This window comes from Canis aureus, chromosome 30 (genome assembly GCF_053574225.1).
Source record: "Canis aureus isolate CA01 chromosome 30, VMU_Caureus_v.1.0, whole genome shotgun sequence".
NCBI lineage: Eukaryota > Metazoa > Chordata > Mammalia > Carnivora > Canidae > Canis > Canis aureus.
The window spans coordinates 19328112-19616469 of record NC_135640.1 but is presented as its reverse complement, the minus strand read 5'-3'; the positions used below and the strand labels follow the sequence as shown (position 1 = coordinate 19616469).

At 35.1% G+C, this 288358-nt stretch overlaps 2 protein-coding genes, 1 non-coding gene and 1 pseudogene across 6 annotated transcripts in view; 3 read left to right on the top strand and 1 right to left on the bottom strand.

Annotated features, from left to right (window-relative positions):
* Window positions 1–48775: 48775 nt before the first annotated feature.
* LOC144301601 (large ribosomal subunit protein uL30 pseudogene) lies at window positions 48776–49524 on the top strand (annotated as a pseudogene).
* A 100289-nt stretch (window positions 49525–149813) lies between these two features.
* Window positions 149814–267859, top strand: TMPRSS15 (transmembrane serine protease 15). Of its 2 annotated transcripts, XM_077878861.1 has the most exons (26): window positions 149814–149958; window positions 153047–153177; window positions 153448–153515; window positions 160246–160397; window positions 163240–163284; window positions 165184–165219; window positions 171847–171978; window positions 178592–178700; window positions 183135–183241; window positions 189892–190032; window positions 190950–191099; window positions 200637–200742; window positions 201024–201174; window positions 204068–204203; window positions 211811–211900; window positions 213493–213618; window positions 216098–216238; window positions 227139–227249; window positions 228746–228878; window positions 243803–243898; window positions 247769–247818; window positions 247987–248161; window positions 258233–258414; window positions 259679–259774; window positions 263216–263355; window positions 267596–267859. In XM_077878861.1, exons 1-26 carry the CDS (start codon window positions 149814–149816, stop codon window positions 267749–267751), a joined length of 3105 nt encoding a protein of 1034 aa, XP_077734987.1. In that variant the 3' UTR covers window positions 267752–267859. The 2 variants fall into 2 exon arrangements, with proteins under 2 accessions (XP_077734987.1, XP_077734988.1); XM_077878862.1 differs by lacking the exon at window positions 163240–163284.
* Window positions 174146–174254, top strand: LOC144302116 (U6 spliceosomal RNA). Its single transcript, XR_013368993.1, has one exon. It is a non-coding gene; the product is annotated as a U6 spliceosomal RNA (small nuclear RNA).
* Window positions 267860–271154: 3295 nt separating the features above from the next.
* The window catches only part of CHODL (chondrolectin), a 21394-nt gene continuing 4190 nt past the window's right edge, over window positions 271155–288358 (bottom strand). For 2 of the 3 annotated variants that reach the window (XM_077878863.1, XM_077878865.1), the window contains exons 2-6: window positions 280657–280966; window positions 279986–280143; window positions 276574–276660; window positions 274427–274529; window positions 271155–271374 (exon numbers count right to left, since the gene is read on the bottom strand). In XM_077878863.1, the coding sequence (XP_077734989.1) occupies window positions 271290–271374; window positions 274427–274529; window positions 276574–276660; window positions 279986–280143; window positions 280657–280966 (743 nt within the window). In that variant the 3' untranslated portion in view covers window positions 271155–271289. Of the gene's footprint in view, window positions 271375–272674; window positions 272754–274426; window positions 274530–276573; window positions 276661–279985; window positions 280144–280656; window positions 280967–288358 lie in introns of all 3 variants that reach the window. The other variant, XM_077878864.1, reaches the window with a different exon arrangement.

The following is a 288358-nucleotide window of genomic DNA, read 5'->3' as shown; positions in this document are numbered from 1 at the left end:
GGAGATGGTTTTCAGAAAGTGAAAGCATAAATTGACCTGGGGGTTTGGAAAGAACTGGAGTTGTTGCTGACAGCAATGCCTAGGCCAGTGTAGTAACTGGGGATAAACTGTTGTAGATTAAAAATTGAGATCATGGGCAGCCCCGGTGGCTTGGAGGTTTAGCGCTGTCTTCCGCCCGGGTCGTAATCCTGGGGACCCGGGATGAGTCCCATGTCGGGCTCCCTGCATGGAGCCTGCTTCTCCCTCCTCCTGTGTCTCTGCCTCTCTCTCTCTCTACTCTCTCTCTCTCTCTCTGTCTCTCATGAATAAATAAATAAAATCTTAAAAAAAAAAAAAAAGCCATAGGCATGTTTTTGGTGGAGGGAGGGGGATGACTAGGCAGGGGGAAGATAACCACAACAAGGAGGAATATCGGCTTCTGTAGTCAGATGACCTGAATGTCAAAGCAGGAGGAAAGGAGAAAGACCTGGATAAGCAATAAGGAGCAAGAAGAACTTTTTCTTTCTCTTCAAGACTGGTGGTATTAAGAACATAGGAGAAAAACACCACCATCTGAGAGAGCTCGAAGGGAAGTAGTGTTCTCAGCAGAGCCAAGATTCTCTTTTAGCAAAAAGCTAAGTAGATACATAATATAATATGCATGTAATTATCATTTATATTTTTGAAACACTAAGCTTTTGGAATGGTCTCTTCATTTCAGATGGTTTGGGTGAATTTTATAAGACAAAAAAGCCTATTTTTTTAACAAAGTAGATGCCAAGTCTATCAGAACGAAGGAGAAATGTAGGCATTAGTATCTAAACTTATAAAAACATCTTTTTGTAATGATGTGTTTTGACATTTTTGAAAAATAAATTGCTTGTGAGTCATTAATCAACTGTTCTTTTTTAATTAAGGAATCAAAAAAGTAATTGAACAGACAGCAGGAAATAGAAATGAAACCTCACATAGACCCATCCTCAGTCATTTGTGGGTGGTAAGTGTGGGAATAAATTAAAATGTTCATGAAATTGCAGATCTGGATGTGAACTTATGATCATCATGCTTTCATATTAGAGGATTCAAAACTTAATTTAATTGCATATTTTCTTCCTTATGATTTCACCACTGAATAGAGTTCCTGAAAATCCAGAATAATTATTTTTTAGTGGTTTAAATACATACACTAACTTTCCTGAAATAGACATCTCCACAATTTTTGTTATACTGATAAATAGTATTAAATGTGAAAATAATGTATTTACTGAATATCAATGGTTAGTGAAATAGAAGTCTTTATAAATTAATGATAATAGAATTACTTTGGCTATCATATTTATCTAACAAAACTAAAAAATGATAGCTATGTAGCAATACATCTCACAATTAAGTTTAATTCTTAATTTTCCTATATAGATTATTGAAACACACTATTATTTGCTTCTTCTAAACATGATTTTTTAGGTTAAATAAGAAAATTCTACAGGACATTGACACATAACTCTCTTTCCTTTAGACTAAGCACTTAGTGACCCATATAACCATCTCAAAATTTCTTAAACAACTTGCTATAAAAAATAGATAAATAATGGTCTTGTGCATTAGCCTTGCAGAGAGGTTATGCTAGAGATAAACCAAATTAGAATTGGAAAAATACAGAATATAGTAGCTTCTGTAAGATTGTAAATGGAGGGCAATACCTACCTGTCTAGGAAGCTGAACCAATCAATCTGAGAGTCTTTGAAATTATGAATGTTGTTCTCTTCAATGTGAACCAGCACTTTTTTCAGGTTTTAGCACTGACATTTCTGACTCTTATTTAGCTATAATTCTTCCTTTCAGTAATAAATAAACCCATGAATAAAGTGGCTCCCAGCATTCAAATTATTTCAGAGTTACTCAAAGGCATTTGTGTAAGGAAGTCTATACTTTTTTAGATTTTTAATTTTTTTTTCAGAACAATCCAACATGAGATCAATTTAACAATTACACGCTGAGTATCATTTTTGTTCAAGTCACTGGATATAGCAGGATAGCAAAAAGTCTAGGAAAATATATTCCTGGCATAAAGGAACTGAAAATCCCTTTGAGAAGATAGGCAATGTTGGGACACCCGGGTGGCTCAACAGTTGAGTGTCTGCCTTTGGCTCAGGGTGTGATCCCGGGATCCCAAGATCAAGTCCCACATCGGGCTTCCTGCATGGAGTCTGCTTCTCCCTCTGCCTGTGTCTCTGCCTCTCTCTCTGTGTCTCTCATGAATAAATAAATAAAATCTTTTAAAAAAGAGAAGATAGAAAATGCTTGAGTGTGATTTCCCTACTAGAATCCTCACGTTACTTATATGTATATATCTTAATCACCTAGTGCCTTTTACACACGTTTATTATACATGTTTCACTTGTCTCTCATCTTAGAATTTTGAGAGCAGAGACCATTTCTATTTCTTGTTTCTTCAACCACACTTAGAACTTTGCTTTGCATATAAAGCAATGATTATTTGTCTCATCTATATAATTAGATATATGCTTTACTAAATGAATGATAACCCAGTTTGGATTCCCCCAAGGAGCAAATTAAAGATAAAGATAACACACAGAGGATTTATTGGGGAAATTTTAAAAAATAATGCCTATGGAAGAAAAGGGAAGGAAACAGGATTAGGCAAGGAAAGGAGTTTTCAGTGATGTTATCTCAAAGAAATGTTTAGCAGAGATCTACAAGGAACTCTTAAACTCATAGACACTTCAGAGATGTTCACTTTTGGCAAAATGGGGCTCCATCTTCATTTCAACATTTAAATCAATCATGATGCAGGCTGCAGAGCATGGGGTGTGCTCTTGGGTGAGGTTTGGTTCTTTTGAAGAAACCATTCTCAAAGTTTGATATCATTTGAAGGTTGTCTGTAGTGCCAGCTGCTGAAAGAATGTATCTTATTCCTGAGGGGGGCTCTAAGTAGTGCATTATAACACCTAACACAAATGAGTAAAATGTGTCATTAATTCATCATGTCTTTAGCCTGTTAACAGACATAGAAAGTATAGTGAAAAGTCAAAGGAAAGGAAAATAATGTATGGATGGAAGTACTAAGAAAGTCTTCATAATGCCTTTTTTTTTCATTTGAGCTATGTTTGTGATGCTTGGAATGCCTGTTGAATAACAGGCATGAGTACAATTTGTGCCTATCACAAAGAGAATGCTCTGATTAAGTAAATGCATGAACAAGGGCACAAAAGTGGAAATGAACATGAAATCAAGAAGAGAAAATAATTTACGTACGAGGAAATTACGTGTAATTTCCTAGGAGGAAAATTAGGAAATGTAAATAGGGCTTACTTATATCATAGAAGTAACTGATGTTCATGTCTCTATTCATCTCCTTTTCCTTGTTATTTTAATGGAATAGCAGTTTTATTGTGTTTTTTCCTTACAGCATTTTGAAGTCAATAGACCATAAGTGTTAATTACATAAATTCCCTTTAATGAAAATGGCGGTAATCAGAATGAAAAATAATAGAAGGAAGCCAAGAGACCTTGCAGAGTTGAACATACCTTGGTATTTGTATTATACACACAATAAACAAAAGCATATTTAAATAAGGTTTCTAGTCCAGATGCTAGAGAACATTGGTGCCATTAGAATAGTAACATCAGAACCCATGTCCCAAGTCCAATTTCCAGAGGTCACACTTTCACCTGAGGCTGCAACTACTTCCAACTCTAATCAGAGTTCTGCAAGCTGTTGAGTCCACTGGGACCAGAACTGAACCAGGACTTCATTAGTAACACAGTAAGTGCAGGCTGAGCCCAACTCTGCTAAGAGCTTGACCCCTAGAGCTAATCGTTTAAAAAATCACTGAATCTCAACATGCATCCCCTACTTGTTCTGTTGGGTTCCTGTCCACAATTTAAATTTTTCCTCAGTCCTCATTTCCATTCGGAACTTCTTTACCCCTTACAGACTTTCCACAGCTTCCCCATTCCTTAAACCACTACTCTGCATTTTCTGCTATCCATATAACTTGGCAATATCTTCTCAGCTGAAATGCAACCCGAAGTCAATGTCCAAAATAGCTTCTTGGCTAACAGAAACAGGGGAGTGGGGAGATTAAAAGGACCCACCTATCTTTCAGCTGAGGTAACCCCATTCAAGGAGATTCCCCATACTTTTTTGAGGTGGCTTCTTCATTATTTTCCAAATGTACCATTCTTCCTCTACTCTGTGTTTTCCCCTGCCAAAGCTGCTCTTCTCTTCACATGCTGACTTCTCACTCTTTGTGACTGAGTTTTTCATTCCAGTCAAAATTAAACTTTAATGAAACTTTGTTTTGAGAATTTAACCTTCTTAGGGTGTAGTTTCCCTTCTATGCAGTTAAGAACACTAGTCAAAAATTAAATTTTCTCTTTTTTTGAGTTTTTACTTATTGTCGTGAGCTATGAAGAAAAGAAGAAACTTCATATAAACACATTTCTGCAGCAATATCAAAATTAACATCTTGATTCCTTGAGGTTGGTATACACATATGAGAATTTAAAAATTTGTAATTTGTTCTGAACTCGATTCATACTTTATAGCCTGAGCTAGAGAAACTAAGCCATTTGCACACCTTGCCGCAGACTTCTCTGCTAGAGGGAACATGAAGCTTCCATTGCCACAGGCTTCATCATGGAGAAACCCCACAGGACTTGCATCCTACTTAAACTCAAGAACTTTATGATGAATTTGACTTCTATGTTTGTGCCAGGGATCTTCCATGAAAACAACTGAGGGTTTATCACAGTACACCTTGCTAAGGACATTTACAAGTAAAAAGGTGGCTGCAAAGTATAGATTTGAAGGATTCAGTGTGAACAGGTGAATAATTTCTACTGCTCCCATACCCTGGAACACAGTGGCAAAAGGAGAAAAAGATCTCAAAAGAGAATATTAGGAAACTGTTCAGTTAGAAATAGAGCCCTAAATGTCCTTCCAAGATGGAATGAGGTAAAGAGAGCTGCCCTAAGAGCCTGGGATGTGGACTGTTATTCACCAGATGAAGCCTCCTGGCATGACTGCCCTGGTCATATTAGACCTTTGCTCAGCTGAGATAAAGTCTCCAGCATTCTCTTCAGGGTCTAAGCCTCTCACACAAAACCTTCTGATTCTAAGGGACTAAGATGGATAAATACTACCAGCCAGGACCCAGTCTGAAGAATGAGATACATCAGGGTATGTTGGGGGCAGGCAAAAAGATGTGGTAGTCATCCAACAAAGCCTGAAGGTTCCAGTGAGAGCAGTGTCCAAGTCCCTGATGCTCTGAGGATGCCTCAGGTCCTGATGGGTAGAGATTTGTCCTACAAGAGTATGGCTCACTAAATCATCTTCTCCTTAGTTGTTCTCTGTCATCATGATCACTTAAGGAGTAAATCTTGCCACTTGGATAACTATTACTGATTTGACAGCCCTTAAGAAAAGCTTTTAAAGGCCCTTCTCATTTACTCCAGAGCAAGAACCAACAAAGGGTCAAAGAGTAGGACCGAAAAGAACCAGGGTTCTGCCAACTTGCATGTGATGAGCAACCACTCTTGCCTATGTTGGGACCAGCTGCTTCTCTTGCCCCAGGCAGTGCAGGTGGGATTAAAGCCATGCAATATCTCCATTCCCCATGCCAGAGGTCTGGGCAGGCAGAAGAGGGAGTCCAGGGCCTCTGGCCTTGGCTGGACCATTGGTTGAGTTGGATGTGCTTCTTGCTTCCTAAATTGTACCCTGGTCTCCCAAACTAGATGCACTGATAAGCCTTATTGATTTTTCTTTAACAGCACTAGGCCAGTTAAATATTCCTGTTGTTCTTTCATAAATTTGCCTAGGACACGTCTGGAGTCCACAGTTAAATCCTTTATTCATAATCATACTAGTCCCTATAAAGTACAGTCCACAGCCTCATTTCAAACTGCAACCTGAGACTCCTTTTCTGTTTTTGTATTGGTCCAGGCCATTTCTGACATGAGGCAGCACTTTATGGCTTCCCAAATCAAATATTCTGGGTCTGATGCCTAGATGTGTAACTGCCTAGCTTATGAGGCCTTGGTGAATATTTCTAGGCTCTCTATGCTTCTGTTTCATCACCCAGTAAAATGGAGATAATAGGAGGAGCTGCACAATGGGGTGGTTATAAGCATGAAATGAGATTGTAAACAGCAAGTCTTTAGCACAGGACCTAACAAATTCCAAGTGTTCAGGGTATATTGGTTAATATCACTCTCCCTGTTAGAAGATGGTTCAGGAGGGGGTCTTGTCAAGGCCACAACTAAGAGTGACTGCCTATAACAAGGTACATGAGGCCAGGGAATGCTACATAAATTGTGAGCCCTGTGCAAAATGCAAATATGGGACCCTGTATTTGCAAGACATCTGCATAGCAGGTCTGTGAGACAGCAGGGGTGGATGAAATTACAGAAGTGGAAAATAGAGTCTAAGACCAGCTGTATGCTCAGATCTATATCATGGGCTTGACTGCAATAAGTATCCTTATCCTTGGTTTTCCTGTACTACATGCTTTCTTCTTTATACATGCTTCTTTTCCTTCTGTCCATGTTTAAAAGGTTACTAATATGTATATGGATTTAAAAATGTTCATGATACCCTATATTTCTGAAATAAGATAGGATAATAAATGAAATGAAACTTTGGAAAAGGAGAATTACTTACAATTATGATCTATTGAATCATAAATAGGAGGACTAGATATGGATCAAGATAGCAAGAAGTTGGGGCAGCCCGGGTGGCCCAGCGGTTTAGCACCTCCTTTGGCCCAGGGTGTGATCCTGGAGACCCAGGATCAAGTCCCATGTCAGGCTCCCTGCATGGAGGCTTCTTCTGCCTGTGTCTGTGCCTCTCTCTCTTTCTCTCTCTGTGTGTCTCTCATGAATAAATAAATAAAATCTTAAAAAAAAAAAAAAAAAGAAAGATAGGAAGAAGCAAATTTGAAAAAGAAGATACCATGGTTCCATGGTTGAGATGCCTGGGTGGCACAGTTGGTTAAGCTCTTGATTTCAGCTCAGATCATGATTTCAGGGTCAAGAGATCAAGCTCTATGTGGGGCTCCATGCTCAGTACATAGTTCACTTAGGATTCTTTCTTCTTCCCTTCTGTCCCTCCTCCCCATGCTCTTCTCTCTCTCTCAAATAAATAAATCTTTTAAAAAATGTGGGAGGGGGGAGCATGCGGGGCTCAGTCATGATCTCAGGGCCCTAGGATCAAGCCCCACTCTGGGCTCCCTGCTCAGAGGGGAGTCTATTTCTCCTTCTCTATCTGCCCCTCTCCCCCTGCTTATGCATGTTCTCTCTCTCTCTCTCTCTCTCTTTCTCAAGTAAATAGATAAAATCTTTTAAAAAACAAAAGACAGAGAGATACCATGGTCATATGTAAGAACAAGAACTGAGGAGAGCACTGGGTTTTATCTTAGGAGTCATTCATGACTAGGGAAAGCAGCCATAGTGCACCTGTCAGGGGTGGATCACGGCCATGAGGCAGAATGAAGCTATTCTGGGACAAGTTACTTGCAGCAGGTATGCCTTTGTACCCACCACTCTGTGCAACTGAGTTAAAGTTTTCTAAATTTGTCCAGACTAGAAGCATGTTTGATCCTGAGCTGTGGGCAGAGCTGAGCCTGTGGGCAAGGGTCAAACAACAAAAGCAGACATACCAGGAGCTAAAGCCAAAGAATTTCATTTGTAGCCTTGATCTCCCTGGGGAACAATTTTGCTTTCTATCTGTAGCATACTATTACCTTCACTCCTGAGAGCTATCTTAGTACACAATGTAAATTCAACAAATCTATTGAAAATATAACTCAAAGAATTCATCCTCTTGATGTAGAGTTGGCTATGTGACCTCAAAGTCCCATCAATGCCCTCAAAGGGAGCAAATTCCTGGCAAGTAGTCATTTCTAGTTCATTTAAAATGTTCATTTTCCTTATCAAGGTTCTTGTTCTTGTCTCATCATGACTTTAATGACTTGACCTCTTTCATGAATCTGACTCTGATAATCTCTCCATAGAAATATATGATTGTTTTTCTTTCTTCATTAAGCATATGTGTCTATAAATCAGGAGTATATTATTTTAATTGTAGAAAATGTAAATGTATAGTCAACCAAATATATTTCTATACATTAGCAAAATAGTCCAATAGTAAGTTGTATAATGATGGTGTCTTAATTTTTGCTCCCCAAACAGTAGTTCCTAGAACAAGTGATTTTGTGCTGGAGTTTACATGGAAGGCAATCCAGAAACATGGTAGAGAGTAGGAAAGTGGGATGGATAAGGGAGGATAACCAATAAAGGATATATAACCACCATGGGTAACTAGGGTTCAGTGCCTACAAGAACCTGTTGAAAACATCTCAGAACTGTGCCCTTGAGGGATGAGTAAGGAGAGTAGGCAATTTACCAACATTTCTCCTCATTGGTTGATGGTTGCTGCTGCAATTATTAGGCCCTTGGCACTTTGAAACTGCCCTAAAGGCAGGTTGATCTTGCTTTTATAACCAAAGAAAGCCATCAAACAGAGAGATACAGGTGTAACATGTACAAAGCCATTGACATATACAGAGAGACTCGACCAAAGCAGCAGTTATCCTCTAGGGTGGACTAAGGGAAATTGAGTGAAGCACTGAATGCATCATCTACATTTTACGACACCTTGCGATATTTATACTTCGTGACCGACATCATATCCACATGCCCTTCTTTAATTCTTCACTGATTGGTCATAATCCCTAAGAAAATAAAATCTGCCACAGAAGGGTTGGTCAAGCGACAATTTAAACTGATATAGTTAACTTAAGAGCATGATTAATATTCATTGTCTTTTAACTTCTCTTACTCCTTTTGGAGTCCCTTCATATTTTCCCATAACTTCTGTTTGTCTAGATTGCTTGCCTAGTGGGGTGCCATAGATCTTTGGTATACGATTCAATAGGAAGGACTGAGTTGTCGGTTACCATGCCTTTATCAGGTCCTAGTTACTGTAATTTCCTTTTCACTGTTATCCCTGGGCAGGGAGACATTATTAGATACTTGAAATATCTGGTGTTACAGACACTCTTTCGTATCCCCATTATGAAATACCACTGCTAGCTCCCCATAATAATCAACGTCCATAATTGTGGCATAAGAGGGATCCCTGGGTGGCGCAGCGGTTTGGTGCCTGCCTTTGGCCCAGGGCGCGATCCTGGAGACCCGGGATTGAATCCCACGTCAGGCTCCCGGTGCATGGAGCCTGCTTCTCCCTCTGCCTGTGTCTCTGCCTCTCTCTCTCTCTCTCTCTCACTGTGTGCCTATCATAAATTAAAAAAAAATTTAAAAAAAAAAAAAAATTGTGGCATAAGAGTAGCTCTTATCCAAACCCCCTACCCAAAATCCAGTTGATCAATAGGAGAACACTCAACCAGGGAGCAGCCAGGTACCGTTATATGTTAAATGTAAATTTTACAGTCTTTTCTGATAGATGGACTATCTTCTTCCAAAGGCGAAGGTATCAAATCAAAATGTGCTTCCAGTTGTGGAATGGCACACATTACCCAAGTGATTCACTGGGAGTGATGCTGAGATGGACTGTTCCTTCTTCTATTTTTTGGTTCCCAGAAGCTTGTATTTTAGATATTAGAAATATAGAACACGGAACCCTGGGTAGCGCAGCGGTTTAGCGCCTGCCTTTGGCCCGGGGCGCGATCCTGGAGACCCGGGATCGAATCCCACGTCGGGCTCCCGGTGCATGGAGCCTGCTTCTCCCTCTGCCTGTGTCTCTGCCTCTCTCTCTCTCTCTCTCTCTCTCTGTGACTATCATAGATAAATAAAAATTTAAAAAAATTTTTAAAGAAATATAGAACAATATAATGCCTATTGATCTAATGCACATACTGCATTGTGGAGGATGGCACATACACTCCACAATGTCTTCTCCAAGTCCTGCCTGTAAATGGTCATTCCAACTTTCTATTAGTCTGGCAGCTTCTGTGTGATAATGTAGTATTGCCAGTGACCTCTGGTCATGTAGCTTACAGTTGCATCCTTTGCCTTCAAGTGAGTCCCTTAATCTAAGCCTACGTATTAAAGAATCTTGTGTGGGAAAACCAGAAAGTATGTGAGTCTGCAAAATGTGGGCAGAATGTGAGGTTAGGAAAGGCAACATCACCATTATGGATTTAAGGAAGGATGAATTACTATCCCTTTCATGGCAGATCAGATGTGATTATAGTCATCTCTACGTAATATATATCTGTGTTCTCTTTAAGGGATGGTAACAAATTGAAGTATCTGCTAAGCAGTCAGGTGCTTAGTACCAGAAGTAGATAAATTAACCTTAGTAAAAGCCTCCATCCTGCCATCATAACTAACCCATTAATGTCCCATGGTGAAAACACGGATGAGCCATTATGCCTACTTTGTTTTCAGTTTTTCCACCACTAGACATTGACACAAACCACAAGTATCCACACACTTTGTAGCCAATCTCAATGAGCATTTAGATGTCTCTTCTCCAGATCTTCTTCATTCTCCTTGCAGGCACCTAAATTTCCAGCCAAGTATTGACAACTACCCACAAGTCCATGTATATCTTATTCTCATAATAAGGAAACTGGTCAAATCTCTAACTATTTGGAGGATTTCTTCTCACTGCTTATCTCAAAGATAGCCTTAACCAGCAGTAAATTTTCAGCTCACAACTACCCATTGAGATGACTGAACAAATAAATAAGCCCTGAGTTTTTCTTCCTGTAGCAGCTGCACATAGGGAGGCTAAAATAGAAATCATGATATAAGAGATTTAGATGCCACGTGTGTTTGGATAACTTGTTTAGGTGACTTTATTAATGCCTCTGGACCTTCTCAGGCTTGCCTCTTCCCAGAGTCCAGCAGTACGCCAGAAACTACTTTTGAAATGTACAAAATTCCCTGCTGCACAAGTCATGACTTTCCTCAAGAACCGCAGAGCAAACTTTCCTGTTGTGGTTTTCCAGAGATTCCACAAAAGCATTCATAGCTATAGTAAGTACCAGATCATATGGAATGAAAGATAAGGTAATTTTCCTGAATCATCTGGAGTACCCTCTCCTGCTCCCCGCCCCATTTAAAACAGGCATGCTTCCAGGACAATGGATAAATAGGTTGTAGAGATTTTTCAGAAACTTATTCTCAGAACTTACTTTCTAGGAACACTTTCGATACCAGATCTCCTACTATGGTTTCCCCCAAATAGATCCATTGTATGAGTAGAAACTAAGACTTTATGTAGTTTTTATATGCTGTAATATTTCTTCAAATAAGTCTTTCTTACAAACTCTCATCCACCGAAAACATAATACTGGTGAATTAAATGGGGATCTGATGAGGATAAGTGTCTTGCCTCCTTTAAGTCTTTTTTTAAGTCTTTGAGATAGTTTGGGAGGGGATCACAGGAAGTACATCAAAAGAGTGGGGATATTACATAGCCATAGAAGGAAAGGCAGTATATGAAGCATTAATGTTATGGACAAATGGGGCTCAGTCTCAATAAAGACCTTCTGAGAGATTGTGTAGAACACATCTCAGAACTGTCACTCTGAAGGACCAAAAGCTACTGTATAATTCACCAAATCCCCACTTGGAGGCATCAGTTTTTTGGCATTTTCACACTGTCTGGGACACAAGCTGATCATGTTCCTACAACCAGAGAAAGCTCTCAGGTAGAAAGACATTTTCATGAGGTTGTAAGCTGTTAGTATGTATATTAACTGTCCCCAAAACTGAAGGTAACCTCCACTGTGGCCAAGGGAATGAAGGCAGGCATTGGATGCTATAGATTGATAGCTGGAATATTAAGAGTACACTTTGGTGTACATAGCTTATGTTTCTTATTCTGGCAGATTAAGTATTTGATATTATAAATGATGATGACAGAATTTATAATAATATGGTAATAAGTTATATTTAGGAGAATAGTAGACCCAGATAGAACATCCAGTGACCAGAACTCTGTGGATTAAGGGCAGAGAGAAGAAGCACTCAGGAGGGGATGAAGCCATATGAAGATAGAAAGGAGATTTCTGTGGCTCTGTGGTTCATCATTGGTGACCTAGACTTCTCTGTACAAGTTTCCTTTTAAGGCAAGGATTCACATGTTGAAAATTTAATGAAAACCGTTTTTGTTTACTCATTAGTCCATGATTAGGGAGAAATTTTTCTTTAGGATTTGATTCTGGGTCAATGATTTGATGCCAGGAGGTACAACAGTTTTTAATTCATTCCACCTGGCTCTTCATTATCACCCTTCCTTGTCTCACACACTGGCTAAAATCAGTTCCAATTTTTCAATGCAGTGTTCTATGATCACTGAATAATAATTTAATATTTGTAAAAATTTAAAATATTTGAAGTTCTTATGTACATACAGATATGTGTCTGTCTAGAAAGAAAGAGAACATCAGAATTTATCCCTGGGTATTCCATTAGAACCTTACTCTGCAGTGGTAACTACCTGCAATCCCTAATACAATCTGAGACAATGGAAGACTATTTCTCTTTATTAATAAATTGACCAAAATCTCTATTAGATATTGACCCAGCTAAAGAAAATGAAATTCTAATTGTTCAGATTGATTATTTATTAGAAATCCTTAACAAGAAAGAGTAGAATTGGAATTTGTATTTAACATGTAAAAATTAGACTAAGGGATTAAATTTTCATGATTACCACTTTCCATGCTATCCCATTCCACTGATATCTACCATAATCAAGATGATGTTCGCTTCTCCCTCTCTTTCTCTCTCCTTCTCTCTCTCTCTCTCTTTCACTCTCTCTCTCTCTCTCTCCCATATCTCTCCATCTTGCCCTACCTCTTTCTCCCTCTCTCTCCACTTTATCATGTTTACTTGTGTCTTTTACTTTGGACCTATAATTTCCTGGACTCCTTCTGATCCCTAATAACAAAAAGTAGTCCAGCTGAAGCTTATGCTTCCATTATGACAGATTAATATAGAAATAAGAAGAATTTTTTGATATTTTAACTCTCATTTGAGGATGTTTGTAGAATTATAAATATGGCTGTAAGTTTTTTATCATCAGAAATGATTTTAATCATTTTTGCTATTTCTGCTCATGTATTTAGGTGATTTAGTGATATGCAGAGTAAACCTGTCCTAAAATATATGTTTTTCTGAAGCTTTCAAATGTAATTATAAAAAAGTAGTGTAATTGTTTTTTCATCTCTGGTAATTGTGATATGCAGTTGTATTATTGTAATCTTTGTAATTCTAAATACATATTATCTCTTTACCAGGGAATACATTAGTTGTTATTAATCCTTCCACACTAAAATAATAAAATGGGCTTTTGAAATTGGCATCAACACACCAATTAATGAACAACTCAACATTCTAAGAAAGCTATCTTGATTTTTTTTTATTGCCAAGTACAGTTAATTAACTTCTAAACTATATTCTGGGATATAACAGATGATATCTTTTCATGTTTCCTCTTAAATATTCTTAGTGTTTATATGATAAGGAAATTGAAAGAAGCCTTTATTTCCCCCAAGTAATTATTTTCATTAATATTGGAATCATTTTATAATTTTTTTAGTTTATTAACTTTGCTGCATAGTGTTTATGGGACCACCTCTTGCCTTATCCCAAATTTGCTTAGAAAATGTGTAGCATTTATAATACTCTACCCATTCTCAATCTATCAAAATTTTCACATTCCTTTGAGGGCTACTTCATCCAAATGGCAATGACTGAATTATTCATTTCTAATTAGCCAAATAAACTGGGATCTGTGAGATAGAGGAAAAAATAAACATGAAAATTGGAGTCTGACAAAGCTGAGCTGAAATCATAGATCTGCCATTTTTTAATCCTGTCATTGAAGACTTTGATAAAATGAATTAGATAGAGTGACTGAAACTATATTTTCTTTTTAAATAATCATATAGATTCCCTGAACTCATATATAATTTTCTATATCTTTTTTTTTTCATAAAAGATAATAGCCTACTTATTTTTAACATTTTTTTTTTCAAATCTGCAAGATTAGCATCCAGGAATGGAGAGAGAGAATAGATAGAAGGAAGAATTATTAAAGAAAGGAAAAAAGAAGAAATGGAGGATAGAAGGTAGTAAGGAAAAATAAGAAGGAAAAAGGAAGGAGACCACAAGTAGACCATCTATTAAGCTGTTCTCCCTCAGCTCAATCCCCTCCTACCTCTGACCTCTGCTTTGTGATGCTAGGACCATGCGCTGACAAGTCTCACTTCCCTCAAGAGGCTATAATGCTGGGAAACACAAGTTTGGTGGAGGAAGAAGGTCAGGGTTCCTTCTGTTTTGGGACATGTGGCTTTCCTTTCACCTAATGATCCATAGAATTTCACCCTGGCACTGAATCTTCCTGCCAGCAGCCCCACTGCCTGCCTGTAGCAGCAGCTGAATCCAGCTTACGGTTCTTCCAACATTTGCAGAACCCACCACCCCCAGATGTACGTATCATTTTAAATCACATAGCTATTATGTAAAAAATAATATATCTGACAATCACAACAGCTGAATAACTTGCCCAAATCAAATAACTTCTAAGTGGGAAAGCAGATTCCCACTATTAACTTTTTTAAAAATAAAATGTTGATTTTTTCATTCAGTATTAATTCTTATAACTTCTGTGCACATTGTGTTTATTGCTATAATTTCTATGAACACTGTCTTGTAAGCAATGTACACTCAATAAACACTTGTTGATAATAATTATAAAATGAGGGATTATTATTGCTGGGCATTTATTTTTAATGCTTTACATGTACAAATACATTTACTCCTCACAATAATTCCATGAGGTTGTTTTAATGAATCTTGATATATGCCAAATTCTTTAGTTTTCATTTGTATTTATAGTTAATTCTAACACAAGAGAAGATGTTGAAAAAATGGTGATCCAATTGTGTAGCCTATAATGAGAGGGATTCAGATTAGAAAATATGAATATTTCTTAATAATAAAGTAGTAGAAACCTGGTATGTATTAAGGTTAACTGATTATTTTTTAAAGAAAGGATGTGAAGCTATGCTTAGGATATACTTTGAAAGCAGTGGGGTCAAGAAGCCTGAACAATTTTCTGTGATGGCTAATTTTGTGTGTCAACTTGACTAGCTGCAGAGTGCCAGATTAAACATTAATTTTGGGTGTGTCTATACAGGTGTCTCCTGAAAAAGATTAGTAATTGCATTGGTGGACTCAATAAAGTAGTTTGCCCTCCTCAACATAGGTGGGAAAAATCCAAGGTGTTGAGGGACTGAATAGAATAAAAGTCAGAGCAAGCAGGAATGGGCCCCTTTTTTCTTGCTTCACTAATAAGCTGAGATATCTCCTCATCTTCTCTTGTCCTTGACCTGGGATTTATATATCTGCTTCTATGGTTCTCACGCTTTGGACTGAATTATGCCACCACCTTTCTTGAGTCTCCAACTTACAGAGCCCAGATGGTAGGACTTCTCAGCCTCCATCCTTGAGTGACCAATTCCTCATGAAAAGTCAATCAACCTATCTATCTGTTGGTTCTGTTTCTCTGAGAAACCCTGATTAGTATACTTTCTCTATTCATTGTATATCTATTCAATGGTTTCTGCTTTGTGTCAGGCCCTAAATTCAGCCCTATGGATTTATACTGTGGTAAATTTGATCACTGGCCCCAATTCTTCACAGTTCTGTATAGCTTTGCCTTTTTCCATATAATTTCACAATTCCTTTTACAAAAGAATATATTTTCCCTGTCTCTTGACTTTGAACTCTGATTTTGTTTGGCCAGTGGGATATGAGTAGATATGGTACAGCCAAAAGCTTACAGCATTAGGTTTGCTCTCTGTTCACTTATAAGGACCTGCCCAGGAATCACTTTGCTGAGCTTAAACTACATCAGCCAATGGGTAAATGTTTGAGGCTAGCCTAGTTGAGATCAGAAGTATTTTAAAAAAACACTTCTTTATGCCACCAAGATTTTGTAGCTCTTTGTAATATAGCAACAGCTGTCTGATACACATAAATATAATTTGTGGCCTTCAGTGAATAATATTTAATTGGTTATAATTATATAAACACATACAATATTATTTGATTGTGACCCTAAGGCAAATATTTTAAAAGTACTATCAGAGCACAGTGTGAAAAAACAAATATAGATTATCTTTGGCATTGTGATTGTGATTCTGTACTTTGTCATATGTATATATTTATAAATTTAAGAATGAGTATTCTTAACTGTAATTTGGCATTTAGAGTACATATAGTACCTATAGAAAACCAATATGAGAATTTAATGTGGTAAAATAATCACAGAAACTTCTTCAGAGCTTGCTGCTTGCCTACCCAACATCCATCTACATCTCCTTCCCATAAAAAGGCATACCAAATTTATCAAGGAAGCCAAGGTAAAAGATAGTATCACCTAGCCACACTTGCATTTTGGTATGACCATGTACCATAGATTCTGATTAAAACAACATAAGCAGAAGAGCTGTATTCAGCTTAAAAAAAAAAAGAAAAGAAAAGACTCATTAAAGAAAGCCTACTCAAATTGAAAATGTATCCCTTTGGCCATTTTCCCCCTCCCGTTGAATTAAAGTGAGGATCTGATATTCTAGTAGCCATCTTGGAGCATGATTTAATAGATATGGGCACTGATGATGACAAGAGTAAAAAAGTAGAAGTCATGACTGCTTCTAGGAGTGGAAATATCCATAACTTCTACCTCTGGGACTTTTGTTTTACGTGTGTTTCCATCATTCTTATTTTGAGATTTTTAATATTTTCTGAATAGTCATAGTGGCTAGTCCTAAAGCACCATAAAGCAGGTGAGATTTTTCCTGAAAATAAGTGTAAGGATGCAAAATAATGTTTAATTCATTGTTAAAGGCATGCATAAAACTTTTTTTTCCTAGTGTTGGTAGTTGGGATCATGAAATCTTCCAGCCTTCCTATTTGCACTTCTATAGCACTTCTAAATCTCCTAATGATATGCTTCATCTGCATTCTTCTGCTAATACTGTGGGGAAGGATCTGAAATATTCATTCATTCATACAGGGCATATTCATTATTTATAATGTTTCACTATGTCACATACTCCAAATCTATATCCTTTTGGGCAAATTTGAAATGTAAAGTAAAGAATGAATATCAAATACTGGAATTTTTCAAATAATTAACTTGATCAGAAGATCACACCATCTAAAACTTTGACATCTTCAACAAAAACGTTCCATCATTATTACTACAATTCTTTATCTCTTAATAAATACTTTTATTAAAAATGAAAGTAAAATTACTGAACTGATAGATTAATTTTAATAAATGTCAAAATTGAACCAAATCACCAACTCTAAAACTTTTAAAAGAAATCCTATATATTCATGGGAAAATAAAAACAGAAGAAATATTATCCAGATTTGGTTAAATCTTCATCTCTTTTAGAACTGAGTAGGACAATTTCCTTCATTGTCTGGGACTTTACCTGTTTGTCCTATCAACTTTCCTCCTCACCCCTATAACTTCCCTCATTGACTGTGGATATTTGTAGGTCCTACCTATGGAAAAAATCATTTTTGTCACAATTTCCACCTTACTTATTCTTGAGGGCATAAGCATCCCTTGTTCTTCCATTCCATGTGAAAAACTTTTTCTTGTATCTTATAGCTTACTTCCTTTTAAGATAATTTCTGTTGTTTAAGTTTTGACATTTATGTTTATAATCCATTTTAGGTCCTTTTTGTAGGTTTTGTATATCACCCATAGCAATAGGATTAAATTGTTGAAAACCTAACCCAGAATCTCATCCTGCCCATGGATGATTAAAATGCAAATTGAATTTTCAACCCTATAGAGTATCTGCTCTTAAAGGGTAATGCTTGGTAAAGAATGAGATCCTCTAAGTTGGAAAGGGGACTTGTGGCAAGATCCTGATAAAACTAAGGACATCAAGCCTCTACATTCTCTAAATGTTGCCAGTGGAATAGGCCTCCCCACTCTCATTGGAAGCAGCCTCCACACTCCCAGTGAAAGTACCTCTCCATTTTGTCTGATGATATTAACTCTGCATTACCTGAAGAAACTATAATGGCTATCCCTGAGACAGTTCCCATAAAAGACAATGCTGATTCTCCCTAGATCTGGAACAAATTAACAAAAGTCTAACCTGTAACATAGAAGCAGATTTTTGAGCCAGTTTACATGCCCAGGAATCCTTGAGTGAAGAGAAGGCTGGGTCCCTTGAGAAAGGACCCTGGTACACTGCCCAAAACATAGTATTCATTCATCTCTCAAACTTCCCCAAAGGGTCTTCTGATCTTTCACCAGGTAAACTGCACACTGGAGAAAAGGGAATAAGCAGACTTTAGAGGACACTGGTCTGAATTGACACATACCAGAACACCCAAAACATCAGTATAGTTTACTGTGTAACAAAACAGGCTTATAGAGGTCCAATGACCAATGGAGTTTTGACTCAGGTTTGTCCCATAGTGGACCAAGGTGGTCTCCTAACTTATCCTGTGACTGTTTTCCCAGTTCTGAAATGTATAATTAGATTAGGTATACTCAGTGGCTGGTTTTGTTTCCTGAACAAAGGAACTAAGAGCTATTAAGGTAGGAAAGGAAAAGTGGAAGCCACCAGAACTGTGCAGTTAGGAAACTGGTAAACCAAAAGCAATCCTAGAAGGATTATAGAGATAAGTGCCATCACCAAGGACTTGAGGATGCAAGGGTGATGATTTTTATCACAACCTCATTCACTTTGCTTATTTGACCTCAAGATAGGAGGATATTAGAAAATTACAATGGATTGTTGTAAATTTAACAATATATGATCCAATTGCAGCCACTGTATCAGGTATAGTTTCAATGTTTAAGCAGATTAATATATCCCCTGGTTGCTGATATGCAGCTATTGACATGCCAAATGTTTTTTTGTTTTTTTTTTCCCTCCATACTCATCAATAAGAGCCATAATCGCCAGTTTGTTTTTTTAGCTGGAAAGGCCAGTAGTACATCCTCACTGTCCTACCACAAGAGAATGTACATCAATCTTCCAGCTCTAAAAAAAAAAAAAAAAAAATCTTCCAGCTCTATGTCATAACTTAGTTTCCAGGGGCCTTGATCACTTTTCTCTTCCACAAAATATCACACTGGTCCATTACATTGATGACATTATGCTGACTGGACTTTGTGAGCAAAAAGTAGCAAATATTCTGGAATTATTGGCAAAACTTTTGCCACTCAGAGTATGGGAAGAAACATGACAAAAGTTCAGAGGCCTTCCACCCTAGTGAAGTTTCTAGAAATCCAGTGGCATGAGACATGTCAAGATATCCCTCCTAAGGAAAAGATATTGTATCCGGCCCTTCCTATAACCAAAAAAGAGGCACTATATCTAGTGTGCCTCTTTTGATTTTGGAGGCAACATATTCCTCATTTTGGTATATTACTCTGGCTATTTACTGACTCGCAAATTTTGAGTAAGGTTCAAAACAGGAGAAGTTTCTGCAACAGGTCCAGGGTACTGCATAAACTGCTTTAGTACTTGAGCCCAATAGTGCTGAATTCTCTATGGCAGATAAGGATTTTTTTTTTTTTGAGCTTTTGTCAAGTCCCCATATGTGAATCATTACAGCACAAGCCCTTAGAATTTTGGAGCAAAGCTCTGCCATCCTCTGTGGATAGCTACTATGTTTTTGAGAAACAGTTCTTGTCCTGTTACTAAGCATTAGTGGAGACTAATGTAAGATGTATTGACTTTATGTCATAGTACTTAAGTTCTGTCAATTTTACATCAAGTTATGGGATATCAAGAAGAGTAAACATTATTCAAGTACTTTACCACCTCTCCTGGGGAAGGAGTTAGTTCATTTTTGATTGTATACAGGATCTCTGCATGATGTCGGGCAGAATCATGATTTTGTTTTTGTCCTTCTTTGGAGATTAAGTGTGGTTTAAGGAGATGTATATGGGTGCCATATTAGCAAGAGGTACTATGATAGTTAATTTTGAATCAGCTTGACTGGATCATGGGATGCCCAGACATTTAGTCAAACATTATTCTGGGTATGTCTGTGAAGGTATTTTTAGATAAGGTTAACATTTCAATTGGTAGATTGAGGAAAGCAATTACTCTCCTCATGTGAGTGGGCATTATCCAGTCTTATGAAGGCCTGAATAAGACAAAAAGATTTACCCTCCAGAGAAGAATGGATTTTCCTCTTGACTGACTGCCTTCAATCAAAAACTTTTTTTCCTGCCTTTGGACTCAGACTAAAACATTAGCTCTTCCTGGATCTTAAGCTACCAGCCTTTGGGCTAGAAATACACTATTAGCTCTCCTGGGCCTTCAGCTGCTGACTGCAGATCTTGGAATTTGTCAACCTCCATAATCACCTGAACAAATTCCTCATAGTTAATCTCTTCATTATGTCTATATATGTATCTCTATACCTACATCTATATCTACCTCCTATTTGTTTTATCTCTCTGGCAAACCCTAATACAGAGGAAGCTAACAGTTAACATTTTTTCTCAAAATCATTCCAGTTTGTTCATCACGGTGTGTAGACTTTTCTTCACTTTTAGCAAGAACTGCATAAGACATTAAGTCAATCAAGTCCAATGCACTGAGATATTGGTATGGATTCTGTGGTCACCCCCTGTAAGTTAAAGGATTTAACTGAATCATATGAATGTGTCAAAATGCAATATTTTATAGAACTATAGAAGTTTCAGATGTTCTTTGTGAAGAGCCCTAGTTAATTTTGCAAATGCAGTGAACTACTTTCTCTCACTATAAATGTGAATTGTGGCAAATAACTACTAGAATAAGTCCCTCAATCTCTTTGGCCACAGAAATCTTTAAATCTTACAGGGATTGAGTGGAAACTGAGGCCATGCTGAAATCTGTAAGTAGGAATGTGGTGTCAAGGTAGCCTAGTAGTCAGGCTGTCTCAAAGATACCTATTGCTTTGCCACCTGCCACTGCCCTCTGTCCTTTTCTCTGAACAATACACAGTAATACTCAGTCTCTTTATTGTCCTGGTCTATATTTTAAGTAACTCTCAGAAAGAACTCATTTGGTCTTTTGTTAAAGACTAAGTGCTACTGTGATTGGTATTATATAACTACCTATGGGATGGAACATTATCTTTCGTATTGTGAAGCTATGCCATCCTTCACCCTATTAGCTGTTGTAAAAGTCTGATGAAATCCTGAGCTTATTATCACACACAAAAAAAGTCTCTTAGCTTTAAGATTCCTTTCTATACATTTTCTAGGTGATGTATAGGCTTAAATGACTCAATTTCCTATTCATCACATTTTTAAGCACTGAAAATGTAACCCAGTTGGCTGGTGTTGGAAACAAGTGCAAGCAATTTTAAGAGGACATTTTTTTCCCTTTTACATCAAATTATGTGATTATATCAAAGTGCTTTAAAAAGAAAGTAAGGGCTGGAAGTGAAAAGTTGATTAAAAGAAAAGTTTGGGTAGAAAATAAACTCTCAATAAAGTCTCTCTTTTTTAAAAAATGGTTTAAAAATGTTGCCTTCCTGCCTATATTCTTCCATGACCAGTTCTATCCAGAACTTCAAAAAAGTGCAATTTCACATGGATATAACTTTGTAAGAACATGCATATTGTTTGAAACTTTAAGTAAAACTGTTACTAAAAATATGTGTTTTCATTGTATTTCTATAAATTCATTGACCTTTGGGGTGCTATAATAAGCTTTATTTTTATAGGGAATTTTATGATAAACCTGTGACAAAGTGATTTATCATGAATAATTGGCTTTATGTATTCTAGTTGACCAAATATTTTTAATTAGCAATGATAAAACTTGTCAATGACCTTGAAGTGCTATTAGGATATGATAGTATTTATTCTCAACAGATATTCTTCATCCAGTCCTGATATATTTAGAAAGCAGGAATCATGTCATCCTATTTGAGAGACAATTGTAGACATGACACTACATTATGCTGGACTTTCAGAATGGTTATTTGATGGTGGCAATTCAAATTATCATAGCAATGAAATTTATCATACAAAAGTAGTAGGTATTCCAAGAGCAGTTGATAAAGTACTGCCTGTCAGCATTTACTCAAATCATATATTGTTAACTTTATTAATAGAACTTTTAAGTCTTTTCAGTATTGACCTGTGGCAGCAACAATCACTGTTTGTTTTCTGTCTTTTTATTAGAGAGTGTACTCTGCACTCAAACAAATAGTGGTACAAATAGTTGTGGATCAAAATGACTGAAGAGGAATAACCTTGTGTTTTCAATTAGTTTGACCTTTCAAAAATATTTTTAAATACCCTGCTCGTAGAGGATTTGGCCTTTGTCATTATCCAAGGACTTTGTGTTATTTGAAGATTTAGCTCATTAATAAAATTAATGGTATGTTATGCAGTGAGGGAAAATAATAATTTTATGTGGTTTACATTGTGTGGATTAGGGCTAACTGTAAATTCTTTGTATATCACTCGTACACAGATGTTTTATAAAATGAATTGAAACTGCATGCATAATTTCCAGGCAATAAACCTGCACATCTTTGTGGTAAAGCAATATTAATGTATCAATTTCTTATGCCAAGGATAAGGAGCCAAAAATAAATTTTTTAAAAACCAATCATTTCTAGAATGATAATCAATATTTGCCCACATTTACTTAATTGTTATCTAAAACAAGATGAGTTCAAGATCTATTAGTTGTTGAAGCCATTGCATATTGTTTCTCTTTTTTCTTAAGTAGTTAAGCATTCACAAAACATCTATCTGGTTTTCAGAGTAGCCACACACACACACACACACACACACACACACACACACAAGATTTGACTCAGCTGATGACTTTAATCAGTTCTCAAGAGTATATTAGGGGTGATGGAACTCTACTTCTGATCTGCCTCAGACTCCAAGTCTCTTGAAAAGGAATAACACATGCTGTTTTTAATACTTTATGGAGACAAAAAAAAAAAAAGTCAGCATTTAATGAACACATCAACTAAAGATTTTGTTTTTGAATCAAAGAGAAAAACTACACCACTAATGAAAATTACAAAATTGTTGACTGATTTGTTTTTGTTGCAAACAAATTGTAGAGTAACAGAAAGGTTAATATGAAAAAAAGCAGCCTTAAGATGGTGTTTACTCACCATGATATCATAAAATAACAAATGATTATTCTTTGAGAGCAGAAAGCAATCAGTCAGTGGAAAATTATGTGACTGTTGTGAAAGATTCTCAATTGTACTTTTAAGCTTAAGGCCGAAGATAATGAAAATGTTTCCTAGGATTAACAAACCTTGCTAAGGTGAACTTTATGAAGTTGATGGTGGAAGAAAAGCAGATAAATTTTCTCCCCGAAGGCACTCCCTCACTAAAAATAAAAGGTTTTATGAATTTAAAACACTTTGAATGCTATTTACTATTTTTTTCAGTTTTCTATAAAAGAAAAACCATAGGTATAATATACTTGTATATACGTATATAAGTATATATATACAAGTATATATGTCTACACACATTTATATACATACATGTATATATGTACACATATTTGAATCTTTTCCCTAAGTGTGATAGTTTTTCAGATATTATGCCTGAAAATACATCATATATATATGAGTAGAACCAAGAGTTTCTAAATGAACATTCCTAATTCTAATTGTTTCCAATGAGACTTGAGCCGTTTCATATTGAGAAAGGCAATTAGCCTACTACTCAGTACTCTCTATATCTTTTATTATGATCCTGATAGAGCTAATTTAGTGCTGACAGTTCTAAAAGAGTTCCTAGTTTAACTTGTTCTTCAAATCTCCTGATAACTCATTAGTGAGCTTTCTTGATTATCTAGACCCCAAATTGCAGAAAGTATCACTTCCTTCAAGGGAAACCAGTTTTTTGTTTGTTCATTTTATTTTTAATTTAGTTTAGCTTTTGTTTTGTTTTTGTGTAATGATATTTTATATTCCCATGATATTCTATTTTATAGGTTTATTTTAATAGGTTTGTAAATTTAAAAACATAATAGTATCCATCAGAAATAATTTTTAAATTTTCAAAAACTCAACTTTGAAATGATTAGTAGTAATTCAAATAAGTAAACATTCAAGAGTTTCAGATGAGAAGAAAGAAAAATAACATATGGTACATGCAATATCGGCCTAAGAATTGGATATTAAAGTACCATTATTGAAAAATACCAATTTAAGGATTGGAAAGGCACAAATTTTTAACATGGTAAAATGGAGAAAACATAACTACAGATCCAGAGTGAAGAGTAAGAATTTGAATGCCATTAACTTTTATAAGGAGTTCTTTCACTGAATTGTTTAATTTTCTTCAATAAAATGGAGAAAGCCCCATAACTTTATTATGATTCTGTCAGAAAATATTGAATCAACTATAATACCATGACTGATTTCTTGAATGGAAGATTTTAACATAATTTAGACATGGTTACCATAATTCTATATAACTGTCTTGCTTGATTTGAAAAACAAAAAATTGAAATTACTTGGGAGTGTTCATTCAGTATTATTTTGAATAAAGAAAAACATATAAAACAGTCTATTAGAAAGTAATGTCAAAAGTTACTGGGATTTTTACAATTTTTTAAAACAGCTTTTGTTAATAGATTTTGCTCATCTTCCTACATAATACCTCCATCAAGATGTGTTCATCTGTGCTGTTGAAATTCTAACAAAAATTTAAGTACCAGTTTTGGGTGATAATCAGTAATAAACTTTTTATCAAACCAATAGGAACCTGGCATTAAGCAGAAAATAATTAATGGGTTCTATAACTAATTTGTGTGTGGATAATTTGTGTCCCAGGTGTCCATTGGTGGATCATAAATCAAATGTCATACATTATGTGTGATCTAATTTTTTTTTTGAAATGTACTTAGATCCTTTAAATTGGAACCATAACAGATGACAGCAGTGTAAAACATTGAAGAAGGTAAAGAATGGTAAATCACTCTTCTAGGTTGCAATTGAATAAAAATTTTATCATAATAAACACAGTAACATTAATAATAATACTTGTCTTTACATACTCTGAGACTCTAGAGAAATTTGAGTCATTGAGGTAATGTGATAATATCCTCTAGTGATAATCCCTATATTCTGATACATCCACATACTCTTCTCGGGAACAAGGGCACACAGTTCAAAATGACGTTGATTCTAAGGTGCAGGAAACTCTTTTGTGAGTTTGCAGCTAATAGTCTGCTGAACTAACTGCAATTTGAATAAGATTGGTTTAGAGGATGGTCAATTGATTGATATGGAAATCATATTCTGAACTTGTTTTAGAATTTTCTTTAAACAAATACACCATTCAATGGGTTCACAGAACCCATGGTATAATAAAGTAACAGATAAAAACACCAGTGTAGTATGTATGTAAATGAATGCAGTTGTTTTTAATTCTACGTTTTTTTTCTTTTTAAAAAAAGCCACACAGACTGGCATATCTACTGTGAATCAATGAGGCATAACTAAATTTCTGAATTTCTCAGGGAGAGAGATGGTTTGGGTAATGAACTATAAAAGTATATATAATTGAGCTATTGGCAGTATGTAATGTTTTAGCATAATGTAGAAATCTTCATTGTGCTACAGGTAAATGGGAAGATTCTTTTCAATATCTGAGCAGTAAAAATTTGGCTATCCAAATTTGTAGACAATAAAATAGATAGGATTTTTTTAACTTATTTTTCTTTGGTTTTGAGCCAAAATGCCAGAAGATGAAAGAATTTAACAAATAAATGTATTGAAAATAAAAAGAAGAGCAGTGGAGATTATAAATTTGCCAAACCAGCAAAAAATACTGGTAATAGAAGGAAGTCAACAATTAACCAAAAATAGAAAAAGAAAATTGTTGTCCACTTACTTCAGGAAAGTTCAGTTCAGAACATTCTATAAATATATTTGATTGGGGGGGGGGTTGGTGAGGAATGGTTCAGCCAATTGACCTGAGATTTAGGAGCCCTAGAAATGCTTCTAAACAAATTCTAGAAACCCTAATTTTAGATTAAACACTAAAGCAAGGATTAAATACTTCTAATTTACAATGCATAATGTATTTGCTATTGACTTCTATATATATGAAATAGCTTGTTTACATCATTCAAAAGAATATGGTAATCATTTAAACCACATTGTTTGCTAGTAGATTAGTGTGGGCTCCAGTAATGAGAATGTATGTTTGTTAATCAACAGAATTCAATGCAGTGATCACATCTAAAGTAACCAATTCTCTCGGGGCAGGGGGCGGGGGTAGCTAGGTATCTTTATGTGACTTGAAAACATTAGAAAATACATAGAAAATATTTTTCTGCTCTACATCGAAGCATAGGCTCTCCCAGACCTTATCAATCTGTGGGTTTTGATGGGGGCAGCAGCAGGGAAACATGAGTATTATCTAGTTCTATCTGTGGGGCAGATGTATTTTGGTTGAATCAGACACTGCTCCTGATACCATTAGTCCCTTAGTCTCTACAGATCACTACATCAATCTCCTGTCTCCCTCTGAAACAATTTACATGTAAGTGTTCCTGCTTTCCTTTCTGCAGAGTTTATTCTATTAGAACTTCTCCAGTCTATCAGACATATCTGTGAATATCTGAAACTGACTCTAAACAAAGTTCTAATTCCTTCCTATGAGGTTTCTGGACCCCATTTAAATAGGTTATTGACAAAATAAGAGTTTGTGTGATGTCAAACATTCCTTGAAAATTACTGAAGACTATGGCTTCCAGGACACAGAAAATCTTTAAGAAGGTAGAGGACATAGTTTCAGAATAGGTAAGAATCAAACCATTATCTCTGATTCAACCAGAATACTTCTCTATACGTTTTTATTAATTCTTTCAACATTTTTGTAACTTGATAAGTGTGAATCAGGAATATTAATATTAGTCTATTACCAAGCCCTTTTAAATTTCCCTAAATAGATAAAATTATACCTAGAAATACACTTTCTTTCTTGCACTAATTGTAACTTTACCAATTAAAGTCTGGATGGTAATATCTAGATAAAGCATTATTGATAATTTATAATTAGAGAGATGTGAAGCTAGATAAAAATTCTGGAAGGACTTCCAGGGAAGATGGCAGAGGAAGAGCATCCTGGGCTCATCTTACCCCATAGATACAACTAAATAACACCCATGTCAGGGCAAATAAACCAGAAAATGACCTGAAGACTGGCAGAACACAACCTCCACAGCTAAATGTAGAAAAGAAGCCACATCTAAGAGGATAGGAAGGGTGGAGACACAGTTGGGAGCCAAACTGCCCTGCCCTTAAAGAAATAGTACAACAAGCAGACATGTTTGAGATACGGCACAGAAGCAGCAGTTTGAGAAATGCCTAGGATATATGGGAAGGAGATTTGTTTAGTAATCTCAGAGCATGTGCTGGAGGGGCAGGGATCTTTGGGATGCTTCTCCAAGAACAAACAAGCTGGCAGTCACCATTTCCCTCATCTGCTTCCCAGCTTAAACACACAGACACTCGTGGAAACTAGTGCAGCACAACACTCCAGTAGCTTGCTAAAAGTAACCCCCACCCCATATTCTTCCATGAACATGCCCCTGCATCCAAGCCTGGGAAGTTTTCCTAGTGGCTCCAGGTCTCCTTCAACAGCAGATCTTGCTGGCACCACAGGCTGCACAACAATATTCTCCCGCAGTTTTGCTTCTCCAGAAACCCTTGGCTGAAGCCTACCCAAAGCAGTGTCATAAGCCTGGCAGCATGCAAGCAGCCCTGACAGGGACCAGCACTTCCAAAGTGACTCCTGCCCTAGAGAGAGGAGGAGAAAACCACACACACCAGTGTTACTACAACCCCAACAGTGGGCTAAGGGCAGACATCAGGTATGACAATAAGCCCCTTCCACCAATGAAAGCTTCTCAGTGGACAGCACAAGGAGAGCATCCTGAAGTTTGGTGCTATAACATCTCTGGCAAAAGCCTGGTCTGCTTCAACTCAAGGCCAAGGTGGTCCCAGACTGACCCAGTAACAGTACAGGTACCAAACCATTCCCAAAACAGGCACAGAGAGTTATTGCAGATGATTAGACTGAAAAGAAATGTGGCTCAGCAACATATGGGCACTTGCAACACACATAAGAGACACTCCTGAAACACCAGGTTCTGGTGAACAGAGTATATTGCATTATAGGGCACTACAAGACCTCTTCTTCATAAGGCCACTGCATAGCTGACTTCCCTAACACACAGATACATGCATAGAGTTAGAAAAAATCAGGAGACTAAGGAATATGTCTGAAATGAAAGAACAGGACAAAATCACAGCAAGGCACCTAAACAAAATGGAGATAAATAATATGCCTGATCAAGAATTGAAAATAATGGTCCATGAAGATACTCACTGGACTTTAGAAAAGAGTGGAGTACTTCAACAAAACCTTCAATAAAGAGATAAAAAAACAAAACAAAACAAAACAAAACAAAAAAACATAAAATGAGAACAAATCAGAGATAAAGATCTTAATAGCTGAAATTAAAAATGCACTATGGGGAATAAACAGTAGACTAGAGGAAGGAGAAAAATGGATCAATGACCTTCAGGAAAGAGTAATGGAAAGCAATCAAGATGAATAAGAGAGGGGCACTTGGGTGGCTCAGTGGTTGAGCATCTTCAGGTCAGTTCATGATCCTGGGACCCTTCAAGGAGTCTGCCTCTCCCTCTGCCTGTGTCTGTGCATCTCTCTCTCTCTCTCTCTCTCTGTATGTGTCTCTTGAATAAATAAATAAAATCTTAAAAATATATTTTAGGAGAGAGAAAAACAAATAATAAAAAGTGGGAATAGATTAAGAGAACTCAGAGGTGCCATCAAGCATAATAAATTCACATTATAAGGTTCCCACAAGGAAAAGAGAAAGAAAAGGGCAGAAAATTTACTTGAAGAAATAATAGCTGAAAACTTCCCACATCTAAGGAAAGAGTTATCCAGATCCAGGAGGCAAAGAGAGCTTCCAAGAAAATCAGCACAAGGAGTTCCACAAGAAAACACAGAGTAATTAAAATGGCAAAAAGATATGCTAAAGAGAGAACTCCAAAAGCAGCAAAAGAGGGCAGCCCAAGTGGCTCAGCAGTTTAGCGCCACCTTCAGCCCAGGGTGTGATCCTGGAGACCCGGGATCAAGTCCCACATCGGGCTCCCTGCATGGAGCCTGCTTCTCCCTCTGTGTCTCTGCTTCTGTGTGTGTGTGTGTGTGTGTGTGTGTGTGTGTGTGTCTCAAGAATAAATAAATAAAATATATTTTTTTAAAAAAGCAGCAAAAGAAAAGGAAACTCCATAAAGCTATCAGCTGATTTTTCAGCAAAAACTTTGCTGGCCAGAGGGGATAGATGCTATATCCAAAGTGCTAAAAGTTAAAACAAAAAACAAAAAAACCTGCAGGGAAAAACAGTCTGTCCAACAAGGCTGTCATTCAGAATATAAAGAGAAATAAAGTTTCTTACACAAATAAAATTTAAAAGGATGTATCACCACTATTTCAGCCTTATAAGAAATGTTAAAGGAGACTGAGTGGAAAGGAAATACCATAAGCAGGGGTAAGAAAAGTAGGAAGCACAAAAGTAGTAAAATCAAGTATATCTGTAAAAATCACTAAAAATCATTCGAGGGACCCACAAAATAAAAGGATGAAAATATGATACCATATACCTAAAATGTGGTGGGGAAAGGAGCAACAATCAACTTAATATAGACTGCTAGATACATAGGATGTTGTATATAAACCTAATGGCAACCACAATTCTAAAACCAGTAATAGATGTACAAAGAATAAAGAGATAATAATCCAAGTATATCACTAAAGAAAGCCAGCAAACTGTGAGAGAAGGGAGCAAGAGAAGAAAGAAACAAAGAACTACAAAAACAATCATAAAACAAATAACAAAATGGCATAAATACATACTTGTCAATAATTACTTTGAATGTAAATAGACTAAATGCTCCAATCAAAAGACATAGGGTGATGGAGTTTACAAAAAATTAAGACCCATCTATATGCTGCCTATAGGAGATTCATTTCAGACCTAAAGACACATGCATATTGAAAGCAAAGGGATGTACAAACATTTATCATACAAATGGAAGTAAAAACAGAGCTAAAGTAGCAATAATTACATCAGACAAAATATGCTTTAAAACTGTAGCAAGAAAAAAAAAAAAACTGTAGCAAGAGACAAAGAAGTACACTGCATAATCATAAATAGAAAAATCCAATAAGAGGAGAAAACAATTGTGAAGAGTATGCACCTGACATGGGAGCACCCAAATACATAAAACAGTTAATAACAAACATAAAGGAACTAACTGATGGCAATACAATAATGGTAGGGGACTTTAACATTCCATTTACATCAATGGACAGATCATCCAAATAGAAAATCAATAAGGGAACAGTGGCTTTGAATGACACAGTGGACCAGATGAATCTAGTAGATATATTCAGAACATTCCATCCTTAAACAGCAAAATATAGATTCTTAAGTGCATGTGGAACATTCACCAGAAAAGATCACTTATTAGGTCACAAGACAAGTCTCAACAAATTTTAAAAGATTACTCATACCATTATCTTTTCTGACCAAAACACTATGGAACTAGAAGTCAACCACAAGAAAAAAATCTGAAAAGAACACAAATACATGAAGCATAAATAGCATGCTACTAAACAATAATTGAGTCAACCAAGAAGTCAAAGAGAAAAAATATGTGAAGATAAACAAAAATGAAAACACAATGGTCCAAATCTTTGGGATTCAGCAAAAGCTATACTAAGGGGGAAGTTTACAGCCTACCTCAAGAAACAAGAAAAATCTCAAATAAACAACCTAACCTTACACCCAAAGAGGCTACAAATGGAACAAATAAAACCCAAAACAAGCAGAAGGAAGGAAATAGGAAATAAGAAAGATCAGAGCAGAAATAAATGATATAGAAACTTAAAAAAATCAATGAAACCAGGACCTGATTCTGGTTGAAAGATCAACAAAATTGATGAACCTCTAGCCATATTCATCAAGAAAAAAAATAGAGATAAGACTCAGATAAACAAAATCAGAAATGATAAAAAAAAAAAGGCTCTCAACAAAGTAGACATAGAGGAACTATACCTCAGCACAATAACAGCCATATATGACACACTCAAAACTATCGTTATATTCAACTGAGAGTTTTTTCCCTAAGATCAGAAATAAAACAAGAATGTCAATTCTCCTTGTTTTTCTTCAATATAGTACTAGAAGTCCTAGCCACAGCAATCAGATAAGAAAAAGAAATGAAAGGCATCCAAATTAAGAGAGAAGCAAAACTTTCACTATTTGCTGATGACATAGTCCTACATATAGAAAACTTGACAGACTCCACCAAAAACCACTAGAACTGATAATGAATTAAGGAAGATCACAGGATACAAAATTAATATACAGAAATCCATTGTATTTTTATACACTAATCATGAAGCACACAAAGAGAAATTAAGAAAAAAATCCTGGGCAGCCCCGGCGGCCCTGCGGTTTAGCACCGCCTTCAGCCCAAGATGTGAATCTGGAGATCCGAGATTGAGTCCCATGTCAGGATCCCTGCGTGGAACCTGCTTCTCCCTCTGTCTGTGTCTCTGCCTCTCTCTCTCTGTGTCTGTCATGAATAAATAAATAAAATCTTAAAAAAAAGAAAAGAAAAATCCCAGGGTGTCTGGGTGATTAAGTTGATTAAGTGGCCAGCTCTTGATTTCAGCTCGGGTTATGATCCCAGGACCATGAGATTGAGCCCCTTGATTGGCTCTTGGGGTCTGAACTCATTGAGGCAATCATGCTCTCTCTTTCTCTCTCTCTCTCTAAAAAATACTCTTTAAAAAATAAAAAGTAAAAAGAAAAACATTTATAAAAAATAATACAATCCTATTTACAGTTGCAACAAATATAACAAAACACTTAAAAATAAATCTAACCAAGGAGGTGAAACACCTATACTCTGAAATCTATGAAACACTGATGAGAGAAATTAGAGACAAAACAAACAAACAGAAAAACATTTTATGTTCATGGATTAGAGTAACAAATATTGTTAAAATATCTATATTACCCAGAGTAATCTACACATTTCATGCATTCCCTATCAAAATACCAAGAGCACTAAACAAATAGAACTAAACAAACAATCCCAAAACTTGTATGGAACCACAAAAGACCCCCCAAAAACAAAGAAACATTGAAAAAGAACTAGTGGTATCACAATCCTAGATTTCAAGATATTCTACAAAACTATAGTAACCAAAACAGTATAGCACTGGCACGAAAATGGACACACTGATCAATGGCACACAATGGAGAGCTGAGAAATAAACCCACAATAATATGGGCAATTAAACTTTAACAAAGGAAGCAAGAATATGTAATGGGAAAAAGACCATCTCTTCAATAAATGGTGTTAGGAAAACTAGACAACTTCATGCATCAGACTTTAGATCTTACACCATACACAAAAATAAACTCAAAATGAATTAAAAACCTAAATATGAGATCTGAAACCATAAAAATTTTAGAAGAGAAGACAGGCAGTAATTTCTTTCACTTCGACCCCAGCGACATTTTTCTAGAATTGTCTCCTAAGGAAAAAAACAAAAAACAAAAAAAAAAAACAAAAGTAAACTATTAGGATTACACCAAAATAAAAAAACTTCTACACAGCAAAGGAAATAATCAACAAAACTAAAAGACAATCTACTGAATAGGAGAAGATATTTGCAAATGATATATCTGATAAAGGGTCAGTATCCAAAATACATAAAGAATTTGTACAAATCAACACCAAAAAACCCCAAATAATTGAATTTTAAAACGGGCAGAAGTTATGAACAGATACTTCTCCCAAAAAGTCATACAAAAGTCCAAACAACACATGGAAAGATGCTCAACATAATTCACCATCAGGTAACTGTACATCAAAACCATAGCCTGTCAGAATGGCTAAAAAAAAAAAAAAGAAAAAAAAAAAGAAAGAAACAATAAGTGTTGGTGAGGCTGTGGAACAAAAGGAACCCTTGTACCCTTGTACAACATTGGTGTGAATGAAAACTGGTGCAGTAACTGAAGAAAACAGTAAAAACTTACCTCAAAAATTTAAAATTAGAATTACCATATGATCCACTAATTCCACTACTACATGTTTACCCAAAGAATTCGAAAACACTAATTCAAAAAAGATAAGCACCCCTATGTTTATTGCAGCATCATTACAATAGCCAAATTATGGAAGAGCCCAAGTATCCATGGATAGATAAATAGATAAAAAGGATAGGTAGGAAAAAAAATATAGGTAGCTGGGTAAATAGATGATAAATATAAATATAGATAAATGATAGATAGATATATAGATAGATGACAGATGATAGATAGATGATAGATAGATAGATAATAGGTAGGTTTTAATTTACACACACACACTCTCACACATACACACATAATGGAATATTAGTCATAAAAAGAATTAAATCTTCCCATTTGCAACAACATGCATGGAGCTAGAGAGTATAATGTCTAGTGAAATAAGTCAGTCAGAGAAACACAAATGTCATATAATTTCATTCATATTTAAGAATTTAAGAAACAAAACAAATGTTGAATATCCCACCAAAACAAATGTCTCATGAAATAGTATTGACTTTCTCCATCACACATACTGCTTACTAGAATTCAATAAAATTAAGGCGTAGAGTATATATTTGGTTGTTATGAATACATAAGTGATATTTAAAACTGTGTAGAAGAAAATATTGCCTTGTTTGTCATATGACTTTTTATCATCTGATCTCATCTAACTTACTCTTCCAGTCTCATTCCTATCTATGAATGCCAGGAGTTCTCTTTGATTAACAGAATCAAAATTCAATGAAACTTATTTGGTGTAAATACTCCATATGACATATGATTATCTCTTTATCATGAAATGTGTTCCAAAATCCTCTTTTATGGCATTTTATAATACTGTATTATATATTTGTTTACATGTGATTACATCTGCTAGATAGTGAGGTCCCTGAGAACAAGAAACATATATTTTTCACCAGTGTAGTTTCAGAATTTTAGTAAAGCCTGGGACAAAGGCTATAATTAGCTAATGTCTATTGAAGATTTTTTTATCCTTTTTTTGTCTACATCAGTAATTTATGACCAGAGATTTTTTATATGGTGTTAAACAGATTTTGTTCTCCAAACAATTTGCTAGGTATAGAATTATTTAAATGATACTTTTAAGAGAATATGCAAAGAAGGAATGGGAGAGAAAAATCTAAAAATTAAAAAAGTATATATTTCTCCTTTCATACTTCCAATATTTCTTAAAGTAAAAGGCACGTACCTCTGAAATTACTTTCTAAAAGTGTCAAGTGACATGGAATAGAAAATTGTATAATCATTTGGTAACTACTATGGCAAAGTAGACTAATTAAAGGAACAAAATGTTTTAATTATTTATGTGGGATTTTAATGCTCAAAATTACATAAAGTTAAGGCATAAGTAAAGTATAAAAACATTTAATATTATTTTGTGTCAGCAAGTTACTTACTGAATGTTCTACTTTGAAAACTATTTATGCAAAATCCATATTTAACACATTAATGAAATAAAAGATATGGAAGTAGTAATAAAAATCAATAATTATTTATTGTGCTAAGATCAGTGACCAGGAAATAGATAGATATATTAAAGTCTTATCTAATGCTGCACATAATTCCAGTAATTGTTTTGAATATCTAATTTAAAATTGTTAATGGGTGGTATAAATAAAATACATCCTAATCATTATCAATCTAGTACAATATATTATTGTTCTTTCCATTTGTTATTTTTACTTGTTAGAACTGTGTTATTTAGCATTTTACTTAAAGCAGTTTCAAGTTTATAGAGGATTGTACAGAGAATTACATAATGTGCAGGTCTTCTGCTTCAAAAACCACGACTGTTGGTAACTACAAAAGCTAGATAAAAAAAGAAAAAGAAAAACAGATAAATGTTTAAAATCTGGGTGAAACCACTGAAGATACATGGGCTTAACAGAGGAGACACAAGCTCCCAGAAAGAAAAGAATCCCATAGATGTCAGACCCATGTTCTTGGTTCTCCACATGAGGGCATTTTCCAATCCAAAAGCATTAGGTGATAGGATAAGAAGCTGAACAGAAATATTGGAAAACTTATAGTCCTGGACAGATTAAAAACTGCGGCTGAGGATCTTCCAAAGATGAAGGATGCTGACAAGTAACACACGCTTTCAACTATGCATAAACCCTAGGAATAAGTTGAACAGAGTATAGATTAATAAATACAAGAAGCAAAATCCAGATAAATAGCTAGTGATATCATCTCACTCTGACAGACTAAAACATAACATTCTTCATGAAGAAAGATATTATCATACAAGGTATTAAATATATTTATAGTTTTTATGCAAAATATCTCTTATTCAATGAAAAACTAATGGAGTAAACATAAGAATTGTCCAAAAGCAGCAGAAAAAAGGAAACCAGGAATATAAACAGACCTCTATGAGATGCTATACAGAAGGCATTTTTATAGACATTAAAATAACTCTTACATGTATATGCAAGAAAGTAACATAAACGTGAATTTTGACAGAGAAATGGAATCTTTAAAAAATCTTCATTGAAAAGTGAAATAAGTGAATTTTAAAAACTCATGGATGATTTTAAAAGATTTGACAGAGTTTAAAAGATTTGAAAATAGAGGGAATAAAAGCCTTGAGATAAACGATAAAAACAGAGAAAAATAAAGCACATGGATACATGGAAAATAATGAAGCAGTCTATCATACTAGCAATTGCATTCCCAGAAGAGAAGAAAGAGACAGGGTAGAAGTAATGTTGAACAAAGAATGGAAAAAATTTTCTCAGGACTGAAAAAAGGAGTGCCTGGGTGGCTCAGGCAATTGATTAAGCATCTGCCTTCTGCTCAGGTCATGAACTCAGGGTCCTGGGAAGGAGGACCACTTAAGGCTCTCTGCTCCCTTTTTCCCCTCTGCTTCTGTGCCTCTACCCCTCTCTCCACTAATGCTCGCATCCTCTTTATGTCAAATAAATAAAATCTTTAAAAAAATAACTATAAAAAGGTATCTAGCCAAAGTTTAAAGAGCGATTAAGTTACAAAGAAAAAATATGAATAAACCTTCAACTGGGCATAATATATATATTACTGTAAAAATGAAAGATAGTGTAAACCTACTGAAAGCATCCAGAGCAAATATGCATATTACATACAAATTAAAAATGTAAGCTAGAGTCAGATTGACAGGTACATTCTGAGAGACAGAGAGAGAGAGGGGAGGGAGAGACAGAGAAAGAGAAAGAGAGAAAGAGGAAAGAAAGAAAGAAAGAAAGAAAAAAGAAAGAAAGAAAGAAAGAAAGAAGAAAGAAAGAAAGAAAGAAAGAAAGAAAGAAAGAAAGAAAGAAAGAAAGAAAGAAAAAAGAAAGAAAGATAGAAAGAAAGACAGGCAGGGAGGAAGGAACAAATGAAATAACGAACAGGCCCAATAATTTGAAAAATATCTTGAAAGTGCTAAAAGGAAAATAATTGACACCCTGGATTTATACATATTGTAACAATAATTTCAAAATAAAGATCAAATATAGCTACATCTCACAAATGAAAAGAAATAAGTGATCGGCAGCAGGCTGATGCTAAAGGAAATACTAACCTGACTTCTTCAGGCAGTAGGATAGTATCTTGCTGAGAATAGTATGGTTGTCCATGATCACCAAAGGTCTTTGGATGAACACATGAAGAAATAGGGAGCCACATTAGTGATCTGGGGCGTGTGAATTAAAAACACAACTGGACAATCATATACACAAAAGAAGAGATAAAACATTACATATATATATATATATATATATATACACCATATGTATAAATATCTAATATTTTATGTAAGCATAAATAGATGCTTGATAGACGATAGGTTGATAGATGATAGATACATAGATAGATGATGGAGAGATCATAGATGATAGATGATAGGTGATATAGCTATATGGTGTGTTGGCAATAATGTGGAACAAATAACTTTCAAACACTGCTAGAAAATTTGTTGCAAACTATTTTGACAGTATCTAACAAAACTGAACATACTCTAAATCTAAAAATTGTACTCAATACAAATTCTTGCATACAATTACAAAAACATGTGAAATATGTTCAATACACATTATTCATAATGGCCTCAAACTGAAGACAAGCTAAATATTCACCAACAGAGTATCTAGTGATTGCCATGAACCAATTACTGCTTTATGCAAAATATAAGTAAATGACACAAAGAAAATGTAGTATTATACAAACAAGAAATGAATAATATATATTTTTTATTCCATATGTATAAAGTTTAAAAGAAGCAATACTGATCTGTGGTGATAAAATCCAAGAGAGTGGCTAACTTTAGGAGGTAGGGAGAAACTGGTAGTGGGGTTTGGTAGGTTGGTAAGAAATTTTGTGACCTGAATAGAAATTACAAGACTGAGCTCACTTTTTAAAAATCTATCAAGCTAAAACAAAGCATATCAGAGGGTACATGGGTGAAATAGGTGAAGAGGATTAACAGTACACCTATGATGAGCACAAAGTAATGATATATTATAGAATTATTGAATTTCTATATTGTACACCTGAAACTAGTAAAGCACCGCTTGTTAACTCTACTGGAATTAAAATTTAAAACCTAATTTAAAAAATAAAGTAAAAAATAAAACAAAAATTTATCAGGCTGTAGATTTTTTTTTAATTTTTTAGTCTTCTGCATGTATTTTATTCTTTAGTGGAAAGTCTTAATAATACAAGTGTAGTTTTTATAGAAGAAGCTTCTGATCTCCTACTGCCCTAAATATGGGTTGCTTTTAAAATCAAATATATGTCCATTTCTTTCTAACAATATTTTAAGGTATCCTTCATTAGGCAAGTCTTCCAAAAGTAACATAATACTTTGACCTATATGAAGAAGCTAATATTTCTTTTTCCTACTATAAAATTGAGTAGGAATGGGATGCATTTTCTATGATGTTGATTGTCTATCAAGACTAATTGCATATTGTAGAATTTTGGGATAGTTATAAGAATCATGTATTTTTAAATGTATATGTAACCACATACTACTGAAGCTTATTTGACTGAGATCTGAAGAAGCAACCTGAGAAATATTTCATTTCTAAGAAAAAATAAATTCATATTCTTTTTGCTCTGCTTAAGCGGTTAAATGAAATCATAAGGGTAGATTCATCTGAAAATTATAACTCTTTCTTCAGCAAGTAATACAGTTAGAATAAACAAACACAAAGGAGTCAATTCAAAAAAACCAATACAAAAAAAAAAACAATGCAATTACTAATAGGATATCTGTCGTATGCAACAGAACATAATGATGAGCATTCCATGATTGCTATTCTCTAAATAAAAATGCATGTGCACAAATGTGTGTCACATAAGGCAGTGTGAATTACAGGCTGCTATGGAACCCCAAAGACATTGGGAGCACAGGGCATATGATTTCTAGATATAAGATAAAAAGCTTTTCCAGGAGTGTTTACATTTTAGTTGGATTTTAAGAGAATAGATTTTAAGTAGGAGAAATAATAGCACTCACCATATCTTAGAGAAAATAGCTCAACATATTTCTTTAAATAAGCAAAAATAAAAAATGTTCTCAAGTTTGCATTATGATACATGCTTTTTACCATTTAGAAAGGAACTTGCACATTTAAATGTAGCCATTATTTTTATTTATTAAATGCAAATGATTTTAGATGTAAATTATGCATTCACTAAATATTAATCACAAACTTTGATAAAAATCTATGTATTCAGATTCAGAAGTACTCCTTTTTGCTAAAAGTGTTTAATCATTCAATCATAAAACTTAGATTATTTTATAACCAGGTATAATCTGATCAACAATGTACTCTATTGGTTAAGATGATGTTATCTGTTGTAACAAATTAAATATGTATATTGAATATAAATAAATATGTACAAATTATATGTATAAAATAGATATTATATACATAGGCTCAAATATGATAAAACTGTTTGTTATTTCCTCACAATAAGTCAAAAAGCCTAGGTCCTTATTAACTAGTGTGTTTTCTCTAAGATTTTTGTTTGTCTGTTTTGTTTTGTTTGCAGGGGGAAGGGACCTAGGCTGCTTCTGTAGTTTTCTTCAATGTGTGAATGCCAAAATTTCTCCAGTATCATTGATATCAAGGTTAGAAGGAGGGAAAAAAGTCAGAAGATCATGCATAGAAGATTCATGCATGTAAATTCAGTTACATGGCCACATCTCACTGTAAGGATAGCTAGGGAATACAGTATAGCTCTTTGCCCTTTCTAAGGAAAAAAGCAATTTGGTAATTAGTTAGCCAGTTTACATAGTAGTGAATTACATTTATTCATCCTCTTAAGCAAATGCATTGAGTAGCTACAGTTGTCATAAGCATTGGGCTAGGTACATAAATTATGCAAAACAACTATGAACCACAATGCTTGGGATCTAATACCTTATAATCTAATTGAGGAAGAAAATACATAAAAAGTTAGATAAGGCATTATACAACAATAAGTTTTGTTTTATTTTTATTGTTAGAAAGAACAGATCGGTAGGACTCAGGGAAGAGGGGCAGAGGGAGAGAGAATCTTAAGCAGGAGCCACGCCCAGCATGGAGGCCAACATGGGGCTCAATCTCATGACCCTGAAATCATGACCTGAGTTGAAATTAAGATTTGGATGCTTAACCGACTGAGATTTCCAGGCACCCTCATATTTTGTTTTTCAATTAACTGTAATCAGGATTTTACATTTTCAAAGAAAGAAGGCCAATCATTAGAAGTGTTTTATAATCATAAACATGATGTGTCCCAGGATCAATAGGAGCAAACACATTTGAAGAATAGTGATATTTTGCTATAGAAGACTAGTTAGGTGAAGAGATTGATTTTGAATGTCATTTTGAGGTATATAAAATTGGCTCTATAAGCAAGGGAAAACATAAGTATTATTGAGCAGTAAAGTAGTACAAAGAAGAATGCAATTTAGAACATTGAGAAATAAGAAACAGGAAGGTACAGTGATCTGGATGTATCCTCTTCAAATTCATGTGTTGAAAGTCTAATACCCAAGACAATGGCAATAGAAGGTAAGGCTTTGGGAGGTGTTCAGGTCGTGATGTCAGAGCCCTCATAAACGGGATTAGCACCTTGACAAAAATGGCTCCAGAGGGATCCCTTGCTCCTTCCACCATGTAAGGACTCAGTGAGAATTCTGCAGCCAGGAAGAGGGCCACCACCCAACCATGCTGGTAATTTGGTCTCAAACTTCCAGTTTCTAAACCTGTGGGAAATGAAGTTCTTTGGTTTATAAACCACCAAGTTTGTGGCATTTTTTTATAGAAGCCTGAGTGGACTGAGCTAGAACAGTAACCTGATACAAAGACGATAGTGATTTAGAACAAATTGAGAAATAGGAAGGAGAGTGACTTTAATAAAAAAAAGGTAATTACTGCCAGTTGCTGAGATAGTCTGAGGACTTTGCCTTATGGCCATAAAAGAAGTCTAGGTGAAAGGTGATTTGTAAAGGAAAATGTATTTGAAAAGAAAACTAACAATATTTTAAAAACTTAAAAGGAAATATTATTCTATTAATAGGAATATAAGATATATGAATTTTATAATATATATATATACATATATATATACATAATATTTGACATCAGGTATAAAGGAGATCTGTGAGTGCCCTCTTAAGTGCATCATTAGTATTGGCTTGTGTCCAGCTTGAAAAGTACTAGCTGCTTTACAAGGGTAAACAATCACAGAGCTAGGCAAATTAGAAAGTATAAACGATAGGTTAAATATAAGCCAGAAGAATCCACACTGCCTATCAAAACTTCAGTTTGCGTTAGTATAGAGTTCAAAGAGCAATCAAGAGCTTGATTATTTCATTGGATTCAAAACGTAAGGTTCAAAATGGATAAATTATTTGTGCTTTGACATCTTTTATGTTACTCAGAAAAAAAATGATCACTTTTGATGATAAACTAAGGACTTCCTCCATTTATCCTTATAGATATTTAATAGATAGAAAAACTGTGACATATTATCACTCTAGATATCGGGGGGTAAGAAGTGAAAATACAAACAAAGTTTCCCAGTCTATTGATGGAAATTTTTAGTGTGATGATATGATGAATGATGAATACTTTTAGTGTGAGATAAAACAAATTAATAAACAAGAAAATACTATGTAGTGATAAATGCTGTCAGAAAAAAAAAAGATACGGCTCTAGTACAGAAGGATGGTTGGAGGTGGGTGCAACTTAGGTGGTTGGCAAGAAACACCTCTCTGAGGAGGTGGTATTTAAACTAAAATCTGAATGAATAGATAGGACCAGCTTAACAAAGATCTAGAGCAAAATAACAGTAATTAATAATAATAATAAATATTCAAATTATAATGAAGGACAAATAAACATATAAGTAAAAACACAATAAAAGACCCTGTGGCAAAAATGATCAGTTTCCTGGAGGAAAAGAAAGAAGACCAGAAAGACTGGAGCAAAGTAGACCAGAGCATTTGTGCAGAGCCCTGAGGGTTGGGTTTCACTCTGCAGAGATAGAAGCCTTTAAGCAAGAGAATAACTTGATCTGGTTTATATTTTTAAGAGGTCTCTGAAGAAGAATTATAAAGGGACGAGTAAAAGCAAAGGACCCAGATAGATTATTGTAGTCCAAGCAAGAGATTATGAAGATTTATATTAGAATAATAACAAAGAATGTAGACAGTTATAAATTTGTTTTGATATATTGTCAGAGGCAGAATGTGTCATTTGAATTAGGCTAGTTCTGTCTCAGTTTAACCAACACCCAGCAAGTTTCTTTTCTAAAAGAGATCCAGCTTACTCCTTTAGTTATGCAATAACTGACCTACCAACCTGTTCTTTGCATTCAGTCATAATGCATTAATTCTGTAGAATACATTTAAATATTGTTTTTTTCCGAGAAAGACAACTACAACTACCTAATTTTTATATCTTGCTCCATAGATATGTAAATGTAGTTGCCACAAATTAAAATGGTGTAAATATGTAAATATAATTATGGTGATCACTCGAAGGCATCATCTTTACCTATATAAACATTTGATGGCAGCTGAAGAATGGATTAATGCATTCCCCAAACATTTCTTATTGGATTTTTTGATAGCTTATTAAATTAGAAATGATTTAATAGATGCGGTAAACATAAGGAAGTATATACTTGCACTAGTACAGACCTAAGTTCTGATTATCTGTATTACTATTTCCCAGCTAAGCTGTATCACACTCAAGGCACCATCTGCCATCAGAATAACTTGACCCTCAGTCTCTCTTATATATCCAGAGAGAACTTTGGTAGAGGGGATCTCATGGCATTGGCGTGTGACAATCTAAGATGCTTTCTATATATCTTATTTCTTATGTGGTATGACTATGACTATATACTGATAATGCTTCACATGCTTTTTCTCCTAAGACTTCGTATTCCTTCAAGGCATGGTAGGTGCAATGCCTGTGTTGCACCTATCATTCAGAATACAACATCTGCAACTATAGAAACACAGTGATTCTTTCTAACCCTTAGTGTCAAAGTAGGACACAGATTTTGCAGTTAAGCCAGTCAGACTTGGACTGGAAAGAAAGAAAAATGGGAGAATGATACCAATGAAGAATCATGCAGATATGAGGAAGATTGCTTGAAATTTCTCAAAACGCTAATTTGTAAATATTGCAATTCTTGAACATCTTTTGCAGGGTGTCTCACTATACTTCTATAAACATAATTTTAACCTAAGAATATTTTAAATAAATATTTCATCTTGGTTAGTAACTCAAAAAGCCAGGTTATTATATCAATCACATATAATTCTAAATATGAATACACAGTAACTATTATTCTTGACCCTCCTAGAGAAGAACATAAACACTCTTTAAATACTGAATAGAATAAAAATTAAGAAAAACACTCTGTAAAGTGATAGTAGAGGAAATGTCACATGAGAAAGTTCACCAAAAATTTGTTAGGTTATTAAAACTTTGGAAATAGCACAGTCTAAACTCAAAAACTATTTCCCTCCAAGATTTATACACCACCTTTAAGTCTGGAAATAATATTAAATCAGGTTGATCACATCCCATGATATTTCTGGAACCATCCACTACCTTGGAACCAAAATAAAACTTAGGAAAGCAATCAGTAGGTTTGTGCCGCAACAGATATGTGTGAAATATAGATATTCTGCAACCTTAATATCCCTTGTATGAATTTTGCTGATGGAATTTATTGAGTTGAGATTTCAGCATGTTATGTGTTTTCTAACAATGATTATTCTAAATAATTTAACACATGTTAAACAATTTATCAAACCGAGCTCATATTTCTCTATCAATTTCACATTTATAAATGTTTACGTGTATATAGGTACATTTAAAAGGACAGAACATACTTCACTATTGAAATATTATTCAACAGATAAAGCAGTAATTCCCAAGGAAAAAAAAGCCATTATTTGGTTCATATTAACATTAACACGCATTAACATTTCTTTAATAATTTGAGCTCATGATTGACTGTCATGTCAATTTTATACTAGCTGAACTGAACCATTATATGTCCTTTGATGAATGATTGATATTCTAAAATCTTTCAGTCTCATTTTTACACTAAAAATTACTTAAAACTACTACAGAGATCATTTAAATGTTATAAATATCTTTAAAATGATACAGTGTCTGAAACATGGCACATAATATATCTATTATATTCAGTATAAGGTTATGCATTTTTATGATACTCAATTAATTTTAAAATAACTACCATTGTGCACTTAAAAGTAAGTCACACCATAAAGAAACAAAAAGAACAGACCAAATATATCTTTCTTTGAAATATAGAAAAATGTTATATACCATGCTTTTCTTTTAGCCTTATCTTGATTGTACAATTTTGTTATCTAGAAAAGAAAGATGTCTGATAGACAAAAATTTTAATTTTTTAAGATGTTTTTATTTCTGAGTGTCAGATTTACCATTCATGTGAAAGCTTTCTTTTCATATATTTTTGTGCTTTGTAAAATTCCTAACAATGGAATTGACATATTTTGAATCACACACATACACCAAAGAAGATCCAAACAAGAATTATAATATGGCAATAATTTAGGTGTTTAGGAACAAATCATAAGAACATTATTGAAGAATGAAGTTACCCTCTAGTTATAGTAAAAAGCTGCCCAGATGAGTCGTACGGTTATGAGAAAACTTGATGATTTTCCTATGATTAGGGTCTTTTGGTTAGAATAAAAATAGGAATTCATTAATGCTTAAAGCTTTCCAGAGAAATGCTATTGTTAGCAGCATGTACATTCCTGCCAAGATGCCCATGGTGTGAGTCATCTTGTATAATGACTGATATATTACTTTGGCAGTCAGACATCATCCACCCTGAAAGTGGAAGTACTGAAGTCCTTGGCAGTGACAGCTGTGTTTCTGTATAGTATACAGTGAAGTTGAATGGTATGATTCAGACAATGAGAAACAGACCTAATCAATGTTAGGATCCTTTTCTTTATGATATAGGCTTTCAGGTTTTGTAGAATGAGGCTCAACACAAAAATACATTCTTGAAGTATGCATTATCATTCCACTTGTTTAAAAATGGTAGGCAGAAAACTAATTAAATAATGTATTGGTAACAGAAAAGATTTAACCTAATGTGACTAATTGTCCCTTTGTAGAGATGCAAAGCCCTTATAAAACCATTACGTTCTACTTTAAAACTAAAAATGCTGAAGAGGAAAAAATAATAAAAATGAAATAGAAAAGGATAAGTTCAATGTAACTAATATATACTATATAAATCTTTCAAGTTATGTGGGAAATTAACAATAGCCTTTGTGGATGGAGGAGATGATATAGATTTGAAGCTCTTTCAGAGATGGGGTATAACACAAGATTTTTCAATTTTAAGTATCAATTGAAATTATTTTTGTCATTTGTATATATTCATATTTCAAAATCTGAAAAGAGCTTATGAAAACACTGATAACAAAAACTTATAAACTCAAATAATTATTGATTCCAAATAAAATATTGCAAACAATCGAGACAAATATCAGAAAAAGTAAAGTAAGAATATACTAAAAATGTGGGTTTCATCTGAGTCAAAATGGAAAGCTTTTACTAAAAGTTGGCATTTTCCTTCAACACCAATTCCACAACTCAATATTTTTCTTGTGATATGAATTGGCTTTGGCAATAGACCAGCTACACACACACACACACACACACACACACAAAGAAAGCCAGTAAGAAATTTGAGGTTAGCAAGAACACTAGTTTAATATTCACTCTTACAGAATCTGTGTATTTACTTTCTTCATAGAGGTTTTAGAGACATTTTACTGATTTTTTCCTTATAAATAATTATATGAAAGTGAAATTAAATCCCATGATAAGATATATGTAAATGATATAAAGTTTAGAGAATTTAAACAGATGGGTTTGAAATACTCCTTCTACAAAAGTATTCTGATAATTAAATTAAACTGAAAGAAACAGTCATTTAAAGAGAAGAATCCAGATCTTTAAGAGAATGGCTTCAAACTAGAAATCAGCACATTTCATACAGAATGCAATGCATTTGTTGAGTGCCTATGAGTGAACTATTCACTTGTTTTCTTCTTCAATTATGTGCTGTGGAATGGAGTAAACACTTTCTTCCTCCTTTCTTCTCACAATGCTTTATTTAGGGCGGTGATTCTGAAAGCTTCCCCAGCACCAGAATCACCTATTTGGACTTATTAAAAGACTGATTTCTGGCTATCGCACCCAGAGATTCTGAGTCAGTAGGTCTTGGTGGGCTCATCTTTCTAACAAGTTCTCAAATGTCAGTGACGCTCTTGATCCAAGAGCCACCTTTAAGAGCCATCACTCTAAAATAATAATTAACACTCCAGGTAGGATAGAAATTAAAAAAGAAAACAGTTGAGGAGGGGCTATTTCAAAAGAAGAAGAAGAAGAAGAAGAAGAAGAAGAAGAAGAAGAAGAAGAAGAAGAAGAAGAAGGCAACTGGAACAGATCCCAATAGTCATTGGTAGAAGAATGTTGAGCAAAAAAAAAAAAAAAGAAAAAAAAAAGAAAATGCAGTATTGGAATATAATCCAAATCCAAAGTAGAAAATAAATTTTGATGAGTTTATACTAATATGAATGATTGAATAAGTAAATAGGAGAAAATAGGCAAAACTGTGAAGAATTTTTTTTAAGATTTTATTTATTTATTCATGGCAGCAACACAGGCAGAGGGAGAAGTAGGCTCCATGCAGGGAGCCTGATGTGGGACTTGATACCAGGTCTCCAGGATCACACCCTGGACAGAAGGCAGCGCTAAACTGCTGGGCCACCGGGGCTGCCCACCTGTGAAGAATTTTAAATAATGTATGTAGATATTCTCCCATCAAGAAGCTGAAGCATAACTTCCCACCCTCAAGTGTGGGTTGCATGTAGTGACTTCCTTTCAAAGAGTGCAGCATGAATAAGAGGAAAGAGGGGGGAAAAAAAAGAAGGAAAGAGGAATAGTTTTGCAGTGAAGAAACCTGCCAGACACTATCTAGCCAAGCGATCAACATTAACACCATGTCAATATGATGTCATATTGACAGTTTGTATCCTTAATATAATGTGGTGAAAATGACATTTTACTCCTGTGATCTTCCCCCAAAAAAACTCATAACCCCACTCTAATCATGAGGAAGAAAATAAGACAAATGTCAATTGAGGGAGATTCTAAAAATACCTGAATCCTCAAAGCTGTCAAGGTCGAGCTGTCATCCAAAACAAGAAAGCCTAAGAAACTGTCATAACTAAGAACTTAAGGAGAAATGAAGGCTAAATATAAATGTGGTATCTTGAATAAGATTCTAGAGCATAAAAGGGACATTAGGTTAGAACTAAGGAAATCTGAATAAAATATTAATTAATGGCAATGCATCCCTAATGATTAATTATGACAAATGTACCATAGTGATGTTAACATATAAACAATAGGGAAAACTTGATGTGAGATATATGGAATCTATGCTATCTTCACAAATTTTCTCTAAAGCTCAAACTGTTATGATATAAAGTTTGTTACAAAAAGGGGCACCTGGGTTGCTCAGTCAGTTAAGTGCCCAATTCTTGATTTCTTTTCAGGTCATGATCTCAGGGTCATAGGATCAAGCCCCTATGTTAGGCTCCTCGCTGGGTGGGGTTTCTGGCTGGGATTCCCTCTCTCCCTCTCCCTCTGCCCCTCCTTTTTTCTCTCTCTCTCCCTCTCTGTCTCTCTGTCTCTCTCTCTCAAATGAATAAATAAATCTTTTTTTAAAAAAGTTTGTTACGAAAAAAAAAGAGTACTGATGATGAAAATGGTGAAGCAATTGGGAGACTGGGACAGGCTACTATATCATCTTCTATAGACTTTTTGGTTTTCTTTCTCTTAGAGAGTTTCTAACCACAAATGCATGCACACACAGAAAAAGGGAGAGAGGCATAGACTGACAGAGAAAAAGAGATAGAAAAGATTGAGGTGTGTCTCATTGGAATATTTTAGTGAGTTTTTGGCTTTTTTCCAAATTTCTTTTTTTTTAACCTGGAAACTACCCTAATTTTCACTTAGGTATCTATATCTTCTCTACTGAACCCATATATTTTTAATGAACTGATGTCCCCTTGGTTCAAGGAGTGAGGCATGTGGCTGACGCAGTTGAAGTCTGAGTAACTGCCTGAATTTCGTCCTCAGAGCCATAGATGTTGACAAGCAGGAGGATTTAATTCAGCCAATAAGTCTGGTACTAGAATAAGACTAGTACCAGAAGCTTCTGGGGAAGAAAAATCTACTGAATGATACAGTACACAGACATGAGACATGGAACAACTGTTGCAAAATTCCCAGCATAAAGGAGTCTAGCCTTGAGATCAAGCTGATACATTGAAAAAAAGGATGGAGAAAAGGAGAGAGAAGGGGTGAGAGGGAAAGAGAAAAGAAGATAGAGGGGAGAAAAAGAGATAGAGAGAGAGAAAAGAGAATAAATGTAGATCACATAGATCAACTTAACATATGTTAATATATGAAATGTATTTTTTTAAAGATTTTTTTAAGATTTTATTTATTTATTCATAGAGACAAAGAGAGAGAGGCAGAGACACAGGCAGAGGGAGAAGCAGGCATCATACAGAGAGCCTGATGTGGGACTCAATCCAGGGTCTCCAGGATCACACCCCGGGCTGCAGGCAGAGCTAAACCACTGTGCCACCAGGGCTGACCTATGAAATGTATTTTTAAAAAATAAGTTATATACCATTTAACCAATCTAGGTAAAATACACTAAAAATTTCAGCTATTCTAAAATGTGGAAATAAGCTTGTAATGACAGTCTTGTGGCTATTAATAGATTATATTTGCTTGAGGCAAATAAATATGTATTATATTTCATCTTCCTTTTTCTTCCTAATTTTGAGCCACAAAATTTCAAACTTTTGCACTAAACTGTTATCCATTCAAGTCCTACATTATTACCAGAAAATTCAAAATCCTTTTAAATGTTCTGATAGCTCTTTTCCAGCTGGAACCATGGAAGGTGCAGAAGAGAAGAAGGTTCTTGCTGTGCCAGAAACCCTTAAGAAAAAGCAAAGGTATTTCACAGAGTTGAAGATCAAGCGTCTGAGAAAAAAAGTTTGCCCAAAAGATGCTTCGAAAGGCAAGGAGGAAGCTTATTTATGAAAAAGCTAAGCATTACCACAAAGAATACAGGCAGATGTGAAGAACTGACGAGGATGGCGAGAAAAGCTGGCAACTTCTACATGCCTGCAGAACCCAACTTGGCATATGTCATCAGGATCAGAGGTATCAATGATGTGAGCCCAAAGGTTCGAAAGGTGTTACAGTTTCTTCGCCTTCACCAGATCTTTAAAGGCACCTTTGTTAAGCTCAACAAGGCTTCAGTTAACATACTAAGGATTGTGGAACCACATATAGCATGGGGTTACCCAAACCTGAAGTCAATGAATGAACTGATCTACAAGCGTGGTTATGTCAAGATCAACAAGAAGCGAATTGCCCTGACAGATAACACATTGATTGCCCAATCTCTTGGTAAATATGGCATCATTTGCATGGAGAATCTGATTCATGAGGTCTATATCATTGGAAAACATTTCAAAGAAGTGAACAACTTTTTATGGCCCTTCAAATTATCTTCTCCATGTAGCGGAATGAAGAAAAAGACCACTCATTTTGTAGAAGGTGGAGATGCTGGCAACAGGGAAGACCAGATCAATAGGCTTATTAGAAGGATGAACTAAGGTATCTACTATGATTATTTTTGTGTAATAAATGACTACTTTCAAATGGAAAAATAATATTGTGATAATATTCTTTTTCTCCTTTTTTAAAAAAATTTAAATTCTATTAGCCAACATATAGTACATCATTAATTTCAGGTGTAGAGTTCAATAAGTCATCATTTTCATATAACACCCAGTGCTCATCACACCACCTGCCCTCCTTAATGCCCCTCACCCTATAGCCTATCTCTGCATCCCCACCTCCCCTCCAGCAACTCTCAGTTTGTTTACTATAGTTAAGAGTCTCTCATGGTTTTCTCCCTTTCTTATCACTTCCCATTCAGTTTTCCCTCCCTTCCCCTATGATCGTCTGTGCTGTTTCTCATATTCCACATTGGAGTGGAACCATATAATTGTCCTTCTCTGGTTGACTTATTTCACTCAACAAAATACCCTCCAGTTCCATCCACACTGATGTTAAGTATTCATCCTTCCTGGTGGCTGAGTAATATTCCATTGTGTATATATATACATACCACATTTCTTTATCAATTCATCTGTCAGTGGACATCTTGGCTCTTGCCACAGTTTGGCTGTTGTGGACATTGTTGCTATAAACATTGTGGTGAAAGTGCCCCTTCAGATCAATACATTTGTATTTGGGGGTAAATACCTAGTAGTGCCATTGCTGGGTCATTTTTAACTTCTTGAGGAACCTCCACACTGTTTTCCAGAGTGGCTGTACCAGCTTGCATTTCCACCAACAATGTAAGAGGGTTCCCCTTTCTCCACATCCTTGCCAACATTTGTGGCATCCTGTCTTATTTATTTTAGCCATTCTGACTGGTGAGGTGGTATCCCATTGTAGTTTGGATTTGTATTTCCCTGATGCCAAGTGATGTTGAGCATTTTTCCATGTGTCTGTTGGCCATTTGTATGTCTTCTTTGGAGAAATATCTATTCATGTCTTCTGCTCATTTCTTGACTGTATTATTTGGTTTTTGGGTGTTGAGTTTGATACATTCTTTTTTAGATCTTGGATACTAGCCTTGTGATAATATTCTTAAAATTAGTTATATAATTTATAAAATAGCAACCAAACCATTGAAGTAACTTGTAAAGATAGCTAAGCCATATTTAAAAATGGAAGATTGTCCAATTAATATCTAGCCAGAATGGATGGGAAGGCTATTATCAAAAAATGGCAAGGACAACAACATAGCAGATAATTTGGTAGTGTGCCAAAGATAATGTATTGAATATTTTGAATTTTTCTGTTGTGAGAAAACATCCCTTTGACAGCTATCACTAACTGAGGTTGTTTCGAGGAGACTAGTGTAACCCAGGGACCCCTGAGAAAGAGCACTGATGCAAATCAGTCCCTTAAAATGATGGCTTTAATTAAGCTTCAGGTAAAACAGTCCCTCAACTGAACTGCAAGCAGGACTCGGTGAAATCAGAGTAAAAGCTCCTGAAATAAATACTTAAATTCACACAGGATACTGCCAAATATCTTTCTCCAAAAAAAATTTTGGAAATATAAAATGATGACGAGTCTCTTGGATTGATTGAAAATGTATGCTTTGAACACACCTTCACTTGGAGGAAAGAAAGGAAATAGCCACAGAGCTAGATGCACCTCCCTCTCTAGCGTAAGGTTAGGAATTAGGAGAAGTGGCTCTTCTGTCTGATTTCATCAGCCTTGATGCTTTGGGAGGCATATCTGTTACTTTCATCAGGAGAGCTAGGTACAGTTTATCAGTGGCTGGCACAAGATATATGTCATGATTTACAGGGTTCTGATGCTCTGGAGAATTCTTTGTCTCTCTCTGTATTGAGTTCATATTTGGAACTGGAAAGAAGCAAAATGATATAGTCATTCATTTTTCATTTCATTTTCCTACTTCAATTCAGATTGCAGCATCCCAATAAGTAGAGTCTGACAACTCTGACAAGCATTTTGGGCATTTTGTAATGTAGACAAAGGTGCAACATGTCTTTTAGGATAATGATGGCTTTGGGTGTTGCCTTCTTACTTTTATTTTGACCAAGACACTAACAACAGAAGACAACAGCTTAACACATTATCCCACTTTATAGTTTCATAGAGTTAAAAAAATTCATAACAAAACCTTATTTAGTCTTTTATCCATAATGACTTCAATTTTTGCAGCCAAGAATTTAGATACTTCACTTTAATCCTCTCGCCAAAAACATTATGAAAATTAAGTCCTGATCTATTATTTACCATTGACCTTAAAGTCTTAATTATCAAATTATTTAGTGTCATTCCTGAGAATGATGAGGTTTTACCATCCATTTCTCAATTCCCATTACTGTGGTTTTTTTATGAAATAATAATTTAGGCTATTATCTCCTTGATTTGCATGTTCTTTTTACATATATAGATAATATCCTATCTATGTTTGGGATGTTAAAATATATCACTCAGCTATAACAGATAACTGCAAAAGAATGGCCATTGATTCCAATTTAAGCAGTTCTATTTGTCACGGTACTTAGCTTTAGATTCTGCTGGTGTGATATAATCCCTAAATACAGTTTCCTTTAACCAGTTTTTAAATATACCAAATTGTTGGTTAATTTTTGGAAGCCAGAGAATGTGAAAAAGAATGACCAAAACAACTTCTTTAATATTTTCCTAAATCCACAGCCCTCAGTAAATTACAATGGCACCTAGGAGTCTAACTGAAGAGAACCTATTGACTACTGAAGTCTTCAAGCTTTTGTATAGACATTCTAGGCATTGGATGCTCCTTAGTATTCTATTCCTTTATTTTATTGATCTGGTGGCATTTCAGTGAGTGAAGATACTATTTTCACTGATTTTCCATATAATATTAAAAATGTTTTTACAAAGACTACTTTTCTTCCTCTATGACCCTCCCTCCACCATGGTAGATCAACTCCCTCTTAATCCTCACAGATAAAATTCTCCTTAAAATGTATACATGTGAAAAAAAATGTATACATGTGTGTATATGCGTGTGTGTGTGCTTATATACTATTCTCCAGTGATGTGTTTTATTTTGTCTTCAGAGTCATGGCCTAAAGGGACAAGATCCTTGGTCATCTCTGTCTTTTGTTTTTCTTTTCTGAAGAATGAAAGGTCTTTCTTTTGCTGATCACATTATGGCTAAGGTGTAGAGAGGTTGCTTCAAGAAGTGATTAAAATGTGGGCAGTTTGTTGGGCAATTGGGTAGAGGTTGAGAGTCTTCAATCTGTTGAGTGTCCTCAAATTGCTGTACCAAGCATGCGCTTGAATGTTTTAATTTAGATTATGCATCCATTTAAATAGCTTGAAACAACATTCAGATAGCAAAGTGAGTGTTTGAATTTAAAGCTAATAGAGACTTTTTGTTTTTGTTTTTGTTTTCGAGGAAAGGTCTAAAACCTTCCTAGAAGCCACACTTGGCATCTCTACTATTTAGATGGTAAAAAAGTGCAGACTCAGCTGGCAGTGATCATGGTGACCTGTGAGTCCCACTCACTCTCCTTTCATGGACAGGACGTTATCTTTCTGCCCTGGCCTTAAATGGAAAAGCCTGACAGCTTTCTGACCTTGCTTACTCCAGAGACAGCCTGTCTTTGGCGGCTCTGAAAGATACTGCCTTGCCCTAAGCTTCTCTGGTCTTTGTCATATACCATATGACCCATCTTAACATGCGGCAGTTTTACTACTGATTTTCCTCCTTGTGTATTTAGTTCTGCCCCTGTCAGATGTAGATAAAAATTTTTGTATATACTGAACTTACTTAGTAACTAACACTGTGACTAGATTTCAAGTATATAAAAGTGCTTACGAGCTTTAATAAAGAATGCCTCCTTCCATTTTAGGCTTGGCTCTCCCATTCAAGCCTTGCCTCGTGAATACATTGTGAATATATAGCAAACAAATCTGAATTTGCCTTGAAAATAGTATTGAGAAATTCTCCCAAGAAACTGTGTGTGTTTGATGGTCCATGACTGCCCTCCACAGGGTGCAATGCAGAGGGTTTTTTTTATTATTATTATTATTGTTGTCTCTGTTTAATTTTCTTGAGTGTTCTGTCTCGGATCATTTCTGTATTAAAGAAAATTCATAAAGGCTTGAGAAGAAATTAAATTCCTTGATCTAATTTGGTGAAGGTTTAATCATTTAAGTTAAGAAGCAAATGTCAATGCCAGCCTAACCCTCACTCCCACTGTACATCATCCTGCTGCATCCAATTGCTTGATAAGGAGCTTCTGAAAAATGCTATTTTGCTTCTTAAACAACAGGTAATGGATTTTTAATAGTTTTTTTTTTCCAGCTCTTCTTTCTGTAGGAAATTGAGTTAAGAGCACAAATGTTGGCAATTACTCTTGTACTCCATGGCATTTGTTTGGAACTAGTACTTAATAAATCTACTGCAGCATTTACACTTTTCTAGACCATTTATCCCAAGCCCCCTGCTTAGACTCCTCATAAAAGAGAGAGACCTCCCAACTCTTTCAAGAGAACATTGTAGGATAGAATTTAACCAAAAGAGAGCAATCATCCAAATATACACATATTCGCACATTTTGTAAACTAATAATTTGATATGAATGGAAAAAATCATCATACATGTCTGGAATAAATAGAAGGGATAAACGACAACCACACTAGAGGGGAATTTCTTCTTTTGACAAGTCATTATTGCTCTGTCAGTTCCTTAGGGTCAGTCCTGGATTGTGTGAGCTGAGAGAAATGTTAAAGCTGACCAAACAAAAAGGACCTAATGTTTTGATCAAAATGGCTCTCTCAAAATAGCCTCTGAGAATCTGTTGTCATTATAAGAGCAAATGTGGAACAATAACAAACATCTTTCTATAAATGTTTAAGAAAAGGAATTCTTGCTAGCAATACCAGTGTATGTCAATGCCATGTTAAACATTAGACAACCCAGAATAGTGCTACTCTTGCCAGCATCATCCTGGATCTGACCAAGCCTGAATATCAGCCATGCTAAAGATCCTGCAGCCTCTAGGTTGCTGCCTGAGTCCTTGACCAGGACTGCTATCTTCACAAGTAAAGCCACAAATGCCACACAGAGGCCTGGAGTGAGATGAGCAATTTTACCCACTTTGGTAAAATACACACACATACATGCACACACACACACACACACATTTACTTGATATGAAGAATATTTAGTTAGCCATAAATTCAATTGCTTAATTATAGGAAGGACAGGGTTACAGACAAAAATACGGAGGCTAACCAATGAAAAATAAAACAAGCTCTACCACGACCAGTATATCTTTTAGATCACCTTCAGAAAAGGTAACTTAAGAATTATATGCTTTAGTTCATTTCATAATGACTTCCAGAATCAATCTATAAATTAATTTTAAGAAATTTGAGAAGGTTAGTTGTGTCCCATAAGTATCTTTAATAGAAGACAGCACATTCATAAGCGATGGGGGCCCAGGCTTCTGTCTCACAGCTACACCATCTGGAGTACGCAGCTCTCAAGGTTATTGCAGATGGGGAAGAGAAGCATGGAGGATATTGCAATTGCAAGATGATTTTTAAGAGCAAGAACTGGAGTTGGCTTACATCACCTCTCACCTCTACCCACAAACTATTGACTGAAACTCAGCCAGTAGCACCCCATCATGACTGCGGGTGGGGTGAGGGGTAATATGGTAAATGTCTTTCTATGTCCTCGGGACACAGTACGGTGACTGTATAACCTTGTCCCTGTCCCACTTTTCTCTATACGTTAAATACATCAAGGTACATCATTTTCACTTTGGGTTAAATTTCCCAATATTATATAAATCATCATTGTTTTCCTTGGCACACTCATTTCTTTTTAATTTCTCAGTATTTTATAATGCAAGCACTTAAAATTTTTAAATGAGAACCTTTCTTTTGTCATCTTATTCCAAAACCCTTTATCTGATAGACAAATGTTTTCTGAGGTTATTCTGAAAGAAACAAAGCTTTGTGGAAATATATTAAAGTTTAATTTGAGATACTTCGCTTATTTAGGTAGAACAATTAAGAAAAAGCCCTCACTGGGAATTGAATGCACAGACATTTACCCAAATTTTACGATAATGGAATAAAACAAAAGAAGTCCTGGTCAGTTTAATAGAAAAAATCATCACCAGAGAGAATTCTATTGGCTTTGAGCTTCAGACCAAGGCATGTTTATTGCTTGATTAAATATTAATAAGATTAGAGGTCATGCTCTTTGGAAAATCCCATTAGTAACACACAGTGGAGTAAAAAACATTCAACTTCAGCATTATTTGTAATACATTTAGAAGTATATGATTTACAGATAAAAAAATGAAGCCTGAGTTTACTTGTATGCAGAAGCCATAGCCCAGACACTGCCATGATCCAGTAATGTCAGAGTCAAGGGAAGATTTAATATGCAAGAGATTAAAAAAAAAGGGAGAGTTTCCTTCTTCTGACAGTCTAGACAGTGCAAAATCATATTTCAAGCCTAAGTAGATCAAATTGCTGTTAAGTAAGTACATGTGTCTGTATTAACTAATCAACCATTATGATTATATAGACTAATTAGGTAGACTTGAATTGTAGCCTATCATAAACTGGTGATTAAATGGTAAGAAGGAAAATCTGAAGACTTGGCTCTAGTAATAACTCACCATGGGAACACGGATAAATGAGTGATGTTCATGGTACCTCCACGTCTCCAGCATCAGGATAATACCTACTTGGACCTGATAGTTTTAGGACATTTTTAATAATGAATGTCACTCAAAATGAATGAAGTTTCAAGTAGGGAATATGAAAAGAACAATAATAACTTTACAACATAAAGACTGCTTATCTCTGGTGTCTCTGATATTTTCCATAAATACCAAAATGTAAGTTAGCAACACTGAATTATTACTTAAAAACATGGTTAGCAGTTAAGAGCTAAGCTACCCTGCTAGACCAGTTTCTAGCTCAGGATTTATATGGGGGAGACACTGAGAAATTCATTTCAATTGCTATTGTTAAAAAAGCATCTCTAATCTATATGACGTAGGTTCACTGTATTTTTTTTTATTAAATTTTCTACTTGGACAATTGTCCTTTGAACTTTTTGAGGAATTTCTCTTCTGATATTTTAATCCAATTGAATATATTTTCTGATGAGATGGCTAAGATCCAGAATTACAGACTATTAACTCTTTAAACTCATTTTTTGCTCATTATGGTCTCAGGTTAATATATATCCTAAAGATTAAATCACACATAATTTAAAGTCAGACATCTCTTAAAACCTGGTACTTATAATTTTTTTCTTCATGGGTTTAAATAAAAGGCACTGTAGAGATTAACATGTCCTTATTTCGTTTTATTTTAAATCACATGAGTATGAATGAAATTAGGATAATATTGTTACTTGAGAAATAAGATAAAATTCTACTACTGGTGTTCCCACAAATAAGAATCTGGGGATTTAAGTGAACAAAATAAGCCTCCAAATTAAAAGAAGATCTAATTCAATTAAAATTGATATCTCTTTCTAAATTGCATAAGGGAATACTGCATTTCACATAGGAGCATTATATGACACATATATCATACAGGAGAAATTTATTTCAGACCTTTAACATTCTACTTTTCAAAGGGGCCCATGACTCCATTAGGATCTGACGACAGTCCTCGAGACCTCTCACTTCAGTGTATCTATAGCACAGGCATCCACTGTGCAAATTTCTTCACAAACCTGGCATTTATGTGTGAACTATACACATCCTGAACTGATGACAACAGGGTATTTGTTGCACTTGGTTTCCAGGGAAACGACACTTTACAGGATCCCCACTTATCCTGCTCCATGCGAAGCAGCCTTAGGATCGCCTTCAAAGAGCCCTCGTCTCCATCTGTGAGCTGAAGGTAAGGTGCTGTGATGGCAGCTGCTAATGAGCTGACTCGCCTCCATCAGGGAAGGCCTAAATTTATTTCTTCTGTCCCCGTAGGGAACTGTCAACCCGGAATATGAGTGAGAGGAGAAGAAATTATTGCCCCTTCCCAGGAGCATGGCGCTCTCACTAACACACTTGCTAATTTGATAGTTACAATAAAGGACGGATAGTTAAGAGGGAAAAAATCCATGTACATTTGCTAGTACTGCAATGTCAGCTAAGTGTTTCCTTCCTAACTTTTCCAGGAGCAGTTTCTCCCTGCCACGCTCTCTGCATGTGCCTCTGACTCTTCCTTTTGTCAGCTGTGCTTTCTCCTAATTGTAGATTTCACATAGTGTACCCTTTCCAGAGGCCTGGGTTCCCTTGCTCCTAAATCTGTGATTGACAATGAAGAATTTTAACAGAAGCTCCTGGAAACACAACATATGTTTGAGATCAGTGGTTAAAGAAAATTCTTGATATGGTAATACTCATTAATTGGCCATTGCAATGAGAGTATTAATGGCAGGTGTCCTCTGTTCACTGGGGCACCTGCCAGGGCCATTACTTCTAAACAGAGTCACAGTTATGCTAAGAAAGCCTGATTCTGAGGGACAATTAGCTAGATTCTGCTGAGATTGGAGTAAATTGGTGAATGAAAGTATGCCTCAGGTTTTACATTTTGGAGAACTGTTACCTTCCATTTGGAGGTATGCTTGAAAATAAGTAAAGGGCAATAGAATTCTTGCTAACGATACTCTAATAGAGGAAGCTTTGTACAAGAAGGAAGTGATAAAGTCAGGCTGCTGACAAAATTTACAGAAGGTGAAACAGTTGGTATCACTTGAATTGTACCCTCATTTACACTTCTGCTACCATTTACCTAACTGGACTTACTGTCTCTTACAGAACAATACATAATCTAGTTCATGAGGGTTTATGCTATTCAATTAGGAGATGGTGAGATTTAGTTCATATAGGCTTCCAGAAGCAATTCACTTCCTCAGGAAACCCTGAAGGGAGGAAGTAGAGTATATTAATATGGTATGAGATAAGAAAGGATGTGTGGGAGATAATAGGGGTGTTATGTGTGTGTGTGTGAGTGTGTGTGTATGTGTACGCGCACTTAGACACCTGCATACAAAAGTTTCAGGTTCTGAAATCTGTTACAGTAAAATTATAATAAGAAAAGTCTGGGCTGGGGTTTTTTTTTCTAAAATAACTGAGAGTAATCCTTATGACAGCATAGCTAGAGACTGTGGCTGATGGAAATAGAAGCAGACATAGGAATGTATCCGAAGGACTGGTTGAAAGGTGAATGGAATGAGAATCCCTAAAACAATAACAAAAGGGATTTTATGGATGGAAAAGAATAAAAAATCTATCTGTGGGGAGAGAAAAGAAATGTTCCAAAAAGTCCATCTTTACTTTTTTCCCCTTCCAAACTTTATTTTTTCCAAATGCCTGGATAGTACGGAGAGAAGAAATTACAGGTTCTCCTTTAAAAGACAAGTCCAGTGAGGTACCCAGTTGAGAACTTCACAAAGACAAGAATCACTGAAAAAATCTAAAGGGTTTTTTTTTTTTTTATCCATTCTTTGATTTTGTACTTGGCTACATAGTGCTTTTTATTTTCCACTCTTTTTTTGTAAGTTTATTTATTTACTTATTTATTTATATAGTTTCTACAACATGAGGCCTGAACTGATGATTCTAAGATTAAGAGTTGCATGCTCTTCTGAGCCAGCCAGGTGCTATCATTCTTAAATGTTACTGTATTAGATTCGCCTTAGAGATCTAATATATCAAAATATTTTTGGAACTTGATGATGAATCCAAAAATCTAGGTTTCAGAGCACCATTGTCTCCTGACAGAAGCCCAGTCTGCATTAGTTTTGGGCTTTGCCTGTCAACCTGAATTAGAGATCTAAATCAAGCTACAAATATGGCCATTTGTGCAAATATAGCTATTGTACAATATTGTACTATTAAATATTGTTATGTATTCTTCCCATAACATCTGTCGACTTTTCTTTGTGTAATACCCATTCCACCCATTCTTTGTTTATTACCTCCCCACCCTGGCTGGATAAACGAAATGTGTCTTACTCATACTTGCATGCCTGGCAGTATTTAATAGTAACTTATACATTGTTGATCAAAAACTGTATTCATTTAAACATTTAGGGATGCCTGGGTGACTCAGCAGTTGAGCATCTGCCTTTGGCTCAGGTTATGATCCCTGAGTCCTGGGATTGAGTCCCACATCAGGCTCCCTGCAGGGAGCCTGCATCTCCCTCTGCCTATGTCTCTGTGTCTCTCATTATTCATGAGAATAATTTATTTATAAATAAATAAAATATTTTTAAAAAAACATTCAAAAAGTATATGGTGAGCTCCTACTCTGACTTATAAACTATACTATGGGCTTGATATATAATTATGAATACAACACAGAATAAAATCGGAGAGCAGATTTTTCACAGTTTTAGCAAGGTGGCATGAAGTATTATGAAACGTTCAAAAGTTCAATTATACCAACAAGCAGAGAATGTATGTCAAATGTTACACTGAGTTGAAATAATCCTGCTTGCCTACCTCCTCAATTATTTTTAGTCCTAAATTCCCAGAGTAGCAAATGGTGGAATGAGGTCCAAGGAAAATCAGTCTCCTTTCCACCCTATATCAAGCTCTTTATAGATATCTCCTCACCCAAAGAGAAGTTTCCAAAGTAGTCATATTATATGATATATATTAGCATTTGAGAAGACAATCAATGTCCTGTATAATTCTCATTCTGATTCCATTTCATCTTAAATGACCTCTTTCTGTCTTGTAAATGTATAGGATTCCCCAAAGTTTGCACCTTAGGTGGAAATTTTCTAACCTTTCCACCATCATTACAACAAAATCTAAAATGTTTTCATAAGGTACAATCAAATTATTGAGAAAAGATATATGATATGAGCTCTCCTCCCATAAGACCTTGAAGAAGGAAATAATTACAATATATTAATGAAATTATTGAACAAATATTTGTAACACATCTGCCACATATTTGTTACTTATTCTGCCAAATATTGCCAAATGCAATGCAAAAATAAGAACTCCTGCCCTTGGAATCTAAATAAAAAATAAAAGCATATCTATATACTTATTTGTTTCTTTAACAAGCATTTATTGAGTGCCTACTATATGTTAAGCATTAAACTGAGTTCTGCAGAAACAATAATGGATGTTCCTTGTCCTCAGTGATCTCTGACTTTAATGGAAGGAATAGATCCAGAAGTACAATTACAACACCATGTCCCATATAAAGAGGCAGAAATGCATAAGGGGTTTTATAGGTACAGAGAATAAGTATATAGCCTATTTGCAGCACTACGTTAATATGGAAATCTGGAATATCAGGAAAAGTCATCTTGAAGTGACCCTCAACGTGAGTTTCATAAATTAGAATGTTTACTCCTGTTAATAGCTGTTAAAAATACATTCTGTGCAGAGGGTCAATGTGACCAATATCAAAAGGGAAAAAAAAAAAACAACAACTTTAAAATCAGTAAAACCAAATTAGGAACATATGGCAAGAGTTTTAGGAAAACACAATGTTACCTGCACTAGGACAAGAGATAGAGGTGTGGAAAGGAAGGAAGAGATTCAAAATATTTCTAAATGCTTTGGTTAGGGATGGAAATCAGTGAGGAGACGAGTTGAAAGATAATCCCCATGTTTTCAGATTGATTGAGTGAGTGATGATTTCCAAACAGAACTGCCAATCCAATGTGGTGATTGGTTAAAAGTTAGCAGACATTATGATATTCTAAGATCACAGGATGGTTAACAAGACTTGGGACAGATGAACTCCTCAGTAGGTGACCACAAACCCGGAGAAGCCTGCTATCTTCAGATGCATGTTTTATATTTCCATTTCCTGTGAACGGTGTGGCATGGGAAAGGTTTACAAAAAAAGCTTCATGGAGAATTTAGACACAAATAATAAGAACAATTTCCATTGTTCAAATATCATCCCATAATAAATCTCTCAGAAAATGAAACACTGGTAGTCCTTTCCCCATTATTGAATTCATATTGGTAAGATATACATGTGTATAGTGAATACAATTAAGTTTTTTAATTATAATTCTGTCTCAAGAGAATTACACAGCTTTAACTCCTAGAAGAAAGCCATTATAAAGACTCCAACTGGGACCTTAAAAAATATAAACTAGAACTCCAGTGTATCTAGACGGGATAATAGTTAATACATTATAATGAGATCAGGTGATGAGTTTTCTCCCTGATGGTGAAATAGTAGCAAATATACCTTAAATCTTGTGAGCATCCAATGTAAATTGGATGATATAATACATCTATTATAATCTTAAATAAATCCACAACCAAGCTCATTACCTCTGTTATTGTTTCTACCCGTTTAATGCCATCATAATCGCTCCCATCACCCAGGTTTAAAAACCCAGCCACCATCTTTAATAGCTGTTCTGCTAGGACTTGGGGGAAAGTGTTTTTCTGAAGGAGGATGATGTATCAGGATTAGGAAAGACCAAGCAGGGCTCAGAGACGAATATAGGGTACGGGAGTTCGGGCAGGCAGTCTATACACATCAACACATCCTACACCAAGTTGATGGAGGCAATTTAGTACTAAAGGAATCAATATTTGATCAACAACAATTTAGGTACAGGAGGTCAGAGCATGGTAGTCAATCAGCTAGACAGGCAGTTTGGGGATCAAATGTACATAGGTAAGGAGTTCCTAGGAAAGATGCTGGATGAGTGAAAGGCTGAACAGGTACTCAGGAATCAAGAAAATTCAAAGGAAGCAAAGTGCAGAGCAAGGTCACAGGGTCTGCATCCAGATCAGCACAAGGAGAGGAAACGTGACAGGCAGGAAATCTCCCCCAGCAGTTCTTTCCGTCGGAGTGATCAAATGCAACCAGCAGTTTTGTAGCTTTGTTATTCAGGAAATACAGAATATTTCAGACTTTTAATGCTTGACTTTTAAAGATGGAAATGTCTTCTTTAAACTAGAAACTCATAAGGCTAACATGATGAAAACAGGTAGGTTTAGAACATTGGTCAATGTGTTCTGGTACTGAAACTCTTTTCAGGATTACCAGAAGGCTCAGTTTGCTCTCCATTTTGGTCTGATTTCAGTAGGCACCTCAGCAGCACAGTCTTAAACTGTGAGGTAGGTGGTTCCTTCTACCTCTCCCCACCACGGTAGTATAGTGTCATCTCATCTCCCACGACACAAAGATGACTTAAGCAATCCTGGTTTTTATTGTTTGACTTGTCCCATACATAATTTCAAAATAGTTTTGAGATAGGGACACCTGGGTGGCTCAATGGTTGAGCATCTGCCTTCAGCTCAGGGCATGATCCCAGGTCCAAGGATTGAGCCCCGCATGGGGCTCGCCACAGGGAGCCTGCTTCTCCCTCTGCCTATGTCTCTGCCTCTCTCTGTGTGTCTCTCATGAGTAAATAAATAAAATCTTTTAAAAAATAGATTTGGGATAGCTAAGAGTCTCCCCATCCAAACCCCTAATCAAACATCTCTCCTGCAGGTTCCTGAGAATGTGTATAATCACAGCTTTCCAAGATTATTGCTTACCAGACTTTTCTTTCCAACTCCCCTGACACTCTGTCCTTTAATTACGCTCTCTTAATTTTGGATCTTCCTTTTCTCTTCCTTCTCCCTTTTTCCTGTTTGGCTGCAAACATGCAACATTCTTCTCTAAATATTACAACACAATTGTCTCCTAAATAACCTATGTTTCCTAATATCATCATACGATATTGAAAAACAATAGTTAATGGGTTTGATCCTAATTCTCTATTTGATTTCATTTCACTTCCTATGTTCTCAAACTGATGTATTCCAGCTTCTGGTGAAAGCCAACCAGGGAACCGAAGTCCTTTTAACATGTATTGATATCACCATTGAGTGAGGACTAGTGATAACATCTTTAATGGTTTACTTCTTCTTTGTGGTCTGGTTATTCTTTTTTGGTCACAGATGACTGTCATAAAAGACACCCTCCCTGCCCATACCTAAGGCAGGATGGTCTGACTTGTTCCCTTATCTCTGGTTTCCTTACACATCAGTATTTGGGGGAGTTTTGTGAGCCTGATTCCCTGGCCCGCTACCTCTCTCTCCCTACCTAGCCCTGTTTTTCCCTAACTCAAAATGACACTTTCCAGCAGGGCACTGACCTGTTCCCAATCACTTAACTCCATGGTATTCTCCTCATCCCTCTTGATCTATTTTTAGAGTTTTATGCGAGGGAATTCCTCATTCTCTGGCTCTGATAAATCGATTTCTCCTATGCGCATCTAAGATAATAACATTGAATGTTTCAATGATGACTATTATTTCTCTATGAAATGTTGAGTAACACGATTTTAGCCTTTAATCCCCTATTTCCTTTTTTTGTCTCTCCTCAGAAATGTATCTTTTCCTTCTGGTTAAGTTTGCATTTCTAAATGTTAACTATTACATCTCTACTGACAATCTAGATCCTTTCTGGAGCTCTGTCCTGCACCTCTGAAGAGAATCATTTATGTCTAATCAATGAAAGACACTTTCCATATCTAAAGTTGAACAGATTTTTCTCTTTTCTCCTTGGTAAAAATCTACTCCCTTTTCCTTTTGTTTCATGTCCTCTGGGCTTAAATTCTCATGACAGCTTCTCCTCTTCTCTGCTTTCTGAGACCATCACATTTAATCAATCAAAATCCATACTGTTTCCTATTTCCAAATGACTCCTATTTTAGTCCTTTCTTTTCTATATCCATTGCCACTGTCCTAATTAATGCTTATACCATCTAAAGTTTGTTCTATGAAATACATTCTTCAAAGGTCTTCTATCACTAAAGTTTCGTCTCATATGAAATCTATCTTGCAAACAGATTTGTCTTTCTAAATACTGTGTTGATCATGCCACACATCTGACTTAAATACTTTGGATCAAATCGAAGCATCTAAGCCTGGAATTCAAAGGCGCGCACAATATATCCCAATCTATCTTTCTAGAGTCCTCCAATTACTCCTTCTGACCCCTACTCACTAAAACAGACAGATCTTTGTATTAAGTGGCGTCTTTATGTCTAGACCACCCAGATCTCTTGAGTCTTTTCCCAATACTGTAACATCCTCCCCACCTATCTGAATTTTTCTCAGATTTCAAGACCAAGTTCAGATTCCACCCACTCTATAGAATACTTTTGTTTCCTGCAACCCACAGTGATCTTCTAAATTCTGTATATACAGCACTCTGCATATTTTTCACATAAAACATGCTATTCTGACATGTCTATCATATCTTTTCAACTGTGTTTCAATTATCCTACTTCAGAGAATATGTCTTGTATTTCTATATTAGGCATTTGTTTTTTAGTTCATAGTAAGTGCAGCGTTTTTTTTTTTATTTTATCCAAGGTTGTAATACTTATTAATGAAGTGTAATAATTAACTTTCATTTTCTGTCTCTAAAATTTGTATGTTATATATGGGTATATAATTCATTATTTAGTTTTGCATGTTTCTTTCCTTCAATTGTATGGAAAAAAATATTTCTTTATCCTCATTTCTACCCCCAGGTATGTACATACACACATGCATAGTCCCTGCTTAACCCCTCTGTGACTTAAGTAAGCAATGACATTCTCCCCCTAAATGTTTTTCCTTTTAAATTGATGATTGGATTACTGGTCTTTATCTTCTCACTTCGGGATGTAAACATAAATATCCACTGTATAATGAATATATACTGTGTATCTATAAATACAGCATAACACTTCAGAGAAAAACTAGTTTTTGCAGCTAAGTTATTATTGCCATTATCTTACATTATGAGGAGTAGAAATCTTTACAATGAATATGTAACGGGATTTATCTAAGCATGGAGTGTCATAAATATCTTTGTCTTTATGTCTATTTTTTCCCCTAAATATACATCTCAAAGACTAGTAAAATTAGTTTGATGGAAGTGCCAATTTAAGTGCTCATAGTTTTTAAATTGTCTGATAAATAATATTAACTTGTAACAAAACTTTTTTTCTTCTTTTGATGCATTTCATATCACAGTCCAAATTTGCCACTTTGAATTCCCAGGTTTTAAATCTTCAGTATTTATTATAGCTACTAGCTGGTTTGAAATAGAGCAGCAGTGTCCTCTAGTGGTTCCTGTCTTTTCGGAAGCTGCATACACTGATTTCCTTAAATAATTTCAACTACATTTTCAACTAATTTTTTGTTAATGTCTTCCAGTGAAGTTTGTCACAAAATATAATTATACATAACTTTTTCAAGTTGCCTATCCTTCGGAAAATATATCAAAACATACAACAATTAATTTAATTATTTTTCAAGGCTGTCATTGGTTTTAATATAGAAATCCAATGTCTAGAACATTTCTCACAACTTCCTACTCAAACCAGTTTTGTTTTCTTCTCAGATATGATTAGATATTCAAAATAAATATGAACTAAGGCAATTCATTAGTAAAAATATTTTTTCATTTATTTTAAATGTGAAAATTTTTAATATAAAATGACTACGGGGCCCATGAGGTAAAGGACCAACCTAATAGTCCAAATATTTACTTCCCAATACTAAGTTGCCCAAGTACATAAAGTTAATCAAATAATAATTCTCTTCCAAGGGCTTATTATATGCCTAGGAAAATGAGTAGATGTTTATTTATAGTTTACTTCAGTAAAATAAATATTTATCAAATATCAGTTACTGTTGGGCAGTGAAGATATACTAATAAATATGCTACAGTCACAAAAAGCATTTCTCCAGCACTGTTTTTTTTTTTTTTATTTTATTTATTTATTCATGAGACACAGAGAGAGAGAGAGAGAGAGGCAGAGACACAGGCAGAGGGAGAAGCAGGCCCCACGCAGGAAGCCCGACACGGGACTCCATCCCAGGACTCCAAGATCAGGCCCTGGGCCGAAGGCGGCGCTAAACCACTGAACCATTCAGGCTGCCCTCCAGCACTTGTTTTAAAAATAATATCCCATAATAGTTTCATTAGGTTCTTGTATATCAATAATCTTTCCATATCGCAAATAGGACAACCAGAATATAGAAAATTTAAAATGTATTCAAATGCATTTTGAACACCAGAAGTAGAACACTGCTAAGCATTCAGCATTTAAATTTTTACAATACCTGCCAACTTGCATGATGTGTTAAAATACGTAGTGCTTATAAACACATATACACATATACTTCAAACAAAAATGTGAAAATTCCATAAGAAATGAGATTTTTCAAAGCTTCCTGACCATGCCTATAATTTTGAGAACATATTATACAAACTTATGTTGTTTTTATTAACTCCTCAATTACATAAAAAGAGTTGTTAGGAAATATTTTATTATTCTGAACCTATTTCGCTAATGCTTTCAAAGTGCAGAATTGGCTACAAGCAACTTCCGTGAAATAGTTTCCAAGTTTCCATCGTGCTGGGTATCTTCTCACCTCTTTAGGTCCTCTCTCTACCCTTTTCAACCTAGCTCTGTACACTGGAAATTTGACACGTATGTACTACAGAAGTAATCTTTCTTGCCTTTCTGCAGCTTCCAGGAAATGAACAAAGGGAAGGAAAAATTCACTCCCAGCCCTACTTCCTCTGAGGCTCTGATGTATCTCTCTACGTATACTCATAGCTCCTGACAGGTATCCCTCTCCAAACAGCCTTCTCTGTCTCTGGATTCATAAACTGCTTCTTCTTCTCATCTCTTCAGGCCAGCCTTGTCACATGGACTGTTACCAACTGAACTGTGCCCCCCACCCAAATTTATATGTTGAAACTCTAACCCCCAGTATCCCCAAATACAGAGAATGGACTGTACTTGGAGATAGGGCCCCTAAAAAGGTGATTAAATTAAAATGAGGTTGTTCAAGTGGACCCTAGTCTAGTTTGACTGGTGGCCTCATAAAATAAAGAGATTAGAACCGGTAAGAGGGACACCAAGGATGTATCGACACGTAAGAAAGCCCTTGTGAAGACACATGCAGAAAATGGCCATTTACAAGCCAAGGAGAAAGGCCTCAGGAGAAATAAACCCTGGTGGGACTTTGATCTTGGACATCTAGCCTCCAGACTGTGGGAAAATACATTTCTGTTGTTTAAGCCACCCAGTCTATAGTATTTTGTTATGGTAGCCCCAACAAACTCCTACAAGTACTCTCATCAAGCTACAGCCTGTGGCTTACATCTTAATCACAACCTTATAAACAGTCATTTTGCTACATTGTCTTGAACACCCAGTTAGAGTGTGCCATACAGTTTCTGATTCACTCCTCTATGTATTAGCCCTGGGTTGTTTATTTTTACTTTAATTAATGGCAGTGATGGCGTATCAGTTTCCTAGGGCAGATCTGATAACCAGAAATCTGAAATCAAGATGTCACCAGAGCCTTGCTCCCTCTGAAGGCTCTAAGATAGAATCCTCTCCTGCCTCTTCCAACTTCTGCTGGCTCTTGAATTTCCATGGAGTGCATCACCCCAATCTCTGCTCCAATTTCATGACATTCCCTTCTGTCTTCCCTATCCTTTCTCCTAAGCATGCCTGTTACTGGATTGAGGGCCTACCCTAATTTTTCCAGCATATTCCCATATCAAAATCTTCACCTTAACTCCATCTGCAAAGATCTGTTTTCTAAAGAAGTTACATTCACAGGCTCCAGGTAGACATATCTTTTGGAGGAACACTCTCAACTTACTATAGACAGAAGAATAAGTCTCAAAATGAATTTACTATCTTCTTGCCTGATGTCTTCTTTTCAGTATAACATCTCCATTATACAGAAAAGAAATAGAGGGGAAGCCCCAGTCAGCGTTTTAGCGCCACCTTCAGTCCAAGGAGTGATCCTGGAGACTGAGGATCCAGTCCCATGTCAGGCTCCCTGCATGGAGCCTGCTTCTCCCTCTGCCTGTGTCTCTGCCTCTCTCTCTCTCTCTGTGTCTCTCATGAATAAATAAATAAAATCTTTAAAAAAAAAAGGAAAGAAAAGAAATAGAGGAAATAATAAAGGAAAATAATAAAGGACCCCATACAATTAATATGGAAGTAAAGACAAGTACAATGTCCATACATAACTTGCCTTTCTTAACTCAAAATAAAGCACGTGGAACACATAAAAATAGTAACTAAAAGAATTTTAATAAATAAAATATATATTTAGCACATTTTAAAAGTATATAGGAAACTATAGTTATTAAAAGGAGGATCCTGTTGACTCATTCATAAAATATTTTTATACCTTTATGCCCAAGACATTGTTTTATCAAAAAAATTTAAAAAGTAATGATTTTTACGAATTAATATAATGAAACATAAAATAACAAGAATTAAATTCAGAAGTTCATCTAATATAATCATTTATTTTACACATGAGAACTCCAAATTTCTATTCATAAATCTCTTTAATCTAGGCATGGGTTTTCCTACTTAGATTCCACACCACAAATTAACTCTTTCATATCAACTGTGTTACTTTTTTTTTGTCAGTTGGAAAAAAATTGCACACTCATAACCATTCTCCTATAAAAAGGACACTCATAATTATTCTCTTTCTGTAAAAAATAACAATGTCTAAAGGAATAGATATAAACATACGAGCCAAGAGTTGATCTCTTAAAACTGTAGTTGGTCAATTATGGTCAAACAAATATATCCCTCGGTAGTTTTCATGGTATTATTCTTTCAAAAGGAATCATTTCTCCCTAAGGACTTATAGTCTAAAGGGGTCTTATCAGGTTTTTAAATATCATATTGTAAAGACAGATTCTTTTAAAATCTGATCATAGTACTTAATGAACCCATTGTGTACCAATTAGCAGTTCATAAAAATTCTGGTCCTATGATGTCCATGACAGGAAACTAACAACTGTATAGCCTTCATGTTTTATTTTTATTTTCTCTTTCTCTATGTTAATATGCCCAACTTCTTTTCTTTTTTTTCCCATATAGGGTCTAAAGAATACTATTCCCTAACCCCTGAGATGTTTACTTTATGTGACATAGGATTCTTTAACATTTTAATCAGACACAATCTTTTACACTACAATGATTCTAGGAAGACAAGACTTGACAGTATGTGAGGAATATTTAGTATTGCTTCATGACTACCTGACTAGGCATAATTATAAGTCCTGCAAATAAAATCTTCCTTTATCAATCTTAAGACTTCTTTTGAATATAGTAAACTTTGTAGTGATCCTTTCAAAAAGGAATGCCTTTAAGATATTTTTATTTTTATTGTATTTGTATGTGTTCCCTGAACTTTTCTTTCCTCCCCAGGAGAAGGAGATGCCAGCACTAAGCCAGTTTGATGTCTGATGCCTCAAGAAATGACCAGGCAGAAAGAAAAAAGTAAAGAGAAATCAAAGCATTTCCTCTTGGGAAGCAGTTAATATTTGGTTTATATTTGATTCATACACAGATCAGATATTTCTATAGCATTCATATTCATCAAAATGCCTGCTGAATATTGACACAAATATTGAATAGTCCTTGAGTATTTCTGCGGGAGGCTGTAATCCACATCAGGGACTGTGGTGTAGTGATTTTTCTCCCCCCTCCCCTTTTTTTTTTATGTTTAGTGTGACTTGTGGCTCTCCAGGAAGATGCCATATGGTATATGGTGGTGGAGTCACTAAATTTTTTTCCAACTGGACATGCGAGTCAACTTCATGTCCAGTTCTTTATTTATAAAGAAATAGCTCTGCTTAAGTAATTATTACAAAAGATTTGAAATTACAAGGGCCTTTCTATACAACTATCTACATAGGACCAGTGTTAGATGCCATCTTTAGTATCAAAACCAAGACTATATGGACAGCCATGAAAGTCATCAATCATTGAAAAGTCAAGGGTGGGAAAGCCATACATGAAATGGTATGCCTTTCCTTTTTTTATTATTTAGTAAAGTGAACTTTGCAATGACAAGAGCATAGAACATATTTACTTCTGGAGGTATGAAAATATAATGTGCTTAATATCTAAAGATTTCATGTAAAAGCTACATATATCTTGCTTCTCCTCACTATACCATGAAACTAATGCAAATTCCAGGTAAGAAAATTGTAGCTTTAAGTTTTTATAAAACTCAGAGTATAAGCACATTTCACAAAGGTTATGACTATAGGCACATTTGGGTCGGTGACTTCTACATTATTCCACCATGTCCTGCAAAGACTCTAAACTAGTCTCCGATGTTTCCTCCCAATAATGCGGTAGCTACTTCCTCCGTCTTCCAACACTAATCAAAATGAACAATTCCCTCCTTTTTGCTCCTGCTTTCTTTATGTACCAGAAAATAATACACACCTTGAAATAATTTGTTTGTATATCCCTAAGTGTTAATTAAGTGTGTATTCCTACCCTTTAGCGCAGTGCCTAACACACCATAAACACTCAGTAAATTTTACCAAACTGCTGGTGAATCTAACCATGCTGAACCTTATGATTTGTTTTTATCCAAATGCTGCCAGTAAGCAGTTTTTGGACCTTGGGCAAGTAACTCATTCTCTCCACAGTAGCTTTTAATCAGCAAAATTAAATATTTTAATTTAAATAATTCCAAGGTTAGTGGGCCTAAATAAAAAATATAAATGATTAGTCTTACAATTTCAAACTAAATTGAATCTTCATCTTTGGAAAAACTATGGAAGAAAAAAATATACTTTTGTTTTCATAACCTCCTAGAAAATCTATATCCATAACATGGGTGTTTAAAATCAAAGGTGTAGTGATCATTACAGCTAGCAGCTACATATGCACTACTTAGCACCACAATGAAGGCTAATTGGTTTGGGAAAGAAACATTTGATCATAACCGCCAAGTGCACATGATATATAATGATTAGTGAAACAAACCTAGTGCATGCTCTCTTCCCACTGTTCAGTTGTAGTTATTAGTGGCTGCCTACCTCCCCGCCTCCAGCAACATCGACGTCTCTAGAGCTCCCGAGCCCATTTACTTTCCATTCACTGCTTGCCTCACTGCCTGCAGCTGTATTAATACATCCCAGAAGAATTTGTTCCCATCAATTACGGTAGAAGTTGTAGTCACAGTTCTGTGGCACATCAGCACAACTGCAAGCAGGCAAAAATAATACATAAAATAAATAAAATAAAAACAGAGTCAGTTCATGAGTCACTGCAATTAAGATGTGAGGTATGGGAAGAGGAGAAAAATAAAAGGTGCTTCTACATTACCAGATGAATTGTTACCTAATATTTGCTATACAGAATATAACAATGATTTCTGGAATAATAAATGCATTTAAGGCTAAACTTACAGAGCAAGAATGACAGGTGTAAAACACTGGAGAACTTACCTAATTATTCCAAGTCCTTAATTGTGACTCCCCTGAATTTGTCATAGAAGGTTAATTTTCCTCTTAGGAATCTCTTGTTAAATGTTTATTCCTGCTATTAGAAATTATTTTTGAAATAAGAAATGCCATGAGTGAAAAACATTATGGTGTTGCTAAGATTTAAGGAATTGTCCTAAAATAAAAAAACATATACTTTTCTGCATTTTTTATTATAATCACTTATGACTTGTATAGACTCAAAGAATTTTAAAGGCAGAAGAAAACCTGATTATCACACAACTACCTCATTTCATTAATTAATAAAGTGAAATACCCTACCTAGGTACCAAGGGGAAATTAGAGCCAATCATAATACTCTACTGAATACTGTAACCAGATCATCTTCTCTGAATATCCCTGATTTCCTTTACATTGATCTATTCTTTTTTTCTAACTTTAAAGCTTCTAATATTTTATTAACTCTAACTAAGTTTTTATTTTCTCCCTCCCATTATAATGTATCTAGTTAGAGAGCACATTCCTTTGTCTATTTTGTTCATGAATGTATCCAAAACATCTAGTGTGATGTGAACACACAGTAAGGATTGAATAAATATAGATGCTGAATAAATAATGAAGGAATTGATAATTGGTGCAAAAAGTCTGCTAAGGAAGTAGGGAGAGGAAATATGAGAAAATACTCTCAGGAAAGACAATTGTATTGTTAACAATGGAAGAATTAATCTGGCGTGATTTTGGCTACAGATGGGGATCTTCATAGTTTAAAACACACACACACACAAAAAAAAACCTGGTAGTTTTAGTAACCTAATATTATTTGATTCCAAGTGAAGTCATTGGACAAGAATATCAGCTAAGAGAGAGTTAAAACATGATGGAAGATAACCCTTAAAGAGACAGTGAGGAATTAAAACTGCCATTGGGAAAATAGGGAAGAAAATTTGCAGGTTAGCGATACTTTTTAAGAAGCACTGAGGGAATTGGAGACGATAAATGTGGAGGCACCAATTCAAAGTGCTCTTCGGTATTTTTCTATACAAAATCAACCATGCAGGTATAATTGTACAAAAGGTAGACAATCTGTAGAAAAAAAAAAAAAGAACTCAGGGCTCAGAAACTGAGATACATATCTATAAATCATGAAAAAAAGGACATCAGGAGACATGTTCAACCTCTTTTGTGTTTTTTTTTTTCTTTTTGTGAGAATAAGAGTAATGATTTGCAAGCTCTTTACATGTTAGAGCAGTAACTGGAAGTGCATTCAATGGGCAATCCTTATTCTTTAAAATTCGTTTAGGGGTATCCGACTGGCTCAGTCGGTAGAGTATGTGATTCTTTTTTTTTTTTTCAATATAGTTATATACTTTGCTTGCTTAAACTCGAGTTAGTTAGCATATAGTGTAATATTGGTTTCTGGAGTAGAATTTAGTGATTCATCACTTAAATATAACACCCAGTGCTCATCACAACTAGCGCCCTCCTTAATACCCATCACTCATTTAGTCTGTCCTCCCACCCACCTCCCTTTGTTCTCTATAAGAATCTCCTATGGTGTGCCTCCCTTTTTGTTTTTATTTTATTTTATTTTCTCTTCCCTTCCCCCACGTTCATCTGTTTCATTTCTTAAATTCCACATATGAGTGAGGTCATACAATATTTGTCTTTCTCCGACTAACTTATTTTGCTTAGCATAATATCCTCTAGCTCCATCCATGTTGTTGCAAATGGCAAGATTTCATTCTTTTTGATGGCTGAGTAACAGTTCACTGTGTGTGTGTGTGCCATATCTTCTCTATCCATTCATCAGCTGATGGACATTTGAGCTATTCCCATAATTTAGTTATTGTTGATAGTTGATAAACATTGAGGTGCATATGCCCTTTCAAATCAGCATTTTCGTATCCTTTGGATAAATGCATAGTAGTGCAATTGCTGGATTATAAGGTAGTTCTATTTTTAACTTTTCTAGGAAATTCCATACTGTTTTCCAGAGTAGCTGTACCAGTTTACATTCGCACCAACAGTGCAAGAGGGTTCCCCTTTCTCCACATCCTCACCAACATCTGTTGTTTCCTGAGTTGTTAATTTTATAGAGCATGTGACCTTTGATCTCAGGGTGATGAGTTCAAACCCTATGTTGGGAATAGAGCTTACTTTAAAAATAAATAATTAAATAAGATTTGTTTAGATTTGCATTATGGTTATAGATGTATTCAATTTTGGTAAATGCCCCACATGCATTTGAAAACAGTGTGTATTTTGCAATTTTTGAGTATATTGTCTTATATATACCGATTAGGTCAGTTTGATTAATGTTTAATTTTTCTATGTCTACTTACTTTCTGTCTACTTGTCCTGTTATTGAGAAAGATGAGTAAATATCTCCAAATATGATACTGGATTTTTTTATTACTTCTTTTTCATGTCTCAGTTCTTGCTTCATATATTTTGAAGCTATGCTATTAGGTGTTATTGAAATAAGTTGCTAGACTCACGATGGAGCTGTTTCTGCCCAGGGTGCCAAGCCAGCAAAATAAAAGTTATATAATTCTAGTGTTCCTATAAATGCTCCACTTGATCAAAAATGCAGTATATCCAGTCAGCCAATCCCCAAACACTAAGCCAACTCTAGGCACCATACTATTTCCTAATTCCTTCTCACCCCAAACAAGGTTGATTATGTGGCCCCAGCTGATAGATTTTTTATTGTTTCTTCCTTGTTCTTTATTTTTAATCTTATAAAAACTTCCTGCCTTCTGCCCCATTTTGCAGTTGTGTGAATAGAAACTGTCTGCTTCATGAAATGTTAAAGTTTATTTGTATCATCTTAATTGTTTTCTTTAATCATTTTAGGGGGTCAAATGGGTGATGAGTGTTAAGGAGGTCACGTATTGTGATGAGCACTGGGTATTGTATGTAAGTGATGAATCACTAAGTTCTACACCTGAAACTAATATTACACTGTAAGTTAACAAACAGGGATTTAAATAAAAACTTAGAGGGAAAAAGAACTGTATTAAAAAATTGTCTTCTTTAATCATTTTTTTAATAATTTATACAAAATACTGTGGAATTGTCCTTTTCATCATGTGAAATATATTCCCCTTTCCTTGATTTATATATTTTTATCTCTGTCAGAACTTCACCTTGTCATCACTTTTTATTTTTCAGTGAGATATAATTGACATATAACATCCTATTAGTTTCAGCTATACAACATAATGACTCAATACATGTGTATATTGCAAAATGATCACTACAAGAAGTCAAGGTCTGTCACCACACATAGTTACAACTTTTTTCTTATGATGAAAACTTTAAAGATATACTCAATTTCTTCATTTGACAGATAAAGAGGTAATGTTTATAAAAATGTGTTCTTTTTTTAAAATGTGTTCTTTTACTAACTACCTATGTAACTTTGGAGATGATATGTCTTCCCTAAACTTCAGTTCTCTGATTCTTAAAATATTAGTAATACCTTAGAGAATTTCTGTATAGTTGAAGTAGGATAAACCATCTTGGTGCTTTTCCTGTAATAAAATAAGACTTCATTATGTCACCCTGCAGTATTCAATACCACTATTAGTAGTATTTTAAAAACTTTGGTCCAACCCCAGAATTAGATGGCTTCCTTGAGACTTCTGAAAAGTTATGAGACTAGCATGACCTTGAAATCAATATCTGAAAAAGATGTGAAGGGAAAAGAAAACTATAGATTTATCTAAAAAACATTAATCCTAAAAAAATTTATCAAATATAACATAACAGTATGCATAAAAGATGATAGTAAATTATAAAAAAGTATGGTTTGTTCCAGGAATTACAAGGTAAGCTAATATTCAAATCAACAGTATTTATCATATTAACAGAATAACACAGATATTTTAATAGGAGCTAAAAATCATTTAACAAAATTCTGTACCCATTCATGATTAAAAACAAATAAAATTTCTTAGCAAAGTAAGAATAGTATGAAATTTCTTTAACCTGATAATGGTACCTACAAAAGACCTATATTTAACTAATATCACTTGTGATATCAAATATTAAGAGCTTTCCCATTGATATCAAAAATTGAAAAAAAGAGGGGCACCTGGGTGGCACAGTTGGTTGAGCTTCCAATTCTTGGTTTTAGCTCAGGTGGTGATCTCAGATTCATGAAATCAAGTCCTGATCCCTGTGTCAGGCTCAGGCTTTTGTTCAGTGGGGAGTCTGCATGAGATTCTCTTCCTCTCCTTCTCCCATTCTCCCACTTACTCTCTTTCTCTCTCTCTAATAAGTAAATAAATCTTTTTTAAAAAATAAAGAAAAAAATTCACTATCATCCCTTCTATTCTATACTGCAGTGAAATTATTAGCCAGTATAATAAGGAAAGAAAAAAATATATAAGGATTAAAATAAGGAGAATTATGCAACCCTAATAAAAATCTTTTATTTATGAGCAAAATGATAATCTTATTCTAAAATTTATAAATTAATGCAAAGGAATAAACATAGGTAAGACAATATTGAAGAATTTTTTAAATGTAAATTTGCAAATATCTCATAAACCTGTAATCAGTAAGACTGCATGGTGATAACATTAGAAATTACAGTATAAAATAAATAATGGAAACGATATAGAATATAGAAACAGACCAACACATATACAATCACTTTATTTATGTCAAAAGGCCTGTAGTATAGTAGGAATAGGTAATTTGTTTCAATAACTGGTGCTGGGCCAGTTGAAAATCTAAATAGGAAACATGGCTTGATCCATACAACATAGTATATATAAAAATACCGGACAGTTTGCATATCTAAATATATAAAGCATATGAATGAATGAATGAATGAATGAATAAATAAACATCATTTCTCTGAGTGAGAAGGGGATAGTAAAGGTTGGAAGCAGGTTTGTAACCTATTGTCTCCCTTTAGTAGAGACATTTAAGAAAGAAAAAATAGGCTGATCAAATTCCCTGCAATTATACTACAAAACAGGTGTATTGTAAAGGCATTATTTAAACTCTTATGTTAAATCCAAACCAGAACATGTTGGAATGTAAGAGATGAAGGACATTTGGAGATTAGATCTGACAATCTTGGACCTCCCCCAAAGACTTGTCATATCTTTTGCTACTGCCTGCATCCTCTGAAATATTAGTAATTTGGTACTGGGTACACTTTCAAAAATTATAGTGTATCTGATTTGACAATTGATCTTTATCATAGGCAAAGACTTCTTAGTCCACCTGGTAGCAAATCTTTTCTAAGAACAGATAAATGCAGTGTGTAGAGTTACACAATTAATACTACATAGAATGAGAAAGTACAAACTATAACTATATGCAACAGTGTGGATGAGTTTTAAAATAACTTTGAGAAAAAAGAGAAAATGTAAGAGAAGGCAAAAATACTATATATATTATTTTGGCAATCATATAAAGTTCAAAATCAAGGGTTAGTTAATAAAATGAATCTTTGGGGTTAAATGTCAGAATATTCTTTATCCTTGAAGGTCATTTACTAAATGTGCACAGAAGGGGGGCTTCTGGGATGCTGACAACATTTTCTCTGTTGGATTCTGATTACATAAATGTGGCCACCTTGTGAAAATTCATGAACATATTCATGATCATTTATGCATTTTTTGTATGGATTTTTCTAAAAGATTTTTTAAAATCAAGATTTAGAAAACTGAGTTGTCAATGATCACACAATTGCTTTAAGGAAAAAGACTGACATAATAACTGATATAACAACCAGATCTTGTTCTTTTATCTTAATTATGCATACATATATAAATAATCCACATATTAAACAACCATACAAATCTTTAAAGAAAGTTTGTGCTTGCAATTTTCTAATAATTTTGATGGATTTGTCAACAAAAAACAGTGTGCTATGAAAATACAACTAAAGGGAAAAAATTGCATAGAACACCTTTAAAAACTTGCCTTGGGTCTTACAAATATCATGATGTAGCGAATGTTAACACCAAAACTCCAATGTTAGAACCAAAGGGCTGAATCACAAGTAGTTGCTAAACATCAGAGTACAACCTATTTTAGTTGAGAAATAGCCCAAGGTACAGAGAAATGAACTGCTAACTGCTTAGAAAAGTAATAAATAGCAATGACAAATAAAGACTCCCTGTGCTTTTTCCCAACTTTAAAAATCACATTTTTTTCTGAACTCTAGTGTAATTTGATTAAAATTAAAGGATGTAAATATATATATATGTATATGTATATATATGTATATATATACATATATACAGAAAATAATTAATATATACAGAAAAATAATTCTTTCTAAGAATTGCAAATGAAAAGGGCATTTGGGTGGCCCACTTGGTTAATGACTGACTTTTTTATTTAGATTCATTTTTTTTATTTTTTTATTTTTTAACGGTTTTCTTTATTTATCCACGAGAGACACACATAGAGAGAGAGGCAGAGACATAGGCAGAGGGAGCACTCTCCATGCAGGGAGCCTGACGTGGGACTGGATCCCTAGTCTCCAATATCATGGCCTGGGCCAAAGGCGGCGCTAAACTGCTGAGCCACCCTGGCTGCCCAATGACTGACTCTTGATGTCAGCTCAGGTCATGATCTCAGGACTGTGAGATCAACCCCTATATCAACCCCCTCTAGGCTGGGCATGGAGTCTGCTTAAGATTGTCTCTCTCCCTCTCCCTCTCTCCCCATCATCTCCCTGTCCCTCTCTAAAATAAATAAATAAATAAATAAATAAATATTTTTTTTAAAGAATTGAAAAGGAAATTAAATGTTATAAGAAAAGATTAATACATTTAACAGGGAATGTGGAAATCTTAAATAATAATTCTAACGAGGTAAAATAGGAATTTCTCTGATTGAATTATATCTAAATAATATATATGCCAATAGTACTGATCAAAGATGTTTGGAAAGAATAAACTTTGCTATTTTGAGCCCAAGACCTTAGTGATAATCTAAAAGTTGAGGAAAAAAGGCAAAGAGGTTTTAAAAAATCTTATTTGACTGACTTTCAGTACATAAATGGGTATATATTAGTAGATTACAGAACATTAAGATAAAATAAATTAGAAAAGAGAAATATATTTAAGTTGAATTTAAGAAAGGATAATTTCCTAGAAAAATATTGCATCTGAAAATGTCAAACTGGAATAAAGGGGTAAATGTTCATCCTTGAAAGGAAATAAATCAAGCATATAAAATGCCAAAGCAGGTTTCAAAATCTTTGATATTAAATGGGTATGGAAATACTTACTTACTTTATTTATTTATTTAGCATTTGGGCTTCCTGGGCCCAAATAGTGGAGAAATGAAAAATACATTGAGGCACAGAAGATTTAAGCAATCTTCATTCCAGATTTAAAAAATGTTTTCCATTCAGAGTATTTTCCTCAGAATGAATAATGATTTCAAACTTAAGCAACCGTCAACTTCATGTAGATGCAGAAGATGTTATATACAAATCTTGTGGCAAAGAGAAAGGAATCCAAGTATATTCACTAAAAAGGCAGCAAACCATAAAAGAGAGCAAGAAAAGAAAGGATTAGAGAATGAAATCTTGCCATTTGCAAAATATGGATGGAACTAGAGATTATTATGCTAAGCAAAATAAGTCAATCAGGGACAGCCAAGTATCATATGATCTCAGGAAAACTACAAAAACAACCACAAAACAAGAAACAATAAAGGCAATGGGGCACTTGAGTGCCTCATCAGTTAAGCATCTGCCTTCCAATCAGGTCATGATCCCAGGTTCTGGGATTAAGTCCCACATCAGGCTTCTCATTCAGCAGGGAGCCTGCTTCTCCTTGTCCCTCCTCCAATCATAGTCTCTCTCTCTCATTCTCTCAAAAATAAATAAATAAAATCTTTTTTTAAAAAAAGAAGCTTATGGCTCCTTAAAAAAAGGCAATAAATACGTACCTATGAGTAATTACTTTGAATGTAAATGGACTAAATGTTCCAATCAAAAGACAAAGGCTGTCAGAATGGATTAAAAATACAAGACTCATCTATATGCTGCCTATAAGAGAGTAATTTCAGACTCAAAGACACTTGAGGGGATGGTGAAATACATATCATGCAAATGGATCAAAAGAAAGCCAAGGTAACAATACTTATAACAGGAAAAATAGACTTTAAAACAAAGACTGTAAGAAGAGACAAAGAAGGACACTATGAACAACAAAGGGCACAATCCAACAAGAAGATATAACAATTGTAAATATTTATGCACCAATAGAGGAGCAAACAAATACAAAAACAATTAATAACAAACATAAAGAACCTAAACAATAGTAATACAATTATAGTAGGGGACTTTAACACCTCACTAACATCAATGGGCAGATAGTCCAAACAAAAAATCAACAAGAGTGGCTTTTATTGACATACAGGACCAGATGGATCTAACAGATATATTCAGAACATTCCATTCTAAAATAACATAATACACATTTTTTTCAAGTGCGCATGGAACATTCTCCAGGTTAGATCATGTATTAGGCCACAAAACAAATCTCAACAAATTCAGAAGGATTGAAATCGTACATTATCTTTCTGACCACAACACTAAGGAACTAGAAATAAACTATTATAAAAAATCTGAAAGGAACCCAAATACAAGGAAGTTACCTACCAAGCTACTAAACAACAAATTTGTCAACCAAAAAATCAAAGAAGAAATAAAAAAATTACATGAATACAACAGTTCAAAATCTTTGTGATATAGCAAAAGTGGCTCTAGGAGGGAAGTTTATAACAATACAGGCCTAATACAAGAAGCAAGAAAAATCTCAAATAACCTCATAATCTTACACCTCAAAAGATGAGAAAAAGAAGAACAAACAAAATCCAAAATCTGCAGAAGGAAGGAAATAGTAAAGATTAGAGCAGATATAAATGATATAAAAACTAAACAAAACAAAACAAAACAAAACAAAACAATAGAACAGAACAATGAAGCCAGAAGATAGTTCTTTGAAAAGATCAATAAAATTGATAAAATTTTAGCCAGACTCATCGAGAGAGAGAGAGAGAGAAAGAGAGAGAGAAAGAGAGAGAGAGAGAGGACTCAAATAAATAAAGTCACAAATCAAAGAGGAGAAATAACAACTGACATCACAGAAATACAAACAACTGTACGTGAATATTATAAAAAATTATATGCCAACAAATAGGACAACCTAGAAGAAATGGATAAATTCCTAGAAACATATAGCCTACCAAAACTGAAGAAGCAAAAAATAGAAAAGTTGAAAAGACTGATTATCAGTAATGAAATAGAGTAAGTATTTAAAAACCTCCCCAAAAACTGAAGTTCAAGACCAGTTGGCTTCACAAGTGAATTCTACCAACATTTAAAGAAGAGTTAATACCCATTCTTCTCAAACTATTCCCAAAAAAATAGAAAAGGAAAGAAAACTTCCAGATTAAATTTACGAGACCATAATTAGCCTGATATCAAAACCAGATAAAGACATCATGAGAAAAGAGAACAGACCAATATCTCTGATAAACATAGATGCAAAAATCTTCAATAAAATACTAGCAAACTGATTTCAATAATACATTTTTAAAAAATCATTCACCATCATCAAATGGGATTTACTCTTGGGATGCAAGAGTTGTTCAATATTTGCAAAACAATAAAAGTGATACATCACCACAATAACAGAAAGGATAAAAACAATGTGATTATTTCAACAGATAACGTAAATGCATTTGACAAAGTACAGCATCTATTTATGACAAAAACCTTCAACCAAGTTTTTAGAGGGAATAGATCTTAACACAGTAAAGGCTTTCATGAAAAACCCACAGCAAACATCATACTAAATGAGAAAATGAGAGCTTTTCCCCTGAGATCAGAAATAAGACAAAGATGTCAACATTCATCTCTTTTATTCAAATTGTACTAGAAGTCCTAGCCACACCAATTGGACAATAAAAAGAAATAAAAGGAATCCAAATTGTTAAGAAAGAAGTAAGATTTTCACTATTTGCAGATGACATGATACTTTATATAGAAAATCCAAAAGATTCCACACACAAACACAAAAATGTTAGAAATTCAGTTAAGTTGCAGGATACAAAATCAATGTACAGAAATTAGTTGCACTCACTAACAATGAAGTAGAAGAAAGAGAAATTAAGAAAACAATCCCACTTACAGTTGCACCAAAAATAATAAAATACCTAGCAATAAACTTAACCAAAGAGGTGAGAGACCAGTAATATGAAAACTATGATATATTGATGAAAGAAATTAAAGACAACACAAACAAATGGAAAAACGTCCCATGCCCACAGATTGGAAGAATGAATATTGTTAAAATATCTATGCTACCCAAAGCAATCTACAGATTTAATGCATTCTCTATCAAAATACCAACAGCTCTTTTCACAGAACTAGAACAGTCTTAAAATTTGTATAGAACCACAAAAGACCACAACAGCTAAACCATCCTGAAAAAAAAAAGAAAAGAAACATTGACGTATCACAATTCCAGATTTCAAGGTATATTAAAAGCTGTAGTCATCAAACCAGTAGAGTACTGGCACAAAAATAGGCATAAAGATCAATAGAATAAAAGAGAAAACCCAGAAGTCCACAATCATATGGTTAATTAATCTTTCACAAATGAGACAAGAACATGCAATAGGAAAATGACAGTGTCTTCAACAAATGGTGTTGGGAAAACTGAAAAACTACATGCAAGAATGAAACTGGACCACTTCTTACAACATACACAAAAATAAACTTAAAATGGATTAAGGACCTAAATGTGAGACCTGAAACCATAAAAATCCTAGAAAAGAGCCCATGTAGTAATTTCTTTGACTCTGACCATAGCAACATTTTTCTAGATATGTCTCCTGGGGCAAGGAAAACAAAAGCAAAAACAAACTATTGGAACTATATCAAAATAAAAAGCTTCTGGGGCGCCTGGGTGGCTTAGTCAGTTAGATGTACAGCTCCTGTTTTCAGCTCAGGTCATGATCTCATGGGTCATGAAATTGGGCCCCAGTCTGGCTCTGTGCTCAACAAGGAATCTGTTTGGGAATCTCTCTCCCTCTGCCCCTCTCTGAAATAGATAAAATAAGTCTTTAAAAAATACCTTTTTTTAGTGGTGCCTGGGTGGTTGAGTCAGATAAGGTCTGCCTTCTGCTCAGGTCATGGGTCAAGCCTTTCTCACTCCCTTTGCTTATTCTCTCTTTCTCTCTCTCTGTCAAATAAATAAAAATCTTTAAAAAAAACTTTTAATTAAAATCTTCTGCACAGCAAAGGAAACAATGAACAAAACTAAAAGGGAACCTACGGAATGGGAGAAGATATTTGCAAAGACTTCTGATAAAGGGTTAGTATTCAAAATATATAAAGAACTGATAGAAGTCAACATCTGAAAAACAAATAATCCAATTAAAAAGTGGGCTGAAGGCATGAAAGACACTTCTCCAAAGAAGACATACAGATGGCCAATAGACACGTGAAAAGATATTCAAAGTCATTCATCATCAGGGAAATTCAAATCAAAACTACAATGAGGTATCACCTCACATCTGTCAGAATGGCTGAAATCAAAAATACAAGAAACAACAAGTGCTGGTGAGGATGTGAAGAAAAAGGAGCCTTCATGCATTAGTGGGATTGTAAACTTGTGCAGCCACTCTGGAAAACAATATGGTTTCCTCAAAAATTCAAAACAGAACTACCTATGATCTAGTAATTTCACTGATCTGTATTCATCCAAAAAGTACAAAAATACTAATTCAGGGGATCCCTGGGTGGCTCAGTGGTTTAGCGCCTGCCTTTGGCCCAGAGTGTGATCCTGGAGTCCTGGGATCGAGTCCCGCTTCGAATTCCCAGCATGGAGCCTGCTTCTCCCTCTGCCTGTATCTCTGCCTCTCTCTCTCTCTCTCTCTTTCTCTCTATGTCTATCATGAATAAGTAAATAAATAAATAAATAAATAAATAAATAAATAAATAAATAAATCTTTTTTAAAAATACTAATTCAAAAGGACACATGTGCCCTGTAATTATAGAAGCATTATGTACAATTGCCAAATTATGGAAGCAGCCCAAGTGTCCACTGACTGGTGAATGAATAAAGATGTGGTATCCATACACAATAGAGTATCATTCAACTATAGAAAAGAATGAAATCTTGCCCTTTGCAATAACATGGATGGAGCTACAGAGTATAATGTTAAACAAAATAAGTAAGTCACAGAAAGACAAATACCACATGATTTCACTCATATGTGGAATTTAAGAAACAAAACAAATTAGCAAAGGGAAAAAAAGATAGAGAGGACAAACCAAGAAATAGACTCAATTCTAGATAACAAACTGATGATTACCAGAGAGGAGATGGGCAGAGGGTTGGGTGAAGCAGGTAAAGGGAATTAAGAGTACATTTATCATGATGAGCACTGAGAAATATATAGAAATGTTGAATCACTATATTGTATATCTGAAGCTAATGTAACACTGTATGTTAGTTACATTAGAATTAAAATTAAAACTTAAAAGAAAAAGCAAAACAGGGATGCCTAGGTGGCTCAGTGGTTAAGCATCCTAGGATCAAGTCCCACATCAGGCTCCACAGGGGACCCTGCTTCTCCCTCTGCCTATGTCTCTGCTTCTCTCTGTGTCTCTCATGAATAAATAAATAAATCCTTTAAACAAAAGAAAAACAAAAACAAACAATATTTCTCTTAGAAATGAAATTACATTTCTTCTATACACACTCCAAAAGAGATGTTATTCTCAGAAGTGTAAAAATACTGATTCACAAATACACCTTCTGTAGTGTAATTCATATGGATGTCATCAAATCATTGTTCAAATTGGATAGCTATTAGTTAAGCTCAGTTTACTAGTTTTTTATATTATGATTCAAATTCATTAATATAAACAAGAAGTAGAAAGTGAAATAATGTCATTTTAGTTAAAAATAATTGGAATAAATTAGAAGTATAAATATATATAAGATAATTGAAATCATAACTATCATAGATAAAATTATAGCAACATATAATTTCCAAAGCAAACAAAAAATTGTATAAGACAAAAATTATTACTATTGAATTATATCTGAGAATAATGTGTTTAACTTAATTCATTGAACAACTATTTTCTTAGAGGTTGGTTTTGTGTTTTCATTTTCTTTTTTCTCCCCCTACACTTGATTAGATAAATTAAGATTAATTCCTACAGAATCCAAATCTGCCCTGTGGTTACACAGCCTTGAAATAGACCTTTGATTAAATAATGTTTGTATTGTTTTGACTGCCTGTACTTCTACAAAAAATTAAGGAAAAGCTGTTTTAAGTTAAACTAGAAAAGAGTAGAGAAGAATTTAAAGATAGCAAGGGCAGAACTTTACCAGTAGAAGTGTAATGAGGTTGGAAAAATGTTAAGACTTGCTTTTTTTGTTTTACTACAAGATAAAGAATATTTATTTTCTAATCTATCTTCTTTAGTTTCTGCTTTTGACAGATTGATAATTCCTGAACAAAGTTTATCAAGCAACGCCCCCTGCCCCAGACATCAAGCATCTGTCAGCAAAAGAAGATATCAGGGAGCAATATAGATTATTGTACAAATAAAAATTATGTGTAGCATAACCAATCATATATTTATTCTTTGATTTGTTAGAAAAAGAACAAATTGTATGTAATATCTATATAATCTAGTGAATAATAATAATAGAATTGGTTATAGACTTTATACACATTATTTTATCCTCACAGCAATTAATCGATGCCATCAAATCCAGTATTTTGCAAATGAACAATGGGAAGCTCAGAACAATCAAGAAAACAGACTTAAGTCAGCTGACCAATGATCAAATGAAGGAGGACTATTCACAATACTACCTTATAATTAGGGAAACAAAATATCCAAAAAGTTAAATAACTTTCCAAAGATGCCAGTTAGCAAACGATAAAGACAATATTTAGATCCTGGTAATATGACCCCAGAATCCATTCTATCAACATTACTTTGTGCTTCCTCCTATTATAGATCTCTGGTTAGGAGTTTGATTCCAGATCATAATATTCAGAGTTGACTGAGTTCTATCAATGGGACTATTCGTGACTCCTAATGTTAATTAGAACGTTATGTTTCCTTTTGTTTTTGCATTATGTTATCTTCTTGATAAGTGTCTGTCATCAAGAGTAATAACTAGATAGGTAAATTCCACTGACCTTTAGTAATATAACAAGAGCACATGAAAATGAGGCAAGAGTTAATATCCTTTATCTTGCTCACTTGCTTTAAGGTTAACATTAATGAAGCAGAGTCATGAATTTAAATCTCATTTGAGTCACATAAATTTTCTAGACCAGTAAGCTACCAATAGCCCTCTCAGATCCAAGCTAGTCATTTTTCGTGGCAAACAAATACAGCTGGTCACAAAATAAGAATTTACAGACAGACCTGCATCATCACACTGGTAAACCACCTAAAGTCCATCTGTCAATAAGCACTCAGTCATTTCATCTTCACTTATATACTAAACTTAGTTTTAGTAAAATTCAAAATAAGTCAATCAGAGAAGGACAAACATTATATGGTCTCATTCATTTGGGGAATATAAAAAGTAGTAAAGGGAATAAAGGGGAAAGGAGAAAAAATGAGTGGGAAATATCAGAAAGGGAGACAGAACATGAGAGACTCCTAACTCTGGGAAACGAACAAGGGGAGGTAGAAAGGGAGGTGGGTGGGGGGTGGGGGTGACTGGGTGATGGGCACTGAGGGGGGCACTTGATGAGATGAGCACTGGGTGTTATTCTATATGTTGGCAAATTGAACACCAATAAAAAATAAGTTAAAAATTTTTCAAAGGAAAAAAAGTTTTAGTAAAATTCAATCCTAGTTTAAGAATATGCTAGCTATGCCTTCAAATTTTTGTACATGTACAGTTCATATGACATAATCTCACATAACATGGCCTAGTTAGGTTACAGAAAGTCAACTAAAAATCTAGGAACTATATTATATATTACCATCAACCTTACCACCATTCCAAAGGGAATCCCAAGAGACATTCACAGATGAACTGGACTGAGAGATTTCCCAGGATGTGGGAATTTCAGTGCTAAAAACAGCATAGTTCCCCACAGGTTGGGATGGTGGACCATTATATTATAATCAGCCCCTTATCTGCAGTCTTGTTTTCTGGGGTTTCAGTTCTTGTAGTCAACTACCATCAACCATGGTCTGGAAGCAGATGGTCTTCCTTCTGAAATATCATCCGAAGGTCAATAATAGCCTAAGACTACATCATAATGCCTATGTCATTCACCTCATTTCATCTCATCATGTAGGTATTTTATCATCTCCTATTATCATCATAAGAAGAGTGAGTATAGCACAAGAAAACATTTTGAGAGAGAAATAATTTACTATTTCACACTCACATAATTTTTATTACAATATGTTGTTATATAACAAAACAATATGTTGTTAAATTTTCTATTTTATTATTAGTTATTATTGTTAATCTCTTACTCTATCTAACTTATAAATTAAACTATCGGAAGTATGGATGAATAGGAAAAAACATAGTGTATATAGGGTTTAATGCTTATTTAGTATTGATATATAGAAACATTTTACAGAGACAAATCATAGCCTAAGACTGAAGCTGATTATATGTATATATCATATATGATTATATATATGATATATATTTATATGACTATATATGATATATGTGTGTATATATATATACATGCACACATAGAGAGCGAGAGAGAGGTGTAAGAGACATAAGAGACAGACATAAAGAGACATAAAGAGATAGAAATAAATGATATAAATGTAGATATAGACATGTAGGCAAATAGGTGTAGAGATAAAGATAGAGATGCATAGATATCCACACTTTCAAAGAAGAAAGTATTGAAAGGAAAAAATAGTAATTATACAGTGGATAAACCTGACAGAAACTATGTTAACTGAATAATGAAGTTTGGCATCACCAGTGATTTTATGTCAAAATCATATATTCACTCATACTATGTAGTGAGATCACATTTGTGGTATTCTTTCCAAACTTCATAACCTCAGTCTAATCATGAGGACAACATCAGACAAATCCAAATGGGGGATATTCTATACAATCTCTGGCCAATATTCCTCAAATCTGACAAGAAATCAAGGAAAGACTGAGAAATTCTCACAGACCAGAGGAGATTGGAGAGACATAATAGTTGAACACAATGTGGTATCCTAGAGTAGGTTCTGAAAGAGAGAGAAGACATTTGCGGAAAAAGTGATGAGACCCAGGTAAAATCTGGAGTTTATATAAAGTAATGTACCAGTGTTGATTTCTTGTTATGACAAGTGTACCATGGTCATGTAAGATGATAATAATGGAGAATTTTCTGTATTGCATAGTCATTTTTCAGTAAATATAAAACTATTCCAAAATAAAAAGACTATTTTTAAAATAATTGATAGCTTGGGGGACAGAATAGAGAAAGATTAAACTTAATGCAGAGGAAGTATAGCATAACCCAAATGAGAGGGTAGGAGCAGTATGGATGGAAGGATGAAAATAATTGATTTGTAAGTTAAGTACTAAAAATGACATAACACAATGACATTATGCTTTTTTATTTTTAAAATTTTCAAGGGCCTATTAGCTTTTCTAGCTACTGCATCACATGGTTAATATGTATTGAATTTACTCTGAAAAAAATAATTAGGTCTTCTATAATCGTAATTAAGAGATTCCAACATCTTCTACAGATATATTTGTGAATCTAAAAATAGGATTAGATTTTACCCTTATGGATTCCATTCCTCTTGGATGACTTTAGATTTGAATGGCTATATATTTACTTTTGCCACTCAAATCCATTCACTGTTGTCTTGGAAAGAGAAACTCTCCTGAGTTTGGGCAGTGACCACATCTCTCCTATTTCTAAGAATGGGACTGGAGTCCAAATCCATTCCTAAATCTAAGAATGGCCAGGTATCTTAACCTTGAACTATAAGCAGCAAAGTCATTAGCATTGTAAGGGTGAGTAAATCAGAAAGGACAGTGACCTTTCTCCAGATATGCACATGTTTTCAAAGACTTTATTTTTAAGTAATCTCTACATCCAACTGGGGCTCAAAATTACAACCCTCAGATCAAGAGTTACATGCTCCACTGACTGAGGCAGCCAGGTACTCCCAGATATACATGTTAATAAACATAATCCTGGAGCTTCTAGAAGCCAAATACCATGATTAAAATTGGCATGGAAAAGAATAGATAAGAATGCTTCTTGATTACATCCTACATGACCTGCATTACATGAATCATGCTTCTTCCCCTTTTCCACTTAAGCCACTTTAAGACAAGTTTTCATGTTTATTACTTGCAACCAAAAGCCCTAAAGGATAAATGAAATCCATAACAATGGACTCTATTATTTTTATGCACTTTGTATCTATAAATGTGGCCTCTTACGACTTCTAATTATTTATTCAAATGAGGGTAAAGTATAGAACAGACAAGTGTTCAGTGAGAAATCTGAGTTATATGATAAGAAATCTCACTCTAATTCATACCCAGCCTTTGGAAGTGAAACATGATTGGTCTAAGTAAGTGATTCTAAAACTTTAGAGTGCATACAAATTAAGTGAAGAGCTTGTTCATTATCTGCAGGCTCTACTGACCAAGTTTTGAACTAAGCAAGACTGGTTTGGGACCTGAGAATTTGGATTTCTAACAAGTTCCCATAGATGACTCTTTGAGAACAACTAACTGGTCTAAGCATATAACCTTTGATCCTCATTACTCTATGTGACTCAAGTAGTGGCTTTCCAGAAACATTATTTTCACTGTTTTAAGAAAGACATAGGGCAATAGAGCCACCTTTTCCTAGTCTTCTTCTTCCAGAGTTAGACACTGCAATGAGAGAATGTAGCACTTGGAGTTCCCACCCCCATATGAGAATCAAGAAAAAAAGCCAAGAGAACTCAAGGTATTCATTCCAACACTGAGACCAGAACTGACTTCTTCAGAGTCAGCTTATGATTGATAAGCAAATCAATGCTGATATTATCCAACCATTAGTCAGGCACTCTGTTACTTTTAACTAAATGTCCTGCTTGAAATGATTACAAATGGGCTACTGTAACTGCTATGAAAAGCACTCTTCTGGCTGTAAATTATTTTAGTGCAGCAATTTTAGGTCCTGTAAAGCCATATCACAGACTACAGTTTCTTGAACATAATACTTGTTCAATAAATATCTGCTGATTAAATGATAAATAATAGCAGTAGTTTGGATTCAGTATCACATACCTTGGGCTTTTAAGTATTAAAAAGATTTTCATGTAATTTCTCCTATTAACTAAACATACAAATTGAAAAAAGATCATTTTTTTAGAATATATCTCCTTTTCCCTTTTTAAAAATATTTCCCTCCCACAAATATTTAAAATACATTTTTCTACAACATATCTAAAAATAGTTTAATAAGGGGAAAATCTAGGTTTGAAGTTTTAAAATAATGCAAACTAAAAATATGGAGAACATGAATCTTCTCTTGTCAAGGGATATTTATAAATCCCACTTAGAAGGACATCATTTCTCAGGATGTTCCAAGGCCCTAAGTCAGCTATTTAATAGAGAATAATACCAAGAAATATGATTCAGATAAAATAGTTTTATGGCATATAATTTCTTTTTTCATATATAATTTCTTAATGCTGTGTGAATGTTCCTATAACTCAGACTCACACATATTACATCAAACACTTTGGCTTCTGTGGAACATAGTAAAATATAATTCTCATTAATACTTAACTTACCTTATTCTGCATCACCAAGTCTTTGGCATTTAATGTAGCATTTCTACCTTTCTGTCAATAAAATTAAATCTTACATTTAATAGATGTAGATAAGGATCATAATTTTAAATAGGAAAATAAAATCTGTACAAAGTCCAAAAATGATCTTGTAAAACAAAACAAAACAAAACAAAAAGCCAAAAGTTTAAACTACTATAAGCTTTAAGTCAAAATAATTGCTCCCTTGTTTGTAGTATGCGCTTTGTCTCTAAAATTGTAGCACTTGCCAGTGGTAACTGATAAACTTAGCAGTTTTCAGCCTATAACTGTTTAATTTATTATCATTAATTTTTCAAAATAAACAAAAGAAAATATTGTGGAGAGGTTTTTTTGTATTGGAATCCCCTTTATCCCCTTCATTTTGAAATGATTAAGAGGAAAATTATACTTTAAGTGTAAGAAAGTATTGATTCTGACTTCCTGGGTTTAGTTCTCTTTGTTTTACAACACTGAACAGTCCAAAGACAGATTTTTTTTTTTTTAGCTCAATGTTTACCTCAGTTTGGAAATTATTAGCAATAGAAATACTAATTTTGAGTTATCATATATACATGACTCAAAATTTAAAAATCAACTAATCTTTTTATTGGATTATTACAGGAGTACACAATAATTTGCAGCCTCTTTTGGAAAACAAAGCAAAACAATGTATTAGGTTTCAGCTGTCTTACAGCTGATGATGTTACAATTATAAGGGTCACAAGGAGAGGGAATACTTACACGAAGACTCTATTTCCTAGACTAGGTAACTGAGCAGTCTCGTCCTATTCACGTGAAGTAAGTGTCTCTGGAGAGTCTGCTAAATTCATCATGATTCTAGTTCTCTGAGAGTGAGCTCTTGTGCCTATGCCCAGGCTCCACACCCTCTGTTCCCCTACCACAGAAGATTAAAATACATTTGTACGGCTCAAGTAAGATTAGGGTAATCTAACCCTTCTCCCATGAAGTAGAAAATTGGAATGAAGAATCATGGATCCTACGACACAAGAACCCAGTCACATCTTTTGCTGACACTCTGGAGAGTCCTTGAAAACTTGCTTTGGGGGCAGCCTGGGTGGCTCAGCGGTTTAGTGCTGCCTTCAGCCCGGGGCCTGATCCTGGAATCCCAGGACCCAGTCCCATGTCGGGCTCCCTGCATGGAGCCTGCTTCTCCCTCTGCCTGTGTCTCTGCATCTCTTTCTCTCACTGTGTTTCTCATGAATAAATAAATATAATCTTTAAAAAAAAAAAAAAAGAAGAAGAAAAGAAAACTTGTTTTTTGTAGCGCTGGAACTTCTCTCATTTCTGACTTTCCCAGAGTTTGGCTATTTATTTCCAACTTATTCATACAATTCCTTTGAATAATCATGATAACCAGTTCACAAATCATATGTCATATCCATATATAAGCATAGCAAAAATTTTTGTTCTTTCTGTATATCTCTATTTGCCTACCTATCTATCCATGTTTCTCTGCAGATATGTGGATATAGGGATAAATGATAATAGATGATAGATAGATAGATAGATAGATAGATAGATAGATAGATAGATAATTGATAGATAATACCTAAGACATACGGATACATGGATATTTATAATGGTCTCTTTATATATAGATATATATGATATTTTGTTATACATTTCATATTATTCAAAGGGATACAGTAAACCTAAGAACTGCCCCTTTGAAAATAAAAAGTCCCTGACCACACCTGAATAACTTCACATTCACTGGATTAGATTATGACCTTTGCTTAATACAGTCTGTTTAATTCCATTTATATATCTCTTTAGCCTCAATCATGTACCAATGAGACTTTGACCAACATAGCACAAATATTTGATAGCAACCTATAAAATAGTAAAAAAAAAAAAAAAAAAGATGATAAGTTATATCAATAAAATCGACACAATCTATTGAATGGTAGAAAGTATTTCCAAATCACATATTTGATAAGGGGTTAACACTCAAAATATATTAAAAAAGCTCATGCAACTTAATAGCAAAAAACAAACAAAAATAGTCAAACTGAAAAATGGGCAGAGGAACTGAAGAGACATTTTTTTTCCAAAAAAAAAACATATAGATGGCTACAAAAAAGATGCTCTACATCACTCATCATCAGGGAAATGCAAATAAAAGCCACAATAATATATCAGCTCACACTTGTTAGAATGGCTATTATCAAAAAGACAAGAAATAAAGAGAGTTGACAAGGATGTGGAGAAAAGGGAACCCTTGTACACTATTGAAGGGAATGCAGCCATGGAAAACAGTATGGAAGTTACTCAAAAAAAAAAAAAAAAAAAAAAAGAATTACCATACAATCCAGCAATTCCATTTCTGGATATTTATCTGAACAAAACAAAAACACTAACTCAAAAAGATATATGCACCAAATGTTCATTGAAGCCTTATTTACAACTAAATTATGACTACAAGTGTCCACTGATAAATGAATAGGTAAAGAAGATGTGATACTTATTTGCAGTGGAATATTATTCAGCCATAAAAAAACAATAAAATCTTGCCATTTGTGACAACATGGATGAAACTTGAGAGAATTATACTAAATGAAATAAGTTAGGGACAGATAAATACTGTATGATCTCACTTATATGTGGAATCTAAAAACAAACAAACAAACAAACAAAACCAAAACAGAGAACAGATTGATGGTTGCTAGAAGCAGGGAATTGAGGGTAGGAGCCTGGAAAAAATGATAAAGAGAGTCAAAAGGTACAAACTTCCAGTTATAAAATAAACAAGTCATGGGATATAATATACAGAATGGCAACTACAGTTAATAATACTGTATTACATATTTCAAAGTTGCATATTTGAAGAGAGGAATTTTTTAAAGGTTCTCATCACAAGAAAGATATTTTAAGTATGTACAGTAACTGATGTTAGCTAGAATTATTGTAGTGGTAACTTTTCAATGTATACACATATTGAATCATTATGTTATACACCTCAAACTAATATAAGGTTGAATGTCAATTATATCTCAAAAAATAAAAAATTTTAAAAAGTAAAAAAAAGACATTCCTGCTCATTAACAAAAAAATGTATTAACAAAGACAGTGTCATATTTTATTTAAAAATTGCCTTACTGAGTAATAAATTATAATATGAAGGCACTAAGTTGGGAAAGATCAGAAATGGATATTCTTAGGATGTGAATGGGTGGTCTGATCAGTTGTACAATCAATTTTATTTTCTATGTTAGAAAGAGTAGTTGTCATGTCCTGTTCCCTTTAGCCTCTATAAGAATCTTTCCTAGATAAAGATTGATTTATTCAAAATGTTTATGTAAAAACAGATAAGCTGGAGAGGGATTAAAACACATACACACACATACAATCACTTATATGTAATAAACAGAAAGGCAGTGAAAAAAATACAGAACTATTTTAAGAAAAGGCAGAGCTGGGCCTGTTACTTGCTCCTTCATGCAATTGTAAAGTCCTGCTTTCATCTATCTAGCATGCTTTTCCTGATTATATCAACATGACTGACTGGCCATGGTTAAGAATACAGTCTGAAGATTTTATCAATAAATAGGGACAAATTTAAGGGTCATAATCACAAAATGCACATTTTATAAAAGATTTTGACTAACCAAACTGAGCTGAATTTTAAAATAAACCATACTTTTCCCCCCTTCATCAATATTCTCTCTTGTCTTTTATACAGTTAGTTACTTAAAGGCAAAGAGAAACGGGCTTTGATAAATCCACCCCTGCAAAAAGAGCTTCTGATTTTTATGCTGTGCCAGAAACTCAGGTTTAGATAGAAGTGCCTTATTATTATTTTTAACTCATTTATTACCTCTCCCTTGGGATTTCAAAATTGGATTAGGACTACAGCTTGAACAGATTTCCTATCTAACCCTTAAAAGCAGTTGCAATAGAGTATAATTTGAATACAAACAAGACTCATTTCAAAGTACTTAGCACCGTTATCGCGTGCTTTGTAAAGGAATCTTATCAATCTTAAATGCTTTTATTGTACCTTATTGAAATGACTACCTAGAATTTTTCTCACTGCCCCAACCTCACCCGTTCCCATTTATTGATTTTAACATGTATGCAATTTCTTTTTCTTTTCCTGTGGAGTTACTGTACTTGAAATTTTGGGGATGGTTTCTACTGCATCTCTGAGCATATTTTCTCTTCCTAATTCCTACTTACTGTCATGAACTGCTTTATTATTGGTCCCATTTCTCACTTTCTTCGTGCTTGTGCCATTCATTTAGACTCATCCAACACTTTATTTACTGTGGTGCTTTGTGAAATTACTTTGAGCTGTTACTTGAAGTCCTGAAGTTAATGCAAACCTCGCCAATTAAATGATTACTTATGTATCACTCTTTGGCTTTAAATTTTTCCCATTACCCTGTGTTCTACAGTAGAAATTACACTCAATGACTGCATTAGAATTACCACTCAAGGGACATCTGTGGCTCAGTCGGTTAAGCGTCTACCTCTAGCTCAGGTCATGACCCCAGGGTCCTGGGATCCAGCCCTGAGTCAGGCTCCCTGCTCATTGGAGAATCTGCTTCTCCCTCTTCCTCTGACATTCCCCCCATTCATGCTCTCTCTCAAGTAAATAAATCTTTTAAAAAGAAATACTGCTCAAATAATTGACTACCTGAGTCGAGTCCCACATATTAAAGGAAATAAGTTCATCTCTGGAATATTACTCATTTATTTAATTTCAGACAAGTTTCTATTAGGATGTGATATGCAAAATATGACACTCATTATTTCTACATCCAGCCTCTCTTTTCATTGAGAAAAGATATTTTTAACAATATGAAAATAAAATTACAAGTAATCACTCATAACAGGGTGTTACTTGGACAGCTATTGTTTATCAACATTTTGATAATCTAAGTTTTCAATCTTAATTTTGTTATTTCTCTATTGCAAAGCAGCTTTTGACTGAAGCAATTTCATTTTCAAAATAGATGGATTATACTACCTTTTCCTAGAATTCTAATTTTACTTCCCATTTGATTAGTTTGCTTCAGCACCATGATAATAGGACAATGCCCAGATTTCTCTTGCCCTTTCCTCTCACTTCCTCAGGGCAACTGCAGTGAAGGTGCTGACTTGAAGATCCTCCTTATGTTACCAGAGGTACTTAATTTTCCTGCCTGTTCTTTTTCCCATGCGGCCAAATTGGAAACACTTTCTTGGTTGCTGCTGCCCTGCAGAGAGACGGCAAAGATCTGCTGGAGCAGACAGACAACTCGCACTGATATCCTTGGTATATGGACATGCAAACTTTTCACACTCCAAGTGATTTTGCCATCTGGGTAACTAGGTCTGGTTGAAAACATTTCAATAAAGATTACCATTAAGTTTTCAAATGTGCGCATCATTGTAGAACATGTTTAAGACACTATCCCACATGCTTATTCATTGATACATGCTTATTTCTACACTATATGCTTGCTAGCTTGAGCAAACATGACTAGGCCCATAAGAACAATGAAAAGCATCCTATTATGCTGTTATTCCTTCAAAACCTAACTTCTGAGAAAACTGCAGTCACTGCAGGAAATACAGAAACATGTAGCAAATGTACTTTCATTTGGTTGTACAAAGTGTTAAAAAAAACACAACAGCTAAAATAACCAAGAGAGTGATGACTAAGTAGGGGAATAATTTATCTAATTCAATAACAAAACAAATACTATAGGTCTACCTGGGGGACACAGTCCGTTAAGCATCCAGCTCTTGGTTTTGGCTCAGGTCACGATCTTGGGGTCATTAAATTGAGCCCCATGCCGGGCTCCATGCTCACAGTGGAGTCTGCTTTGAATTTACTGTCCTTCGCCCTCTATCCCTCCCCCCACACGCTATCACTCACTCTTTCTCTAAAATTAACAAATAAATATTTTTTAAAAACCCAGATACTGTAGATCGGGGAAAAAAACGTAATTCATAGAAATGAGATTATAAACGCATGAACAAAACATTACATGTTTTTTTGTTATTGTTTTTATTTGTATCAAAACCAGCCTAATTCCCTTTAGGAGGTAACTTATCATCTTGATGCAGTTCTATTGAACTTTAGACTACTGAAACTCAGTGTTTCGGCTCTTGAAGCAAAAAAAAAAAAAATTGAGTTCCATCTCTGCTAGTTACTCTGCAGTTTGTTCCAATGTAGAATATGGTGTTTTGATGCCTTCTTTCATGTATCAATCATCCATGGGTAAAAGAGATTTCAGATATCCTAAAGAAAAAAAAAAATGATGCTACATTTTTAGACCTTGTAACATCTCTACTTCTGGATTTATTTATTTTATTTATTTATTTATTTATTTATTTATTTATTTATTTATTTATTTATGAGAGAGAAAGCAAGAGCATAAGTGAGGTAAGGGGCAGAGGGAGACAGATATGTAGAAGCAGACTCCCCGCTGAGCAGGGAGCCTGACTTGCGACTTGACCCCCGGACCGTGGGATCAGGATTATGACCTGAGCCAAAGGCAGGTGCTTAACTGACTAAACCACTAGGCACTCCCAGACTCATCTTTTTAATATCAAAGATTGACTAGCATTGTATGATGACAGATGCTAGCTACACTCATGATGAGCACAGCATAACATACAAACTTGTTGAATCACTATGTTGTATGCCTGAAACTATCATAACATTGGGCGTCAACTAATTTCCATTAAAAATTAAAATAAATAAAAATAAAGATGTAGAGTATCCTGTGGATACTCGGGACAAAAATATCTGTTAGTAGAAAAGCCTTTTTATATATTTAAGTTTTTGATACTGTATTTTGAGCCACTTTGTTTTGGCTTCTCGCAATGTTGAATGTTCAAGATAAGATTATTTACCCTCTGAATCTTCCATTCTTTCATATTTCCTTTTCTCTCTTCACAACATCAGCATAAAATAAACTTTATTACTATTGATAACTGCATTAAAAAAACACAGTAAAATAAAGAAGCTCTGCAGCTCAAGTGAGATAAGTGTGGGATCTATGAATAAACTGCCACTATTAATTTTCATTATAAACAAATTTGAAATATTGTTATTCTTACATTATTTGTTTTATACACATTGATCACCTTCGAGAGTATCACAGAAGGAATAGGTCAGTTAGATGTAGGTATAGTTTAGGCCTGGGCACACCACAGAGAAATATTGAAATTTGCAGTTCTCAGCCACTTTAAAATTTTTTTTTAATTTTTTTAAATTTTACAAGAACAAGGAAACTCATAAAATAGCATCCTAATTTTTTGCTTTGTATATTGGTATGGAATATATAAGACAAAGTACCAGTATCTGGAATTGTATGTAAGAAAAGAGTAACTAAGGGTGATGTGGAGTCCCCCCAAAAAAGTTGGAGGGAAATGGGAGAAAATGGATATTGCCAGATATGGACACCTTAGTATTACTTTCTTTGAGATGAAACAAAAGATATTTCTCAAGTAATCCCCACTTGATCCAGAAAGTAGAACTATAACCCCAGTAGATGTGTTCACAAGAACATTTACTAAAACACCCAGCTACTCTTTCTTTATTGTAGATCCAAGCAAACAAGAAAGTAAAATATATTTAGGACAATTTGCCAAATTTACTAAGAGCTAACAATGATCCTATTTCTATGTTAGCTTTCATGGTGATTAACAAAATTCAGAATCATTTTACTTATTTTTAATATGGAAAAATAAAATCATGTATAGCTTTAATAAAGATACAGGACTATATTGCATTTGAAGAGTATACAGTGACGAATTCAAGTTACTCTAAAGATTAATAGAAATAAGACTAACTACTTAAAATTTCACTGATACTTGTGTTGTCTTTTCCACAGGATTACAGATAGAATTTATAGGAGACTCTTGAAATTAACTTTGTACCTTAATAACATTAAATCTCCCCCAAAATCTATTATAATACATGGCTCTTATTCAGCATACTTCTTCTTGACTTAAATCAAAGTTTGAACTATTGTAAAAAAAATTATAATGAATTTCTATGGAAAATCCATGTGGAGTTATATAGTGATTTAGTACACAGGCTTTAAAATCTTCACAATTTTTTTAAAAAGACAAATATAAAATTTAGTATTTTTATCTCCCAGAAAGTAGTAAACATTAGTAGTCTGTCCCAATAACTCTTCTTTTATGATAAATATGCTCCCAAGACCAAAAAATTAACAGCTGAATTCCAGAGAAATTCCAGAATTTAAGGTATCAAATTGTACAATTAAATTTAGATAAGAAAGTATAAACCATAACCTTCAAAAATGTGGAGCCTAAATCTAGGCATTCCCACACTCAGGAACAAAGTGACTGCTTTCTTTTACTACAAACATTCGCTTACATTCAAGGGAATTCTTTAATCAGCTATGCTGTCCTCTGCCTCCAAACTGTAGTCAAAAAATAAAGGAAAACTGCTGGAAGTGCAGCTGTAGTTAGGGTTGTGTTCATTAGCCAGGTGGACACAAGAGCCAAGCTTTCAACAGACAGCTGCAATGTCTTTTTCCTCTGGCACTTATGTTAAAGCATGTGATTTCCCACTTTATATACATGCAAATTTTATTAGCACCAGAATGATTTCTCTTTCATTCAGAGGAAGTCATAATTTAAGACCATGCCTGAATACTCAATATTTTGTTTTACTTTTCCAAGCTATTGCCAGAACACATTTATTGAAATCTAACAGGGCACAGCTTGCACTGTAAAAGGTAAAATTACATATAGTACCACCTGGAAGTCTTATAGAGAGTAAATTAAAAGACAAAGAACTAAGTATAACATACAAAGTACAGTTACTGTTACTGAGTGTGGGTAGAGGAAACAACTACCCTCTTTTGAGGCAATCATATATTTTTCAAGCAGTGCCTCATTTCTCAATTTGTAAGTCAAATATAAGACTTATAAATGTATATAATGGAAAAGCTCTTGGAAATGATAAAGTAGATTTTTAAAAAGGCAAAACTCTCCTTGATTACCTTTTTGTTAGAAGGACTAGCTGTTTTTCTGGTTTGCTCTGTTCTGTGTATGCACTAAAAATTAAAGTTTCCAGAGAGGTTCTGGAAGGTTGAGCCCATAAGAGACATTGCAATCAATGAAGGAACAGGAGAAATATCTCCTTCATGAACCAGAAATTACATATCGATTATATATCAATCTGAATTTGCCAGCATGTCCCCATAATGAAAATACAGCAATTGTTTATTTTTTTCCAGCTTTATTGAGGTAAGATTGGCAAATAAAAGTTGCATATATTTAGGTTGTGTAACATGATTGTTTTGTTTTTTCCAAAGTTGTGTAATATGATTTAATACACAGATACTTATAAAATGATTATTACAATCAAATTCATTAACATATTCAGTACTTCACAAAGTTAATTTTTTTTTGTGGTAACAATACTTAAGATCTACCCTCAGCAAATTTCAAGAATACAACACAATATTATTCACTGTCATTGTCATACTATACATTAGACCTCCAGAAATTACTCATCTTATAACTGAAAGTTTGTAGCCTTTGACCAACATCTCTTCATTTCCTCCACCCTCATCTCTTCATTTCCTGCACCTGGCAACCACAATTCTATTTTCTAAAAAAAAAAAAAAATTCTATTTTCCCATTTTGTGAGTTAGATATTTTTACATTCCACATGTGAGATCATATAATAGTTGCCTTTCTGTATTTTTCTTATTTCAGTAATATATGTTCTCCAGTTTTATTTATGCTTTCACAAGTAACAGGATTTCCATCTTTATGGTTGAACAATATTCCAGTGTATGTGCATTTGTATGTGTGTGAATGTGCGTGTGTGTGTGTGTGTCCAAACACACCACAAAATGGTCAACAGGTATTTGAAAAAGTGCTTAACATCACTAATTATTAGGGACATAGAAATCAAAACCACAACAAAATATCACCTTATACCTCCTATGATGGCTAGTACCAGGACGACAAAAGATAACAAGTATTGGTTAGGGTGTGAAGAAAAGAAAATCTTTATATACTGTTAGTGGGAATGTAAGCTGGTACAGCTATTTAATGGGAAACAGTATGGAAGTTCCTTAAAAAATTAAAATAGAATTAAAATTAAAATAATTTAAATCAATTAAAAATAGAACTACTCCAAGGCCCAAAAGTTGCACTTCTGGATATATATCCAAAGGAAATGAATTAGTATGATAAAGAGATATGTGTATACCCATGTTCGTTATAACATTATTTATAATAGTCAAGATATGGGAGCATCCTATGTGTCCTCTGACAAATGAATGGATAACCACGCAATCTCTCCCTCATGATAAAACTGTATTTCTTGGGTCTAAGAATCCAACTGTTTATCCTCCTCTCACATCTCTTCTAGAACATTGCCCAAGTAAAACAGACTTTGTAAAAAACCTGATGTACTAAGTAGCTTGTATTAAAATAATGAAAGATGAACTACTCTATTTGGTATTTGCATCTATATATTGGATTCATGGTTTATTGATAGATTCATGTTTGTCCTCATATTATAGTTTCATGATATAGTTTTTTCATCTGAGATTTTCTCAATGTCCTAAAAACCATGATATTTAGGCAAGTACTTTTTTTTTAATGGAAAACCATTTCTACACATCAACTTTTCTTGCTTTCATTTCTCATTTTTATTTTCTTTGGATCAAGTGCAAAATCTCAATATCTTAGGGTACTTTTTAATACATTATTTTTTCTTAAATTCCTGCTCTTTAATTAATACAAGAGCATATGGTATATTAATATTCTTGATGAGCACATAATTTAGTGAATAAAATAGCAATAATGGTGTGGGTCACAGTGCCCAGATATGTGGTCAAACATTATTTTAAATGCTGTTGGGAGGATGTCTTTGGGTGTGATTGAATTTTAAATCAGTAGACTGTGAGTAAAGCAGATTGCCCTCCATAACATGGGTGTTCCTCATTCAACAGTTGAAGGCCTGAGTAAAATAAAAGTTCTTTCTTGAGCAAGAAAGAATTTTGCAGTGGATAGTCTTCAGACTTGAACTGCAGCTCCACTCTCTCTTGGGTTTCTAGCCCAGTGGATCACCCTGCAGATTTTGAACTGGCCAGTGTCCATAAATGTGTGAACAAATTTTGAAATAAATCTCTTTATACACACACATATGCATCCTATTGGTTCTGTTTTTTCTGGAGAACACTGATTAATACACAGTGTAAATAAATAGTTGACTAATTTAATCAAAATCTTGTAAGTGTTATTATAGAAGCCTATTTAAAGCACGTTGAGTTTACCCCCTAAACAGAATAAAAAAGAAAAATAATATATTCCTCTCATAATAAAGAAAAAAAACAAAATTCAACAATTTATGAACAAAATGTTTAGCTAATTCAATTTGATAAATGATATATATGAAAAACCCACTGTTAATACCATACTTAACAGTAAGTATTGAACTCATTCTTGTCATGATTGGAACAAAGCAAGGATGTCTTCTCTGATGACTTCTTTACAACATTGTATTGGAGGTTTAATCCAATGCAACAAGGCATTAAAAAATATATAGGCCATAAATATCAGAAAGTAGTAAAATAATCTCTATCCCAGACAACATGATTGTCTACATTTAATAAAGGAATCCATCTGGATACTACACTAATAAAATAAAGTTTTTTGGAGTTGCAGAACAACATGTCAAAATATAAAAATCAATAGTATCCCAAATGCTCTCAATAAATTATAGAACTTTTAAGAATCCACATATCAATAGCAGCAAACAAAATTTTTATAAATCAATGTAATTATGCATAAGACCTCTATATTGAAAACTACAGAATATCTCTGAGCTAATTTATGACATCTTAGATAAATGGAGATATATAGTATCTACACAGATTAAAAGAATCGATATTTTTAAGATGCTAATACCCCCATGACTGATATGTTAAAAAAATCCTCATCAAAATTCCAGCATGACTTTTTAATAGAAATTGGCAAGTTTATTGTAAATTTTACATGGAAATTAAAAAGACCAAAAAACTGAAAAAAGAACAATATATTTGTAGTATTTACATCTTTGAAATATTTATTGACTCTAAAGCTGTAGTAATCAGACAAGCTACTGGCTTAAGAATAGATACATAGGTAGCTAAAAACTGATTAAAAAGTCCAGAAATAGATACATACCTATAAAGATGAACTGATTTTTGAAAATGCACCAAACTCATTAGAAGAAAATTCATTTCAACAAATCATACTGGAATAAGTGGATATCTGTATAGAAAAAAAAGTGAATCTGAACTTATACATACTATATCCCTCACACCATAAATCCATAAAGAAAACATAATCAAAAATATATTACAGACCTGTATGGTAAACCATAATGGTACTAAAAACAAAGGAAGATATGAGATGATCCATTATTCAATATCTGGATTAGACAAAGAAATAAGACAAAGATTTAACAATTAAAAAAGAAAATTTGATTTCATAAAATTTTAAATGATACAATCCTTCTAAGATAAGATTGCCACTTCAGAAACTTCACATAATTAAGAGAAATACTGGGGATCCCTGGGAGGCTCAGCGATTTGGAGCCTGCCTTTGGCCCAGGGCGCGATCCTGGAGTCCCGGGATCAAGTCCCAGGTCGGGCTCCGGCATGGAGCCTGCTTCTCCCTCCTCCTGTGTCTTTGCCCACCTCTCTCTCTCTCTCTCTATGTCTAAAATAAATAAATAAATAAATATCTTTTTTTTTAAAAAAAAGAGAAATACTGATCATGGTATTTTTGGCACCTGCATTTGTTCCTCAACTATGAATTTTATCTGGGGGAAAATGTCATGAGTTTGGTAAAACTGAGTTTCTTCTAAAGGTGTTAGAGAAACAACATTCACAACTCACCCTTAACCCCTTGTTTGCCCATGAAATGCACAGCTTTTGAGTAAGACGTCAATTCTGAGTAAGATGCTAGCTGCTACCACATGTCAGAAATTTCTGCATGGAGATATTTTGCCCAGTGACTTTGTAAAAACAGTCCCAACTCCTCTGAGCAATCCTCTGACTTTCATTAAAAGATATCCAGCAACCATTCAACTTAATCCTTTTAAGAACTACTTGGGATTTGCATCTTGAAATTTCAAATTTCTAACACAGTTCTGGCACACTGTGCATTCAGTATCACTAAGTCAAGCAACTAAACCTTCCCACCCTGAACATGGATGCCAAAAGTAGACTTTGTCATTTCTTCCCAGTACCACTCTCTGATTTGCCAGAGAATGCCCACCCAATTTCTTCTTTTTATTTTTCCTCATGCACAAGATTCCAATAGCCATTTCCAAATAGTTTCTGCTTTAGCTAAATGACAAGAGTGGGAAACAGTTCACTGTCAGTTTTCCTTTTGTCATTTTAATAGAACTACCTTAATACAAAGCTATTACAAAATAGGCTTTTCTGATTAATGGACCAAGAAAAGATGTTGCCATACCAACTATACTTGCATTAAACTTCTGGCCTCAGTCACAACAGAGGATCCTCTCCCAGTGTGGATAAAATCCCTCTTAACAAAGGGTATTAAACAATGTAAGGGGATGACAGTCACTTCTCTAGAATCAAGTTGAATAATTTCTGGGCCCCGAAACTAATCTGATTAGTCAAAGTTTATCCAAGTGCTCAGGCCACAAAATGTTAAACAAAAGAACGGGATATATGGCCCTATTCTTTGATAAGAATTCAGTCACCTTTTAGTGGTTTTTACCTACTAGCATTAGAAATTATAATCTGCTCCTAATGATCTATCACTCCCAGAAAAGAAGGCTTAATCTTATTGCTTGTATATAATCAAGATCTTCCCATTAGAACTGAGAGTCTATTTCTTATTAGCCCAACCGTTTTATATTCCCTGCTAAAACTAAGTTTTCTACTTGAGGATTTTACACTCATTTGTGTTATTAATGACTATTATTATAAGATGGTTACTTTCACAAACAACACAATGTTAAACATTGTTTGGCATTGGTAAACCTCCAAGGGCAAGATAATCACAAGGAGGAAGTTAAGCAATCTCCTGTACCAAGCTATACCACCTGGGGTTCTTAATGACAACTACATACCAGCACCCATTCCAAATTAAGTGGAGAAACAAGAAGTTACTTACGTGTCTATGCTTTGGGGCAGAACTTTATTTCTCCCAAGTGACTTGGGGTAAGGGAGAAACATATGTGTCTCCAATAATTCTTTCTAGCCTAATTAAACAGAAAACCCTCAAACATTCTAAGGTTGATGCCAGCTACATCCTCACTTTCTTTCTGTGTGTTCCTATACAAAAAAATTATTATAACAGACCACACAGATTGAGGCACTTGGTAAACACTGAGCTCAGCACGTTACATGTAATTTTCTCAATTTTTTTTTTCAACAAACCTCTGAAATAGTCACTCTCCATTATTTCATAGTGAGGGAACAGAGGCTTGGATGGGTCAAGTACTTTACTGAAGGTCACACAGTAAGAGGCACAGAACAAATTCAAGTAAAAGTCTGATTTCAGAAACCACTTTCTCAACCACAATGCTATGTTGCCTAAGTGTGATAGGCCATAATAGAGAAAATTTAAATTTTGATATTGACTGCCTAATTCAGTCTGCTTATTCATCTTATTATGTGAAATAGTATCTATCTTACGTTAAACAATGCTACTTATCTTTTGAGATAATTACATCTTTTATAAAGAGAAAAAAAATAAATCTCTGGAAAAGTCTCTGCTAATTTTGAAGTGTATATATCAAAGATAATATGTTTATTCCAAGTATAAATTTTGATTACTCTTCTAAGCAGCAGTAGCACTACTTATGTATTAAATTATTCACTTATAATTTAAATTCATGAACAATATTCAGCTATAATTAACATTTATAATCAGCTCTGTAGTAAGAATCTTGCTAAATATTTGCAGTTTCCCCATGCTATCTTTAAATAGATTATGTTAAGTTAGTGGTTTGAGTATCACATGGGAGTTTAGGGAACAAAATAGCCCTCCTCAGCTCCATTACTAACTTCCTCTTAAAACAGGAAGTATTTCAGTTTAAATGTTCTATGCATTGAGAAATGCAACTGGCAAAATAAGTGGACTTTATGTATGCATGTGTATAATTAGAGTGAATTCTAAACATCATTTTAATTGTTAATTTAAGAATCTATTTGACTAATAATTTCCAAGATAAAAATAAATTTACTTAAGTAGTTGTTCAATGAAATTGTGATGTTGAACAATCATTTTATTTTAGGATTTGGAAATAAATACTAGAGTTTTAAGAAAACTCTTGGAGGATAACGTTAATCCCTGAATGCCCTGTAAATATTTTACTGACTCATTAAATTCCCTCCTTGTGGGTTCCTTAAAATTATCTATTAAATAATTCTGTATTATCTGTTCAAAAAGTAATTGCAGTAATTTCATTTCTTTGAAGAAAAATAATTATTTGACTTTTCTAATTAAAGGATTTACTTCCCATGTTAATTATATTCATTCAATTTTACTCAAGAAATTCATTTTACCTTAAATAATTTGCAAAAGGATTGGTTTATTCATTTTAATAATCTGCAACTAGTCAGAACTTAATTCTTCTGAGAAAACCAAATCAAATTTTATCTAGATTGTTATTCAATACTCTGCAAGGAATGGCATTTTACTTTTATTCCTTTTTAGAGGATGTGATTTCATCCTCTTAATTTTTAAAATTAGTAACAATTATTTGTTATCCCTTCTCCTCTAAAATGTTTTATAGAGTTAAATAACTGTACTTCTTTTTTTCCCCCAAACTTACTGATTTTCATTTGATATCTGACATAAAGCCAGAGTCTCTAGCTGAAGAATGTAAGAAAGTCTCTCTCAGAGCACAGGACTAAAGGATGAACAGACATTTCCCTTGCAAAGAGCAAATGTTCAGAAGTGAATTTTTACAATGAATAATTCCAAGGTCTGAGAGCCTAATAGGGATTTAGAAACTGAAATTCTGATATATCTGGCTAGTAGAGGTCATGACTTCACCAGCCCAGTTACTTCCTGACTGGAGATATATTTTCCATGTGACTCCAATATTGAGAAAATATCAAGAACCCATCTAACAATTTCTATGAAAAACTACAATTACATGATCCAACTGACAATAATGAAGCCTTAGCAAAATATTAAAATTAATTTCACATGCTCCCAAGAACAGTTATGTATTTTCACACAAAAGTGGCTTTGGGAGCAAAAGAAACATTTTCTTATAACTCTATTTTATTTGAGGAATTTAATTTACTTGGAATTCTGATGGAAGGAAAGATCCTATCAGCGTACAAAAGTATCACATTAATGGAGAATTTAAAAATGGTGCATTCAACATCTACTCAGTTTTTCTAGAAAAAAAATCTACAGAATGCCTCAATTTCAAATTAGAATTTAGGAGTATCCTCTTTGGAACTTTGTAAAATAAATGGAGCTCTTGGCAAGATGGCGGAGGAGTAGGGTCTCCAAATCACCTGTCTCCACCAAACTACCTAGAAAACCTTCAAATTATCCTGAAAATCTATGAATTCGGCCTGAGATTCAAAGAGAGACCAGCTGGAATGCTACAGTGAGAAGAGTTCGCGCATCTATCAAGGTAGGAAGACGGGGAAAAAGAAATAAAGGAACAAAGGCCTCCAAGGGGGAGGGGCCCCGCGAGGAGCCGGGCTGAGGCCGGGGCGAGTGTCCCCAGGACAGGAGAGCCCCGTCCCGGAGGAGCAGGAGCTGCACCGACCTTCCCGGGGGAAAGGGGCTCGTTGGGAGTTGGAGCAGGTCCCAGGAGGGCGGGGATGCCCTCGGGCTCCCCGGGACAGTAACAGCAACTGCGCGCCCAGGAGAGTGCGCCGAGCTCCCTAAGGGCTGCAGCGCGCACGGCGGGACCCGGCGGGACCCGGAGCAGCTGAAGGGGCTCGGGGGCGGCTCCGCGGAGGGGGCTGCGCGGCCCCGGGAGCAGCTCGGAGGGGCTCGGGCAGAGGAAGAGGCTCCGTGCGGAGGGGGCTGCGCGGTTCCAGGAGCAGCTCGGAGGGGTCGGGCGGCGGCTCCGCGGAGGGGGCTGCGGCCCGGGAGCGCGAATCCACCAGCGCAGGCCCCGGAGCACAGGGCGCCGGGACACAGCCCAGGATCCCGCCTCCCCCGGGACAGGCAGAGGCCGGGAGGGCCCAGGACAGCGAGGACGCTCCTGCCCCGAGCTGAGATCAGCGCCCCGCCCCGGAGCCTCCAGGCCCTGCAGACGGAGTTCCTGCCGGAGCTGAATCCAGGTTTCCAGAGCTGCCCCGCCACTGGGGCTGTTCCTCCTGCGGCCTCACGGGGTAAACAACCCCCACGGAGCCCTGCACCAGGCAGGGGCACAGCAGCTCCCCCAACTGCTAACACCTGAAAATCAGCACAACAGGCCCCTCCCCCAGAACACCAGCTAGACTGACAACTTCCAGGAGAAGCCAAGGGACTTAAAGAACACAGAATCAGAAGATACTCCCCGGTGGTTCTTTTTTTGTTTGTTTGTTTTTGTTTTTGTTTTTGTTTTTGTTTTGTTTTGCTTTTTGATTTGTTTCCTTCCCCCACCCCCTTTTTTCTCCTTTCTTTTTCTTTCTCTTTTTCTTCTTTTTTTTTTTTTCTTTTTCGTTTTTTTTCTTTTTCTTCCCTTTTTTTTTTCTCTTTCTCTTTTCTTTCCTTCTTTCTCTCCTCTCTTTTTCTCTTTTTCCCAATACAACTTGCTTTTGGCCACTCTGCACTGAGCAAAATGACTAGAAGGAAAACCTCACCTCAAAAGAAAGAATCAGAAACAGTCCTCTCTCCCACAGAGTTACAAAATCTGGATTACAATTCAATGTCAGAAAGCCAATTCAGAAGCACTATTATACAGCTACTGGTGGCTCTAGAAAAAAGTATAAAGGACTCAAGAGACTTCATGACTGCAGAATTTAGAGCTAATCAGGCAGAAATTAAAAACCAATTGAATGAGATGCAATCCAAACTAGAAGTCCTAACGACGAGGGTTAACGAGGTGGAAGAACGAGTGAGTGACCTAGAAGACAAGTTGACAGCAAAGAGGGAAACTGAGGAAAAAAGAGACAAACAATTAAAAGACCATGAAGATAGATTAAGGGAAATAAACGACAGCCTGAGGAAGAAAAACCTACGTTTAATTGGGGTTCCCGAGGGCGCCGAAAGGGACAGAGGGCCACAATATGTATTTGAACAAATTCTAGCTGAAAACTTTCCTAATCTGGGAAGGGAAACAGGCATTCAGATCCAGGAAATAGAGAGATCCCCCCCTAAAATCAATAAAAACCGTTCAACACCTCGACATTTAATTGTGAAGCTTGCAAATTCCAAAGATAAGGAGAAGATCCTTAAAGCAGCAAGAGACAAGAAATCCCTGACTTTTATGGGGAGGAGTATTAGGGTAACAGCAGACCTCTCCACAGAGACCTGGCAGGCCAGAAAGGGCTGGCAGGATATATTCAGGGTCCTAAATGAAAAGAACATGCAACCAAGAATACTTTATCCAGCAAGGCTCTCATTCAAAATGGAAGGAGAGATAAAGAGCTTCCAAGACAGGCAGCAACTAAAAGAATATGTGACCTCCAAACCAGCTCTGCAAGAAATTTTAAGGGGGCCTCTTAAAATTCCCCTTTAAGAAGAAGTTCAGTGGAACAGTCCACAAAAACAAAGACTGAATAGATATCATGATGACACTAAACTCATATCTCTCAATAGTAACTCTGAATGTGAACGGGCTTAATGACCCCATCAAAAGGCGCAGGGTTTCAGACTGGATAAAAAAGCAGGACCCATCTATTTGCTGTCTACAAGAGACTCATTTTAGACAGAAGGACACCTACAGCCTGAAAATAAAAGGTTGGAGAACCATTTACCATTCGAATGGTCCTCAAAAGAAAGCAGGGGTAGCCATCCTTATATCAGATAAACTAAAATTTACCCCAAAGACTGTAGTGAGAGATGAAGAGGGACACTATATCATACTTAAAGGATCTATTCAACAAGAGGACTTAACAATCCTCAATATATATGCTCCAAATGTGGGAGCTGCCAAATATATAAATCAATTATTAACCAAAGTGAAGAAATACTTAGATAATAATACACTTATACTTGGTGACTTCAATCTAGCTCTTTCTATACTCGATAGGTCTTCTAAGCAAAACATCTCCAAAGAAACGAGAGCTTTAAATGATACACTGGACCAGATGGATTTCACAGATATCTACAGAACTTTACATCCAAACTCAACTGAATACACATTCTTCTCAAGCGCACATGGAACTTTCTCCAGAATAGACCACATATTGGGTCACAAATCGGGTCTGAACCGATACCAAAAGATTGGGATTGTCCCCTGCATATTCTCGGACCATAATGCCTTGAAATTAGAACTAAATCACAACAAGAAGTTTGGAAGGACCTCAAACACATGGAGGTTAAGGACCATCCTGCTAAAAGATAAAAGGGTCAACCAGGAAATTAAGGAAGAATTAAAAAGATTCATGGAAACTAATGAGAATGAAGATACAACCCTTCAAAATCTTTGGGATGCAGCAAAAGCAGTCCTAAGGGGGAAATACATCGCAATACAAGCATCCATTCAAAAACTGGAAAGAACTCAAATACAAAAGCTAACCTTACACATAAAGGAGCTAGAGAAAAAACAGCAAATAGATCCTACACCCAAGAGAAGAAGGGAGCTAATAAAGATTCGAGCAGAACTCAACGAAATCGAGACCAGAAGAACTGTGGAACAGATCAACAGAACCAGGAGTTGGTTCTTTGAAAGAATTAATAAGATAGATAAACCATTAGCCAGCCTTATTAAAAAGAAGAGAGAGAAGACTCAAATTAATAAAATCATGAATGAGAAAGGAGAGATCACTACCAACACCAAGGAAATACAAACGATTTTAAAAACATATTATGAACAGCTATACGCCAATAAATTAGGCAATCTAGAAGAAATGGACGCATTCCTGGAAAGCCACAAACTACCAAAACTGGAACAGGAAGAAATAGAAAACCTGAACAGGCCAATAACCAGGGAGGAAATTGAAGCAGTCATCAAAAACCTCCCAAGACACAAGAGTCCAGGGCCAGATGGCTTCCCAGGAGAATTTTATCAAACGTTTAAAGAAGAAATCATACCTATTCTCCTAAAGCTGTTTGGAAAGATAGAAAGAGATGGAGTACTTCCAAATTCGTTCTATGAAGCCAGCATCACCTTAATTCCAAAGCCAGACAAAGACCCCGCCAAAAAGGAGAATTACAGACCAATATCCCTGATGAACATGGATGCAAAAATTCTCAACAAGATACTGGCCAATAGGATCCAACAGTACATTAAGAAAATTATTCACCATGACCAAGTAGGATTTATCCCTGGGACACAAGGCTGGTTCAACACCCGTAAAACAATCAATGTGATTCATCATATCAGCAAGAGAAAAACCAAGAACCATATGATCCTCTCATTGGATGCAGAGAAAGCATTTGACAAAATACAGCATCCATTCCTGATCAAAACTCTTCAGAGTGTAGGGATAGAGGGAACATTCCTCGACATCTTAAAAGCCATCTATGAAAAGCCCACAGCAAATATCATTCTCAATGGGGAAGCACTGGGAGCCTTTCCCCTAAGATCAGGAACAAGACAGGGATGTCCACTCTCACCACTGCTATTCAACATAGTACTGGAAGTCCTAGCCTCAGCAATCAGACAACAAAAAGACATTAAAGGCATTCAAATTGGCAAAGAAGAAGTCAAACTCTCCCTCTTCGCCGATGACATGATACTCTACATAGAAAACCCAAAAGTCTCCACCCCAAGATTGCTAGAACTCATACAGCAATTCGGTAGCGTGGCAGGATACAAAATCAATGCCCAGAAGTCAGTGGCATTTCTATACACTAACAATGAGACTGAAGAAAGAGAAATTAAGGAGTCAATCCCATTTACAATTGCACCCAAAAGCATAAGATACCTAGGAATAAACCTCACCAAAGATGTAAAGGATCTATACCCTCAAAACTATAGAACACTTCTGAAAGAAATTGAGGAAGACACAAAGAGATGGAAAAATATTCCATGCTCATGGATTGGCAGAATTAATATTGTGAAAATGTCAATGTTACCCAGGGCAATATACACGTTTAATGCAATCCCTATCAAAATACCATGGACTTTCTTCAGAGAGTTAGAACAAATTATTTTAAGATTTGTGTGGAATCAGAAAAGACCCCGAATAGCCAGGGGAATTTTAAAAAAGAAAACCATATCTGGGGGCATCACAATGCCAGATTTCAGGTTGTACTACAAAGCTGTGGTCATCAAGACAGTGTGGTACTGGCACAAAAACAGACACATAGATCAGTGGAACAGAATAGAGAATCCAGAAGTGGACCCTGAACTTTATGGGCAACTAATATTCGATAAAGGAGGAAAGACTATCCATTGGAAGAAAGACAGTCTCTTCAATAAATGGTGCTGGGAAAATTGGACATCCACATGCAGAAGAATGAAACTAGACCACTCTCTTTCACCATACACAAAGATAAACTCAAAATGGATGAAAGATCTAAATGTGAGACAAGATTCCATCAAAATCCTAGAGAAGAACACAGGCAACACCCTTTTTGAACTCGGCCATAGTAACTTCTTGCAAGATACATCCACGAAGGCAAAAGAAACAAAAGCAAAAATGAACTATTGGGACTTCATCAAGATAAGAAGCTTTTGCACAGCAAAGGATACAGTCAACAAAACTCAAAGACAACCTACAGAATGGGAGAAGATATTTGCAAATGACATATCAGATAAAGGGCTAGTTTCCAAGATCTATAAAGAACTTATTAAACTCAACACCAAAGAAACAAACAATCCAATCATGAAATGGGCAAAAGACATGAACAGAAATCTCACAGAAGAAGACATAGACATGGCCAACATGCACATGAGAAAATGCTCTGCATCACTTGCCATCAGGGAAATACAAATCAAAACCACAATGAGATACCACCTCACACCAGTGAGAATGGGAAAAATTAACAAGGCAGGAAACAACAAATGTTGGAGAGGATGTGGAGAAAAGGGAACCCTCTTACACTGTTGGTGGGAATGTGAACTGGTGCAGCCACTCTGGAAAACTGTGTGGAGGTTCCTCAAACAGTTAAAAATATACCTGCCCTACGACCCAGCAATTGCACTGTTGGGGATTTACCCCAAAGATACAAATGCAATGAAACGCTGGGACACCTGCACCCCGATGTTTCTAGCAGCAATGGCCACGATAGCCAAACTGTGGAAGGAGCCTCGGTGTCCAACGAAAGATGAATGGATAAAGAAGATGTGGTTTATGTATACAATGGAATATTACTCAGCTATTAGAAATGACAAATACCCACCATTTGCTTCAACGTGGATGGAACTGGAGGGTATTATGCTGAGTGAAGTAAGTCAGTCGGAGAAGGACAAACATTATATGTTCTCATTCATTTGGGGAATATAAATAATAGTGAAAGGGAAAATAAGGGAAGGGAGAAGAAATGTGTGGGAAATATCAGAAAGGGAGACAGAACATAAAGACTGCTAACTCTGGGAAACGAACTAGGGGTGGTAGAAGGGGAGGAGGGCGGGGGGTGGGAGTGAATGGGTGACGGGCACTGGGTGTTATTCTGTATGTTAGTAAATTGAACACCAATAAAAAAAAAAAAAAATAAAATAAAAAAAAAAAATAAAAAAAAAAAAATAAATGGAGCTCTTTATAAAATACTGTCTCTTTGTAAGATAAAACACTTTAAATATTCCAATATTGAATTTCCAATACTCCCATCTATACCTTTGATAATTAGGTTTCAGAGAACTAAAGCATGAAAATACTTTTTACTGGCTTATGGCATCAGCTCTGTGTTGAAATTTTCATCAATAAGGTCACCTTCCTTTATATTCCTATTCAATAATGCAGCATTCAAAATCAAAATATTCTATTTAGGGACACCCGGGTGGCTCAGTGGTTGAGCATCTGCCTTCAGCTCAGGGCCTAATCCCAGGATTCCAGAAGAAGTCCCACATCCGGCTCCCTGCATGGAGTCTGCTTCTCTCTCTGCCTATGTCTCTGTCTCTGTCTCTCTCTCTCTGTATCTCATGAATAAATAAATCTTAAAAAAACTAATTAAAAAATATTCTATTTAATCTTAATGTTGCATTGTATGTACTTTGTTCCTTAATGTGTGTGTGTGTGTGTGTGTATGTATGTATAGGTACCTGTGTGTATACTTGGTGTGTGTATACTTGATGTGTATATACTTGGGGTTGTAAGTGGAGAATAACTTAAGTTACTTCTATTATTTTACCTATGTGTGTTAACTTCATGAAAGCATGCCTAAGAAATTGTAGATCCAAAGAATTCTGATACCTGGGGTAAAGCTTAATATGTCACCAACCAGTTCAACTTCTAGATACTTGCAGGTGCCATCACACTAATATTAGCTCACCTACTGATGGTTGACTTCTTTCCAAGAGCTGCAAAGTGGGAGGTAGTCACTTGATCTTACACTGGCTTCCAGAAAATTCAAGGGTAGCTTTTGGTCTCCAAATTATAGCAAATCTTTTTTTAATTGAGCTGCTTCAGGTGGAAGCAAAAAACTCAATGAGAGAAGAAAATCACCACTCGAATGACTGCCTGTGTACACACCATGGGTGTGAATTTTGACATCGAATAGACAGTAATTATTGGCTCTAACATACCTGAGCCAAAACTTATAGCCTGTTATTCTGTTTCCATCTTGAACTGTCATATAAAAACTGAACTGTTTCCACCAGGGAAGTAAAGAAAACAGTGAAAGGAAAGCAAAAATCAATTTAATAACAAGTAAAAAGTGTTAACTGTCTAAAGAAGCACAATATTTCTTCTCTAAATATGCTTTGTAATTGCAGAATATTGTTGAAAGGAAAACAAATCTGGGCCAGGTAAGCACGCAAGACTCTTCTGTAATGCTATCCCAAGTTAGCTTGAAGACCTCAATGCTGCATATCAAGAAGCCAAGATTTAGCCCTCCCACCCCCAAAAGAATGGTGGTTTTCATTTTGGGAAGCTTTACACTTTAAACATGCATACATTTGCAGTTTTGCACAATATCATGACTTGTCATCTTATAAAAGAGATGTGGCAGACAAACTAACCAATTTATGAAAATAAAAATGGACATTTAATCCAGTAGGTTTTCTGTAAACTGCTTGTAGTTAAAATAACTCCCTGACAACTGGTAAACTGATAGTAGTATTTGGCACATTATTTCAGCTTATACTTTTCATGTTCATGATGGACCTTTTGTTAAGAAATGCCTTTTTACTTAGGTCCAAACTCCTTGGAAACTGAAAAACTTTATTATTTATAAAATTCCTAACAAGATCATTATATCCAAAGTGAAAAAGAAGCGTTCAATGTTAAAAAAAAAAAGTAGGTCAATCTTTTGCATAAATTTGATAGAACATTGCATTGTAATGTTGTGACAGTGATTAATCTTGGATTACCTTGAAATGAGCAGGATAAAAATAATCAGCCAATTTGTAGTGAATATCACATGTAACTATAGAATGTATTATCCAGGTTCAAATACTAGAATGTCTCCTTGGCTTTGTTATTGTTTATAGTGTATACATGGACTGAATCTTTATATTCCAGGCTCATATTTACCTCTGCTTCACCTGACAGATGTAATAACCTCCAGTATTTTATTTGAAAAGGCTAGAAAGTATATATACGCATGGCAGTCGAAGCCCAGAGGCTGACAACAGGGCATACCGGGAGAAAACTGACATTTAAGTCTACTGTGGATTTTTTTTCCCCAGCAGAAGGAACATTTAAGTGGGTCATGGCCCAAAGGTATTGAACTTCTTCCCTTGCTGACAGCTATTTACCAGAACACAGTTGAGTAAAGGAAGAAGAGGATTAAGGAGCTCCAATTGATCAGAAAATAGCATTCAAAGTTGAAACCTGTCTCTACTCCCAGGACTCAGCTTTTGAAAATCTTTTAGTGAAACCATTGTCAAGGGATGGCATAATCACAGAATGAAGTAAGAAGATTTAAAATTCTTAAGCAGACAAAAAATGCACTGAGATTCTAAGTTTTAAGGACTCATAAGAAATAGCAATGTGAAACTGAATCACAGGGAATAGTCATTGATCCTTTCAAATTATGATAAAAAGTATCAGAAGAAAACAGATCTTTCCATTGAATTAAATGTGCATTCCACTTAATTTGAAACAATAATTCATACAATCAACAAAAATAGGATGTTAAGATTATTTTTATTAACCTGTGCATTGTATGCAGAAGAATGCAAAGATGTGTATTAAATAAACTACATTCTGTGGCTATTTATTCCTTCAAAGCTTCATTCAATCAATTGCTTCTACAAGTTGAAAATGAAATACATAATGAAATGCAAGTGATAGAAACCTGAAGAGTAAATGTTTTGGGGGGGGGGGGGGAATGGGCTGACTTTTATAAACGATACATTTTTTTCTTGTCTTTTTTTCTTTTTTTTTAAGTAGGCTCCACACCCAGCACGGCACCTGTTGTGGGGCTTGAACCTATGATCCTGAAACCAAGACCTCAGCTGAGATCAAGAGTCAGCCACCTAACTGGACTTAGCCTCCCAGGTACCCCTGTTTTGTCTTTTCTAGTTAAAGGATTATTCTTTCATTTTGTGTTGATTGGATTCATTTTTGAGGGAAAGATTGGTAAGGTTCCTAGATTACCCCACAATGAAGACATTTGCCTTTACAGCCTGTGTGAAATGATCTGAGAGTCACTCACAGACTATACTGAAGAGATGAAAATTTCTCATTGCTAAGATACATTTTTGAAAATTTGGTTTCAATAAACAATTGACAGTGATAAGAACTAGTAGGTATTGTGTGCTAATTATGTGCCAAGAACTCTTCTAAACACTTTCCACAAATTAACTTAATTACAGTCACAAACACCTATAGTGTTGTAGCCTTGGTGAGGATCCTCATTTTCTAGGGGAGGGAACTGAAGTACATAAATGTTCAATAATTTGACCAAAGTCACAGAGTCAGTAAGTGGTAATATCAGAAATTAAACTTAAGACTGTTCATTCTTATTTACACAAGCAAAAAAGAGAATGTTGGTAGAACTTGTAGTGGTCCCAAAGTCAGAAGACATATATGCAAGTAGTGCTGTGATAAGTGGCCCCAACTCTGAGCTCCTTTTCATCTATGAATTGGATTAAAAATCTCCATCTCATGCTATTACTACATGCTTTAAATAAGACTGAACATGTAGAAAGGTTGTTCTTGTGAGCTGTTACATTTTGTGTTTTATATAGAGAGATTCTATGTTTTCTATAAAACAGCATTTTCTAAAGTTCCTAGAATGAGGTCATAGTTCATTTGATAAACATTACTCTCCTCCCTTCCTTTTCCCAAGTGAAGGAACAAAAAGAGCAACAGTCTTCTTGGGGGTGGACCTTAGATCAGAAAAGTTTATACATTTTTATTGTAGTAGAACATCTGTCCCTCATCTACCAACTAGGTTCATTTATCTTATCTATCTAAACAGCATAATTATCAGGTATGTTTTGAGAGCCAGTTTTGTTTCAGAAAAAGAATAAGACATGCTGGAATGTATCCTTTTTTTTTATACTTTTATTTGAATAGAGTTGAAACATATTATATTAGTTTCAGGTATACAACACAGTGATTCAACTTCTCTATACATTATGCTATCCTCACCACAAATATAGCTACCATCCATCACCATACGATACTATAACAATCCCATTGACTAAATTCCCTATGCTGTGCCTTTTATCCCCTTGACTTTTTCATTCCATAACTGGAAGCCTGTATTTCCCACTCCCCTTCACCCATTTTGCCCATCTCCTACCCCCTTGCCTCTGGAACATATCTTAAAATATCACGCAACTTTAAATCATTGATAAAATTTTATTTATGTTAATATGTTAATTTTGGAGGGGCTTACTGAACCTAATAGAAACAGTATAAAATAGCTAATCAAAGCAGTATTTTTGACACATATAAATAAATGTGAAATAAATGCAAATATAATGGGTTCTGGGCTTCTGAATATTTGAATGGGACCACAATATAATATGATATTTAAAATTATAAAAATGTATCATGTAATAGCAATTACCATTATAAGTCATATGCTAATAAGCTTAAGTGTGATCATATTCTATGCTTAGAATTTTGATTTCTTTTCAAAATTCAGCTAAACAAAAGGAAAAACTAAATAACGATTCTTTAAAATGTCACATGTATATTCTTAATGTGTTCCACCATTGCTTCATGTAATCATTAAACAGCCTTATGAGTATGAGCATTATTAATAACTCTACTCTGAAGATATGGAAACAAGGAAGAAAGTTAACTTGCCCAAGTTCCCAGAGCTTGTGTGTATTAAATAACTGGGCTATGCAATAACTAAATCCATTCCAGACCCAGTATTCCTATTGAAATTCCTATAGTAAAGAGTACTGATCTCTAAAATCAATTAGTGTCATAATCCATTTTTTCTGATACATAGGCCAGTATTTTCAAAGTATGCTGAGAGAACCAGATGCCTATGGGCCATGTTAGGACATTGATCAAAAAGCACCATCTTGGATCATCCAGGGCCAACTAAATCAAAATCCCTAGTGATGGATCTGGAAATCCCATTGTTAAAAAAATAATAAAAATAAAACCTAACTTTAACAAAATAACCCAGATGATTCTCAAACACATGAAATTAGAAAAACACCATAAGCTTTTAAAATAGGATTACGTCTGTGTTCTCAGTGCTCTTAACACATATGGTAGGCAAGCTCAGTAAATATGTTACATGAAACCTTATAAAAGAATAAATCCGTGTGTCAACAAACCATTTTTCCATAAATTAGTACTAAATAAATGCAAAAATAGTTTCCATACTAAACACTCTAGGCATATATGTTAAATCAAATCAAGCTTCCTGATTTTTTCCTCTCTAGTTTTGCTTCATCTATTCTACCACTGTGACAATCATCTTTACACAGTTGTAGGATTTATGAAACACAGATGTGAGAGAGTTTGGAATTTTTAAATATGTAGTTAACTACTTTGAAAAACAAAATAAAAATTCCCTGTAGGCCTATATCAAAAACATCACACTTGGTATTTTTAAATTTAAATATAGTGAAAGAAATTGAAATATTCTCTCATTTTTAAAGATAAAAATACTATAATTTTCACTGCCAACTTTCTCAAGCAATTGTATTTCTCATTTTCTTTTTAATTTCACCAAAAATTCCCAAAGTTGCATTTACATATATGACTGAGAATACCAGTCTGGGGTAAATTTAGCATGACCCTGGGTGGCAACTCTAGCCTCTGTAACAAAAGAATTGCTTCCTTTTCTACAACATTAGATATTTATGTCTGTTTTATGTTTGGTTTATTAAGTTGTATTGAAATGATCATTAGAAGACCATATAACTTGGATTATCTGTAACTTCCTCTAAAAGTGATTCTATTAGTTGTATGTTAGACATTGTGTGATGAAGAGACAGGTCTTCCAGTAGGAAATCAAATTTGGAAGGCCAACCATGGACAAGCTGTTTCTATTGACAATAGTTTTGAACATCAAAGATGATTCTGATTGTGTCCAGATAGTATTGGTTAATATGATCTGTGCCCTACCTAGGTAGACCAGAACTTTAAGCTTTCTTTCATTGGACTATAAGCTTGAAATAATTGTCTTACACTGTTCACACTTCTATAACAAACATCATAGTCTGAGTGGCTTATAAACAAAAAAAAATATTTTTCATAAGTCTGGAAGTTGGGAAGCCAAAGACAAGGGACCTGCAGATTCCGTATCTGGTGAGAACTGATTCCTGGTTCACAGATTGCTGTCTTCTTCCTATGTTCTCACACTGCAGAAGGGTGAGGAGGCTCTCTGGGGTTCCTTTCCATTTCATTGGTGAGGGCTTTTACTCTCATGACCTAACCACGTCCCAAAGACCACACCTCCAAACACTACCATATTAGGGAATAGGTTTCAGCATATGAAATTTGGGCGGACACAAACATGCAGTCTGTAATAAGTTATTTAAACCAGAAAATTCTCTTTTGAAGTTATATGTTAATCTGCTATCCTTTAGTGGTTACTAACCGTTATTTAGTGGAATATAGTGTTGAAGGAAGAGCAGATTTGATGATTAAGAATGGCAGGTAACATTAGGGGGAAATTAGCCCAGGGGAAAAGGTGACTCCGGGGACAAGCGTAGAATCTTCCCTCATTTCCAACAGAAGCCTCTGAACTGTATTTGAGAAAGACAGCAGCAGTTGCCTGGTATCCAATCCTGTGTTAATTTTTTCCATCTAGCTCAATTTCTTCTTTTTGTCTGTTCTCTTGTTCTGTTTCCTCATTTCTCATTTTTTCTAAGCTTATTTAATTGGGTTAGCTTGCCAATTTATCTAATTTGAAGATATACACAAACAAAATGTCCATGGATAGCCTTGGGGGATTAGGGAGGGAATCTCCAAGGCCAGCATATTTGAATTTAATTCTTATCAATATACATAAACCCACCTGTTTCTCTAACATGTTCAATATATTTTTTCATATTTCCTTATGGTGACTAACCATCCATTACCTCCAGAATTATTTTTTTCAAGCTAAATAGAATTTATAAATGAGAAACATGCTTAAATATATGCTATATTTCCACTATTTTATTCACACAGAACATTATCTATGGGAACCACAGAATGAAAGAGTCATGATAAACTTTGCAATAGTCTGATTTTAGCCTGGGAGGAATTACTATTGACAACCTGAGTAGAAGAATAAATGGCAATATTTTGAACTCCTGCTCTCAACTAGCTGAATAACTAAGAGAACCTCATAAGCTGTCTCAAACTCACCTTAATAAGAAATATGATTTTCCAGGTAGTGGTGCTTTGGCCTTGAGTGATGGAAGTGGGTTTCCTCTCCCAAAGACACTTAGGGAAGTTGTGTGTCTTTAAAGAAAACCTAGAATTGATTACTTTGAATACTTTATTTAAAAATAGGGATCCCTGGGTGGCGCAGCAGTTTAGTGCCTGCCTTTGGCCCAGGGTGCGATCCTGGAGACCCGGGATCGAATCCCACGTAGGGCTCCTGGTGCATGGAGCCTGCTTCTCCCTCTGCCTGTGTCTCTGCCTCTCTCTCTCTCTCTGTGACTATCATAAATAAATAAAAATAAAAAATATTAAAAATATAAATAACTATTTCATAGCTTAATTCCCATTTGGAGTAAAAATTTGCATGAGTGAATGAAAAATGTATGTAAGAAGAAAAAAGCACAGAAAGCATTTGTTTGATTCACATAAATAGTCATGTGGTGCCAGAATGTTTTATTACTTATGGTAGATAATCTGCTAGCAAATACATCAAGTGCATCCATGCCAAGAGCTAATGAGGAGCAAAGTAGGATAAGTATCATTCTTGGGAAAGAGCCCAACATTTGATGGAAAGAGCAGAGAAGCTGCAAGAATGTGCTTTTTTTAAAAAGAATGAAATTAAAATAATAATATAACTACGAAAGAACAGTTCATTGATACTGAGATTTAACCTGTATCATTACACAGGAATTTTAATAACAGAAAACACAGTTATAGTGAAGTATAGTGAAGTGCAGGAAGAAGAAGATAAAATGAGTAGGAGATTGTAATTAAACTAAGGAAGAATTATGCTTGCCAGAAGAGGGTATTGAATAAAATTAATATGCTCTAAAGTTGGCGATTTTTATAATCCTACTTTTTTGCAAGAATTTCTTGAATGTTCACTTGTTCAAACAATTCATCCTAACTATTGCTTTTGGCAGTTCATTGATCATTTTTGCAAAATTGAAATAATTATCTTTTAAGCAGAAAAAAACTGTATTATCAGCAATCACTATATTGCACTGATTTCCTTTCTAATCAGATCTTTTAAAGAATGTAAGATATTACAATGAATGCCTAACTAACATTCACATGAATAGGTCATGACAAGTAATTTAACAAAGCATTATTTGAAATTTAAAACACACAATCACTCAAAATGCATGAACACTGTCTAATTGTTTAAAAAATTGAGCTGCTTTCAATACCTAATTTCAAACTTAAAAACTTTAAAAAAATCCTATGTCCAGAATTCTGAGATATATATGTATATAATATATATTATCCCAGATATATATAGTACATATATTGTCCCAGATCGATGAAACTGACATGGAAACAGAGGTCCCAGCACTCATAGTCTCAATGCTTTCTCCTTTCAGTTTACATTCATTCTTTGTTTTGAACCATGTGGAAAGATTATCACTGCAGTGTTCTCTAAGTAGAGTTCCATGTAGGTAAAATTTGTCTGTAATTTTTCCCAAGCGCTTTACAGATGAATCCAGTGACCCCCAGCCCTCCTTAACTACAGGACTTGACAACAGTCTTTGCCCCCCCCCTTCATTGCTGTCCCACATGAAAAAATTATATGTTCAGTTAGTATCTGAGACCTTTGCTCTCGGAAATCAAGTGATTTCTACCTTTGGATAAAGCTCTCTGAAGTGGTTTGTTACACTGCTATAGTCTATACTTTAATAAAAGATTTTAAGAAGATATCCAGTCTTTCCTCATGCTATAATTTTCTGCCTCTAAATCTAACTAGTCTGTTCTTGTCCATGCAAAAACTTAGTTTAATATATACCTCTCCTTAACCTGCCTTCCTGTTATTGATTGTTGCTACTTTGCTCATAATGCTTTTATAAGTTCTGGTGTCTAGAAATAACTCCCTTTCTTTCAAAACCCCTTTTCTCTAAGAAAAGATAATAAGTGCAATTTGAATTGGAAAAATGTGGTAGGTGTAAAAATTCTCAGCTATGTACTTTATATTCTGATGACTCTAATACTTAAATGTTTTATATTAAAATTAAAAAAGTCATTCACGGTTTTTATCTGAGATCCTTCCCAAACTTCATTATACATATTGAGTAAAGTCTACTTGAAGGGCAGAATGAAGACCACTGAACAGTAGATTATTTTGGCTTGTTATCATCAACTGAACTTCCCTCGTTGGCTATCACTGGGTACATCTTTTAAACTCTCAGAACTATAGTTTCTCCATCAATAATATGATCAGAGAATTGATTGCTTTCTTTAACATGGAGGTATTAGCAGAATTAATTGAAATTTTTTAATGTAATGAACTATTTAAATGCAAAGCATTATGATAAAAAAAAGGGGGGGGGGCTTGTTGCCATGGGTGAATTTGTAAAAGCAAATGTGGAGATGAATATGTGTAAACCTCCAATGGCCAGCAGTAATTCCTGGGGATCATATAAGAGATTTTATCTGGATTTGGATACAAAGGGAAAATTGACTTTTAGAGCAGATTGTTTTCAAAGTTGTTTAACCGTAAGAAAGAAGATTTATAAGAAAGAATGTAGAGCACAGATTAATTAAAAGATTTCAAAGAAAACTATATGGATTAAGGGGCTTCGTGACTTTAAGAAAGAATGAACGAATGTTCTACAACATTCTGCATTAAAGCATTCTTTTGCGAAGATTATTTGAAGTCCTTAATTAAATCTACTTGAGTGTTCTCTTCCTATCGAAATTTCAACTTTCACTAAATGGTGACTGCAAAAAGGAACAGGTTGATGTGCAACCATGCCTGACACAGAGGTTTTCTGTTTTAGACTTTCTAGGCCAGTGCTCAAAGTGTGCCAATTTTTCATACTACACCATCCAAATTGCCCCCCAAAATAAGTAAATGCATATATGCATGCACAATATTTTGCATATAATCAGTATGATTTGTTGTTAGATATTTGTTGTTTCTTTTTTTTTTAAGATTTTATTTATTTATTCTGCCACAGAGAGAAGCAGAGACATAGGCAGAGGGAGAAGCAAGCTCCCAGTGGGGAGCTTGATGTGGGACTTGATCCCAGAATCCTGGGATCATGACCTGAGCCAAAGGCAGAGGCTCAACCACTGGGCTACCCAGGCACCCTGATTTCTTGTTTCTGTTATTTTGTCTACCATGACTCAGCACCAGGTACAATTTATAGTGTTGACATCCTGGAGACCTGGTATCACGTCCCATGTCCGGCTCCCTGCCTGGAGCCTGCCTCTCCCTCTGCCTGTGTCTCTGCCTCTCTCTCTCTCTCTCTCTTTCATGAATAAATAAATAAAAATCTTTAAAAAAAAGAATTGTAATATTTGGATTTTATCTGAGTAAAATGGAATAAGATTATGGACAGATGTTTTGCAAGTATTCGAAATGAAAGAAAAGTTAACAAAATCTCTGCAAAACTTCAGAACAAATCATAAGGTTTTATGAAAAGTTAACATTAAAAGGGTAAATTTGTACTCTTTCCAAACTGAGGTTTTTCACCAGGTTATTTAAGTTTGACATGTTCAATCTCTTGGCATAATAAGAACTTCATCTTTATAAACAGAAATCTTTGTGTGACTTACTTGATAAAAATGATTAACAGTTTAAAAAAAGTAAAAAATAAATAATTAACAGTCATGAACAATTTGCCCCAACTTTTTTTTCTGAGAGAAAAAAGTTGTGTGATGACTGATGAGTTTTCCATCATAAAAGAGAGTTTGGCAATTTCCCACAACACCTAGGATCTTGTGTCATAACAAAGTACCACAGACTAGGTGACTTAAAACAACAGAAATTTCTTCTCTCCCTGTTGCAGAGGCTAGAAGACCAAAATCACAGTATTAGCCAGGCTGTGTTCTCTCAGAAGGCTCTTGGGAGGGTTCTCCCCACCTCTTCCAGTTTCTGGGAGCCAGAGGTGTGCCCTGACGCATGGCAGCATAACTCCAAGTCTTTTTCTCTGTCTTCATATCACAGTCTCCCTGGGTCTTGGTGTTATCATATGGTCATGTTTCTTATAAGGACTCGTCACATTGCATTAGAAGACCACCCTAATCCAGTATGACCTCATCTTAACTTCACTAATTACATCTATAAGGACCATATTTTCTAAACAAGGTCAAAATCTGAGATTCTAGAATTTAGGATTTCATGTGTTTTGTGGGTGACATGATTCAACCCGTAACACAAAACTAAGCTTATAACATTTTTATGAGGTGACTAATATTAGATACTTAGATCAGAAGATTGCTGAAGGTATAGTGTTTTCAAATAATAAAAGAGTTCAAAAAGATCTCATCCGAGGAGAAAACTCTTAGAATATATCTTAAAGAATAAATAGGAGGGCCTCAGGTAGAAAGAGGAGTAAGGAGGAAATAAGGAAATAACTCTAAGAATATTTTATGCTAAGAAGTAAGGTCACGAAAAAACAAAATGTATTCAGGAAACTGCAGATTATTCTGAATTAAAGTTTTCAGATAAGTGGAAGAAGATAAAGCTTAAAATAAATAATGAAATTCCTTGAATCATATTCCATATTTTTAAATCTATTTTCCTAAAAGTAAAGGAGAGTTATTAACATAGTTTAAATAGTAGAAATGTAGGTTACCTTTGTGTCCAATCTTGTGGAAATGCCAAGGAATGACTGAAATCATATTGATGAAATACTTAGAAAATTTACTCTGAAAGCATTGTAGGCATCCAGTACATATAATTAGTTGTGTAGATAAATTCTATGTTTCTTAAAGAGGAAGAGCTTTTGAAACTACATGGAAAGTGTAGTAAGCAGTATTTTCTATATGTGAGGAATTAATTTTTAAATATAGTTTCAAATTATCCAATTATGGAGTGGGCTATCTCATAAGACAAACACTTAAGTATATTTTGGAAAAATCTCTTATTAAGGAAAAGAAGGGAAGACTTAAACAGTAATTAAAAACAAAATTTGGGATCCCTGGGTGGCGCAGCGGTTTGGCGCCTGCCTTTGGCCCAGGGCGCGATCCTGGAGACCCGGGATCGAGTCCCGCGTCAGGCTCCCGGTGCATGGAGCCTGCTTCTCCCTCTGCCTGTGTCTCTGCCTCTCTCTCACTCTCTCTGTGACTATCATAAATAAATTAAAAAAAAAAAATTAAAAAAAATAAAATAAAAATAAAATAAAAACAAAATTTTAGTTGACTTTCAATGACAGTGGCCTAAGTCAACATGTTTAAATATTCTCCTTGAATACTGTCTTTGAAAAGACAAGGAAATATAAAATAAATAATAAAATAAAATAAAATAAAATAAAATAAATAAAATAAAATAAAAAAAAAACAAAACAGAGGGAAAATTCTGAAAACTTTGCTTGAAAAAGTGTAGGCAAGAGAGAGAACCATAAAAAAAATGTTTACATGATATTGTCAGTATGAGACTATATTGAGGATAGGTCAAACTGACTGGAATTCAGTATGTGCAGAGAAGAAATTTCTCTGGGAAGTCAGTTCACAGGAGCGCTATCATAATCTAAAATATGTCAGGATAAAGCAATAAGATCCTAGTCTAGGCCAGCTCTTAGGGCACTTGCAGCCCCAATGGAGCACAAATTTCCATTCTGTAAACTGGTGCCTCAGAAATACAATTCTTTGTCTCTGTTTACTGGGAGTTCTCAGCAAGAAAGGAAGCCACCTGGACAATTTTCTTGTAAACATGTTAATAATAAAATCAACCAGTGGTCTCGCTACTGCAAAGTCCCATCCTGTGGACTGCTTTTAGATGGATCAATCTGTTGTAGGACTATATGGTAAACAAAACTGGTACCTATGAACATATAAAGCACAGGTGCCTGCAAAATGTTACTAAGCTTATGAGATGTAAGTCCTAACTTAGGAGAATAAAATGGAGCTACTTTGGTGGTCCAGGGCCTCTCCCTGCTTTGCCTGTACAGGCTTCCTTATTAATTGTGTCCTTGAAATTAGGAAACCTTGAAACTAGATAAGATAATTGGTGGGTTAGGGCTGACTTTGACAGTCTGATGATTTATGTTATCTCACCATACACAGAGCAGCACATTGTGACAATTGTGACCATCTTTCATTTGCTATGCATGACATAGGTGGTGAAGATACTGCTCAAGATGGCTCCTAATAAAGACATACCAGTTGGACAAGCCCAAAAATACCCAGGTGTGATCGAACTATCAGAGCAGAGATGAAGGAGGTCTATCCACTTAGAACTGAATCTAAGTCTTTCCCAGTATCTTTCCTCCTACCCTAATTGTGACTACACCCATGATCAAGTAGCATAGAATTACCCAAAAGAAAAAGAGAACTTCCTTTTCTGTTTTATCTAGAACTAACTGTTTTGAACAGACACCCACACTTTCTCTGAAAGAAATTATTTCAATAATCAATATCAGAATAAAAACCTTTCAAACAAATAGAAAATATAATCACTAATAATGGCATATGGTATTCTTCACTAGCATGAATATACATCTAACAAGTGACCTCAATTTCCCTTGTTTCTTTATTCTTTTATTTTATTAAGAACTACAGCTTTTACAAAGGCTGATACTAATGCTGTATGAGGTTGATATGTGCTAAGGCACATCAATCAGTGATACTAAACATAATAGGATGATACATGTGCTGGAAATACACACATACACACAGACATTTTTAATTACTTGGATGCATGCTTTGGTGAACTAAAACCATATCTAAGTCAGTAAGTGGTGTGAGCAAAAAATCTCTTTAAAATTCTTAAAGAATGTGAGAGATCTCAACGTGTTTAATGATTGTAAGGTACACTCAATTTTAGGAACAAAACTAGGGGACATTCTAAGTGTCTTCCAAGTAATCTCAACTTACCAAAACGGGAGTTGAAAACTTGGCTCATCTTAACAGGACCTTAAAAGGAGGATGCCAGTTACTAAAAAGCAAAACAGAAGTTTGTTAGAGCTGAAGAATCAATACAAATTTCCCACAAGTACAAATCTCTTGGATGAGATACAAGAGGGGGTACCTGGGTGACTCAATGTTTGAGCTTCCGCTTTTGGCTCAGGTCCTGACCAGGGGTCCCAAATTGGGCTCCCCACAGGAAGCCTGCTTCTCCCTCTGCCTATGTCTCTGTCTCTCTGTCTCTCATGAATAAATAAAATCTTTAAAAGACAGAGAGAGGTACAAGAGGAAATATTTTAAATAGATTTAAAAAATGAAATGTCCATTCTCCTTGACTAGTGACAGTGATCTTGGATTCATATTGGCAAGACTCACGAGACACAATGTCACCTGGTACCAAGCTGACTGACCTTTAAGAAAGGATACAGGGCAGGCCACACAACGTGTACAGAATGACACGTTTCTAAACCACTTCGCATCTGGGACATGCGTATGCTAATATGAGGAAAGGCTGACCAAGTGGATACCACAGCAGCACAGAGAGACTGCAAGCTCTGAAATCCCTTCATCTTTGTACCTGCCTTAGTTACAGAGCTCCCTTGGGCCTTCTGGTACCATTCTCTATACTGGCTGCATCTTGTCAACTACCAGTTCCTCGTTGCTTATGAATTTCTCAATAGGAATTTTGAGAACACGGTACAGACACTGAAGAGGCTCAGAGTATGTTCTGCAGGTTTTTTCCACAGTTTATTTTGATCCTCTAAATGTTCCTGTTTGGTGTCGCAAGAGACATTTAACCAGACAAAATGTCAGATCAAATGGTAAATCTTTCTTTCCACAGAAATGTTCATTATCATTTTCAGCTGGATTAAATGAAAGAGGAAACTTTGGGACCAATAAAAATTGTCAGATGGATAACATGAGTACCGAATTGGAAAATTCAAAGAGGTTATTGAATCTGAAGAAATATAAATCAAGGACATAGTAGACCAAATAAAGATATTGACAATTCAGAGAAAAATGCTCCTATATATGTGTGTGTGTATATATGTGTGTATGTACATGTATACACTTATATATATACTTACATGTGAATGTTTATTAAATATTAAGTATTGTACATACGATAAAACATTGAAATTTAAGATGCATGAATAATAAACCTAGGAATTTCCCTATATGAAAATTGGGGATTTTAAAAAGAATTACACAGAAGAAAAGGGAATAATTAAATACATAATAGAAGAATATGTTCCTGATTTGAAGAAAGATTTGAGCAACCACATTAGATGAACTTCAGGATAAAATATAAATCTCTAACACATTTCAGTGAAACTTTTTTTTAAGTAAGCTCTGTGACCAGTTTGGGGCTTGAACTCATGACTGAGATCAAGAGCTGCATGCTCTACAAACTGAGCCAGCCAGGCACCCCTTAGGGAAACTTTTTTGAATTTTAAGGACCTGGGAGGAAAGGATGTAACAAAAGAACAATAGTAGAAGCAAATGTGCTGTGAAGTGCTTTTATCTTGAATGTTGCCAAAAATCTGCTCCAATATAAGGCAAAGCTGTTAAATCAAAAGCAGTAGAACCCCGCATCTATGACCGCATCTTTGAAGAAAACAAACCAGTGAGTGAAAATGGCATGATCTCTGGACAGCCTTTGGACAAATGGAGAATTCCTGAGCAGATCTGCTTGGGGTGGTGAACTAGCAATAAATGATTTCAGCTGCAACTAAAGTCCTCTACCAGTTGTAACTGAAACAAACAGCTTTTTGTTCATTTAACATAGGCCAAAAAGAGGGTCTGCCTGCATCAGAACAGCTCCTTAAATAGGTAAGGGTTTTCTTTTCTCATCTTTAGTGTATTGACTTTATTCTCTGAACTATAATATCAAGTGAGGTGGGAAAAATAGAAAAATAACTATGTCATGACTGGCTTAGAGGGTTAGACTAACCATAATTCTTTTCTCTTTTTTTAAGATTTTATTTATTTATTTATTCATGAGAGGCAGAGAGAGAGGCAGAGACACAGGCAGAGGAAGAAGCAGGCTCCCTGCAGGGAGCCCAACAGGACTCCATCCCAGGACCCTGGGATCACAACCTGAGCCAAAGGCAGACCCTCAACCCCTGAGCCACCGAGGCATCCCACTAATCATGATTCTTTGTCAGGGGCTGTGCTGTTTGACACCCTGATCAAAACTGGGGTTCTACTAGCAAAGAAGAAGAGGGACAGAATTTTGGCTATGAAACTATCAGCTGCGGGCAGACACAAGTGAGCAAGCAGAGGGCAGAGTTAAGTCCGTTCTCAGAGGGTCGGCAGCCATGTACAACTTACCTGTTACGTTGATGCTCAGGGCAAGTCACGTCCTCCGTAAGAACCAACTAACCAACCAGCAAAATTACCTTACAGCGAAAGAATCTCCAAAAACATGCTTTATCACACTCTAAAAGGCATTGATCACTCTAAATCACTTATGGTGGAAGGTGGGAATGGGAAGAGGATGATTTCTTTCTTTTCTTTTTTTAAATTTTTTTGTGTCATAACATTCAATCAATTTTTTTTTTTCATTTTAACACCTCTGGTAAAAGAACTCATTATAACATGTGAGTAGGCTAGGAAGGACTGAAATACATTACCACTATGCTATTAATTGGTAATCCATTTGGCAACATATCTTTCTACCTCTTTATCTTTCAAACTGTTATCAATGACAATGTTATGACAGAAATTTTGGGTAAGCCAGAAAATAATATAAGCCGAATTAACAGAACTTAATGATGGAGCAAATGCTATGGCGATGCCCAATTGATCAGAAAGGAGATTTTAATAAAACCAAGAGATAAAAGTTTTCTAATCAGAAAATGGAAGTCTTTGAATTCAACCTCCTGGAGGCTCCTCATGGAGCTTCTCACTCTTGCACATCAGCACATTGGATGTGAGAGCACCACACTGTAGCCAGAGCCTCTTCCTGAGCTTGAATTCGAAATCTGCCACTCACTGGCTCAGCGACAATGGACAAGTTAATTTCTCTATTCCTTGGTATCCTCCTCCATAAAAGAGGGGGAATGACATTCATTCCTACCTCACAGAATACAGATGGAGATTAATTAAGATGATATCCATGAAGTATAACTACTTAATGGTACTTGTCCAATATCTATATGTGAATATATACATGTATGTATATGGAGTTGTGAAATCAGAGTTTCTAAAATAAAAAAAGCAATTGTGTGTTTTTGAGGCAAAGGAAAGGAAAACAAAGATAGGGTTACAGAAAAAGGTATGCAGAATAAAAAAGGTTTCATGCAGATTTTTTAGGAAGGGATAAATATATGAATAAATAGATATTTTGCTAACATTTGTTATAATCATAACATAGAGCCTGTTAAGAGCCAAAAAATAAATTTTAATGTTTCTCTCTCTCTCTTTTCCCACCAAATAATGTATTCTGGTTATGTTTCATTCAGGTTATTAAGGGCTTTTGACACGACGCCTGTTTGAAGCTCAGAGTACTGATGCATCTGAATCATCAAAATTTCCAAGAGAAATGTGTACGAGTATATTTTGAGGACATTTTTAAACATTTTTTTTCTAAATGTGAAATGAGAAAAAACATTTTCCGAGAAGGTGGTCTTATCACATTTGAAACTTTGAAAGCTCCTTATCTGTATATATATCTAATTTTTAAAAATTATTTATATATACAATTAAATAAGTAATTTTAAAGATGAAGCAATAACTTAAGATTCACATATCATGGAAGACAATGATAAAACAAACACAACCAATGAGAAACCAGGGAACTGTTGCATCTTCAGTGTTAGAAATGTTTTAGTTTTGTGAGAGCTTTTTGCTCAATGAAATTTATATAATGGGACTTCTTTTTCTTACTACTCTCTCAAGTCTTTAATTATTTTCTAAGCATATAAGTAATATTGCAATCCATGCAGTCTTTCCTTAAGCACTCAAAGGCAAGACAGCAGATAAGATTTGAAAGCCTACTGCCTATAATTTTAAATTCAGATTTGACTGTGGAGTCCTTCTACCAGGCAGATTTGCTGATTGCCACAAAACGTGATAGTCTATCAGTATGAATGAAAATTTCAGTAAGAATACTTTTCTGCTGGTGTGCAGCTAGTCTACTAGAGTTTCCTTTAAAGGATTTAGTGTTGACATTCCAAAGACATCTTCCTTTAATTTTGGCTGGCTTGTGAACAGATACTATTCTATATTATATCAGTCATCACTGATAGGGATTTCTTTTCCCTTAAAATCTGGCATCTTATTTTTTTCTGTTCTATTAAGGCTCATTTGTATAATGTTTTCATTGTTTTTACTGCTGCATTTAGATCAAGAAAACATAAATGGCATGTAACTTAGTAGTCACTCGTGCTTTGCTTCCTTTGTCTAGCTGTTGGATCAGCTCATAGCCCATAACTGTTCACAAAGCATAATGCACTTGTTTGTATAGTCCTTTTTTCCCTCTCTGCTCCTTTTGTCAGCTCTTTACAAGAATCTGCAGAGCTGGCATTACTTAGCTCTGACTCTGAATTAAACCTATCAGGGATTTGCTTATTTTTTGCTTCTTCTTTTAAGAAAAAAAAAAAAGTGTTTTTTTTTTTATGAATCAAAAGACTAATGAGCCCATCTGTCATATTTTGCAAGAATGCCACAGTGAATCATTTTTTCTGACTTTAACTGGCACTGGGAAATTACTACATGTAAATAGACTCACTGAAATGTCAAAACAAGAGTGCTGCAGAAAGACATTTCTCCACAATGTTTGGCTGGGCTTAGAGTTTATTAGACAATCGGGAGAAGTTTGAGCATCTGAGCTTAAGCAAGATGTTTAGACTTTGAAGGAGGTGAAAAGGAATATGAAATAGCAGGAAAAATAGAATCTTCTCTCAAGTTAGCAGAGGTTATGATGTTTGGAAATTATTGCTGAGACAAATAGGAGCCTGAAGAATAAATGCAGTCCTCAGATAATATTAGAAAGCTATTGATAAAGAAATTTTATTTTATTGTTTGGAGATTTTATTTTTAAGTAACCCCTACACCAAACATGGGGTTTGAACTCAAAACCGGGAGATCAAGAATCACATGCTCTACCTACTGAGCTACCCAGGTGCCCTGGTGAAGAACTTCTAAACTACTTGCTTTCGAGGTAGAAAATATAGTGGTTTTTCATTTGAGAACTTATGAAGGAATTCTCTTTCGTTTAAAATATTTAGGCAAGGGATGCCTGGGTGGCTCAGTGGTTGGGCGCCTGCCTTTGACTCAGGTCGTGTTCCCGGGATCCGGAATCTAGTCCTGCATCAGGCTCCCTCCTTCTCCCTCTGCCTGTGTCTCTGCCTCTCTCTCTGTCTGTGTCACTCATGAATAAATAAATAAATCTTTGAGGAACCTCCACACAGTTTTCCAGAGTGGCTGCACCATTTCACATTCCCACCAACAGTGCAAGAGGATTCCCTTTTCTCTCTTTTTTTTTTTTTTTTTTTTTAATTTATGATAGTCACACAGAAAGAGAGAGAGAGGCAGAGACACAGGCAGAGGGAGAAGCAGGCTCCATGCACCGGGAGCCCGACGTGGGATTCCATCCTGGGTCTCCAGGATTGCGCCCTGGGCCAAAGGCAGGCGCCAAACCGCTGCGCCACCCAGGGATCCCAGGATTCCCTTTTCTCCACATCCTCTCCAACATTTGTGGTTTCCTGTTCCTCAAAGAGTTAAAAATAGACCTGCCCTATGACCCAGCAATTTCACTGCTGGGGATTTACCCCAAAGATACAGATGCAATGAAACACCGGGACACCTGCACCCCGATGTTTCTAGCAGCAATGTCCACAATAGCCAAACTATGGAAGGAGCCTCGGTGTCCATCGAAAGATGAATGGATAAAGAAGATGTGGTTTATGTATACAATGGAATATTCCTCAGCTATTAGAAATGACAAATACCCACCATTTGCTTCAACGTGGATGTAACTGGAGGGTATTATGCTGAGTGAAATAAGTCAATCGGAGAAGGACAAACATTATATGGTCTCATTCATTTGGGGAATATAAATAATAGTGAAAAGGAATATAAGGGAAGGGAGAAGACATGGGTAGGAAATATCAGAAAGGGAGACAGAACATAAAGACTCCTAACTCTGGGAAACAAACTAGGGGTAGTGGAAGGGGAGGAGGGCGGGAGGAGGTGGGGGTGACTGGGTGGCAGGCACTGAGGGGGGCACTTGACGGGATGAGCACTGGGTGTTGTTCTGGATGTTGGCAAATTGAACACCAATAAAAAATAAATTTATTATTAAAAAAATAAAAATAAAAATAATAAATAAATAAATAAATAAATAAATAAATAAATAAATATTGAAAAAAATAATAAGCTAAAATATTTAGGCAAACTATCGATGCCCGGCTGAAAGTATTTCTATTTTAACTAAAGCACACTTGAACCTCTCCTTTTTGTTTTACTCTATGATGATACTTCTATGAATTTTTCAAGAGGGAAGATGATGAAGATGAAAGCGAGGATGATACCAGACATGGCTAAGTGATTATAATGTCCCTGGCATTACACTAAGCACCTTGAGGTATAATCTATCAATATCAAGGAAGACTTTCTCTTATAAAGAATCAGTATGGTTGTTTCATAAAGATATATATCAGTGCGGGTTGCATCGGGGAAGGAGAAGCACTGAGCACTATGGAATAAAGAATGTATTTTAGGGATTAGGCTCCCCATTATGAGAGACCCCATAGAAGGAAAGATCAGAAAGATAACGGTTGGTAAATCAGAAAAAGGTCACTGGCAAGGAGTCATGGACAAGAGCTGCTGAATTCTGTAGAACACTGTCGCCTCTGCATTTGGGACTGGACAGGCTGTCCATCAGCAGGACAGGAACTATTATGAATAAAATCTGAACCTAAAATGAGAGAAATAAAACCAAACAGGAATGAGTGAGGGCAAACCTGAATGCAGGAGGATAAACCGAAACCCCCACCTCTCACTCTCTGCTGTCTCTAAACCCGCGCGCAGCCTTCCCGACCCGACCTGCCGGCGACCTGCGGGGAAGCAGGTGCTCTGGGCGCTGCGGGGAGCCGGGCCCGGTGACAGAGGCCGCGCCTGAGCTCGCTGCCCCGCCGGCAGGTGCGCTAGCGGATCAGCCAATGTGAGAGCCGCAGTGACCCCGGGAGCCCGGGAGCCCGGGCACCAGCCGCCCAGCTTGCTGGCTGCGATTTCACATCTAGCTTCCGGACCTCACAATTGGGCGTGCGTAGGTGGCTCAGTTGGTTAAGCACCCGACTCTTGATTTGGGCTCAGGTCATGATCTCGGGGTCGAGAGATGGAGCTCCACGTGGGGCTCCGTGCTGGGCGTGGAGCCTGCTTAAGATTCTCTCTCTCTCCCTCGCTCCCTCTCCCTCTAGCTTGCCCCCTTTTCTTTCCCCATCTTGCACACACCCAAGCTCTCTCTCAAAAAACAAAAACAAAAAAATCCAAAACAAACAAACAAAACTCACAAATTTTCCTGTGGCCAACCTAGCCAGGAACTATACAGAAAAAGGTATTTGATAAATAAAGTTTAGCTTAACCGACACATACGAAACCATGGAATTTAGGGTTTGGGTCCAGACTACTTAAATCTGTTTCCTGATACTGTTTCCTGACACTGGTGTTTATTAACTCTGAGACCTTAGGCTAATTGCTTAAATGTTCTGTGCCTCAGTTTCCAAATGTCTAAAATGGGAACAATATTAGCACAACCTAGAGGACTGTGTGAAAGTTAAATAACTAAATACATGTAAAGTTCCTAAAATTACATGTAATATAATAAATGACCTCTATATGTAAGTAATTATAAGTTTTACTTCATGTTACCCTATTTTCCAAATAATCTTACAAAGTAATATCTTGGGATCTGCTCCCAAATTACATGCTGCTCCTCTGAGTTGGAGCATACTGCAATTTTTAAAACTCACAAGCATGCATGGTAAAATATCAAGATGCCAAAGGTACCACCTTCCATTTCTCTATTAAGGATAATGCATTGCTTTCAGCCCTCTGCCTCAAGGCAGAAACACCAATAGCCTGAGAAGTCTTTTGCCCAAAGCTCACATTGTAATTTTCAGTGGACATAACTGAAGGGATGTGTCAACAATAATTTTTCTGAGGGCAATGAAGGTTAAACTTAAAGCAGGTGATGAAATCTACTTACATTCTCCATGGGACTTAATCCATTATCTTCCCAGGCAAAATGTTATGTCAGAAAAATCCTAACTCACACCTTAAGCAAAGGAGCAAACCATTCTAAAATTAGATAAAGAAGAAGTGCATTCTATAGACTGGAAGTTCAGTCCCCAAACAAAAGCATGGAAATAGCATATGTTGTCTATTTTTGTTAAATAAAATTGTGTAGTTATCTTATAGAAAACTTACTGACCTCTGGCATGTCTAAATTAAGACATTAAGTATAATTGTATTAGTGAATTCTAAGAAAGAGAAAATTGTTATCTGACCAAGGATAAGAATGTCTGGTATCAGAGAACATCTTTGAGGCTTCCCCTTAATGGTTAGATAATTATTATCCCTATGATATTGCTGAGGAAATAGAAGTTCAGAGAAATAAAATAATAACTATTTACAGTTTTATATTAGTACCAAGAGGCCAAGATTTAAACTAAAGAAATTAAGACTCAAAGCCAATGTTTTCAACCTCTATGCAAATTGTCTTCCTTTTACAATCAGGATGGAACCCTGAAAGCTGTGACCAAGGTCTTGAAACATCAAATTCCATGTTCTTCTATGCAAAGATGAAGTGCCCATTGAAAATGTTTAATATACTGCATGATTTTGTATCATCTGGGTCACCTTAATTCTATATTAGTGCTATTTCCCAAGACTAGTAGTTATTAGTATTAATATTACTATTCATGTCTTTAATACTAGCACTTATTAGTAGGTAGGGTTTCCCCATATTAGTGGTATAGTTTTTAGCCAGGTAGTGGTCTCAAATCAGATATTTAAAATAACAGTTACAAACAAGAATTTCTGAAGTTAGATTTTAGACTTCCGGTGTTTAGAAAAGAACAGCCCTCCATTTGCATTTACATACCTTGAATGTTATGATACCACTCAGGATAGACTATGTTATGCTGTATTAGAGAACGACTCTCAGGTCTCAGCAGCACACAACAAACATCTATTTCTTGCCCATGTTGCATAACCACTGTTGGTCAGCTGTGATTCTGCTTCACCTTATCTTCAATTCTGAAAAAAAGAATTTCTCAGTTTCTTCCCAAACTTACTCTTGGATAATTCTGTGCTTTTATAACTTTAATGTACATATAAGTCACCTGGGTATCTTATTAAGATGAAGATTCTTGGTCAGTAATTCTGGAGTGATTCTGCATTTTTAACAAGCTTCCAGTTGATGTTCAGAGACCAAACTTTGCTGAAAATAGAACCTCTTCAAATTATTTCTAGATACTTCTTGGGGGCAAAGGGAGGAAGCACTGGCATCAGAAAACTCTGTTTATATATTGCTGGGTCTCACTGCAGTGATGTCTCTAATATGACAAGACCCAAAGTAATATCTACATGGTGAAGCCCATTGCTTCCGGGCTTCACCCACTGCCCAAGCCTGGTCATGTTATTTGTACTTAGGAAGTCAGAGACCAAAATCTTATTTCATACAGCAGCAAGATCAAATGTGATGTCATTAAGAATAACAATTATCACTAAATCAAATTGCAAATTGTTTTACATAATAGATAGGTTTTACCATGTGCAAGGTACTGCTAGTGACTAATGTGACCCCCACCAAAACCTATAATTTTTTATTATACTATCTGAATGCTGAAGAACTTTTTTTAACCACATAGAAATAGGAAATTCTATTGAATTTGCATTCTATCCAAACACAGAGTATCTCTCAGCTACCTAAGAAAAAAAAATAATAATAAAGAAAAGAAAGAGATCCTAGTAAAGCTGGATAATGATATTAAGGACTGCATGTTTGTGTCCCTCCCAAATTCACATGTTAAAATCTTAACTCCCATTGTGATAGTACTTGGAGGCAGGGCCTTTGGGAGATGATTAGATCATTGATTAGGTGAAGCCCTCATGAATGGGATTAGTGCTTTCAAAAAAGAGACCACAGAGAGGCTCTTGGGTGGTGCAGTGAGTGAAGCATCTAACTCTTGGTTTCAGCTCAGGTTGCAATCTCAGGGTCATGAGCTCAGGATCATGATCTCAGGGTCATGGGATCGAGCCCTGCAGAACCTGTTTGAGCTTCTTTCACCCTCCCACTCAAGCATGCTCACTCTCTCCCTCTCTCTCTCTAAAATAAATAAATAAATCTTTAAAACAGTAAACAAAGAGACTTCAGAGACCTCTTCATAATCTTCAGCCATGTGAAAAAGATACAATGAGAAAATGTCTGTCTGCAACCTGAGAGCCCTAACCATTACCTTATCATACTGACACCCTGATCTCTAGACTCCAGAATTGTGAGAAATAAATTTATGTTGTTTATAAACCACCTACTCTCTAGTATTCTGTTGTAGTAGCCTGAAATCAGACAAATAATGATTTTAGCAATGCTGTTTGGTATTTTAATCATAGACTCAACAATGTTAAAGCTAGTTCACATTGTCTTGTCCAAACTATTCATTGTATACATGCAGAAGCTAACACTTAAAGAATTCAGTACGTTATTTAAGGTAAAGTTAACAAAAGCAATAGAATTTTGACTTCGGGTGTTTAGAAAAGAACAGCCCTCCATTTGCATTTACATGCCTTCAATGTGACAATATCAGTAAGATAGGCTACATTATGCTGCATTAGAAAATGACTCTCAGGTCTCCCCAGCAGACAACAAACATCTATTTCTTGCACGTGTTGCATACCCACTGTTGGTCAGCTGTGATTCTGTTTAACCTTCTCTTCACCAGGTTGACAGAAAAGTCCTATCTAAAAGATTGCTGTTCCCATTGTAAAGGGAAGAAAAATGAGATCTTTTTAGTCACATTTCATTAACCAAGAAAATCACATAACATATCAGAACATATTTTCCACCTGCAGGGAGATGTACATCAAGGGTCAGGGACAACCTTGATGTTGGTGGAGCAGAGAAAGATACTTTTCTACCAGGATAGTATAAATATTAAATCTAAATGATACAACCTTCTCCAATTGCAAATGGTGGGAACTCTGATGCTTTTGAATAGATCTAGCACTTATGGTATATGCTCAGTAAACAGCCCATATTTAGTCCATCTTCCTTCCCTGGTGGTTCCAGTTGCAACAGTGTCTTCTAGCAGAGATTGGTCAAGGCTATTTTGAATTATTTAAATGAGAATATTCTCTCCTGTAACCTAAGAAAACAGACATAAGTACCAGCTATGTGATTTTATAGTTGGTAGATTATGGAGCAAAATGGTACAAAACTCATGTCAAAAAGATGAATGGGCAGGAGAGTGGATTTGACAGATGATTGGAGAGGTGCCATGTTCCCTGTATCAGAAAGACATGTGTAGGAAGAAGCACAGGATGGTTGACTCAACTTTAAGTTATAGCCCAGGCAGCAGATGGATACAGGTATATAATTTCACTCTCACAAAGATGTGACCACTGTCACCTCTACATATGTGACTATAAAATCATTAGGATTTTATAGCACTGGCTGGAGAATGACATTCTCATTTCAAGTCCCCACAGCTACAGCACATAAAAATGATAAGAGATGCAGAAAAGACCACAGGACACTTTTCAGAGTAAGTTACTTACCTCTCTTATGTATAAACCACAGAAGCACAGGATCCCTTAGATCCTCTATTTTGGATATGGTCTGCCAGCTAGTATCAAGCACAAATTAATGGATGAAATGAAACCATAGAGGAAGGTATGTTTGGGAGAGATGGAAAGACGGTACCATTTCTCTTGTGCTAATACATCATGATCAACAGAATAAATGAATAACACATTTAGTTATCTTCCAGCGCTGAGGAAGGACACTAGGATGCAAAGTGGCTGTTTATGGAAATGACTAGGCAAGCTCAACTTCTCTCAAAAACTCTGCTAAGGACAGATAGATGCCTTAAATTTTTCTTACAAATTCCAAGTGAAATGAATATAGCATTTTTGGCAATTATATCCCAGTTATGTGTGTGTGTGTGTGTGTGTGTGTAAATATGTGTGTATTTGTATTATGAGACTGTGCACCTAATTCTGAATACATGTATGTATGTGTATATGTGTAGGCATGTGTGCATATGTTTCTGTGCATTGCTATACATGTAAGCATGTGTACATGTCTGTCTTTATATGCACATAGGCTGAAGTTCTAACACATAGACCTGCTTATGAAACAGCATTCTCCTAGTTATTTCCCTAATTTGGATCAATTCACATTGAGCAAGATTAGTTCCTGACCATCTATTCGGATCATTTCACTGAAGAGTTCATTTTATTTTCTGGATAAGAAACATCTAAAGGATACAGACGTCTGAAAGGTTTAGGCTCTATTTTTATTGCAGGGTTATTGAGCTTGAATGTAATTGAATTGTGAACATATCAAACCTTGTTCAGCATAGATACTAGTTTATGTAGTAATAATCTTAAAATGTTTTTAAAAAATAGCTTTTTTTATAATCTGCTGTTGAAAGGAAACACATTAGCTACTTTAATTGCATGCTTTAATTGCACACTTAAATTAAATAACTATGTTTGAGGATCTCTCTATAATATCTCTGTTTATTCTTTATCTCCTGAGATATCAGTCTAGCTTTTAGTGAACCTGCTTTTCTTCTCTGAAAGAGCTTTTTTATATAAGAGAGACAATAGCAGGCATATGCAAAATAATAAATGGTGGTTAGGTTTACATGTCCAAATTCCTGAAATGATTTTTTTAGGCTTTTTATGTAAAATTTGGCAGAAATGTTGCAATTGACATGCCTTCTTTTTGATTATAGTTTTCTCTGTATTCACTCTTAAAATTGCTACCTCACACATAAACTAATCTTATAATTAATCAAAATGTAAACTGATATCATTTTACCATTATCTTCATAAACGTTGATTGACAACTTTCTTTCAAATCAACCTGGTATGAGTTGGTTTTGTCTTCAAAGTGAATTTCTTAAAACCTCATTAAAACAACATAATGATTACAGAAAATGTGTTCACAATAGATAAGTACATCTAAGGCATTACCAGGATATGTGTTAGAAGGGGTGAGGTGGGGGATAGTTGAGTATTCCCCAAACTGGCACTTTGAGACCAAAGCAGGTGACTCCATACAGGTTATACAGTTTTATTTAGCTAACTTACTGAGAGGGGGGATCCGGCAGGTGATGATCTGTGTATCTGTCTAGTTATTCTCCACAAAGTCTTGACCTCAGTCTATGGATATTATCAAGCAAAGAGACATGAACAAAGAACACTGTAGTGAGATCAAAGGATTCACAAGTACTTTTCATGCATTTAAGTGACAGCTGACCTTTAATTAGATATTGTGGCACTACCTGTGCATCAATAAGGGGAAAGACTGTGTTATCTCTAACAGATTCATGAAAGGCCAAAGCAAGCCTCCCACAATCCCACCTTGGCAGTCATTTCTAAGGTATGTATATTAATCTCCCATGGGCTCAGAACACATGACCCAAGAGAGGTCATGGAGCCAACATGAATAAAATGGAGAGCCAATGATGCAGTTGGTGTTGTCAGCACTCCCACAATATGAAATGTATATATGCTTGAATGAATAAGCTTATCGTGTTCAATAGCAAGAGATAAGGAAAGTCAAAAGCTCTAGCTATTCTAAAGCCAAAAACAATAGAAAGACATGTTTTCAATATTTTACAATAGGTTACAAATAGTTCGTGACTTTATCAAAGGATTTCACATTTTGGCTAAATATTAGAACTTAGGGAAAAACAATATCATCTCTACTTTGTCAATGATACAGAAAAATCACAGAGAGCCAGTGTCCTTAAGATACTATTGCAAACCAGGGAGATGACACACTGGCCTCTCAAAACAAATGCCTTATATTAATGGTAAATAAACATATTTCCACTGTCTGAAAGTTGTTTAGGATGACTAAATTCTAACCTAGAATACTCTGGAAATTCAAGGTTAAAATAGACGACAAATACTTTATAAGAATTAGGAAAATTTTTAAAGAAACTAAGAAAAAAAACAAATAGACATTATATCCTAACATTCTAATGGCAATCTATTAAGTTCAGAAATAATATATTCCTACACTAGAATACTTATTCTTAGAAAAGAAAAAATCAGTAAATTACTATAATGAAATAATTTCTACTTTCAAATTAATAATTACTTTCTAAAGAAATTATTTCTAATTTTTTTAAGGTGCATCATGAATACTATTGAATTCCTCATCAAAACCCACTGAGTTTACTAAAAGCAAGGTAATGGAGTAATAAGTTGATTAAATAGCACAGATGTTTATTTTCCTCTGACATAATAACCCAGATATCAAGGGTCAGGAACTTGTGGCTTGACTGTGCCATTCATAAGAAAGAGCTTCCAAGACTGCTACTTATTCCCATTTTATAACCTCATGAAGGAAAAGAAAAGTTCAGCAAGACTCTTCAAGGAGAGGATCCAGAAGTTACACATATCACTTGCTCTTATAACCCATTCCCCTGATCTTAATCACATGGCGACAGCTAAGTTGAAAGAAGAGTGAAAACGATGGGCTGTGACTGGTAGCCTAAGATAAAACACAGTGAGTTTCATCACTGAAAGCAGGAAGGGGAGAACAAAAACAGGGAAGGATTGTGTTTATATAAAATTCCTCTTAGTTTTACCAATCTTTCCAAGGATCTAACATAAAAAGTCTAACTTACCATATATTTGTCCTGTTTAATTGTTTTTATCTAACCAACTTCACCAAACTCATGCCTCTGCCACTGACTTCATCATCCTAAACTCATAACTTAACAATAAATCTATACTCGTGGTTACTGTGAGCTGTTTTATTTTTATTTTTTTGCTGTTTTATTTTTAATGTTAATAGTCCTAACTCTTAGCAACAGCATCAAGAAACATTCATCAAACACATAATTGTAGATACAGTGCAAAATTGTAGATACAGTGCTTTAGCAAAAAACTATCCCTATATATACCTGGCCACTTTCATCTAGAAACTGACACTCTCAATAATAAAGGGGAAGCAAATAATAGTTATATAAAGAAGCTATGCATCTATCCCCCAAAGGATTTATTTGGGTGATATCTAAAAAGGCAGAGTCATATAAATGAAATGCAAAATTTTATTTGAGAACTTTGGCCCAGGTCAAGCCAGGAAATTTCCCCTTCCTTAACTTGATGATGTCCTAATTGGGATCTTATCTCTATGTTTTCAGTTAGGAAGGAAAAGAAGATAAGCTTCTGGAACTATTTTAACAACAAGACAGTGAAACTGAGCAAGTTGATGTGGAAAACTTACCCTGTGAAAAAAATACAGCCTGATATAATGCTTCGGTGAGGATAGCAGGGCAATTAGATTAAAAAGCACTGAGAAAATTTGAGGCTGACTCTTTCAATATCAGTGACCTCCAGGCACTAAGATGATTAAAGTTAAAAAGTAACATGGTGAGAAGATTAATCCTGCCTAAGCTACAGATGTGGCTGGCACAACAATATAAAATCATGGGGCTGTGAATTGGTTAGGATTCTGTATATATAGGGGGTTCCTTTGAAAATGACCTAAACTAGCAGCTGATAGGAAAGAACATGCTGATATTTTTTCAAAGCTCCCTACTAACCAACTAAGATGCTATAAAAAGTGTGGTAACCCCCACTAGGAAAAACCAATCTCTCCCAGCCTCGCTCATTTTTCTTTCCTGAAATACAGGTCTATTTTTGAATACTGCCATGAATAGAGTTCTCTCCTTTGGAACAGTTAAGTGCTATGCAGTTCAGCATGTTCTGGTATAATACCTTTTATTCAAAAGTTTCATAATCCACTTTACCGACAAAAGTAGATTAGGGAGATATGCTTGGTGAGCGTGACTTTCATATGACAAGGTAAGAAGCTGCCTGTGGAGCAGGAATGAAGTAGGAAGAGCTAGGAAGCAGAATTTGCATCAGCAAAAGGGAAATAAATATGGTCTTGTGGTCGTCAGGTGAAAGAAGGATGAAAAGAAGCTGCAATGAGAATGGAAGGTCAGTGGGAGAGATGAAGGAAAAGATCTTAGGAAAATGTTTTAAAGGACATTGTCTCACATAGCTGATTTTTAGGTGAATTTCTCTGAAAGAAATCTAGGAAAGAAAGGCTTTTTAATGTGAAGAGACATAAATCATACACTTTGGAAGGGACCATAAAAATCATAAAGTCATGAAATTTTAGAAATGAGAGTGATTTTAGGATCAGTAATTTCATTCTCCAGATGAGAAAATGGAAGCTCAGAAACAGTTTTAGTAAATGCCCACAGTTGCACAAGAAGGACCAATATCTATATGAAAAGGTGGGTCTACTGTCTACATATCTACTGCTTTATCCACAAGGTCACATCACCACCTTTGAATGGCAAACACGTTTTTTTTCCAATTCAAGGAGTGCAATTTTGCAATTGTAAACAGAATATTCCAGTGTATGACTTCTTTAAGAGCTTTCTTTACTCTCAAATTGAAAGTGGTAGGCGACTCCGACTCCTACGTGATACGACTATTAATTGATGCGAGAGATTACTATTAATTAAGCAGATTTATAATCTCCTTATGTTGTTTTCTTGTATCCTTCCATAAAATAGTATTCAACTGAAAATATTGTACATATATATAAACTAAATTATATTGTCTTCTCAGACTCTTCACAGCCATGAAGCTTTGAAATGACATCTGAATTAATGTTTTAGGTATAGTGTTAGCTGAGTTAAAATTGATGTCATCTTTAAGCCAGAAATTACATCGGATTTGTGAAATCATTATGTTGTAAACCTGAAGTTACTATCATATTATGTGTCAACTCTACTTCAACTTTTAAAAATTACATTAGATGGACTTTTGCATCAAGTCCGAATTAAAGCTGAAGCTTAAAATGTTCTTCTCTAGAACCTAATTAAATGAGTTGTAAACTAGTTATGAGCTAGTCAAAAACCAAAGGGGGAAAAAAGCAAAACAAGACAACAAACAAGTTCATAGCATAAACTTTGTCCAAAAACAAGAATATTAAGAGGTTCAACATGGCCCTTTTTTCCTATTGTTCACCTACAAACCCTCTCCTCCCCATCAGTACTGCTGGAAAAAAAAAAAAATCAGAAAGGTTCTATATTGTATTAATACCTTTCAGTTGGTAGAAAAGCAGGTCAAATTGGTGAGTAAACAGCCTTAGAAAAAGGAAGAGAAAATATCTCAGGACCAGCAACTCTTAGTGGCCAGCTACTGGTTAGTGGATCTCAGTGGAGATGAGAGAAAACCATAAGGCTTATAATTTCTCAAAGCTACTCATCTCTTTGCTGGGAATAGTGTGCAGCCCAGAGGCATCCCACACACATTCACACACAGAATAAACTCTTCATGACTACATAGGGACCTTGGTACAGAGTGTTCAACGAAATTTCAGGAAAAGAAACCAACCTCCCTTAATCCCTATTTGCATAATAAAAAGAAAAAGCCTATAGTATGCATTCCTCAAACTGCAGCTCAGGCAAATACAAGGAGAATTCACCCACTCTATGGGAAAATCATGAGAAAGAGTCTAAGCAGAACTTAGATTTCCATTGGGCTAATGGAAGCATGAAGTAGATAAAAGGAAATAACATGGCAGCCATGTAAATATACTTCAGAAAGAAGAAAAGGACAAAGAGAGAGAATAATATGTAAAATATTGCCAAAAAACTGAATCTGGAAGCAAATTCAACAAAAGGGAAGTTTCCTATTCACTGTTTATTGTAGGATGTTAATAAGAAAATGAGGTCAAGACAATAAGAACTCAGTAACAAGATAATAAAACACAGAATTAGATTAAAAGAGAAAGATTATAATTAAGAAAACCAATAGCAATCAGAATCAACAGCATTATACAAATAAACACTAAATTAGCAGCAGCAGAGAACAGAAAACACAAAGTTGAACATGGAATATAAATAAAATGTATAAGGGAGTCATAGATACTGCAACAATTAGGAGAAAGGTATAGGTATAAAGGAATGACAAGAGAATTTAATGCAAAGAAAATTATACTCCAACCCCAATAAGACATCTGGAAAATTAAAGCAAAAAAAAAAATACAAATTTTAGTAAAGGAATGTTAATTTTTCAGTGAAGGGGTAACTAGAAAAAGTATACTACATTTTCACGAAAACTCCATTCAGAATAATCAATGCCAACTTATTCTCTATTGAACGTCAAGTATGAAAAAATAATTCTCTAAGCATTCAGCCAGATATACAACACATCACATACAGAATTAAGATAGGGAGTTAGCTTTAGACATTTCCACAATTATGTTCTGTGTTCAGAAAACAGTATTAGAAAAATATCTTCAGAATTCCAAGACAAAAATAAATGTCATTTGCCCAAGCATATAATCCCTAGGAAAGGATACTTTCTCTTTTATTGTTTTAAAGGTTTTTATTTATTTGTTCATGAGAGACACAGAGAGGCAGAGACATAGGCAGAGGGAAAAGCAGGCTCCACGCAGGGAGCTTGATGCAGACTTGATTCCAGGACTCTGGGATCACAACATGAGTCATAGGCAAATGCTCAACCACTGAGCCACCCAGGCACCCCCTTATTTTCTCTTTCAAGTATAAAGAGGAAGGTCTCTCACATACAAATGAATTCAGAAAATATAGAATCCATCATCCAACCCTTCTAAAAAGAATTTGAAAACAAAAATAAGCAAACAGCTGATTGATGATGTTATACATGTCAGCAAAAGATGAATGTAATCGTTGAGTTTAATACTCAGACCAAAGAATTGCAGAGGAATAATAGCTGCAAGCTTTTGAGGGGAAGATAAGAGGACACCAAGTTTTTATACTGAGACAAATTTTTCTTCAAGTGTCAAAATAGTAGAAAACAATATCCAGTGAGCAAATCTCTGGGATTACAGTACCTGAGGATCCTCATTGAAAAGATATTTAAGGGCAGCCCAGGTGGCTCAGCGGTTTAGCACCACCTTCAGCCCAGGGTATGATCCCAGAGACCCGGGATCGAGTCCCATATTGGGCTCCCGGTGCATGGAGCCTGCTTCTCCCTCTGCCTCTCTCTCTCTCTGTGTCTCTCATGAATAAATCAATAATTTTTTTAAAGAAAAGATATTTAATAATATTTAAAGGCCTATTCCCCCCATCCTTTTTTTTTTTAACCCAAGATGTTTATCAAATAGTCCTCAGACTTTGTACAAAGAAAGATCACTGTTCTCTTGCAAAGCATAAAATATGAAGGGGCTTACCAACTAGATATTAGAATAATATGTTAAAATTATATGGGAAGTCAAAGAAAAGAAATATACCAGTCTTAGAGACAAGCAAATGTGAGTTTCTGAACGCTCTGTCACCTTTGAACCATGAATCACAGGAGTAAGCTAAGTGTTAATTGATTATAACACTGGGCAAACAGGCATATTTTCAGAGGGAAAAATCATCTGTAGAAAATCCAAAAGTATTCTTGCTGAAAATATAGATTTTCTTGCTATATATATATATATATTAGTTTAACCTTATTGAAGAAATCTGTTTGGTAACAACCCAGTCACGGGAAATTTTTTAAAGGTGAAAGCTGCCAGGAGTTTCTCATATTATGCTGAAGAGTGAAATGAATTTTCTATAAATGCTCATGGCCTTAATCTTCAGAGACCCTCCAAATTATTACTGCTCCCTTGGACAGTCAGAGAATAAAATCACATCTTTGTTGGGATGCCTGGATGGCACAGTCAAGCATGAGACTCTTCTCAGGTCGTGATCTCAAGGTCTTGAGATCAAGCACCTGCATGGGGTTCCTTGTTCAGCAGGGAATCCAGCTTGTCCTTCTGTCCATCCCCCTGCTCTTACTCTCTCTCAAATAAATAAATAATTTAAAAAAATGTCAGTGTTGTTTTTGACACAGTTTATCAGTATTCTCCTTCCTGGTTTGTTTTTTAATTCCTCAGCACTCTATCATCAGAAAGACATCTTTCTACATTTTCTTCAAAATTTTTCTATACTTTTTATGTATATTTAATTCACCTGGAATTTATTTTTCTTTATGGCATAAGATAAGGATCTGATTTTATTTATCCAGAGAGGGATAACCAGCCAACACAGCATCACTTATTGGACAGTCATCTTTTCCTCACCTATTATTAGTAACATTATCTTTTTGATCCATGAAGTTTCCATGTGTGAGTCAAGTTGTTTGTGGGCTCTTTATTTGAGTCCACTGAGATTTTTCTACTTCTGGATCCACATCACACACTGTTTATTATCATAACTCTGTAATGAGTTTCATTAGCTGTTGGCTAAATTCCATTTTATTTTAGTTTTTTTTTTTTCTTTTCTTTCTTTCTTTTTTTTTTTTTTTTTTTTTTTTTTGCATTTTAAGACATTGGATTTGCTCTTTTTCACGACTTGTTTGTCTTATTTTAGTCTATCCTTTAGAAATTGTTACCTCTTTTAAAGAAAGTTATTCTCTCATTTATGTGAATATATAAAGTATAATTACTGAAAGAATATAATTTGAGGAGAATGTATAAGATGAATGTTGATTTCATTTCTGAACCTAAGTATATAATTTTTGGTTTTCAATCTTATATTTAATATATTTTTACCCTGTGCTTAGAGCACAGCATGTGAACTCATCATTGTATGCACTTCTCCTTCCCTTATAAGACAAAGTCCAAAGAAATATAACAAAGTTCTACTTGAGTTCTGAAAAGTAATTGCATTTGCATCAGTTGTAATACAGAAAGCAGCAATTTCCCTTCCAACTTCTTGGCTCCCCAGATTCACAACCCCCAGGCTCCAACTTTAGTGAAGGGTCTGGCCTATAACTAGAATCAACTCCTAGAATATAAGTAAAATGAACTTCTTCCAACTCCATCAACAGTATCTCTCACTTCCTGCATATTTTAAAGGGTTTAACAATGTAATTAGTATTAACTCAGTTAAGTAAAAAATGTAAATGTATTCCATGACATGCACTTAGTTATTTATATTATACTTTTTATCAGCAAGGATTTCAGAGTACAAAATTAAATTTCAAGAATAAAGAAGAAGAAAGTGGAAGTAGTTAATGCTTATTGCAGCCAATTATAATATGCCACAATTTCAGTGCATTAGAGCCCTCTGATCTGGGACTTCCTTATCTCTGGCCAGTTTCACTTACCAGAACAAGAGGCAAACAGGTTTACTTCAGAATAGGTTTGGCTTTATTCATTTATTTTTAATTCTAGATTCACTGCTTATTCAAAATACAGAAGTTCCAATAATAAACTGTTCTTTAATGATCAGAAAATAGTCTTGATTTTCTCAAAAAGTACAGGTCTACCTGTTCTGTTCTTACAATTAGCTTGTTTAAAAAGATAAAGTTCAAGACAAGTGAGCAATGTCTTCCCCACCCAGAATACTTCCTTAAAATAGAAATTTTCCCCCTCTCTCAGCAACTACTCTCATTCATTGGTAACCATGATTTAATGAAGATTATAAAATTTGTGATTATTTCAATAGGAAATATGTGAAACATATACATATGATATATATACATATGTAAACACACAGGGAGAGAAAGAGGGATGGAGGGAGGGGAAGAGAGAGAGATATACCTATTAATATAGATGTTGGGCTTAATATATATCTGTACATAAGTTATTTTTAAAATGTCTACACCTACACAGATTAGGAGAATTGCTTTAATAATGACCTGAGTCAGAGGGTAGAAGGTTATCTGTTAGAAACTCTCTATAAATATCAAGCGCATGTGTCTAATGACTAATTTGTTTGCCATGAATTTCACATTTTTCTTAATAGTTCTGGAAATGATAAAGTGTCATTTTTGTTTACCACGTGCATCTAATTTCATTCACCTCAACAAATGGCTTGTTCAGGTGATTAACATTTATAACTCCAGGCATATCTTTACTCATTAATATCTTCTTAAAGATTAACCACCCTTTTTAAGCTACTTAACGTATAGAGATATAATGTTGCTAAAGGGACATACACAACTCATTTACACTGACTGGTAACACTAGGGTAGACTTATGTGGTTGCTTTACATATCCTGGACAACTTGAGAGGTTTGCTCTTCAGTTGGTAGAGGGTTCTACATTCTTTTATAGTTCTTAGATTAGCAGGCTTTCAAAAGCCAATAATGGTGTCAAAAAGAAGTATATCTTCAAGGCACCATTCTCTGAGTACCTATGAAGTTTTGTTCATAGTTCTCTTTGCCTTAATGGTGGTTCTCTGTGCTGGATTATTTGCAGTGTCCTGGCTGGCAATTGAGAGATCAGAAAGAGGTAAGTCCCGTGGCTTTGGCTACTGAAGCATCTCCCAGTTGAATGTGCTCACTCTATTCTCAGTTATCCCACCACTACGTTCTATTTGTTGCTATGCTTTCATGACAAGATATCTATGTTGTGTTCAGATGCTTTCTGCAGTTCACTTCATAGAATATTAGAAAATGAGCTCATAAGTAATTTGGGATTTAAGGCAGATTTCAAGCATGAGACTCAATTTTTAAAATAAAAAAAAAATGTTAAGTTTTTTAGTTTGAACATAAAGTAGATGTCATAGCCCATGGATTCCTTCTGATGTAATTTTTAAAAAGATTTTATTTGTTTATTTATTTATTTATTTAGTTATTTATTTATTTACTTATTTATTTAAGAGAGAGACAGTCTGCATGAGCTGGGGGAGGGGCAGAGGCAAAGGGAGAAGCAGACTCTCTGCCAAGCAGGGAACCACATGTGGGGCTCAATCCCAGGACCCTGGGATCATGACTTAAGCCAAAGGCAGAGGCTTAACTGACTGAGCCACCCAAGCGACCATTCTGATACAATTTAAATTATAAACATATTAAAACATTGTTAACTAGTCAGGTCAATAAATAGGGAAGGTTAAAGGAAATATATTGTTTATTTATAGAGAATAATATTGTCTATATGTCCAACAATTTGAATGGCAACAATTTAAGAGAATTTGGATGTAACTATAGACTTAGAAAGATCTCAAAATGCCTGAATAGCAATTTGTAACAAATAGGGAAATAAGGAAAAATAACAATTATTTAGAGCTAAATTATCTATACTGGTAGCTTTTCAAAGATCTTCAAATGTATTCTTTTGTTACAATGAGTTGTTAGTTGTTATAGTTACCCTCATTTTGTTTATTTATTTTCAAGAGATATTTATTTCAGAGAGAAAGAGATACGGAAAGAGAGCATGAGGAGCAGAAGGAGAGAGAGAGAGGGAAAGAATCTCAGTCAGACTCCATGCTGAACACAGAGCCCAACTAAGAGTTCCACTGGGGGCTCAATCTCACTACCATGAGATCACAACCTGAGAAGAAACCAAAATCTGGCACTTAACTGCTATGCCACCCCTCCACTCCATAGTTACCTTCATTTTACAAGTGAGGAATCAGAGACAAATTTAAGTAACTCGTTTAAATTTATATCAGTACTGTATAGTTTTATAAAATAATTCCAATACAATCCCATTTAAATACTATAGCTGAATACAAGGAATATATTTTTGAGAGCAAGAAGATTTAGGATATTTTATAGAAAAGTTCACTTAGACTATTAGAAAAGTGTCTGTTTTGGTCTTAATTAAATGCTGTAAGTAACTTGAAGAATGAATAATCATTAGAGAGTCCATTGGAATCTTTGATGTTTAAGGAAAAAGGTACAAAAATTACAAAAGCTGTTTTACAAGTAAATAAAAATAAATATTTATAAATGTTAAAATGATTTGATAGTGAACAACTAAATATAAAAGGAGAGTGGAGTTAAAGTTATAATAGAATACCAGAGGACATAAGATATGCTACCTTTCATAGATTGTTTTACTTTTTATTGAAAATCATTTTAGATTTACAAAAGATTGCAAAACTTGTAGAGTTCTTATATAACCTTCACCCAGATTCCCCTAATGTCAGGATCTTTTATATCCATAGTACCATTGGCACAACCAAGAAATTAACATGAGTACAATGTTATTAACTGAACAAGACATTTTGTTCACACATTGTTGGTTTTCCCACTAATGTCCTTTACCTGTTCAGGATCCAAAGCAGATTCCTGCACAGGATTTAGTCATCCTGTTCCCCAGTCTTCTCTAATTCAGAGTTCCTCTGTCTTTCCTTGTTTTCCACAGTTAAATATGTAAATCTAAATGCAGTTTTGAGTATTTAAAAACAAAATGGCATAAATGATAATATATTTCATCAATTATACAATGATAACTGTTTAGATTGAATGCCAGTTTATTGCTTAAAATATTATTTCTAATATTCCTTCAGGACTGGGAAATTTGGTGTCAACATATGACAGAGCCTGGGTTCTACATTGTGTTAACCCTTTGTCCAAATCTGTCACTTAAGAACTTTATCACCTTGGGAAATTTTCATAGTGAATCATAGCCCCAATTTCTCCACCTGGGAAAAGGAGAAATAACATCTTCTCATATCACAATGTGGGAATTATGTATCATCATTAATACATTTGCAATGATTTCATTATTGTGTTTCAGTTGAAGAGTCTCATTTTAAATTTAAATATATATCAAGAAAGATATTCTGATAAAGGGATTATTCAAGACTCGATGACACACATTTTATTACCCATGTTTATATTCAATCTACCTTTTCCCTTAACATTTTTTTGCATTAAGATAATATATTTTCTGCAGCATTCTCAATAACTTCTCCAATAGCAATAGTCACTAACTAATGGCAAAGGTCTTACATATCAACTTTATAATTGTTAGAATAAAAGAAGTAGTTTCAAATCTGTTTCAAAGTAAACACACACTGAAACCTTCACAGCAATCCACATGTAGAAAACCAACAGTGTCCTTGGATGCCAGGTGTTCAAGAAGTATCTGAAACCAACTACAAAACTTTTAAAACTTTTAATGGTCCATTTCTCACCATGATTCCCTGAATCAGTTCTCAAACTGGCAGAAGTCTATCCCTTATCTTCCAACAGGAATCTTAGTTGAAAAAGAAAGAAAGAAAGAGAAAGAAAAAGAAAGAAAGAAAGAAAGAAAGAAAGAAAGAAAGAAAGAAAGAAAGAAAGAAAGAAGAAAAGGAGGAAGGAAGACAAACCACTTGGAAGCTAGGATTGTGGGTTAGATTTCAAAGAAAAGAAAAAGATTGGTAGCATAGAGAGTTTATTTTTAATCTTATAAAATAACCATGTAGCCAAAAAAAAAAAAAAGCACCTAATTATGGAACATGAAATCTGCAAAGAAAAAGCAAGAACTACCACACCAACAACGCACGAAGCAAGAAATTTACTTCTGAGTATCAATCGGAATGTGCATATTCTCTCTTATTCATAAATCATATTTTTCAGTGTCTTATTTCTTATTAATTCATTAGATGCAGTGTTTGGAGAAAGTCACAAAGCCAGAGGGACATTGAAAATAATATCCGGAGCTACATATAATCCTAATTTGCAAGACAAACTCTCAGTGGATTTCAAAATTCTTGCTTTTGACCTTCAGCAAATGGTAGGAGACTGTCTTTTTTCAGCTGATTTAAAATTTCAAAACATATTTCACTAACTATTTGCCAAAAGATACACGGAACCCATTTTCTTACTTTGAGGAAATTAATAAATAAATGTAATACACCCAGAATGCTTAAGTGCATGAGTCCCATCACCACAATGAAGGAAATTGTAATCCAATTCTAAGCAGAACAGAAAGATCAATTTGTTTAAAGTAGTTGAAAGTTTGTCTTAAATATAATATGCTTCTCTAAAACTTTTATTTTTTTAGATAAATGAGATCTTTCAATCAAGTAACCTGAAAAATGAATACAAAAACTCAAGAATTTTACAATTTGAGTGAGTATAGATTAAAAATTTTCTATTGATAAAAAGAATACAGAATCACAAAATAGTGATTTTTTTGGCTAATACTTCCTAATATTTGCTATTATAGTGTCTCATGGTTAGGAGAAAAGGGAACATTTAAAATTTTCCACATTTTCCTGAAGATTTTGTGAGAAAAGTGGCACAGCACAAACTTTCATATTTGTAGCAAATAAAAACTCTGGATAGTTTATCTTATGTTAACATTTTTCTCTCTCCTGGGTAAAAGCTTGCAGAGACACATGGAGGGGCTGAGGCTGAAGGTATACAGATGCCGATAGAGTGTTTTAATTTGCTATGAACATGTGGAAGAAGTCCACTTACTACCTTCCATTTACACTGTCAATCATGGGAGAGAGCATATGTGTATGCTGTTGCAAGACAAGACGACCTAAGGAGAGGAGAAAACGGATGCCATTTCTGATACAAAAAGAAGAATTAATACAGCATAGTAATGATATTTTCTGGCTGTCAGTGAGTGTCCTCCAAGATGTTGAGACATCAGGAGGGTATTGAATGTCAGTCTAAGAGTCCGACATTTAACCTTTTTCAAATAGAAGCCATAAGGGACGTTAGGTCATTGGAGAAAGCATGAGTCCCACTCCACAGAAAGTCTTATCTCCTACCAGATCACAAACAACTGAGTCAGAGAGCCTGGCAACAAACATACTTGGTACCCGGTTTGGACAAGAGTACTGACATTAGTAAAAGTATCCTTAGTTCTTCATGACCAAATAGGGGAAAGAAGGTCAACTCAAAGACTAAGATCATGTTTAGAAAAACAGTGAAAAGGTCAAATGAGGATTATTTCATGAGCAGAAGAAATCTCAAGGTCTTGCCAGTTCTTTTTGTCACAAAACTAATCCTATCAGAGGAAAATAACAAGAAAAAGTTGATAAATCTCTGTCTCTCTCATTCTCCCTTTCTTTCATTCCTTTTTTTCTTCTTTCTCATCTATTTATGTATCTATACTTATCATTCTTCTTTTTTTAAAGATTTTATTTATGTATTCATGAGAGACACACAGAGAGAGGCAGAGACCTAGAGGGAGAAGGAGCTCCCTGCAGGGGAGCCCGATGTGGAACTCAATCCCAAGACCCTGGGATCATGACCTAAGCCGAAGGCAGATGGTCAACCACTGAGCCAGCCAGGCATCCCTATTCTTATCATTCTTTATCTCACTGTATATCCATGACATCTTGGTCCCCCTGGCAGACAGCCCTACAGCCATCTATGTCTTCATTCCTATCTACAGTATAGAAGCTTCTACTCCTGTTTTCAGGACTTATTACCTCTGAAAACTTCTTTTCATTGACTCAATATTAGGACTGGAAGGAGACATATGGAATCTTGGGAAAGGTTTTTATTTGTTATTTGTTTGTTTTGCTTTTTTTTTTTTGTCTTTCTCAAAGGCTATTTTTAAAATACATAATATATAAATATATATATATATATTCAATATTCTGTGAGGATAAAAACTTGCATACAAGTGGTTTTTGTTTTTTTGCCACTTTAAGTGATTTGTCTATTTTGGAGTGTAAGGATCCAATTTTCCCTTTCCAGTTTTGTAGTGGACTGAGTGTAGAGCTCTGCATTAAAGCATTAATTCAGATTTCTCAAACATTTTAGCATTTCTTAAGAAGAGGTGTCCCAGGTACTTGCCTCTCGTTATAGCAGGCTCTACCCAATGAAATCCATACAAAGTACAGAGTATATTGCAGAGTTTACTAGGATAGCTTTGCTAATGGAACTCTTCGTATCCACCTATTTACAACATGCTGGATTACTTTAGATTAGGAAAAAATGCTGGGAAATTGGGAAAAATCTAGATTTTCACTAGATTGGGAAAAATTGCTGAATATAGATTTTTATACACAAGCTTGGTGGATTATCAAAACCCCCGCATTTTCTTTAATATTTAATAAGTACTCTTTTATTTCTCTAGATGGTAAAATCACTATATTGGAAACTGTAAACTATTTGAGCTGAGGAATTCTTTCTTTCTTCTCCTTTATAGCTATCTAGAAGACCAATGGAGTAGCCAAACCCTGATATATATTTTATAATGATTTACAAATAATACATTTATCTCTGTAGAGATACACCCAGTTGTAGCTGAACTACTTTTAAATCAGAAGTGAGTTTTTGAAAGATGCAATGCAAAGAAATTTCATGAAAATGTCTGCAAGATAAATTATAGGTCTTGGCTCTCCAGGAGACTGAGAGGGTTAGGAAAAGAAAATCAGAAGCAGTAAAGAAACCAACAAGCAAACATTTAGGTTTACTTTAAATAATCATTTATAAGATGACACTCAGAATAAAGTGGCAGACTCCTAATTAGCTTTACAAATTATTTTAATTTTAAACTGCAATTGACAAAATCAAGTAACAGAAATAATGGATTCTCAGTAACCACCACACCATCTGTGCAAACTACATCTAAAACTCCTTTAAAATACTATTTTCCTTTTGGTTACTGATCTCAATTCAACTCATGCTACACTCACAAGTACATGTTCAAATTAGAGCAGTCAGAAAACTAAACTGAATCAAGGTATCCTTTCTTCCTTTTAAAAACATTACTTAATACCAACCCCCAGGTTGTGAATTAAATTGTGTGTGTGTGTGTGTGTGTGCATGGCCACTCTGCAAGTTTGCTCTCCTCTGGGAGCACTTTATGTCATTCTGCTTCGTGGAAAGTGCTTTGACTCAGAGAACATTTAGCAGTTAATTCTTTTAAAAAAGTGCTGTTTACCCTTTGTGGCAATATGCAGCTAATTTTGCCCTTTGGGCACAGATGAGTCACAAAGTTAGCAAACGAAAGACTTTTGTTTACTCAGCAACCCTAGAGGTTATCAATACCATTAAGAAAATAAGAGATAAGAAACATTTTGATTTATTGCACACAGGCTCTCTGTACAATGTTAGAATTTATCTGCTTTAAAAAAAAAAGCAAAACAGATATTCCCTGGGAATAAATACTTTGAGATGAAAATAGCCATTATTAGGTGGTTGTTGTTTTCCTAAAGGAAGAATTCTCATTTACCCTAATAAATAAAATCAATCTAACAGCAGTGATCAAGATCAGTATCAAACTAATCAAATAACAGCTTTGGTTTTCTTACTAGGCGAGGCACAAATGTTTTTTTATGGTTCTCCCGATTTCTACATATATATCTCTTAGCTCAACATTTACAGTGAATGAGAAAAGAAATTTTAATAGAACTGTATATGATAAATGTTAACTAACTGGAATTAAAATAAAAGCTTAAAAAACAGTAAGAAGTTATCTGTAAAAATGAATAAACAAAACTGTGTGTATATATATATACACATATAGAATATATTTAGAATATATATATATATATAATATGAAACTCTTGTCCTTCCAAAGTATAAATAATTAAATGTAATGTACAATTTCCAGCTAAGTTGCATCTTTCATATAAAATATTTCACGCCTGAGAATAAACTAATCCAGTTACTTTCAATTCAGTGAAGGAAAATACCAGTCTTGTACTTTCTCTACCAAAAATGCCTTACCTCTTCACTCCTTAAGCCAAATAAATCAAGTGTTCAGTCAAATTAAACATGTGGAAAATGGCATAAAGACCTAACTGAGGGTACCTGGGGGTTTCAATCAGTTAAGCAGCCAACTCTGTATTTCCCCCAGGTCATGAAATCAGGATCTGGGATACAGCCCCTGTAGGACTCCGTGCTCAGCGAGGAATCTGCTTGAGGATTTCTCTCCATCTCCCTCTGCCTCTGCCCCTACCCTTGCTTACACATGTTCTCTCTCTCTCTCTCTCCCAAATAAATAAACCTTAACAAAAAAAAAAGAGAACCAAGATTCAATCAGAATTAAAACTATCTACTGTGCAACCAAGAATAAAGTGAAAATGTAGATATGAAGACAGAGAAATATCTTTAATCCTGTCCTTAATTAATCCTGTGGATTTAACTATTTGGGGGCAAAGGGCAGTTAAGGAGACATAAATAGAAGAGGGAGGAGGAGAAAAAGGAAGGGACAGAGTGAGAGCAAAGTAAGAGAGAGGAAAGAGTATCAGAGAGGAGAAAGAAGGAGGGAGGCAGAAGGAAAGAGAGAGAGAGAGGAAAAGAAAAGAGAAGGTTCTATCTCTCAAAATTATGGAGGGAAAAAATATCTATCCCTTCCACCTCAAAACCCAACTAGCTATTTTCCCTATCTCTTTGGATATAAAAATCTGGTAACAATGCAAGATAAAAACCTGGACCTGCATCTAAGTAAATGTGTTGTGTTCTCTTTCCTCTTAAATAGTTCCCATGGCATTGATAGTGGTGGTGTTGGGGGTATGAGAATGGGAACTATGTAAAAACACAACTGGGAAACAGAGGTCCTGGTTTTCATTCCTGTCTCTGATAGTAGTAAGTGTACAACTCTGGACAAAGTTACCTACATTAGTCTAAGCCCCAATCTCCTTGTTGCTAAAATAACAATGTTAGACAATATCAGGTGCAAAAACACAGTAATCTCTCTTTTCTGGAGCTTCTCTTTAAATAAATATGGAATAAATGCTGTGAGTTCTATGCCACTTAGGATTTTTAAAACTTCAATTAACAGAACACATGACTAAAAGTGCCACAATCAGCAAATGCGTATGATCTGACATCACAAGAAAACTGGAAGTTTCAGCAGAGGTTAATTCAATTGTACAACGACAATGGCATAATCAGGAATTTAGGTGTTTTCCTTCTTTTGCTATCCCATTTTTAGCTTGTCAACCATAGCTCATGATTCCAAGGTGGAAGTAGCAGTTCTGGCAATGATATGTAAATATTGTAATGTTGAACAAAGTAGAATAGTTGCCTACTATGAGCCTTTCTCAGTTAGATATGGACAAATTTTCCAGAAATTTCTCATGGGTGTCCCCTCAGATTCCATTCATCATGGTGCAGTTATATGCCCGTGAATAAAACTGTCGTTGACATAAGGAATGGATGAAGAAAATACCAACTTTCCTGAGAAAATGGAGAGTTATTCTCAAATAAAATTCAGCCAGCATGGAAAAATTAATTAAGGTGAGAGAGTAGATTTAAAAAAAAAAAAAGTGCAACAAAATATATCTTTATCAAAGACAGCAAGTGGTTCCATGCATGGGTAAGTTTAGGGAACCCTGAGCTAAACAGTTACTAAGGAGTCTTCTCATTTACAAGATTTGATTACTATGATTTAAGCAAAGTTAAACGTTCTAGCTTTTGACAATAGTTTATTTAATAGAGATGAAGTGTGAAATTATTATATCACAGTAAGCCAGTTCATTTCAAAAGTGAAAAACCAGCTATACAGAATAACTTCTGCTAAACTTTGAGCCTGAATAGTGGCACAGACATTCAGGAGGACTATCATTCCTCGAGGAGATGTTGATCTACTATAATCTTTATGGAACGTTCTGATCCTATGTATAGGGAAAGAAAATATTTTAAGCTCTACCAAAATCATGGTATGGACAGATAAGTAAAGAATGCTTTTAGAACTGAAGGAATCCTTGAAGAATCTCATTAACTTATAGACACCACAAGGATATGAGTGTAACTACCCACATTTCAGAACCAGCAAACATACAATGTACAATTTGATCCTCCTAGTCTTTGACTTTAGGATCCGAGTACCATCTGAGTACCCCCAGCTTTCTGAGACACACACGATGAAGGTCAGGGCTAGAGTTTGTCTCCCAAGTGGTTTTAACCTAAAAGAATACCATAAACCAAGCAGAGGTGTAGACAGGAGAGCAAAGTCTTTCAAGTATCGCTTTTAGACCAAAAAATTAGTCATTTTTATGTTTCTTTAAACTGTAAACAAATCATCAGTGAAGAAGACTTTTTAACTCTATGTTTCAGAAAAGGGGGCAAATAAACAAGTATATGATTTGGGCCAAATAATTGAATTCTAATGTTATGGTCAGAAATAATGTAGGCAAAATGATCCCACCAACTCTTGACCATGAGAAATCCCAAATATATGTGTCTTCTTTCTATCCCTTGAAATCAGGGCATATTTGATATTTTATATCAAACAGACCTTTATAAATGATACAGAAATCTTCCCTGAAGTCAGTGAAACTCTCTTAGACTTCACCCTAGTAGAGACCATCTGTGTGAAATTACAGATCCACACTTTTCTTTCCTTAAAACAGTAAATTAATAATAAATATCATGATACCATGTAATTGTGTTTAATTTGACACAGGTAACCCTGGGGAATAGCATGGCCTGAGGATTAGGGTGCCAATGCAGAAAACTTAGATTCCAATTATGGATATGTCTGTGTTCTTGGAGAAACATTCAGTCTTTCAAAGATTTTTATTTATTTATTTATTCATGAGAAACACAGAGAAAGAGACAGACATAGGCAGAGGGAGAAGCAGGCTTCCCGGGGGGGGAACCTAATACCAGACTCCATCTCAGGACCCTGGGATCACGACCTGAGCCGAAGGCAATTGCTCAGCCACTGAGCCATCCAGGTATCCCCAACATTTGGTCTTTCAATTCCCTTTGCTTCCATCTATAAAATAAAGATGATATTTGACATAACCTATCAAATTTTAGTACACAGGTGTAATAAGGTGGTAAGTATAGAGAATTTCAAAGACATATTACATGAATTAAGCACAAATCATTTGATAAAGGCTGACTTTTTCTTCTTATATCATCTTTTGCTTTGCAGAAATGGCAGCATTATAGTTATATTTGACCTTTTCTTTGCCCGGTGGGTGTCAGATGAAAATGTAAAAGAAGAACTGATTCAAGGCATCGAAGCAAATAAATCCAGCCAACTGGTCACTTTCCATATTGATTTGAACAGCATTGATATCACAGGTATCTGTGAACATTATTTGATTTCTTTGAATCATTAAACTATGAAATTAAAATTCTAGCTATATACCAGGGAGGCAGTAGGATCATCCTTGACTTTAGGAACATGTCTTATTGCCTGAGGTAGCACATTTACATGAGAAATTCAAAATACAGAGAAACCATATTTGAAGGAAAACATCAGTGAGAAAAAGTTCGTAAAATATCAAAAAGGTTCTGAAAATCCTGGCATACACAAATGTTTATGAGTCTCATCACATTCTTGGCTTTAGTCAAGCTCACCCTGATTTTTCAGAAATAAGTAGCAGTCATTACTTTCTGATAGAGTCATAGACATTATTCAATTACAAAATCAAGTATCAAGCCCACTCTATAGTTAAGAACTTAAAAGAAGGAGGAGGAGGAAATAAAGAGATCAATGAGTTTGATTCATCCCACCTATTTGGTAATAAAAAAAATAAAACCTCATTCTTAAAATAAGTGATTTTAAAATAAGAATAAATCAAAGAGAAAAGAGATAGGGCATCAAAAATAATAGCAAGATAATAAATATCTATCAATGGCTAGGTTATTCTAAATTTTCCATTCTAGTTGTCCTCCATTCAATTCAATTCAACAAACATTTACATTATGTCTTCATTTTGGTTGAAAACAATACTACTGATTGCCAGGTCCATCCAGGTCCATCATTCCTTATCTATAAACCTTAGAGCCAAGTGTGTTTCAGAATCTAAAAACTGTTGGACATTAGAAAGCTAGTCAATATATAAATGCCCACATCAAGTGGAATAAAGGCAAACTTTAATAGACTAACACCAATGTAAGCAGTTTTGCTACAGAATGAGATCAGTCAGTATAGGTTTGTCTCTAAATCAAATGTATAAAAACATGCAGAAGTTTTTTGTTTTGTTTTTTACTTTTACTGAAGTTGCAGACCTGTAGTCGCTTTTCCTTACAGTATTGGTTCATCAAGCACAGTTTTCTTTTCCATTGAGTCTTCTGTTGTATCCTAGGAGAAGGTAAGTAACGCTCTTAAGAGCCTCCTCTACTGATGGCTTTGTTCCCTCTGGCACAGCTGTTGGAGCAGAGACCATTTTAGATCTTTGTCTGATTCAGATGAGCTTAAAAACTACTAGTGTAAGTTAGAACAGGTGCTTTATTTATCGACACATTTAATCCTTACATTAAAGTTACTACTTTGTGTCTTACTACTTTGGGGAGTGTCTTTTACTACTCCCCATTTTACAGATGAGAAGAGCAAAGCACAAATAATTTTGATAAATAGCCTTAAATCACAGTTATTTAGAGTTAGATTGAAGATTCTGACTCAGGTGGTCTGACCCTAATGCTTGTGCTCTTATCTATTATACTAGCCTGTTTACAATGGTTTTATCTTTGAACAGCATTGATTCTTTCTCAATAGTCGTTTTCTTCTAGGAAATTGGTTTCTTACTGTCTTTAGTTGAATATGCATCAGTTTCTGGAGGTTTATTATGGCAAATGAATTAACAGGCAGGCTAAATCTTATTTTCATGACTCCCTACAGTTGGGCTATTTGGGGATGGTTTTAAAAAATATTTATTTATTCAATAAAAGCATGTCCTTGAGTTAACTTAAGATAAATATCATAGATGTGATAAACTATATCACAACATCAACAACTCAAAAATATGCTCTACACCTTGAACTTACATTAATGTACTGAACTATGTTAGGATACATTTATCATGACACCAAGGTTAATTTTAGATATTTAAGTTTAATATTTACTTGTCTCATGTGAATGTTTTAATTTATTACATTTAAAATTGGTTGAAATTTTCATAAATACCTTGGTTTTTATAGAGTTCACAGCTAAATAAAATATAATAAAAAATTAAAATATTAAACTCTTGATGAAAAAATTTTATAAACTTTATTTTGTTACCTTCTTCATCAATAATCTAACATATTTTATTTATGAAGCTGCTATAGATCTTGTAGGAACAAAGCAATGCAGAAAGAAATACTGAAATAAACAACCTAGTTAGAAGAGAATATACCTCTTCACATACTTATCATAAATACAGTTTTAAATAAAAACAAATTGACTAGATGAGGGTTTTTCATAAGGGATGCTTTGGTTTCCTTTATATTTTACATAGTTGTCATATTTTTTTTTATTTTTTTTTTTAATTTATGATAGTCACAGAGAGAGAGAGAGAGAGAGGCGAGCAGAGACACAGGCAGAGGGAGAAGCAGGTTCCATGCACCGGGAGCCCAACGTGGGATTCGATCCCGGGTCTCCAGGATCGCGCCCTGGGCCAAAGGCAGGCGCCAAACCGCTGCGCCACCCAGGGATCCCTAGTTGTCATATTTTTAAAACTATTAAACAATCTAAAGGGTAAAGAAAACAACTGGTTTTTACCTTTATGTGAAAAGCACTTTATATTTAAACAGGACTTGATTCTCAGTAGATATTATTATGTACAAGTTTATTTTAACATCTTCTATATATTTCAGTGCAAAACCATTCATTCTAAGTTTGACAATCTAGTGTGCAATGTTATATTAGTTGTCTTAAATATAAATTATCCCATGTAACTATGATGAATAGATATTTTTCTTAAGTGAGTAAAACAAAGCAAACTTTCTGTACAGGTAAATTTTACAGAGAGAACATAGAGATTCTGGAAATTCATCAAATGTATTGCAATCAAATAATAATAGAAACATCCAACATGAGCTAGGATAAAAATGGGAATTCTAAAAGATCAGATGCCCTTTGAATGATATTCAAACTGCACTCACTGTTTTGTAATATATTTGTGTCATAATCTCAAACTTCAAATCTACTTTATTCCAGCATCTTTGGAGAATTTCTCTACAGTTAGTCCTGCAACGACTTCAGGTCAGTACTTATGGCATTTTCAAAAAGTATAAGTTGGTGATCATCAAACTGCATGACATTAGGGAAAAAGGTTTTTTTTTTTTTCCAAAGCCCTATCTGCGATATTATTCTTCATATTACAATGTAAGAAGTTTACATTTGTTTAAGAATAATTTAATTTAGGGATGCCTGAGTGACTCAGAGGTTGAGCGTCTGCCTTTGGCCCAGGGCGTGATCCTGGAGTCCTGGGATCGAGCTCTACATCAGGCTTCCTGCATGGAGCTTGCTTCTCCCTCTGCCTGTGTCTCTGCCTCTCTCTGTGTGTCTCTCATGAATAAATAAGTAAAATCTTAAAAAAAAAAAAAACAGAACAATTTATAATCTTGTAGATTTTATAGTGCCTCGTTACACATGCCAAGGACATGCATTTCCAATTTAAATTTTCTTTTCATATTTTAAACTCTATATATGTTCACATACATGTATGGTGTGTGTTCACATACATGTATGGTGAGCATGTGTATGTGTGTAAGCGTGAGTATGTATAGCATCCTAAAATGTGGCTCTTATCCTGTAGCCTTGGAGATGAACCCATAACATTTGTAAGATCAATGGGAATAAAGAAAAAAAAGTTTTAAAGATAATCAAATGATGACTTTCAGAACTCATTCTTAAGAAAGAAGAATCCAAAGCTTAATGTTAACTTTGCTCTATTCCTGCATTTCCTTATCCCATCTTTCTAACTACGCTTAGCTATTACTGCTCATAAAATTTAGAATTTCACTTTGTCTCACCAAGATCACATCATTACCAAAAGTTGCTTTGGGAAATTATCAAAAATTCTAAAATTAACCTAACCTATCACAAAATGTAATATTATTATATTGCAGAAAAATAATTTAAATTGAAGTCAGGAACCCTAAACATCAATCCTGACTCTGCCAACTACCAGAAACATGGAGCACATCTCTTTATTCCTTTGAAAATCTTCACATAAATCGCAAATAATATTTTTTTCTGAATATTTCAGTCATGCCAAATTTCAAATTTACGTATAAATTATTTTTAAATTATAAATTCTTATAAAATTATAAAGATAGTACTTTTGGTATTATCTATTATTGTGACCATTTTTATAATATTTGAAAGATCTACATTTTATTAAAATATCTGCCTGGGCCAGGTACTATACTTTACCAGTTGTTGCCCCCATTTAATTCTCAGAATGATCCTGTAGAGTGGTAATATTTTTTTCCACTTAAAAAGAAAAAAATAATAAGCAATGTGCCCAGAGTCACACAGCTATTAAGTGTCAAACTCAAAAATTAAAAGTAATTCCTTTGTATTCCAAAGCCATTATCTAAGCATATCCCAAACTTCTTTTTCAAATAACATCGGGTTAACCTAAAACATTTAAGTTTACAGCCATTAAGAAATTAATGAATCTTCATGTTTAGTAATTGACCATTGAATAACATCATCTTCTTAGAAAGTAAATGACTTAAAATCTAAAAACCTCTGCTCTACAATTCTAAAAATTTAAGAAAACATAAAAGATTTATTCTTAGAGGCAGATACAAATGACATATTCTTAAGTCAATGGATAATCATAATTCACAGGTTAGGGGCTTAGTTACCTGTGTGGCTTAGTCAGTTAAGTGTCTGCCTTTGGCTTAGATCACGATCCTAGGGTCCTGGGATGGACCTTCACATCAGACTTCCTGCTCCGCGGGAATTTGCTTCTACCTCTCCCTCTGTTCCTCCCTTCACTCATGCTCTCTTTCTCTCCCAAATAAGTAAATAAATATTTTTTAAAATAAAAACTCTCAGGTTAAATATTAAGCAGAGAAAATATACAATAAAGTCCTAAGAATCAGTTTAAAAAGGTAATAATTATCTTAATGTCATTTATTTTTACAGAAAAGCTAACAACCAGCACTCCTCTGACAACTCCAGGTCAGTTTTAACAATTTTACTTATACCTTTTCAAAAAGTTTTCACTTATTTTTTATTTTAGGCTCTTGAGAATTCTCTGCTAACACAGCAGTTAATATTGCTCCTATTTTATGGATAAGAAAATTGAAGCATAAAAGTTTGCAGCTTTAGCCTAACATTGCGCCAAAAGTGAGCAATGTATTCAAGGCTAATGCCTGGATTAGCTAACCTCACTCCAGTCCTCTGGCTAGAACCCTGGTTATTATCTGTTGCTAAGAATGCCACCAATAGAATCAAAATGTTTGCCAGAAGAGATGTAGTTTTCATCAGATGTGGGGGTTGGGTTTTTTTCTCTAATTATCCTGTCTGCATACAAGGTAGAAATGCTTGCTTTCTCAATCCAATATGTGCTGCCAAACCAGCACTGAAATAGCCTTGAATTCACTCATTCAACAAGTTTTCATTAAGTGGCTTCTTTGTGCTAACTCCCAGTATGTATCTTTGATGTGCCAGTTTCTCTGGATTCCAGGTAATTGTCTACTGTGCTTTTGTCTATCTGCTTGCCAACTAAATTGCCTTTTCTGGTCCTAACTTAATCTTGATGTTGAATGGCCTGGATGTGTCCTTCATCTCTTCAGAAAAACTCCATAAAGGCAATATTATATAGATCTTCAGGTCCTAAAATAATACTGCCATTTTTATATTATTAGAATCCATATCAAATATTATATACATACAAGGAGAGAACATTTGTAAAACCATAAATGCCCTTTTGAGTAAAACTTAATAATTCTTGAATAAAATAGTTGGCATTATGTTTGAAAAGGAAAGCGATACATAAATCATTCATCAAAATTCTTTATAAATCAATCCAATACACTTCCAAATCTGCAGAGATTGTTTATGGTAGGAAAAGGCTGCCCGGGGTTATGTTTAGGTTTTAACCCATACAGCAATCCAGCATACTAATAAATAAAACTGTTCTTTATCTCACAGTCTCCTCTCCAAGATGGTAAATTATTTACAGCATTTAAAACCACCTTTCAACACACTTTCAAAAAAAAAAAATGCTTCTATAATTGATAATGGCTAATTCCTTCAGTCTAAAAATAAGCTGAAAAAAGTGATTTTAATGTATTTTGAGAAATATCTTTCTAAAGCTTTGAAACTCAGCAACATATATCCAAATTATTGCCTGTTTTCTATTTATCTATTACTTCATTGAGTGATTCATATAAACCACAGGATCTAAGACACTTTCAGTGTATAAAATGTCCTAAGAGAAATACGTGCAATGACTTAGAGGAGGAAAAATCGGTGTCAAAGCAAGAAAGTCTTGGACTTAAAAAGTAAATAGTTCTCTCTTACTTTTCTGAGGACAAACTTGTCAAAAATGTAAGAAGTGACTGAACTTTATTATGCCAGTTTCCTCTGGCCAAAGGAGATGGAGAATGGGTGACAAAGAGTGTGAGAGGGGTACTTTATCCATACTTTGCTCTCATGGGAAGTGAAGCAAAAATCTCCTTTTTTACATGTAAGCTACAAGGATGGGATATGTATACATTTAGCTCTATCTTTTACACTTTAGGTATTTGGTATGTAAATTGAAGACTCAAAACAACATACAAGTCTCTATCATCAAAAAAAGCATAGTCAAATCCATCATTAACTAATTCCACCAATCACTCTATATGTGGTGTTTGGCAAGCTACCCAGTCTTTTTTAACGTTAGATTAAAATACATACCTTAGAGAGTGATCATAAGATTAAAAAATAATACAGAGACCACTGCACCGTCTCAATTTGTGATTGCCACAGAGTTAGACTCCTTCTTTCTTTTCCCTTCTGACTTATACAGGAAAAAAAAGCACAGTTTGGGTGCACGTTTTTTTTTTTAATTTTAGGAATATTTCAAAAATGAAACTAAGGTTAAACAAGACAAGTGTACTTGATGATGTTCACTTAAATCTGATAATCTATTTGACTTAAAAAAAAAACTCCTCCGTTTTTGAAGCTTTCCTTTTATTGGACACTGTATTGAATTACCTTAATCAATCCTCAAAGAATTATAATAAGGAAAGGAAATGGAAAAATCTCATATTTCCTCTTTTATTGGATCCATGAGTCCCCAGTCATCCTTCCCATTTTTCCCCCTCTCCTACAGCAAGATACTATAGATTTATAGAGGGGAACAAGGCAATTAAAACCGCAGTTTCCAAGCAGTAATTTATTATGAATATGCCTTTCAGGGGTGTTAAGTTTATTCTCATCTTTATATGCCTGGAAGACAGAGTTTGAGAAAAATCAACAAATGCATGCATCATATACCTGGCATTAGTACTGTTATAAACTCTGCCAAAGAGAATCTTTGTATGATAGCAGGTACAAAGTCCATGAGGATTATGTTCTATTGTTCAACTGCCTTTGTTGCCAATTACTGTAAAGTTTTATTAACCCATTTGGAATACGAGAGGAGGGAGATGGGGACTTGGGTTGAATTACACTGATTGATTTCTTGGCTGCTACAGAGTGCCAAGAGGGGCTGTTTTGGGCAATTGTTCAAATGCTTGAAGGATTTCTAGAATATAGCTTGTTCTAGTCTTTTGTTGTTTCCTATGTAGGCAATGATTGCAGAAAAACAAAAGTTTCACTATTATGGGCTTTCTCAATTTCAGACAAAATGCAATCTTGCTCCAATACTACTATGTGGAGGGACTTAGGGATTGAAGAAAAGGAATTGGCTGATTTAGTGAAGAACATGAAATTGGGTCAAGAGAAGCCAAGGTGGAATTATGCTCTTCAGTTGAATTGCCCAAGGACTGAAACACAGGGACTTTATTGAACACCAAATGTATTATAATTTTATTTTTCTTTTTCTACATTTGAAAGAACAGCATGTACATTGCTAAACACACTCCTCTAATTTAAAACATCCTTATGCACATGATATCAGAACTGTTTGAGTATCTTTCCACTGTAATTTCATTTGGACTGACCAGACATAGTCTTGCTAAAAAGTTGAAATTAGTTAGATCAAAGTTGATAAGAATTTCTGTAGGGTGATATTTATTTTCCCAATAGAGTGTAGAGAAATAAACTTAGTCGATAAAGGCAGGCATTCATAAATTCAAACTCTACTTTCACTGCTAAGTATGCTATAAGGATGTGGGACTTAATTTGTCTCACAAAGCTTGGTCCACCAAGTATTATTATTTCTGTGTGAATAATAGAAAAAATAAAATGTGAGATTTCCAAAACACGATTTGCAAATTATTATTTGTAAGTAACACTCTTTGTAACTGATTTGGAAGGGGAAAAAATGGATTTCTGTCTTTTTATCCTCTTTGAAGCCTAGCACAGAGCCAGCACTAAGTATGCACCGGAAATTCTTTACCACAAATTCACCAAAAATTGTTGTGACTTTGGATCATTCTGGAGCAATCACATTGAGTTGATGCTGAATCTTTCATGATATAAATATGAATGGATAATTAAAACCTTCTATTTGCAGAATCTCAAATAATAGTAATTTCCTGGTAGGTTTTCACAAAATGCCAAAGAATTAATAACCCAAAGATAAAATACCGTATAGATATAAAAATACATGCACACCCTTTTCCCCTGCTCAAGATAACATTAATTAATATTCAGGCAATTTGTTCAGCTTCTGATAAACAAAACCAATTATTCTGCTCTCTCTGCACATTTCTTTAAATACAATTACTTAACTCTTTTCCTAGAAATTCCCTATTGAGAAGTACAGTACAGTCTTCTAAGAGAAGGAGAAATACCAGAGCAAGAATTAGGGAGTTAAATGGCAAATAGAATAATACACAGTTGAAGAACTCTAATTTTAAGAATGGAAGGTCCTTTTTAAAAATTGGCAGCTGGCTAATTTCTGTAACAGGTAATGTTTCAATGAATGATTTTGTTGGAAATTGTCATCAGATGTTTTTGTATGTAAGGAGATGAAAGGAAGACAGGAGACAAGGTAAAAAGGCAGTCTGATAAAATCTCCAGATGTACTCTCCTAAAGTAACAATTACATTTATATTTTCCATACCGGTTTCAATATGGAGAACTTCTCTTTCTTCATGGACTAAGGTAGCTGAGGAGTGTTTATGAAATAGTCTGAAAGAATAAAGTACAACCCAAACTGTAGTACCTAGTATTTCCAACTTTAAATCAAAATATTACAACTAAAACAAAATAAATAAATAAATAAATAAATAAATAAATAAATAAATAAATCAATCGAAATGCTTCAAGTTAGAGTCATTTTCTAATTCCACTAGGGGTTCCTCTTATACCTACTATCATGATTAATTACCATGAATAAATTCCACTGCCCACTCCAAAAGCATGGGCATCATGAATCCCCCTTTCCATCCTCTTGGTCAGGGGCACATCTAGTCACTAAAATTTATCTATTATATTGGTAAAATATCAATTGAGTCCATGCCCCATCTCCTCTAGCAGTTGAAATTCCAACCCTTATCCACTAGTAAAAACTAGTGAGAGTTCAATCCTTATTCACTTCCAGTTTAATCGTAAAAATAGCTTCTTAGCTTTTCTCCTTATTCTACATGATTCTCCACTTGGTTCCAAAGTTGCCTTCACAAAACATGGGCTGATCATACCACACATATATATAAAAACTTTTAATGCCATTGCCTATAGAAAAAAATATTTCTAACATTTTACAAAAATAAAAAATTCTCCTACACTTGACACCAAACTCACTTCCTGCCATTGCCTTTACAAACATCCTACCATCCAGATAAGTTATACTCATCTGCTTTCTGTATATGAATGTGCTCTTGTCACATCACTATATATGAGTTCCATACATCCCTCTCTCTCTTCCTGGTACATTTCTAAGCATCCTTCAAAATCTAGCTTATAAGAAGATGTTTTCAATTTTTGACTCAAAAGAAAACTAATTGTCCAGTCCTTGGTGTTCTCATAGCACTTTTTTATACTTCTTAAAAAAAAAAAATGGTAATGAACCAGTCTTTCACTAAACTCCAGGCTTCATGAGAATAGAGGTCTTTGTCTTATTCATCCTTTTATCTCCATTCCTTAAAAATGTTTGACACAAATAAATAGATAATAAACAATTGTGGAGTGAATAATCATTAATAAGATCAAAAGATCCCAATTGGTACATTCTTCTAGTGTGGTTTTGAGGTTCAATCTGTAGAGTTCAGTAGGGCAACAGATAGACATGTGAAGCATCATGAAGTGCAGTTCCCATGAGAAGCATTAGGATGGGCAAAATTATACATATTCCTTGCTATATCTCCAAATCATTTAAATGTTGAATATTTAGAATTCTATTAACTGCTGTTAAAACTAGACATAGATTTTGTAGCATAATTTTTTTGTTATTTATTTAGCAAGCATTTATGGAATACTATCAACACTATACCTTCAATGGATTAGAGATTCAATGATTAAGGACTCTGGATAAATATTTCATATATATCAACAGCTGTAATATGCTTTTGGGTCTATTCAGTACCAGTTTTACCACTTTAATTATCTTAAATGGTGTGGCCTGTCCTTTAGAAATGGCTCTGATCTTTATCATGTCCTATTTTAAATATTAGGTGATCTATGATTTTCCCAATGGTTTATATCCATTTTAATTAGAACCAATTATAAAAATCTAACTTAGTTGACTATATGCCCAGAAACCCTGTCCATAGATGCTCCTAATTAGGTATTACCTTAGTAGATTAACTGACACAAGCACTTTTATTTTCCCAATTAATTTCATTGAGCATAAGGAGAAATTTCAGAATCAAATATATTTTTAAGCTCCAGCAGATGGCAGTGCAGTGCAGAATATGCCATTTTTAAAAAACCCACACTTAAATTTTCCAAGTTAATTTCTAGAAGTAAAATGTGTTTCTTGGTGCATCACTGTATGTAGGCACATGGAAGAGAGCAGCAGATGAAGGACAAGACAGGCTAAAAAGAGAAAATTGATCAGATTCTGGTCCAAGTATGGCATAGAAGTCTCCAGGAGAATGTTTGCATCTTTCCCACTAAGAATTTCTGACCCAAGAAGCAAAGAAATACTGAATGGAAATAGCGATTGGGTTTGTCCACTGCTCAATGTAGCCAGGCACTGGAAATTTTAAGTGATTTATTCTACTATAAAATGACTTTTGCTGACAAATTTTGCTCTACAGAAAGCAAACTTTGACTTCAGCCCCCATATTTCCAGTAAGAAGTTTATAAATAAATGAAGTGGTTACTGGATACTGCAGATGATGTGAGAAAGATTCCAATAAATTGCCCCACATAACACATGTAAATAGTCCTACAATGTGTAAACATTAGAAGCCAAATGTCCAAACTGTAGTATTGATTTATCAAGGTTAAAATCAACAAAGTAAACATTCATATTTAACATCTCTGAGCAATATATATCTTCTTTTCAAAATTTGAAATTCTAAACTTTTACAAGTGACTAATTAATTAAATGAAATAAAGTTTTACATTGGAAATTGAAATATACGTTTGTAAGAAAAGACCTAAATGACAATACATCATAAATATCCAAACATTGTACATATGGTTGGAAATTAAATTTACTATGCAAGAAACTTATAAATTCTGTCTTTTATTTTTCTAAAGGAAATGTCTCTATAGAATGTCCGCCTGATTCAAGTCCTTGTGCTGATGCTCTAACGTGTATAGCAATTGATTTATTTTGTGATGGAGAATTAAACTGTCCAGATGGTTCTGATGAAGACAACAACACTTGTGGTATGTAATGCCCCCCACATTTTCTCTCCCCACTGCCTTTCATCCCCTCCCTCACTGTGTATACACACAGACACACACACACACACACACACACACACACACACACCTCAGATACCAGAAACTACTGGAGAATGAGATATCTCAATACTCATGATTATAATGTAATACAGAACCTAAAAATTAATTATATTAATGTTTTCCTGAACTATATTATACAATATTAAGCATTAATTAATTAAGAGGAATTCTATTTGATGGCTATGGAAAGAATGCTGTCTTTAATGTCCATTAAAAGTGAGGTAAGAGAATGTTATTTTTTTCATGCCTTATTAAACTATTCCAAACTATTATGAATTTCAATGCTCTTTCATGTTTCATTATACTATAATATCAATAATATCAATCTCTTTTTGCCATTTCAGTGACCCCTCACTCTGTAATTGCCACTCTTTAATTTTGATTGTTGCATTTATTTGCCTTTTGACATAGAGGCAACAAATAGGCAAAAAGGTATATTTGAGTTGCAGTTCTATGAATAATAGAAACCAGTTATAAATAAAATCTTGTCTTAGGAATAAAATAATCCATTCTTTATTTGTAAATTTTGGCATCTGTTTAAGTGTTAATATTATTATTAATTATTGTTATTATTATTTCACACTTAAGTAGTACTCTAGCCAAACATGACTTTAAGTGATTTAAATATCTTTACTCTTTGACTTACTTTATTTTATAGTTGGGTAACATATATATGAAAGATTATCACATGACTATAAATATAGATTGATAAACAAGGTGAATAACTATTTGAATAACGAACTTATAATTTGTTATTCTTAAAGAATAATTTGTTCTTAAAGAATTAAACATTAAGCATGAGTTAAACAAATTTTTGGCATGGTTTATGATCAATCTTAAAACTGACAGCAGCACAGTCAGTTCCTGAAATGAATAAAGGTTATAGTCACAATTTGCTACACTTTGCTCTTCTATTTTTGCTGCACTTTGTTCTTCTTGCTTGATATTAATTGAAGATGAATGCTCCAATAACAACCACAGCTTAGTAAGTTACCTAACCACTTGGTACTTAAAAAGACAGGCAGTCGGCCTGTTTTCCAGGACCAACTCAAAAAAAGGCAACTTGACTAAAGAGGCTTCTACTAAGTAATCCCAATTCAAATGTTCTTTGATAAAATTCAAACCTTCAAAGTTTAACTAAATACTTTGAAGTGCACTCAGAGCATATTGGAAGAAAGTGCAGGCTACAGAATATTTTTTAATCTATTTTATATAACTAAGTTACTCAAAGAAGAAGAAAGCAACATTCTTTTTAGCTATGGTTTTCAGGCAGTTTCCAAAACCTTTTCAGGGAGAACATGATACAAGTGTGCCATCATGAGGTAATAAGGGTGATGTTGCTTAATATTTCAAGAAGAAAAATGTATGCCAAAGCTAGACACATAGCTTTCAGCCTATATAAAGATTATCGATAAACTTGAAGGGGGAGGAGGGTATGCAAGGTGAATTGAACAATCAGAAAATGTACCATACCTATTATTTGGTCTTTACTGTCATGAAGTTAATAATGTTCATGGTAAAGTCATATCAGTGCATTTCCAAAAATAACCATAGAAGTATCATGTAAATGTAGTAGTTTGTCCTAAAATAAGTCATAAGGCCATGAATTCTTTTTCTGAGTGAGCATGGACTAATGGCATAAGCCTCAGTATTAGAACTGAATTCATTCTTTAAATTTGCTTTAAAGACACAATCAAATTGCATTTTTAGTTTTCAATATCATGGAGTTTTGTGTTAATTGAAACTTAGTCTCAGGGATCCCTAGGTAGCTCAGCGGTTTAGCGCCTACCTTTGGCCCAGGGCGCGATCCTGGGGTCCCCGGGTCGAGTCCCGCATTGGGCTCCCTGCATGGAGCCTACTTCTCTCTCTGCCTCTCTCTCTGTCTCTCTCTTTCTCTTTCTCTCTCTCTCTCTCTCTGTCATGAATAAATAAATACATAAATCTTAAAAAAAAAGAAACTTACTCTCAACTAATCATCCATGTCACGAAATTTCTTGAGTCTCTAGATCCTCATCTTTCATTTTTCTTGGTTCTCTTCATTATTTGTATTTTAAAATTAGCATCGTATTTATCTTTGAAAATAAATTTAGTGCTTGCTTCGGCAGCACATATACTAAAATTGGAACGATACAACGAGAAGATTAGCATGGCCCCTGCGCAAGGATGAAAATAAATTTAAAGCCTTGTGAATAAATGTGGACAACTCCATCAAGTAATCTGTCTTTATCCAGCTAGGATTCAGGCCTATAATTTGTTTTATTCATCATTCACCATTAGTGATGGTGAGCCCAAAAGCCCAGTACACTTCTCTTCGACTTGAATTTGAACTTCTGGTAGCATAATTTCTACATGAAAACTTGTATCCATTAATCTAAATTCACAAAAAAATTAATTTAAAAGTATTTTTTCTATATGAAATTGACCCTTGTGCTCTCTCTCTCTCTCTTTCTTCTCCAGCTGTGAGCTCTAATTCTAGTGTGTTATTAATAGAGTCCCATTAATGTTGACTTCCTCACATAGCTTCCTTTTTTAGCCTTTAGTTATTTAGGTTTTATGCAACTTATAGCTGACGATAGCTGAACGAAGACTTCTTTAAATTGTTTTTCTCTTCTGATTAGAATGGCGTCAGCAGGAAAGTTCACTTTAGCTGACCTATGAGAAGGAAAGATACTGACTCACAGCCTTTAGACCAATGTTCAGACCTATTTGGAAGTTGTCAACTATCTCTTTAGATTGTTTGCATGCCTCTATGTGCACACTAGACCTTGGTGGATGGGCATAGATCATGTTTGTTTTATGTATCCTTGAGAATTTAAGAACCTAAGCAAACACACAACTAATAAATATTCAGCCAGCAGAGGGAGCTCCCAGTAGGTTCTAAGAGCGTCACTTTAAGGAATCCTCTCCCAATACAGGCAACATTTCAGAGAGCTCAGTAAATGCCTGATATTATTTGACAGGCTCATTTATCTCCCATTCAGGATTTTTTCTCATGCTGGACTGTAAAACACTATGTAATCTAAAAAGTTATAATCTTGGACACTCAGTAATCCTACTTATCCATGCCTAGGTTAGGTCTATCTTTCTGAAAGGCTATCCTGCTTCATTGTCTTGTGCAAAATTAGGTTCTCCAAAAACATCCTGATATTAAATGAAAGAATGTATGAGAAAGCCCCTAGAACAAGGGGCTGTATCTTGAAATAATAATTTTGGCATTCTGAGCTATGCTATTGTAAGTAGTTCAATACTATTGTAATTTTATTTTAAATGCCTTCAGGAATATTCTTCTTAAAAATCCTTTTATCCTCACATGCAAGAATTCCCCAATGGCCCTTTAGAGCAAAACTTGACATGCAGATTATTCATTCCCACTAAAACTCAGCAACTCCATAGACAACTGGAAAAATTGATCATACTTTTTAGGATAGGCTAAATACTATGGTAAACAATCTTAGCAATTTAAGACAATAACAATTTACTTATCATGTCATGGTCCAAGGAAGAGGGCAAAGGGCCACACTCTGTGCAGGCATTCAGGATGCCACCTCCTTCACTGTCCCTAGTGCTTTGCATCCTTTGCAACCCACTGACAGACAAGGGAAGAATGTCATAGAAGGTCTTTTTAGAAATCACATCTGGAAATAAACACAGTTACTTCCATAATAGTTTAATGGCCAGGATCAGACACCTGGCCCCATTTATGGAAGTGCAGCCTAGTGATGTGCCCACAAGGGACTGGGAAAACCTACAACAATCCTGCCATCAGGGACATAACTCAAGTTTTTGGAAAACACAGACCTGTTGATACTTCCCCCAAAAGATATAGTGAATGGGTGTGAAGAAGTGAAGAATTACTGAAAGTTATCAGATTTGCAAATTGGCTTTATAAATTCTTAAACCAGTCTTGGTTTGTTCCCTTTAATTCTATTCTTTTAGCTTTCTCCTATTTGTTGTAGAATGCTATCGCAAATGTGATCTATTCTAATTTTAAGAACAACAAAAATGACTGAATTTTTTATAATTTCCTGTTTCTTGGGGCATTGGGTGGCTCAGTCGGTTAAGTGTCTGCCTTTGGCTCAGGTCATGATCTCAGGGTCCTGGGATCCAGCCCTGAGTCAGCTCCCTGCTCAGCAGGGAGTCTGTTTCTCCCTCTCCCTCTATCCCTCCCCATCCCCCTCATCTCAAATAAATGAATAAAATATTTTTTTAATTTCCTGTTTTTTCTTTTATTTACAATTCTATACACACATTCTCCCCTACCCCCTACATGAGCTTTTCATTTCAGAGTGGATGATAACATCACGATATGTCTATATATTGAAGTATCAGGCAGTAGAGCCCTGAATGCTCAGTAGTAAGATGGCCTGGCTCTGAATTGTCACTAAGAAGCTGGAAGAATGTTTGCTAGTTACTTAACCTCTTTGTGCCTCACTTTCCTCACTTATAACTTTATAAGATGGTTGTGGAGATTACACTAATACATCCATAATAACTTCAGAACAGTAGCCTGCACGTAGTGAACATTCTATTAATGCTAGCAGTTATGTTAAAATATAACTGGCAGGATTGATTGGTCCACCTCATTAGATGTAAACTATTTACAAGAGCATGGACTTTCTTGCACTGTCTATAATCTTGAAGTCCATATGTTCTTTCCACAGATTAAAAGATTCCATATATCACCTAAAATATAAACAGACAGTATTTTTACTTTTATAACATTGATTAACGTTATTTCTTTTTACAACTAGAAAATTACTTAATTCTGCATTTAAAAAATCACACATTTTACTACTTATCTTCAAATCATACAATTTCTCCTTAACTGTCCTTGTTTGCTCAAGGAAGTATTATACACAAGGAGATTCAGTTCTCTCAACAAGCCATGATACTTTCCACTTCCTTTCCCAGATCTGTGGTAGATTTTTCAGTGCTTAATCCTTTGGCTTGGATTTTCTTTTCTGTTTTCAGTTTTTGTTGTTATTTATCTGTTGTTTTGTTTTTTGTCTTCTGCTGAGAATCACACTATTCAGTCATAATAAATTCCTAAGTCACTATTTTTAAATAAACTTGAATCTTACAGTTCACAATTTTACAGTCTCACAATCACAAAGTGATTTCTTATGCTTTTTTAAAAATACCAAAAATAGGAAAATGCCAACCAACACCAAAAGAATTTTACAAAGATTTCTATATATTTACTTTTCAACTTTTTCTTTTGTCCACATAAAATAGTTGATGTCATATAATAGCTTGTATTTTATAACTTGACAGAATGTTGTATGATGTTACATGAAATTTTCCATCCATCCATTTAGGATTAGCTTATTCTAGCTCTCAGATTTCAAAAGCAGTAATGTAATGTTAAAAATTTCTTTAATCTCCCTACCCTCAATCAGTACTTCTGGTCTACAAGGAATGAACGACCTACCAAGAGGAAAAGGACACATTCTAGGAGTAGTTATCTTAGAATATGGTGTCAAGAGAATCAAGTAACTAAGTATATAGAAAATCTAAGAAAAATCAAAGATTGTGAAAATAAAGTGGTTTTTTTAACACATAATATACATAGTAACTGTAACGGGGACACAAAAACTAGTGAGGCATGGCTCCAGGTTAATACCCTGTAAGATTTTAAACTATTTGGAAATGATTCAGATATACGTTAAAGACAACTAATAATACATGACATTAAAGAGAAATATATGAAGTAAATATGCTACAAGAATTAAAAGAGGGGATCCCTGAGTGGCGCAGCGGTTTGGCGCCTGCCTTCGGCCCAGGGCTCGATCCTGGAGACCTGGGATCGAATCCCACGTCGGGCTCCCAGTGCATGGAGCCTGCTTCTCCATCTACCTATGTCTCTGCCTCTCTCTCTCACTGTGTGCTTATCATAAATAAATAAAATTAAATTAAAAAAAAAGAATTAAAAGAGCAAACTGAGTAATCAAGAAAAGCAAAAAGACATATTCAGGAATATTAAAAGAAGCTAGCTAATTCCTACAAAAGAAGCAAGAAGCTTAAAAGATGGTGGAATAGTTTGGATGATGGAATTCACTATAGGCCACTGGCACCACACATATCATTTGCCTCGCCATGTTCTGATCATTTTCCGGAGGACATAGCATGTAATGCACATATTTGAAATTCACCTTTACTGTATTTAATAGGGGAAATAAGACAAAAAATAGTAGCCATTTGTCTGAATTGGAAGTTTATAATTCAAATACATTCATTTATTTCCTTAAAAATATGAAAAAAATACTAAGAATGCAGCTTAGGTATGAGTATTAGAAATACAATGTCTTTCTAAAGGAATCTATGAAGGGTTATGTACAGGTATTTGAAAATAAGAGTCGACTTTAAACATGAGAGATGATCTACTCCCATTTGATCATTTCAGTTTTGTACAATGGCCTCATACAGATCCAGTTATGAATGTTCAGTGTTCATTAGCCAATTCAAATCCCATTTCATTTGAGAAAATTTTCTGAGATTGTTTTTTGTCTAACATCAATTCCCATGTTTTTCACAGCCACAGCTTGTGACGGAAAATTTTTGTTGACTGGATCTTCTGGGTCCTTCCAGGCTGCTCATTACCCAAAGCCTTCTAAATCAAGTGTTGTTTGCCAGTGGATTATACGGTAATATATCATCTTCTATTCCCTATTATTAAGTCATAACATCTTTCTCTGATACAGTAACTCCTACCACCTTCAGTAGTCTGTAGTTTAACTATCATTTTCACTGGTTATGAAGCAAAGTCTTCCCAACTGATAACTTGTCCAAGAAGTTTCTCTCTCACTCTTCACCTATAAAAAGGTGTTCTGTCCTATTGATAATACTGTCTAATAAATGGGGCCACCGTTGGGCTCTGCAGCAAATTTTTCCCCCTATGACTGGCACAGATGAAGTGTTGCCAAGGTGAACAGCACATATTTATACCTATCTGTATATTACAAGATATAATATTCCCCATCACTTGCATTCTGGCCACAGGGGAGTTCCTTTCTCATTATGCCAGCATCTGTGTGAAAATCTCCTCTGATGTGATTTGGTCATAGCATATTAAGAGCTGGGGACACCCTCTATACACATTCTTTTTTGCCATATCTTGAATAACACTAAATCAGTTACCATGTATTTGATCTTCAAGCTCTTAATTCAATTCACTAATTCAATCATTGTGATGATCCAAATAATCAAGCTGCTGAAGGTTGATAAATCTTGATGTTTATCTAAAGCCTTTTTCACACAGGAGTAGTACCTGATGTTCCTCCCCCATATTCCAAAGGAAAATTATTGGTACTTAAATAAATAAAAGTAATACTGAAATAAACTCATCACAACTTTTTTTTTTATTTTTTAAGTACAGGACTTGTCATGGTTTCAAATAAGTTAAAAAGGAGTATAAATCTCAAAAAAAGAAAAAAATCATCTTAAGTAACTAATCATTTTCCTCCATAGAACATATAGAATAAATATTCTATGGAATACTCTGTGATAAATGACATTTTAGTTAGTCCATTTCTCTTAACAACTGGATGGGATTATGGTTTTCCAATCCAACCCACTATATGATAGTTTTAATCATTCTGATGATTCACTAGAAAACCAGGGAAATCAAGACAACACCTGATTAAAGAAGGTTATAAGGCAGTGTCAAACAAGTTCTTTCCAACCATATGATAGAAATGGTCCCATAAAGATGCACAGTGTTGTTTATTTGTGGAGACATCTCAGAGATGAGGTGGGATATGAAGGGATTATTGTTCTAAACACATTTACTTGACATTATTCAGGGAAAGAAGAACATCCTGTTCTCTTTAAATAATTTCTATTTTGGCGCTCAACCACATGTAAGTTAAGTTTTCATGCTCTAGACAATATGTTACTTGTGTGCCAAAGACAAGATTTTGTATTAAAAATGGTAGCTCACTTGTCAAGTGAAGAATTCAACGATTTGGAGGTGTATTATTTCCAATATCACATCAAATTTAAAAAGAAGCAGGGCAGCCCCGGTGGCGCAGCGGTTTTGCGCCGCCTGCAGCTGAGGGCGTGATCCTGGAGACTCTGGATCGAGTCCCATGTCAGGCTCTCTGTATGATGCCTGCTTCTCCCTCTGCCTGTGTCTCTGCCAATCTCTCTCTCTGTCTCTATGAATAAGTAAATAAAATCTTTTAAAAAAATTAAAAAGAAGCATTTATAAATGGCTATTCGCATTGTTCATAAGTAAAATGAAAAACAGTCTATTCCTTACTTAAAATGTCAGCTGAAAGCTTTAGAAAAATCTTAAATTACTTCATCTGAAAATGGAAAGAACATGAATTCTAAATTACTTCTTTCAATATTTGGAATTTCATCAATAGCAAATAAAAATAATTTAATTGTTAAATCTACTGCTTAATAAAGCTAGGTCAAATTTATAGAAGAATTTATAAGCAGGACACAACAAACTTTTGCCATAATAGTAGTGTCATTTATGTAATAATCACACTATATTAATTAAATTCACCAGTAATACAGAAATGATTTGTAAAACCAAATAATCCAAATATTACCCTAAACACAGTACTTCAAGATGAAAGTATGATCTAATTAATCATATAAATGACCTAAGTATGTTTTCTTCTTAAAACTGATTACTACAATAGTGATGCATTGTCCTTGATAACTTGTTTCTCCTAATGGTGATCAAAGTAGGGGTAAAGATAATGTTTCCTTCAAGATTTGAAGACTGTTTAAATAGTGGAGAAATGTCTAAAGTGCAATTAAACCATATTTGGGCTAGATAAGCCCATCCTTGGAATTAAAACTACATTTAACAGAGTCTAAAATAGTAAGAATGTAAGCACTGGACACTGTATGAGTTCAAATCTACACTCTATAGATCCAAAATGTGTGTTCTCAGGCAAATAACTAAATCTCTTTGACCCAAAATTTATTCATTCATAGAGTTAAAGATCTCTAAATTCAGAAGCCAAAGTAATTATTAAATGAAGGAGTGAATGTAACGAGCTTAGCCCCATATTAAGATATCAAAAGAGTAGGCTCTAAAGAGATTAGCTATTGATACAAAAATGCAATATGCATAAATTATATTTAGTAAAATATCCATTCCCTTCAAAAAGACATAAGATAACCATGCCTAATATTATAAAACACAGATATTATATTTTTAATTAGTCATATTTATAAATGATGACATTTTATTGCAAGTAAGTTGGCTTTTCTGAATCAGAAGAAATAGAAAACAGTATTCATTAGTTTCTCTCTTCTACATTTGACATTATATTTTTTAAAAAGCAAAAGAATCCTGAAAATTAAAGTTCCTAAGGAGCTTCTCTTGTGTCCTTTGGTTTCGTAGCTTAAAAATATCACATGAAGAATAACTCACTAGATTTCTGCCCAAAGATGCCAATATTTTAGTTAGAAAAAACAGAAATCACCCCTGAAGCCTGCTTCATTTCTTTGTCCTCTGTCTTCTTAAAGCTTTGATGCCAGAGTCCCTAGAGGGTCTCACTAGCAGGTTCACTCGCCCATCCTTGAACTGACCAACAGAGGCAGAATTTGTATAAATGGCTGCCACTATTTGCCCATAGATCACAAGATCTTTTATGTAGAAAATCATCAAAATACACGCACTTATACACACATCAACACACAACAAATGAAAGAATTTAGCAAAGTTACAGAATACAAAATCCATGTAAAAAATCAGTTGTGTTTCCATACAATAACAATGAACAATCCAAAAAAGAAATTAAGGAAAAAATCTCTTCCCATACATACATACACATAACACTCACATAACACAAACACCACATTCACCCTACATATAAACAACACGTATACAATTAATACCACAAAACCACTAGATCCACATCAAACATATACCACACAATTATACCACATGTGCAAAAAAAAAAAATAGGGAGAAATCTTCATAATACTGGTCTTCAATTACTCTAAAAACACAGGCAACTAAAGAAAAATAGACAAGTGGCATTATATCACATTTAAAAACCTTCTATACAACAAAGGAAACAATCAGTAGAGTGAAAAGACAACCTATGAAATGGAAGAAAATATTTGGAAGCCATATATCTGATAAAGGCCTAAATATCCAAAATATGAAAAGAATTCTAAACACTGAATAGCAAAAAACAACCCAATCAAAAAATGAGCAAAAATCTCTAATAGATATTTCTCCAAAGAAGGCATACAAATGATGAGCAGGCATATGAAAAGTTGCTCAGCATCAACAATCATCAAAGATATGCAAATTAAAATCACAATGGCCATTATAAAAAAAAACAGAAAATGATAAATGTGGGTGAGGATGTGGAGAAAATGGTGCCCTGTGCATCGTTGATGGAATGTAAATGATGTGGTCACAATGGAAAACAATATGGAGACTCCTCAAAAAATTTTAAATGGAATTACTGTATAATCCAGCAATCTCATTTCTGGATATTTATCCAAAAGCGTTGAAATCAGAATCTCTAAGAGATATTACACTCTTACAGTCAGTCCCATTGCAGCATTATTCACAATGTCCAAGAGACGCAAACAACCTAAATGTCCACTGACCAATGAATAAGTAAAGAAAATATGGTACATACATATAATGGAAATTATTCAGCCATTAAAGGAAGGAAATCCTGTCATATGCAACAACATGAATGAACTTTGAGGTCATTATGCGTAAGTGAAATAAGCTCTTCACAGAAGGACAAATAGTCCATGATCCCATTTATATGAAGCATCTGAAGTATTTAAACTCATAGAGACAGAAAGTAGAATGGTGGTTTCCAGGGAAAAGGAGAGGATGAAATGGGGATCTATTGTTCAAGGAGAATAGTGTTTCAGTCATGCAAGTTGAAGAAGTTCTAGAGATCTGCTGTACAACATTGTGCTTATAGTTAACAGTTCTGTATCATATACTTAAAAATTAGTTGTCAATCTCATACTCTGTGTCTTTTAATCACAATTGGAAAATACATTCAAATTTTAGAATGCATAGACTTGTAACAACCTGTTAAGAGTATAGTAATCTATTTTTTGCTTTAATTTAGTGTAAATCCAGGACTCTCCATTAAACTGAGCTTCGATTATTTTAATACATTTTATACAGATGTATTAAATATTTATGAAGGTGTGGGTGCAAGCAAGATTTTAAGAGGTAAGTTAAAACAAATATACAATTATCAAAAATGAAAATATGTGGTAAACTCTTTAAAGCAATGTGTGTTCAGTTTGATTTTAAACTATGGACTTGAACTTTAAGTTACTGAAAGGAAAAAGCAAACCTGGTTCTCATTATAAAATTAATAATCTTAGTAATAAATGGTTACAATTTCACATTATCCTCTTCTACTTAGGTTTTTAAAATCATGTGGAGGGCAGCCCGGGTGGCTCAGCAGTTTAGAGCCGCCTTCAGCCCAGGGCGTGATCCTGGAGACCCGGGATCGAGTCCCACGTCGGGCTCCCTGCATGGAGCCTGCTTCTCCCTGTGCCTGTGTCTCTGCCTCTCTCTCTGTGTCTCTCATGAATAAATAATAAAATCTTAAAAATTTTTTTCATTAAATCATGTTGAGTTTTCCAAAGAAATAGAATTATGTCTTGGGTTACCATGCTTTCTTTGTTACTCCCCATTAAGCAAAATTCAGACAAACCCTGAAAACCACTTTTCTTGACTCACAGAATGTCTTCTACTTTCATTTTGCAATCTAATAGTCTCTTGCAGGACTACTCCAAATAAAATGGGTAAAACAATGACTAGCCCAGGATGTAGACTCAGAAAATGGTAGGTGTAGGTGGTATGGCTCTTCTATAACCATTTTGTCATTATGTACGTGGACACTGATGAAAGCTAAGAAGTCAGGGAATGAACTAATACACATGTGCCCACTTCACATTATTTGTCTGGTCTCAAAATCCATGGACCTACCATTCTGATACCCACAAAAGTAGGAGTGGAGTTCCAAGAGGAAATAAAATAAGGATGAAGAAGAGGATATAAAAATGGAGTCCAGGGAATAACTAGTTTTCCTTCCATTTTGGAGAGAGAGTCAAGTGTAGAGCTGACATAAAGTTGCAAGTGACACCTGTTTCTCAAGTTTATGTAATAGCTGCATTCTTTAAAAACTATTTTGGCTCTCAGATTGTGCTCCTGAATAATGAAAAGTGAATCCTATCTAATAAGTGTTTTTCATTAATTAATCAATTTGAGAAATATTTAAGCATAAGATAGGTACTTTGTTTTGAGTAGTATTGTGTAACATTGACTATACTGAGTGTTTTGTGTGGCTATTCTTAGTATTTTCAATAAACCTGCAAAGTAGGCACTACAGGAGAGGAAAATGAGGTCTAAGAGGTTAAATGACCACAAGTCCATGGAGCTAGTTAGTGTTAGACGCAGAAATGAAACTTAAAACTCTCTGACTTCAAATACAATGCAATTACTCAATGTGTTTTAAAAGCTCCAAGTACAAATATAATAGTGAATATACATAAAATAGATGAATTCATAGTAAGTCACATTTGGCTAAACCAAATGAGCCAGCCATTTGATAATCTGCTTATTTCTGTGATTATAAGTCAAGTTCCTTAAAATTGTAATCAATTAAATATTTACATTAATAAACAAATAAGCCAAGTAATATAAATTTCTCCAAGGGCTAATGTGATATTAATAGTAAATTTAAGCATATGCTAATGACTTGCAATATGCAAAATAGTATTCTCAACACTTTAAGTTAACTCAATAAATGCTCCCTCAAACCATATTATGTAGGTGCTATTATAATTTTTCTTCTATAGATGATGAAAACAAAATTCATAGAGGCAAGTTGTCTAAAAGTGACAGATGTAAGTTACCCTCATGTTCCTTTATTCCTCAAATACCATGATTTGCCTAAATGCTATTCTAACTCATTTTCATATGCTTAGATTATCACTAATTCATAAATAAATCTTAGAATCACCAGGCATACTGATGTGAATAATGTACAAATGACTATCATAAAAAATCAATACAGAAATTAAATATCCAAATAGACAAAAATCTATGACAGTGTATTTAAATTATAACAAATAGGTAGTTGTTTAAATTTTAAGGTCTTTTTGAAATATAAATCCATTTTAAAGTTTTTAAAATTAAATATTATAATCATAACTTGAAAATATAGGAGAAATGACATTGGCTATTAAAATTACATTTTAAAATTAAAAATAATACCTTTTTTTAAGAAGGCAACAAATATCTTACCTCCAGCATCTAGCACAGTGCCTGATATATTAAAAACTCAGTATTTGTTGATTTAAATTTAGACTAACAGATTTACATATCACGGTATTATAGCATGTAATACATGAAGATCAATAGCATTGCTCAACTCTAAAGCTATTTTATTTTTATTTTATTTTTTAAAGATTCTATTTTTTTATTTTTTAAGATTTTATTTATTTATTCACGAGACACAGAGAGAGAGAGGCAGAGACACAGGCAGAAGGAGAAGCAGGCTCCATGCAGGGAGCCCGACGTGGGACTTGATCCTGGGTCTCCAGGGTCATACCCTGGGCTGAAGGTGGCGCTAAACAGCTGAGCCACCAGGGCTGCCCTAAAGCTATTTTATTTTGTAATAATGCCAATACTTTAATTCTTGATTCATGGTCCCATCTTTTTCTAAATATTTTAGCAAGCTCCTTTGAGAGATATATAAAATGTTTACTTCTAATAAATTCCAATTCAGAATATATTTCAAATATGGTTGTTATTTTATTACATTGAAAATATATAGATCACTTTAATTAAATTAGGAAAATTAAGATTATCTAGAGAAATTAATAAGAAAATTAAAGTATCCAGCACCATAAAATAATTACATAACTGATTAGAGGTAAGTCAATATAAACAAATTCTAAAGGAATTTTCCATCATTTTTACATATAGGGATGCAAAACTTCTTCAACTGGTAGAAAGTGTCAGAGTAGGATGATCATCACATAAAGAAAAATGATATAGAATGCAAGAGTATCTTCTCCAAATAATTAGTGAATTGAGGTTAATCAGAATAGAATAACAGGAGAATTTGTTCAAAAATATTTATTTAAGTTTCAGTGATGAAGGTATAATATTCAGTTCAGTTGTACTAATCTATCAATATTGGGTCTGGAGGTGGTGGAAAATGTAAGTATGTTCATTTATTTTTTTGTTCAGAAAAATACGTAGACATTTTTAATGCATTCTCAAGGAAAGACAACAAAAATAGCCTGGGTGAGCACCCTGGAACTGATTTTGAATTGTCAATCCCAGAAAATATGTTCCTGAGTATATAGTTGTCATGCCATTCTTTATATCCAGTGCTTAGCTGTCACTCCATTCCCAAAGGACTGCTAACAACATATCCCTAATATGGTAGCCTAACATTTTAAAGGCATGCTTTTAAAACTGAAGCACACAGAAGTGTGTTTAGATATAGCCAAAGATACAGAACACAGTGAATCTTCCTCAGTTGTCAACTTATCCTACAACAAAAGTTATCATATTGTGAATATGGCATTAAATAATAGATGCAACTATTTTTCAAGGTAAAGCATTTTTATAAATCTTGTGCTTTTATTAAAATCCTTTTGCATAACTTAGAAGTATTTATTCACTATGGAAACAAGCATTAGCTTAAGGTATTCACCTTCCTAGAGCCTCTTGAAGATTCTCCAATTATGGTGTTTGGGAAAATTAGGAATTACTTCTTCAGTATTCCCATGGCATTTCTTTCATAAGAATGGGGTAGGGGTTTTTTGTTTGTTTGTTTGTTTGTTTGTTTGTTTTTAAAATAATGCATCAGTCCAAACTTTTCTAATAGGGGAACCTGGCTATTTCTTCTCCATGCCATCAGCACTTAGCACCATACCAAATTCAGTGAGCGCTTAATAAAATGTGTTGAATATATTAGAAATCCTATACAACACACAAAGATAAAACTCTGGTGGCAAAATCCCTACTCTTATAAGTTAGTTAAAATAAATAGTTTTAAGCTAGATCTGTTGAATCATACTCTAAAAAGTCTGTCATTCTTGCCCATTGTCCTTTAAAATGTCCCTGCATTTTAATCATGCTTTCCTCTTTCATAAAACCTATTAACTGGCTTTACGGTTAGAAGACAAATGCTGAATCAATCCACGTTTAAGTGTGACTACTTGGCAAGTTTATGCAAATTAATATCTATAGAAGTGTTGGGTTTTTAATAGTAGACTGGATTTTCTTAAGGAAATATTCTCTAAAAAGTCATTATCTTATCTTTTTTTTTTAAAGATTTTATTTATTTATTCATGATAGTCACACACACACACACAGAGAGAGAGGCAGAGACACAGGCAGAGGGAGAAGCAGGCTCCATGCAGGGAGCCCGACATGGGATTCGATCCTGGGTCTCCAGGATCATGCGCCGGGCCAAAGGCAGGCACTAAACCACTGCGCCACCCAGGGATCCCCATTATCTTATCTATTAAAAAATCACCTTAATTATTAGGTGGTTGTTCTGTTTTTCAACTCAAAACCTGACTCTTTAATGGAGGCTGACTTATTACTGTATTTACTCAGACTGTAATTCATGCATCCAAATATTGACTGAAATTTTCCTATATTCAGACACAGGGACAGAGGCACAGAAAGCATCATATAATCTGTTTTCAGGGCTTACAACCCAGAAGGAGAAATGGAAAAACAATAGCTATATTCACTGAGCATTTACTATGCACCAATCACTGTATCATATTACTTATTTAGTCTTTATTACAAATGTTTATGGGAAATATTATTATATAACAACAGAGGAAACTGAAGAACATAGAAGTTTAGTAACACATGCCAGGATTAAATCTCATGCTGACTCTGGAGTCTCTGTTCTTAATCACTACCCTTTCCTGCCTTCCCAAATGCATTAAGATACATGCCTTCCACAGTTTCTATGGTTCTGGGACACTTTCTAGTCAAGGATTTGTTAAAATCTGATGAAAGCTTTACAAAGTATCTACAGACACAAATATTCTACATTTCCAGAAGTTTATATTTGTCTGTTATGTGTAGCCATGTTAATGGACCTCAGAATAGAAACCTCTGCACCTGTAGACTAGTGCAATAACATTAGACAACATGGGGATCACATTACAACCATCAAGGGTGCCACTGAACCAGTAGCCACATTTAAATCCAACCGGAAACCACTGTCTCAAAAAAATCCATTGCTATAAGAAAGAAAGAAAGAAAGAAAGAAAGAAAGAAAGAAAGAAAGAAAGAAAGAAAGAAGATACATTTTAAAGCAAAGTTTTTAGAATATTCACACCCGTTAAGTGACTAAATACTGATTGACTACCAAGGTTTTCAATATGAGAAGCATAAGGTAGTACGCCGGTGAGAAGAGTCTAAATAACCAATGTGGTTCTTCACAAGAAAATACTGAAAAAACAATACAACAACACAACATTTTTTGGGAAAGAGCAAGATGTGAATCCGCACTTATTCATGTTCTGTTACATTCTATTGAAATTATCATGCATATATGACCTTTTTTTTGCTAATTTCTGTATGATAAGCACAGAATTTTCAATAGTTCATAAAACTATCCTTTTGGGGAATACAATAACAGTGGTGCTTTGTTTTCCACCTGTGAATGTGGTAATTTTCATAACCCGAATATGATACCCAGTTCAGATTGTCAAACTAAAATACTAAATCATTATTTCTTACCTTTTTTTTTTCTTATCATCCCCACTAAGAAAGCTTTTCAGCCCTTTTCTTTCATAATTGCTCTCCTCATAAAATTTTAGGTGACCTGATATCCTGGCCATCTGTTATGTATTGTATATATATCTGGGCTTTATATATTTAAAAATTAAGGTAATTTGGGACACCTGGGTGGCTCAGCGGTTGAGCATCTGCCTTTGGCTCAGGGCATGATCTCGGGTCAGGGGATAAAGTCACACATCGGACTCCCCGTGAGGAGCCTGCTTCTCCTTCTGCCTGTGTCTCTACCACTCTCTCTGTATCTCTCATGAATAATAAAAAATCTTTTAAAAAATTAAGGTAGTTTGGCTCTTAACAACCAATTTTTACCCCCCTTGGAGACAATATCACCCCCCTGAGAATGTATTGCTAAATTATAAATTTTTGTAAAAGCAAATTTCATATAACAATAATTTGTAAATCCTCATAAAAGTACTTCACATGCCAAGCACTATGCTAACCCTAGAGAATCAAAAATCTGGGAAAATACCTCTTATTTGGCTTAGATTCAAGATAGAAAAAAATGATAAAATCATTATAAGATTCTGTAGAAACAGTCTTTCAGTCACCTAGTATTATTTTAAGGTCCTACAGTTATATGGGTAAACAAGCAAAGAAGTATTCTGGTTCCTAGTATTGTGATCAGTTTTAGCCATTATTCATGAGAAATACCAGATAGAGCCAAAATTTTAGTTTTATAACTGCTTAACTTGTGTGTTTCTTACAGGAATTTTCTCAATAAAGGAATACATCTTTTTATAAGTGTATATAGTGTTGTATAGCTCATAATTAAAAATAAAAATAGTTTTTTCAAACTATAAATATGCATAATAATTTGAGGTTTTCTAATGCTTAGAAGAGGCATTTCAAGTAAAAATTAATCATGACTAATGCTTTTATTAATGAGTGGTATAAAATTGATAGATCAACTGATAAAACAAGAAATTAATAATAGGTGGACAGATGGATGGATTAGCTGATAGATGGATAAATGGATAGATATGTACATATGATAGTCATTCTTTTTTTTTTTTTTTTTTTTGTAGCGTCTCTCTGGGAAACCAATCCTGACACAATTAGGATCTTTTCCAACCAAGTTACTGCCACCTTTCTTATAGAATCTGATGAAAATGACTATATTGGATTTAATGCAACATACACTGCATTTAACAGCACAGAGCTTAACAGTAAGTACTGTTTATTCTTTAGCCTTTGAATCTTCAGATGCTTTAATATTGTAATGGAATGTTAAAAGTATCAAAACCTAACATTTTAGAACAAGGTCATAATTTGTTTCATATGCAAGTTCTTTAATGAGTCTCTCATGTATAACTCTCTTTATTTAATAATTGAAAAAATTGGGAAATTAGAAAATAGTTCATGTTCTTCAAAAAAACCCCAACCGATTTGACAAAAATTACAAAGTTTATGCATAAAAGTTATTCTGAGAATATTCCACATCAACTTAATTTTGACCCAAGTATTAAATTTAGTAAAAAGAGGAGAGAAAAATATGAAACGAAGTTTATTTGGGTAAACCAACAGAGGTAAGATGCAATACAATAAGAACAAGGAGCTTGTTTTTGCTAAAGCCCTACTAAGGAATAGGAAGCACGTAGATTTAAGACAGTTGGCAATAAAAAGCTGTTTTCATTGTTTTTTTAACTAAGTGGAATGAAACAAAATTACAATGAATTTTAAAAAAGACTGTGTGCCTGACACTTAATTATAAGTATATAGAGTTGCATAGAGGAAGGAAGGAAAGAATAAAACAAGATGAAATCAGAGAGGGAGACAAGCCATAAGACACTCTTAACCATAGGAAACAAAGTGAAGATTGCTGGAGGAGAGGGAGTGGGAGGGGTGGCATAACTGAATGATGGGCATTAAGGAGGCATGTAATGGAATGATCACTAGTTATTATATAATCACTAAATTCTACCACTGAAACTAATAACACACTATATATTAATTGAATTTAAATAAAATTAAATTAAAAAATAAATGTATAATACTGTATAATACTAGATTTTCAATGCAATTGATTACAATTAGTCACACTATGGACTAAATTTGAAGTGTGTTTTCTTTTTTTAATTCACAGATTATGAGAAAATTAACTGTAGTTTTGAAGACGGCTTTTGTTTCTGGGTCCAGGATCTAAATGATGATAATGAATGGGAAAGAATTCAGGGAAGCACCTTTCCTCCTTTCACTGGACCAAATTTTGACCATACTTTTCACAATGATTCAGGTATAATTCATATATAATTCAAAAATCAAAAAGAAGGTGGTATGTGGTTTCTCTAGTTTAATGTGAACAGTATTATACTCAAGACAGTTTTTTCAAAGTTTCTTTTTAATTTTTTTTTTTTTTTTTATGATAGTCACAGAGAGAGAGAGAGAGAGAGGCAGAGACACAGGCCGAGGGAGAAGCAGGCTCCATGCACCAGGAGCCCGACGTGGGATTCGATCCCGGGTCTCCAGGATCGCGCCCTGGGCCAAAGGCAGGCGCCAAACCGCTGCGCCACCCAGGGATCCCTCAAAGTTTCTTTTTAAAAGAAAAAACAGGGGCTCAGCTGTTTGGTGCCTGCCTTCGGCCCAGGGTGTGATCAGGGAGTCCAGGGATCGAGTCCCACATCAGGCTCCCTGCATGGAGCCTGCTTCCCCTCTGGCTGGCTGGCTGTCTCTCTCTCGCTCGCTCGCTCTGTGTGTCTCTCAGAGTAAATAAATAAAATCTTTAAAAAAGAAAAGAAAAGAAAAAAAATAGGCTAATAAATGCATTTAAATGAAAATGGTAAATAAATAGGCAAGTTAAAGTGAGTAATTAAAAAAAATTTTTTTACCCTATATATTCATGAAACATTGAAAAGTACTGAGTCCATTACAGACAAAAACACTTGGGTTGTTGCCCTAGATCTGCCACTTACTGTTTCCTAATTGGATTGTAGGAGGCGATTAACTTTTCTGAACTTTGGTCTACTTTGCCTTGATTTCATTTTCTGATTATTTATTGCTGTTGTAGAGAAATACAATTGATTTTTGTATATTGGTCTTGTACCCTGCAACTTGTTTATTAACTCTAACAGTTTCTAAAGACTTTCTTAGAATTCCCAATATACAAGATTATGCTACCTTGGAATAAAGATAATAGATTTACTTCTTCTGGGATCCCTGGGTGGCGCAGCGGTTTGGCGCCTGCCTTTGGCCCAGGGCACGATCCTGGAGACCCGGGATCGAATCCCACATCGGGTTCCCAGTGCATGGAGCCTGCTTCTCCCTCTGCCTGTGTCTCTGCGCCTCTCTCTCTCTGTGACTATCATAAATAAATAAAAATTTAAAAAAATAGATTTACTTCTTCTGAGGAGCTATCTTAGTCTGTTTAAGCCTCTATGACAGAAAACCACAGACCGTTTAATTTAAACAATAATTTATTTCTCACAGTTCTCGAGGCTGTGGTCAGGATGCCAGCATGGTCAGGTTCTGGTGAGAGCTCTTTTCCGCCTTCATAGACACCTGCCTTCTCACTGTATCCTCACAGAGAGAGAGAGAGAGAGAGAGTCAAAGAGAGACAGAGAGATAGAGCACTCTTTCCTGTATCTTCTCATAAGGTCCCTAATCCCATCATGAGGGTTTCATGACCTAATTACCTCTCAAAGGCCCTACCTCCAAGCACCACCATATGGGGATTAGACTTTCAACAGATAAATTGTGGAAAGACAGCCATCAGTCCATAGCAAAAGGACTATGGAACAGCTGATTCTAATGCATGGTCATGAGGTTTGTAAATAGCTTTTTTTTTTTAAGATTTATTTTTATTTCTATTTATTCATGAGAGAAACAGAGAGAGAGGCAGAGACATAGACAGAGGGAGAAGCAGGCTCCTCACAGGGAGCCTAATGTGGGACTCGACCCCAGGACTCCGGGATCACAACCTGAGCCAAAGGCGGACACCGAGCCACCCAGGTGCCCCTGTAAATAGCTTTTCATGTGAATATTAGAATTAGCTTTCAGGCAGAAAAATAATATTGGAGACAATAATAGTTGATGAAGAAGAACAGAAGTTCTAGGGACTTATCAGGAGATAAAGAAATCATAGCAGGAAGACCACCTATGAAAACCTTGGAAGCATGTATTTATAATACCAAATTAATCACTGAACAGAGAGTTTACAAATCTAGAAGTAATGTAGATCTTATAAAATAAAGAATATTACAAAAAGGACAGAATAGAAATTTCTACATTTAGATAATTTTCTTGGACAAAAATCCATCCTACAATATAACTTGTCAATAGATTACTGATGAAAATATGGTTCAATTCAAACAACATACATTACAATCTTACTTTAACCAGACATGGCTCTAGGCATTGAGCACACAGATCTCACATCACCGCTTCTGTAAAGTCTATCTAGAACTTCTGAGTTAAAATTTCCCTTTCCATTAAACATTATAAACACCTCTTTTGTTTTTCCTGCCATGTGGTGTTATATTTTCTTACTTATTTGTTTCTTTTCAAAAAAAAAAAGAAACTGCTCTTTTTCATCTTTAAGTTCTTAGCCCATTTTTAGTGCCTGAATCTAATGAACACACAAAATTATGTTTTAATTTATATGAATGAATGTCTACAACTTTGACTCAATAGGTAATTTCTGATTGAGTGAGTTATTGACTGCATGAAGTTGCTTATAACATAAAAATAACCTGAGCAAATGTGCATTGTAATTTATTATCAATGGCCACTTCTATTACAGAGTTTCATTTTTATAACCTGAAAAGTAAATAGCAGATTAAATGTCAATTGTGAATGACATTGCTAGGAGGACATTAAAGAGTTCATTTTTGGGGGGCAAAGATTTATCTGTCTAATCCTGTTCCTTTAGACAACAGCCTCCCTGGAATAACAAAATTTGATTCAGCATACTACTTCAACTTGATCAAAATATTGCTTAATAAAAAGTGATTACTTTTGATCTATTTATAATCTATTTCCTCAGTCATCAGCAGAAGCCCCAGCTGATTAATTCTTCCACTTCTTTATTCAAGAAGTATTTTTGTTTTAAGCCCCAGTCCCTATTTAAGGTACTCAGAATATATCTTTGAACAAAAATAAACCAGATTTCCTGCAATCGTGAAACACATATTTTGGAGTGAAAAAAATTTATAAACTAGAACTAAGCAATATGTATGACAAGTAATTACAACTTGTAGGCATGCTAAATATGAATGAGCGCTCCGAGAAAATACATAGAGCTTGGTAAGGCAGCGGGGAGGGCAAGTGAGCTGAGGTGCTGTTGCAGATTAAAACAGCATGATTAGGTGGGGTCCCATTGAGAAGTGACTTTCAAACCAAAACTTTACAGAAATGAAAGAATAAGCCGTATAGATTATTCTAGATGGAGGGAATGAGCAGAACAAAGGCTTTAAAGGGAGTATGCCTGACTTGTTTGAAGAAAAGCCAGGAGGCCAGCATGGCTGATGTGGACTAAACAGGGCTAGTAGAGGTCAGATAATAATGGGTCTTCTATGGCTTTGGCTTTCTCCTCAATGAAATGAAGAGCTATTGGGTTCTTGAGCATAAAAGTGGTAGGGTTCAAACTGGCTGGTTGAACAGTTTATGGAAAGGCAAGGGCATTGTCAGGAAGACCAGTGGAGAGTTATTACTCTAACCAGAGAGGAGGCCATAGGACTGTTAGATCAGTGGGAACAGATGCAGTGAGAAGAGGTCAGATTCTGGAAATAATCTGAAAGGAAAAGCAACAGGATTCTGCTAAATTAGTTAGCAGTGTGGAGCTATGAACAAAAATGTGTTCTGTGTAGATGGCCAATCCCAATAGACCAAACATGTTTAGTATGAAAATTATGACATCCCTACTACCATACATAGTTAATCCTCTTTGAATTAGTGACTTGCCAGAGTCTGATCCTCTATGGATAACTTTATAATCTGCACAGCTACAGACCAATCCCAATGTGATAATCACCCCAGCCCTCTGAAGAACCCTGGCCTAAAAATGGTCAAATAAATTGACCACTTTTTTGTCTTTATTGTAATAAAAAAAAAAGTCTCTACCACACTTGGACAAGAGTAGTTAGAGCAAAGTACAGAAAGCATTTATATCTATTGACTATGACAGATACCTTTTATGTAGTTGAAGTCTTTGATGTTCAAATGATCATTTTTCTACTTTTATGTCATCATAATAAGAGATAAAATAATTCCACTGATATTTGAAGAATATAAGTACATTACAGGAGGAAAATGGTTTCAGCTTGCCAACAGATTAAATAACTAAAGAAATAAGATGAAAATGACCAAAGTGAAGCAGGTTGAATGTCAGGTGGAGGTTTTAAATAGTTGGGTCGGAAATGGAGTCTCTGGAGAAAGTCCTGTAGCTGGAGTTATTTAAAATGAGACAAGTCAGAGCAGTTCAGAGCCCACCAGAGGCAGTGGTGTAATGAGAACGGATGATAGGATTTAATAGGTTCTCCCCAACTCTCATACCACTGATTTCATAATCTACCAGACATCCCTCCCCACCCCCAGAGGCATTTTTCTTCCAACCTGCTTTTTTATGTGTCAGAACATCCTACCTCTGAAATGGAAGAGAATTAAATCTCTCCTGCTGTTCCTCTTATCCATGCAGGGGATTTTTGTTCTTTGCCTTCACTTTAAATGACAGAAAAGTCTAAATGAAACAGATAAACTTTGAATTAACATTGCTTTAGGGAAGAACATCTAAGCCCCTTAACTTTTTGGCTCCTTCTTTAGAACTCTCTCCTGATAGAGCAATGGCCCCCTAAATCTGTGCACTGTCAATGCTTAGAGTTTCTCTGTACCTCTTAGAAGCAAAGGGACCCAGTAGAGATGGCAGCACTGATACAGGGCAGCATCTTGGGGTGCTCAGAAGTGGCTCATTTGTTCAGAACATTCAGAAAGAATGAGGTCAGTAACATATGAAAACTTCAGAAATAGAGGGGTCACCAAAGGGCTAGACAGCCCAAAGAAAGTGTTTCTTTGTTGGCCTTTCTCAATGAAATCATAATTGTTTCTAATGCCTAGGGGTTAGCATAGTGAAGTAGTAAAGACCATTAAAATTGAGACTGAAGTCAGCTAGGTTTAAATCAGCACTGCCATTTAGGCAAGTGTCCTGTTTTCTCTCTGCCTTAGTTCCCTCATCTGGGAAGTGGGTTGATGATAATCAGGACTTGACCTCAGAGGCATGTTTTGAACATTAATTTGGTTACTGTATAAATAAATAAATAAATAAATAAATAAATAAATAAATAAATAAATAAGAAAATGCCTGGCACATGACACAAGTGCTATATAAATGTTAGGCATTATAACTATGTTCTTTTCATGATGCAAAAGCATTCAACAAACAAAAATTGGCTGTGGTAATGTTTTAGATGGTAGGCTAGGGAGAAAAATAGTTACATTACTACATTTTCAAAAGTATATAGCCCTTTAGATATCTGCATTTCATTTAGCATAGGTACTTTTTTTTCTAAAATAAGTATGATTTTAGTGTTTTCAAAGTAATATTGTCTTTACTTCCTTATCTTTCTTGTGATGTTGAATTTTAGAAAATATTACTTTCTAATGTTGATAGACTTGAATTTGAACTATTCTCTAATCTACAACTTTCAATATTTATCTCCTAGGTTCAGTTAATTTTACATAGGTATTCACTACCCACAAAATGATTTTTTAAAACGATTTTATTTACTTACCCATGAGAGACACAGAGGGAGAGAGGCAGAGACATAGGCAGAAGGAGAAGCAGGCTCCCTGTGAGGAGCCTGATATGGGACTTGATGCCCAGGCCAGGATCACGCCCTGAGCCAAAGGCAGATGTTCAATAGAGGAGTCACCCAGGCATCCCACTCACAAAATATTTTATATCAGTTTGTTTTCATCTTAAGAGGGATCTCCAAGCTTCCACAAAGTTCTGCTGCCTCTCCAGTTGCTGCTATCTCTACATCACATCAGTGCATATCCAACACTTTTTCTTCTTAATTGAAGTGTTAGGTGTGAAAGCATAGGTTTGGTTCATGGAGAAATAAGCAGAAAAAGAGATAGAAAGAAGTTGTAAGAAAAACCTAAGGCTCAAGAAAGGTTCACTGTATGCTTAAATTAACAAAATATATTCAATCCTTTGGGTTTTAGGCTGACTCTGAGGTTCATTCCAATTCTCAAAAACATTTTAAGAAACCTGCACGATTTTATGGGCACCTGAGTGGCTCAGTCAGTTAAGCATCTGCCTTGGGCTCAGGTCATGATCCCAGGGTCCTGGGATGGAGCCCAGAGTCAGGCTCTCTGCTCATCAGAGAGTCTGTTCATCCCTCTGCCCCTCCATACTCATGCTTTCCATCTCTCTCTCTCTAATAAATAAATAAAATCTTAAAAAAAATAAAGAAATTTGTAAGATTTTAAAAGAAATTGTCATTTGACCATAGAAATTCCCATGTGGTTATGAAAAATATCTCTTTAATCATTCCTTTTGTGCATTACTTTAATAAAATTAAATTAAAAAGCCAGTCAAATTGGTAACAGGAATAAAATTAAGCAACATTCAGCTAATCCATATTGAGAATTCAAAACTGAACTAAGTGTTGCTCTTTTCCCAAAGTCTAGCAGTTTTAAGTCACATGTGACCATGAATGTAATACACAATATAGCAGAATAGGTGACATCAGAAAATTCAAAAGGAGTGGTTCCATATAGTTGGGAGCAGCAAGAGGAGCTTTCTAAAGGAGATGGCAGGTTGATTTAATGACCTCAAAAAATTAGTAGGATTTTGACAGGTACAATTGTAAGGAGAAGTAGAGTGACAGAGAGAAAAAAATAAAAAGACTCATAAATTTCCTGGGTGTTGAGCAAATTAAAATAATCGAATATTGTAGAAGTGCTATATGTAAATAGATGAATTATAAGAACTATGGCTAGAAAATGACATTGAAGTCTACATAGTACAGAAGCCTCAAACATCATAGTAAACTTATGTTTGCTTAGTAGGAAAAAAAGAGATGATAAAAGATGTTTAATAAGGGACAAATTAGATTGTGCAGAAAGAGGCATTATTGAGCTAGGATGTAGGAGACGAATTCTCATGGAGAGAGAACTATAATGAGACACACTGGAAAATAGTGTCAATGACAATATGACTTAAATCATAGTCCCAAGTGTTAGGATGTCCCTACTTGTCCACTTGGTAAGATACTTCAATAGAAATATTGTGTGAGGGGATCCCTGGGTGGCGCAGTGGTTTGGCGCCTGCCTTTGGCCCGGGGCGTGATCCTGGGGACCCGGAATCGAATCCCACGTCGGGCTCCCAGCATGGAGCCTGCTTCTCCTTCTGCCTGTGTCTCTGCCTTTCTGTCTCTTTCTGTGTGACTATCATGAATAAATAAATAAAGTCTTTAATAAAAAAAGAAAAAAAAAAGAAATATTGTGTGAACTTCTGGTTTCCATACTCTGAGTGGAATCAACTGGATGTACAACTAAATGAGAGCTTCTGAAATGAATAAGCAGCTGAAATTGTGCCATATTAAATTATTGAGGGCCAAAAGGATGGATAATCTTGAGAAGTCTTAGAAAAGGCAAAATAGTAGTCTTTAAATATTTGTAGAGTTAGCATAAACTTATTTATCCTTAATGTGCCCAGGAGAAAAAATAGAAAAGATAAGCACATAATAACTTTAAAAAAAAAAAGTTTTTAGTTGTGCTGAAATGGAATGGGCTGCCTTGAACACAATGATTCCTGCTATATCTGACAGATATCAGAGGTCAAGTGACCCCCACAGGCAAATGTAAATGAAATTTAAGGACAATCAACATAGACTAAGAAAATTTTTATGCATACAATACTCTATTTTTAAAATACATAATTTTATGAAGAATTTCCTTCATTTTCTAATTTAAGAATTTAACTGATATCCCAGAAATAGTTAATATATTATTTTTAATTTTTATTTTATATTACTTATTATTATGTTATTTTATTTTCTATTCCAAAACATGTAATTCTATGTGATTTAATATATTGAGCTTTTAAAAATTTATTTATGCAAAATTCATAAGGTACTATATCCACATAACTATGTTTTATCTGAACAATGATTCACAGCATCATGATATCTTTATCAGAGTAAAATTCCCACATATATTATTACTTAATGAGTAAACAATAGATTAAAAATATTTCTAATTATAACTAATTGACTATGAACACGGCAAAACATAAAAAGCACAAAAGTTTTTATGTTACATAATTGCTGCTAACTAGAAACATTTCTGAACAGGGTAGCTAGTTCATTATTTATTCATGGTCTTCAGTGGTATTTTAATTATCTCCTCCCCAACTATATTCTAATCAACAAAATTAAGGTCAATTCAAAAGGGATTTAGAATTTGGCATTTAAAGGGTGGATTCTAGATCGTCTTCTCTGTATCTCTGCTACATTTTTTATTAGGTTGAATAATTGAGCACTAACTATAGAGATAAAACAAGAACTCATAAAATGCCACAGAATTATATAAAGTATAAGTAATGTGTTAATATAAAATGTTAAACATGCATTCATTTCCATTTTACATTTTATAATCTCAATCCAGTGAATGTATATTTATTACATTTATTAATGTATTTGACCATGATTTCACCTTGATAAAATATTCATTCTGAGGGGTATTTTTGGCTTCACTAATCTAAATATAAACTGATATATCTATTGGAAGTTTTATTAGTATTTTTCTTCATATCTTATCCTTATTCTACATGTCGTAAATGAATGAATTTCAATTCTATACAGCATTGCCTGTAAAAATTTTTGTTGGAAAACATGAGAGAAGATGTTTGATTTCAAATAAACACTAAATTTCAATATTTCATAAAAAACTACATTTATTAGAAATCAGATTTAGAAATTAGAAATCAGATTTACCCAATATTTCATTTGCTTCATAACATATTTTGTTACATGATTCTGGCTTTCTGTCATAATATATAAGCTGCAAACTAAGAATAAAAAAATTAAATTTCCCTAAGAAAATGTTCAAGATTATCTCACTCTAGCAACTCTTCCCACACTTCAAATAACTCAAATCATTGGTTGGAATAATGAATTCCAGACCAGAAAGCACTTAATGCAGTGGCTTGAGCTATTTTAGAAGGCTTTTATGTAGATTAGCATACTTCCTGCTCTTCTGTGATCTGATTAGTTATCATTCAAAGGAATATGGAAGATAAAACCATCATAAAATCAGGTAACTTCTTATATAGAAAAATGCAGTATAGTCAATGGATTAAAAAACTGATGGTCTTTGAAACTCTTAACATTGCCTTCAAATTTGTGCTTAAATACTTGCATATATCATGACTTACTTCACCAGCATATCTAAATACTCTCATGTACTCATTGTCTCTAAAGAATTTAACTGATTAAAAAAATCTAGTAAATGGGAATTAAAGTGAAATCTGGGTATGATAATATGATAAAATAATCATGAGGACTCATAAAAAGTCAGAGTTTTATATACCCTTAGTGATGTTCCAGTTCAAGGCTCTTGTTTTATAAATTGGGAGGTCCAGATTGAGAGGTGGTTTTCCTGACTAATAATTTATTATGCAGAGACAGCGCCTTCTGGGGTCACATCTACCTTCCTTTCCATTCCTTATATTTTCACCTTAAATTACTCCTTTCTCCTTATAACATGATATATCTCACACAATGAAATTGCTGACAGTTAAGTGAAGTAAAAAAAATTTTTGTTGTTTTTACAGGATTTTACATTTCCACCCCAACTGGACCAGGAGGAAGACGAGAAAGAGTAGGACTCTTAAGTCTCCCTTTAGACCCCACTTTAGAACCAGTCTGCCTCAGTTTCTGGTATGTCATAGACACATGTTAAATACTATCTTATTTAATGAATACCATTCCCTTTCTCACATTGCCATGCTCTGATTTCACTAAGACATCCCAAGTTTTCATGGATTTGCCATTATTTTTCTAATTGATAAAGTAGCAAAATGCTGGGAAACTTTACTAGCAGCTCCCTCACTAAGCAAAAAGGGAATATTTCAGAGAAAGTAAAGGATTTAGAAGAACCCTAAGTTGCATTTATTCTAATACTGTAGAAATCCAATCATTTGTGCTTGTTTCCAAACTAGGTATTATATGTATGGTGAAAATGTCTATAAATTAAGCATTAATATCAGCAGTGACCAACACATGGAGAAGACAGTTTTCCAAAAGGAAGGAAATTATGGAGAAAGTTGGAATTATGGACAAGTAACATTAAATGAAACAGTGGAATTTAAGGTTAGCAAAATACCTTGTGATTCATAACCATGTGCTTGTGTTCTAAAAATGGTGATGCAATTATAGGTTAAGGTAATATGATGACAAAAATATTTTATGGATATAGCCAAGTCATTTTCTCTACTTTCTCAATCTCTTAAAAAAAAAAAACAAAAAAACAAAAAAAAAAACAATCTCTGGGGATCCCTGGGTGGCTCAGCGGTTTAGCGCCTGACTCTGGCCCAGGGCATGATCCTGGAGTCCCGGGATCGAGTCCCACGTCAGACTCCCTCCATGGAGCCTGCTTCTCTCCCTGCCTGTGTCTCTGCCTCTCTCTCTCTCTCTGTGTGTGTCTCTCATGAATAAATAAAGTCTTTAATAAAAAAAAATCTCTGAGTTTGGGGCCCCTGGTGGCTCAGTTAGTTAAGTATCCAACTCTTTGTTTCAGCTCAGGTCATTATCTCAGGGTCATAAGATGAGCTGGCATTGGGCTTCACACTGGGCATGGAGCTTGCTTGAATTTCTCTCCCTCTGTCCCTCCCCATCCCCTACCCCAGTGCATGCATTCATGAGCAATCTCTCTCTCTCTCTCTCTCTCTCTCGCCCTGTCTCTCTCTGAAAAAATAAAAAATCTCTGAGTGCCCTTATTTTCATTTATTCACTAACTTATTTAAAACCACTTAATGAGGAACAATTTACTACATTAAAGTGCTACTTATAATGATCCGTAAATTCCATAGATATTTTGTGGGATATTACAGCTTTCTTCAGCAACTTTCTAGCTCATGCCAACTATCTCTTCCTATGTCCCCTAGCTACCTAGGACCTCCAGTTTTCCACAAATATCACCTAGATCTGCCTTTTACTTTTCTAGGAAATCATCCTTTCCTATTAGAACATCCAGGCCCATCGATATCCATTCACCCTGCCCCACTTTGATTTAATCTATGTATTTCCTTTAGAAACAAATTCCATGAGCTGTATCTTTGGGAAGTCTTTGATCATTTATTTCACATTAAGGTGAATTAATTTTTCAGATAACAGCTTAATGTGTTCTCTTCCTAAGGGTGTTTGCAATTAAAATACAAGATAATACAGGCTAATAGTTTGACCAAATTAACAATGTTTTAATCGGGTCATTTCAGACAAGAGAGTATAACTTTCAGAAGGTGTATATTTGGACAGACATAGTTATTGTGACAGCTTTAGTTTTTCTGTGACTTTGTGGAAGGAGGCAGTAATTAACCACTCTCATTTACATTCCTTCCATCTTCCTTTCCTTCCTTCCCTTTTTCTTCCTTTTCTTTTTTCTCAGTCTATCCTCCCCCCACCCCCACCCCCCAGGAAGTTTTCTTCTCTAACTTCATTCTCTGATAATTCAGGGAAGGATAAAGGAAAATGGAACATCAGAGGAACAAAGAAATGGCAGAGCAGGAAAATAAGTACAGTAGTTCCCCTTGTCATACATCCTAAGACCCCCATTAATACCTTAGATACTATTGAACCCTACATATACTATGGTTTTTTTCTGATACCTACCTACTTATGGTAACGTTTAATTTATTAGTTAGGCTCAGTAGGAGATTAACAATAAGAAAATAGAACAATTACAATAATTACTGTGACAAAAGTTATGTGAATCTGGTCTCTCAAAATATCTTATTGTACTCACCCTTCTTATGATGATGTGGAATGACAAAATGCCTACATGGTAAGATGAAAAGAGGTAAATTATCTAGGCATTGTGACATGGCCTTAGGCTGCTGCTGACCTTCTGGCATACAGAAGGATCATCTGCTTCAAAGTCCAGCTGACCACGAGGACCAGAAAGTGAAACTTCAGATGAGGGGGAACTACTATATTGCAGTGGCCAATATGCCTCAATTCATGGAGCATTTTTTTTTTTTTTAAATAACTGGATCCACTTTCTCAAAGTTAGCTTATCAGGCAGATTGAGAGCATCGAGTTCCACAAATATTTGCACCTTGGCTTTGCCACTTCGTCGTGAAATCTTGTCACTTTAGTCTCTTTGAAATTCAGCTTACCCGTACATGAAAGAGAGAAAATAATCCTTATTTGGAATTGTGTCTAGCATGGAGAAGGTGAAATGAATGAACAGAGTGAATGATGTATGACTGTACAATAGTGTTGAAAAAATTGAATGAGATAATATATACAATGTGCCTCGCATAGTAATTAATATATCGTGGGTATTCTGTTTATGTCTTTCCTACACAAGAGAGGACCCAGGAAAGTTTAGCTAAAGTACCTACTGTCTTTAAAAACCTAGTAAGTTTCATCTGACCACTGAAACTTTCTTCCATGTCTGGGTCTGTGTCATCTGGGCATTACTCACACACAGTATCTCACACCAGCTTCCTGGGTGAACTATGACTAGTACTAGATGGCCCTGAATGATCATATTTACTTCTATCTTCTCTTATCCCTTTCTTTTCTCATTTAAATTATCTAGTTGGTGTGAATTCTCTTTAGGGCTCATATGCTGTAAGAAGGCAGACAGCTACCTGGATTTCTAATATTATTGAAGGGAGGATTCTGTGAGAAGTTTGCTGTCCCCTGCCAGAAAAAGTGGATCCATGACAGAACACAGTAGAGTATGACAAATCATGAGAGACAGAGACACAGGAAACTGTGGCAACATTGGTTGCCACAAGAAAGGAAGGAAGGAAGGACTCAGAAGGAAGACACTGGTGAGAATTTAGATTAGTATGAACACATAAGTAGGGAGAAGGATTATAAAAAGCCTGATCTATCAATATTTCACTATACAGAAACTGGCCCTCTTATATTTGGAGTTGGCAATTCTGATTTTCCAGCAAATATTGAGCCAGAAGAAGAATCAAGTCCCAGAAGATTAGAGTGGAATGACTTCATATCCTTCTCTGAATTGCAGGTTGCTTTTAATGCTTTTAAAAACCAGATCCTGAGTGATATAGCATTGGATGACATTAGCCTAACATATGGAATTTGCAATGTGAGTCTTTATCCAGAACCAACTTTGGTCCCAACTCCTCCACCAGAACTTCCTAGTAAGTAACTATAACATGTATTTAAATCATTAATATTTTCAAGTAGATCTTCCTTTGGCTCTTTAAATTATCTCAGCCTAACATTTTTTCACAAAAAAGGACTCCAAAATATAAGTAAAATGGAAGTTAGCAAAATATTACATGTTATACACACACTTACAAGGAAATCACTCAGTACTTTGTTATGCATCATATTTATAATAATTTTAGTATATTTTTATTTTTAAAATAATGAAGATGCTAACTTCCATTTTGTTTCCATTAGTATACGAATTAATGCTGTATTGGCCATGTAGCATGGCAGATAGTCTTTTAGGAAGGAGCCTTAAGATTCTCATTGTCTTCTTAAAGAAAAATGTTAAGATCTCCAGAGGAGTTTGGTTAAGCTTGAAATCCACCCAGTCTATTTCCAGAATAATTTAATAATAATTATTGGGCTTAGACTTTTTCTATACAGACCAAGACCACACAAAAAGTTTTTATCCTAAAATGGTGCCTTTGTAAGACCCTACAATGTGCTCCCTTCATGGAGCCACTAATGTGTTATAGTTGAGCAGTGACAAGGATTTCCAATGTCCTGTGGAGTCTTTTAACACAGAAGAACAAAACAGAGTCTGTATCCACCTGTGCTCTTAATCCAAATTGGAAACTGACATTTCAGAGGAAAAGGGGGCATTACTACCCATCTTATCCTGTCAAAGGAGACAATAACTTCATATCACTTTCTGACTATGGTATTTGACAGGAAAAAAAAACCCATATAATGATAAATTATATCAAACATGTATTTTTCCTCTACTGGGAGTCTTCACTGCATTATAGTTTTGATATTAAAAAATCCCTTCTATCTTTGGATTATGGCAGTTGGAAACTGATCTAGTTCTACAACTTTGCTTATGTCAGACCTCATGGATGTTTTTGTTCTGCTATGGCTCTGAGCCCACAAACACAGCACTTTTTCCTTTTTTCATTTCCTTCCAAGTGCACTTGAAACTCTTCCCATCACATCAGCAAATCAACTTGGAGAACATATCCAAATTTGACTTTACTTCTAAAACTATATATTTTTCTGCTCTCAATCTTTAAGTCAAAAAAAAAAAAAAAAGAAAGCAGACATTTCAGATGAGAAGTTTTAACAATTGAAAAGGTCTACAGATAAATGACTGGTGTTTGAGAACACATAACAAGTGAATTGTCGTTAAGATGAGGATAGTAATTACATTGCCATACTGGTTCCCTGCCACCATATTGAATGTGCAGTTACATTCTATCAAAAGGCTAGTTTACACTTAACCATCTTTTGCATTAGCATGTTTGGATGCTTGTATGGGCTATACATAAATTCCTCAGTATTCCAAACATTCATTCAACTTTTATAAATAGCTACTATATAATAAGCACTGCATAATAACTATAATATGGCAATACCAATGCATGGAAAAAAATTTAATCCATGTAAATAAATACTTAAGACAATATATAATTTTGTGCCCCTAAAAGTAATAAATGAGAAAGTAAATGATAGACTTTGGAGAAGAAAGTGTGAACTGGAGAAAGCTTTAAAGAAACATTAAAGAGACAGGACACTCATAAAATTTAAACAAAAGCAGAAACGTAGCATGCCTTCTCATATATATTGGTCACAAAATTGTGGCAAGAAGTGAGTTTCATGACACCAAACTCTGAGTGTCATTTACCTTTGCTTCACCAGTGTCTGACTGTTTCCTAACATCACACAAATAGATGATTAATAATATTAGATATGAACTAAATCTTCCTCTCTCTCTCTCTCTCTCTCTCTCTCTCTCATTCTCTCATGTTGGCTACAATTTTCTTTTGGCAACACAAACATTTTTGTCAAACAAAATATTAATACCAGAACTGGAGTGGAACTCAACATCAATGCAATAATTTGGGCCACCTGACAATGTTTAAAAGTAATTGCTTCACTTTATTTTGTATGAATGCCCCATACCTTACCTGTCTATTATACAAAACATTCTCATGCAAAAAAAAATGAACATTCTAATTATTAAAGTCACTACTAGTTTGACAAATAATTCCTATGGATAACAAATATTAGAAACATCTTGCTATTTGACATTTCAGTCATTTAAAATAATTTTCTTAATCCTTTCTGCCAGTGTGTTCCTCTATTTATCAATAGGTGGTCAAGAAGAAATTTTTCTAGTAAAAGGAATAGTTTCATAGGCTTTACTTTTTTTAATAACAATCTCATCATTATCTGAAATAGAAAATATGAGGGCAGCCCAGGTGGCTCAGTGGTTTAGTGCCGCCTTCAGCCCAGGGCGTGATCCTGGAGACCTGGGATCGAGTCCCATGTCAGTCTTCCTGCATAGAGCCTGCTTCTCCCTCTGTCTGTGTCTCTGCCTCTCTCTCTCTCTCTCTTTCTCTCTCTCTGTCTCTCATGAATAAATAAAATAAAATCTTAAAAAAATGTGAGATAACTTCTGTACATAATGTCAAACATACAAATAAAACTTTAATATAATTTCTCATATTAATATTTTAGTCAGAAAAAGAAAAGAATAGCACTTCAATGTCAAGGTAACATGATATTCCTGCATATTTTAACAAGGAAATTATAACGGTAGAATAATCTATCTGATTTTAAAATATAAACTTTAGAATTTGCCCAAAGTATATTTGTTCCAGTTTCCAAATGGTTCACTTCAGGGTAATATTTAGCACAGCATAAAATGTTAATTACCATCAAATGCATTCTGAACAATTTCATTCTAATGCCATTTGCAATTGGTTCAGTGAAATTCTTATGTGAGCAGAGCTTTTCTGGTTCCAGATCACTGATTTGTTTAAGCAGAAATAAAAGGAAACCATGGCTGACTGGCTAATAGCCTTTCTTTGGCTCTTACAGGGCATTTAAACAAGAAAATAATCCCAGATCAGTAGCTGACTAGCAAAATTCCTCCCTTGTTCCTAAGGATCTACATCGTGCCCAGTTTGGGGAAATGTTCAGTTCAGTTTTCATACCTACAGGGATTCTTCATTTTGTGACTTCGATCACCTGTTGCTGAATTAGCTCTACAGTTGTTGCCCTATGACTTCAACATAAATCATTTAAATGTGGAAATTGTATTGTGAACACTTTTCAAAAGCAACCATTCCATTACACAAATATTATGCTAATTTGCAACACAATTTGGGTGATTGATGATAATACACCTACTGAATAGAATAGGTATATACAAAAAGGAATCCACACTACAGGCCCTTAACTTATTTCTGTAGCTGTTAAGACTATTTAAGAGAAAAGATACAAGCTCTAGTTCTGGCTATTCTAATAGTCACTTTTTATTTCTACAATTTTGATATACTTGGCCATTATTTGAGCCATTTTCCATTTCCAAAGACAAAATCAAAGTTAATTTGGCAAGTTTCACAGACAGGACATTCATTTAATTCTTCATATAAAAATGAATTGGCACCTGTCTACTTGTCTTATAATTATATGGGGGCTGTATTCTTGCAGAGCTGCTTGCCCTTCATATCATTAGTGTGACTTAATATTTAATTCTCTAGCAAATTCCATATTAACTGCACTCATTTCCTCCTGTATCAGTGTGTTTTCATCTATTCTGTTTTGTTTTCACCTTTTTATGTTGAAAACTAATAGCCTATTTGTTGGCTAGATTGCTATTCATTACAAATAAAATAGACTATAAGGAATGAAAATTTGAACTTCATTGTCATAAATTTAAGATAAATATTAGTATCATGGCTGGTCACTGGAACCTGTGAATGGAACATAAATTTTGATAAACTGAACACAAAATTTTTATGGGATTTTCCATTTTATACAACTTGAATTTTTAAGATGTTATCTGTAATTGTGTAGGACTTATCTATTACTATGATGATGAAAAATAATCGCTGATTTTAACAACATTCAAGCATCAACGAAAGGCATTATTCCTCAAGGCACACCTATTATTTTACCACAAACATCTTTAATTTGAACCCTCCTACTGTAAGTGGGAGCTGGGCTCTTCTCTTTCTCACTTCACATTGACACATATCTCATGAACGTCAGAGGCTTAAGCATGGATTAAAAATGACATGCCTCAAGAAAAATATCTATCCTTGACAACCACTTGCAAAATACTGCAAGCTATTTACATATTGTATGTAGTGAAAATCCCTGCTGGCATAGTAAGGAATTAATCAGAATACAAATCTTTGAGAGAACAGCTTCAAGAAAAGGAAAAATGAAAAAGTTTCACAGCTGTGAATAAAACTCCCTGTACCAGATAATTTAACTCTCGTTCTCTGGGTGGAGTTTATCTAATGACACAATATGATGTGGTACCCAGAAGTACATTTTCTGAATCTTTGGCCCCTCTAATAAGGAGGCCATCTCCATTATAGCAATACCACCATTAAAATAAATCGTGTCTTCATATTTAAAATGGCTGAAAGTACTTTTCCCAATCCCTTACCATCATTTATATACAGAGAATAACTGAGAAATCTTACCAGGCCAAGGATCAGAGATATCTTACGGGTCAATTATTTGACATGAAACTATATCTGATATTCATTTCAAAACAGTAATTCTTAAATATTTCAGAAGAATGAATTTTCTAATGCTTCTATTTAGTGAAGAAATGCTAAGTGAACTGTCTTGACAGGCTTAACAATTACACTTGACAACATTTATGTACTAGGTGTATATTTATTAAAGTCCTATTATTCATCTACACATAATGTACAGCTGTGTTATGTGAAAATTCAATACATTCTCCAAAATATCAGTGATTTACTCCATTAAGAGAATACAACTTTGAGATCTTCCTATTCTTTGAGGAGAAAATAAGAATGATGGTTTAAAATCAGCAACAACAAAACGAAAACAAATCCACTGGCCACACTGGCTCTGTTTAAACTAGTGAAACAGAAGAACTGGTTTTCCCCAACCTGCAATCTGCAATCTGCAATGCTAGACTTTGCCTTGCAGAGTTTTTATACTACCCCTTCCTCATTAGTTCCACAGAGATTTGAAGGGAACATTTCATGTTACTAAGAATTATTATTTTTATTATTTTTAAAAAATATTTTATTTATTTATTCATGAGAGACACAGAGAGAGAGAGAGAGAGAGAGAGAGAGAGGCAGAGACACAGGCAGAGGGAGAAGCAGGCTCCACGCAGGGAGCCTGATGTGGGACTCCATCCCGGGACTCCAAGATCACGCCCTGGGCCGAAGGCAGTCGCTAAACTGCTGAGCCACCCAGGGATTCCATCACTAAGAATTATTAAAATTAAATGAGTATGTGTAAGTGGAAGTTGAAGGGTTGTAGTATATACTTCTTCAGAAATCTTTGCCAGGCAGTTAGTCACATAATCAAGGAGAGTATTGACCTCAGATATAGGATCATACAATTCCCTGGCCTTTCATTCATTCCTTCAAGTGGAGAACCTGCCCTCTTTCTCCTTATCACTCTTTTTTTGGTTCAAATACCTTCTTTATTTTTTTAAAGATTTTATTTATTTATTCATGAGAGACACAGAGAGAGAGTGAGGCAGAGACATAGGCAGAGGGAGACACAGGGTCCTCCCCAGGAAGCCCAATGTGGGACTCTATCCCCCAATCTGGGATCATGCCCTGGGGCAAAGGCAGAAGTTAAACCGCTGAGCCACTCAGACGTCCCCAAATACCTTCTTTAGCACCCTGTGTACACTAACTCCTTCCTTCTAAATCCATCCATCATTGACCTTACTTGTTAGCACTTCCATCCATGTTCCATTCTGCCCTCCTTCTCTTTGTGTATACAAGCGTATGTCACATACCGTCAAGTGACATTCACTTGCCTATGGCTTAGACCAGACAGTGAAAAGGATGCAGAGTTTAATCAACCTAATAGGAAGACATATTGAGGGGTGAGGGTGAGACAAACTGAATTGAAGTCTTGACTCTGGCCCTCAATGGATGTGTACAGCATCAGCAAGCAACTGAATACTGCCAATATTCATATTGTCCATTTAAAATTGAAATAATGAAGTAATGACCTAGTCCACGTGTATGTATTAAGAATTCATATTGAATATGCCAGGTAATGTGTAGGCACTTTTCATAATTATGTCTGATTTTTATAACAACCCTGAAAATCTCTAATATATATCGTTTTTATGTATGAGAAAACCAATTCTCAAAAAGACAAATAGATAACTCAGAGTGACAATTTTAATCTACCATCTCCAACACATCTTCCTTTTATACACCATTTTCTCTCCCCGCTTGAGCCAAAGTGCATGGAAACAATTTGCAAGTTATAAGGCTTTGCAAGAGGTTTTATTATTCTTGCTAAGTTCATCTGAGTCTGGATCAGCCCGCCCAGGAGACCATGCAAAATAGACCAGATCTACTACCTTCAGAACCGGATAATAAGGCAGCACCACCGTTGGACCACAACCGCCTCTCTCTGTTCAACTAGAGTACATTATGAAACCCAAGTTTAAGATGCTTATTACACAAATTTGGAAGAAGCACATGAATTGAAAAGATATACATAAGTGAGACACAAGACATGTAAAAGAGGAACCAAAAAAAAAGAGTATGACCGAAGGACTGCAGAAGGTGTAAAGACATTTCATTATCTCTCATATAACCTGATTTGTCTTACTGAGAGTAAAGAACTTTGGCATCCTCTGTCTTTAATTAGAAAAAATATATATGAATCTCAGTTTCCTATATTCTTAGAATTAGATTACTTTTATTCTTTTGATTTTAAATGTAACATGTTAATACAAATAAGATAGAATTAGGATCCTTGAAGTAGTTGATGAATCTTTATATTACTTTAGAATTTTCTTCCAACAAGCAGGAAGATAAATATAAAGTAGTTTAAGAATCTCATAAAGTTAATCTGCCAACTTGAACCATCTTAGTTTTAACTGGAGTTTCTGTGCTGTATTTTTTCTAATGAATTTTTTCCCAACCTGACTCCTGGACAATGTCAAGTATCAGACCAGTGTCAGCAATTATTTGGCAAGAGAAGTTTCAGTTTGTCTCCCTTTCTTGAGAGTATACAGGATAGTGAAGCTCTCTCTCTACTGAGGAAAAAGAGACGGGGGTGGGGGGGGAGGTAGAAAAACAAAAAGAAAGAAAACAACAAAAGAAATGATAGAATGAATGATTTACTTGTCTTTCAAATAGGAGAATGTCAAATTTAAGATTTTTTCCATTATTGAAATTCATTATTTTCTATATCAGGAATCAGATACCTTATTTCATAAGGCCTACTTATAAAAGATGCTTAGCAAAATTATTCCTTGTCCAAATAATTTTGGGAAATGCTGCGCACGATTACACCTTCTCAGAGATTCAAAGAACTGAACAATATTTAAGGTTTTGAGAAGTTCTTCTGAAAAAAAAGTGGAGACCTGTTAGCCTGCACTTTTCCCTTACTTAAGTTGCAAGGTTTTCATTTACACAAACTATAAATTTTATGTGCCAAAACCAGTATTCCAAGAAATATAATTGGGAATTTGCTGCATATAATATTATCTCTCTGAAATAAGCATTGTGTTAGTAATGATTTTTCATTGTTTTCCTTTTCTCTTTTTCAGCTGACTGCGGAGGACCTTTTGAACTGTGGGAGCCAAATACAACGTTCACTTCCATGAACTTTCCAAACAGCTACCCTAATCAGGCTTTCTGTGAGTTGTTTTTACCCCCAGGCCATGAAAAACAGATGTATATATCAAGGCTTGATACCCCCTTTGATTCAGCAAATTGGATTATAAATTTGCCAATACCAAGTATACCTACCAGATCTATGAGATGGTATAATGATAACAACAATAACAATAATAATTACTAAACTTACTTAGCATTTATTTCACACTAGGCACTGTGTTAGTGCTTAATATGTTATTTCAGTCAATTGTTGCAATCATTCTTTGAAGAAGGTGCTATTATTTTAATTCTCAAATCTAAAAATTTAATAAAACCAGTAAGTGAAAGTATCTTATTTCAGATACTGCTCTCTTAATCACTCTTCTTGATTATGCATATAATATATGTAACAAATTTACAATTCCATAAAGTCAGTGGAAAGTATAAAAAGTAAAGGGCCAATTGTGACATCCACACCTTTTGTAAATATATATTACTGTCAATAAAGCATGCAGCTAGAGTAATGTAGTTAGATTCTCAGGATAAAAAATCAAATACATGTGCCTGAGTGGCTCAGTCAGTTAAGCATCCAACTCTTGATTTGAGCTCAGGTCATGATGTCAGGATGGTGAGATCAAGCCTGGTGTCAGGCTCTGTGGTCAGTGAAGAGTCTGCTTCAGGATTTTCTCTTATTTTCTCTCTGCTCCTCCCCCCACTTGCACACACTCTCTCTCTAAAAAATAAATCTTTTTAAAAAGATGAAATTATGAAGATTTACTTAAAAATCTTAAGCCTAGAGAGAATATGATAAAACTGCACAGAGCCTATCTCTTGTCAATATTCTAACTGGGGGAACTCATTCAAGCTGCATAGAAATTGTATTAAAGATGCCAATTCCCCAGCACAACCTACAAATATTTCACTTCGGTAGGTCTGGGAAACAGACATGTTTCCTCCCATGGCTGCACCTAACATAGCAACCCCAATCTAAAAGGAGAAATCTACCAGTGAAAGAAATGCCCTAATGACAGTGAAAAATGTGTTGTTAGAAAATGTCAACTTTTCTTCCTTCAAATGACCCAGAGATAAGTAAGTATCACTTTCATAGGAGAATAGAGCCACTATTCCAGGGACTTATCTGATCCAAAAAAATAAACAGCCATGAATCTAATTTGACTTGTATGAGGAACCAGAGATTATCATCTCTACTTCACATTGAAGACATCTTTTAAACATATCATTTGTACAATGTACTGATCTAAAAATTCCAAAAGTCAGTGGAATATTAAAAGAACAATCTATAGAAATTTATTAAATTTATTGATTTATTAAATAAATATTTATTGGGTACTTTATATGTTAGGCACTGAAGTGAGAAAAGAAACAAACATAACAAAGTCTAGATGAAAATGTAGATAAGTTGTCAGGCTTTACAAAATGCCCAAGCTATTGTAACAATAAGGGAAAAGGCAGGATGCCGTGGAGGGGCATGAGGTTCATATGAAAATTCAGAGAAATTTGAAATTCTCAAGAGAGTGAAGCTTTTGAGGGAAATCAAAACAAGTGTGTTATAAACTGTGTTGTCATATATCACTTCTTCGTGTGTGTGTGTGTGTTATGTATTACATTTAAGGTGTTTGGAATTTAAATGCACAAAAGGGAAAGAATATACAACTTCATTTTCAAGAATTTGACTTAGAAAATATTGCGGATGTAGTGGAAGTCAGAGATGGTGGAGAAGATGATTCTTTGCTCTTGGGTAAGTCTGAGATTTAAATATTGTGAAAGTTGTATGGCTCAAGAGATTGGATTGATGGAGAGAGCATTTCCCAATAACTGTAATCACTCTTTTACAACTAGCAAAATGAAATTACAACAGCAGAGTAACATGTCAAATTTTATGTGGAGCTTCCAAAATGAGAGTGTTTGCAATAATAACAGAGTAATATTCTTTTTGAGCATTCTTGGCAAACCAGAATTAATATTTTTGCATTAGCAGTTTCTACCAGCTGTATTAATTCGCTACAGTAAGCATTACTCCTTGGAGACTAAAAGCTAAAAGACATACATTACTCATAATATGCATTATGTGTACATCATATTTCCAAAAACTGCTATTAAATCCAGTTTTGTTTCACTTCAAACTAAAGGAACAAATAGTGTTTTTATGCAAATATTTTTTATGATTTTTATTTGCATTTATTATTACTCTGATTGTGTCTCCAGTACCAGTTGCTTCTATGTAAATATCTGAGAATTATTCAAATATTGATCAAAGTTGATTTTTCCCTATTTTCTACTGACTACTAATTTTTTTAAATAAACATGGGGAAAGTATACTACTCCAGAGAAATTCTTGTATGTACGTCATAAAATACATGGTAACATAATAAAAACCTATCAATCAAATGTCATGGCTAATATCCTTTTTAACTACTACCAATTTTTAAGAAAGCATCTCTTGATAAATAACACATTAAATTATGAAAACACTTATAGGGTCAACTGGAGTGAATGAAACCACACACTTCACAAGTAAAAATGTTTCATAAAACTGTGCTTTGAACTCATTAATCATTTTCCACAAAATCTGGCCAGGTAGCTATGCAATCAGGATGCAATACCATGAACACGGCAACCAATGGAGGAAGACCAGAGGGAACTTTCCATAACAGTACAGGGACAGGGTGGTGGAGAAGGTTTCCAGTGATATTAACCATCACTGTTTACACAGAATTCTTCAGAAAAATCCCACAAAGTTCTAAAGCGCAGACTTCCTAGAAGAGGATTTTGAAAGCCACGCATAGAACACATCAACAATGAAAATCTCAGTGAGGTTGGGAGGGTAATGTTAATAAGAACTGAAGAAATTCAAATATTATATTTGTATACATAGTTATAGACATATTTTGAGCTGTTTTCCCATTTTTAGTTTATATTGTCCTTCTAATGAAAGTTTCAGTGCTCTCTTTATGCTCTTTCTCTCATAAATAAATAAATAAATAAATAAATAAATAAATAAATAAATAATAAAATCTTTTTAGAAAAGAAAATTTCAGGTTCTCATGGTCCAAGAAAAATTTTTTTTCATCATTTCACCTCTTAATATTTACATCAGTCATTAAAAAGTAAATAAAAATTCTGGAGGATCTCAGAATCATAGTTTTCAAAGTTGTAAACAAGAAGTTCTTTTGAAACAGGGGATCCCTGGGTGGCGCAGCGGTTTAGTGCCTGCCTTTGGCCCAGGGTGCAATCCTGGAGACCCGGGATCGAATCCCACATCAGGCTCCCGGTGCATGGAGCCTGCTTCTCCCTCTGCCTGTGTCTCTGTCTCTCTCTCTCTCTCTGTGACTATCATACATAAATAAATAAAAAAAAATTTTAAGAAACAGAATCACTTTCAGGGATTCTAATATATAAAATATCTAATAACATGAGAGATTCCTGGGTAGCTCAGTTAGTTAAATGTCCAACTCTTGATCCGAGCTCAAATCATGATCTCAAGGTTGTGAGATCAAGCCCTGTGTTGGGCTCCATGGAGCCTGCTTTTTTTTTTTTTTTTTTTTTTTTTTTTCCATGGAGCCTGCTTAAGAGTCTCTCCCTCTGTCCCTCCCCCACGCTTCTCTAAAAAATATGTATGTGTATATCTCTAATAATATGAATGTATTTTTTAATTAGCCTAAGACTTTATTGTGTAGTAGAGAATATTTCTTTATTTATGAACCCTCCAAAGCCCAGGACTTCATGAAAAACATTTTGAAAACCACCACTTAGGTTTATATTATCTGTCTCTAATTAATCCAATCCTTCAGCTTAAGCTAATGATTCAACTCACAAAAAATATCAAATAAATTTGGATAAAAATTTTCTAAGGGGAGCTATAATCTCCATTGTTTTATAAAGGTCTTTAAAACCAGGCATGCAATCATTTTCTTTTTCTGGGATAACATGAGCTTTGAACAGTAGTGGTGCTAAGCCAGATAATATTATAAGCAGTATTAAATTATAGAGCCACAGAAATCTCAAGCAATACTGGAAAAGATCAATAGAGAAGTTGGCTTTCTTAGAAGCAGTGTCCAAAATCTAAACAGAAGTACATAATTATTTACGTGTGGTTGCTCCTCGAGCAGCCATGCTGCATGTTGCATACCTCTAAAAGATGGAACTGATAAATGGGTATATTTTCTTCTACATTCAAAGTATCATTTTAATGATTATCTTGTTTTCATTTGGAACAGCTGTCTACACAGGGCCTGGGCCAGTAAAAGACGTGTTCTCAACCACCAATAGAATGACTGTGCTTTTCATCACTGACAGTCAATTGGCAAAAGGGGGATTTAAAGCAAACTTCACTACTGGCTACTACTTGGGGATTCCAGGTATGTGCACTTGGGACTGCATGTTGCGTGTAAACTTTTGGAGCAAAATGACAAAAACATACAGTATTTCAAAGCCTAAATATGACTTCTGTGTTTGCATTTGAATGTATTCATTCTTTCTCATCTTATCAGAGATTTCCTTCTTCCTTTATGTCCACATAACCACTCCCTAAGTCACTTCAAAACAGGAATCCATTTCATTTTCAACAAATTTACTTGCTCTTCTATGGGATGTAAACTCGTGAATTTTGTTCACTTAAGGGGGCATTTTAAATGGTAAAAGTGGGGTACTTGACACTATGAAGGAGGACTATTTGTCGTGTCCCCTTTGCTAAGAGCATTTTCAGAGAGCAGCAGGGAATCAGGCAAGTGAACTCTTTGGATTCCAGCAAGATCCAATTAAAAAATTAACATCATTAACTTCTTAAAGACAACCAGTATAAAGCCCCTGCCATGAAGGATGAAGGAATTTGATGCTAATACTACTGACATGCACAACCTTCTTACCCTATATTTTTTTTTATATCATAACATAATCAGCAGGAAAAAACTAACTTGCCTGCCTGCTCATCATGGATATATCAGTATCTCTATACATGTAGGTGGGGGTGTGATGTAACTCATTGCATTTGACAACCTACAGAGAATTTGTGATCACTTGCTGCTCCTCTTGGACTATGATTTTTCTTATATTTTTGCTCCTCAACTGTGGTTCTCTCCTTGTGCAAATATGTCAGGAAGATGGAATGCATGTCACTTCCTTTATCTATCTTTCTTTTTCATAGGAGATCGTGGTCAGTTTGTCTTCAACTAGAATGTCTAGAAAAGTTGTAGGGTCAAAGCAGGGATCTTCATCTGGCCTGTTATCTAATCTCTGTTCTTTCACTCACAACAAGCCTAGACTTTTGACTCCATCTCTGAAAGTTGTATGCTTTTAGCTTACTGCAAGGCTAATCTGTATCTTGTCTACCCTCTGGACATGAAAATAAGCCACATCAATTATTATCCAACTTACTTAGGTAGGAGTGAGTGGTAGCCCAATCAACTAACCTGCCCTTCCGGATTTCATGATTGGTTTTAGAAACAGCTACTTGTTTATAAGCAACAAGTGACACGTGTCAATCAAAATATTCAATTAATGAAATAAGCAAACAAAACATTAAAAACTATGATAAATATATGGTATAATAAGATAGAAATAAAGACTTCGAGACCTACTGAAAATTAGATTTTACCTTAAAATACAGTCCATAAAAAAGAAGAAAATATAGAAAATGATATGATTTTAAATTATTTTACTTTACAAACTAAAATATTTTAAAATCATATTCATAATTATTTTTCAAAGAAGTAAAAAAGAAAATACAGTGACATGAAAGTAGGAATAGATGTTATATATTTATGCAAGTATATGTTTATATATGTATGTATAATGACTAAATTCCAGTTAACATAGAATGTCATATTAGTTTAAGGTATGTAATTCATTGATTTATCACTTATATATAACACCCAATGCTGATCACAATACCCTCCTTAATTCCCATCACCCATCTAGCCCATCACCCACCCACCTCCCTCCATCACCCCTTAGTTTGTTCTCTATCCTTAAGACTCTCATGTGGTTTGCTTCCCTCTCTCCCTTTTATCCCCCTCCCGTATTCATCTGTTTTGTTTCTTAAATTCCACAGATGAGTGAAATCATATGGTATTTGTCTTTGACCAACTTATCTCACTTAACATAATTATTCTCCAGCTCAATCGACATCATTGCAAATGGCATGATTTCATTTTTTATGGCTGACTAATATTCCATTGTGAGATATATATAGATATATATATCTATATATATCTCACAACATCTTTATCCATTCATCAGTCAATGGACATTTGTGCCTGTTTATAGTTGCATTATCAACAACAGCCAAATTATGGAAAGAGATTACCATTTTGGATCAAGCTACTGGTTCTGTTCCATGATAATTTTGTTGCTACTGATTTTACTATGATAACCATGTTTGCCTGCCAATATTTTTTTCTTTTTTTTTTACTCCCATGCCTGCCAGTATTTTAGTCCAGTTTTTTCTTTGTGGTGTAGCTATTATTTTAATTTTAATTTAATTCAACATTTGATTTAACTCGTTAATCATTTGATTTTCTGAGGATATTTTTATTTTTTTAAAGATTTATTTAATTATTCATGAGAGACACAGAGAGAGAGAGAGAGGCAGAGACATAGGCAGAGGGAGAAGCAGGCTGCTCGCAGGGAGCCAGATGTGGGACTCAATTCCAGGATCACTCCCTGAGCTGAAGGCAGACGTTCAATCGCTGAGCCACCCAGGCATACCATCTGATGATATTTTTAAAAGGTAGATGAGTAACAAACGTAGATGAGAAAAAAATTATGTATAGGATTTAGTTCTTCTAAGATAAAAAAGACTTTGGATGTATATAGTTGATAAAACCTAATTGGTTCTTATTGCTACATAGAAAATGTCACATAGAGAGTAAATGACATAATAAAGAATTTTAGTTAATAGTAGAAAATGCAAAATGGTTTCAGCATTATTTTTTTAACTAAAATTATGACTTCTAGTTTTTTAGGAAAAATTAATATTTAATTTTAGCCTCTAGTATTTTGCTAAACACCTGCCCCCTAAAAATGACATTACAAATCAGTTGCCCTTAAGATATTTGGAAAACCATGGCCCTTTATGAGCAGAGGACTTTCCTGTTGAAACTCTACCACAGCCAAATTATTTTTTCTGATTTGATTAGAGGTCTTTGTTGATGCCATAAACAACAAAGTTTTTTGGTTGATTGAATACCTATTCAAACACTCTGGCACCAAAATATCCACATTTCCACAAAAATTACTGCACAAAAGTATGATCAAGAATGCAAAAACAATAGATAAAGAGATGGAAAAGTGTGCATACAGGAAAAAAATGCCTGCAATGGGCCTGCAGTAAAAAAAAACACCAAGCCACAATTTGAAATTTGAAAATAATAAACATTCCCAAATGAAAAGAACCAGTCAAAACTAACAGTGACAGATATAAAGGGAGAAAATTATGTATTTTGACCAAAAAATCACAGTCTTACTGTTGTCTGTAAAAATTTAATAAGCAGTAATCAGTATTATAAAATTTACTATTTAAACTTTTAAATTTCAAGAGGGATATATTTTGACAAATTCCTAAACAGAATAAATATAATCATTTTTCAAATGTGTTAAAAATCAAATCAGCTTTGGGGTTCCAGGGTGGCTCAGTCAGTTAAGCATCTGACTCTTGATTTCTGACCAGATTTTTTTTTTATTTGAGAGAGAGAGAGAGAGCTCACAAAGGATAGGGAGAGAAAGAAGCAGGCTCCCCACTGAGCAGGGAACCCAGTGTGGGGCTTGATGCAGGGCTCAATCCCAGGACCCTGTGATCATGACCTGAAACAAAGGCAGATGCTTAATGACTGAGATACCCAGGTGCCCCTAACCAGGTCTTGATCTCAGGGTCATGGGATCCAGCCCTGTGTTGGGTACCACGCTCAGCAGAAAGTCTGCTGGAGATTTTCTCTCTCCCTCTCCCCCTGCTCCTCCCTTCTCTCTTTCTCTTTCGATCTCTCTCAAATAAATAAATAAATCTTTAAAAAGTCAAATCAGCTTTACATATTACTCATTTCATGAAGAATACTTAAAGACAGTATAGTGGTATTTTGAAGATTTTTTCGAGAATTGAATGTATGGGCATCAATATCACCTACTTGGCATCTGTCACCTATTATTTGAATGCAAAAAGAATTAATTCTTCAGAGTATCTTAATGTAGTCCAAGAAAATATCTAATAACTACTCTGGGTCTCCCAAATTTTTTCCAAGAATGATGTCATGGAAAGAACTTTTTTTGAATCATTATATTGTATAACTGAAACTGAAACAACAATCTATGTTAACTACAGGAATTAAAATTAAAAACTTAGTTTAAAAATCTGAATTAAGAAGAAAGAGAAGGACTGAATAATTTTTTTCCAAAAACTATATAGAAATGGCCAATAACTACATGAAAAGATGTTCAACATCACCCATCATGGGGGCAATGCAAATCCAAGGCACAATCAGATATCAACTTACACCTGTTAAAATGGTTATTCTTGAAAAGACAAGTAATAAATAACAAGTGTTGATTAGAATGTGGGGTAAAAGGAACCCGTGTAGACTATTTATGAGAATGCAAACTGGTACAGCCACTGTGGAAAACATTATGAAGATTCCACAAAAATTAAAATTAGAACTATTTACATAATCCAGCAATCCCACTTGTGGGTATAAATCCAAAAAAAAACTGAAATCGGAATCTCAAAGAGATATCTGTACTTCTATGTTCATTGCAGTGTATTTACAATAGCCAAGATAAAGAAACAACCTCAGTGTCAATCTACAGATAAATGGATAAAGGTCATGTGGTATATTATATTCAGTGCGATACTATTCATCCATGAGAAAGAAGGAAATCTTGTCATTTGTGACAACATGAATAAAACTTGAGGACATTATGCTAAGTGAAATAAATCAAAGGAAGACAAATACTACATTACATCATGTAGGTGGAATCTAAAAAAGCCAAACTCTTAGAAATGGAAAGAAAACAAACAAATAAATAAGTAAATAAGAAAAAAGTGTATTTTTAAAGAAATGAAGATGAATTATAAAACCAATTGAACTAATGAGATAAAAACTTAACTCTAACCAATAGAGAAATGGATTTTTTTCATAGATTTAAACAATTGAAATAATTTTTGGCATTCCACCATCCGCAAAAAAAAAGAAACCATACAAAATTTTGATACAAAATTTTAGAGAAGTGCTGGTCTTTTAAAAAAAAAAGCTTAAATCTTAAATGAGAACAATGGAAAGAGGTGGAAAGAAAAGATCACAAAAAGGAATACAGCCACAAATCTCTTCCACAAAAATATTACAGTTACTGGTTTTTATTAGATTTTTATTAGATAAATATAACACCAAGGATTTTGAAAAATATCACAACAATTCTATTCAAGATAAAAGCCTAAAAAGCACAACCTATGACTTCTAATGCTTCTATCCACTGATACCAAGTTTTTGGTGTAGGAATTGTTCATGTTTGTTTATCCATTTGCTAGATTGTAATAATTATGATTATGTTATTCAAGAAATAGTCATTTAGAAAGAATTCCTGACTGAAGCTAGAGTGGACGCTTCCATGACCATCACTGTGTGGTGAATATTCTGGGAATGTGGTTTCCCATCCTTCATGGACATGGGACAGATGCTGCTGGGTGTAGAAAATGGAGTGAATGAGTCATCATCAGCACAATCTTCTCCCAGCGGGATTTTTACACCAAAAGACTGAAAAGCAATTATAGAAACAGGGAATCGGCAGTGGAAGATAATCAAGCTGGTAATGGAAAGAGAGATTGAGCACACTTATCTGTTTATATGGTGCCCTGCTTTGAGGATCATTTTAGAAAGAAATATAAAAGGGATATCAAAAATTTTCAGCATTCATGTACTTCATTTATCTTCTGAGGTATTTCAAGGGCAACTTCCAATGCATTCAACTGAAATATAAAACAATTGTATAACATATTTTTGTATCTCCTTTCCTTATCCTATTTTTAGCATTTCCTTGTAAATTAAACTAGAACATATGAAATATAGATTTATTAAGATCTGTCTCCCATAAATGTCCCCTCATTGCTCTTTTCTGATACTCAGGGTCTTAATTTGGAATTCAATAGTGCTTATCAGGCAACTGTGGAAATGGCAGCTGATTACATTTAGGGGTTTAGAGCCCTCCCCAGATTGTGTGGCATGTGCCTTAGAGATCAATTCAGTTCCATTTAAAGCCAAGCATATGTTGATTAAATGAGGCAGGGCTACTGGAGACTTCATAAAATGAAGATGGGAAAATTCAATTCTTGGCAATATTTCTTTTTCCCTCTTTCACTATGGGCATAAAATGATCGAAAGTAAGATTTCAGAGGCCACAGAGAGTTAGACTTTTGGATTAAAGACTTCATAATGAAGCTGAACTGCTATATGTTGCAAAGAATTGGAATCCAGTCCATGCATGTAAGGAAAATTTTGAAAGAGTTTATTCAGACCTTTCCTCAGAATTTATAATCTCTACTCAGTTCAGCAACAATAGACCATTTTGCCCCATTCAGTGTTTTTTCATTGATGCATCCATTTTACAGAAGCAAATTATTTTTTTTCTAGATTCAGGGGATCCCTGGGTGGCTCAGCAGTTTGGCGCCTGTCTTTGGCCCAGGACGCGATCCTGGAGTCCCAGGATCGAGTCCCACGTTGGGCTCCCGGCAGAGAGCCTGCTTCTCCCTCCTCCTGTGTCTCTGCCTCTCTCTCTCTCTCTCTCTCTCTGTCTATTATGAATAAATTTTTTTAAATCTTTTTTTTCTAGATTCATAAGGTATAACTTCAACATCTTCAGGATAGAGCGCAAAAATAAATTACAATTTTCAGATCTTTATACATGTATTCATATTTTCATTTAGAAATTTAAATTTCCATTCAATAAATATATGCTTTTACAAATAAATATAGCCTGATGACACTAGTAAGAGTAAATTTATCAATAAGCTTATTTATGATTAAATTATTGGCATTGAGAACTCATCTTTACATAATGATTTTAACAAGCTATGAAAACAAAATAATGAGATAATTTCAAAATAACTCATGGTGACTAACATTCTCTATTAAGATATTTAATCATGGATATATAATTAGGCTGTCAGCTTTTTAAATAAATATAATGTATATCAAAGTTTAGATTTAAAATAGAATATACAAATACAAACACATGTATCCCTAGCTTTAAGCCTTCTTTCTTTTTAAAGGAAAATTAATAGTGGATAAATAAAACATAAAGTCAGTTAAAATATTAATGCTTGCCTGTAGAATATGAAATTATCTTCACCCATTTATCATCTCACTAATCTGGTTAAAACCTATGTGTTTGTGAAACAAATTGATAATTACATTTACAAGAACATCCCTAATAGTATTATAGTTGATATACGTAACCTACTTCTCTCATTGGGGTAAAGATTTATAGAAACAACTGGCCCAGCCATGTCTTCTTTAAAATATTTTTTTATTAATGTAAGTTAGATTTGGGTTACAAAATGCAAACTTTTTCAAAGTTTAAGATAAAGTACAAACAGCTCCAATTATTGTTTTCAGATACTCAAAGGAAAAGATTAAGTATGATTTCTTGTTGGTAATCTGGAGGGGAAAGTAGCACAAAGGGCACTTAGAAATAAGAATGTTAACTTAAGTATCAGCTAAAGAGGTGCTTTCTAAGTGTTATTCTTTTTGCTTTTAAGAATATTATTTGTTGAGCATTCAATATACTCATACTGGTTTACCAAATACATTTCTTTTTTTCAGCTGACTCTCCGAATTCACCTAAGACATAGTACTTACTTGTATGAGACAGTAAAGAAACTAAAGCTCTGGGCAGCCCAGGTGGTTTAGTGCCGCCTTTAGCCCAGGGCTTGATCCTGGAGACCTGGGATGTCAGACTCCCTGTGTGGAGTCTGCTTTTCCCTCTGCCTGTGTCTCTGTCTCTGTCTGTCTGTCTGTCTCTCTCTCTCTCTCTCTCTCTCTCTCTGTGTCTCATGAATACATAAACAAAATTAAAAAAAAAAAAACTAAGTCTCAGAGAGGGTAACTTCTTTGCTCAAGTTTGAAAATAAACATAAATAAATCAATAAATAAATAAATAAATAAAATGGCTAAATTGCAGACCAAACCAAGGCCATAAGATTCCAGAGCTTATGCTTTAGCCAACATTCAAATACAAATAAGCATATTTTATTTTTATAATTCATAGAATCAATTTGTTTACAAATAAATAGAGTTTCCATTAGCCAATAAATTGCCCAATTTAAAAAATATATTTCTTTGAAATCATACATTTGAAGATCACTTTATATTGTGTCAGCTCTATTACTAGGGTTTGTACTGATCTTTGAGGCCTATTAATCATTTAATATAAATTAATCCACTTAATGTTTAACAGTTACTACTGATTTCCCACTTTAGGCAGGCATGTAAAGATGAAGAAACAAGGTCTATGGATATTTCAATTATTAAAGTGTATTTTCAATTTAAAGAATGGACTCGATAAAAGTGCAAACAGAAAAAGCTTTCTTTTTCTCCACCTACTTTATTTCAAATCTCCCTTTTGGCCCCTGGATATTTCAAGTGGACCACCTCACTCTTGCAGTTATTTTAGGTCTTAAATGTTCTTAACTGTGTAATTAAGATTCACTTTTAGATATTAAGATGTACTGTCAAATTGAGCATCAAAATTTTAATATCATCTGGTTCAAATTTTCTTTTATCTCCCAGTTCTGGTACAAATCTTAGCCTAACAACTTAAGGTAGAGGACCCTAGAAATATTGCCTTTGACTCACGTTCCACATTCTTTCCTTTCCATCTTCCTATACCTGCAGTGTTAAAGGAGAGGCAAACAGGAAAAATCTATCACCACTGTGTTTTTCTTTTGGCTAACGGTGGCTCCTGGCCAAAGACTAGCTCTTTTGTAGAACAGAACTGTGGGTTCTTTGGAGCATTCCTCTCCCGCTCTCCTTCCCCATGACTACTGCACTGTAGACAAGAGTAGTACTCTTCCTAAGCAATCTCCTATAGCCCTACTCAGTTCCCAATTCCCTCCCCGCCCACCAGGTTCTGCTTCTCCCTCTGCCTGTGTCCACTTTGTGTTGGAGCATGCTTATCCTGTCAGGCAGCTGTCACTCATTTATATTCCCCAGTGCCCATTGGCCATAAGGAAACTCATGCACTTTTCCCATATGGAGAAAATGCAGGCTGTTTCCACTGCCACTCTCTCTCCAGTCCCTAGCTACCCTCAAGGGAAGCTCCAGCCTAACTTCTGACTTTGAATTCGTTACATAGGAAGTGAACATAAATCTTCATTTGTACAGCTACCTGCCCACAAACTTTAAGAACCTAGAGTCACTACTTCTTGTGAAGTTATTCATTATACTTTAGTTCAGTCTGATATTTTTCAAAAATCGGATCATGAAATCAGATTTATTTGGTTTTGGTCAGCATTTCATATTATAGAACGGAATAAAATAGAAAAGAATAAAATTTAGAATAGAATAACAGAATAAAGGTGTTTAATTTAGTTACACACAAAAAAAAATTTAGTTACACACACACACACATGCACACATCAGTTAAAAAAAAAAAAATCTGAAAGCTCCTGCATGAATCCCACAGAAGCAATACGTCTTGTGATTCTTTAGTGTAAAAAAAAAACCTTCAGGTGGGTAGTGATATGATGGCCTTCCTCCTTTAGGGTAACTCAGTATGAATTGTCTTGGAGCTTCCCTCCCTTGGTGTGCTGGATGGCACCATCTTCCCTTCTCCCACTTGAAAACAGTTCCTTGAAGATATATTATGCAGTCTTTTTAGGAAAGATATATATTCTAATCCTCATATATACACACATACCTAGAAACAGGTGATGGGTCTTGATAGTTGCTAGACCAATTTTGCTATTTTTTTAGTAAGTGTAGTATGGCTACATTTAGTACCTCTTTTTAAGAGTGTAACAGTATTTATCAATACTCTCAGATTTGGGGCTACGACCTAGATTTAAAATGACAGGAATGATTCTTTTCAAGTACCATTACATTTGGTCATCATAAATTGAGAAAATCTATATGGAGATTAGTACAGTTCAGTTTTGAAACCACTTTAACATGAATTGCATCTCCTTGAAAACAGTATAATAGTTTATAATTAATATTCATAATACCTTTCAAAATACAAATTTCCCTCTTCTTTATTTTTATCGAGTACTTTTGCTTCCCCATTATGATCATCTGTGCATGATGTGAGGGAAGAAATATTAAACCCTCCATACCAATCTCCATACCCTCTATACCATTCCTCTTCTCAGGGAGGCCAAATCCCATGTGGCCCTCAATGAGATCCTAATACTGCCATGTAGCTATCCCTCTCAAACCACAGTTAAAAACCATGTTGAGGGAGCAAACCCCTCTCTACCTGTGCAAAACCCTGTAAGATCAAACAGTTCCAGAAAACAGTAGCAGCCACTTTCTTCAAACAATGAATATTTCCAATAAGCCTATTTTTGCATGACTCAAATTCTGGAAACCACCAACTGCCTCCAGATTCACTCAGTTCATTCTTTGTCCAGCCTTTTCATTTTCCTTCTATTTTTTCATATGCCAGTCACATTCTCTTGACTCCAACCTGATTTACTTGTTTAGAGCTCCATCTTCAAGTTCTTTACAAATTACTGCTATTGCAGAGTTTCCATTTATTTGTGACTACTTTTCCCCCACCTGACCCAGGCTATAACCGAGCTCACTGCTTCTAGCCTGGCCCAACTTTGGTCTCATCAAAAGGCCACTTCCACATTTCCATATGATATAGGTTTGGATGTATCGTGTGGTAAAATCAATAGATCCTCCTATGCTTGTGTAACATTCCAATGGTTGTTGCTTGTATGTTAATTTGGGGTAGAGATGTCTATTGAAGAGACGAACAGAGTTGGGAGGAGTGTATCCTAAACCTCTTGGCCATCTCTTGGAACTGCTCTGTGCTCTCTGAAAAGATGCCTAAGGTTTTGTGCACACTTTTCTCAAGCCATATCTCTGGCTTTGACCCTATTGTTGTGGAGGTATTCTGAGAACAAAGTGTATGTAATCTTACTTCATATTAAATCTACCTCAATCACTCACTGTGGTAAAGGCCAATGTGTAAAGAGGCAGGAATGGGATGGATACTATGGGATCATGTATTTGTCACGTCTTCACTCCATAAGTAAATATTCTCTCTCAATAGAGCCCTGCAAGGAAGACGATTTCCAGTGTAAGAATGGAGAGTGTGTTCCATTGGTGAATCTCTGCGATGGCCTTCCGCACTGTAAGGATGGCTCAGATGAAGCACATTGTGGTATGTTCCATTTTAGGAAAACACTTTAATCACGTTAGCCTCTACATTTGGCTTCTACAAATGTAAAAGATTCAGAATGTGGTTATCAATATATGTCTTGGTGCTTTGGGGTATGATCATCCCCCCAGTGATTTCAGCACTTAGTAATGTTATTCTGGTTAGGAGAAAAGTTGACCAGCAGATCCCTGTTTTTTGTTTGTCTGTCTATTTAAGCTTGACTGCATTTAGTAACTTTAAGTCTAGGACAACTCATATTCACATAAAAAGCATAAAATACCATAGACAGAGAGACAATGGCCTGCACCAGGCCCTCTAGCACCACCCTATTAGCTAGGATAGTTTGCCCATTGCCTGCATATGGATACATCCTCATATTTACTTAGAACTGACTATGTTAGATTTGCTCCTTTGCATTTCTGGTTCTTCAGTACCTACTACTCCTGCTTTGTTGAGTCCTCAGTCTAGCCTACTTCCAGATCTCTATAAAATGATGAGCAATGGCTACTTTTACTATGTCTTGCTTTTATTTCTAAGCAAATACTTAATGCTACTTATTATGCCATGCCCTGTAGCTGAGTGCTTGTAAAACACTCTTAACATAATAAGAATTAGTTCTTTTTGGCCATGATAAACCTGAGGCTTGGAGAAGTTAAGTGGCTGCCAAAGATCACACACCTAGTGAATGCTAGAGCTGCATTTCAACTTGAGTCTGCCTGATTTTAAACGTGAACAAGAACATTAACCTACAGAATTACAGTATAGTGTTTGTGGTAAAACTACCATTGCTGATGTTTCACCTGTTTGATAAACTAGCTTCACTGGGCCCAGTCCCTACTCAGCCACTCATAGCCTTTATACTGTATCCAAAATGCTTGTAAGGTAGCGGGGAAGAAGACAGAAACTAAGCAGCAAAAGAACAAGGCCAAAGAAAATAGTTTCTAGAGAAAGAAGTAAGGGGAAAAAATGCCTAAAGTTGTTTCTGAACTTGAATTTTCCTTCTTTTAGAGACTAAGCTTATAAGACATGATCCTCACAAATAACTTTATTTTCTATTTATTTACTGTATTGATATGCAATAAACTTCTGTATCTCTGCCTTTTCCATCTTTATAGTTATATGAAGGAGCAACATTAAGTCTATCAAATTTGTATTTTTCAAGTTAGGCCTTCTAACATACTCTTAAGAAAAATTACAATCAATCTCATAACTCTAAATGTTAAGAACATTACACATGTAGTTTACCTTTTTTTTTTTTTTTTTGAGCGAAAGCAAGGGGAGGAGGGACAAAGAGAGGGGGAGAGAGAGAGAATCTTAAGCAGGCTCCACCCCCAGCAAAAGCCTGGCAGGGTTCGATCTCAGGACCCTGAGATCATGACTTGAGCTGAAATCAAGAGTCAGACGCTTAAGCAATTGAGCCATCCAGGCACCTCAGAGCCCATCATTTACTCTTAACAGCTTAGGCCAAAGTGACCTTGTGTATGATCTGATCTCTTTAGTACGTCTTTTCAACGGCACAAGGAACAACAATGGTTTGGTGCAGTTCAGAATCCTGAGCAGATGGCATGTAGCTTGTGCTGACAACTGGACCGCCCAGATTTCAAATGATGTCTGTCAGCTGCTGGGACTAGGGTAAGTGATTCTTCTCAGGTCTGTTTAAGAGATTGTTTTTATTGATATCAAATGTTTTTATTGATATCAAATAGGGTTTATTAAGACATATAAATTTAAGAAAGTTATGAATTTAGAAAATACACATGAGCAAAAGGAAGACAAAAAATTTTGATTAAAGCCATTCTCAAAAACAACCACTGTTATATTTATAAAAATATTTATTTATAAAAATATAAATATGATAAAAAAAAAAAGAATTACCACAGGATCCGGCAATTGCATGTCAGGATATTTACCCCAATGAACTGATATATTTGCACACACACGTACAAAGCAGCTTTATTCAAAATGTTCAAAAGGTGGAAATCCTATAATACAAAATTTTACAAAATATAATATTATATTGCTTTTTAGCCTACTTACACGGGCATTTCTCATGTCGATTAAATATTTTCTATAGATTATCAAAGAAAATGAAATATTCTTTGTTATACTATATTATAGTATATATATAACTAATCACAAAGGTCCTAGAGAACATGCTTTTGCTATATCTTTGCAACATTTTCACAATAATTCCTTCAGAAAATCTGTAGCAGTGTTACTATTGTGAGAAAAGATATGCAAAATTTCAAGGCTTTTTGAAGAAGCATAATGCAAGTGATAATTCCATATTAATGACACACCTAAGATTTATTATAGTTCCAGTCTGTCATAATACATCATATCAAATACACTAGTTCACCATATTCATTTCTTACCTTCCTATCAATCTCAAAAGTAATAAGGTTTAAAATAGAAGGGAATAGTAGTAATAATTTGCTTCTTTTAAGTTGTATAGTCAATTCTAATTCAGCATTCTGATCCTTTTGATATTCATGATTTAGGACATTTAATCATATTAGATCACACATGGTTATTTTATCACTTATAGCACTATATTGTTTACTAGTATGTCTTGTCATTTTAAACTATAAAGTCTAAAAAAATAAAAAATAAAAAATAAACTATAAAGTCTATAAATACAGGAACTATGCTTATTTTATCCAATACTGCATTGCTACCATCTAGACTTATCATTGTCTCAAAATACAGGTAGTAAATAAACATTTGTTAAAGCAATAAATTATTCATTACAAATAAATATATATATGCATATAAATATAGAAATATCTAGCCATCTAAATGCCCAAAGTTGTTCAACATAAATCATTATCATTTTCCTTCTGTCCTGATGGGGAATGATTTTCTAATCCATTCTAAAAGTTTTGTATAAAGTGAAAAAAGGAAAATAATTCAAGTCCACTTCGACATATATCATGAGCATTTGGCAATTATCTCAACTGTTCCTAGCTCATCAAAATCAAAGGTAATTGATTGCTTTCTTTATAAAGAGCCCTTCTTTCTAGCTGATTAATAATCATGCAGTCTTCATGCTATACACAGATTTTCAAAATTTATTTCAAAATGTTTATTTTTTAATGCAAGACATATTTTCCACTAGAAATAACATTAATGTAGCAATTAGGTCTTGGTGTAACCTATAATAGCCGTTTAATTTCTAGTAGACTGGGAGAGTTACATTGTGTACTAATGCCGATCTAGTACCTAACCACCACATAGAAGTATTCCTATAGTAATAGGAAAATGTTTGAGGCCCTATTCAGAGTATCAGAAATGCCCCATAATTTCTTGCAATTTGAATTGAGAGTTTTCAACTTCCTTTACTTCCTAAAATACTGTTCATTCAGAATCTGAACTCCTCAGCTTTAAGTCTCATTCAAGTGATGTCAACCTCATTAGGAAGATAAATTTCTATAAAGAGCAAAGGGAGGATGTGAGTTTCATCATCCATTATGTAAATAATCATCAGTTTGGTTTATATGCATTAACCAGAGATTTCCTGCACTTTATATATATTATTGTTTTTATAATACATTATAGCTTGTATTCTAACAAATCTTTCAATGTGGGAAACTTGGAGAGCTAAGGAAGCTGAGTGGAGGGTAGGTTGTAGCGGGAATAATGTTTTTTGATGAAGAGGCAACAAAACACTGAACTGACAGTTGTTTATTTATCCTCACTTCAAGGAAACCACTGGGCAAGTGGCATTGATTCCAAACTCCTATTTCAGTGTTAATTTTAGTTCAATACAGGTGAGGCCCTAAGAAGTCATTTGCTTTCACTACTGAACTTGTCAGTAATTCTTACGAACTGTTTTACAGACTCAAGAATTTAGTAAAGGTTAAGCTAAGGAGATTGGTAACTTGACCTTGTTTCCACAAGTAATGAATCCAAATATCCTGGATGATGGAGATTTCACTGCACAGGAGCTTGTGTTCCAATTCACCATCTATCCAAGCATAATTATATGGTTATAGACACAGGAGTTCTTTTCATTCTGGTTGTGAATCTTAAATAAATAGTTTCCTGCAGGATATAGAGGGTCAAAATGAATCACTTACAAAGACCAAAGTATGAACATCTTCATTGACAGAAGTTTTTAAAATTTGAATTAAATATGTTGGGGATTCCTACAATTGCATGACATAATGTATTGCAAAGGAAAGATTTCTTTATTACTTAACAGTTGCTAATATAAATGTATTATTTTGATTACTCCTGATCAAAAATTTAAACATTAGCAAAGATATTGTGTCTGTTCCATGGATGAGTAAAACATGGCTTTTGCTTTAAATATGGTGGGGACAGACACATAAATAGATAATGACAAAATAAGGTGATAAATAAAAGGTGCTAGAAGAGAACCACTCAATTTGGGCATGTCAAGGAAGGCTTTCTAGAAAACAGCTTGAGCTAAGTGGATGACAGGCAATCCCACACAACTGTGTACTATCTATTTACATGTTTTCCCCCCAGCCAGATTTTACTCTCTAGTTCACTGACCTCATTTTCCATGAATCACAGTCCTCCAGCAGGAGACAGGGACAAAGAACTAGATTTTTTTTTAGTGTGTATCAAGCAAATAGTACATCCCACTGCCTTAGATACAGTATTTTTTATGAAGGTCAGGCACTTGCTTTCTTCAGAAATGAGTCGGGTAATCTCTGCAAAGACTTTCATCTTTGGGCCTGCACTTATTAAATAGTCTCCACAGTGCTCTCGTAATTGAAAGAAAGTTATAGCCTTAATGAGAATGTGTCTAGACTGGGGCATGGTAACCGAAAGAAAACTTAGTGAGTTTAAAATGATGTGTTTGGTACAGTGGAAAGTAATTTAGGAGTCAATTTATTAAAAAGGCACTGTAGTCTCTCAAGATTATTTATGCAGATAGGGTACAAAATGCAATTCCCCCAAGATTCTAGTAAATCATGTTGAGGCAGATTTCATCAGCCTTCCCTCTTTTAAATGAAACATTTTCATTCCCTGCCATTTATAGCATGCATAAGTAAAAAAGTACTTTAAATAACACTTTCATGTCCCTGATCAAAGTATGAAAGAAAACATTTTACACCAATGCAAGAATAAATGTTAAAGAAACTTAGGGTTGTGATCTTTAAAACATTTCCTAGGAAAGCACACTACCTTGTTACTAATCCAAAAAATGAACTATGTGGTTGAATTGCCTTGCTGAGCCATTAAAAACTAGAAGTCATCAGGTCTGTACAGCTTCACACAATTTAGGAAATACTAATGTCTTAAAAATAGATTTGGAAATAAAAATTAAAAAAAAAAAAAAAAAGGGATCCCTGGGTGGCGCAGAGGTTTGGCGCCTGCCTTTGGCCCAGGGCGCGATCCTGGAGACCCGGGATCGAATCCCACATCGGGCTCCCGGTGCATGGAGCCTGCTTTTCCCTCTGCCTGTGTCTCTGCACCTCTCTCTCTCTCTCTCTGTGACTATCATAAATAAATAAAAATTTTTAAAAAATAGATTTGGTTATACACACCGCTATTAGGCTGCTTATGAGGAGTTGCTGTTAATTTTTAAATCCTATAATAGTCCCGGGGCGCCTGGGCACTCAGTCTGTTAGGTTAAGTGTCTGCCTTTGGCTCAGGTCATGATCCCAGAGTTCTAGGATTGAGTGCCCCCCACACTCCCACCCCCATCCCCCACTCCCACCCTATCCCCAGGATCCCTGTTAGGCGGGCGGTGAGAGCGGCTGCTTCTCCCTCTCCCTTTGCCCCTCCCCCTGTTCCTGTGCTCTCTCTTTCTCTCTCAAATAAATAAAATCTCTAAAATCAATCAATCAATCCTATAACAGTCTTATGCAAGGTACCTTCTGTTCAAATGTCAGAAGCCTCAGGTTGAGCCTCTCATTCTCAAATCCAAAATAAGAAATAGAATTACTTCAAGTTCTTCCATTTCGGAAGTGTTTGGAAACTGCTGGGGATGAGGGGATAAAATGCTGTATTTATAAGCCTTCCAAATAAACAGAGCATTAATGGTTTAATAGCCTCTATAGGTACCACCACAAATTTGTATCCACGGTTTAAATGGGTCCTGGAAAACTGAAAATAGAACCTGTGATTCATATTAGTTTTAAAAATTGGTAGGCAAAAAGTGTTCTTGTCTTTGTCCATATTTCCCATCATTGTCCCCAAATTTTCAACCATGTGGGAAAAGCCTTAACACAAAACAACAAAGATAAGATACGGGAATTAATAGAAAAAAAAATGTAACTACTAACTTCTACTTTAAATGACTTATTTTTTATTTGCTAACCTCACACAGAAATAATTAAATACTATTTTCTGTTATTTTTAATTTTTAATTTGCAAGTTTAGCACCAAAGGAAATTTTTATTGTGTTCTTAGCTATTTTCCTAGAGTGGGATGGGGTGAGAGGCAGGTGTGGGCAAGATGGTGGAAACATTGTATTTTACCAAGTTCAAAAGTTCACCATTTACCTGATATACAAACTATAACTCTGATGTTTCTTCCAATTTTAAAATTAGCAGTGAATTAACTAAATATAGGTAAGGAGAAATAATTATAGCAAAGCATAATAATTTTAGAACTTTCTAAGATTCATATTTAGTAAAGTTTATTATTTACCAGACTATGAAAAGCACAGTGGTTGGGAAATTCTCCTGCTATGGCCAAGGGAGTGAAAGTAAGTGTACCACTGATTTGTAATCCAAAAGTTGGATCAGCAGCCCCCATACCTGGTTATAGTTAGAATCACCTCATCTTTTACCCAGATATTTGGATTCAGTGTGGTCTAGGTCAGTGGTTTTTGACATATGATTTTCAGAACCAAACTAGTAGCATCTGCAAGCCTGGAATGCACATACAGAAATGCAAATTCTGGAGCTCCACCTGAGAGACCTACGCATGGGCAAGTCTAGAGTAAGATTGGCAGTCTGTGCTTGAAAGAGCCCTTCTGGCAATTCTGATGCTAAAGTTTGAGAACTGTAATCTAGGGTAGGCTTCCTTAAGCTTCTTTTGTGTGTCATGGACACTTTTGGCAGGCTACTAAAATTTACTAACCTCTTCTTAGAACTGTATATTTAAGTGTAAAAAATAAAATACATATAATTACAAAGGAAATTAACTTCCTAAAAAAATAACCATCAAAGAGCACCTGGGTGGTTGAATTAAGTGTCCAATTTTTTATTTCATCTCAGGGTCATGAGATCAACCTCGCAGGGGGCTCCCAGTTGGCGTGAAACCTGCTTGAGATTCTCTCTCCCTCTGCCCCTCCTGCTCACACATTCTCTCTCTCTAAAAAAAAAAAAAAAAAAAAACTTGTTAAATAAAAAAATAACTCAAAATATTATAAATATGACATAGTAATATATATATATATTTTAGTAATATATATTTTTATTTAGGTATTGGATAAGATATGTTGGCAGTTCTAATGATTACTATAAGATGAAAAGTGAGCATAAATAATTTTTTAGATGTATGCACCAACAGTTATAGGTGTTGCTATCAGTGTTATGGTTAGTCACCTACATTTGTATAACAAAAAAGACTAAATTTCAATTAAAGTTTAGTAAGAATTAGTTCTGTAATTATCTCTTATCTAACCACAAATCCCTTACTTATTATCACAGACAAGAAGTAGCTCCACAGACCCAGACCTTGCTAGTATGGAGCCTAGAGATCTCAGGTCTTTGCAGAGCCCTAGGTGATTTTGGTGGGGTAGTCTTGTTGTCCCAAAGTAACCCATGAACTTTTGTGTACTTGTTTCAGTAGAAAACAGAGAACTTTTATTTTTTACACACAAAGTATCTCTAAAGTCTGGCACTTTGATTTCATCAGGTATTAAAAACAAAACAAAGTGAAATGAAACAAAACATCAAACTTTTTTTTTTCTACTACAACCTGCTTGAGGGCCATCCCTGACTTAACCCAGGTGACTCCTTAGTCTTTTTTTTTTCTGACACCAGCCTATTTTAACTTCTCTAAAAAAATAAAACCTTTCTTGCCCAGTAGATCAAAACAAAAGTAGAGACTTTAAAGAAACCTCTGTAAGAAGGACATCATTAAAAGGGGGGAAAAATCTGCTGCTTGGTTTTCACCAACCGTAGCCTGGTTTTATTGCTTTCTCTGAAAAATTCATTCCTGATTTCTCCCACTAAATATTTAGTGGACTCTCTTATATGAAATGTAACTTATTTATATTGACATAACTCAGGGAGAATTCTCATTGTCTTTTTTATTTTGACTTTTATTCTAATGGGTGTTTCGTAACCCCAGAGAAATTTATGTAGCAAAGAAATTGTTGAGACTATAATCCTACATATAAAGGGTTAAGAAAATATCCCTTATGTTTGGCATAATTGTGAATCATCTACCAATAAATTTTCTACAACATATAGCTATTTAGTCTATAAAAGTCTGGCACAGACTTTTTTTTTTTTACTCAAAGACTTTTTTTACTCAATCCATATGTATAAGCCAGCATCCTTTATCATTTCCTTAGACCCTGGTTTTGGGTTTTGTTTTTTTTTTTTTTTTTTTTTTGGAGGGAGAGATTTATCTAAATTCAAGTTAATTAACATACAGTGCAGACAGCCACATACAGAAGAATGAAACTGGATTACTCTCTTACACCGTACACAAAAAAAATAAATTCAAAATGAATGAAAGACCTAAATGTGAGATAGGAATCCATCAAAATCCTAGAGGAAACACAGGCAGCAACCTCTTCGACCTCAGCCACAGAAAATTCTTGCTAAGGCTCCTCTCTAAGTGCAAATGACATATCAGATAACGGACTAGTATCCTTAGATCCTGTTATTTGTGGGGAAGCTTCAATATTCTAAAACAGAAATAGTTGAGAACAGAAGAAAACTTTTGCTCTGTGAAATGAATAACCAAAATCTTCTCGTTCATTTTATTTCCCTCCTAAAAACTATTTCCAATTCCTCAACCTGTAAATAATACTGTATATTCTATGAGACCAAGGGCCATTTTTAATAAAATTGATAAAATCTAGTGGAACAATATACCTTCTGTCCCCTTCTTTAATTTTTTCTTCTTTAGGGATGCCCGGGTGACTCAGCAGTTGAGCATCTGCCTTTGGCCCAGGGCATTATCCTAGAGACCCGGGATTGACTCCCACATTGGGATCCCTGCATGGAGCCTGCTTCTCCCTCTGCCTGTCTCTCTGCCTCTCTCTCTGTGTCTCTCATAAATAAATAAATAAATAAATAAATAAATAAATAAATAAAATCTTTAAAATTTTTTTTCCTTCTTCCACTTTCCCTTATTTTCATTCTTCCTTCTTTTCTTGCTTCCTTCCTACCTTCCCTATTCCCTTCTTTCTTTTCTCATATCCTTCCATCTTCTTCTTTGCTTTATACGCTTACCTTTTCAAAAGAAACTGGGGTGATTTATTACAAAAGGTATGTGCAGTAAGATTAATAGAATAGTAGCTGAAAATAAGGTCTGAAGAAATAAAAAGACACATCTATAAAACGTACAGGGTCAGCACCATTACTAGTATTTCTCTCTGAGATTCCTGGAAACCTGTGCAAAAAAGAGAACATTAAAAATTGCATCATTTTAATTGTGAGATAGGATAAATGTTACCAGTTCCATAGGGAAGACAGATTTCTCCTGACACTAAATTCTAATGGAAATTTTGCATGCATGTCCTTATAAAGTAGTAATGCTTTAAAAAAAAATATGTGCACTGATCATCCCAATGTTTATAGCAGCATTATCTACAATAGCCAAATGATGGAAAGAGCCTGAATGTCCCATCGACTAATGAGTGGATAAAGATGAGTGTGTACACACACACACACACACACACACACACACAAAATGGAATAATGGAATATTACCCGGCCATAAAAAATGAAATCTTGCCATTTGCAATGATGTGAATTGAGCTAGAGAGTATTATGCTAAGTAAAATAAATCAGTCAGAGAAAGACAAATACCATATGGTTCACTCATATGTGAATTTTAAGAAACAAAACAAATGAACATAGGGCGAATAAAAGAGGCAAACCAAGAAACAGACTCTTAACTATAGAGAGCAAATTGAGGGTTGCTAGAAGGTGTCTACACCTGAAACTTATATTACATTATATGTTAACTAACTGGAATTTAAATAAAAACTTGGAAAAAAGAAATATGTGCACTGAGAACACCTCTTAGTAAATGTAGCGGTGTATGCCATATGCCTCTTACCCAAAAATAAATAAACTCCGGTGGCAGATAAGAAAATAAAGTTGCAAATGAGTCAATGATATAGTACAAGGGATTAAGGTCACATTCTCCAAGATGTTAAGCATAAGGATCCTGTCTCTGACAACCTCCCTTGAGTCTAATTTCTCTCTGCCACACTTGAGGTAGGAAATGCCAGGAATTTGTTTCCTTCCTAATATCATTAAATTTGTGGGATAATACAGAACAGCTACCAGACTGACCCATCAATTTTTCTCTTGTTCTTAAGATGGTAGCTCACACAAAGGAGGAAATTGATCAGGTGAAGATAATTTTTTCCACTGGCATTTTTTTTCCTTCTGTGTGCCACAAAATCTTAGATGTCCAGGTCAGAAAATCCGAAAATAATCCAGTTTAACTGTTTGCCAAACTATGGTGGTGTTAGGTGAGTGCTAGGTGTGTTGTCATAAATGTGGTAAAGGACTAAGCAGTTGTAGCTGAAATGTGTCCAGTTCAGTCAAGCTGTTTACCTAACTGCCCTCATGTCCTGACTCTCTGAATAGGATGCTTTGCTCTCCTTTGCCTCCAACTCCTTTCATTCATCTTCCCCCCAACCTGCCGCCGCCCCGTTCAACCACTCTCCCCACCTTCTGCCCTGCCAAATCAATCCCATTCTTTCCCTCCAACCTGAAAAAGGGTCCATCCTTCTCTAAAACCCTTTTCAGAATAATCCCACCTAGCTCCATTCATGACTTAAGCCTTTTGGGGTGTGAAATGAGCAACAATGCCTGGCTGCAGCATTTGCAACGTTTGTTATTCTGTTTAGCTTTAGTGTGTCCAACAGCTTAAAACGTCCCTACCTAAGCTCCTGCTTCAGGGAGGAATTCTTATCATGGCAAATACAGTCTGAGGATCAAGACAAAAGAGGAAACCCAAGCAGGCCTGAGAAGAGACACAGAAGATTTATACTGTACAAGACCCTCCAGGATATCTTTCTTTTGCTCCCTAGAATTCATCTCTGAGTGTATTTTTATACTCCATATATGACGTTAAAAATAATGATGGTGGATTGCATTTATATGCTTCTTTTCTCACATAGAATAAGGTTTTCCTGAAGCCAAAGGAGCCCTTGGAGGATGCATAACCTATACAGATGATAATAAAGGTTTAGAAATGGGTAGTCAGGAGGCATTAGCACGTCAACAAGGTAATGCTATATGGGCATGTTTCTATGTGATACCAAATTTCTACAGATTTCAAACAGCTGTACAAATGTGTGGTAGAGTTATCTAAATCTGCAGAGTAAAAATTTCCAGAATTTAAAAAATGCAAACCCTAGCCATAATCTTGACAGTTTCTCTGTAAAAATTAAAAACTAGTTTTGTGGGAAAGAAAAGGAAACTGAGGCAGGGAGCAACTCCGTGGCATGCTTTAATTACAGAGCTTAAGAGAAGTTACTCTCTCTCAATTCAATTTTTCAGTTTTTCTGAGATTTTGTTTCTCAAAAATAAATGGTGCTAATAAAAGGTTGCTAACCTTTCATTTGCTGAGAATATTTTAAATATACTTTATTGTCTCCATCATTTCTTAAAATAAGAAATAGTTTGTTGTAAATGTTCTCTGCAGCTTATATTCTGTTTACTGTGAATACAAACTGGAATAAATTGTGTTCAGTCTGGAAAAGGATGAGTTGAATTTGGCAGGATTTGAAATGCAAGTAATCGGTCTCAAATTAAACTCCAAATTCTAGCATCCAGCATGGACACCTGGAGATGTTTGTATGAACTGATGGCCTCTAGACACTGCTTTCAGGTTGCTGGCATCAGTATATATGACCAAAAAATGATTATGTGAATACTTTATACTTTTTTCCAAAGGAATGTCTCAGTTATTCTATCCTATGTTCTATATTCAAAACAATATGTCTGTTGTATTAACTTCAGTCTGTTTCCTCATGTAAGTTTAAGACTCGTAGAGGAAATCTAGAGAAGACAATCTCAGAATATAAACTACATCTTTTTTTCGATATGCACATATAATCTTTACTTTTTCCTCTGCCAGATAGTGAAAACATCACTATGGAACAGCATTTGAGAATCCAAGGGTAGAAGTATTAGCTGTTACTAAATATTTTATATTCTTTAAGCTTTGCCTTTAGTCTATTTTTTTCTCCTAGAATAGGCTTATGTTAAAATTTACTTGCCAATTCCATCATGGTATAATGCTAGTGGTAAGTGTATAATAAATAGATACTAGATTTTAAAAACTTATTTATAAATAACACTTCAATATGTTTTCAATTTAATTTTGTCCAAATTTTGTTTTGAATCTCCAGAGATATTAATACATCTTCTCAGGGTCTGTAATAAAAAGAGCTTGTGAGGGTACCTGGCCGGTTCAGTTGATAGAGCATGCAACTCTTGATCTCCAAGTCATGAGTTAGGTGTAGAGCTTACTTAATTAAAAAAAGAAAGAGAGAGAGGCCACCAGGGTATCTCAGTTGGTTAAGCGTCTGATTAACCAGGTCATGATTCCAGGGCCCTGGGGTCGAGCCCTGACCCCTGCATCTCATCAGTCTCCCTGATGAGCTGAGAGTCTGCTTCTCCCTCTGCCCCTCCCCCTGCTTGTGCTCTTTCTCCCTCTCTTGCTCTCTCTCTCAAATAAATAAATAAAATCTTTTTTGAAAAGAGGGAGAAAGAGTCAAGGGATGGAATCAAAACAGGTAGAAATAATGGAAAAGTGATACATATATATATAGAGATAGAGAGAGAGACAGAGAGACAGAGAGACAGAGAGACAGAGAGAAAGAGAGCACACACATGGGGGAGCAAGGGAGAGGTAGGGGCAAAAAGAGAGGGAAAGAATATCTTAAGCAGATTCTGTTTAACCAGCTGAGCCACCCAGGAGCCCCTTTGAGATACATTTTTAATGAATCACCCTTCAAGATGTTCCTTTATGTAGTTATGAATGTTGTCAAATGACAAAACTAAAACAATTTAGTATTGAGTCTGATGTTCTTTACTCAAGAGAAAACAATCCGTCAATCAGGGGAGTATAGTTAGTGCCTCACAAGCAGTGGAGCAGCCTTTCTTAGTGACCTTGGGCAAGAGGAAACTTTGTGGAATGTTAGAAGAGGTAGCAGGGCACCATTGGCTAGGAGGTCAGGAATTTCTTTATAAGCTTAGCAGGTCCTATTTTCTAGGGCAAAGTAGGCTAGTGAAAGCTGACTTGGAAGATTGTGATGGTGTATATGAAGATTTCTTGACAGGAGGCCTTTCCTGTGTGGGCTGCCAGGTTTAAATCTGTGAAGTGGGCCAGGCCACTGCTGTGGCCTCCATTCTGTGGGGCCCAAAATGTGAATTAACTTCATCAGTGCCTTAAAACAAACCACCTATCAAGTAACTAGAAGTCATTTTGGAAGCCAAAAAGCTGACCCCCTGAACAAGTAAAAAATAGATATTATATTTGGATTTGACAGGGGTTCCCTGACTTGCAAGCATCAAAATCACCTGGAGGGTATATCAACGAACAGACGCTGGACCCCACCCCCAGAGTTTCTGATTGGGGTGTATAGAGTGGGACTAGGCAATTTGCATTTCTAGTACATTCCCTGGAGGCTCATACTGCTTGCCTCTAGAACATACTTTGGAAATCTTTGGTCATGGAGAGTCAGGAACACTAGAAGAATGCCCAACACATATAGGAATTAAGCAGAATAATGATATTGAGAATATTGTTGCAGGAATTCTCTGCTTTTAGTGCCTGTGGTCCTTGGTCACATCGCTTTGAAGGATGAAGAGGTAAACCAGACGAAGAGTGATGAGCAGCAAAGTTTATTGAGCAAGAGTATAAAGCTCCCAGAGAGGGAGGGGCGGCCCAGAGGGTTGCTCTAGGAATTTGTAAGTGTAAGGATTTTTACGAGCTCTTTTGCAGAATTATTTTAAGCAATCAGGGTATGCTGAGTTGTGCCAATCAGGACTTTGGTCACGTGTCTGTCTATCTATTAGGTTAATGTCTATGTGCTGATGGTCTTTCTTTGGTTAAAATCTGGGGCTTGGGAATCCCTGGAGCCTGCCTTAGGCCCAGGGCGTGATCCTGGAGTCCCGAGATCAAGTCCCACATCAGGCTCCCTACGTGGAGCCTGCTTCTCCCTCTGCCTATGTCTCTGCCTCTGTGTGTGTGTGTGTGTGTGTGTGTGTGTGTCTCATGAATAAATAAATAAAATCTTTATAAATAAATGAATGAATGAATAAATGATAAATAAATAAATAAATAAATAAATAAATAAATAAATAAAATCTGGGGCTTATTGTCTTAACTGCCCTCCTTGCTCATGATAGGGACAAATGCCTTGTGGTTAATTGTCTTATTTTAGGACATTTTGCAGAAGTCACTTCTGCAAAAGCTGCAAAACAGAATGCTAGTGCACACCTGCCTAAGCTATAAAACGTGATGTTAGTGCTGTTTTCTTTAAACCATCTTGACTCCATATTTTCTTGTTAGGGCCCCTGGCCCTGACTATCTAAGTGTTCAAATAACTCCTAACAATGTGACCAAAAACAGTAAGAGAAGAGATAGATCTAAAAGGGACAATGGAGAGTAGCAGGGACCCACCCTTACAGCAAAGATGAGCACCCATCAACCCATTATAATGATGTTTCTGGAGCCTGCAAGCAAAGTCGACACAACTAGAGCCTCTTCAAATTGGATAAGTATCAACTGGCTTAAAAGCTAAGATTAGTGTGATGAATTCTACCAAAAGTTGCACCAGGGTAAAATTCAAAGTCCTCTGATATCTGTTTTGATGCACATTCTATCTTCTCTGAATGCATAAATCCTTAAATATAATGTTTCTCTATTACAGTCCTTCCTGACCCAGAGCTTTCCTGATTTCCATACCCTCTGCTGCCTTTTGAGGTCTTTATGCCTCTTTTGTTTTCTGAACTATAACAAAGACATTTTATATAAATAGTTATATAAAATGATGCTTCCGCTTGCCTGAAGGGAATGCCTGAGTCTTTAACAGTAACAGTGACAGCGCCCATTCTCCCTTTGGCAAAATCATTTCAGGTGTCCTTAATGAACGAATAGTCATTGATTTGTATGCTAGAGTTACTTTTATCTGTTTATAAAGTTAAAGTTCAAGGCGCTGAATTCTAGGACATTAAATAGAGGCTCCATTGCTTCAGTTCTCTATTCAGTGAATGAAAGTTACCAGACAAATACGTTCAGGTTTTTTAAGATGTTGGCCCATCTGAAGGAGACAGGAAATACTCTCAACTTAGTTCTTATCTTCTGATTGATCATAACAGCCATAAGTGTTCCTTGGAAATTCCCTGTAAACAGAGAGAAAAGGGTGAGTGTTGGTTACAGTGTGGACTACAGTGTTGGACGTCCTTCTGAAGAGGCAACAGGTGGATCCTTTGTGTTATCCCAAAAGATAAAAACCGGATCATCTGCCCGCTAAACCAGTAGAAGTTAGCAGCAATCAGGATGTTTTCAACCTAAAATCATATTCTTATGCAAGGATTAAAATCTGGAATAAATGAAAGGCAGGAAACAAGATTAAGAAGCTAAAAGTTTCCAGCGAAACCTACAGAAGAGAGTCAGGATAACAGAGACATCTTTAATTATGGTTCACAGTTGAGAGCACGGATATAACATGTTTTCAGGGATAAGAAAGACTAATAACTTAATGTCTTTTGTCACATGGAGAGTGTCTCTTTCTCCATCCCACCCTGGCCCATGAGTTGACACTTGGAGGTCCAAGCTACATACTCCCTTTTCAGAGCAATCACATAGCTTCTTATTTTAAATTAGGTCTTGCTAGACTTCGAATTGAATGAAATATCAAGAACAAAGAAACCTTTGGAAAAGCAAACACTGAAGATATTATTTTTCTAGGTTGTTCTTAGGCAACATGCATTTTTTAAAAGATGGATTACACTTGACAGGAAAAAAGTTTAATAAATTATGGTGCCACAATTCTGTGAGGTTGTCATTAAAATTGATCATTCTGGAAATTATTGAATAACATAGAAAAGTAAAATGAAAAAATCAGATACCCAAGTAATATATGCGCTGGTTTTAATTTTGTTAAACAGTATTTGAGCATGCAAACAACCAGAAATATTACACAAAAATTAAAATTATATTTCATGTCATTATGGATAATTCTTCTATTGATTTATATCATCTTTTATCTAGCAAAGCTTTTGAAGTTTTATATTAAAATATTAGTCTTTTTGTATGGAATCCCATACTTTTTTTAGTGTCAACAGTATTAAATAACTAGAAATTTAAGTTTTGGATCTTTGTGTTTTGTTTTGCCTCTATGTGTCTTTCCATAGGAGTGGAAACTCATCAATGCCAATCTTCTCTACTGGGAGTGGACCATTTGTGAAATTAAACACAGCACCTAATGGCAGCTTAATACTAACACCAAGGTGGGTCCCAAAATCTGTTCTTGGACTAATTGTACTTGAACTGGAAAGAAGATAGATTTTGAAACTTGTTAGATTTTAATGCCACCACATATTAGCCATAAAATCTTGAAAGTTATTAATTTACTTTTTTATTATTCAGATAATCTCAAATAGTACCTAATTGATCCTATCTGAAAACATTGCCTAATCCTCATGTATACAGTAAAACAGTCAAATGAGATACTTCATATATAATTGTGCTATGCACTGATAGAGATTCAATAAATTTTACTTCTCTGTCCTTTCTATCCTTACCTTCAGATTCATAAACAAGTAAATCCCCAAGGAAAAGAATTGTGAGAGCTGGGATAAGTAAGTCCACTGTTGGTCAGACTAAAGAGGACGACACAAATTAGCTATCAACCAAAGACAAGAGAAGAGGGAAAGTCATGGTACTTAGCAAATAGAACATGAGTATTAAGTGAAGGACTCCAGACTTCTAATTGGGCCTACATATTCTCTTTTTTAAAATTAGATTCATTTTTATAGCTTTTACTAATGTTAAAAAAGCAACATCTTTCCTGTATTCAAAGATCTATTTTAGCTTAGATTATATAATTTCTCCTATTTGTGCATTAATGATACTTTTTTGTTGAAATGGGCTTTTGAATTTTACAGTTCCATTAAAGGCCAACTGGAGGGGGGAGGCAGGGAAGGGAGGAGACAGTAACTCCAAGACGAAGCCATAAGTACTGACAAAGATTTAAGATGTCATTGCTGGTGCATTAGCTTGCAGTTTTTTGTATAACATACTTAATGATGAAAAATGAAATTATGTAATTATTCAACTATTCATGAAAAGTTATCATATCTGTGAGCTGAACCAGTATAACAAGTTGATAAAGGAATATTTTTAGTACCAAGGACTTTGCAATTGAATGTTTCATATGAATGCTTGCTGGTCCTTGACTGATATTATTAGTCTCATGGGGGGGAATCAAAGCATTTTCAAGTGAGAAAGCAGATTTTGAGATTTCCTTCTATAAGCATGTCTAAATTTACATTAGCATTATCAATCTTGAGCAGTTTGCACACTGAAAATTTCTTTTATTTGTATCTTGTAGACTTTTAAGAATAAGAAAAAGGACAAAGGATAAATGGTTTTAAAAATTCATCTCAGCATATGCATGTTTCAGAGCAGATGTGGGTTATTCCATGCTTATCGTCAAGATGGCAGTATCAGTGCTGTCCCTATTGTCTGTATGTTTATGTTACTTGAAAGAGTTCTATGAAGGGCACCTGGGTGGCTCAGTCTTTTAAGCATCTTCCTTAGGTTCAGGTCATGATCCCAGAGTTCCTGAGATGGAGCCCACATGGGCTGGCTCCCTGCTCAGCGTAGAGTCTGTTTCTCCCTCTGCTCCTCACCCTGCTTGTGCTCCATCTCTCTCTCAAACAAATAAAGTCTGAAAAGAAAAAAAGAAAAGAAGAAAAGAAAAGAAAAGAAAAGAAAAGAAAAGAAAAGAAAAGAAAAGAAAAAAAGAAAAGAAAAAGAGAAGAAAAGCAAGAGTTCTATGACTTAGGGAGTATTGCTCTACTCTAAGGCCAAAGGAACAGAAGCTTGGTGTCGATAAGTGACTAGGACAAGTTTCCAAAGCCGTAGGCAACCCTACATCGCTCTGCTTTTCCACTCTACTGTGTTATCTTCCAAATTCCCCAAGGCAACAGCTCACTTTAAATAGCAGTTCTGGAAAGGAGAAAGAAAGAAAAAGCATAGCCTTTTCAACAACAAAAAAGCCCATGTTGTCGAGTACAATGGATACACACCCATCCATGTTTATCATACTAGGGCCCCACAGGGCTGAGAGAAAGACACAGGATCATGTCACTGCATACATGATATACCCATATCTAGGTAGATACACATGCCTGCACATTGCTTATTAATAAAACCTAAAGTGTATTTTCTTATATTTCTTCATGTCCAGAGGGCTAAGTTAGCTCTGATTTCAGGACCAAAGGCCAGGACAGTAATTCCACTTTCCTCCAATCTCTCTAAATATACCTGGACGAAGTGTGGATTCACTGCTCATTCTGACCAGGCACTAAGCAATTTATTCCTCTACACTAAGCTCCTGCATCTGTATGCTTACGCATGAAACATTTGACTAACTGAAATGCATGGAGAGTGAGGGGCAAAGTTCAGTTCCATTATCAGGTTAACTTAATAGTTACTTTAATTTTTAAAATTTATTCAACTCTTCTATGGTTGCCTAAAAGAATATCATCAGTTTCGTACATACTACAGAGCAGTAGGCATCATTTAATATCTAAGAATGCTGAGGCATTTTAAACATGGATTTTCACTGATGAGTAATGGATATAGAAAGAGTTTGGATGAACTTGAAAGTATGCTGGAAAGCATTCTAGAAACAACTTCTCTCTCAACCATGAGTATATAACAGAAGGGGAGTTAATTGAGGGTTCTTCTTTGGGGAATTATAAATATATAGATATAAATATAGATAGATATAGATAGATATAGATATAGACATAAGGATCCCTGGGTGGCGCAGCGGTTTGGCGCCTGCCTTTGGCCCAGGGCGTGATCCTGGAGACCGGGGATCGAATCCCACGACGGGTTCCCAGTGCATGGAGCCTGCTTCTGTCTCTGCCTTTCTCTCTCTCACTGTGTGCCTATCATAAATAAATTAAAAAAAAAAATTAAAAAAAAAAGATATAGACATAGATATAGAGATAGATATATAGATATTCCCATATCTAGGTAGATATACATGCATGCACATTGTGTATTGATAAAATATAAGTATATTTTCTTATATTTCAATTAAAATTACCTTCTATTCTCAACGATATGTCAATTGGACAGTATGAATGCATGTGATTTCAAGTAAACCTTACCATGTATGTTCCAGAAACACCGAATTGCTTTGATTGTATTTGGGATCTCATATGGATTTGGAGTCTTGTTTTAGGGAAATTTTTCCCTAAAATTTCAAACACCTAAATAATATGTGCAACAGATGCAGTTAAATATATAAGTAGAAATCATTACATGTTTGTGTATGTTTTTGTTTCAACGTGACCAATATCTGCGTAGCCACAGGGAGAGTGTGAGCAAGTGATTTAATTCCTTGTATTATACTGATCCCTAGTGGTCAGGAAGTATAACACACTTTTAAACTATTTTCCTTTGTTTAAATTACTGTTTAAAATAGAATCCTTAGCTTTGAAAAAAAAGTTTGTATCCAAATATTTAAACAGGTAGTGAGTCATTAAATTATATATGTCTACACTTCGTATTTTCCTGTTTATATGCTTATTTCCCTTGAAAGCAGAGCCCGTGATTCATTCATTGTTGAATTTTCTGAGTAGAGTTACAGCCTCATACACAGTGCAGGCACTGAATAGTTCTCCAATTAGCCACACTGAGACATATTCTGTATTATAGAATGATGAAACGCAAGATTGGTTAAAGCAAGCTAATAATAACTATCATTTATTGAGAGATCATTGTGTGTATGGCACAATAATAACTCCAGTGCAAACATTTCTTTTTACTTCTCACGAAATTCCAGTAAAGTAAGTACTACTGCCCCCATTTTATGGATGACAAAAATGAATCTCAGGGACACTGAGTAACTTATCCAAAATCACATGAAATGTAAGTGGTAGAGTTAAGGGCTCAAACTCAGTTCCAATGGAGCTCAAACTAAGGATTTTCTTGCTGTGTGTATCAGCCTCCCCATTTTTCATATATGATACTTACACTTGAAGGTTAATTCTACTAAAAAAATAAGATGATGTGCATTATGTTCTGTTTTAAAACATTAGGTGCACAATTTCTGAAATTTAATTGTTCTTCTATTACAGTGAACAATGTTTCCAAGATTCATTGATTCTGCTACAATGTAACCATAAGTGTAAGTAAATATTTTGTCATATTTTCTTTCCTTCAAGCCTTCTGTTTAAAATTCGGAATAGAGGGGGCATATCACCTGAGGTTATTTTGTAGTGATCCACTCAGTTTTCATAATCAGAGGAAATCCATCAAAATAAAATAGATGCTCTTTCTTCAATTATTTTAATAGGGTGTGGAAACAAACTGGTAGCTCGAGAATTCAGCCCAAAGATCATTGGAGGAAATGATGCCAAAGAAGGAGCCTGGCCCTGGGTTGTTTCTCTTTATTATAATGGCCATCTGCTCTGTGGTGCTTCTCTCATCAGCAACGACTGGCTGGTGTCTGCTGCCCACTGTGTGTATGGGTGAGTGTGACATCGCAGTGTCCCCTCCAAATTGAGACACCACAGCAGACATGGTGCATCCCACTTCATGCAGCCTCACGTACTCAGGGAAATGTTCCTGCTCTTTATGATACTATATAGCATCAATAATATTCCCACTAAAGTCATATATAAAAATACAGAAAGTTAAATGGAGGTTCATTCTTCATTAGATACTTGCATCAAGTATTGTGTTTCCTACGTATGTAAAAATTAAAATTCTTACCTACACAGGTAAGAATTTTTAAAGGTGTAAAATTCATATTGAATGTGTAAGTTGTGCTGGTTATCAATCAATCAGGCCAATATTTCAGAAATTGTCAATATCAGAAAAGCACCTTTAGATAGCCCTCATGTTACAAATAAACTGTGCTCTAGAAGTTCACATGTAAGGACTTCATTGTGAATTAGGATAAAAATGTTTCCTTCTCAAGTGAGATCTATTTTGATGCTACTCATAACTAAAACTTAGAAGTAATATCAAACCAGATTTGACTCTTCTTTGATTACATGATATGACAAAATACATAGAGAGAAGATAGATCTTAAGGGGTGCCTGGGTAGCTCAGCAGTTGAGTGTCTGCCTTTGGCTCAGGGCATGATTCCAGAGTCCCAGGATTGAGTCCCACATCGGGCTCCCTGCAGGGAGCCTGCTTCTCCTTCTGCCTATGTCTCTGCCTCTCTCTCTCTCTCTTTCTCTGTGTATGTGTCTTTCATGAATAAATAAATAAGTCTTTAATTTAAAAAAGTAGGTAGATCTTAGAATTCAAGATCTATCTTCTCCCTCTAGAAGCAGCCATACTCTAAGCAGTACCACAGGGGAAAAAAAGAGCAGGTGAAGGACAGGAAGAAAAGATGGAGAAAATAAATATTCTTAGGCCCCAAGAACATGTTGATTTTCTACTTTCACCTTCCTAGGTAATCCCATTCTAACACTTATGAATTAGGCCAGAAAAAAAAAGGTAGCTTCTTCATAGAAGATTCATAAGCACTGACCTAGGGCAATTTCCTGCCCTTGAGTAAAAGAAGCCTCCAGAGAATGACCTCAGCTGTGAGGATTAGGATGAGCCTCTCTGTGGCCAGCGTCCAGAATCTTTGAGAAAAGAACCACATGTGCTCAAGAATGGAAGACATAGCTGTAGTTAATCAGATAAAAAAAAAAAATCAGCTCCCTACCAACACGGACATTGAAAGTTCTTGAATGGACGGAGACAAATTGTCAGATGCAAAAGGTTATGATAATTATTTGGGAGATGGGAGTGAGGGGCAGAAGGAATGAGTGGTTGATCCCACTGGACCAGAGTGAGAGCAAAGTTGAACTCAGAACCCAAAGAATCTGAAATGAAGACCCAATAGCTAGATCCCAACTGGACTGATCACCTGGGCTCCAACAGGACTACCCAAGGTACTACCTGTTTATACCCAAAGCTCTTTGGTTCTATACATCACACCCTCTACTGGGTGAGTAAACTACAGCCCGTCCCATACCTAAACTACCCCTTCGTGACTTTTCTGCCTCTTGATAATTATATTTTATTCTGTTTTCAACCACATCACAAATGTCTATGGCAGTCAATTTTCCCATCCCCTGCTAAACATGACTTTAACTTTTACCTATTCATGCTCTATGCCTTGGTATGCCACAGGTGGGTAACCTAAACCTCAATTTCCAAGTAAAAGATATCTTTGGCTACAGGTTCATTGTCATTTTCTATTGCACAAAGACAGATCTTAGTAAGTTAGCGACCTCACGTATTAACCTTGGACTTGCTAAATTAGTCCGTTTGATGTTCTTGCAGAACATATGCTTTCTAAATGTCAGCCAGGCTTGTAGTAATATTAGTGACATCTTTCATTTATCTATCTCACAGATGTACTTAGTGCAGGTCAATGCTACCCATATCGTATCTTTTCTTTTTTTAAAGATTTTTTAAATTTATTCATTCATGAGAGACACAGAGAGAAAGAGAGAGACAGAGACACAGGCAGAGGGAGAAGCAGGCTCCATGCAGGGAGCCCGACGTGGGACTCGATCCCAGGACTCCAGGACCACGCGCTGGGCTGAAGGCAGACACTAAACTGCTGAGCCACCCAGGGATCCCCATATTGTATCTTTTCAAGCCACAAAAGAAATGGAAAAACAGTTTCATCCAATATAAACACATGTTTAACCATATAAGACATAAAATATCTTTTCACAGTTTCAATCTGAACACAAGCAAACAAGCAAGTGTAAGCTGTAATAGAATTGTGACGAATTCAAACTCATCCTCGCCCACCTTGCATTTTGCTCTCCAAAGCCACTGAGTGGTATTATTTCCTCTTTCCCAAGAAATGTATATCTGGTGCAGGTGTTTTAACTTGCAGGTGGTTAAATGGTTTAATTGGACAGCTCTTCTCTGTATACATTCTTACTGTCCACACTCCCGTTCCCATCCCCCAGCCACAGTGTTCCTGGATGTCATGAAATTCCACTATGCCTCTTCTTTTTCTCTGTCACTGGTTTGTCTTCTTTTTGAACCTTAAAACAGATTTGGAGAGCATGGACCAACTGTGGTTTAAAGGCAAGGTTGACTTTAGACCAGAGGGCAGAATTTTGATCCTACTAATGCTACTGACCTTATGTCACTTGGTAGCTCTGTTTCGGTATCCTCCTCCACAGTGTGTTCAGAAAGACATCTGCCCCCGAGAGTGATTATCAGGACCAAAGTAAGAGGATGCAATACTTTCGCATACTATGAATTACATAAATGTACAATAGAATTCCTATTGTGCTCCTGTTCCTGTGCAGGAAAGGTCTGTGAAAGAAGATTCTTATTCTTTCCCGGGAGACATTGAGTGTATTTCCTTTTTAAACCTTTTGTATTACTACAGTTTCAAGCATGCACAAAATTTGCAAATAATAGTACAGGGAACGTTTGTATACCTTCACTGAGATCCACCAACTGTTTCAATTTTATGGTATGAAAACTTCTTTATCATTCTTTCATTCTCTCCAGTCTGGAGAAATACTTTTCCTGAATCACTTGGCAGTGGATTAGACATTGTGCTCTTTACTCTGTATTTTTACTAAGAACAAGGATATTTTCCTATATAATCACACAAAAGCATGGAAATTTAACATTAATGGGATACAATTATCTAATCTATAGTATGTATTCATTTTTGTCAATTGTCCCAAATATGCCCTTTGTAACCTTCTTGTTTGTTTCTATGTTTTCTGCCCACAAACTAATCCAAGATAATGCACTGCATTTACTGACTACACCTTTAATCTTGAAGACACTTTCTACCAGGTTATCTTTCTGTTTTTCTTGTCTTGGCTATTTTTTAATACAGCAAGTTATTTTATAGAAAGTCCTCCTATTTGGTGAAACCCTTCAAGCTTGTCTACTTGTTTGTCTTGATATATCTCCATGCTTTGAGAACTTCTTTACTTTCTGCAAAATAAGATGTTCCAGGTTCATCTTGTGCTTTTTCTACCTTAGTCCTTAAATCAAGCTTTCTATAAGAAACCCCCATTCCATTTAGCTATTTTTAGTTCCACATTTTAAAAAACAAGATCTTGTGTGCTCCTTGCTACAGCTGCTGTGTCCTACTCCTAGACCCTCTCAATAGATGTAACTATACACCTACAAATATGAACTCAAAATGACAATTCCAAATAAAATAGATTACCACAGGGTACATTCTGATCTTTTCTCCTGTGTTTGCAGCACCTGTCCCCAATAGTAAGAAACCTGTCCCTACTATCCACAAAATATTTGTAGATTTGCTTAAGTTTAGAACACAAGTTGTTTGAGAATTCCCAACCCTCACTATAAAGCAAACTTGTCATAGTTTGATGTTTGTTTTTCATTTTTTTCCCACTGACATAGAGTAAATACATAATTTTAAGTGCACAATTTAATGAGTTTTGGAAATGAATACACCTTTGTATCCCACACTCCTATCGACACATTTCCATCACATGCAAAATTCTCTTATCCCTCCTTCTCAGTCAATCACCATCTCTGCTTCCAGAAGCAACCATTGTTCAGCCTCTTAGATGGGCAGGTATATGTAGATTCATAGTCTGGATCACATGTATTAAATACACACACATCAATGATGAAATTATACATAGAGAGATCTCTTGCCAATCTCCCATTCTTTTTTTAGAGAGAGAGAACAAGTGGAGGGCAGGAATGAGGAAGGGGGAGAGGAAGAAGGAAGCTCCCCACTAAAAGGGAGCCTGACACGGAGGCTTGATCCCAGGGACCCTGGGATCATGACCTGAGCCAAAGGCAGTTGCTTAACCGAGCCACCCAGGTACCCCATCAATCTTTCATTCTTTAAGAAGCCCTTTAGAAAAGACCAAATACATTTATCTCATTCTTTATTGAAATAATTCCTCGAAGAAGGTGTTAATATTCCTAAAATAGGTTATTTCATATATGAGGTATTTTGGGTATGGCAAGAAATACGTACTACTATTCACATTTTGTTTAGTATCAAATTAATTAAACTGATAATAAAGCTTTGAAGCAAACTTTTTGAGTAGTTAGGTATATAAAATAACATAATTTAATTGATACTTCTATTACAACTTAAAACTTGGATTCATTTGAGTGCCTCAAATACTTTAAATAGGACTAGGACACAGAATAAACACAAATATAGTACCTAGAAAATTATTTTGTTTCTATTAAAACTTACCCTAATACATAAACATCATGGTTTTTATTCATTTCTCTATATATCTACCTATTTGATGGCTTTACAAAGTTCAATGTATTATTTCCTTCAGGTTGCGGAAATTCTATAATAGTTTTTCTTTTTTACCAAAAACCAGTAAGTCACTAACTTAATCTTGAAATCTCTACCAGCCTAAGAAAATTCACTTATTTTTGATTTACAAAAATTACTATAGACTTACTGGTTTTTGGTTTAGAGTAGATCTTGGCTACTTTTTTTAAGGTATTTCAAGTTTGAGCTGCTTGTCAGCTTTTCAATTGTTAAAATTCTCTTGTATCACTAGGACTTTATAAACCAATGCCTTTCTCAGTTTTACCAATTTCCAATATGATGTCTGTCCCTTAAAATTATGTGTTTGTGAAGTTTTTCTTGGCCTATAATCTATTTCCTTGATGCTATTCGGTTAACTCTATTTTTAATAATGTATTTTTCTTTTCATGTGTTTTTTGTTTGGGTTTTTTGTTTTTGTTTTTGTTTTTTTAGTTTTATTTTTTACTCCCTTCATCAATAACACACACACCACCCCTGCCTCTGGCAAAGCACTTTAATAACATATTTCTTAATAGCAGATATCTCATTATAGTTGTAATTCCACCCAAAAGTTATAATATTTCCTAGAAGCTCCAGTGCCAGATATTTGAGATTATTTTTACTTTGAAAACTGATTTATCATCTTGAATCACATTATTGGACTAGAACAGATTAGAACAAGCGTTGTTCTAAGTTTGGGGTATGATAGTGCTCTACAGACCAACAATGTCCTTGCCCTAGAAAAATACTCAAATATTTTATTTTAGGGAGTGATAAGTGCAGCAAAGGAAGAAAAAGTGGTATAAGGAGAAAGCAAATGATAGGAGCAGGGGGCTTCATTTGGATACAGTAGTGACAGAAAGCTTCACAACAAATGAAAATCCAAGGAGAATCTAAAGAGATGAGAGAGAAACTTAACACAAATTTCCCAGGAGGTAATATCAACTCGAATACTCTGGGGGTAGGAGTGAGATCAGCCTGTTCCAAAAACTTCAAGAAGGCTGCTGTTGTTGCTGGCCAGGAAGTGGTTGGCAGAGAGGTAGGAACAAGACTAGAGATGCAGGCAAGACCAGATCCTGGGTTCTGGCGGGGACTCAGGAGGTTATGGTAAATGGGATGAAAGACCATCTGGAAGACAAAGAGTGACATCATCGGGAGAGAGCAATAGTGAAGCCAGGAAGACCCAGTTAGAAAGAATCAATGGTGGCCCTAGGATTGTGCCTGAGAAAGCTGGACAAATGGCTTTCATTAATGGATTTCATTATTTCATTGAGTAATACTTTTTCCATTTAGTGGAGAATAATAATAGAGATCTAAAATTTTGTGCTGGAGGTAAACATTGGGGTTGGCAGTGGGCAGATTTGACTAAAGTACAATCTTCTTTAATGATAGAATACAAAAAAAAAATTCAGTTTAGACTTATAGGTACCCACTGATTTTTTTTTCCTTTCAGCATATTGTGCTGCTCTGTCATAACTATTTTGCCATATTTACTTTTTACTTCAATGAAAATCCCATATAAAAATGGACATCCTCACACTCTGAGTAGGGAATTTATTTACACATCAGCACACAGCAACCTAGAGTGTCATAGCACTAGTTCCTCCCATCTGGGGCAACATCTAAGGATCACCTATTGTGTACCAAGAATCATGCTAGTATTTGAGGTGATAGAAGTCAGGAATACATGTCTTTCTGTTGCCTCCCAGTTTGTGCCTTTCTTTCTCTTGCTACTAAGAAAAACATTTTGCATGAACAGGGCAGGCACAGGTGTTATGCAACAGAAATTCAGCCAATGTCCCCTGCTTCAAGGTACACTACTTCTGCCATCTTTAGCCTGTGTCAGATTGGCACTTGCCTATCCAATGGGGCTATCTCCTGTTCTTGTCTTCACCTGTTTTCTATCCTATAACTTTCCCTTGTTTCACTAGCATGTAGATGCTTTGAGACAAATATATTTTTAAAACATAGTAAGTATCCCCCCCCCATCTGTAGCGATTTTTCCTGAAGGCTGTCTTCTCCTATCTCTTGGCTTTGGTTGAATGGAAAAGCTAGGGAGGATTCTATATTGCTCAATATCCCAATAGTAATTACAAAGTGAAGATTCTTGGGTTCCACTCCAATCTTCCAAATTAGAATCTCTGGAGGTACAAATTAAGAATCTGAATTTTTACCAAATACTTCAGGTGATCCATAAAATTGAGTAACACTGGCCATACCTTCTGTATTCTCAAGTCTTTCTTCTGAGATAAGGCACTAAGATTGCAGTAGGATGTAGTCATTCTGTTAGTGCTTGTGCTAATGTGGGCTTGTGGGGAAGCTAAGCACAGAGACATGAAAAGTTATGTGGGCCGAGACTTGAGAGAGAAATATAATGGATAAATATTAGAGGGGTATCTCCTTCCTAAAGTACAATTTACAGATTCAGGAGAAAGAAAAACATGAGAAAAAGTCTATTTTCCATGTAGCCCTATACCAACTTTGGAACTCATTAAGAATGTATCCGATTAATATTCTTGTAACTTGTATTTAATTAGACCAGTAGCTTGAAGCATGTATGTGTAATTTTCATGGTCTGGTTCACGGACTGGTTTTCTACTCCAAACCTTAAAATAACAAGACAAAATGGTGATTACAAAGTTTGTGCTACCTACAAGCTCTCTCATATCAGTAACTAATATTTATTGTTCTCAGAAGGAGTACAGTACCTACAAAAGAGATAAGAATTTGGGAGGTTAGCTACTGAATTGCATTATTTTATCTGAACTGCATTTTTTAAAGATTTTATCTATCATCTATCATCTATCTATCTATCTATCATCTATCTATTTAGAGAGTGCATAAGTAGGGGCAGAGAGAAAAGAAAAGAGAGAAAGAATCTCAAGCAGACTCTCCACTGGGTGCAGATTCTGACACAGTGCTTGATCTCATGACCCTGCGAGCATGACCTGAGCTGGAATCAAGAGTCACTCAACGAATTGAGCCACCAAGGCATCCCTAAACTGCATTATTTTATCATTGAGTTAAATCTATAGCAAATGACTGCATATACCTCTCTGAACTTTCATGTAAGTTTTCTGAGGATAAAATATGTAAAAGACAATCTTGTCACTTTTGAAAATTAAGTCACTCTATTAATTTCAAAATAGAACTCTATAATCAGTTCATACTCTCTTTTTTTAAAGGGTTTCATTTATTATTTTTTAAGATTTATTTATTTATTTATTTATTTATTTATTTATTTATTTATGAGAACACAGAGAGAGAGTGAGAGAGCCAGAGACACAGGCAGAGGGAGAAGCACACTCCATGCAGGGAGCCTGACGTGGGACTTGATCCTGGGTCCCCAGGATCATGCCCCGGGCGGAAGGCATCGCTAAACCGCTGAGCCACCTGGGCTGCCCAGTTCATACTCTCTTTGACCAAATTTTATACCATTAATATAATTAATGTTATTTATAATATGAACATTAATATAATGCATTGGTTATATAGAATATAATTATAATGTAAAATATAATGTGTATAAATAAATATAATTAAAGCAAAGTAAGAACCATGGTGCGGCAACTGTTAAATTAATATTTTTTAAATACTGAGTTAACATATATTAAATGTTTCATAAAAAATACAGTTCTTTAAAAAGAGTAACTACCTGTTACCTGTCAGCCATAACAGATAGGCCAATCAAGTGACAACCATGACCAGCTGAGCTTTAGAAAATGTACTCAAATGTGTGATACAGAAAGAAATTCGAAGATAGGATATCAGGAAAGAGATTTAATGCTATCCCTTCTCTTTGAGTAAGCCAGTGTGGGCAGAGGAGTCCCAGGGCACAGTGGGAGTGAATGCAGTTAGAATATCTGAAATTATCAGTGTGTCTGGCTAGGCTGAAATTCCTCTGACCTAGAGAGGGGAAAGTGAAAAGGCCTCCTGACTAGCAAACACAGCCTTCACAGTACCATAATACCCTCCTGGTGCAGCATCTGTCCATTGAAGGAGCTCCCACCAACCACTAGGAGCATAGACATCCTCCCCTTCCTGAGCCCAGATAATCCAGTGGCAGAGAACATCTCTCCCTGCAATGCTCCCCTGATGTTCTCAACCCCGCCCACACAACCCTGCCCATAGCCCCTATGGGCACCCCACTATGTTGGTGCAAGTACAGCTTCTGAAGTCAGACAGTCCCAGTTCAAGTCTCTAGGCACCTTTTAAACTATCAGCACCCAGTTTATTCTCAATGTAACATCCATAGCCTGGTGGCAAAAATGAAAAGAGTTGATGCAGTCAAAATATGTGGCATGGTTCTTGGCACAAAATAGGTTCTCTGTAAATGGGTGTTATTCTATTCTGTAAAGCATGTGAGCAAGTTTCCTCTTATTTTAATGCAGCATGGTTACCAGTGGACGTCTCCTGGATGCTTGGGCATTCATTGGCTTTACCGATGCTGGTGACCTGATCAAACATGATCCCTTGTTTAATTTCAACAAAGTAATGGATAGGTAGAAAGATAAACAAATGGACTTGAAATAACTTCATGCCCTTTATATATTTGTTAAGTGACTTGGATTCTAAGAGCTGAAAGACCACATTAGATGAGGCATTTATAACTATTAAGAATTAAATTACTAGCTCATCTAAAAGAGCAGTTGTTGAATTTTGACTTCATTGTGAATATGGCTTAATTCCAGCTGTTCACTAGTAGTTTCTTGGTGTAAAAATGTTGCAGGCCAAAAGCACAGTTAGAAGTCCCTGCACACTTCCAAACTGTCATTTAATCTGCCTATAACACAAATGTTATCTTTTACCAATTCATTATCAAGGGCCAACACTATGTGTGGAAAATTACTCAAGTTTATTATGTATGAAAATCCCTGGAATTTGTATGTTAGATTTTAGACATCATAATAGGTTTTATTGCTTGTCTTAACTTTGTGTGAATTCAGTGACCCTGTAGACAGGAGAATGCTTCTGAACCTCCTTCCATTGCTACCGTAGCTGCTGGGGTTGCCTGAAGAAACCCTGGACCAAGGTGTTTAGATCCCATGGAATGGGATCTAAGGCAGTGTGGCTCTCTAACTTGGCCATATGTTAGGAAAAACTTGGAGACTTAATTTAAAAATAACACATATTTTTTAAAGTCTTTTTTGAAGAAGGATCATTCAGAGAAACTCAAGAATATTTTAGGACAGGAACACATAGTTCTGAAATACCTACTACAAGGATCTTTCAAAAGTAACTGTGGTGGATGGAGGGTTGCTTATATGTCTTTTTCATAATTTTCAGGAGAAATTTAGAGCCATCTAAGTGGAAAGCAATCCTAGGCCTGCATATGAGATCGAATATGACTTCTCCTCAAGTAGTAACTCGGTTGATAGATCAAATTGTCATAAACCCACATTACAATAAACGAACAAAGGACAGTGACATCGCTGTGATGCATCTTGACTTTAAAGTGAATTACACAGGTAAAAAAAAAAAATCAGTTTTAGTTATCTTATCTGGCCAAATTAATTCAAAATTAGATTTGCAATATTATAAGTACCAATGAGTTAATAGTCCAGAAGAGTTGGATAATTTGTTATAGAAATCATTATAATTTAAATGGAATTGAGGAATGGAGCGAAACATATTCAATTATCTTCATCAAGGTGTTTAAATCCAAATTTCTAGAAAGTTGGTCCGCAGAATAAAATGTCCTGAGCCCCCTATAATAATAAACTCAAAGGAGCAGCCCAGAGAAAATAATGTTACAATGCATGGTTTCTCTATTTCTCACATGAAAGGAAGGCAGGTCCACCTACCACGAAGTACAGAGTAGGACAAACTAAGGAAGAGCATATACTCTCAGAGTAAAGTGAGTAAGAATTAAGATATCCATAGAACAAAGTTTTTGAAGGAGATTCAATAATCTTAATAGAGTGGCAGCTGGAAGACTTCCTCCAAATACCTAGATAATGTGCAAGATATCACCTGATGGAGTAACCTATATCCTGAAGGTATAAAGTTTACTCCAAAGACTTTTCCAACCCCCAGTGAGGAGAAAGAGCTGCCATTTCTGGGCTCTCATGGAATTCGGTCTACACATGTATTAGAGCACTTAGCAAAGGCAGACTATTACTGTGGTTAATTATGTAGCCCTGTCCTTGAGGGTAAGCACCATATCTTATTCATTTTTGTGTCTGCCCCGGGTCTTACATGTACTGGGTGCTTAATAAATGTCAGGCAGCTTGTAAATTGTTGGAGAAGGGCTTTAAAAGTCGGCGACCAGTACTGACGCTTCCATAAGTGCTCTGTAAAGCAGTCACCTAAAAGCTTTTTTAATGTGGAGATAATTGAGGAAAATCAAACAAGCCTCAGAACATTTGTCCAAGTGTCTCTTAATTGACCCTGAAGAACAGCCTTACCAAGATTTTCACAGAACTGACTCTGTAGATAGCATGATTACTTCAAATCAAATCAAATATAAATGATCAACTCTAGAGCTAAGACATTATTTATCTTCTTAATGAGTATTTAGGAAAGTAGAAAAGGATCTTGAAAGACCACCAGTGATACCTAGTCCATTGTCAAAGGGTGCCACCCTGAGATGCTTCTTTCCCCTAAGATTGATGTCTAAAAAATGTTCAGGCTGCATAAAACAAAAATACATTTTTTTAGATAAAATGTTGAAAATAATTGATTTTTAAAACTTGTTAGAAATGCATGTTTATCTGTGTTTTGTTTTTCCAGATTATATACAACCTATTTGTTTACCAGAAGAAAATCAAGTTTTTCCCCCCGGAAGTCTTTGTTCCATTGCTGGCTGGGGGAGGGTTATATATCAAGGTAAATCATCAAACTCAACAAAAAGAAAATGCCTACTAGTAAGAAGGATGCTATTATACTAGCCTGTGAATATTTTCAACATATTTTTTGCAACTCTTATAACAGTTTTCAGCAGTAGCTCTTAAAAGCACTGTTATATTCATATGCTGTGTATTTGTATAATTTTAAAAAAAATTCCAGATTGTGTTGAACATCCTATAAAACTATGATCCCTATTGGGGGAGAGTTCAAGCATCCCTCAAACTTAGTGACTGGTTTTAGTATTACAAATACTTTGATAAAGAGAAAAGATATGTCTATTTAAGTAAGTATTACAAAGGTTACATTTATTTTTTAAATATTTATTTATTTTAGAGAGACAGAGCACAAGTGGGAGGGGCAAAAGGAGAGAGAGAGAAAGAAAATCTCAAGCAAACTCCACACTGAGTGCAGAACCTGATGCGTATGGGTCTTGATCTCATGACCTGGGCTAAAACCAAGAGTCCAAAACTTAACCAACTGCACCACACAGTCTCCCCACGAAATTTATTTTTGTAAAGCACATGGATAAAGTCTGATCAAAAGCCAAATTATTACCTGTTACATTTTCCAAATCAATAAAACCCTCTTTATTTATCATATAAAGTCTCACACTCACATTCCCTAAAAAATGAGAAGGGAATTCCCCTTTAACTTCAACATGCTGAGTCAGCCTACTCAGAAGGGGCACGAATCTTACACTCAAGAGTGTGAACTGACTCTTGGCTTTATTTAACAGGATGTTTTCCAAACACAGAAAAGATGCATATTAAAACTAACCGAACATAATTTTTTACAAAATTCCAGTACTTCATTTTCTCTAAATGTAACTACAAAATATGCTGGATTCAGGATTCCTTTTTTTTTTTTTTTTTTTTTTTTTTTTTAGATTTTATTTATTTATTCATGAGAGACACAGAGGAAGAGGCAGAGACATAGGCAGAGGAAGAAACAGGTTCCCTGCAGGGACCCTGATGTGGGACAGACATAGGCAGAGGGAGAAGCAGGTTCCCTGCGGGGACCCTGATGCAGGGCTTAATCCCAGGACCCTGGAATCACACCCTGAGTCGAAGGCAGAGGCTCAGCCACTGAGCCACCCAGGTGTCCCAGCTTTGGAATTCCTAATAGGAGTTATTGCATCTAGGGCAGAACTTTGACTACCCATTAAACAAAGGAAAGGCACGATATAGTCTGGTGGGAGAACCTGACCTCTGGAGTCACAACAGATCAGGGCTGAGATATTTAAAAATCCTAATTGTAATAAGATGAAAAGCCACAGAAACTTGTACTACCAGAAGCAAAGCATTCACAATTAAAACACTCTTATTCCTTGTAAAAGAAAGGATGACGTTCTATGTCAAATCTTTGCCTGATGATTTCGACAAAGGTTCTCCACCACAATTACATTATCTTGCCGAAATGCCTCATGTCTGCTGTCCATAAAGTGCATTGAAGTCAAAGACTGTATCTTTTTTTATTTCCTCCATTTGAAAAATGCTATGATTTATTAAATTTGAAATCTAAAGAGTAAAAATGATTCCTAGATAGATATTTTCTCTATGAGACTTCAAACTAAAAGATATTTATGATCACAGTGTAGACTCTTCAAAAACAAATTATCCACTAACAAAATTTAAGACTCCTTATTCGGTAGGAAATGGGAATTTCTTTTAAGAGCTGAGTAAACTTGGCTCACATTTACTTATTGTTACTAAAGTTATGCATTTAATTGACTTAAGAAAGGTCTCTAAGAGTGGTATGGAGCCAAGGAAAATCTGTATCTGAGATCAATTTCATTTAGGAATAAACAGTCAGATCATGTTTAAATACTTCCTGGGTGATGGAAATTTTAATGAATTTTATAAACTTTGGCTTATGATTTCCAGCTGCTTAATTGTGTAAAACTCAGCTTCCCCCATTTTGAGTATATTGCCCTAATAGCTAGGAAAACCATGAACATATTGTTTACTAGGAAGAAATGAAGTAATATTAGTCAGTTAAATTAAGGCAATTAGTAAACCTAAAATAAGCTTATTGACATTTTTATGTATGTTTTTAAGTGTGTATTCTCAATTATCCTTAAGGCAATTCATGTTGACAAATAAATATTAAATATAAGAACACTGCTCAAATTTTTCTTTACCAAAGAGATTTATCCTATACCCATCTTTCTTATTCCTTGATGAGAAGCAAAATGGGCTTTGGTTTTATAATTGTTTGTGATAAAAACTAAAGTCTACCAACCCATCTTCAATCTTCATAGAATGAATGACAGTGAGATGCTGAATTCCCTCCTCCATCTTCACCTCCTAAAGTCCACTGTCAAACTTAAGGACAGTGGTTTGTTGCTGGAGTCACTGTCACCAGCTGGAAATTCCCATTTGTGCACAGTTCCCAACTCCTGTTCAGTCATGCTGGTACCTTGAAATTGGCCATGGTTCGGGTGTTTCCATAAGACAAATGATACATATTGGAGATTTTTTTGTCTTAAAAACCAGTATTAAACATTTACCGACACACCACTGAGTCATACATAGATGGCTTTGCACCTAAATTATATACATATGTGCATGTATACACACACACACACTCTTCAGTGTGTGGATTAAACTTGGCTGGAAATGAAGTCACAAACACTTTTGCAGCAACGCTGGCTGTCATATGTACTAAGTTATCATCAACTTTCTGCCTCTCTTGAGGAACCAAATAGAATTGCTAAGTATTAGAAAGTGCTTATCAGGTGCCTTTTCTGAGGCACTAGACACCTGCATGTTTCACATCTCTCTTGGGATTAGTATTTCAGTAAACAGAGAGTCATGCCGCCAATAGAGGAGTCATTTTGTAAAAAGCGTGGAAGCATACTCCGTTGCAAAATGCCTCCTTTCTCTTCCCCTGCATGAGGATAACAAGCTGATTGCCCTTAGACCAGGGCACAGTTCATTTGAGCTTTGTGTTCTGCTCAGTGTGCACCTGCTCGTTCACATAGCATCACAAAGGTGCTGAATGCCATTCTAAGGGAGCACCTCTTCAGGTGCCACATGAAAAGCCTCCTGGATTTCTGAGTTGTTGCTAATTTCCATAAATGAAACTCTTTGTGTCAGTGGGCTTTTTCCCCCCCCATGAGCAATACTGTAACCATTTGAAATTACTGAAAATGCCTACAGCCTGTCTAGTCCAATCCACCATCCCTGCTAGCCCTTGGGAACTAAAGAAGTGCTTTACTGTTATCCATTTTGCAAAATCCACAGATGGGCCTTATTATGTGCTTTAAAATACTAAGGTTTAGCATTTAGTTTCATTATATATACACACAGTATTCGATAATGAGAGTGAACTGTTGAAATAAGTAAGAATAATGGTGGCTCATTCAGTGATGTATGTTGATCACTTCTGACTGGCTGGCTGCATTACCATTTTGAACAGGTCCTACTGCAAACATATTGCAAGAAGCCAATGTTCCTCTTCTATCAAATGAGAAATGCCAACAACAGATGCCAGAATATAACATTACAGAAAATATGGTATGTGCAGGCTATGAAGAAGGAGGAATAGATTCTTGTCAGGTAAATATGTAAAACTGTTCACCCTGTATTTCCAGAAAGCATTGCTATATCATGATTTTATTGCTTCACAACGATTAGGGAATAAAGAAATCATCAGAGTTTTGACCTGATTTCTTCTTTTCCCAAACTGGGACTATGTTTGTTTCTTTTTTTTTTAATTTGTGCCTACTTGCACAGTATTCCGGAGTTGATGTGCGCATGAGAAATAAAACTACTTTTTAAGAACAAATATTAAAATCGGATGTCTTTAGAACCAAGGCATAAAATATGAATGTGTACGATAGGTAAAATATGTAGTATTGGCCCACTGTTGACCTTAGCTAAATCTAATTCTAATTCTTTAAAACCCTGTGCAAACTTCAAACAAACAAACAAAAAGCCAGTCTGAAGGCCAATTTCACCTATTGGCTTCTAATTTTCAACCCTGGTTTTGAGTATGGGCCAGGGGTCTAGTGACAAGAAATAATTTCTGCATGTAAACCAGCCTGGATAGCCTGGTTAGAACCAGTTTGCAGCAAACCATTTGTAAGAAGGTTAAAAATAGAACTTACTCAACAGCGTGCCATAACCCTGGACCTGGGACTCCTACACTCGGATTTTCATCTTATCTTTGACATTTCATTTTAGAAATGTAATAATATGAACTTGCTGAATGTCAACACTGCAATATATTTGAAGTATCAATGGCTTTTGACTTGGGTGACCACCAGAGAAAACTCCTACCCACAAACTACCCTCATTGAAGACAAAAACATCTTATCACTTAGAAATAATGTAGCCAGCTATTTAGCTCCATTAAAATCTACATATGCTCAACAAATAAAAAGTAAATTCCTCCAGATTTTAGAATTATTATTAATTTTTTAGGTGCAGCATGGAGTAGTCATGAAAGCATAGATTCTGTGCTCAGACTACTCTTATTTCGCCCTTGCCTAAATACTTATGAGTGAGAGTTCAGACAAGTCACTTAACTTTTATTGAGAGATTTAAAAAACAGGTAATACATATAAGCCATTTAAATAAGCACTCAAAATATTAACAATTTTCACTATGAGACTTTGTAAGTAAATTTTCTAGCATTTTTTATGTACTTGAAAATTAATAAGATATTGATGCATTAACATCTACTGGCTTAGATTAAACCTGATAGCAGTACTGAGCAAATGAATAATTTACAAACGTGGATTTATACCAGAGGAAAATCTTTCACTTTGTTAAAGAGTAAACAACTTGTTATATATATTAACACATATGTCACCATAATTCGACTTGATACAAGACTTTTTTTAACAGACACTTAAGCAGATGAATCTTGATATGTATCCTCTAGTTAAGCTAGTGTCTCAAATCATGTTAAACTTTCAGTTTAGTTTTACATTTATTCTGCTTTGTTGAACACTTGCAAATCCAAGACAAATAGGATAGCTTTCTTCTTGTTTAAAATTTATCTGTGGATCTTACACATTCCTTTTAAAATGAAAAACATGCTAAAGGTAAGATATATTGCCACTTAGAGGGAGATTTATAGAATTATTGTTCAGAAGGGAAATCAGCTGTACAACTTCAATTACAGTTAATGGGCATTGTGTGGCAGGTGCCTCATGTACTAGGTAGAAAATATGACCATGGATGCTACTGATATTAGAGTTACATTAAGCCCATCGCTCATGCCAGAGCTCTGAAATCTTATGTTTGGCTCTGATTTCTAGAGAGTCTAATTATGGTATCAATTAGCAAGTAAGAAAGCCACACATGGGGCAATATCTTCTGTAATATGTTATCATGATTGAATAATCGATAGTCTAGAGGGTCACATGATTTTCTTTGTTCAAATTTAATATTATGTTATTCAAGAGGATTAACTAAGAATACCTTTAAAATTACGAAAATGCTACTATTGATAGCATTGTATTGTATTGATGTATTGATACATCACTTGAACAAGCTCTTTGAAGCATTATTTTCCCCCCTACAGTGGCAAAGAATTGGCCTTATTGGTCATTCATACATTCTTAAGTATCTTCTGGCTTACCAAAGGCTTGCATTTGCGGGGCGGTTGTCTGGATTTTAAGGCACCACAAGTGGCTGTAGAAGTCCCCTCTACATGGAACTAAGTGAATGACATGAACAGCTAACTATGTGGAGCCTTATTTTATACCAGTGATTTTCCAAGCATGGCCTCCAGTCCCCCAGCATCACCTGAGAACCTGTTGTAGGTACAAATTCTCAGGCCCCAGTACAGACCTGCTGAATCAGCAACTCTAAAGCTGGGGCCCAGCAATGTGTGTTTTAGCATGCTAAAACCACTGGTATGGAAACATAAATTTTACGTTAATACTTTGGACATTTACTCATATTTTTGAAGTCCATACATATCTCTGAGATAGTGGAAGAAGAAAATATCTTCATTGAACAAATCAGCAAATGAAGACAAGAAGTCACATAACTGAGCTGAAATGGTATAGTTAGATGAGCAAAGTGACAGTCCCAGACATAAGAGGTCTCTCAACCACACAGACAACTCAACTGTTGGGCATCAAGTCTGCTGGTGGATCCTTTGAATACCTGCAACTGACCCAGTACATGTTGGACAATTTAAAATCCTCATTCATGGAATCAATGTCTAGATTCTATTGTCTTTCTTAAAAATGGAATTTTTTTTAAAAAAAATATGTAGAAAACCAAATGACTCCTTTTAAAAACATCCAAACAGTTGGAGTTTATTTTTTAATAATCTCTTTGAGCTTGTATTTATCCTTAACTGTTCCATAAATATTTATGGACCCATATTATAAAGGTTTATATATAAACCTATAAAGGTTTAGGATACAGAAATAAAAATCACAATCCTTGCCCTCAAACACATTTGTTACATCTAGAAAAGAGGTAACCTATGGTTGCCAGTGCAATTTATGTTCCTCTGTACCCAAGCAAGAAAAGGTGCTTTTATACACCACAGGTTTTTCCCTTAAATATGGTCCCAAAGATAATAAAGAATCAGACAAAAAGTCTTTCAGGATATTTTTTAACACAAACTTGGATTGAAATATTCTATTATACCAGGGATTGCAACAAAAGTACACAAGGCTTTAAATTCCTTCATAAATATATAAAAAAAAGATAAAAAAATTTTGCATAATTAACATAAGATAAATATTTGTCAATGCCATCATTAAGTAATGGTACTACGTATTCGCATTATGTTCTTTTGCTTTATACAGAAATACTTATGTGCAAATGAAATTAACTCTATTAAAAGCTGCTAAAATTGATATTTAAAAATTAGAAACAATTCTCATTTAAAATCTGTGAAAATATGTGTGCTTATCATAAATTATATCATTGATATGTCTATTACAGTTGAAATATTAAGGTTTTTTCATGTCTGATTGTGTTCATCTAAAGACAAAAAAAAAAAAAAAACCTACCCAAAAGAACTAAAATCAACCTCATGTGTGAGTTTTTAGTTTCTTTAAACACACAATGTGAAATAAGTGTCTTTTCTGCAAAGCCTCTCATAATTCTTGGAACATACTTCTGTTTGCTTTGATTTTTTGGTTTCAAGTTTTTATTTAAACTCTAGTTAGTTAACATATACTGGAATATTAGTTTTGGGAGTAGAATCTAGTGATTCATCACTTCCATACAACACCCAGTGCTCATCACAGTGTCCTCCTTAATATCCATCACCCATTTAACCCATCCCCACACCCCACCTCCCCTCCAGCAATCCTGTCTGTTCTCTGCAGTTATAAGTCTGTTTTACAGTGTGCCTCTCTCTCTTTCTACCTCTATGTTGATCTGTTTTAAATTCCACCTATGAGTGAAACCATATCATGCCTCTTTTAATAAAATGATCAGCTTTTAATACATATTTTGGTTGGGATACTTCTCATAGTTGTGCCTTAGAGAATTTCTTAGTACCTATTCAAATGCCATAATGAAAGTATGGAAACTTTTGCTATAAAATTACATCATGAAGTAGTATAAAACTACTTTTATACTACATGTATAAAACTACATACAAATTGTGTTTTAATTGTCATAGTTTCTCATGTCCTTAATGAGCAGCCAAAGGTTCTCATTCTTGACAGAGAGTGATGGTCAGGAGATAAACAGATGACTTGCAATTAAATCATATTTTTGATCTTTAGTTTTGAATTGATTTGCTAAAAATAACCTTAGATCTTTACACCAATTGACACACATCTACAATTTTCTTTTGCAATTTTCTCTTTAGGGGGATTCAGGAGGACCATTAATGTGCCAAGAAAACAACAGGTGGTTCCTGGCTGGTGTGACATCATTTGGATACCAGTGTGCACTGCCTAATCGTCCAGGGGTGTATGCCCGGGTCCGGAGGTTCACAGAATGGATACAAAGTTTTCTACAGTAGGGTGGTCCTGAACCAACATGAAAGTCGTGCAGTTTTCCCATTCCACTTTAAGGAGCATGGAAACTGAGACTTTTGTAAAAATGGTTTCTAAAACAGTTTATTCTTACATAAGCCACTGCAATGCTGAGTAGTATGAGTGAACACAAAAAATAATCTTCACCATACAAAGTAACTTCAAAATAATACATTTTGATTTCATTGTGAACAGTTGATCTTTCAGAGATCATTTCCTTTGTTTTTAATCATTTTTATCATGTTCTCTTCTTCAAAGGAATGCTGCTGTAAAATATATACTATATACTTAAAGTTTTGGCAAAAATTAGGAAAAGAAGTGCAATAAACTTTTGCACACTATGTTGTTATTTGAAGTGAACTACTATAAATTATCTAGTTCCACCTAAGATAGCTATTTTCAGAATCTCAATAGTCTTCCCACTTTTCTATCTAAGTGTATTTCCAATTCAACTTGAGCATATCCTTAATATTTTCCCCACTCATAAAAAATATGTGCTTAAAGCTCATGTTACAGATGTGGACTAAACTGATTGCACAATCCTCTCAAGCTAATTAAACAGCAAATAAGCACAAGTCTATGCATCACCCTTATATCAAAACAAAAAGTAAATAAACTGATACTGTCATTCTGTTATTGGATCATTTTTTTTCCTGGATTAATCATACCTTCTATTTATCTCAAGCTAATATTTTTAAGTTTCCAAAAAGTAATCAGACATATCCAAAAAATGCAACTGTTACAAATGTTTATTTTCTGATCTATGTGTTTCACAGTGAATGTTTTTAACATGTGCAAAACTTACTTAGACACAGTTGAATCACCCATTAGAAGGCCAAAAATGTGGAATAAATGAATTTGCTTCACTGCTTTAATCTCTTGGATCATTTCCAGAGTAAGTGCAAACTTCAATTTAGCTTACCACATAAAATCTATTGATTTGGGAAGACAAAATTCACACCTACTTAATACAGATGCACACACACATACACACAAATTGCATGGGTCTATATGGTCCAAAATAATAAAAGAAAGAGTAAGGTTTAAAGGAGTGTAGACTAGCCCTATGGAAGAAACACAATTTGGGTTACATCTGAAAGGAATGATTATTACTGATGTTTTGAAGAGGCATTGGGGCTACTGTGTAGGTAGGGGTTCAGGGAAGTTCAAAGATTGAGGATAGTAGATAATCATGTGTTGCTATACCAAAAGTCTCTCTTGCTGGGGAACAGAGAAAGCGAAAACAATGTCATATAAAAAGGTGTGGCTAGATAATTGGGCACTACAGATTCCTGGTAAACAAATATGGTATTTATTCTTAGGGCAAAAACCAGGAGTCCCCAAATACACTACTCTTTTTAAGACCTTTCCAATGACTTGATCTTAGGAGCAGTTAGAAAGGATGGAGAAACAATAGTAGAGTGTGTTGTTTGATTTTACTCCCTGGATACTCACAATTCACATTTCAAGACATGTATTAGAACTATGTTTTGAAAATAAAAACAACAGATACACCATGTACTCCTTTTCATTTCTCAGAGGCCAGCTAAAATTTTAAGAAACTCTAAGGACAGTCTCACTGTCACTGTCTAATAAAAGAGAAGTTGATTGCATGGGTTTAGTAATTGATACCAGAAGAGCTATGCAAGCCTGGATCAAGACAAAAGGCAAAACCATGGCCCTTCCCCATTGCCTTGCCTCTCCTGCCATGCAGCTGTTGTGGTGGTCATGGGTGGCACAGACAACGGGAAAGCACTTTGTCCCTTCCATCAAGTCCTGACTGAAGGAAGAGATGCACGCAGTGGGAGCTTGGAGGGAAGTGGTAGATCCCAGCAGAGATGGGTAACCACGCAGAGAAAGGGAGTGCTAAACATGGGCAGATGGAAGCTTAGATTGCAGCTGTCCTCCCCTTCCCTCAGCCTCCAGGCAGCTGAAAGGGAGCCAATGCCCGCTCATTTCTATTTGTCTCTCAGTTTTGCCAACCAACTCTCATTGTGAATTGCTTTAATGAAAGCTCTTAATTTTCCAACTTAAAAGGTTTACCAGGGAAAAGATAAGGTTTAAAGTCCTCCATAACCCCAACTTCCATTCATACCCTACCTAGATAGTCACTTGTCTTCCCCTTCATGTACTGATGCAAACATATCTATATTTTGTTCACTTAAAAGATTTAGACAATACCCATGGTCATTCTTCAGAAACAAGAACTTTTTATTTACGCAAGAGGAACACAGGGACATTTGAAGACCAGATAGTTACAAGTCTCTTGAGAAGAAGCCACAAGCATTGAAGAAACTAGCAGACGATAAAACAAGAGGAGCTACAGTTCACTGTCTCAGCCAAATCCTCAACACAAACACATGCTCATTGATGCCCTCCAACCCATGTTTGCAGTAGTTCATAGTTTGTCTCCTTGGTGAAACATCTGTGTGCTGTGCTTACCTCCACAGTGATGGTGACCAAGCACCTGGTCCCAACCATGAGACCACTTTACCTGCTGACAGAGGCTAAACAGAGCTAGGGAAAACCTCAGGCCCCCTCTGCAGCCATCTGCTTCTGGTCTTAATCCCTGCCCCCAAACAACCATCTTTGTTTTGTGGGCAAGGGAGGGACCAAATGGATTCCAGAATCCTCAGAGAGCTACTTGTGGATATATAGGCAACATGTGAAGACATATGATTTATATTGTGTATGCCACTTTTTTTTGTTCTAGACTGAGTGTAATATTGTTGATACAGCTATTAACAAAGTTGTTACAAAATCTGTTGAATTTTGAACTAAAAATAATCGTAAGGCACATGTCTTGCACAATTGAAATTAGACAATTCTTGCCTCTAAGTAAAATATTTGAGTAAATTTCCACCACAGTTAACGAAATAGCTTCTTATTTCTGAAGAGGTTTCCTAAATGTTGTCTGATCCCAAAGCAGAGAAACTGAAAGATGAACCATTTCTATAAAAGAAATTTTTCTATGGTAATACATCTACATGTGTGTGGATTCAGTTGTAAACAGGGATACATTTCTTTAATCAAAACAGCATGTATTGAAAAATGAAACACCATAAAAATAAATATTAGAACAGTCCATTTTTATCAAACACTTATGTAAAGGTAAAATAGTTTTGCACACTGTAAATTTTAGTACAATTTACATTACATTAACTAGATTACAACTTATGAAAAGTGACAGAAACAAAAATAACTGCTTCCAACACATATAGTTAGTTCTCTGATGTGTTGACGGCAATTTCATCTGCACAGTCCATTCCATGTACTTGGAAGTTTGGGTGCATCCTTTAGCGAAATAAGCATGTCTCACTCATTAGCACAGCGTATTTTGTAAATGAATTAACAGACATATAAAAATTATTTTAATATTTGCCTCAAGGGGGAGCTTACAGTTCATCTTGCAGACCCTTTGAGATTTCAAGCCATTCCAAGCTAATGTTCTGATGCCTGCCATTCCTGATGCAGATCCAGAATTTGACAATTTTATTTTCGGTTTTGGAGCAAGTCAGTGAATTTTTATACTTCCATGCCACTTTCTTTTCTGGTGCTTTTTGAAATCCACAATGTGGACTGGGTTGGGCTAGTTTTTGTTCTTCCTTTACTGAAAAACATAAGAAGAAGTAAGTTCAACATCTGAGCCCTTTTTATGGAAATAGGCATGTTTGGGGCCAAATGGAGATATCTCAGACCCTTTCTTCTCTCACCAGCATATCTACAAAAAATTCTAGATTATTCCAGTATGTGAAGATGGTAAACAGGTCATGTGAAATGATGAAAAAAATAAAATTGATCCCTGTTTGACCGTTCTTAGTTTAAAATCAGACACATTCAGACACACACAGGCAAATGTGTCTAACATAATACCAAAAACATTCATTATAATCACCCATAAATCTTCATTTTATTTGATCAGTGATTTTTGAAATTTTGCTTTTTGGATATTCTTCCATTCACATATGCTATATTTAATGCCAAATCATCAAAATAGTGCTTTTGTCCTAAGTATGAGGACCTTCCTAATCCCCTCCTTCCCTCGGTTTTACTGTTTTATAGTAAACTCACTTAGTCCCTGAAAGCTTGGTTTTGCTTCAGTTTCTTCAACCAATGTAGTTCAAAGTAGATTCAGGCCTGGGTAACTTAGTTCCCAGAGATCTGAGAGTGAACTTCCCCCTTGTCAGATGTAGAATCCGAGCTCACACTTCCAGCCCCTGTAGAGCGCTGGCTGTCTTCTCACTCTCTTTCCATAAAATGGCCACTTCTCAGGCTCCTGCATAAATGCCTGTTTTAGAGTTTAAGCAAGTCCTTCTCTACCAGGCTACTTATCAAGACCTAGATTCCTGAGTCCAGTTTCCTGAGAATGAGCCCTCACCTGGACCACGTAACCACTTCCGGTTCCTGCAACCAGGGTCCTGCACTTTTGGCCTCCCACAGATTGTCCCTTTATGGGCATCTGACATCTGCCCCACACCCTGTGAGTGTCCCATTCTGTCCATTCTCAGTCTACCAAGAGTGGCAGAAGTCCTTCCAAGACAGAAAAGAACTCTTCCTAACAAGCCTGAGCAATACAATTCTATAATGTTACTTACTTGACTTCCATTTAACTGTGAATTTGTTATTAATAAAATATGCCCAAATTATATGTTTTGGAGATTTGCTTCCAAAAAAAAGTAAGACCAACACATCTTTATCTACAAAGTCATCTAACATGAATGAAAAATAAATCAAGCAAAGTTTATGAAAAACAAGAAATGTTTTCAGATGGTAAATAAAAGGTGGTTAAGTTATTAATATAACTTAAACTTTTGTGTAGCATTAGTATTTTATTTCAGAGTTACTATTGGTTAAGGAAATAAGTCATTATTTTGAATATGACATGGAATGACATAAGCCATTATGTGTACCAGATTGGAATTTAAACTTTCTGCAAGGCACTCAGATGATAATGGAGTTGAGTCTTTGGTGAAGTTTCTCCTTGCTTTCCTGGAAGAAAGGAAAAGGGGACCATCTAAGAATGAATGAATTAAGCACTACAGCTAATTCTGGCATGTGGAGGTACTCAAGTCTGGTTTATTTTCTCACTCTGAGAATTTCAAACAAGTGAGAGCTCCACAGATCTTCAAAGTGTAAAAATCTGGAAGACTTTTATCTTAATAGAATCTCCACAATAATACACTATTTGGAAGAAGAAAAACAAACTTTAGAGAAAACTCAGTTACTGGCACTTTAGTCATTTTTATTTTAGAAATGACAACGTCTACATATTTTTAAAATTGTTTTTTTCAAGCTCATTTGTTATTTACAGCTCTTCCCTTAACAGTTTGCTGAATTAAGGGAGGATTTATATCACATCCTCTCTCTACTTCTCTGCTTTTCAAAATGACTAATCATCTTTCCATCTACAGTCTTAGGAATTAAGGGAAGAAACGAGATATTTACTCTCATCGTTTTTCTGTACAAAACATTACAAAAAAAAGTTTAACTGTGTTTCCCATATGTATTAGAAAACCCAGAGAACACAAAGTGTAGTATTAATTTGCCATGCTTACTTATCATTATTTGAAATGTCTTATTTAAATAGCTCGTACAGCATGCTTTGTGTCCTCCTTTAAACAATTTATGTGAACCATTTAGAGTTTACATCTATTTCATGTTTTTTTGTCTTCCTGGGGCTTTTTTTCCCTAGTGAATTCTATTATGGTTTATTTCAGAAACAGATGAAGATAGACTCAAATCAAAAGAGAAATATGCAGGCCCTTCTCTGATGGAGGCACTCAGTTTTTGTTTAAAATACTGACAAAGATCCCTGTTCAGGTACCAAAAAGTGAAATAGAAATGAAATGAAACAAAATACTGACAAAGATGGCTAGTTTATTCCAGCAAATATGCTCTCATTTAAATGCAGCATCCTTTTTCTTTTAATACATATATTTCATATACTTTTTAATTGATAAATTGACACACATGAAAAAATTTCACCTCTAACTCAAGGGTATGATTAAACAGATAAAAAAAGGATACTCCCAAGAATCTTGCTGTTAAGATATACCATTTTGTTTGAGGCTGCCTACTAAAAGTGACCTGTTTTTGCCATTGGACTTTATTTCCTATACTCAAAAGACCCTTTGGAAATAAACAAAAGCCTACCTAGTACTTAAAATTTTAAATAAATATTACAGAGTGCACCCAAAAATCAAGTCTTGCATACAGCACCCAAAAATCAAGTCTTGACATATACAGGTCAAGATGGAAAGCTTTAGCACTAATGCTTATACATAATAAACAGGAGACAGTATAGTATAGTTACATACATTGTCAGCCTGAAAGGATTCAATATCAGATGCACACCATACACACACTAGCTATGAGACCCAAAGCAAATTGTGTAACCCATCTAAGACTCCATCTTCTCAACTGAAACACAAAAACAAGTGGGTACCTACACCATCCGACTTGTGAATATTAAGTGAGATAATTCATGAATCCTATAAACAAAGCCTGTCTCATTAAATTGTATATACTGGATTTAAACTGACAGATAATGAAAATCAGAACGTTTTTAAGGAAAATTATAATTTAATACTAATATTTTTAATGAGTTCTGGAAAACCTACATAAAAGTTTTCAAGTTGTCTCTACATATATGAATTATTTACCTTTTATGCAGCATCTGGAAACAGCAAGTTCCAAAAGCAACCAGGATCAATAAAAGCAGTGGGATTGTTGGTATAACAACATAAATTAGATTGGGAATTATGCCTATAAAAGTAAAACAGTCTTAGTATAAAGAGACGGCTGAGGCAAAATTCTAACACTAAAATTATATAAACATTTTCCAAAACTTTAAAATAGAATTATTACAAATAAATGAATTCCAAGAAATCTTATTCCCCAAATATTGAATAATCTAATGAAATAATATATATTTGTTTGATAAAAATTAAGAACAAAATCTCACTTCACTGGTTGCCATGCTCCAGTTCAATGTCCATATTTCTAAAGCTATTATTTAAATCTGCAATTTAGATAGGGGCTAGTTTTCACAACATATTAATAATCTTAGCTATCTTACTTCATTAATCCTTCTCAGTTATTACTTAGAGAAACAAGCACTGATTATTAAAATAATTGTTGATTTATTGGTTACATAATTATCTTAACCAATAAGGTCAATGCCTTGATGATATGCAAGACTCTCAGGGATTAAATCAAAATATTAAATATTAGTAAACATTAACTAATGATACAGTCATAACCCAGAGACACAAGATTCCAGAAGCATAAAGATTTGATCTTAATTAAATTCTAAAATGAATAACTTTTTTAATCCTGCTTCATCACACTTGATAATGCTAGGTATTCTTAGTAAAATAAAAAACTGCCACATTTAAGTCCCATACAGATTAAAATCACTTTATTAAACATTTTTTCAGAGTCATAAAAGGGAAAATATTCCTCATGTAATTATTTACTAATATTTTTAATTGGCTTTATATGTTCTGACTGGTTTTAAAATCAAGCACCTGAAAAGTAACACACACTAAGGTTTAATATCATGTCCATACAAGAAAAGCAAATTGAAAAACTATACATTTAGTTAGCAAATCAAAAGCTGTCGGCATTACCAATCTAAATTATTCTAGTCAGTGACCAGATTTGGATCAAACTATTCATTTAATTGTACATCATGTCCTTTGTTAACAAAAGATATATAAACTGAGGTCTTAGTGATGGGGTATTTTGGAGATAACTTGCTATGCTTTCACCTTTTCTTGAGCCCTCAATACATGACTTCAGGGATTTTAAGAATTCAGGAAATATTTTCATTCCTTTTCAAAATACCATGATGATCCCTTATATATAATAGTAAATAAAAAGAGAAAATATTTCCTACTCTTTCGTGGATTTTGGATCACCTGTGGAAAGATTCTGCGACTTTGAGTCTTTGGCTCAATCTTCACAAATCAACTAGGATAAATCAAGATTTCTGTCCAATTGTCACAGGACCATCCTAAAAGGAGTGCCTAACTAATACTAATAGCAATTTCTGATCGGGACTTACAATTCCAATCAGGGAATGTGCAGTTGCACTGGGATTTCATTATTTCTTTTGACAGGGGCAGCTGAGTTGACAGCTGATTGTATGCATTCTTTCCACCCTCCTCACTAGTGATGTCACCTTGTTAGGCTAAAATCAGCCAAATGGGAGTACACACCACCACAGGACTCTGCAAAGGATACAATTCAGGCTTTTCCCCTTATACCCATTTCCACATCAGTCACTCCCTAAACATTTACCAGCACACCACTGTTGGCAGGCCGCTGAATGTGCCAATTTACGTCATAATGCCCATGTGTTGTTGAATTCAGGTTTCCATGTAGATTGTGTAGTTTATGGCTAGTTATGTCTACTTAAAGTGAAAAATAAGAAGGAAACAAAATAGATTCTTTTGTTCAGAAACTAGTTTAGGGGACACCTGAGTGGCTCAGTTGGTTAAGCATCTGCCTTCAGTTCAGGTCATTATCTTAGTCTTGGGTGTCTGCTTCTCCCTCCCCCTCTCCCTCTGCCTTTCCTTCTGCTTGTGCGTGCTCTCTCTCTCTCTCTCTCTCAAATAAATAAATAAAATCTTAAAAAGAAAAACTAGCTTAGCATTATCTGTTCTAACGTAGTTCAAAAGTAAAGTTCCCTAGGCCCAATTTAGTGTACCAAGCAACAAGAAAAATTAGTGCCAACATGAAGCAGAGTTTAAAATTACAGGTTCTGCTCTTTGACAGAAGGGTTAGAAACACGTGAATTCATTACCTGCTTCAGTAACAACCACATTTTGATGGGTATCTCCTGGTTGATTTGTAAAATAAGTCTTTTCTATAGGAGAAGTTGGATTAATCTCTGTAAATAATAAGTATAAGCATCATATATAATGATAAAAAAGAGAAATACAAACATAGATGAAACTAAAAGTCTATGAATAAAAGAGAAATACAAACATAGATGAAAATAAAAGTCTATGAATAATGTAAATACCATAGTTTTGATTTCTGAACCATTTCAGATAAAAGTTATATTTTGAATTTAATTTTACATGAAATTATTCAACTGTGAAGTCATCACTTAGTTATCTTTGAATAAAGTATCCACTTGGTGAATCTTGCAACTCAGATCTTGGTGAATCCTTGCAACACCCAACTGTATTTAGAAATCAATAGCATGTCTATACTGATGACACTCAGCAGATGACTACATGGATTGCATTTGGAATTGATGATTCAAGTAACAACGTGCTAAAACATATTTCTGTCCTAGAAAAACAATGACATAGTTAGATTTGCTTTCCAGGAGTGGCTATTTCTTTAAAAAAAATAATAATAAATTAAGGCTTGTAAAGTTATTTCTTTCCCTGGTTTTATGAGACAAGATATCTTCAGTGGTCATGCAATTAAAAAATGTCCAAATTTCTTACCATGATCTGGTACCGCTGTGCTGCCTATTTTTTTCCCCAAGGGCTCTATTTGTTAAATTAATAGTTCAGTGAAAGTAAATTGAATTAGTAAGAAAAAAGAACCCTGTAACTTATCTTCATTTGCTTCAAAATATAATTCTCTGCTTATGTTTGTCATTTGATGGAAAGAAAAAAAAACATATGCAGCATTTTGTATTAGTGTAGAATGTTAAATCATTTTTAATATTATGTTGGCTACTCTAATTTGGCCACATAGTCTTTCTTTATTGAAAGTTTATCATACACCATCCTGTAATAATATTTATTATTTTCTTCTACACATATGTCACTCTAACACTTTAATAGCCTCCTGTAGGTTTTACAGTCCTACCCTACGCTCATTTTTCTACAGAACTTAGGCATTCTATGCTTGTTGCTGCTCAGCTGGTGTTTGCTGAACAAATAATACAGATATTATGTATTTTACCAACACAGAACTGGTTATTCTTAAAAATTATCTTAATAATCTTTAAATTGATGTGATTTCTGATAAATAATATTATAGAAATTTAATCCCATATACACTATTTTTAATGTCTTAAGAACAAGAGTGCATAATGCAATTTTAATAAATATAAAAATTAGTTTCTGAAGTATCCCCATAAAAATGTCTTAGGATAACACTGATAGAAACAAAGAATAGATATGTAACTCATACATAATAATAAAAAATGGAGAAAAGGATGAGCAAGTCAGTGAGTTATTCAGTTTCTTCATACTTAGGTTAATTGTTTACTACTTCAGATATCATTAGTCATATTATTAGATGGTATGTAGGAGGCAGGAGGAGGAGATTAAGTTCAAACCACACAGCACTTCTGGTAATTGGAGAATAAAGTTCAAAATAATTGGTGTTTTAAATCATAAATTTTAATAAATACCACTGCTTACTCCTCCAAACCCCTCACCACCAAAAACTAATCAGCCTCCTCTTAAAGAGCACTGACTATATAAGCAAGAAATTTATTCAAACCAGCATCCTCCATAAATAAAACACTAAGCTCAAGGAAGGTTGACAAATAGAAAATAAATAAAGATGAAACTATCTAAATTAAAATAAAGAATAAAATTCAACTATCTTAATAAGACTATAAATATAGTTACATATTTATAACTATAAAACTGAACATGTCCATCAAAAACAAAAAATATATAAAGGAATCTTATTGACAAAGTATAGATTATTTGAAGATAAAGGTAGAATGTAGAATTAAAAAACAATTTTTTATCTTAAATGCTCTTCCATGAGTAATAGGAATCTAGATTACTTACACAAAACAAGTAAACAAGATTCTGGATTTGACAGGGCCCTGAATAATTTGGTAAGTATGAATGCAAAATAAAAATAAAATAAACCAATATATGAAGGGTCAAACAGTTTACTTAAAAGCTAAAGAAAGGGGAAAGAAATACTAAGACTACTCTATAACATACTTTCTTTCATTCAATAGTTTCAAGTACATAGTATCAACAACTTAAAATATCAGAGAATTTCAATTTTATGTTTTTCCAAGAAAAAAAAATAAAGACAAAGAACATAAGTGCATAACAGATTTGGCTTTGCAAAGGCTTCTAGGAGGGTAATGATGGATTTAGGGCTTTAAAGAATAAACTCACCAGGGATATAGCAAGCTGACTAATATACCAAAAAGCAGGATAAACATAAGAGAAAGGTAAATCTAATCCAAATAATCCCTTGTGCTTTAAGGTCTTCTGAGAAAGGAATCATGTAATTTCAAGAGAATAATGGAAATAGCAGTACTTGATTATAATTGCCTTCCATGAACACATTATGAGGTCAAGTAGACAGCCCCTCAGAAGACTTAAAATGACACTTCCCAACACTGAGGATGAGAAAAAAAAAAAAAAAAAAAAAACATCTCAAAGCCTAAATGTCTAGTTTGATTTTATTAGGTGAATAAACAAATTAGTTCACGTAGTTTTGATTAGTCTCTACTTTTGGTCAAATATTAATTTAGTTGAGCTGTCCTCTTCAAAGTAATTCAAATTTACTATGTCAACAGGAAACCCCACCAAGTATAGCTCAGGTCAATGCAATCTTCCCATGCTGCACAGGGCAAGAAGTTGGAGACTTCAAACAAAAAGCTAACCAAGGGGACATATTCCAAAGAATGACAAATAGGAAGACCATGAACATGCCCCTACTTTTTTTCCACCGTGGCCAGTGAGCTATAACCAGTCTGACTGTCCTGGAGGAGCACATGCGAAGTAACATGCCAACAAACAATAAGCTAAGGTTCTAGGAGGGAGTTGCTTTGTTCCCTTAAGTGCACTAGATAGTCATCCAAAGATCTGTTGCTCACATGTGTAAAACTCTAGGTGCTTTGGTGACTTTTACCTACTTCGCACACGTTACACTAAATATTTACAGTATTTTAAAATAGATTATTCTTTATAAAATCTCTTTACAAAAACAAAATTTGACCTTAAGGTTATAAATATTATTTTCTCTTAAAGACAGCTCTCCACATGTGTGTAGTTCCTTCCTTGTACTTAACTGATCGGGCAGTTTGCTCTATAGCATAAAGTATATTTCAGTTCATGAGGGATATGACAAGCTGCAAAGTCATTCTATGTTTCAAAGCAGAGAAACAAAAGGAGCCAAAGGCAACGAAACCTGAATATAAATAGTAAAGATAAAAATGTAAGCAAATATGCACAAAATCTGCTATACCTACTTACTGTTCTTCCTACCTGGTTCATACTTGCAGATGTAATTGTGCTTCATGTTGCACCTGTCATCATTCCACTGGTAAAGGTAGGGACCGCCAAGACCTGGATTGGCTGTTGGCTGATGATACATCACAACACACTTCTCACTTCCACAGGAAGGTTCATCAGTATACCAGTTTCTATAAAAAGAGCAACAGGAACACCTCAAAGTGATTTCTTTTTTTTTTTTTTTAATTTCATTTACTTATTCATGAGAGGCACACAGAGAGAGAGAGAGGCAGAGACACAGGCAGAGGGAGAAGCAGGCTCTGTGCAGGGAGCCTGACATGGGACTCGATCCCGGGTCTCCAGGATTACACCCTGGGTGGATGGCGGCGCTAAACCACTGAGCCACCCCAGCTGCCCCAAAGTGATTTCATTCATTCTACTATTTTGTTTTGTTTACTGTTTCAAGTTTTTTTTTTTTTTTTAATTCCAATTAGTCAACCTATAGTGTAATACTAGTTTCAGGTAGAATTTAGTGATTCATCACTTACATGTAACACCCAGTGCTCGTGACAAGTGCCCTCCTTATAATCCCCTTCACCCATTTAGCCTATTCTACTCTGACATCCTCTCCAGGCAACCTGAAATCTCCCTTCTCCCTTTTGAGTCTCCCAGAGAACATCCAACTCTGCAGGATCCCTACTCACCGGTACTGGGAACTGCTTCCGTCAGACCACTGGTAGAGATCTGGGCAGGCACCAGATGTTTGCCCCTCTCCATTTCTCCAAAGCCCTATCCAGAAATCACCATCAGAAATCCCCGTTCCTGGTTTTGTCAGGTTTTGCAACATACTTTCTATTAACTTCTGTTCTGCTTCATTGTCCAGGCTGAGAAGGGCTCCCCCCTCACTCTCACAAGCCAGGCGTGCCTCCTGGAAGCTCACTCGGCTGGACAGTTCATGGAAGTAGGCCATTTTGTAGCAGGGATGCTTGAGGTCAGCGAAGCACACCTTTTGGCCTGAAAAAAAAGAATCTAGGTGTTGATTATCTGAACTATATTTATAATGCTACTATGAATTAAGATTAAAGAACCAATCAAAACAGGATACACTCTCCCAAGAACGATTCTTCCACTAAATCATTTTATGGGGTTTATTTTTTAAGTTATTATTTTCAATTTTTAAAAGCAAATTGATTCCCTAGTAAACCTGTAACATAAACTTTTAAACACCATACTTCAAGAAAATTTTTGTTAAGGGAACTCATGATTCTTCTGGCTTAGATATAAACTACCACAGTAAATAAAAGTAGCTGGAGAAATTTCAGTTATCTAGAGAAAAGAGAGCTAAAAAGTCAAAATTATTAAAGAAAAATAATTCATAAAACAATTTAATTTTTAAAAACAAGTAAAAAAAAGCAATGTATAGAAGGTATGAAAGATATAAGGTGGCAAATTTAAGGTGTAAATATCTTTTATTGTATATACATGAAAGCAGATACATTAAAATCGAAAGTTAATAGAGGCCAGAATGAATGTAATTCCAGTAATAACGTATTAATATAATATGGTATTAGAAGTGACAGGATAGCTTTCTATAGTACTCTAGATTAATCTTTGAAAAAATTCTCATTGCCAATTTTCTGATTTTATAGAACATGGTATGTGTGAGCTCCAGTCGCTCAGCCAATGACTTCTATCCTTTTACATAGACATCTCAAATGAGCTATAAACTCCAAATAAAGTTTTCCAAGTTTGAACTTAGAGAATCAAGATTTTATCTATTTTAGAGAGTGGGAGGGAGAAGGAGAAAGTGAGTGAGTGCACAGGAGTGCAGGGAAGAGGAGCAAGGGGGGAGAGAGAGGGAGGACAGAAAGAACTTCAAGCAGACTCCAGAACCCATGCTCAGGAAGGGGGGACAGGTGGAGGTCATGCTGGATCTCACAACCCTGAGATCATGCCCCCAGCCCAAGCTGAGTTGGACATTCAACCAACTGAGCCATGAAGGCACCACTGAATTTAGGAAATCAAATACTTAAAACAAGCAAATAAAAAAGAAATGCATTTTAAATGTGAAACAAAAATCAGGTAATAAATCAATTGCTAATTATTATCAATCTTTGAAACTTGGGTAGAGATCAGGGTAAACTGAAATTTGGTCAAACCTCTCTTTTAAAAACAGTTGATTGATTAGCTAAAAACAAATTAGATGATATTTATGAGAACAAATTATTTTTCAGCCTTAGAGTCCCGATTTATGTATTAAATGGAGACATTAAATAAAAGGACTTCAAATATAACCTAAAAAATGCCCTATTGGACTAGTTGAAATTAACTCCTTTATGAGTCTAAAAGTAGTAACACTGCATTTCTTTTAAACTTTCCCTAATTTAGGGGCTCCTGGGTGGTTCAGTCAGTTGAGCATCTAACTCTTGATTTCGGTCAGGTCATGATCTCAGGGTCCTGATATCAGGTTTGTCAGATCGAGCCCCACATGGAGCCACCAAGCTCAGTGGGGAGTCTGCTTGAGATTCTCTCTCCCTCCGCCCCTTCTTCTGTTCTGTCTCAAATAAATAAATACAACTTTAAAAGAAAAAAAATAACTTTCCCTAATTTAGAATTTCATTCAATTCAAATCCAAATTCATTTAAATTTACCTTTCCCCATGGTTAATCTTAACGATTGGTAGTTTTACTGCATATTTCTTTAGGAATAAAGACTGGCAGCAACAAAATGTCCAAAATGTATGAATAAATAAAGAGAATAATCAGAATTTGGGAAGGAAATTTAAAATGTAATTTTTATTTATACTTGTATTTTAAGAATTTTTATGAATTACAGCACTTGGTTAAACCACCTATCCTGTATCTCTAAAGATTTTTAAAGTCACTATATTCATATGTGTGTATATATATATGCATATATTTTAAAAATCATACATATATGGCATATATATATATACATATATATACATATACATATATGCCAGAACCCCAAATGAAGCTTAAAATAATTTTGAGACCTCTTAATGGAATATCACCCTTTTTATCAAGTTTCATTGTGCAACATTATTGCTCTACTTCTGCTCTAACAACATCTGTGAAGATTTAAATATACAGGCAACAAAAGTTTGATTTAAAACAATCTCTCAGGGCATCCCGGGTGGCTCAGCGGTTTAGCGCTGCCTTCAGCCCAGGGCCTGATCCTGGAGACCCGGGATCGAGTCCCACATCAGGCTCCCAGCATGGAGCCTGCTTCTCCCTCTGCCTGTGTCTCTGCCTCTCTCTCTCTCTCTCATGAATAAATAAAATCTTTTAAAAATAAATAATAAATAAAATAAAATAAATAAAACAATCTCTCAGAATTGAATTTCACATATGTCTATGTATTGAGCAGAATAACTTTTCCTAATAACTCAGTGACATAACTGCAACTGCAGATGATCACATCAGGTCATAATAGAGACACACCAGGGATATTACACTGTACAGGATTTAACTAACTCTACCAGCAGTGGAATTCCTATTGTTCTATTGTTTACATCCGCCCCCTTATACCACCTGACAAGTAAGCCAATTATACAGAGAAATCTCCAGAACAGCCATCCTGTTTTGTTTTGTTTTTCAGAGCTTCTTTGGTTCACTTCTGATGTCTGCTGTCAACATTAAAAATGCCATGTGTCCCTCTGTCATTATTTCTTATTCCCAACCTGCCCATAGCCTCTATTACTTTTCTCATCTTTTTCCGATTTCAGTTTAGAGTTGGTCTCAGAAAACAGACTACCAATAATTTTATGTAAAATGAAGTCAAATTACTTTGTGCTAAGAAATTAAGGCAGAGCTTTCCTGCTTTCTTAAGATTTGTGTGCATAAAAAAAAAAAAAAAGATTTGTCTGCATAAACATGATTCTTGTTGGATTGGAGTTTTTTTTTACCAAGTATTTAATTTTGTAGCTGATCAAGAAAATTTGTCAGTAGTGGAAGGAGAGGAGTGCTATTATACCCAAAAAATACAACTTCAAGCTTTATACTCTTAATTACAGTACATCACACTGAGTCAACATCGGTATCACATCCATTCTCCCTCAGAATTGGCAATTAATGACCTATGAGGACACTCAGAGTCAGGAGGGAGCAGAAATCAGGAGGCCATTAACCTCACCACAGTGTTTGACTGATAGGCATTCAATATCTTGGCACAAGCTGAGGAGAGTCCTCTAATAAAATAGTTGCAACAAGGCAAGCCAGCCAGCCGGGTGTCCTCTCTGTCTCATTAACTGTGATCTGGACCCGGGAGCAACACACTGTATAATAAGCACAAATTAACGGACTGCCCCTAACTAATTGTTAATGAAAAATAAAACGTTAGTATGAATGACCACAGGAAAATGGAATTAAAGAGACATCAAGAGGACAAATCCGTCTGAAATAAATAATCCTTTAGAGAGAAACATGGAAGTCCCAATGGCTGATTCTAACACAATTATTTATTTTAATTTCTCCTAATTTATTATTAGATTTTGTGATGACTTCATTGTTTAAAATGGTTGTTCCTGATAATATTCTAAAAATGTCATTAAGCCCAGTAAGTTCTGTGCTTGCATTTTTAAAGCAAGCTATTTCCATTTTCTTCTTCTACATCCTTTACATATTTCTAAGTCTCAAAATATATCTCAACTGCATTCCCTTGAGCTTTCAACTTGCTCAATTTTTTTACTCTCAAGAACTCTCAGACTTGAATTTGACTTCAGCATTTCTGAAATATTAAATTATCCACCAACATTGTTTTGCAAGATGTCAAAAGGAGCCAATATTTTTTTTAAATTAGTCAGGCATTTGAACGAGTAAAAATTGTTTATGTAACAAAGCCAGCACACATTCAGAGGGTGCCTACCTATGATTTATATGCCAACAATTTCTGCTCATTATCTTTGATATGTTAAAAATAAATACAACACAGATTTGTTTATGGTAAGGACACAGAAATGATGACAAGAATTAACTCATTTATAAAATTAAGATAGCTCTTTGAATGAAATTCTTAAGAGAACTTTAGTGTAATGGGGAAATTCCTAACATCACCATGTGAGTCTACAGTGAAATAATACTAATAAGAGAAAAACCTAAGGCAGGGACTGTATTTAAAGTAATGACGGATACTGCAGAAGTCCTAGATGATAGCTGGCTGTGGCACTGTCTGTGACAGGCATTCCCCTCTTTGGTTGTAGATGATGGAGTGGTCCAGGGTCATGGTGAGGAGGTAGAGACTATGGTGGCTGCATAGCAGAGGGACTGTCAGGGGATCAGAACAGTGGCCAGTTACCACTAGCACAGGGAGATATTAACTCCAAGGTATTCACTGAATATCAGCTGTGTCCTCAGATTTTGAACTGAAAAGTCACTAGCCGTTCAGATCTAGCAAGGCTGTTTACAGAAAATTATAGATACATTGCCCAGTTTTATTACCATTTATATATACAGTAAGTTAAAGCTGACACTGGATTTCTTCACATCCATTTCTATTTCACTACCAACTACTGCCTTATTGTGCAAATTTGGTCCAAGCTGCAGCAAAATCAGCAGAAGAAGCTACTGAACGCTCACCACCATTTCAGCTGATCACATTTGGCTGTCACGGCAGTGGAACTCCCAACAGCTGGGAAACAAATGTTGCCCTAATTCCCAGAAAAGTTCCATTAATACAGACCTTTTGGAAGCAACTTTCCCCACTTCTGTAAAGTCTAATCTTCCTAGAGAACCATTACAATGACCTCTCTTCTCATTCTGTGAGATCACACGGAGAATCTCCTTTTCTCTGATCTTTAAACGTTACATTCAGACAAAATCTTCCATTGACTATTTTGAACAAGAGGAATTCTAACCTTCCATATACTACATTTACTTGCATCTACTATTCTATTAACCATAAAGTATTTAGATAAATATTGAGATAACCATATAACAGTTACACTAAGGCAAACTTTAACAATAATTAAACATCACCTAGTATTACAGTGACAGACATCCTTTGATTGTTGGCTTATTTATAAGAGTTACAAAAGACTTACCACCTAGGATTCTACACCTATTAATTTTATACACACATGCAATACAGAACTACATACGTATACTTGCACTTTTACTTAGGATAATTCTCAGTACTGCCTACTAAAATAAACATTCCTACCATTGTCACCACTAAGATTCTGCTATTCTACTATTCCCACGAATAGATGGTTTTGTCTTTTGTTATAGTCATGAAAATTCCTTTAGAGCTAACTATTGGCAGTAAATGTTTTTGGCAAGATACAAAAGTGAGGCCAAACTTATTAAGTTATGGCAGTTTACTTTGTTCTTCCTAAATAGAAGGGATCTATGATTCAGTTTTATTTTGCTTATATTTATTAACTTTCTGACAGTTGAGTCCTCTATTAGTAAAGCAATACATTTTTCTTGTACCTTACACTATAGTCATATATTATCAATATTGAGTTGAATTTATACCATAATTTTCAATAAAAGCATAGACCTCTTATGAATTCTTATGATTCAATCATGATCTACTTTTAGTTGCAAAAATAAATAAATAAATAAGTTGGGGGCACCTGTGTGGCTCAGTGGTTGAGATCTGCCTTTGGCTCAGGACGTGATCCCCGGGTCCTGGGATCCAGTCCCGCATCAGGCTCCCCACAGGGAGCCTGCTTCTCCCTCTGCCTATGTCTCTGCCTCTGTCTGTGTCTCTCATGAATAAAAATAAAATATTTTTTTAAAAGTTGTATAAAAGAGAATCTACATGACAAGTCTTCCCCAAACCTGACTGACTGAACTTTGGATATTTTACCAGAATTCCACAAAATAATTTGTTTTTTATCATTCTTTCTTAGTCTCCCCAAAATCACATTGCTAAACGGGCTGGTCCCACATTATACATTGTGACATAAACTCTGACAGCAATGCCAACACTTCTAAACTAAAAAGAAATGCTTTCAAGCAGTGTCCTCCTTTCAGTGTTCAATATTACACCAACTTCTTAAGAATCCTTCTTTATTAAAAAATTAAAACATTCTTTATTATAATAGCTCATTTTTGTAATGTTGATTTTATAGTGCAATTAAATGCATAATGCACTATCATGAGTGTGCTGGGACCTCTTTTCTTGCATTGATAAACAAACTCAAAACTGTAGTTCTGGGTCATTTTGTGGACAGTGGTGGCAGCTGCAAGTCCTATCTTCCCCCCTTGGGAAATACCACAAGCTTTGAGAAGGGAAAGAGACTCATTTTTTTAATTTGCATATTTCAAGCTGAGATCTAAATAACAAATGGCAAACCAAGTACCTGTGTGACTTAAAGGTTAAAGCCTCCATTCAAACTGGCTTTGAATGCCAGAGCTGTCCTTGAACTGTGGGTATGCATGGGGACATGACAAACTTTTCTGGCCAGTTTTCTTACCTAAAAAGGAGTTTTAAAGAAGCACTGATAATCATAACACCAGAAATTTATCAATAGTTTAGCATGAAGGGTCTCATGGCTAGCACAATTTTGGTAAATTAGGAAACTATGTTCTCTCCTGGTGATGTAGGCTCTTCAGCTAGAAAAAGTTGTGTTTCCCTCTAGGTGGGCTTGCATACTGAGCTCCCTCTCAGCTTCTCTGCATGTACTGTCTGTGCATGACCCAATCCGCCTGAATCTGTCCAAACCCCTTAACCCTCCAACAATCCTGTGCTATAGGTCTCATGATGTAGCTCTCATCCGTTTTTTAAAATGAGCAAGGCAACATAGAAAAGTTCAATATTTTGCCAGATTTACACATCTCTTAAGTCAGGGTCTAGAAGCAGGCAGTCTGTCTGGCTCCATAGTCCATGTCTTTACCCAGAGGTTCATGCTGCCTCCATATATGTCCCAAATGTAGTATTTTTTCTAAAGTGAAATATTTTGGTAACAAAGGGATTGATGAATACATGCATGATGCATGTTTTCTATGTTATGATTATCAGAATTGATTTGTTACTGATTAGCATTGCTGGTATATGCAAGGGCTTGTGCATTAAGGGTTTGTTTTTCTAAAAAAACAGAGTCTGTTTTTCTAAGCAGATTGTGGATTTTCTGTTACTGAACACAGAGACATGGGACAAATATTGGAACATCTATCTCATATTTTCAAACCATATCTAGCCTTAACTATTTTTTTATCAAGCCCTTTAATTTTCTAAAGAAAGCAAAGCCCAAATAAATTTTTCCCAATTACAAGGATTGCAACTATAGTCAAATTGTCAGGCATGTTATATTACCAAGTAATATGTTACAATAGTGAAAGAAATAATCTTGCCTGCCAGTTGTGTATTTCCATCCACCTGTATGCCAAGTGCCAGCAAAGAAAGCTGCTATAAAAAGTAAAAATTGTTAGTAAGAAC

Bases quoted from the DNA above. Each gene is read 5' to 3' on its own strand.
- TMPRSS15 (XM_077878861.1), top strand. From the start codon at position 149,814: ATGGTGTCAAAAAGAAGTATATCTTCAAGGCACCATTCTCTGAGTACC. The intron at 178,701-183,134 runs GTAATATATCAT...GCTTTAATTTAG, and splicing joins GTTTGCCAGTGGATTATACG to TGTAAATCCAGGACTCTCCA. The intron at 228,879-243,802 runs GTAAGTGATTCT...GTCTTTCCATAG, and splicing joins TGTCAGCTGCTGGGACTAGG to GAGTGGAAACTCATCAATGC.